We start from the raw sequence: 288,358 nt of genomic DNA on the forward strand, positions 1-288,358 counted from the left end.
GGAAGCAGGCAGATGGTTGTGCTTGCTGTTTTTGGTTTTGTGTTTTTTTTTTAATTTTCTATTCCAGTGAAGGCATCGCCCAGCCTGGAAACCTTTATTTTTGTAAGTTTTCTTTTGTATTTTGTTATTTGTGTTTAAATATCTTTGTTTTTGCCCTTTTATTTTGTGTTTATTTGCAATAAAAGTATTATTTTCTTTTGAACTGCAGTCTGTCTCTGGGCCTCTATTCACTCGCCAGCCTGTCACAATCAGGTTATAGTACCTGTAGTGTAATATAAAAAAAGTTACCAATACGTAGTTAGCCAAATATTCCATCAAAGCAGTTTATAGTCAGACATTTATTAAAGGCTAATGTGTACATGTAAATAGTAAGCATCACTAACTACATTAGGAAGCAGTTTCGTTATTTGTTTATTAAATGTTTTGAAGATTTACAAAACAGGAATTGGGAATTACAATACAGCAGTACCTGATAGACTTGACTCTTGCTAATCTGAACCAGCTGGGACTGATAGGTGTTTAGACTATCAATTTGTTCAGAGTACAGATTGAAATCTTTTGCTCTTTGCTTTTGATTTTCTTACCAATATATTTTTAATCAAAAATCCTCAATACACTTTTGATATGTCCAGTCCAGGTGCACAGCAAGTGGACTCATGAAAAGCAGTGGAATATTTTCCACTGACTTTGTCTCTTTTCCCTACTATTCAGCTCCAGATCTTACTGTACAGTGCATTAGCCTCAGTATCTATTTAAATAAATATTGGGAAATTCATTCTGAAAAGTACAGTTTTCAGTGCTGTGGGTGCATCATGCATTCCACAACAAGTTGGCAATGCTTTTTAAAAGGCACTGGGTTTTTTCTTGCAAGTGTTTTGTATAAAACAATGTTTTTATATTAAGCACTAAACAAGACAAGTTCATAAGAGGGGTAATGATGAACAGTGTACTGGGTAGCTTAAGGATGAGTTCTATGTACTGTGTGTTACAAACAATATTAGAATGCTGTCAGTGCTACCAGGAGGACAGTCAGCCAGTTGATGAAAAGGTGGCAGGACCTGTGGCAGTGAAACAAAGCAAAACTCCCAATGCAGCACAGGCATGCAGCAGGAACAGGAGGAGGGCCGCCATCCACATCACAGGTGACATCAGTAAATAAGGTACCACAGCAGCCATCCTGAAGCCAATGACAGGTCTCTGCAGGTGCGTGGTTTTATACAGCTCTTAATTATTCCCTTCTACAATGGTTTGCACCTTGTTAGAGAAGATGTAAAGTTTTTGGAGGGTCACCAATTGCCCAAGTGTAAGGCAAAATCCTTACATCTCATTATAATGTGTGTGCCCGCTTAGTGTTCCAGATCCCTGCCCAATTCCATGCTCTTTTCTTCATTTCAATACATTTCAATATAATTTAAATGGATTAATGATGGCAAAGTGCTAATTTGATAATTTGCCAGTTGAAAACCACTCTTTGCATACACTGCATTTTTTGTGACCTCTAAAATCCCACTTTATGCCAGCTGTACATGTTTTTGGCAGCAATTTGGGTGTTTTGCAGCCTCAAATCACTTTGCACATATCCTTACATCGGCCCCTTCATGAACATAAACAGATTTTGCGCGCCACTAAGGCTTGCTTCCACTCGTGGGTAAATCAGACACTTTTGTTTATTTGAAGGATGACTATTCCAAATTGTTTAGCAGTCAGTCCAGTCATGCATCCCAATGTGTTTTCAGAAGGCCATGAATATGCTTTATTGAGGCTGGATGAACATCAAAAGGCTGTATACTTGAGAAGGAAAGTGTATGGAAACCAAAAAGGCATGTGGACAGATTGATCTGGGAATGGGAACCAGCTTCTGCGCCTCCTCTTAATGTTTGCTTCACGCTAAGACACTCACTTCAGTTTATATTATTTTGGTTCACTTTTTATATAAAATGTCAGTTTTGGGGGGTGACTTTGTAATATGAGACTGTACGCCTTTCATTGGTTTAATCCCTGTCAAGGTTAAAATATTGATGTTAGTGAAAGTACAGTAAAGCTTATATAATATGTATTATGAATGATGCACACATTATGATAAACATTATGAAAAATAAATATTTTTAATTCTTTGGCTCCTGACATTAATCCTGATCATTCTGAGGAGTTACGCCTTTTTGGGGCGGACAATTTTCCAAACGATGCTAAAAAGCCTCAACAGGTGCTGATGTTGTGGGTATCACCAGATACATGGCAATACCTCCTTCATCAGCACCTGCTGTATAAGTCTTAAGACTATGTTATAAAATGAATTGATTAAAAGGGAATGGGAATTGGAATTGGAATTAGAATTGGGAATTGATTTTAAAATGGAATTGGAATTAAAAAAAGGCACTGAACCCAACCTTGGAATCAACTGCACTAGGTTTCCCATGTATTACGAATGTAAATCAAACAGAAAAAAAAGGAATCAATAGCAACTGCCTGCCACGTGCACTCATGGGACATAGTGGATGGGTGGACAGTACAGCTGCAACAACCTTGTTAAAAATCCCTACAAAAACTGGGTAGAACCAGAACCTCGCTGGAATACAACCTTTAAACTCACTTCTATCCAAAGTAAATAATTTCCTAAACCGTGATGGCACATGAGTTGCATCAGCAAACTCTTATTTATTACAATACAGATAACTTGCAGAATAGGTTGTGGTTTGGGGTGCATACTCACCAATTTATGTGTAACTTTACTCAGCTGCATCTAAATGTATCTTACACACACTTACTCCAGCAATTGTTTGATTTAACTTTAGTTTTGGCAATTATTTTCTTTTTTAGCACCTTTTTTTTTTACATCCCAGCAGATTAATGAGAATTCTTTCAAAAAGTAGGTCATTATACAAACAGATGTTTTTAGTTATTTCAAAAGAGGACAAACAGTTCTTTCAAATAACATATAACTTCTATTTTCCCCAACTGTATCTTATGAGAAAGAAAGTTCAATGACAAGCATTTAATAGTTCAAGTTCTAGTGTTTACATTGGACATTTTCTCTTTCTGGTTACATATTATAATGTTCTAAATACCCTAACATTATTTAAAGAAAAGATGTAATACAATATTATAAACTTCTTTATATCAATTACAGTATATATTAGTATGACATATAAAATGTGCTGCAATATTAATAAGAAAGGGATATAGGGACTCTAGTAATCTGCAAGACACTCATATGGGTAGAGTTAAAAAATGAATGTTTTCCCTAAAGAAAAAGGCATTGTTTGCCATGTGTTTTTGTTAATGATTATAGTGTACTTTACAAAAAACTAACTGAACACTTTGGCCTGGTTAAAATGCAGAACTAACAGAGGTGGTTTGGGTATTACATGTAAGGGATAACACACGACAGGGCGTGGGTTGTGTTGCATTAACATATGACTGTGGTTGGGTGGGGGCACAAAGCGAAGCTGAGTGGTGAGCCTTCCTCATACCAACAAAGACCTATGTTACTGCAACACCACCCTCAAGCCCTGGAGTGTGTTATCCCGCTTATAAAACAGACACAATAATACATAAAAAAACACTTTTTAAATATTTAAGAAAAAAATGCCCACCTTCTTATATATATTCTTATGTATATTCTTCCACTTTAGAGAACAAATGTTCCATCACAGTTAAACTGGAGGTTTTCAACATTTCCAACAAAAAATATAATAATAGAATACTATTTTATCCCAGCCGGGATCAAAATAATTATTTGTAGCCCTGTCCAGCTACTTAACTCAAATGTCTGAAGCTAGTTAAAACGAGAGTACACACAGCTAAGAACGTGCTAGACATGGGGAAAGGTCGAAATTTAGTAGCAGGCTTTGCAATGCGTCAGGCCGCGATGGGGAATAACTAGCCAAAACGGCTATAGTAACATTAAAATGGCTAAAAACTGTAAACTTTATAACACCTCCATTTTTCCAGTTTTTATTGAAATTTAAGCAGTTCAAGTCCAGTGAATAACCTGAAATGGTACAAAGGTAAGCGGTAAACTGCCAGAGTTTAAAAAAAAAAGTTTAGGTTACCAAAAACTGAAAAATAATGTATGTTTCAGAGTTATACAAAAAGGCCTTTTTCAGGGAACAAGTAATGGGTTAACAACTTACAGCTGTTCTGTAGCAATGGAAGTAAATTAAGCCTTGAAAGTTGATGCTAAAAATTCCTAAAGGTGTCCCAACTTTTGTTGATTACTTACAAACCCTCTGTCTGCATAAAAGCAGTGTTGGAACAGACTGTGTTACTACACCCTCTTAAGCATTGTTTGGACAGTATTGTACTGCAGGAAGTAGTATATTGCTATCATAATGGCGAGAAAAAGGCAATTAACAAAGGAAGACAGACAGACCATTATAATTCTTAAAAGCGTCGGTCTTTCATTTAGAGAAATTGCAAAGAAAGCCAAGGTGTCAGTGAGTACAGTTTCCTACACCATCAAAAGGCAATTGGAAACTGGAGGAGACTCTGACAGGAAGAAGTCTGGCAGATCCAAAGCCACAACAGAATCAGAAGACAAGTTTCTGAGAGTCAACAGTTTGCGTGATAGGCGGCTCACAGGACAACAGCTTCAAGCACAGCTTAACACTGGTCGAAGTAAGCAAGTCTCAGTTTCAACTGTGAAGAGAAGACTTCGAGCTGCAGGTTTGACAGGTGGAGTGGCAGTAAGAAAGCCATTGCTAAGATGGAAAAATAAGAAAAAGAGGCTTGCCTGGGCCATGAAGCACCACCAGTGGACTACTGAAGACTGGAAGATGGTCTTATGGACCGATGAATCAAAATTTGAAATCTTCGGTTCATCACGCAGGGTTTTTGAACGCCGTCAAGTAGGCAAAAGGATGGTTCCTCGATGTGTGACACCAACTGTCAAACATGGAGGAGGAATCGTGATGGTCTGGGGCTCTTTTGCTGGATCCAGAGTAGGCGACTTGCACAGAGTGAGTGGCACCCTGAACCAAAACGGCTACCTCAGCATTTTGCAGCGCCATACAATACCCTCTGGTATACGTCTAGTTGGTCAGGGGTTCATCCTACAGCAAGATAATGACCCAAAACATACCTCCAGGCTATGTCAGAACTACCTTAGAAGAAAAGAACAAGACAGTAGGCTTCAAATCATGAAATGGCCAGCACAGTCTCCAGACTTAAACCCCATCAAGCTGGTTTGGGATGAACTAGATAGAAGGGTGAAAGCAAAGCAACCTACAAGTGCAACACATTTGTGGGAACTTCTGCAACAGTGTTGAGAAGAACTTTCCAAACAATATTTGATTTCCATTGTAGAAAGAATGCCACGAGTGTGTTCAACTGTTATATCTGCAAAAGGTGGCTACTTTGATGAGTCAAAAATTTAGAATAAATTTTGTTAAACAAAAAGATTCCATGATTTCTTTTTTATCTCCAATTGTTTATTTGTTCTATGCTTTAATTTCAGAGTACATTGAGACATTAAACTGCGTAAATTTCAATAAAAACTGGAAAAATGGAGGCGTTCTAAAACTTTTGACCGGTAGTGTATATATACTGCTTTTAGCGAAAATGATCGAGAAAAACAAGTAATAACAGACTAGTTAATAAAGAACTACTCAGGCTCTATGTTGCGAGTTTAATAAGTTGTGTATTGATAATTTAGTAGTTGAACTGTAATTAGACAAAAAATAAGTTCCTCCGTGCATTAAACTATATTTATGCACAGTTTAAAACCCCTCAGCAGCCAATCAGCATGCAGCATCCGAACATTCTGTTTTATAAAAGGGAGTATCCCCTTATGGCCTCAAAACAGGTCTCAAAACACTACCCTGCAACACTCTGCTCCCAGTGGTATTTCTGACTGAAATATTGGGGGAAGAGTGTTTCAAGAGGAGCGATTGTTGTTTATCCTATGGTATAGCTGCTGAAAAGAGAGCTGTATTGAAGCCACAGGGGCTTTGTATGTCTGAGTTATAAATAGTCCAAACAAGAAAAATAATCCATTAGTTAAATTAACCGTGATACTTTATTCCCATACCTAGTTTCTCTTTAATCTCCATGGTCCTATGTTACTAATTTTACTGTGCTGCTTTACATCAAATATGGTTCAGGATTGAATGGAAAATAAAATTTTTAAAAATCAGTAGAAAACTCCATGAAAAAAAGAAAGACTGAAGAAGGGTCTTATAGTTCAATATTGTTATTTCTAATGCTAAAAGTTTCTTATTTCTTTTGTTATTTACCCATGCTCTCTGTGAACCAGGGTGAAATGCATGTCACAGATTAAACAATTATCAGGTTGCTTTTTTGTGTTTATCAGGCAAGAGAATGAAATGGCAAACATTATACCGATAGATAATATTGTTCAGTAATGTCATAATCATAACTTCAATGGACACTGAAGTTACGCAAATGACAATATTGAGTCACACTGACTTGAAGAGAATGCCAATACTATGAAAGATTGTTCCATGCTATAACGTTTGGGTGGTATACTGTAATGACTGAACCCAGCACTGGCTCTAGTACACAGGTGGGCCATATAGGGATACCCCTTTCTTGAATGATGACGCTGTAATGTCTTTGGAGTCCCTAGCAGCAGGATAATAGTTTTAAAAATGGAAATAGTTCTATGGGGTGCTCAAGGAGTAAGTAAGGTTACAAACTGCAGGAGGGCTGCATATTTAGAGTAGGTGTCCATAGGTCAATGATGGGAAACTCTGGCCTTCCAGTTCGGGTCTTTGTTTCAGCTGTTCTTAATTGTTTAAATGAACCTATTAAGCCTCCATCCTGGTCTCAAATCAATTAATCATTTTCATACCTATTAATATTGGCATAGAATAGGTAACCCAGGACTAAAACTACCCACCCCTGCCATAGTGAAAGATAAATAAAAGAGGTAATTACCTTCCAGTATATCTGTGAAAAAAAAAAAAAAAGTATGCTTCATTATAAATATTTTGTTATATTATGAGCTTTATATATTTCAGTACAAGTACCAGTAAAACATTAAGTTGCAATTTGTAAAATGACCATTTGTATTTTTTCTTTCACAAATAATATTGTAAATATTTACCACATTTGTAATAAATAAAGAGTTTATAGTTTAATACTCAGATTCATGAATATTCAAAACTGTTACAACATTTACTCTGTGGCGTATGACAGAAAGACAAGCTTGTGTCCAAAATACTGCAGGAAATACACACACACACACACACACACACACACACACACACACACACACACACACACACATATATATATATATATATATATATATATATATATATATATATATATATATATATATATATAATTACTGGTAGGGGAGAATTGACTCCAGTGAAGAAACATTAAAACACTCTGCTGGCCCTTTAAGATAGCACCCTCTCTTGAAGCCCTGTGTTTTCAGTGAATGTTTAGGTCAGTCAGCAGGGCGGCCCCTTAATGATGCTCTTCCTGTCATTTTGTTTACAGTCTTACAGTACACCATAAGCCTGCTATTCACAGGGCCACTGTTTACTTTCCTGTTTCACAAATTAGTGGCTGTGTCATTAACACAAATCTAAGGTTTACTTTATTTTGCACAAAATATTCAAAACCTAACACCTAATTAGGCAAAAAGGAAGCTGAAAAAAATTCAAAAGCAGCAGCTTCTCATTGTTTAAGTTACAAATGAATTACTCTGTATGAATAATGCAGTTTTACTTTTGAAGTTTTAAATTCATGCTCAGTTTAGCAGTATGGCACCCCCCTGACCATACTTCTTGAAAAGCCACTGATTAGGCTGTGGCACTACTGGCATTAAGAGCTTGCACTTGATATAGTTGTGGGCTCCCAGTATTAGCATTACATAAAGTAAAAAACAGTCTGTAAAACCAAGTCTCTCATCTCCAATATCAAACTGGGAATACTGCTGCTTCCATCTGCAGTCTACAACACAATCTGCAACTGGAACATTACTGAACCTCCAATAATTTTCTGACAGTAATGGTTTTTCCATGCCTACTCACAACCCTTACCAAATAATCGGTACTACAATGGCAAGCAATACATTAGTTAGTATGGAGCTGGTAGCTACTGTACTATGAGAAGCCATTGGTAGAACAAATGATACACAATGCAAGTAATTTTGTTAATTACTATGGTACCAATTCACTACCGCTGCGCTGCTGTACCAGGACTTCTGCTAATAGTATTGTTAAGATGAAAGTATAAGTCTACAACATTTTTGAATGGAGTAAAATATGTGAAATGAATGCTTGACTTTAATCCTTATAGCTACCTGCATGTCCTGACTCTTGTGCTGCAGACACACAGAATGCTGTGTTATTAGGGTCACATTCCATGCAAAATGACGTTGCAGTGCAGTAGAACCGAAGAAGGTGGGCATAGAAAAGCTATAGGGAAACGTTGTGGATGCTTGAACTGTGACCAAACCAACTTGTTTATTCCAATTAAGTTCCCTTCTCATGAATTCAGCCGCTGTCAAGCTCCAAGTCAGTTTTCTAAATATTTTTGCTTTTACTGTGTGGTGATCCCATGCATTCTAACAGCCCATTGAAGCAAGGCGTTATTTTCACAACTCACAACTGCATGGGCTCTGCATGCAGTTTTGACTTGTTTTTTTTCCTAGTTCAACATTCTCTTTGACTGGTTTAGGGTACTAATTATATTAAGCACATATTTAGAAGGTCTCAGATGCATGACAATGTCATTTTCCAGTTGGATTCTAGGTAGAAGGTGGCAGCGCGCCTTGACTCATTTGGGAATGTTCATGCATTTACACGAACGAAAAACACAAACGACATACCAAGACAGGAAAAACATCCACCGTTAACCATGGGAGAAGAAATCATATAAAATAAATATGATCTACAAGAGGATTCCCCTTTAAGGATTACTTAGGATAATACAATTATATTCTTAGGTCATTAGAGAAGCTGATTGGCTAAAAAAAAAAAAAAAAAAAAAAAAGAAAAAACTACTTAATCCCGGATAACATGCCTGTGATCTCATCACCTGAAGCTGGAATATCCCCACCCACCACAAGGCGAATAAAAGAGAAAAATAACTTTAATCTCTGCTCGCTGGTAATTCCATCTGTATCGGGTATTATTGCATAATTATAATGGTATCCCAAAGGTATTTATCTTTTGAGGGTAATAGACGGGAACTTTTCTATTAATGTGATTCAACTATATGAAAGACGGCCTTGTTGCCCAAAGTGTTACAAGAAAGAAGGTTTCATATGAAGGAAGTTTTATCTGTTCATGGAATTAATTGCCCTGGCAGAACTGGCAGGCTTTGGTAATCTAAAACTACTGTATTTGGCTGGACTCCCATTTCCATTCACTGCTGTATCTGTTCTGGAAGAGATTGTTTAACAGACCCATTCATTAGAACTGCTAGCATTTCTTCACAGTGGCTGGATAGTGCTGAAAGAAATGGTAGAACCCTACTGGGATCCAGTTAATCATGCCCTCCTGGTATTAAAACTATTATTCCAGATCGGTGCATACATTGTATGAGTAGAAGTGGTGGAACCATCAAAACACATCTATAAAGAAGACAAAAAATGAGGAACACCTGTCATTTGCAGCAGCCACTGTTGTGCACATAGGATGTCCAGAGGATGTCTATAATACATGAAAGATGCCTCCCCAGTTGCAAGTTTGTTTCACTCACAAATGGTAAGACAACAGCAGTAGGCATTTAAACTAGAGTGGATCTGTATTGTATATACTCAGTACCACCAGATAACTATCAACCAAAAAGATAGCCACGTCTTGCATACTATTTTTTTTTTTTTTAATTCACTATACCTTCAAAAGATTAAATGGGCATCTATCATTTCCAACATATTTTTGTTATTTTAATTATCTTATAGATTAATGTCATTGTTTAAGCTTAAATCTATGGGAAATGGTGCTGGTGTCATTATTTTTGCCTGCTCATTTATCGCTGAGACTAATGCCTGTTGTTTAATGCATTTAGTGCATTTTAAATTGTAAGAATTGCAATAGTGATGCCAGCTCTTTAAAACAGTCTCCAATTTATTTGAATGAATTGTGTATTGTTTCACACCTTTAGTCTTCTGTGCTCACTCGTTTATTTGAAAGTTAACAGGTCCTTTCATGATTTATATAACCTGGACAATAATTAACAAGAACAAATGAGTACCCTAATTAATAAGATAATTGCCTGTAATTTCCAAGCAATATTGTTGACAGTGATGAGGTTAAAGAGATACTTATTCTGCATGTCTCTTGATTTGTTTTCTATGAAGATCTTTAATACCAGTACCAAGTAATTCAAAGTTATGAGATTCTCCATTTATTAATACTCATAGCTGCCACAGTTGCAAAAAATAGGAGCAAAAAATACTCCACACAAACTTGCTAAAACCACTTCAGATACTGAGACCTAAAAAAATAAATAAAAAAAAGACACTGGAACTGTCATTAAGGCTTGTAAATACTGGTATAAGCAGAAACATGAGCGACATTGATAGAAAACACATTTGCCGTACCAGATGTGTGTTTTAAAAATACATGTTTGCAATACTAGACATTTCTTTAAAGGACTGCACATTTGAGATCTATGTAGCGACTGGAAATGCGAAATGGGTAAGATTTAAGAAATTATTTTGCTAGCTGCAATTACTTAAAATTTGATACAGTAATTTGCAGTTCACCATGCCCCTTCCTTCAAACCTAATTCCACACGATCACATAAACAATACTCCTGACAATACCTGTATTAGAAAATGCCAGATAAAAACAGATTTTAAATTTATAGGGACTAGAGTTTTACGAGGAAATGAGTAGACTTGGCTAACACATTTACAAAAAAACAATAAACTGTTCTTGCATGGAAGCCCAAACCCAGTAGCTACATTTCATCATGTACAGTAATTTGTGGTTTAAGCCAATCATAACATTTAGGTAACTTTCTATTTTGGCTCTACGTCTTTATTTTCATCCCAAACTGTTATGCTGGATAAAAGCCGTTGATTATACCCTGTCTATGTGTCACATGAACCTGACTCATAAACACATGCTTTATTTGAAGATAATCCTCGATTGTGTAGTTGTTTTACAATAGCTAAATGCATGGACTAACATTTTTTCCACTTCACTTGCTGAAACACTTAAGACCAAGCCAGTAGCAAATAATGGGGAATAACGTCAATGAAGTGACAAAACATGTTGGATTTTTTTTGCCAGCAATCCATCCACATACAGGATTAAAACAAATACAGAAAACCCCACATGCAGTATGTTGCACACACCTCTGCTTAGATGGCAATGCTTCTCATGGTTATTTTGTTTGTACTTGTATTCTATAACATAAAACAGCTTTGTCACCCGATTGCAGGTCAGATTGAGTAGGACAGGAGTTGAGTTTAATAGAGCACAGGTGGCACTGATGGTGCCCATTTGGCAGGTTTTTGTATTTAAGAGTGAATGAATTACGTATGTTTCACAACTAACAGAGTAGATATTACAAGCCCCACTGTAAATGTGTTATCAGTATGCATTTCATCATGGTAACTTAGTATTACAGGTCATTGCGGATTACTGGGGCTCAAATTTGTCAACTGTATTACACACCCGTGCCTATGAAGTATATACTGTACAACTGTCTATTTAGACTAACTCAGCAGGAAATATGACATATATTGAATAGCAGGTCCTAGTTTTGAGTAATTTACGCACAGCCAGCATTATGAAACATAAATGTTTGCTCTGAAGGAGTCTGCACTGCAGTGGGTATGGAACTTCAATAGTGAGCCATAGCACACAAATTGCACAGGGCTGTAATATAACTGCATGGCTACAGCTACATGATCGGCACTATAACGTCATTGTTGAGGGTATATTTACATGGTTTGGGTTAGATTTGCTGCATAAAAAAGGAATGGCCAGTGGTGATTAGATTAGCTGAAACAACCATGAGCATTTTATAAATCCTGGATAACAAATACATGAATAAATAAACACACAAATGTACATTTTCCAGGGGTTGTGAATGACCAGGCCTACACTGCAACAATAAAGCTCAGGTGGTAGTAAGATTAAGAAGAAATGCCATGTTCATTATGGTGGATCAAATTGTACATTGAGGTCTTGAGCAGATTCCATTCCTTGATCTGCAGGCTTCTTGTGTCTAATATTATGCTACAGGGCAGATTCAGACCTGCCTGAATCAAGCTGAGTGATGAGTAACAGAACAGGAATGAGGTGTGTGTTCCACTGAAGTTCAAGAATATCCACCTGCAGTTAATGTTCAACTGCTCAATGCTGTACTAATAATTTTGTAAAATTAAATTGTTAAAATGGGTGTTTTAAATCAGCTACAAACTGTAAATTAAACCTCAGTAAAAAACATAAAATATACCACAAATTAAACAGCTTAGTCTGTTTTTTATCATTTGTAGTAGCCAGGCTGATTAAACATTACCCTCACTGAGAAAGTTTTTGTATTAATAGAAAGGACAGCAGCCTCATCAGTGACCTCATTTTTATTGCTTTGCGGGGGAACACTGAGAATATGCTACAGGATTTTTGTTGCAGATGGCCATATTACAGTATCTTATGCGCGACAGCGTCCTGGTTTGAAGTAGCTAGTAGTCATCAAGTTTGAGTTCAGAAATCAAAAACAAGGAGAGGAAAGTGTGTAGTTTGCCATTTTTAAACTTTCAGTGTCATATGGAAGGTTTAATTGGCAACCATGAAATCCTAACTATTATATTATTATGAGATCAAGGTTTCATTAATAAAATATTGGCTCATGACAAACCCCTTTCGATCACCCCACCCCCAATGAAGCACTACAGGTTTATAAAGAGGTCATGTTGGTTGTAAGCAAAGCCTGTATGAATTGTGGCACACCTGATTTGTTATTTGTATACATAACATGATTAATGTGAGCTGGATGTATTTAAAGCATTGTAATTAGGCAGCAGTTGAAGCACCCTTAGTTTAAGGATGAAGGTTGACAGAAGAGAACTTACGTGAAGCTAATATTGTTCTTGGCAAACTAACACGCACTTAAAAACGGGTCGGTTTAAAATGATATGGGACGCTAACAAATGTGTTTGAAATAGCTTTACTGTTTGCATATACTTTTCAGCTCACGACTCACATGTCTGATATGTTTACTTACCATTAGGTCCATGGCCTGCTGAGGTTTATAAAAAAAAAAAATAGAAATGACTTGAATATACAGCATTTGCTTAATCGTTTGTTTTTTACATTTGCACAAAAAGTTGGAAATGTATCATCTCGACTTGATTATGGTGCCCCTTTACCCCACTGACAGTGTTACAATGTATGCATTTCAGTTTAGGGTTATACTTGATCCATGTGTTAAACATTTGAATGACATTATAAGTATAAAGTTTCATGTCATGTTATAAAAAGTATTAAGGTCTCTTATGAACACTGTATTGCTACAATCTTTTATTAATAATATTGTTAAAACATCCTTTATAATACAGACCAGTAAATAATGCAACATTCATTGTTTATAATGTATACCCTCTTGTATATTTATATATAAAACAATGCATACATACAGTTATATATTCATATTTTACATAGTGCTTTTCATAATGGACCACCATCACCAAGTGCTTTACAGAGGAAGGCTGTGAATCGTGCATTTACGAAGAGTCACTTACACTTTAAGGTTTCATCTGCATGACATAGCACATGGAGATGAAGTGACTTGCTCAGGGTCACACAGTGAGTTAGGCAGGGGCAGGGGTGGGATTTGAACCGGTGACCTTCTGGCTATAAGCCCTGGACTTTAACCACTGGACCACACTGCCTCCTATTCTAGGTATCCCTTCACACCCTTAAAGATGACAATGCCCCTTGATTTCCAACTTCCAACTGATCTTGTTGGGCACCCATTACAAAGCCTTTAAACTCAAACTGACAAATCTTTTCTGCATACAAAACAACAATTGACTTTCATGGGTTCCCAGTTGTCATCTAGTAATAGCAAACACATGCAGGGCGAGTCAGGGTGAGTCATGCATGTCATGTGACTCTTCTGTTAGCAGTGAGTTTCCATTTGTGTCTGGGGGCGCAGCATTGGCTATTTTAGCTCCCTTTGGACTAAAGAGAAAAATTGGCTGTGGACAGTTCACCTCATTGGGCTGTAGCAACCACTACTGGTCAAGCCCTGCTTCCTCTAGTCAAGGCAGAGACGAGCCAGAATGGGTCTCCAGAATTCAGTAAGTTGACCACATTTGTTCGCTTAAGTTTAACGGCTGAAAAAATGCAGTTGGCTTGCCAGAGGGAAAAGAGGTTGCCCCTTGATCCTCAGTGCTCTTGACTGTAAAGTGGACTCTTATCTGCAGTAACTGGGTCATCATCTTCAGGGCAGTACCTATCATCAAAAAGAACAACTCCAGCATGGATCATTTTGACCTGCTCCAGCAGTTAAGGGTTTCCAAATAACCATATCAATGCCAAGTTCCTATTTCATTCCTACTGAGGCTGCCAGCCTCCTAATAATAGCCACATAGCTTGTCAGTACTCATGCAGTGCAAATGTCTATACTTAGCATCTGCCGGAATGCCTATATACAAGTAGCTGCTATTTTCCCACGAGACAGTGGTCAGCTTGTTCCCTTGGCTCCATATCAATAGCAATGATGCCTAGGTCCTTGTACAATATCAGACATGACAGACCCATCAGCTGGTTAATCAGACACCTGTGAGGAGGGGAGTAGAGACCATGGGATGACCCAGGAACACCACATGATAACAATGACTGACAGATTCCACAGGCGCATGTGGGATATACATGACGTCAATATAAACACTGGTCCTGTGTGAACACAAGACAGACAGGCACAGGGCAAAGATCTTATGGTGACTGCAAGTATAGACCTATACACCTTGTACATGTAACAACACTCCTTAAATAGGGGTGACTGAATTAATGTTATTTTCTGATGCCCAATTAATTATAGATAAATAAGTGACCCCCCCCCCCCCCCAGCATTTCATATGGATATGAGAATTTGTATAATATTGGATTTTTTAAAGTGTGGTTTCAAGAAACCGATTATCACTGTATAACAAATACCTGACGTTATGCGTTGGTCTTGACAGCATCATTCAATTGCCCATACAGATGCCATATATAGCCAGATCCCATGGTGTCTATATATCTGACAGAATAATCTATACTGATCAAGCTCATCCATTCTAAATATACAGAGGCACACAATAGCAATGCAATAGTTGTATTGGTGGCAATGTTAGCACAAGAGTAGCTATAGTATAGTAGTATAATCCATTAGCAGAAGAGGATGATTGATCATTGTGGTGTTACCAAATACACACTGGTAATCCATTAACATTCTGCAATACCATATCAATAACAGGCAGTGCTATTGTTCCATATTCACTGTGTTGCTATTGCTGGTAATGATTTCTTTTTACAGTGAGAGCAGTGCAAACAGTTAATGAAGGATTCTCAATGCAGGTTGAATCAACACAAAGGCCAAAAAAATAGGAAAATACATCACAGCTATTAACTAATCTCCAAAATCTCACACAGAATGGATGCATGACCAAAACCACTTCAAACTAAGCTAGGGACTTTGGAAAAATATGTCTTCTGTGCCGTTTTGAAAGAAAATGTTATACCAAGCGTATAACACTGTGTAACAAATTTTTTTTTTTTTTTTTTGTTCCTGGGTAGTAAGTGTTATTTCCTAATTGCTTATTCCTCAAAAGTATAGAACATGGCTATTATTCCCCACAAACTTTGCTTTTGTGACCAGGACAGTGATATTTCACAATATCACTATTTCCAATGGGAAAAAGGGCAAATGTGTGTCTTTTCGTTCACATAAAGTCAGAAAAAAACAACATATGAATCCAAATTAACATGTATTTATACTAAAGTAATACAAAGATGACTACAAAAGATTTAGAAGTGAGTAGTTTTTCGAGATTTACAATTATACTGTATTTACATATGTTGTTTTTTTCTGACTTTATGTGAACGAAAAGACACACATTTGCCCATTTTCCCATTGGAAATAGTGATATTGTGAAATATCACTGTCCTGGTCACAAAAGCAAAGTTTGTGGGGAATAATAAGCAATTAGGAAATAACACTTACTACCCAGGAACAAAAATTGTGTTACATAGTGTAATTTAACTATAAAATTAGATCTGGCACTACACCAGTTTGCTTCCCATGTCATTTTAACAGTGTCAAAGCATGTTACTGATTGCATATCATATCAATGGGGAAGCAGCAGGTTGGTTTATTGAAAGGAAAGAAGGCACTGAAGGGGTGGGGATCGTTTCACCTGCATGGTGAAATGAGCCAGCAAGTGCTGGACTACCTGAAAAGTAAGGCTTGAGATTTTGTTAACCTAGTGGAGCACTAAATATGAAATGGAAATAAGTTTGCTCAAAGCTGTACATTTGAGATGTATATAGTGCAATTATTTCACAATGTACAACCTTTATTCATTATGGAAAAGGGAATACAATTAGAAATATATCCTTCAAATAATAAACTTGTACATTAAATAAACTTTGTGCAACAACAACAATATTAAACAAAAACATGTTTAGAATGTGCCTGAGGTTGGGATTACAAAAAACAGACAACCAACAATGCTTTGTGCGAACTGACAAGCATATGCATTCCTCTGCCCTGTGGGCAATACAACTTTGATGCACGCTAGCACACCTCTGATTAGTTGGGTGCATGTTACTATTACAAGCTGGTAAACTTAATAGTTGCTTGGTAACCATGACGTATCCTGGGTGGTAAAATGGGTCTGGAAGCTATCTTCGCCCAAGTTCTCAGAGGGTGAAAAATAAACATAGAAGTTAAGTGGCTAGTTGCTTTTTCTGTGTACTGAGCACATCAAGTATGCATGTCCCTGGAAGTTATGGTTCTACAGAAGGTCTCTAATTAACAGATTGATTCCCCTCTCTCCCAGAAACGTATTGACCCCTGTACTATTCCTAGCAACCCTGGAACTGCCATATATGATATTACGCATTTTGTGTTTTACAAGCCATCCCAGAGGAAGTCATTGCAAATATATAAAATGCATGGACGTTTGTCAATTTGTTTTATATAAACAATGTCCAAATACCGAGCCAGTGACCACAATCTGGAAATAGAAACAGGCCAACACCAACAGAGCTGGAAACCCATGGAGGGAAGACTGTGTGGCCAGCATGTCATGAACTGAATGGAAGACGAGGAGCATTTTCTTCTCTACTGCTCAAAATATACCAAGATAATAGACCAGTTCTTAGCAAAGATCTCCCACTTTAGGACAGTGAAGGTAGAGGATAAGATATTATAATTATTATAATGTAATTATTCTGGATGAGAACAGCAACACTGCATTCACAGCTGCTGAATTGAGACAGGACCAGTAAAGCATTACAAAAACTCTCCTCCATCATACATGTATTTTTTATACATATTTGTCTCTTGTAATTGATAATAATGTTTCTATTTATTTATTTGTATTATATATTTTGTAATTGCTGTAGTCATGTCAATAAAGCATCTTTGAATTTAATAGAAGAGAGAAAGAGAGAGTTACTAACAGGGGACTGGAATGCCCGAAGCCACAGGCTGAGGTCATTCTCCCCTGGAGGTAGCTATAGTTCAAACCGAGGGGCCTGTAGTTTCCCACTATGAGCCAAGGTCTGCAGTCCATATTTGTTTTATGAAATCAGTCAAGAAGGTAAGGCTTTTGAAGTCTATAGCATAGCTCTGAAAGTTTTTTTGGCATAGAACTGTCCGTCTGACTTTTTCACTGCGGCATAACATTCTCGGAGGAGTCCACTGAGTTTGTGGACTTCATATTTATTTACATTTTAAGAAGTGAGAAAACACTGAAAGAGAAGTTTTTATGATGTTAGTGTTTACATTACCTTTGTTTTGCAGTATATTTTGAAATTAGTTTTCTATTGTCCGCCATTTTGTTTGTGTTGTGTGTAAAGAGGAAGTTTGTAAAAAAAAAAATAAATAAAAAAAAAATAGATTGTGTTAAAAAATGACACAAAAAAAATTGCTTATGGGGAGGTGGCAGTGGATTTTAAAAGAATCCCTGTGTAATATATCTATAATCCATTTTCTCCCTTAGCAATTTGTTTTGTCACTGCCATATATACTGAAGTCTATGTTTTACCTAGTACTGCTACTGTTTCAGTCACATATTAGTGGCAAGCAAGTAGCGTTGATGCATAGAATTATGATTAATTCTGGATAGAACCAAGAATAGGAATGGTTTGGTTAAGTGGTTCATGTAAAGGGCTATAATCCAACATATTATGGGTTAAATACAGCATGTTACTGTATTTATATAATATAAAATAATACTCATATGGTTACATTTTCACAGAACTGAATATCAACAAAACACAGTGTTCTTTCAAAACAAAAGAACAACTATGAAACAAACTGATCTCACTGAAGCTCAACGTGTTCCTGAGAAACAGCTCGAACTGACAATGAAGTTGCAGGACTTCTTTGAAATTCACTAACAAAGAAAAACCTTGACCTATTTTGAAAACTGATCCTTTATGCATAAATGATGGTGCTTAAACATATTATACTTGATTATTGCATTATGTACATTTTTCTTCTTGCACAATTTCTATCAAAAATAAATCTATAAAACCTATGATGTCACAAAAGTATAAATATTTTTGCATGGCCACAGTGAGTGTAAATATCACCATTGTCTATGTAATATAATATTGTGTATATTTATATACTGTATATATATATATATATATATATATATATATATATATATATATATATATATATATATATACACTGACAGAGTAGGGTGAGGATGTGTGCAGAGCAAAGGCTCAGCACATGGTTGCAAGTGTCGTGTTGGAAATTGTGTTTAATGGTTTCTTTGAGTGATTGAGTTGTGATTGGAAAAGTGTAGAACGTGGCTAGGTAGTAAATTAATGATTGATTGTCAATTCCCCCTAGTCACACCCTATAAAAGGAACAAAGGAATGAATGTTTAGTGTGTGCTGTTAGTAAAAAGGGAGTAAGTGTGTAACACTGGGATAGCTGTGCTTGGGTGTTGTACTTGTGCTGTTTCTGTTCAAGCTGTTATTTTGTTCCTGTGTTTTGTTTGTTTTGTTTATTAAAAGTGCACAGAAAGTGCTGAACTACAGTTCCTGTGTCTGGGTTGCTATATCTGCAGCTGGCCAGCCCAGTATTTCAGCTATGTGTTTTTGACACTGTATTTTTTTTGTGTCCCCTGAAAAACGGACAGGGTTTGGAATGGGCCTAAATGAAATAATCAGATATGTGTCACGCTCAAAAAAAGTCAAAACTTTCTAGGGTCAGATACGCGAATTCTGACTCTCTCGCTCTCTCTCATATATATGTATGGGTTCAGTGAGTTACAGCAAATAATTCCATCTAGGGTTTTTGTGACATCATAAATTAAGAGATCGGAGGTTGAGTAATTTATAAACTGTCAAAGAAACCCGAGATATATATATATATATAATATATATATATATATATATATATATATATATATATATATATATATATATATATAAAATAAAATGTATTCTCATAATCTTGATCATTAATGAACATTACTATACGTGGGTGTTATCGAGTGATTGAAAACAAGACATTTTGTGTTTGAATTGGAAGTAAGAAAGGAGTCGCATGGGTCAAAGTTCAAGTATATTTTCCTCTAGAGGAATTATCACTTTTTGACATCACTACTGTGGTATTATGCCTTTTTTTTTCGAATGGCTCAGGATGCAAATATATCCTTCATCCATGTGTGTGTGTGTGTGTGTGTGTGTGTGTGTATATATATATATATATATATACACATATATATGAATGGAAGTTACTAAATGAGACATTAATAACTTCCTTAAATACAATATATGCTGTTGTATTTGCTGTTTTGTAACTAACAGGTGTTTTTCTGCTTTTCTTTGGAGTAAAAGGCTTTGAAAAACTTGGCTCATTGTCCAATTTTAAACAATGGAACATACTAGAACAGTAAAATATATGGCACTACAAATGGTTAAATCCTTGTGCCGCTAAGCTTTGTTACAATTATCAGTTACTCTTTCAATACCTTCAGTTAACCTTGCTCATTGTTGCTTTAAAACACAAATGCTAATGATTCCAAGGTTACTGTGACACTGGGCAATATGCAATCTTCACATGCTGTACTTACTGGAATTGCTTTTTGATAGCGTTTATCCAACTCGCACTGCTGCAAAAATTCCCAGGCTTTTCTTTTAAAAAAAGAATGAAGTTTACTTTTCTACCCTTTTCTATGCTCAAATAGCTTAAGAGAGTTAAATCAAGATTTTACCTCTAATTAACACTAGCAATATTATCACTGTTCCCCTATTCTTGTGTTGAAGATCTGTTGCATTGTATACCTCAATTGAGCATATGCATATATTTCAAAAGACAAACTCTGTAGAAGTAAAAGCTGTAGCCTCTTTGTTGTGAAAATCCCTGCCTTGGCTGTGGCTCAGTTAAACCACACTGACTTTAACAATGGACTACTTACTGTAGCTGCAAGAAGACCAAGCAAGCAATCACAGAAAGGGATTAGATGCCAGGAAGAAACAGTACCATTTTTTATTTATTTTTTAATCTACAACATTGTAGATAAAAAATGTATATATGTATATCTCCAAATGTACCAATACAAAAAACAAGCAAAGAACCATATTCTCTTCAGTACGTACAATAAGTTACCAGTGATAAAGTTCTTCATGTATGAGAGAGTGATGTGCGATGCACTGCTGTTGTACAATCTGACCCCGATCTGTGAGGTGAGGTTAAAGGCTTTGTAACCACACCTGTAGACAAGCCTGGAAAGCCAGTGAGATTATTACTTGTGGTGTGAGTGTGTGTGTTTGTAGGTTTGCACCCAGCCTCGACCCTTTTACATTGGATCTCACAGATTCTGACCCTAGTCAGTGAGATGCAAACAAGCCTGGCGCTTTTGCATAGTGGTTAAAGGTGGATCTACACTGGAAGCGAGCGACGCAAGCAGTGCAGGTGACGCGAGAGATGTGAGCGAATTTTGTATCTATATCAAAAGCAAATATTTTGGCAGAAATTGTCACTTGGCCCTGTGCATCTCCCTCTCACTGTTCTCCCACCTAATGCTACACAAGACAGAGGTGGACCATTCACAACACCACTCATGCAGCACATAGACAACAGAACAAGCAAGCGAAGCAAACACACACCAAAGAGAGAGCGAAGTTGCCACACACCCAGGAGAGAGAAAAATGGCAGGCGAAGTCGTCACACACCCAAGGGATGAGAGGTCCCGCTGACAGGGGGGAAGAGGTAAAACACACATTCACGCTTGCAGTAATATAACAAAATACACCGACAAAACAGTACACAAACAGCTATTTACATAATTGCCCCTTCTCCACCCTCTCCCACAGTCTCAATAGTCCATACTGCATTAAAGCAGGTTGGGCTTATTCTGGAGCTGGGGTTGGGGCAGGGGCCAGGACTGCCCCTGGGTCTGGGCTTGGAAATAGGGCTGAAGCTGATTCTGGATGTGATTTTGGGTAATGACTTTGCTTCTGATTGGTCCATTTCACTCTAGTCACTAGAACACATTTCTATTCCTGTGGAGTCGCTTTCGTTGTCCGCTGGTGGTGTAGACGCACCCATACATTTCAGTCACTTCTAAGTTATTCGCTCGCATCGCTCACTTCCAGAGTAGATCCACCTTTTGATGTCCATGTGCAGTGTCACCACTTTGCTCCTATCTTCTGCCCCATTACAGTTGTTCTTAGAAGAGATTAATGGATTTGAATACCTTGTTACTTGTCCTTTAGATGTTCACCAATTTGCAAAGTGAGTTCCTATTATTCTTTTGAATAAGCCACAGGATGTACTAAAGCAGTTTACTTTAGAATAGTATACAGTGGTGATTTTCTGACAGTTGTGCAGATTGCGTGTCCACAGCCCATAGCATTGTATTACATAGGTACTTAAATTGAGTATTTGTTTATTTTCACGGTGTTCATTGTATCGCTTAGCATACTAAGCAATTGGAAATCATGACGCATCCTCTTCTAAAATTGAAATATAATCCAAACAGAAATCTATATAAACTCTTTCCTTTTTATGTCAACATCTAGCATGAATGAGCCTTTTGGCGTTTACAAAACCAAAGAACTGTTTTGGAGTACAACACCTCCTCGATTAGATGACATAGATATTGCTCATGAATAAAAGAATGGGGATGTTCCCACTCAATGGAAAACAAGTTGATCCAGTCCCTTAATAAATGTGACAATCACAGCATTGATTGCAGTTGTTTTGTACCAACTAGCAGTGACAAATCTGTAGGTGCAGAGTAAATGTTTGAAGTGGCTTATTAGAAGTGCCAGCTTTTAATTACTGTGTAATAAGTGAGTCCAAAAGGCTTGATCGGTAGGCAGAGGTGTACAAAGCAAAATATAGTGCAGCCGTTTTCTTTCCTACTCACTTCTCTCTGGGACCATAACATTCCAAATACAAACGTGCATTCATTCAAACCTGTCATTTAAAAGTTGTAGACACCACATTGTATTTGTACCAATAAAACAAATACAATTTTGTTCCTGTCCTACAACTATATTATGATTCTACTCTTTACAGATACAAATAAAATAAACCTCATAGCTCACAAATCTGATCTCAAATATTCAGTGGTGCACAGTGTTGACACATAATAATTGTAATACTGTCCATGCAGTGTTGATGTTGATTACATTTCTGCAACACTGGAAGCATCAAGGCTCTGTGTCTACAGCTCAGATGATCTGTAGTTCTGAATTTAATCTGCCATCGCTGGATGGTGTTGAAGAGTTGAAACTGTCAAGAAGAGTGACAAAAAATACCATAAGTCATCCAGAAGCTGTAGTGAATTCAAAGGGAGGTCATGCCAACTTTTAGGGAAGATATACTGAATGGATATCAGCCAGTAGTTATAGTTATGATATCTGCATAATTATTATTTTTTTTTTTTTTTTACAATTGCCCAAAATACTACAATAAATCAGACAGTTCTCTCGTTCATTGAAACATCATGAATCCTGTTAATTGGACAATTTTCAATGTGTGAGTGGGTGGCGAGGAACAGCACTCAGAGTTTACAAGTTGGACGTCAATCATATGTTACAAGTTGCCTCATCAGCACAATTCTCCATCATGGACCTACTGTAGGGAGCTCAGCTCTACCTTATTTCTAGCGAATCAGAAAGATCTATTCTGATCTAAGCCTGTAAGTCTTTCTGAAGGGGCACACGCGGTTGAATCACTTGCAGAATTAACCGTTGTCTAAGATGTTAATGATCTATGGTTAACAAAATCTCAGATGTATATTGCTACAGTAAAGCCCCATTAAATGTAATTTTGATTTATCATTCCAACCAAATTTCTTTAACAAGGGTTTGAAAAATGAGAAGGACCTAACAACAACATTCAAAAGTCTGGTGTTTAAATAGTTTTGGTTCTCATCTGTAATTCCTCTAGGGAAGTTGGGCAGCAAAGTCTAAGAACAGCAAAGTCTATTCTTTAAAAGCAACATTTCTGTCACTTTCTTTCAAGTTTCTTCTGTTATTTGTTACACTAGAGGCATTGGGGGGTAAAAACCTTCAGCAAAGCTTGTTTTTTAAAAGCTACATCCTGGGCACATGGTACATTCCCGCCACTTTCTTTCAGGTTTCCTTTATTATTTGTTACACTAAAATGCATGTATTTATTAACAGACCATAAACATGTAAAGGGCTCAGTGTAAAACAAATGTTTCAGTGGTAAACATGCCAGAAAATGACACAGCTTGCAACTTGACACTTCTTGAAAGATAATTTGTGCATTGATATGAATAAGCTTTCCAACCAAAGGATATTATCCACTTTTAATCAGACTCTATCTCTTTGATCCATTGTTATAGAAACTATCTTGCAACCAGGAGATGCACATTTTCATGTATTTGTGCGCTAATGATTGACATGGTGGCCCTTTGCTGGCTGTAAATGACCCTCAAGAGCAGTTACTGTAGATGACTGCAGCAGGTCATTAAGTATCTGTAAAGCACCGACACAGAGGTTATTAACATCATTTTAAATCATATTGTTGCAGTATTATGTAAAAAAAAATGTGCATGTTTCTTTGTTTTAAAATAGGATATGCCCAACGTAATCTTCCGTGTTTAAAAATAGAATTTTGGGTACCAGTAGTTAAAGGTGACGCCAATTTAAGCACACAGCCATAAAGATGCAACAGTAAAGGCTAAAGCAGAAGCTTTCTCACTGCGTTTATTGCTGGTCATACATGGTTGAAAAAACATCTCTATTTAGCTTTCACTTAAACATGTAATAAACATATTCAAAAATCTTTCAAATGTTTTTAGCTATAGCTGCTAAGTTCGCTAATCTCTGTTTTTTCATAGCTACTTTGTAGTATCAAATTTTTTTTTTTTTTTTATTATTATTATTATTATTTATTTACTTATCTGTGTATCAGGAAATAACTAAAGGGATCTGTTGTGCTGTGGTTGAGCAGGTTTAAAATCAGGAGAAGTAAGCACATTATTGGCTTGTTTAACCAATTGTATTGAATATAATCTTCTGTTAGACCTCTCGTTTAATTGTGTAATCCAGCACCTGAGTTTCTAGTTACAGTAGTGGTGGACAAATGCATTTGAAGTCAATAAAAGCGATGAGGCTTTTGGTTTACAGTAGCTGTGTTTACCAGTGAGTTGCATATAGGCATTCCTGCATCCTAATTGGCTGAGCTAGTGTCCAACATTCCATCAGGTTTATAATTAAGTATTAATGACCAAGTGGAGGTCCTTTACAGTTAGTTAATGACCTACAAGGCTAGTTAGCCAGAAGCCTGTAACATTTATAATTCAGGACCACACAAAGAAACACATCACTCGTGGCTCTCATCAGGAATAGTGATAGAGTCATTAACACACATAATCTCCCTTGGCCTGTATGACAGAACAAATGGTAAGTAGTCATAATATGATAAATCTTCATAATGTCTCTTAATCTATATTAGAAACAGAGGAAGTCTACAATGATAATCATGTCAGAACAGCGTGCTTTGTTTGGGGTTTAAGCTAAGTCAACACTATGTGTTTCAATGCCATTACCCATGGGAGGATGGCTTAACAGACAATTATACATTAACACCATAATTTAATGAACAAAACATATAGTGGATATCAATGGGCAGAGTCATTGGAGCGCTTGCATAAAAAGCAGGGGAAAAAGTTAAGTAAACATGAGTTTCATACAACAAACACATTCGAATACATATCTTCCATGTATCTCTATTAATACATAAAGAGTAAGTAAGCATGCAATACCTTGCTAATACCAGTATTAATACTTGGTAAGGCGTGCAGGTGGGTTTGGTCTGGTATTTTAAATAGTGTAAAACTACTTAACTGTGCAGTAAAAGCATTGCAATGCACAGAATTAATAAGCACATTTAATATGGTAGATTTTTAAGTAAAGGTAACATTTGTGTAATGCTGAACAATGTGCATAGTATTATGTAAACGTTCTCATGATTGGAGAGAAAGCCAACACCTTGTGGTAGTTCATTGTGGTTCAAGCCTAAACATGTTCCTTGTTGTATGCAAAACATTGCCTGACTTGTTGACATTCTATAAGGTAAGAGTAGATTTTGAAGCAGGATTACATTCTCTGATAATCTATTCATTCTTTCAGTGAAAGGGTACATAAAAACCACAAGGTCAAAGGTTATCAGCCTTTTATGGTCTTTCTTGTAATGTCTAGGTAGCAGTAGGGTCACGTGACCTGGGCTTATGTGCTTGTGGAGGACAGCAGGAAGTATCTCCCATGGAGAGGTGAGGCAAGATAGCACCATCAAGTTTATATTAGGCTGCAGAATGTTCAATGAATCATGTGACACTTCTTTATGGATAGTAGCCATACCATTCATGGCCTTGTATTTCAAAAGAGTAATAGTAGCTTTAAATGTCATTTTAATTGCTTTTTTCTCCCTTATTCTTTTATGGTTATTGACTTATTATCGTTGTTTTCTCTATCAGCTGTTATCTGGTTGCTTTGAGCTTAGAGAATCCTAAGTGCTTCCTCAGTTCAAACCGTGAACTTTTCTACATTCAAGGATTTCCTGCACAAGCTGAAACAAGCTCAAATATAATCCAGAACACCCTCACAATCATAATGGACTCCAATGACATTTGAAGTTATTTCATCTTTCAGTTTTTTCTCTAGTGCAAAGTTCACAAGACTTTAGTTTAAATGGAATAAAAAAAACTAAAAAAAAAAAACTGTTAGTCTTTCAAAACTATAAATGAACAACCTAGAATGTTATTTTAAAGTTACGGCCTTGTTTAAGTTATTTCTTTCTAAAACATTAACGATTTTCTATGTTTTTTCACGTTGAATTGGACAACAAACTTATTAACATATTAACACATGTTTTTCTTTTTTTCAATTATGTTCAGTTAAAGACTTGCAAGTGGCTTCCAATATCTTTTTGGTTCCATGGGTTACATTTGATAGATAGAAAGCTAGATAGGAGTAGGTGTGGCAGGCAGAGTTGGAATGTTGACTAGTTCTGTCCCTTCAGTCCTGGCCTTTAGGATTCTCCAGCAAGCTCAAAAAAAGTTCAATCCAGGTAAAGGTAGTTTGGAGATGCACGGTAATAAGTTTTCATTGGAGGAACAAAACCTAGAACCACTAAATGATAGCAAGTATCAAACATAGTAATGGAAATGTAAAAACACAACTAAAATGATATTTGATGTTGAAGTATTTGGACAAAGGTTTTTCAGCACATGTTTAACATTTTAGTATACCTTGTCCCATGTTTTTAGAGAGTATATTTTAGAAATGAGACACACACACACACACACACACACACACACACACACACGTTATGCATTAGGGACACCCCACCATCCCAGACTTACACATTACACGTTACACATTTCACACAGATTGTAACTAGTCTGTTATCAAAACTGCTACACAAAAACTGAATATGAACAACAGACAAATGTATTCTTCAAGGTCACTCACCATTGTACGAGAAATGTGTGTGCTATATGGAAAATAATATGAACACCTTTAAAATTAAGTTCATAGATACTGGCCATGAAATGTATTTAAAGATTCTCTCAATCTTCCATCTTGTGGATAGCTGGGATGCTGTATGTTATTTGCATATAATCTCCGTGATTTGTGTTTCTGCAACATTGCCAGGTACGTATTACCAGGCAAATATTACCAGCTGGCTAGCGTTTGTTTTACTATGAATGATATTTTCAGTGTATACAGCTCTGTTTGTGTAAATGCAGCTTTAATGCTTAGCACTATAAGGGTAACATTCGCTGTAGCTATCACAGTAGCAATTGAAGTTGAAGTGCACACTTGCTTATATATTTATAGTCCCTTCTGTAGCCATTCGTATTTTCTTCACACCAAACGTCTTGTTCACTGCAGGTTCACTTCCAGTCACCCAAAGCCAAACCAAATAACAAATACACAAAAGCTTCATGCTATTCTAACGTGTTAACGTGTTTCTTTTGTGTAATTATAAAACATTTGACTAGTTGTGCAACAATTTGAGCAACATTAGTCAGGGGGCAGAAGACGTGACTTAAATATTGGAGATACTGTGTTTACTGTATTCCAAATAACCCTTTGCTTTCAAAGCCTAACTTCCTCACAGGTCTTAAGGCTAGTTATCTACAGAAGGAAATACGTGTGAGCTCAGCCAAGAAACTGCTCAGAAGATAATGAAACCCTATTGTGCTTGTTTTTGTTTGCAGCCACAACCAAGACTGACCGCAAGTAGAAGTAGGGTGTTGAAGGCATGGTAAATCAAAGCATAGCATGGTTTTACAGTACACAGCTTTGCCTGGCAGCTTGTCAAATTTAATATATGCGTTTCAAGCACTGCTGATTTCTAACTCAAAACAGTCGCCCCCCCTCCCACTCTATTCATAGCATAATAACTTTCCTCCTGTTATGTAAGCATCCAGTTTGTCATTAATCTTTGAAGGGGGTGTTGTGTTCTCTACAGAGGCCTGCTTGTTATTGGTTACTGTATCCATGGCCATTTGAGGCCAACAGCAGACCTCCAATCCCCTTCTCAGCATGAATATCAGATTTCCTTGTTTTTCAGTCCAGTTTTTTTCTCTTTTTCTGACCTGGAATTCCTAAAGAGCTGCAAAATATGGTCACATGACTTTGTTTTTCTTTTTAGGGAAAGAGGAAAAGGTCCTTGTGTGGAAGGAGAATGGCAATGAGCCAAGTTCAAGACAGCCTTAAAGTAGATTTACAAGTGCAGAAAGGGGGCCCTCTTCTCTCCATTTCCAAAATTTTATTGTCTTTTCAAGCATGTTGAATTTAGTACTGCACAACATGTCCAGGAATCTGGGTAAACATGTTTGCTAGTACCAGCTGTCCTGGGAAATTCTGGGTAATTTAAACACGTGAGCATATTCGGAGTGTTTGCTACTTAGGTAATGTTTAGCATTTTGGCCCCATACAGTAGTTGCAGCAGAGTTATTCAGGACCACAGAAGATTAATATCAAACAAGGTACCATGTGTAAACCATGTGTACAGTAACTGTACATCCAGAAATTACAGAAGCACACATATAACTAGTTTACATCAACGTCTTCCTTATATTTAATTTCTTACAGGTACCTGGTAATACCCTGTTTCGTGTGTTGTGTAATTTAAGAGAATCGAAAGCTCTGAAGCAAACAATAAGCTCATGATCTAAGGAAAGGCATGGTGTGAAAATCACACTGTTAGAACTGAGTAACCAAATCAGTGCCTGCATAGACGAGTTACTGCTTGTTGTTCAAACGGTTTCTTCTTTAAATACATTTGAGAGCGACTCAAGTATCATGCGAAAACAATTTGGATGACCAGAGCCAACCTGTCTGTAAATTGTAAACCCTGTTTCGTGCACCTCATTGCAAAAATAAGAAACTTTGGTTAATTTTATTTGTGGGACACATACGTCCCTTGTACCTTAAAGGGTTAAAACACAGTGCTTGTATCTTGTCAGTACTGTATTTTCTTTTGTGACAAAGCACCCATTCCTGAATCAGTGAAAACATCTATTTCCCCAAATTCTTACATTAAAAAAGATTAACGTGACAGTAGTATAGGTTTGTATAGGAATTGCTGTTTTAAAAAGGCCCAAACTTTAATCTGTGCATTTCACTCTAATTAGAATACCGATATGTATATTTATATAAATGGCAAACCAAAGCATTTTACACTAAACCATGTTTAAATGAAGCAGAAGTGTATGTGATAACATAAGATAATATCTCACTTTTGCTGCTTCCAATTGAATGGTTTTCTATTGTATAGTTTCTACGGATGCAACTGGCCAATTAGCATTGAAATCTCAGTTAAATTTAGCACCATCATGCTATTTCAATTTTCTCCAACGTGTTTTAAATAAAATATAAATCTGTAAAAATATGCATAAACCTTTAGTACAAATGTGTTTTAAGTTGGATGGGTAATATATTTTAACCTTTCTCCAAATGTATGATTGTGTTAAACAACCGTTTGAACGCGTGTGGTTTGTCAAGAATCTACAAAACACACAAACATAGAGTAGGGGGAGGAAAACGAAAATGTAGTCCTGGAGATAAAATATGAGACAGGATTACATCCACCAGAATACCTCAGGGTTGAAATTAGAGCCAGAAACAGAATCACCTGGCTCTAATATAATGAGATGCACCTGCCTGTGATTAAGCAGGCAGGTATAAAAGCAGGTCTGAAATGTTTGGGAGAGAGGCCTAAAGCTTGTGTGTACATACCTGGAAAGAAATTTGGCTCAGCCATCATATTATTAGTCAAAAACTTTTCAAAATTTAGCTAGCGCTTCTTGGTGGAATTTTGTTTCATGAATAAATACATATACAGGCACTACACTGTTTGGAACCTACCTATTTTGAGTGCTGTTCATCTTTTAAACTACAAGACATAAAGGTCCCAAAACTGGCAAAACAAGTCCCCACTTTACCACAAAGCTATTATACAATTAGGATATATACGTATATACAAGTGTGCACTAGGAGGGTTATGCAACAACCACAAGAAATGCCGTCATGGTGCTATACATAGTGTGTATTATACACAAGATGCTCTTTATATTTTGTAAATTATGGTTGCCTAGGAGTAGCTTTCGGTATAGTTACTCTGTTTTAAAAGGATTAAGGTGTATAAATATATATAGACTACAGTGTTTTTAACTATTTTAAATACAGGCCTATACAGATCACAAGCAGAATATAGATGATAATGTGTTGTATGTTGCCCTTAATCTTTAAATACTCACTCTGAACTATTTCAATGCCAGGACTGTCCTGCACTGGCACAAGCAATAGCATACAATGGGCATCCCAGCAGTATTAAAATGAAAGCAGAGCTTTGTGAAGCTAAATGCTTGGAACTTTCCAAATGCAAAAGGTTGTTAGTTGAAACTGATTCTGGGCAGGAGTACCAGGCTATGAAATGAAAGGCAGACTCTCACTGCTGCTTCAAAGATTGAATTTTTTTTTTTATTGGCTAACCAGGGTTTAATGGTTTTATTAGCTCTGTGAAACAACAGGGGCAAGCTGTGTATCCATTTTAACATTGTTAAAACCATGCCTTCAGAAGAAAAATGCTTCTGAATTTGAATAATATTGGTACTATTTCTTATAGTGTCATACAGCAAGTGTTGAGATATGTAGCGTTGAATAACTTGTTTGTATTTAATGCTGCTGAGTGATTTATTTTTGGTTATCATTTTGGAACCTTTTTGCATTCATTCAAACGACAAAAAGGTTTAATTATAAAACAAATCCAAGCAATAGAACAAAAATGAATATAATTCAAGCATGTCTTACAAATAGATGTATGCAATATTGGATTAAACTCTTATAGACTATCTTTCTGCTCAGGAAATGTGATCAATTAAAAACAGCAAATGACAAACCTTTCAGTGCTGGGCCTGCCTTATGTGCTCACGTGATGACATTAGTCTCTTTGCAGTACCATGATTATTCTGTTCAATGGAAGCAGTGCCTGTAACTTATCAGGACCTCTGTTAAATATTTGTTCCATTATGTTATGTGGTGATTTTACAGCTCCAAATTATAAGGTCTTATTAACCCATTTCAGTTTCTTAACACAGGATGTTAACATAAGGTTTATGTATTGTAGTGATAAAAGGCAAGTAAGAAAAATATTATATCAGCTGTATTGTTACAAAAGTGAGTATAAACATATGTTGACATTTAAAGTGCAAAGATTCCTCAACTGTAGTTACACAAGTGATGTATCAAGATGTGTGTTTTAGAGTTCTTAAAGTTGTGATGGAACTTTAAAGTCCAATTTACCACAATATATGGTCCTGTTCTCATGTACACTTAATACAGGAATTCCTTTTTGAATTATATAACTTCATTTCACATTCTTCAGTTTGACAAAAATAATTCAGGACTGAAAGGAATAAAGCAAAAAGACATTGGTAATGGATGTACTAACATCATTGTAGGACATCGTTGTAGGACAATCCACAAGATAATGGCATATCCTCCAGTAAACTAAATTGTATTTCAATAAGTGTCCCCTTCTATAATACGAATAAAAGTTTCCAAGAAAACTCTGAGGGGTGCGGGCTCTTATAATCTGCCAATGGCAAGACATTCAAACCTGTTTACATCACCCCTTCTCTGTTCATTTGGTTTAGGAGGTGCTTTGAGTATTTGACTGATTATAAGTAAATAATCCTAGTCCTCCAATCCTGGCGACATTAGCGCTTATGTCTCTAAACTTCAGCCAAATCTTCTATCATATCAGAACCATTATCGTTAAGTTAAACAGGCCCAAACTGATACAAATTACTGGGTTCAGAGTCATTTACTCACAGCCTGTCATGGATTGAGGCATTGTCAAATGTATTTTTAATCTTGGTGACAAGGTGCAGTTTTCTTTGAACTTTATAAGAGAAGGATTACCATTATGGCTAGAAGGCGTTCTTCAGGAAGACAACATTTATTAAATGTATAGGTTCACCCCAATGGTGGGAAAGGATTGATCTTATCCACAATGATTTTGCGAATAAAGAGGAAGAATCTATATGAAGAGGTAGCTTTTCAGCCTGAAAAGCATAGTCCCCAAGTATGTGGCATTTTATCCTTAACTAAAATATTCAATAGTTCTGAATCTAGCAATACTAAAAGAAAATCTAAGTTTATTTTAGTATTTCTATGTGGCATTTTAGCTGATGACGTTCTTGCACAAACATTTGTTTTTCAACTTTGAGTACATTTTTTTTTTCTTTTAAAATTTGTTTTCTTAAGTATTTTAAGTGTGCATTGCAGTTAAGCCTTTCATTATATGTGTCTATCAGCATGATGCTGCAGCTACCTGCCTACTTGCAGTTTATAAAAACACTGAAAAAACAGGCTTAGAAATACTATAACTAAAGTTTTCACATTGGAGTTTTCACTGTTGCCTAAAAAGATCTGGCACAAGAGAGAATGCTGGAGGTAAGATCCAAACCAGTCTGACAGGAACTTCAGTCTGACAGGAACTGTACAGTTAAAGTTGTAGTTTGTGGAATGGATATATATTCTGTTGAGTAACTAAAGCACTCCAAGAAACCATACTGTATTATTACTTTATTACACAATTCAAATATATATTGTAATAAGCCGCTATCCCTGCCAGTATAAATGTTGAATGTAGTAATTAATGTTAATAGCACAAAGTATAGTTAAGCAAAGTAGAATCAGAAGGTAAAACTCATAAGAAGCCAAGTCAGGCAAGTTTTGTCTCTGTGTCAATAACATGAACACTTGGTAAAAGAGGTGATGTTATGTAACTGGCAGTGTTGCGTGATACACTGGCGTTATGGATTCTGTCCCATCAATGAGATGGGTAAAAGCATGGTAAATGTACTGAAGTTGCAGTTGACTCTTTTAAGAGAGCCTTGAGTATTACTAAAACATTTATGGTATTTTGAATGCAATAATATTGGATTCAAAAGTTACTGTCGTCCCCCCAATTCATGACCCAAGTTTTTCCGAGACCCTTTTCTCTGACCTTGCAAATCACTGGAAATAACACCAAAAGAGATCAGTGGGCACCAATGTTGTCCAGTGATACTTCTCCGTCTTCACTGGATTCAGACACCACATTGATCAAACACCTGATTTCATTTAAAATGGAAGTGTACTACTACGCTTTGTATATGTTCACTAGATTAACAGTTTAATAAAATATTGAATTCACATTGAAGAAATCCTGAGTTTACGAAAACACTGTAGCCCTTTCCGTCACGTATGAAGCAGCTGAACCTTCTCCTTTAGCTTCCTTTTAATTTCACGCTTTCTCTCTGTCATATTGCTGTAATTTTCACTTTCTTTTTATTTGTTTGCGGATTTCTTGTTTTACTGTTAAGTGACAGTAATACAGTTTATATGCTGAGCTGCATGCAAATTTGTTGTAAGGGGCAGCTGGCCCGGTAGGTTTGAAACTATAATGCATTCCAGAACCCAACCTGGAAACCGCATTGAGAGAGCACAGCTAAATTCCTTCAGGCTTGATCTAGCGCCAGATTAAGTAGCAGCTTTGACGTCAGCAATTGCAGGCCTTATCAGGGTGGTATATATTAGCCCAATAACACAGAACCAGATGCGAGTCTTCTCATTTTTTCTGTACCTACTGTAAGCTGAGCTGAACGTAATGGCATGCAGAAAAGTCATGGGATCACTGAGATTCCTTTTTCTGTAAGTGTAAAAGGCTAGACTTCAATACAGTGGAGCTTGGAAATGCAGATGGAGAAACTACTGCAGAGGATATCTGCTCAATGATGAATGAAGTCGTTAAACACCATTCTCACATTACTTGTAAAACATGACATTTCAAAAGGAAAATAGAAGCTGGACTCATTCCTATATGAAGGACTCAGAGCAGTATTTGAAATACACACACACACACACACACACTATATATTTTTATATGGCTGGTTTGTACAGTTTTCTTTTTTTTATTAAAGGCTTACTCAAATTCACAGTGGTTCCCCAGGACTGTAAAATAATCTGTAAATTAATTAATTATAGCCTCTTGTCAGTTTCTACGAAACTAACAGTTGCACATTGTGACAGAGACATACTGGTAGAGTATCTTGTTTCAGACTAGAGTCTTAACATATGCAATGTTTCAAATATAATTCAGTTTCCACATCAGGCATGAAGAGTGGATATTTTCTTCCACAGATATTTGAAAGAACAGAAAACACCACTGTAAACGTCACTGCAGCTCTTTTAGTAACAAAACTGGTGTGCAGGCACAAAGCAATATGCATTGAACTTTATTGGCAAAGAAAGGGCGATTGAAAACACATTGCAATGGCCTGGAGAATTAGGGGACTGTGGAGCAGGACCCGAGAGCTCCTTTCCAGTACGGTGCCTCAATTCTGGCAGCATGCTTCAGTTGTTTTTACCAAAGGTCTTGAAAGAAATGACTGTATTTGCGTTACACATCTGCTTAATAAGCACATTATAAGTACATTTGGCTGTTGCAGTTTAAGTAAACACTATAAATCACATCAGCTGAACAGTTACATGGCTTGAATAAATAAACTGCCAAAACAACATTGCAAAAATACAGACAATGGATTATGAAAGGATCATAAATCTTCACTTTATCCTAAAAAATAATTGTTTCCTTGGGCAGGCCACAAGCATCTTTGTTAGTTATGATAAAATAACAATAACTTTATTTTTTGATAAATAACCCTTCACCATGACCAGCATAGACATATTGCCTTTATTATAAATCATGAAGAAGCTTCATATGGCTTCCCTTTGTTTTGTTTTTAACCTCCTCTCCCCGGTTTATGATTTTTACAATCATTCAGTGGTTCTCAAATGAGTTAAAAAAAAAAAAAAAAAATAGAAATGAAAAGATGTTAAGATGCTTTGACAATATGTTCAGGGGATAACACAGACTTCATCAGCCTTAGCATATTTGCATTAATGTCAGCACCAACTAGCGCACAGCAGGTGTATTACTTGCAAAACAAAAAGAAAACAACCAAAAGTGTCAGATCACTGGATGCAAATAGTTCTTACTATATTTTGCAAAACTTTATCACTTGTATCTATGTCAGGCAATTATATCTGAAGAGTAGCTCCTGGACTCTTAACACAGACATGTATATGAGTAACTGCTGTCAGAACCACTCTGAATGACTATAAACATCGATGACGTGTGAATCAACTTGCTCTTTAAGGACACCATGCTTGTCTTGAGATTAAACAGATTGAGAAAAAGTGCCAGTTTCAAGTTATATATAAAATGTGTGTGTTTAGTTAACAACTGTAAACTTGAAACTGGCACTTTTCTCAAATCTGTGTGTGTGTGTGTTGTACATCAAAACAGCATGGATCCAAGACACTACTAGCTTTATTAGATACCAGATTAGTTGTGTTGTGTTTAATTAAGAGATAAATAAATGGCTGCTAGCTACAAATGCACTCCAAATATCTATCTGTATTGCCGATTGCCGACACATAGTACCTACATTCCCCCCTCTGGTATCCGATAAATGAACCAGAGCATAAGTATGAAGATCGTATTTGGGAATTGCTTAGAACCTCCTGCCAATGCTTCTCCTTCAATCCACATTAACAAAAATATATGTCTTATTTATTCTGTTCTTTGATCTCTGCATGCTGCTGATTAAGTTTGAACCACACATGTTTTTATTGTGTTGCTTGTACTTGTGGTTGCCTTTTTATTGTTTTCTAGACCCCCCCCCCCCCCCCCCCCCCTTGTAAATACGGCCTCGGTCTTAATGGGCAAATCTCCTGGTTAAACAAACATAAAAAAAAAAAAAAACAATGTAAAAGTATTTGATTGTCAGAATGAAAGGAGCGGTCAATGTTTTCAAGGAGTGACAAACAGCATACTTGATAAAGCTTTTAATGCAAAAAGAACAAATTACATGAAAGCACCTGTTTCAATTTCATGGTCAGGATTCTCTCCCATTGAACACAGCTTGGCATCTCAGCCCATTGCATTGGATGGCAAGGCAAAGCTTGCACTCAAACTGCTAATGTCACTGTTCAAAGACAAACGTCTTGCCATTCAACTAAAGAACAAGCTTTCTTGTCTAGAGATAAATGTGTCTTATACTGATGTCAGCATTATTAAACTCTCAGCTGCTAGGAGGAGATCCATTTCAAACAACCAAGATTTTAGCATAATGAAAATGGGATAATGTTAAGATAAAGATGCCAATAAGATACAGATTTAAAAGCCGCTACTTTAAGAGTAAGCGAACACCCTCTCATTTTCTCTAGTGGCTGCTTTCTAAATACTACATATTTTTTGCTATTTTCTTTTTAAAAACTATAAGATATTTTTATCCATATGCTCTGGGTCAATAACTATCTGGGTTGCTAAGTACCAATTGTTCCATCCACATACAAAAACACAATGCATTCCATCAACTCATTCATTTGTATACACACTCATACATATATTAAGATAACTAAACCAGTTTATAATCCCTGGTACTGTAATGTCCCGTGCTGGGTATTGTTGCTTTTCACTAAGAGTTAGTGTTTTATATGCTGTTGCTGTCTTAAAGTCTGTAATCTAGTAATCTAGGAGATGTCAGCCTGATTGAATACAATATTTGCTTTATTTTAAAAGAGAACAATGAACCTTATTTAGTATGGCAGTATTAAATTTTAGATCAGCCTTTACAGTATATCAAGTGCCTGCCCCCCCCCCCAGCTCTGTTCTGCAGTGCCACATCCAAATTCTTCAGATGATCTGAAGACTATAGAGCTCCTTCTTTAGCAGGATCTCAAGTGTTCCTGCCTACTAGATTTCAGAATGAAAGAAGGCAGTCTGTCTTGTGTATTGTATGGAAAACAGCCATTGTCTTCCCCAACAAGTTGGCAGCATCACTTGGCATCCTTTGTCCTCAAAACCTACAGGACCTGATGTACATTGCTAAGGCACCCACTGGCTACATTATTTAAGCAATACAAGCCTGATTGGAAAGCATTCCTGTTTGACAGTTGTTCGTGTCAATAAAGTAGGCAGACAAGGTCGACTACCAAGGTAATTCCCCAATAACCACGGTTTATTGTGATTGGAACCCAGTAAACAGGACCTTTGTAATTTTAAAAATTATAAATATTTAAAATTACAGATGTATTACCTTGAGTGTTCTGCCTTCCTTTTGTTTTTTTAAAAGCTGTTCTGCACTCACCTGCCTTATGGTGGCGCCCTGCAATGGAACATCCATTTGGTGGATGAAAGTTCAAAACCCCCACCCAACACCTAACAGTAAAGTACAGCATTTAATCTCCAATCTTAACTTCTTCCCAAGATTGCATAGTTAGTTAATAAGTTTAACTTTACTTCAAACCCTTTTTCCTACTCTTAAGGTTGTAGTCCATATGTTTAAGACCATTCCCCATCTTAGCTTCATCTTGAGAACCACGTGGCTTTTCTTTGCATGACACAAACTGGTTTAAGGCATACATAGATAACAGAAAGCAATGTGTTGTATTTAATGAATGTGAGTAAAAAAATGCTACTGGTGACCTAGATGTACCTCAGGGTTTCAGAATTAGACCAGTTACACTTTTCCTTATGCAGTGCCGATATCTTCAAAGGGTGGTCTGTAAATTGTGTTTAATAGCTTTGAAAATCACGCCATACAAAAATTAAATACACCATAATCAGTGCGTCTTTTACACAGGAAAATAAAAGACCTACTGTATGAATGTAAGATTTGCAGGACTTGTTCTGTTCTAGGTACTTTAAAACTTGAACCATAGTCTAATTTCTTCTAATTGGGAAAAAAATACAGAACTGTAATAAACAACAGAAATAAAGAAAGTCCTGTTTGAGGAAAGAAGCAGTTAATGATTACCCATGGATTACAAAAGTTGTCTTGATTAAAAACCGCTGTCCAAAGCTTTTAGACAGTATTATATTGTGTAACTTTACAGCAAGTCAAGTGCAATTGCCCTCAAAGAACCACTCACTGCTTATTGTATTAATGCAATACTGTCAACTGTCCATTAGAGATTTTTAAATGCTGAAATACGTCAATAAATAAAGCTCTCCAGCAGTAAATCATATGAAATTTACATAATCATAACACTGTGCAATGGCAGTACTTAAATTAGTTGTGGGTCATTTTACAGCAGAGAAAATGCAAATCATTGCATTGGGTCAAGTCCTTAGTAGCTGCTGTTAAAAATGTGAAAACTGTCTGCAAGTAAATATCAAGCCTTTCTGCCAAGAGAACAAAAATGAAATTATTGAAATTAGCAAAGAATATGCAATATTGGATTGGAATTGGCAGAAGTGAACTGCCGACCAAGCACTTCTGTCAACATTGCTTGGCAATAGGTTAGGTGGCTCTCTGGGTTACTAAAAGTTTTATATTGAGGTTCACCAAAAGATCATTTGGTTCCCTGTTTTTAATGTCACTAAAAGAAATGTCCCTCGGAAGTTTGTTAGAGTGGACAAGTTTAGGTTTATGAATGAAACCAGGTCCAAGTTTGTCTTGTTCAAATTTGATTTTGTAGCTTGGGCCTTTTTGTAGATGTGACATTTAAATGGAGTGTTTTTTCTAGCTGAACTGACTTTAGCACTGTACCCAGGTATGATATATTTGATGTGAAGGCACTTTAATTGAAGGAAGTTTAATTCCACTTATAAAGTGTTCCAGCATAATTGTTGGCTATGGGTTCATTCATTGAGAAAGGTTTGTGGCACTTCCATGCTCCAGGAGTATCTACTGGGCAGATCTACAACCCTTCTATACTTAAACCAGACAACTCTTTCATCAAGTCAGTAATCATTTCCGATTTGAGCAGAAGAAAAATGGAATTGCACATGATACGCCTGGAATATCTTCCATTTAAGTATGTCCTTATTTTATGCATTCTTAATATAGCTACCCATTTCCCTCTCTAAACTTAAGGCCAAGCTTGTGGCAAGCCGATGGACAATGAATGTCGGGGTTATATCGAAAGTCGTAACACCTAAATTCCCTCATACAGATAACTTGCTATTGGAAACTACTGTAAATGTTCATTTTTCTTCAATGAAATAAAATCACCTGTAAATGCAGTATTAGTTGCCTGACACTATGACAAATACCAGAATTTCAAGTGAATTAAAACACAGTAAACATTAAGCCATTTAGACCCAAATCAGGGGGCCTCATTTCAGAAATCACAAACTGTATGTCAGTAAGGATACATACTTATTGAAAACAAAAATCAAAAGTGATATGCCTGTGGTTCGAGCAAGTTTAAACTCATAATGGTTACAGCCCACCCTCAAGGGCAAATAGGCACTTTTTTTTTTAAATGAACCACACTATTTAGTCAAAGTGAACCGCTGTAAAATGACAAATAAAAACCTAAGGGTACATCTTCCAACTTTAAAAGTGTGATAACCATAGCTTTAAAATAATGTCCTACCTCACAAGTTCCTTATTGTTTGTGGCTGTTTGGTTTCCCCGATACTTTATTTTGACTAAGTTGCTAGCTTCTTCCTATTTTTGAGTTACAGACATTACAACCTTACCTAAATTCACATCAGTAGTTTAAAGCTACAGTGTGGTCCAATTATCTGTAACACAGGAAGGAAGTGGACTTAAAGTACATTACGCTAACAAAATAATTCCAGGAAATATTACTTAATATAATTGCCATCATTTTGTAGGTCTCAAAAACCAAAATTATTATCTTGGCCAACAACACCCATTTTCCACATTGTGAGGGTGATAAACCCAGTTATGATTAATTCAGAAGTTCAGCGACACAAACCATAGCAAGAAGTGAGCCTGCTCTCTAATCACACCTGCTATGCAAATTCTAAAGAGCTTTATGTGTCATGATATTTCAAAGTGCTGTAAATATTGATGACTAAAGCACTGTTAGAAAACATAAGCCCAAACAGCCACAGAGACCTAAACACCTGCCAAACTATAAAATAAGTCTTCAAGTTTATTTTGAAGGACTGAACAGAATTTAAGTCCCTAACACACTTTGAATGGACCGTCAGAGTTTAGCCGCATAGTTTGAAAAGGCATGTGCTCCCTGGGTAGAGTCTGACTCTGCTCCACCAATAAACCTGAGCTTGTTACTGATATACTTACTGATACACTGGCTAATCAAGCTCCTATGAAAACCTAGAATGAGTGAAACTGTTATGCAATTGGAGTTATTTCCATCACTGCAATGAAAAGAGCATTGCAATAATAGATCCAGGCAATGACAAAAGCAGGAACCAGCCTCGTCTTCCTGCATATGAGTGTAACAGCAGCAAAACCACACTTTTATACCAGAACAGCAGCTTTCTTTCACAGCATGCCTCTATGCAAATCTGAAGTATAGCAAAAAACAGCGAACCATACAAACCGCTGCATTAAAAAGGTACAAACAAACCAATTGTAACTACAACAATCAATTTAATAAAATGCTATCTGAGAGGGTGTTGCTACATCTTACACCTGACTAATCTCGAAAGGTAAAACTCTTTTTCTCTTTGTATTTGGCAGCATGAAATCATAATCTGCTTATTTCGCTGCCTGCCTAAGACTTTGGCGTGTACACTAGCATTCTAGTATGTGGGGAGAGTACATGAAAAATAGGCCGAACAGTTGAAAAGGGATGGTGAGCTGTAAAGAGTTTGGAGTCAGAACAAACACTGGATGCCAAGCAGATACTGTTTATATAATCCCAGTCAAGGTTTTCAGCAACAAAAAAATATATATATACATTTAGGAGCATAGACAAAATACAGCTGACTTTATATAAATACTTTATAAAGCTTCATTAAGAAGAACAAGGACAGAGCTGGGAGGATGTTCAGGATAACAAGCAGTTTTTGTGAGCATGGATGCCGGGCTGGGAAGTAGGAGTGGCGGTAGGGGTTTTTGAGAAACCGTTACTTTGTGTGTGAAGTTTATGAATGGTAGCGTATCCTGGCAGTGGTGTGTATCCACATATAACAAATGTAGCTCACCTGTTGCCGCTGTTGCTACATTCTTAGCCCAGCACCGGCTCTGGCTGTAGTGAGAGGAGTAGGGGGAGATCTAGAATAGAATTTGTGTAGCTGATAAATAATATGCCTCGGTTTTAACGTAGCCCTGGAATAAAGGATCCATTTGATATATTATATTTTTGTAAATGCAAAAAGCATATTTTATCTCAATAGAAACACTGAACTCCATCTTTGCTTGCTTTCTGCTTTTCTTGTGGTTCATCATTGCTCTTTCCAAATAAACTAATCTGTGCCATTAAACAAGGGCAAAATTGGCAAACATTACATTTTAGTTGCTCTTTCTTTATAGAGTGACGTAGTTGGATTACTGTGCGGCACAGTGGTGGCTAAGCCTGAATGTACTTGCCCCCTGCTGGTTTGGGCTTACTTACCCTGCCCCATTAATTTATTTACTAGAACTGCTCTTAAGCCTGTACCAAGTCTCCAGAACCAACCAGCTAAAAAGCAGAAAATCCACCCGACAGACATCATTGTCTTTACAAAAACTGGTCACAGTGACCAGAAATAATATGCAGTCCCCACTCCTTTGATCAGAAGGCAGCCTTTTTATTAGTCTGGGAGGATTCTGGTATGAAATATGGTTCTTGAGTGCATGACAAGTTTTAACTGGCTTCTCAATCCTAAAATGGGAAATACTGTATTGTGAAATTCCATACTCACCTGGAGTAGAAGTATAAGCATTTACATTGACCTGTAGTGACCCCAGAGGACTCATGAAACACTCCAGCATGAAAATCCAGAAACTGTGGGTGAGCTACTGGCTAGTTCTTACTGAGCAGCCACATAAACCCATATAGAATCCCCAGAAGGTTTACAGCAGTTGATTTACAAGGTCAAGGGACTTTATAGCTCCTTAACCAGCACCAAGACCCCTGAACCAGTAAGACAGGCTGAGAAACAAGTACTCCAGTGCTGGGATATCCCAGGCACGACAACATTACGTCTTCTTGATAGCCTATATATTATTAGAAAGGGAGAGTTACTAGTTCCTGGTTAAAATGTGCCAATGGAGCTGTAATAAAACAAAATACTCATTTATTATTAAAGCTGCCTCATTGTGCAAAGACCTTCACAATGTAGACTTGTAGGTACCTTGGAAACATGTTATGTACACACACAAAAGTTTATGAAGCACATTTATCTACACAAGCTGGATACACTGTGTAGCAACATAGCAAGATAACAGATGTGTACTATAAACTTTAATTGAACAGCATACTGCATGAATAAAATAGTTGGTTAATCTGACCTCGAACAAGAATGCCATTGGCATCATATGATTTATATTTGTATTCGAGTTAATTCTTTGTATTGCATGCAATTGGTGAAACTTAACCCTTTACTGTTCAGGGTATGTTCCCATACCAATTTAACGTCGATTTTCTCAATGTCAAATATATTGGACACTTGGCAGCAAATGGGTAACATAGTACAATTATACATGCAGTGGCTGATGGGTATAGTCAGTTTAAGTCACAATGGGCAAGACAGCAGATCTAGACAGACTGATAAAGGGTGGATAGTTGTGTGCACAGTGCTTTTTCAGAAAGCAGACCTTGTTCACAGTGAAGTTTATTTACATTCTCATTTCAGGAGTTTTGCCAAAAAAGTTTTGAAAAAAAAAAAAAAAAACAGCACATATGTATTTGAATTTTAAAACAAGATATCTGGTATTACTTTAACTGAAAGGAAACTCTCTTTTATGCCTTTTTCTTGAGCAATCTTTTTATTTTTTTTTTTTTTATTTATTTTTTTTTTACTTACTGCCTGTGTCATTACACCTCAGTAGTGTTTTCTGGGTCAAATCATGTTACTGGCTGAAGGCATGTCAGTCGATAGAGGAAGCAGCTTATTGGTTATTTATATAGCGCTTTTAATACAAAAAGTATTGCAAAGCACTGTACAGTACATAACAGAAAAAAACAAACCACAATACATTTGTATAGCATGCCACACAGTCAGACCATTTAAATAACAATATATACATAATAATAATACAACAGCAGCAAGTTTAAAAGTTACATTAAAACCTATTAAGATAAAGACATTTTACAAAAGTATGTTGTAGTCTTGACTTAAACTGTAACGGTCCCAGCTTCCCTGACAAACAAAGACAGAGCATTCCATAATATAGGGGCTCCACAAGAAAAAGGTATCTCCCATGTTGCTTTTGTTGACCCTAGGAATAATCAGCAGCCCCACATCCTGTCATCTCAGAGTGCGGTTTGGAAGATACAGAGTCACTAACTCCTGCAAATAGGTGCTAATCCATTCAGGGCCTTGTAAGTTAACATCAAATTCTTAAATCAATTCTATACTGCACAGGAAGCCAGTGTAGAGAGGCCAAAACAGCGGTAATATGTTCACTTTTCCAGGTTTTAGTCAGAATTCTAGTGGCGATATTCTGAACAAGCTGCAGGTGGGATAACACACGTTTTCGGACACCAAAAAAAGTGCATTACAATAATCATGCAGGAAAGATGCCAGTGAAGAGGTTGGCACAATTTCACTATACAAGTGAAATGACCGAGCAAATACAAGACAGTCAAAAAGCATGGATTCTAAACAAAGTTTTCTTTAACCAAGTGTAGAACCAGATATCATGTTTTGAAATGATACATGTACAGGTTTTAGAACATGTGTGTGTTCTTTACTGCACATTTGAGACATGTAAAATTAATAGATGAGGCTGGTGGAGGAATTTTATGTAACTACTTTGTTATAACAATTACTTTATAGAATTATTTATTTCTGTAGCAAGATAGCAACATGGCTTAAATCTTTATATGTTCTTATTGTTTTAGAAATTCATTCGCCTGCCTTCAGCAAGTGACAGTACTCTTTAAACAATAGGACCCAATTCCCAACAGATGTGAAGTCTGTTCATTAAGGCTGTGCCATAAAACACAGAATATTACATAAGCAGAAGGAATTTTCCATGAAACTTATCTTGCCATGCGCCAGTCTGTAAATCTGTAGCAGCTCCAGAACACTAAACAATCTGTAGGGGAGGAAGCAATTACCCAGTACTTAACATCAAAACCTCAATGGATCTAACAGTGGCGGATCTAAATACTGCCACGGTTTATAAAAATAGGAAAAAACCTGTCATTCTGAAGTCAAAAATATAGACTATAAATATTGTTACAGTTTTCACAAAGCCCATTTTCTCTAAAGATTTTAACAGCTTCTGGATTAAGACTCACCACCATTTAGATCAACAAAATAGATCTATAGGGTGTATATAATTGATCTAGTTGGATCTTCATAACACTACCACTGAAATTATTCAGAAAGTCCACTTCAATGAGAATTAACAAATCTAGCAATGCCTACAAATAACACCTGCTAAACCTCTATTTAAACCCAAGCCATGAGTTTGCTCTCTGTCTTGCATTTTTGTTTTCCACTTTCTGCCTCTATTCTGCCACTCCACCTCTGCAACGGTCCCCCTCTGGGGGGTAAATGAAGCTCACTTCCCAACCTCAGAAACCCAGTCACCGCTCACTTAGTCCTCCGTAGGGGAAGGTTCACGCCAGGCCCTGGACCCCTGGCCAAATCTAACACTGTCATCTTCCCATTTTCTCACCTCTAGATCCCCCTTGGGAGAAGTATCGGTTGCTTCCCAGTCTTGGAGGCCAATCCGTTCAGTTTCACCTCTATGAGGGCAGCTCTCCGTGAGACAAGGGGAATCTTCTAATTCAATCTCCTAAGTCATAAAGCACATCTTTATTATCAAATTCCTGAGGTTTCTTCCTTTACGCAGCCCTCGATCATGTCCAGTGAATTAACTCATCAGCCTCTAGAGAAGATTGATTGCTGTAGTAAATTAATAATATATTGTTTCCTTTGCATTTGTATTTTATTCAACTATAAAATGTAGTGTATATACCTTTAAGTGATGACCAATCAAATGCAGTACTTTACCTAGAAACAGAAAGTTCTTGATGCGACTTACACTAGATTTTAAAACGAATTTTTGGAAATGTCATGCACATTTCTTTCAGGATATCGCATTTGTATTGGAAGCAAACTGAGTTCCCGTTCAAATGTTGGTAATTTTCAAAACTGGTTGAGCCTGCCAAAAAACTATAGAACACTCTGTACCCTGTCAGTGACAGTTTTCATTTTACCCTGACATTGAAATGGTCCTGGGGGCCTCCTTGGTAGGAGGTTAGGAAATCACTGAAAACCTCATGAAAAACGAGAAAGCCAGCAACAGAGTGCATTGGGCCTCTCTAAGCTCCGAGACCTCAAGCTACGATCCAACTGTAACACACACATCTATATCAAGCCTCAGTATCGTTTTTTTTATTCCAAAGCCATTACAAAACGTCAGCAACAAACCCCAGATGTATTTTATATCAAAATAACAAACTTATGTCACACATGTGGTAAAGCATTGGGTCATGCTGGGTTTCACTGGCTAGACGTAGTTTTGATCAACTTATTACTAGTTACCTTTGCACAGGCTACTAACAGGGACACGGATACAGGTATCTAAGTAAAATGGACTCCAGCTGATAACTTCAGATAATATGTTTCTCAACACCGCAAAAATGCCAGCCTTTAAAATATAAGACGACATTTGGTACTTATATATATATATATATATATATATATATATATATATATATATACACACACACACACACATACACATACATATACACACACACACACAGTACTGTGCAAATGTTTTAGGCAGGTGTGAAAAAATGCTGTAAAGTAAGAATGCTTTCAAAAATAGACATGTTAATAGTTTATATTTATCAATTAACTAAATGCAAAGTGAGTGAACAGAAGAAAAATCTACATCAAGTCCATATTTGGTGTGACCACCCTTTGCCTTCAAAACAGCATCAATTCTTCTTGGTACACTTGCAAAGTCAGGGATTTTGTAGGCATATAGTCAGGTGTATGATTAAACAATTATACCAAACAGGTGCTAATGATCATCAATTCAATATGTAGGTTGAAACACAATCATTAACTGAAACAGAAACAGCTGTGTAGGAGGAATAAAACTGGGTGAGGAACAGCCAAACTCAGCTAACAAGGTGAGGTTGCTGAAGACAGTTTGCTGTCAAAAGTCATACACCGTGGCAAGACTGAGCACAGCAACAATACACAAGATAGTTATACTGCATCAGTAAGGTCTCTCCCAGGCAGAAATTTCAAGGCAGGACAGGGGTTTCCAGATGTGCTGTCCAAGCTCTTTTGAAGAAGCACAAAGAAACGGGCAACGTTGAGGACCGTAGACGCAGTGGTCGGCCAAGGAAACTTACTGCAGCAGATGAAAGACACATCATGCTTACTTCCCTTGGCAATCGGAAGATGTCCAGCAGTGCCATCAGATCAGAATTGGCAGAAAACTGTGGGACTCTGGTACACCCATCTACTTTCCAGAGAAGTCTGGTCAGAAGTGGCCTTCACGGAAGACTTGGACGTGGAAACAAGACCAAGTGACTCAACTGTGCACGAAAACACAGGAACTGGGGTGCAGAAAAATGGCAGCAGGTGCTCTGGACTGATGAGTCAAAATTTGAAATATTTGGCTGTAGCAGAAGGCAGTTTGTTCGCTGAAGGGCTGGAGAGCGGTACACGAATGAGTGTCTGCAGGCAACAGTGAAGCATGGTGGAGGTTCCTTGCAAGTTTGGGGCTGCATTTCTGCATTGGAGGTGGGGATTTGGTCAGAATTAATGGTCTCCTCAATGCTGAGAAGTACAAGCAGATACTTATCCATCATGCAATATCATCAGGGAGGCATCTGATTGGCCCCAAATTTATTCTGCAGCATGACAACAACCCCAAACATACAGCAAAAGTCATTAAGAACTATCTTCAGTGTAAAGAACAAGGAGTCCTGGAAGTGATGGTATGACCCCCACAGAGCCCTGACCTCAACATCATCGAGTCTGTCTGGGATTATATGAAGAGAGAGAAGCAACTGAGGCTGTCTAAATCCACAGAAGAACTGTAGTTAGTTCTCCAAGATGTTTGGGCCAACCTACCTGCTGAGTTCCTTCAAAAACTGTGTGCAAGTGTACCTAGAAGAATTGATGCTGTTTTGAAGGCAAAGGGTGGTCACACCAAATATTGATTTGATGTAGATTTTTCTTCTGTTAATTGATAAATATAATCTATTAGCATGTCTATTTTTGAAAGCATTCTTACTTTACAGCATTTTTTTACACCTGCCTAAAACTTTTGCAAAGTACTGTGTGTGTGTGTGTGTATATATATATATATATATGTTATTTGTTAGTCACAATCACACTGTGTTGATAATTTATTCCACATGGCTTGCTTGACAGTTATGTTAAAGCGTTACAGAATCATCTGCGTCACTTATAACAGTCCCAGTTCTCTTACCATGTGCTGCTGCGGTTTTTTTTTTCCCCCTCAACACAACATTGATTTGTCGTATCCATCATTTCTTGGTTGACAATCAACTGCTTTGGAAGAAAATCTACAATTCACTTCTGAATTGTAGATTTAATTAGAGAATGAATCACAATCAGGTGTTAAATTTTACAGCGCTCATCCCCCTCCCATGGTTAACTTGTCCAACAAAGACAATTGTCTGTATATAAAAGTCTCCTTGGGACTTTGTAATATCAATTATAAAATGTACAACATTGTTTTAGTAATCTGCTTGTTTGGACTGCTATGCTGCAGACCCGTGGTATGTTGTGCCATAAATCAGAAGCAGCAGTACCCACATTATTTGGACAGTCAGATACATTATACAATAAGAACTTTAAATTACCAATCCTAGACCCAAACCACATTTTTTTTTTTTTTTTTTTAAGTTAGTCGTCTCCAATGTTTTTACCCTGGTTTTCTCCCCAGTTATCTGTATCCTCAATTAACCGCTCACAGACCCCCTGTCGACTTATACATTGATAATCATGTGTGCAAGCTTTCATCACCCTTAATGTTTTTATAAATTTTCTTTTATTGTATACGTAATGGTGATGGAACGACACATGCACAGTCTAGCAGGCTGTAAACCAAATTGTTCCCTAAAAACACTATAAACAAACTCAATAGCTGTTCATGCCTTTTGCATAATCCTTTGCAAGCACACATTGGCAAGATTTGCTGTGTTAAGAAAACACTCCTGGTTTTCAACTGATTTAAAGTGCTTAAAGAAAGTGTTATATTTAATTTAAGAAATAATCCTTCCAGACAAGGACCTTATGACTAAAACTATTAAAATAATTGATTGCTTTTGGGGAACTTGGACACAAATAAAAAAAAAAAAAGATTTTTCCAGGCAGCTGACACTGCAGATCATTGAATAAGCACAGTGCTGCAAGTTAATTCTGTATTGAGATTACATTGTAAAACCTCATGATGAACGACCTGGCGTGTGCCTACCCAGACAGGGGACTGTTGCATCAGAACAGTTTTCTGGAATGTTCCGGGGAGTCAGCGAACTTTAGCATGAACTGGAAAAAGGTGCCAGCTGAACCTCAGACAGCCCTGCACCAGTATGTTGGCAATATGGTGTGATGAAACCATCTACTGTACCTACTCCAATCACCCATCGTTTTTTTTTTTTTTTTTTTTTTTTTTTTTTTATCAATCATTAAAACCGTCTGCTAACCAGTTTGGAAGACTTTTAGTGTTCGATTTTTGTATACTTGTTTGTTTTTTCACCAGCTACTGTCCTGTTTTTTCTTGGAGCATCCTCTGCTCAAGCCCAGCTTGACTTCAATGGTCTAGCTTCAATGAGCCAAACCCTCAGGCATAATTGTAAAGTATAAGAAGTAAAGCTGACAAACGTTTCAGCTACTGCTGTACACTGGAGAAGGCACTAGGTGAAACGTTTGCCTATTTGACTTCTTATAATTTTTATAGCTGCCATTAGTCCATTCCGAAGGATAAAATAGCCACTGGAAAAACATCTAATGTTATAAATTGCAACCTAGGTGGTTTCTATTAGAAAGCTAAATTGTTGTCCATTGTCTAACGGGATTATCAACTGGCCTTGGCTATTCAAGATAGATGGAGACACTGACAAGTGGATATGTATGAACGAATAACACATCTATGCCCCACCTTAGAGTTTTACTCTACAGTGCTCCCTCGTTATAAGGCACCCTTTTATACCGCAGAACTGGTTATAAAAAAGTATTGGCTCCCATTTGTCCCAAGCTGCCATTCCACTGCAACTTCCAGCTTGTTATAAGACAGAACCCAAACAGTACCGTCTCTTATCCATGGCGCCCGACAACAGCCTTATAAAAGAGGAAACACTGGATCTAAAAAAATAAATCAACATTTTATCCAGTTGTGAAACTTGGATAGAACATTCTTTAACATACATGGAGACTATCTGAATCTGTCTGTGTCTTCATATACTGTATGTCACAATTTTCATATGTGGCGGGTGATGTATGTCACCAGCATACTTCTGATGTTTTCGTGGTATGTGATATACAACTTAAACCTACAATCCCATACAAACTTATTAAAAAAACACAAAAAAACGCACATACGCAACAACTCTGCATAGAGTACAGGCAGCAGAAATGGAAGGCAATCATTGATTTCCATGTACATAATAGGCTCTTCTGTTTTATTAATATGTACCTTCTCTCATATCAGCTGATAAGTAAGCAGCCATCTGCTTTGGAACCTAGTGTCTGATACTGCTTGTTGTATTGTTCAATATATGGCAGGCAAGTGTTCCCAGGCACCCAGGGTCACCCAAGACCTTGAGTCAAGGCCAAATCCCCTAGAAGGATTCGCATCCAGACGGCAAGTTTCACCGTTTTGCAACGATTGTCTGTTAGAGGATCCCGTGATCAGCCTTTTCTGGCTATTTTTTTTTTTTTTTTTTGTATCTTTTTCCTGTAGGGACAGTTTGTGCCAGCAGAATTCTCTTTTTTTTCTTCTTTTAAATCACTGAAGTGAGTTTATTACACAAAAGGCCTTTTGTAATGACTAGGCTCCTTGAAGGACTATTCCCAGAGTGCAGTCCAGAAACTGCTTATGCTCAAGGTACATGCTACAGTAGTAACACAGTATACTGTAACTTCTTCCATCACAGGGCAATTTACAAGTATGTGTTTATGCTTATACTGTATATAAGTAGTAGATGATTTTAAAAATCATCTGAAATTTCTTTATACTTTACATTTCATAGTTTGTATTGGATGGAAAAGACGTCATATTAGACAGTATATCAATTTTTCTTATTGAAATTCTACAAAATGTGAAAAAGTGTACTTTAGGATACAAGCAGATTTCCAACCCATTCTTTATATTTTAGACAGCATGCAAGGAATTCTATTGATTTAACAAATGAATCAGTCATGTGAGGGGCAGCCCATTTACTTCTGTGCATATTGCAAGTGTTCTGGAACGAGTGGAAAAGGTCAAAGAGAAGACCATCTTAAGTTCTAATCAGTTGACACTTACTTGGTAAAAGATATCCCTCAGACTTGTGCAAGACACGACAAGAAATCTAAAAATCGTCTTCAAGTTTTAATGAAGATACAGTAGACTAAACTTTCCACTATTTTTTTTTTGTTTTTTTTGACTAATGGTAAAAAAAAAAAAAAAAATACTACTTAAACACAGATCACTTTTTAAACACAGATCAGTCCTATGCTAAAGCATTTGACAATAAGCATTATACGGTATCATAATTTGTACACATTTCTATTCTCTTTTAAATGAGAGCTATCTTTGCGTAGATTTACACTCCAAATGTGTACTTAAAGTGAAATAAATATGTCAATAAAAATAAAGGGTAGCTAGTTTTTGCTCAAGAGGTATTTTTTACAGGACAAGTCTGCTTCTCGTTCACACAGAGGTTGTGATACAAGTTTTCATGGGCATTTACACAACTCTTGCATCATGAATGGTAGAGGGATTGGTGAAAAGGGGCTGTAGTGGAAGAGTATTAAGATCATATGTAGTGAGACCCACAAAGTAAGACACATCTTAAGAGCAGGTCAGTGGGAAAAATACATTTATATATGACGCTTGTTAACTTGAGATAATAATGTATTACAATGGGCAATCTAAATTATCGGGAGCCTCACCGGGAGACTTGGCAGGTCTGCACTGGACGAAGTCAGTACCTTCCACATTTATGTCAACCTTCATTCTGTGTCAGTTACCTATAGTATTTAAGCCTTCTAAATTGTAATCCAAGTCACTACAACAAAGTGAGTGTAGAAATGAGGAGAAGGAGTAAATGGAAGCCCATCAAATGCCCAGCTAGAGATAGGAGGGTAGGGCTATGCCTTTACACTGTTTGCAGGAGCTGGCATCAGTTTTAAAGTAACTCTTGCAATTCACACCATTTACCATTTAGTGTATGAAGGCAAGATTGCTCAATGCAGTATGTTTTAAAAAGTATTTAGTTTAACACACAAAAGAAGTGCAATTCAAAATGAACCCTTCTGTATTTCTCAGCAAGCTGGATGGCTGTGATGTCAGTTTACATAACACGAGCATAGCCCATCGAAAATGAAATAAATAGTGCTTTAGCATCGTATCATTTCACTGTAGTAAATGATAGTCTGGTTTAACACCTGTACAGTAAGAAAAACAAACAAACAATTTGAAACATAACCTTTAAGACTGTTTTCCCCTTTGTTCCTTTTGATAATAACATTTGCAATATTGCATACTCATATGCATTTACTATCAAATAGGCACTTAATCTTTATTTCCTGAACCTTTGCTGTATATTTCTGATGTTAGTTTAATATAAACGTTCTCTAACAGCTTCCCTTTCAATAAGCCTGAGCTAGCTTGGCCTCTAATTTACCGCATGGTCCCGGTTTTGCTGAACAGCAGGTACCAGCTGTCAATCAAAGTAACACACACTCTTAAAGGGGCTATAGTCATTTTCTTTGTTCAAAAACACAAAAGTTTATTCACAATGTTAAGCTATTTATTTATTTATTTATTTACATTGAGTTATTTGTACATGGAATAGCATACCATGTGTAGTAGTAGGATCTTAAAAAAAACAAAAAAACAAAAAAATAAAACACAATTACTGTCCTTCTGAAGCAGATCCCTTATTATTAAAAGCAAACAGTAAGCTAAAGGGATGAGCTTAGATGGGATGGATGGCCTCTTGATTCCCAAACTTCATTTTATATTCTAAACCGACCTCTCTTTGCAGTCCATGCCATGCTGTTAAATTTACCTCCCCCTCATTTTTGGCTTTGCCAGGGTTGCTGCCACCAGCTAACAGCTGCACAGAAAGATCAGGTCAAGCCTGTCAAGTAAAACCAAGCAAATAAAAATGCTATAATACACACGGATGTCAATGTTTTTATTCCCTAATAAAATAATTATCCAGAATAGGTGTACCCTAGAAATGTTAGCAATAAATCACTTTAATGCATACATAAAATATTTAAATAGTTCAATATTGCACAAATGGTAAACATTTAGTGTAGCTTGAGTGAAAGCACAGATATGTGTGAAAACAGTGGTTAAACCTGGTTAACCACAATAAGGGGACAATTCTGTTTCTGAATAGGCACATACAGTATTAGTACAAACAAATAAAATACTCGATAAATGTTATCTGCCAAAATTGCAACATATCACAAAATAACTGTTAGTCAACTGGGTCCCAACAGCCAAAATAATAATAATAAAAAAAAAATTGTAATGTAACTGTTGCATGCTTCCATACACCACTGCCAAATGTCAGCTCTGGGATGCTAACGTTCAATTTCCAAAGAGGTTAGAGCAAAGTGTTGTGCACCTCTGTAGGATTAAGACATTTTAATTTGTTTAAAAGAAACAAAAGAAAGCAAGCCAGACTTTATGGCCTTGTTGGCCTTGGCATTTGGGACTTTGTTCCACATCTCCTAAAGTCTGTGTGGAGTAGCCTGCTTTTCACAACAAGAGCAGCATTTCTAGAGCAGGACCAGGAATATGAATTGGAACCAACATGGCAAAATAAACAGACCCTTTGAAAGCTCATGTGCTTAGAAGGTAACATCATACAAGGTTTCATATACCTTAGCTATGCTCTTCAGCTGTATGTCTCAAATGTGCAGATTTGAAAAAAAAAAAAAAAAAAAAAAAAAAAAAAAAAAACATGCTGTAGAAAACATGTATCATTTTAGTAATACGCTATGTTAAAGAAAGTTATTGGTTTGAAACCTTCCTCTCCACTAAGTTTGTTTATATCACAAGCGTGGGTCTATCTGGTGTGGGATACATTTCTGTTATTCCACTTAAGTGCAATAACATTCTTACCGGAACTGGTTTCAAATTTGTATTTGGTTCCATTGCAATCCAGTGGTATAGAGCTCAAGGTTCTATCTAAAAGGATGGCTGCAAAGAGGCCATAAACAAGGTTTGAAATTAATCCACGTCTTTTCAAACTCAAAGATCCACCAGTTAAACGAAACCCTGAATTAACTGGTTCAATATTTTAAAATGTCCACATTACGCCTGTGGTATAAAACAAAATATTGAATGATTGTTTGTAGTATAGTTTTTTTTTTTTTTATTTGTCCAGGAGGGTGTCCTTGCATAAATCAACCACTGCTGTCGTATACCACAGACAATCATTCAGTATCCTTTATTTCTGCTTTATTTCCTACATTATTTCACCTTGGTAGTGTGAAAGGGCCCTCAATGACTGGGCATAATTTCACCCTCCAGGTGTGGTAACCATAGATCTTCACCATTACCTGAAATGAAAAGGGTAGCCAACATAATCTTTAAACTGTTTAACATAACTTTGCATGTCGCAATGAGATGGATGGAAACCACATGTCTAAGTCATGCAAAACACTGAAATCTGAACTTTGCACTTGTAGCAGATGAACACAGCAAAGACAGGAGTTTGGCAATGTACTAAAAAGTTACTTGTATTGAAAAAATTATACAACTTTAAATGGACGGGTGAATCTGGTATTCTGTTTAAATAGCGGGTCACCATTAGAAATTATAATCACTTTGGTTACTGAGAGGAAATGTCATAATGCTATTCCTCTGAAGTCTCAAGCAAATCCCATGAGGCATTGCTGTGTAGAATTCAATAAAAAAATATCTTGATTTATGTTGTGCTAATGGATTTCAGGCTTAAAAGTGCCCTGGAAATGATTTCAATCCAAAGTATCATCTGGACTTCAAACTCTGCTTGGAAATAAATCCATCCTGACAAGGAGGTTTTATGATGGTACCTTTTTCTTATTTGTTTGATTTTGCATGACTTGTGATTAAATCCTTATTGAAATTACTGGCGTGCTCCTTGTTAAAATGCAGAACCTTGAGGAATGCAGATCTGTTCATCACATCTTCTTTAAACCAATCTAACTGCAGTCAGGCACCATGTGATTTTTCCTTTCAAAGTTTATAACCAAGTATGGTATAAAAACAAATCCATATGTCAGATGGGCGCCCTTCTGAATTGCGCTGTTGTTGGGTGGCTAAACGTACACACGAGGTTTCTGGAAATAAAAAAATTGGGCTTATCAAAGAAGCTTTAAGTTGACCAAAACCAAAAGGAGAATTTATATTAAAATACAAAACTGAAAGCATAGTGAAACAGTACAGTACACAATGGTAGGTCTTTTATAAGCTCACTGAATCCCTGAACAGTATATTGCTGTGATAAAGTTTTAAGATTTCCAATACAGTTTGATATTTTTAGACATGTATTCTATATTTATTTATGTACTTATAATCTCTGTAAACCTCCACACTGTATAATCTGCCTCAATTTTCCAGTCCCAACTGCTTCCAGATTAGACAGGTTTTTTTGTAATTTAGTACTGTGTGTTGCAGAAACCAAATATTGCATGGAAGCACACAGCTGCTTAACAATAGGAGGCCAGAGGATTTGCAGGTTAAAATTTTTCATGACTGTACTTCAAAGTCTTCCAGAGCTCCTGTTGCTAGGACAACCACAGGAATTCCACTAAACATTAACAGTGAAGGCATGAGTTTAATTCTTAAAGTTCTGATTGCATGAGTTTAATTCTTAAAGTTCTGATCCCATTTGTCAAGAGTTTCAAATAGTTCTGAAAACGCATATACACACACACACACACAATGTTGAGATGATCAGTACTGTAGAATGCACCGGAGTGCAGCTCATTGGCAGTTTGTCAATCTGTAGCAATCAAATTTGGGAAATGGCAGCCAATTTAATTCTAATGACTATTTCTCAAAGGTAAAACTGATGCTTTTACTAGTCCAATACCTTTGAGGGAAAGCTTAGAAACTGTACTTGCTGTCAGTTGAGTTGTATAGGTATGAGGGTGGCCAAGTGTGATTTAACCCAGAGTTAATCACATTTCCACCAGGACAGGTCCTTTTATTTTGACTTGCATTTCAAAGCATTCAGGCACTTTTTACCTGCCTCTTTAAGAGAAGCAAGACTGGAGGTATCGGAATGCATTGTTATTAAACTGCTAGGAGCTATATGGTAAAGTTAAGAAAGGATAATAAAATGAAGTGATGAATGTAATTTACCATTGCAGAAAATGTTCTAAAAATCCAAAGATTGTTATTTTATTAACCGGCTTTGCTTACCTCATTGTGTAATCTTAATGAAGGGCAGCAAACATACTAGTTTTAAAAATGTTAAATAAATAAGTCTAAATGCTATCTTTCATTCTGCCAAGACCCAAAGTATGAAAGCTTTCTATAAAAAAAAAAAAAAAAAGAACAGTGCTATATTATTTCCATCTGAAAAAATTTAACTGTAAAACTCAAATCTCTTTTCAATATCAAACTGGGACTGCCGCCAGTTCCGTCTACAGCCTATAATCCTATCTGCATCCAAAGGTTATGTCTTTATGTATCATGTTGTGTTTAACTGCTATTTATAAATGCCTTCAGCTCTGTCATAACCCTTAGTTCTGCCTGTTTTGTTCTGCAGTGTGCAGTTTGAAAGGGAGGTCTTATTGTTGTTTCTTTTTTTTTTTTTTTTTTTTAAAGATAATTTGCAAATACAATATCTGAAATAAAACCACTCTACAGCGTTGTGTTCAAGTAGGATTCTGGGAAGGAGAAACAAGTACCTTATATTCATGAGTGCAAGCAGGAACTCATTGGGAGGTGTACATACCTTTACATAACTGAGAACACGAGGGACATACCAAGATAAAAAAGGGGCGTTAACTAAGGGAGCAGAACTTAGATAAGATAAATGCAATTTACACAAAACTTCCCCTTTAAAACACACCTTTGCATAAACAGGTAACATCCCTGAACAGATTGACTAGGACTGAACAGATGCTGATAATGTTTTCTTGTACTTTCATTGTCCCAAGTCAATCAAAGCAATATCATGCTGCAAACAATGGAAACAAGCCATTGATTTCAAAACAGAATCAAGGCAGCTATGAATGGAAACTCTTAGTGTTTTTCTTATGTATTATACTGAGGAATAACTGAAACCCAATAAAGACTGCCATGAATAGAGAGTTATAAAGAGAAATGTATGCTTGTAAATTACTGTTGAAATATTTAATAGAAATACTGGCCTAGCTGATGAATATTCCACCTTTGCAATTATAATAAATAAAAGCACCCTGTACAACATAAAATCACAAATTCACTTCATAAAAATATTTAAAATCAGCCAAAAAAGACAAAAATAAATAATCATTCCCAGTGCAAATCTAACATGTTGGTGCCAAAATACAAACTGGCTCAAGCACATATCAAATCCACAACTGAGTAACAGGAAACATTTGTACTGACCCGACAAAATGGTTAGACATTGTGGCTAATCCTCTCCAGGCCGATATTTTTTTTCTCCTCTGACAAGTTCTCTGATAATTTCTCTTACTATTTAGTTACTGGGAATGAAGCACTATATGTATAAACTATATTTTCCAATACACATTTTTACTTCATGCATAAATACATATTTACATTTCTGTGTTTGTACAAATTATGTTTTTCTTAAATACAGAGTGCAATTAATGTAACCCCGTTTCTCACCCCAATTTATAATGTCCAATTATGTTCCCTCACTGTGGCAACTCCTCACAATAGCACGGGAGAACTGAAGGTCAGTAAGCATCCTCCAAACCCACCTCCAAACCAATGGACTTTTTAAACGCAGGAGCTCGAAAAACAATGCTACAGTCACATGGAAGAAGAAATGCCAGCCCTGCAGGTGTTTAATTAAGCTTACTGGGGGGCTGCTCCCTGTCTCCTTAACCTGCAAGAGCACCAGAAGCAATGCAATGATCCCCAGTAAAGAACAGCAACTGTTCAGCCAGGATGTGAACCTGTTCTCCCCCAGCTGGCTGTTACTTGCCAGGTGAGCAATTGAGGGACCCTGATAAATTAGTGTCCAAATTAGTTTTAAAGATTTGATTGATGGTAAAAAAAAAAAAAAAAAAAAATGTAATGATATTTCAATTTCAAATGAATGCAATATCTATTAGAAAGATATTGCACAACACCAATGCGTCAGAATAAACGAAACTTACCAATTTCAGAATCAATTTCCAAGACAGAAATTCTTAAGCAATTACCATGTTAACAATCTGTGTAAGTGTCATTCAAGCTCATCTCAAATATTCTCCATTGGATTCTCGCAAAGGTCTGGCACAGTGGCTTGGTTCATAATTGTCATTAAAAATAGTGAGAGAGAGAAACTTACATATAGCACTATTGAATGTTCAATAGTTGAAAGCAGCCATGCCCATCAAGGTAGAAGATCATCATTGTTGGGTGGACTTGATCTGCAACAATGCTTAAGTAAACTACAACATTCCTTTAGAGTGATCAAGGAAGCAAGGTTGTATAAAAGGTGAACATGCCCCACACCAGGGCAATGCCAAATCCAACAGGTCAGACAGGTCCTAATAATGTAGGCAGTGTATTTTTGAATATATAAAAGCTGCATCTCCCTGTTTCAGGTCAGCTGACCTGTGCACCCCTGCTCTTGAATAATGTAAGCATATAGCACTGCTATAAGCTTCTCATGTTGATTTAGTGTCACCCTGGCTGCCCATGCTGGCCCTGTACTCTGCTGACAGTGTTATGGCAGGTGTTTCAAATGTTTCGATCCCTGCACACATAATAAAGTACACCCTGTAAGTGCCATTACATGTTGACATGTATACACCAAGTTCAGTGAATGGCATCTCTAATATCAGTTTACTGTGTTTACTGTACTTGCTAAGCGATTCACATTAGCGTTCTCAAAATACAAAGAGTCACTTACCCACTGTTATTTATAAATGACCACCGCATTACCACAGCGATCCTGTGATTTGACTATCGTGTTCAGTCTTTTAAAAATACATCAGCAGTAAATTTGTAACAAGAAGATCTTGAGCTTTGATTTAAATGTAAATGTTAAATTTTCACTGCTTGCATAATCTAGCAGTGAACACAGCTGGACCAAGAGTCAACCAAATGTTTAACATTCATCGTCTTACCTCTCATTAGCATGAGCAATGTTGTCATCGTCCCTTTATCTTGAGACCTTTTCTTTTTGCTTGCTTTCTTTATTATTATTATTGGATTTAATATTTTTCAAATACTATGCTACAGCTTTACAAGGTTTCTACTGCTTTACAACCGACAGGGTGCATCTGAGACCGCGAGGTCAAGGCCAGGCCATGGAGTTGACCTTCAGCGCAGGAGTGAGAGAATTCCGTGTTAACCTTCTAAAGTTACAGCATGTTTTTTCAATTGCAAATGTTTACATTTATATATTTCAAAAAAAAAAAAAAAAAAAACAGTAAGACTTCCCCTTTAACCTGCAGACTACAGATCCCAGAATCCTACTGGATAAAGATGTTGTAGTACAGTTGAGAGTTCAGTGTGAATACTGTGTGTGCTCCAATACTAAAATGTGGCCCCAGTTCACATGTTTGCACAGATTTTAAGAAAGGAGGCAGTGTGGTCCAGTGGTTGAAGTTCAGGGCTTGTAACCAAAAGGTCATTGGTTCAAATCCCACCTCTGCCACTGACTGACTCACTGTGTGACCCTGAGCAAGTCACTTAACCTCCTTGTTCTCCATCCTGCAGATGAGATGTTAAATCAATGTCTTACTGTAAGTGACCCTGCATATAATTAGGACTTCAGATTTCTGGTTTTAACCAAAATAAATGAAGTCGGTGGACAGCAAATAAAAACTATGGAAATGGTTAATCAATTAACATTGACTTTACCCTTTTTCTATTAAAAAATAAAACCTACTACAAAAATAATAATAAATACATTTCCCAGTGCTGCTGGGCAATGTCCTGCCTTCCTGACTTGTATCTCACAGTGATTTGTTCTGGATAAGTTAAACCCATCCCAACTACTGAGTGACAGCATATTCCTACATTTCTATGGGAGACTCCGCTTGCAAGATTTAAAACGAGATTACAATCAGGATAGAGGCTTGTTAGCGGGATTTAAAGCTGTATTACAGTTAAAATATGGAGGATTTAAAACAGAATTGTGGCAAAATGTACAAAAATGTCTACACACAAAAACCCCAGAAGAATGTGCATGTGACCATAGGGATTTTGTGGTGGAAGACAGCAAAGGTAAGAAAGTACAATTTAAGTGTGCAAGTACTATTGAGTAACTACTATACATATTTTGGCAGAAAAAAAAAAAATGCTCAAACATTTTTGTAGTAACCAAAAACACTAATTTTATACAGTATATCAAAAATGAACAGTATATAAAATTCAAAAATAGCTCAAGATAAGCACCTGAAAAATACAAAACAGAAGCCCTGCATATAATGCACTGTTCACAGCCTACCTCTGTAAAGCGCTTTGTGATGGTGGTCCTCTTTGAAAGGTGCTATATCAAAATAAAGATGATAAACAATAGAAAAAGCTTGAATCTGGCTTTCTATGCAGCCTTCTAACCTGCAGGAGAGTGGTCAGATCATAAGGAAATCTATAAGTAAAGGCAGACTTTCCCTTTAAGTGAAAGCACTACAGACCTGCTCAATATATTCTTAAACCGAGAGGCCCCTCCATGTTTTCGGGTTAAACCCCTGGTATAACCATAAAAGACACTGTTATGGTCTGCATTTTAAGAGTCACTCTCCCAAATTGTAATTTATTTTTTAAATCTTCTGATGTTGCATGACTCAGTTGTTCTGTGTCATTAATAATGCCTCATGCTCAAAACAACACACATATGGAGGACATCTTTATAGCCATGCTATAGAAACACTTAGCGTTTAAAAAAACAACAATATGTCCTGGATATATGGAAATGCAGCTTTTATATATTACAGAACACGTCATGTGGGCCTTTTCAAAACAAATAAATCCATCATCTGCTAGGAGTCTGTTGTGTAAAAGTGTGTGCTACGTATGGTAGGTATTTAAACCTCTGTAAATAGGAGTTTCTTGTTTCTAAGACCTGTACTTTTTAGCATGTTCTGACAAGTATAGGAATGCTATAAATAAACACATGATGGCATATTGTTGACATATTGTTGTTTTTGTAATTATTTCCTTGTGTACTTCACACCGCATACTTTATCTTCAGTAGCAGTAAATGCCTTTTAAACATAGTTATTACCACAACTATGACAACTGAAACAGACAGATGGATAGACATATAACAGAGACAAACAAACAACTTAACTGGAAATACCGCATCACCCATAACTATGAACGGCTCAATAGGGTTACTTAAAAAAAGAAAATTCTGTAACAAACTGTCTTTCTTAATATCTTTGTAAACTTCTCATCAAGAAACTTGCTATTTTAGTTTATTTTAGTATTTGGGAACAGTATATCCTGTAGCACCCCTGTTTTTTACAGGAACTTTACTGAGCAGGTATTATTAACAATAACAACCCTTACTAAATGCATGGCAATACAATGTTTTTGTACAGAGACCTACAGCAGATCATTTTTGAACACTTAATCCAGTACAGTACTTCTGTGCAGTTAGATTTTTCAAATGACTACACTACAGTATATATATATACCTTGTTGCTAATTGCCCAAAAAGAAATTAGTCTTACTTTTTCCAACCAGGTGTGAAGTCCCTTCTCCTCTGTCACTTGACCTCCTTTGCATGGATATCAAGCTCTGGTTTGAGAAGGAGAGGCCACTCTGTTACCAATTTTGTGGTTTGAAATTGAAACTATAAATCAACTGTCCATTTGCATCAAACCTAATGAAATAACAATAGTCTATAGTATACATACAGTTTTCCATTTACCAAGGCGGTTAGAACAGATAAGGAGTACAGAGTTAAATCATTTCTCACCTATGTATCATTCCTAGTAATTCTCGTTTTGTTTCAATTTCTTTAAGCTTATTTATTTATTCATTATAAAATTTGAGCTGTAGCAAAAATTAGTTCCTCACAAAGGTTTTAGTATCATCAGTGTGACGGGAAAGGCAAGTGACTCACCTTCTACACCTGTGTGAGCTTTCCTGCTGACAACTGCATTGTGATGAGCTAGTTGAGTTAATTGCTGCTGCTAACAAGATGCAATGAAGCTCACATGTGTTGAAACTAATGATGAAATTAGTTTTGCTCTCTTACCTTTGGTCTCGGGGATGATGAAAAAAGCCCTTATGGGAAACTAACTAGAAGCATAATTGTCTTTAGCAGAACGAATACTGCCATGAACCATGCTGAGCTCAAACTTAAAAAAAAAAAAAAAAAAATACGTGGGAACAAATCAAGCAACCAAATACCATAAACGATATGTAGTTGAGAATTATTATTTTGCACACCCTATTTATTATCTGAACCGACTACAATGAAGTAAGAATGTGTGTAAGCTTCCAACTCACATACTTTGTTGTACATTGGTTTCTATGAAAGCTTGACTCTTAAACTTCCGGTCTACTTGTTGGAGTGATTTGACAATGTGTATAGACCTTTAAAAGGGTGGGGGAACAAAACATGCACAACGGCAGAGGGTAAAAAAAAAAAAGACATCCAAACTCCCATACAATCTTTTAAACAAAACAATTTCCTTGTTTGACAAACCCCATTCAAGTTAGCATGCATTTTCATGCAAGCCATGTGTATATTATGGGGCTATCTCCAAGGCTATGTGGTTGGCCCATAGTCCAGCAATTGAGTACCAGAGATCTATTGGTTTGTAGGGCTGTGGTTGGTATATCAAATATGAGAATGATGCAACTGAGGTACCATTATTCTAAAAGCTCACACTTCTCTTGTGCAATCACTGCCACTTAGTTACCATTGCTTAAAACGTAATGTCTACGTAAAATAATTACAAGAGTTCTCTTTTCAGTTTTATTTGTAAATGTATTTTTATGTTGACCAAAGGAATATATATAATTGTTATGTTATGTACACTTGTTTACAGTTTACACTAAAAATGTATATAATCACAAAGATTTAAGATATGTTATTAGAAGATTCCTTTCATATAGATGCAACTATGTACAGTTTGTATTTATTATTTATTTACATACATTCATAGGATGTGAAAAAATACCTGCTATTACAAGCTTCTGTTTAAATATTAATTTCAAAATTGAATGGAATGAATGCAATGCAATATGGCACACTGTATCCATACATCACAAGTACACACATATATACAGTATGCTACACATATATATTAACATATATGTTCTTCATAGCACATACATAAGATACAGAATTGCAGTGTTTTATTTCAGGGCTGTATAGGAGACTATACACAACACTGGCACAACATTCTACAGTCATGCCTCAGTTTTAATAACCTAGCCTTTCAGTCTTTACTTTCTATCACATGTTACTATACAGTATTGAGGGTGGCTGTGATGACAACTTTAGCACCTTGCTTTCCAGTTAGTATTGGCATCTACAAAATCACAACTTCAAAGCTAAAACCTCATGTTATAAAAGCTGTACAAAGGCTTGTAGGTCTTCTGATAACAACATTTTATGATCTGAGGCAGATTTGTTCATGTGAAGAACTACAGTTCCCTTTACTGTGGTATTGCATATTCATGAAACTGTTAAACATAAGCCACTGTTTTTTTTTTTTGTTTTTTTTTTTTTTTTTTTACAATTGCCATACAATTGACTACATTCTGCAATGACTATTGTAGTATGCTAACTGTGGACAGACATGTCAGCTGCTTACAATACTTCTTGATGCGTAACAGAGATGACTAGTGTACCATCCTTCTGGATTCCAGACTTCCAGAATCAGTACAGATATGGAAGACTCAAGGGACAGGACAATGAGGACCTAGGGTGAAAGCCCAAGCATTGGTGCTACCACCCCAGAAGGGGTCATTGCCAAGGCGACAGGGGAGCAGTGGTTCAATGAAAAGCCGGTAAGGAAAGAATGCTGATAACCTCCTATAGGATAAACTGGCAGGTTTGATTTCAAATTGCTTGAAGGCCACTGCTTTGACTCTAGTATCACAAATAGCTTAAAGTAGACATAGTTCTTTTTTTTTTTTTAAACAACAAAATAATCTGTTCTTCATTAATTTCCAGGAAGCCAGCTTTATCATTTAAAACACACTTTTTCAAAAAATAAAACACTATTTTCTTTTACTTGGGAGGGAAGGACAACAACAGCGTACTCTGAAACGTGTTCAGAAACACTCACGCAAACATAGCATCAAGTATTTTTTGCTTGTTGGACAATAAATGATCACAGTACCACAAAGAAGTGCTTTCTGTTCCTCTCTCTCTTTCTCCTTGGATCCTGTCCATTGTAAAAGACAGAAACACAGACACACAGGTATGCTGGGTCAGTTTGTTGTGCGTACTGTCCGGTTACTTCGTGGAAAGCGATGGACTTTGATGTGTTTGGACAGGTGGTCGCTGCGGGCAAATTTTTTCTCGCAGACTGGGCACTGATAAGGCTTGACTCCAGAGTGTGAGCGTCGGTGTCTGGAGAGCTCGTCCGATCTGGAAAACCTGGAAGAAAGCACAGACAGACCGATTAAAAACTCATGTTTGTACAAATGTCTCTATAATTCAAATGTAATTTGATGCAAGACCGAATTAATATTGAATTCATAAAGCAAACATCTCACTATTTTAACAGGAAGAACAATGAAGTCATGAATGAGACGCTTTTATGATAAAGGTCTGGGTTAAAATGTCAATAGTGTTTAGTCCTGAATTTCAATTTCATTGTTGGGGAAAATAGGGTAGCTCTGTAACAAAGTAATGAGTGGCACAGACAGATTGGTGGACAGACAGCCTCCATATACCCAGGGATTCTGATACTGTCTTTAAAAATATAAGAGTGGCATAGAGGCAGACAAAAAGCATCCATAAATCCCCCAAATTCTGATAACATCAACAACTTGAACTAAAGAATGTCCATAGCCAGTTTGTTCACATTAGTACAAGTGGGTTTCCTGAAACATGTAGAACCATAAAATGCATCATAAAGACACAGTGACGTACGACTGCTTCCACTATATCCCAGTCAACAGGGACTGGCATCTCTAGTACGGGATAAAAGCCCTTTCAATGCAAGTGATTTCTGTACGTACTCCTCCCAAATGCTTGGAAGCTGAGGATTTAAAACGATAAAGCCTTCAATATCATTGCCAGCACCTTGGATTCTAATCCTGTTAGGTACAGAAGCTAAGCAAGACTGACTTAGTTAGTACTAGGATGAGTGACCTCCCAAGCAAAATGTTTGCCTTTTAACAAAACAGTCCATCATTACATTTTGTTTATTGATGTGATATGTTTATTTTCAGCAGAACAAAACTGCTGAAATAAATGTCTTAAACAACAACAACAAAGAAAAAAAAACAGAGAAATGTACATGTGCAATATGGTTGTTTACTCAGCTGGTCAACCCATAGCCTTGCACATAGGTACAACACACTTTAATCTTAAAGCAGGAATTAGTGGAAAAAACTACTGGTATATAATATACTGAAAGGACTTAGGAAAGTGTGTGTCATGTTGCTATGCCTAAATTAGTTCGCCAAGTAATGCAACACTGAACAACTATTCTTTTTCCACTAGGGTCTTCAATATGTGTGTTTCAGTGCGCTGAGCTTTTGTGATGCATACTTTAAAATCTAAATTAAAGGTATGATAACTACAAAATGTGTGATACTCCCTTCAAGCTAATGCTAAATCAGTCTGTGATTAACCCTCTCAGTGCCACGCTTTGTCATGGTATTGTCTTCCCTATGCCAAGAGGTCTAGTTGTAAATATTCTGTTGTAAATAATGGATTGATCTAAACTGACAAGCAAAACCTTTACAAATGTCTTTCATCTATTATAATCTGTATTGTACTTCTCTGTAAACGTTTCTGAACCTGAAGATGCAAAACTAGTCTGACTAGTCAAAACTGCAAGTTAGATTTGCAAGTTCATTGCAAGCTCCATGTATGCCATGTCGAGAAATTCGATCCACAAAACACTGACTAACTTTATGCATACAGTAAATAGCCTCTTTGATTAAATCTAAAGAAAATTCAACTAGAAGAATGTTGTTGTTCTTTTTTCTCTCAACGTGAGGTATAGTTTCTCTATTAGAAACCCTGGCCGTGTCTCTCTTTAGATGAAGCTGCAATGCTGGCATGCCTCTGCTTGGGTCATGGTTACTATTCAGAACGTCGTCTTTGTTAGGTCCATTTCCAAGACTATTTCCTTCTCAGCACAAACTCAGTGCGAAAGCGAAATTGTTCCTTTTCTTTCCACTCCAAGTATATCTGAGGCTGTGACATGCTGTCAAGCTCTGTTGTTCTAAACTTACAGATTCTGTGACTAGATGTTAGAATTGGCTTGGTTACAGATTCACAATATCTGATGAGAAAGTAATTACTACCCTTACAAACAAGTTTAGGATATCATTATAATAACTGTGTATTATCCTGAAGAACTCTAAGCAGCATTAGCACTGCCAGCATTTGTACCGTGGCCTTATCTTTTTGTGATGTGTGCAATCAAGTGAATCTTATTACATATATACTGCGGTAAGGTATTTCGACTTTTGACTTTGCTCTGAAGTTCAAATGGATTGCCACACAAATTGATGTAATTTAAGCTATAGCAGCCAAAATGTCTTTAGGAATTATCTGCCACTTTGGATCAAGTTTCCTTTTGTTTTGCTGGCAACACACTGCTTTGCACTAGATGCTGGTTACTAATATAAAGACGCTTTAGATGATATAGCGTACATCTCCTGAACTCCTAGTCAAAGCACCCCCTACACAAGCTCAGCAGAAGAAAAAGCATATCAAATGGTAACAAAACAAAGTGAACATGTGATAAAGCAGTTAAGCATTGTAAAGACAATTAAATTGAAGTTACTCGCTCTCTAAAGCAGTGTTTCCCAACCCTGTTTCTGGCAGCACACAGTGTCTGCTGGTTTTTGTTCCAACGCAGAGCTCAGCTTCTAAATTGAACCCTTCATTGTACTAATAAGGTGATTAACTGGGCATTTTCCTGTTATTTTCCAGCTCTTCATTTGCTGAGACGGTTCAATTAAGCAATTGAGTGCTGCGAAAACCAGCAGACACTGTGTGCCGCCAGGAACAGGGTTTGGAAACACCACTCTAAACCACAGGCGACCTTAACCCAATCATTTATCAACCTGCAAACCTGATGTGTCAACAGATCACCCTTGTAATGAGACAATGAATTTGGGATGATCTGGTGATAAGCTACACTTTGTGTCGTCAATGTGTAGAAAACGAAAACAATTTCAACAAACACTGTCCATTATGCACCCCGATTCTTAATTTCCTTATTTGTTTTGTGCTTCACCCAAGAGCTGGAGTTTTTTTTAAGATGGCCCTCAGCTCCAGCACTTCCTGGTTGTATCTTGAGCGCTACAACCAATACTAGGGGTGTTAGATTTCACTTAATTGCCTGAATGCTTTAAATATAATAATAAATGTGGTTTCAAAGCGTGTACCAAGAAAATTGTACAAGTCAAGGGGTGTTCTCTAATGTTTTTATAACTTCTAATCATAGTCAAGTAAAATTCAAGCAAATAACAACAAGAAATGGACAACCATATTAATTAACAGACATGATTCACAAAGTGAACACAAACTATCCCTCAATAGCAGTACTATTCAGTTTCCTGTCATTTCACATTACAACTGGAAGGACACTAAAAGATTTGCCAGTACACATTAACCTCACTGCCATTACTGTGTAGGCAAAAGACAGTAATAAGACCTGAAATTGTTGAAGCTAAACCAGCAAGATTACCCAATTAACTGTTCAGCATGTTGGGTTACAAAAAGTTCAGGCCAGAACTGAATTACATTAATCATGCAGGAAGATTAAAGTTTATTTATGAATCGCAGAATGATTAAAGAAGAACAGCCTGTACTGGGTTGGGAGGCTGATGACTCTGTTTCTTTTTGAGAGCTTTCTCAGCCCCCCCCCGCCCCCCCCCCCCCCCCCCCCCCGTATATATTTTTTACATTTTTTTGTTTTTCAGTTGACTTTTGGCAAGTTCAACCCCCTCTGTCCAGTGGCTCAGTGAACCGATTTCTCTGCTGCTTATACACCGGCTCTACTCAGATTGAACAATAATGAAACTATTGATCTTACATCACGTTTTAAGTCCCAATAATTGCGATGTACTCCTTCCAGTTAGTAGTTCTGTCTTTCTCACACACTGCATAAACAATCCGACTGTATCGGTATTGTGTTTATGATTTTGCAACCTTTCAGGACCTTTCTTTTCACTGTTTCCTCATCACTGTTCAGTTCCCGACTTTGAAAGCTTTCACTTACAGTGCAACAGGCACAGCAGCCCTCTCCACCATGCTGCTCTGCAGGTGTAAAACACAGAGAGCTTCAGGTGACATGCTCAAGTTTAATTTTTTTTTTTTTTTTTTTCAATCGTTCTGAGTGATTCTTATTGCTATTACTCAAATATTGTCTCTGTGATAAGGTGCTTTGACTGTGACTTAAGGAGCTGCCATAGACATGTGGAATATTGGCTAGATCTACCCGTGTCTTTATTTTAGCAAGGGCCAGAACCATCTAGTGCAATAACGGTGTACTTAACTATATTAACTTTGACAGGCAAGTAGAACTGGAGCCTTAAAAAGTGTGTCTAAGCTATTGCAAAAAGAACCATTCTGAATGACTGCAAACACTACTAAAAGGTAAAGGGTGCATTAAAAAAAAAAAAATTAAATGTATTACTGTATTACTATACTTTCTATAGGCATTGTGACACATGGTACCTTTCTTGTAATATATATATATATAGATATATATATATATATATATATATCTATATCTATATATATATATATATTATTTTTTTTTTTTTTACCTGACCTGTTTTAACGACACAGGCAGGCCAAAGTAAATAAAATGTATTGGAAATTAAACAACTGCAAAGCAACAGAGAAGCAGTAAAAAATAAATAAATAAATAACAGACACTATAAAATATAAATGAATAATCGGCTTTAAATTAAATACAACAGTAATAAAAATTTCAGGGTCTTTACACCAAAATGCAATTTGCACTGTTTTTTTTTTTGGTTTTGGTAAAACTGTTCATTTGTTCATGTTGAATAGTAGTTCCTGGCTATAACATCAGGTTTTCCCATTATAACAAGAGACACCCCTACACGTGATATACTACTTATTATCTGAGGCAGCCAGAACTTCACGAGAGAATGTCTATTACATGAAATGCATTAACATAGTAAATCACTACCATTACCAAAACTGTAATTGTAATTGAGTGAAGTTAGATTCATTTTGGAGTTTGTCTGACTGTTTGACTTTACACTGTTTGACTGTGATTTACCATGCTACAGTAAACTTCTTAAGAGTTGAAGAATGCCATACCTTCTGACTGAGAGCAGCTAAAGCCATTGCTATGCGCTTGGCTAATCCCATTGAATAAAACTAATGAGCTGTTATCATGTGGTCATTGCAATAATACTGTAGTAATTAGTTATTCTAGTCATGTGGTCCATTGGATATGTCTAATTAAGCTCAGGTGTGACTAATTATTTTCATAGTTAAGCCTGGAATGGCTTAAAACCGCCATGCAATGGTAGTCTTAATTATTACCATGGGGTTGTCTGTGGAAACATGGGCTGCTAAAGAATAACACCTGGTTTGTGAACACTGTGTTGAACTTACTGACCTCCATCCACAGCCTGGCCAGGTGCATGCAAAGGGCTTCTCTCCTGTATGCCTTCGCAGGTGCGCCTTCAGATGGCTGCTCTTGGTGTACATCTTGGTACACCCTAGGAAAGTACATTTGTGCATTTTAATAAGTTCCGCTGCTGGGTTCTTCTGAAACCTCTGGCCCATGAGGATCCCAACCTGGCCCTGACAACCATCTCCTGCTCCCACAGGCTTTGCTGCAATGGGAACCGGGGCGATACGGACAAACTTGGGTGACAAGTTGAGGTTAGCGGACTGCACCAGCTGGGGCACAAGAGCGAAGGTCTGTCCCTGAATGTTGACCAGCAGCTGGGCGATTTTAATGTCTGGCTGCGGAGGCTGTGATGGCACAGTTGGGCTTTTTTCTTGCTTAATTTGGATGGGCTGAATCTGAAGAATGACTGGGACCCCGCTGTCAACAGTCTGTTTTGAGACATCTTCTTTCGTGGTGTCGTCTGACTGGTCGCTTTTGGTTTCACAGACACTCACGCACGGTACAGTTTGGTCTCTCAGCTGCCCTGCAGATGATGTTTGGTTGCCACTTTTTGTACAGATGACCTGGTCGGTAGCCTCTTCCTTGAGTGCCATCTCCATGTTTTCTTCCAGGAACTCTTCAATCTCTTCCAGGGTGGGCTGAAATGGTCCAGATTCGTTCATGTCCACAGAGAAAACTGGAAAATCAAAGCTCTCTTCCTTCACCAATGGATGGGATTCCTTCCTGTCCCACAAAGACCCTTGGACATTCCCCAAGGTGGCCTGGGATAGAAGGTAGTCTAAGATGCTGTCTTGACTTTCAGCACTTGAGTTACTCCCACAGCTGGAGCTGAGTACCTGAGAATCAGGGCTGGAGCATGACCCAAAGCTTGAAGAGTCGCTCAACTCATCCTCAGAGAAGGGGGAGGGCAGCATCTGATAGGTGCCAGCATCAGTCACCATGTCACACAGGTAGGCCACTGGAGAACCAGTGGGGGGAAAAGTCTCCTCTGCAAGCAGAAAGTGATCCACCATTCCCACTTGATAACCCTGGAGTCTTGCTGTTTTGGACTGACAAACACAAGCCAGGCACAATATATGAAGAAGCAGGTGCTGTCCAAGTTTGAATAAGCCCACCTACACAAGAAGCAAAACAGGAGCAATTACAATCCATCAGTATTACATTTTGGCAGCTCACTAACTGACATTCATTGACACAGCAGTTGCACAATGGTAGCTCAATGGATTTTCCTAAGGGGCAATGGTAACTTGGCCAGCTACAATGGTATGAGCCATAAGTAGAATGGTACCAATTTTGCAGATCCAATTATGAGAACCAATGTTCAATATTTGCCCCAGACCTATTGTGGTGCCATCATTGGTCTGTTCTATAGAACACATGTTTATGCATGTATTAAAGTAGTTTTCCAATGACACTTTTCAAGCAGTCCATATGTAAAATTGTGTAATTTATCATGAGTAATCCTAACAATAGGATTCTGTATAATAAGTTAGGTTTTTTGTGCTTTTGTGAAAATGTCAAATACACCTCAGTAAAGCGCAAATTAAACCAGTAAGTGCACAAGCAGTGCATCTTTACAACTAATTGACAAGTTCGGTTCAGTTAGTTGTATAATAAAAAATAATAAATAAAAACTAATGACAATACTCATGACGGATATTTTAGGGGGGGGGGGGGGGGGGGGGGGGGGTGGGGGGGGGGGGGGGGGGGGGGGGGGGGGGGGGGGGGAATGGCATTGAAAACAGGGGAATGGCATTGAAAACAGTGTTATGCCATTAACACCTCAATTTAATAGCACATGCTTGTAAATATCTGAAAACAAAAGCAAGCGATAGTCTTGTTCCGGTTATTTAATCGTACAATTACTCAATCTGCACGTGTCTGTGCGCATGAAGCATGTGACACGGGAGAAAACTTCGGTGCGCCTGGCCTCAGAACGCTTGAATCCACATTCCTTCCAGTAGCTGCTAAATGTTTGATTGTGAAAAGGTACACGTTGCCTGACAGTAAAAATCTTAAAAAACTAAAGTTTGACTACCAAATGTACATATTCTAGCCAATCTATAACATTGGGTTTAAATAAAATATGAATTCAAACCGAATATCGTATCTTTTTAGTATGCAGTCTTACAATTTATGCTTCAATAACTTCTGACAAGGTGTGTGGAGTCGTTGACGTTGTTGAGTGTGTTCAAGACAGATATTATTTAGCGAGTGTGTTCAAATCTACCATTACGGGTCATTGGCACTACTGCTGCTGCTGCTTACAGGACAAACATATTTCCACGACAGGTTCAGAGTAAGGTACAAGGTCGAGGTGGAAATACATCAAACTAAACACAGCCACCCTACAGTCAATCTTGTACCTGCAGAAAAATTTCTCACTGTGCTAAAACTTTATGGACAGGCAGAACATGCAGTTTAATATGTTTTATAATAATAATAATAATAATAATAATAATAATAATAATAATAATAATAATAATATAATTTTTTAATGCTAACTTGTAATTTAGTCTCGCCAACCCACATGTGGCAGCATGCGCTGTAACTAGTAATGTCCTATTATATTACCGAGCACATGCAAAACGATTCGTCATTGAACGCAACGCGTTGTCAGAACCAAAGTTTCTACAAAAGTTGAAAACAGTTTTACGGAGCACGCATGCCCAGCTTGTGGCTGCAAGCTAATGAATTGGTCCGATTGTGTCGGGTTTCACTGCTTCGAGCCCCCTTCTATTGGGCCCCAGCGCAGTATTGACCGATAGTAACCCCAGCAGGCACTGTCAACATTATTAGCATAACACAATGCATGTGGTATGCATAGACAATTTATACCATATAAAGCAAATTTAAGAAGGAAAGCCCGATAAAAAAATAGATGAAACATTTTTTTGTGTAAAATTACATTAAAGTTCAGTTATATATATATCTGAGATCTACATATATATATATATAATAGGGTCGGCTGAATATATATATATATATATATATATAAAAAAACAAAAAATTTTTATTTAAATATAAACTTTCGAATGCTTTTTTCGTACGTAATAAAAGATTGTATAAAAGCAAAAAATAAAAAATATAATAATAAAAAAAAGCGTTACCTAACATTGTAAACATGTTTTTTTGTTTGTTTGTTTGTTTGTTTGTTTGTTTGTTTTTTCTGCAGCATATACTTGACCCCCAGCATGTACGTTTCACATCTTCGGAAAATAATGTCATTTTTCTCTGGGATACTTTGTAAAAACGCACATTGCAATACATTTTTTTTTTTAAACAACTATAATTACTCCTGGAACAACCTGGTACAAACTGAAAAAAAGTATAGCTAACGCGTTTTTGCTATTTATTTATTATTATTATTTTTTATTCGGATACTAACACGAAGAATTTTTTTTTATTATTATTATTTTTATTTTTTCGTAAACATAAGTTGCAAATATGAACAAAACATATTGTGTATATATAATTCTACAAAATAAAATGTCTATATCATTAATCCGCCTTTCAGGGACAGTTTGCAATTAATTTGAGTTTTTAAACAATCCATAAAACGTGAATGGTGCAAATTCAGCACTACTGTAATTACAGTACAGCAACGTAAACATGTTTTCATCCACCACGCAGCATGCAGCCTTAGCCTGTGGAAAAATATTATTCGCGAGATCTCTTTAATCAAAAACACAAAACAAACAAAAATATATATGTTACTTTCGCCCTTACCTGCAGAATTAACAAATCCCTTTAGCCCAAGTACAAAGTAGTTGTTTGTTTTCCCCTTGAAAATGTTTAGTGCTGTGAACTTGCCCTTGACATAGACTGTAGCAATGGCATTGAACACACTGTGCTCCTTGCCTGTATAGTAGTAGTATTACTGTCACATGACAATTGATGTAGATTATAAGAGTAAAATTAAGGGGTAGGTTTGGGGAAGGCTCGTCCCTGTTCCGTGCCCTGATTGGTTGGCTGTTGAAAGGGGGCCGGGCTTCCCATTTATCGTCAATGGAAGCATCTGCAAGCGCTTTTCTCTGCTGGTCTCATACCAACGGGTCTCAAGAATCTGAACTCCATGAGTAAACTTAAATGAAACAACTTTACATAACTACTGGAGACGCTGAGCAATTTTAAAAATACTACTACTATAGAATTTCTTGGAGCAATATTGAACACCTCACTTTAACACTTTAAGGTCCAGCGTGGAGTGAATGCAGATGGCAAACTGAATAAACAAAGAACGCAAAGAAGTGTTTTACGCGTTCTTATTTTATCATGTGACGTGTTGTGGAAGCATGTGATTGTACATCAGATGCACCAGGGGGCAAGCACGAGAAGTACATTAACATAACTATGTAAGGAATATATAAAGTTTTCGCTAAATCAAAAGTGATATGCATAACAGCAACACAGGCAAAACTGAAACGAATTATTTTGCACTGGAAATCCGTCACGTGAAACACAAACTCGCATTTAATAAACTGCATTAATGTACAGTATTTGTTTTCAAATTAAGAAGTCCCTAATTAAAAGTTTCACCATTCCATTTAAATTTTAAAACAATTATACATTAATAAAAACACCAAAGGTATGTACAAGAACATTCCATGAGCTAATGCAATTGGCAGTGCAGTGCAAAGGTTCTCGAATTAGGAGCACTGGGGTCAAGGAGGCAACACATTAGTACAATTCAATGCATAGCGCAATTATATGAACAATTACGCACTGCCAATCCCTCGCAGCACAATAATACCATAGCAGTGCTAGGGTGTTATATCTGTGCCACATAAATTAGGTTTTCATTGCTGTGATCTGCTAACAGTTTTGCTAAGATGATACACTGCCACGGTAACCAAATTTTCTTTGCATACCTTTTTTTTTTTTTCTACAGGGTAAAAAATAGATTGTCGTCCCGTCCCGTCCCCCCAACACACACACTGCTGGCTGTCCCATCTCTAACCTCAGTCCACCATATAGGGCACCCCCTTCCCATTAGCTCATTACTGAAGCCTGTCTTTTCGCCTCTTCAAGGTTGCATGTCTTCAATACGTTCATGTCAAGAAGAAAATCCAACATGTGTACTATACTGCTATATACTATCACACATAACTATCCACCACAGTCCACCAATAAAGGGTTCTGTGAAACTGTTGAATGCCACTTTGCAATCCAGGACCTCATAACTTACCAAAGGAGTATTCAACACATCATTCAGGTTTAGCAGATGTCGCAGTGAGAATTGAATACTGCAGAGTTGGCTTATAGATGCAGCTGACGTATGGTAACCTTAGGCTTATTGTGTTAATTCATTGTTTTAAAGATATGTACAGAATAATTTTCAGCACACAGACTAATAGTTGTTGTTTTATAGGACTCTGAAATGTTAATACTTCCGAAATATATATTTTAAATATACCTTTGCCAGATTTCTTTAACATTGAATTTGTGACAGATATTTTTGTTTTATAGCAGTCACCCTCAGAGTTAATTTTATGCCTGCAGTGTTGTTCCTGCAATGACAACTAATGTAATCTGGAATCCTGGAGTACTGATACAGTAGCTACTTGAATCCCACCTGCACAGACCCACCTACGGTCATATACAGAATGTTTCTATGATGTCCTAATATCTGTACCTCAAATATTTGTCTCACGAAGTCTCTGGCTGACGTTCACAAATCTTAAATTTTATGACAATCAATCCAACACCATAAAGGTTTGCCCTTCTTAAACCTCTGCACAGTTCAGACTCACGACTCAGAAAAGCTGTACATTTAAATGGACATATTCTTATATGGATACTCTACTGAACTCTGCTCATTTGGGAAAACAAACAACTTTCTGAAAATCTAATTTTATTCACAGCACATACAAATGACAATCAAGCTGCAACCTACAGTCTCTTCCACCAGTTCACAATGACTTTGATCTCTGCTGCTGATGGAAATGAATGAGTCTGACGTCCAACTGATTTCAACGTACAACAGGTGCCTTTCCAAACTCAATCGTACACTCTCTGGGCACTCTCTTCAGTGTGGATTTCTGTGTGGAAGCTTTTGCTAAAATACAAATGAATGAAAGCGCCATCTCCCCACACGTCACCCACCCCACCCACAGTGACAGCTGACATATATTGAAAGCCTTTTGAAAATGTACCTCTAAAGGAGAGCTGGAGAGTGCACGAACACCACCAGAAGGTGCACGAGGAGATTAACCTCCGCTCCGAGAAGGAGTTTACAATCACGCGATATATCATGCAAGGGTTAAATCGTGAAATTTGAGGGGCAGAAGGTCTGATCTTTCTCCACCCAGTTAGAACACGATTGTGTAAAGTTCAATCGTATACAACATAAGTCATATTTGCACAGAATAATAAACACATACATAAACACATTCTTTGTATTATGGCTGTTTTTCACTACATTTTTGCATTTTTTAAAATTACATCCTTCTTGGCAACTCCCCCAGGTTCAACTGCACTGATAAATAAGAGGAGTCATTGTGCAAATTAGGCTAACAAAACAGGAAGCATTCAGCCTATATTATTACACTATAATAAAATGTTATTTTTGCAAGCCTCCACTTGGAGTGTTAAAGCTATTTTGGGAAGCAACAGCAAATAGCTGACATAATTTATATTATTATGTAATATATATTTTTGGTGGGTAGAACATTACCTTGTGCTCTAAAAATACTACTGAGTCTCTAAAAACAGCTACAATCTTACCTAGTTGCTCTGGGAAAGTCTGGAAAAGTTTTTTTTTTTTTTTTTTTTTAAGTTCTTGGTGCAGCAGCACAAGGGTTCAAGGACCTTGTCCTATAAAGAATGTATGTCTCCCAACAACATGGTATGGGTTTATGGTGCTTGTTTTCAAGTTCTTAACACCTTCCTGATTGCTTTTGTTTTTCTTTGAAATCACAGTCAATGCACAGAACACCCAAATACTCAATAGTGATAAACTTAATACTAAATGTTAACAAGTCTTTGTCATTGAAGAGGAAACGTTTGCATTTTAATTTATTAAGTTTCTTTTGGTATTTTTAAAAGTGGATAAATAATGAATTTAAAATAACATGATGTTATAAGATGTTCATTCAAAATGTCATTGCAAAATGCCACTTCTATTCCACCTCTTAGAAATGAAACCATGTCACTATTAAAAAAATCAACAGCTGAATGCAATGAAGGGATGCTATGAAAATAATTATTTTATGTAGATCATAAGAATTACAATAAGCACACAAATGCACTAGAAACAATGTATTTTCAATTCCAGTACTTTTCGTTTGTAAGAAGTGCTCTGAAAACATCTTTTCAAAGTGACTGCATTTTTAAAAAGGAAAACTACAGATAAAAATAACAGCTAACATTCCAGTGAGAGGTCTAACTCGACAGAATGTGGTTGGTACAGTACCCAAGGGCAGGTGAATGCAGTCTTTTGTACAGCTCCCTGGAGAATGAATATTCTAACAGCAATGGAAAGGGTTTTTTAGAGATGATGGTATATTGAGCGGCCACTTTGTTAGGACAGGAAGTTAGCGCATGAAAGGACATGCGTTCTAAACAGCCTAAAGCCAACAGTTTGTTATAAAATGTGTGGAAAAATATGTATCAGATAGCTGTTATAATGGGACTAATTGGAGCATATACTGTTTAAGAAATGAAAAACACTCTAATTATCTAATTGAGGTTGGACGTAACTGGTGAGTTATATAGGGAAGATGATGGCTGCAGAGACAATTGAAATACATGAATCCACACACTTGATAATACTGAAAGCAGGTAGTATAAACCAGAACAAGGCACAAGGAGTTTTACTGAATGTAGGGAAGTGCTTAGGGACACACCCTAACACTAATCCTACCACATACAATTTCCTCAAGTTTTGCATTTTTGAAATGTAAATGTGCTTTTCAAGAGCCTGTTTGACTAGGGAAGGTTAAACCAGACATTTAAAGCGGACAGCCTCAAAGGCACACTTGACATTTTCAACATGTCACCTGTGCTGTGGCATTGGTTGAGCTCGGTCCGAGGAGAGAAAGCACCCCCTACTGGGTTACAAACACTACTTTCTTGAGAAATTGACCCTGAATATGTTCTGTAATATGGAAAGCTAAGGTGGAAATTTAAACAAAGGATTGTGTATGTGCATGTAAACCTGACATGCTAATTTTGCATTGACATTAACTAGAGATCCACTGTGAATTAGACTTTGGCTACTGTAAGTGGCATGTCTCATTTTATTTAAATGCATTTTGTCGCTAAACTTTTAACCTGTGTTTTTTTTTTTTTTTTTTTTTTTTTTTTTTTTTAATGCCACTGTAACTTAAACGCAAGCTTAAATGGTGTGGTAAAACAAGCAGATCAAAGTTTTGGCTCATGCCTTCATCGACGTGTTATTCCCAGCCCACTTTTGAAATAAGCAGCGGAGGTCACAGTTGCATTTGCAAAAATAGTTGCCAAGCAGAGTCAACAATCCCAGGGCATAGGAACAGCAATGCAACAGTTTATTACAACAGCTTGCTTACTCAATGTGACAGTTTATTGCTCCAGAGAAAACCTTTTTTATTATATAGAAAAAAACGAAAAATTTTAAGGAGGTTCCTCCCAGAGAATAGATTTTTATTTTATCTAATATATATATATATATATATATATATATATATATATATATATATATATATATATATATATATATATATATATATATATATATATATATATATATGTATGTATATATATATATATATATATATATATATATATATAATATATATATATATATATATATATATATAATTATATAGATATATATATATATATATATAAAACATGTTAATTATACAGATACATCCATTGACTGACAGCTGCAGTATTTTGTATAGTTCCACTACTGAAAGAAACTCCTCATCTAGTGTATTTGCATATAATTGCTAACAGAAGTGGCAAGCATTGAATAACTTCTGCATCAAAGACATACTTGGTCTTCTGTATAACAGCATGTTATTTCCATTTGACGTTGATAAAGCTCACATGTTGGGCACATTATGTCAGTGTGTGATGTTGTACTCTTAGCAAGTCCAAAAGGTTGTTTGCATAACTTTCTGAAATACTAAACGAGTGATGCATTTTATACGCGTATGCTAAATCATTTGGGAGGATATGAGATTTTGGAAGTGCAGAATTGTAAGAAAATGGGAGGGGGGGTGCAATATATTCATACAGTGCATATACTTTGCCTTGTGGACTGCAGTTTGCATGTATGCCATAGTTATATGAAACATATATTACAATTTAAGTACATACAATTATGTTAAACATATAATACAGTAAATGAAATGTCACTATAATGTGGAATCCACGGTGTCACAGAAAGGTTTCAGTGTGCATCGTGTTGCAACAGACTTGAAAGGTGGCACCAGCTGTATAAAAGCTGTTTTACACAAATACGGCTCTTCTCTGACATCATCTGGCAATTATCGGTAATGCAAGAGTGAGGCTTACTCAAAGATCACATTCAACACCGAAGTGTGGCCTCATGCCAGTATTAAACATTTTTTTAAATCTAACCTCATGCCTATATTAATATACCTTTGAACTTTAAATGCGATATACCCAATAGCAAAGAGTTCATTATTTTATGTATTATTACCTTGCTAAAATATGAAAGCCTAGCCCTTTTTAAAGTGCATTTTATTCTCTTTCATAAAGAGAGTTATCTGAGCGCTTAAACAAACCAAAGCCAGCTGTTCTTGGGTGACAGTCCTGAGCAGGACCACTGGTTTACGGGAGGCTGTGTGGTCTAGTGGTTAAAGAAACGGGCCTTGTACCAGGCGGTCCTCGGTTGAAATCTCACTGACTCATTGTGTGACCCTGAGCAAGTCACTTAACCTACTTGTGCTCCGTCTTTCGCTTGAGACGTTGTTGTAAGTGACTCTGTAGCTGATGCACAGTTCACACACCCTAGTCTCGTATATCGTAAAGCGCTTTGTGATGGTGTTCCACTATGAAAGGAGCTATACATATTTAAAAAAAAAAACAAAAAAAAACAATTAAAACAAATTGTTGTAAATAGTTGGTTCTAATTCTACGCTGGTATTTAACAGAAAATAGACCCTTATGCAATTATGGACATGTTGCTGTGATCAGTGGTATTCGATATGCAGAGCTACAACACCAGTGCGGTTAGTAATATTTAGATCTATTAAGTTATGAATCATCAAGCAAACAGTACGTTCCTGAAAACAACAAATAGCCAACGATACCAGTAAATGCAAAAACTAGCCTCTTATCAGGATTATATTGTAATATTGCTTTATACTACTTTCAAAAGAAAAGCTTGTTAAGAATTGAATAAATATATGACGCTCTATATTACCGGTAACTATAATGTTTGATTTGAGGAAAACTGCAATCGTGGAAATCATACGTTTGCAATTACTCAATTATTCTTAATGTTAATTGAAGAGTATGTATTGTTGGATCATTAAAGCAGCACCAATATGGTAAAATCATATTCACCACTTTCTCCGCAAAAATTTATCAATTGAAAAGTGTCATTGTGACGTCATATTACTGCGGCAGCCGAAGCCCCACGTATCCAAGGAAACGTAAACAATGAGAACTTTTTATCCGGGTTCCATTGTGTTGAAAAAAAAATTGGCACTGGAGCAAGTTTGGAAGCTCGTGAAATTTCAGTTCATGTCTGTCCTAAAGAGCATTTGCCAAAGCTGTTATCCGCTTTTCTTTTACCAAGGATTGGGGTTTAATTTGTACATACTGATAATGTGCAAAGTAAGGTAAGTGCATCTTAACTATACGTTAAATAATAAAAACCAAAAATACATTTTAGCCGATATTGGTTTTACTTTACTAAGATGGAGGCGTGCGTGCGTGTGTTACGAACAAGATAAAACGTAGTTTTAATAGCGTCCACTGAACACAATAGAACCTTATTGCTAATACATTGTATTTACAATGTTGGCATTATATATAATATGCTCCCTTTCTATGCATTAGTAATTGAAAATATGCGCAATTGTGACCTTCAGGTTGTGTATTTCGGTTTTGTCTATTCGATTACCTCAGTTTGCAGCACAGCGAAGTCAGTTTTAGATTTATCAAGTGAGATGAAACGTATGACGTCACATCATTCAGCTATATCACTAAGAAAAATACAAAGTCACAGCATTCTGACTCCAAGGATGCAGATATAGACAGTGCACCTTCCTTCCAGTGGAATGAAATCACCATGCCCAGGCATTGCTGTTTGGAATAACTGGTTGAGCTATTATATTGATGGGCTGGAAACCCCTTGGGCTAGGTTATAATGACAGACCTACATCTCCACTGTGCATCTATAAGATTATATTTATAGATTTGGTGGGGATACAGATATAATAAAGTGTAGCACATTTTTAATGCTGAAGTTTACCCACAATCTTATGTTCAATTGTACAGTAAAATATGATTCCTAGTTCCAAGTGCTCAGTTTGCTTACCAGTTTGTTTACATTATTACAGCGTTTAAGCTGCAGACACAAAGGACACATTAAGTGAGCCGCTCAGAGCAGCTCAGTGAAAGAACCCACTTAACGGCATGCTCAGCTCCACTCCCTGAGCTGCTCAGAGCAGATTTCATCTGAATGAGCAGAAAAGTTCTCCCTCTGAGCCTCTCAGTTAACGCACTCGCTGTCACATTTCCATCTGCACCATGAAACCAGACTGTAAAACTAAAATCTCATCTTGTTCCAATATGACACTGTGGCTGCAGCCTTGATTCTTCAGCAGTCTTGTGACAGGGTAGTGTCACAGCCCCAGATGTTACCGGCAGGAAATAGACCCAGAGCCAGAAAGCTGCAGTTCAAGCGCATATGCGCATGTTTAGTAAACACAAAATCAAACAGGAACAAACAAAACAAGGCACGAGGGCCAAAATAAAAGGTTTAAACAAAAGAACAACACACTTGTAAGCTGGATATTAACCTTCACTACCACATTGCAAAACAATACAAACACTTGCCCTCAATCTCCTCCAACACACACATTGGGGAATGGCCACACATGTGGTTGCTGGCAGGGCGATTTAACCCCATCTCTGTCAGTCTTACATTCCCACACACTATTTACACAGCAGGTCTCCTGCCCTGCCAAAAGTCTATAATCCTCTGTTTCTCTTCCCTTTGTGATGTCATCCTCAACACTGGCACTGTCCTCAGTGACTCCAAAAACAATAACCTCAGGGAAGGTTTCGAGTGAGTATCCTGAGAAGCATAATAGTCATTTTTCCCCCAAAAATGGTTGATGTATTTTTCACAAACAACACTGAGGAAGTTACACGCTTGGTCTCTGTCCCAACCACTAAGGATCAGGGTCTGCAAGATGGAAATTTTGCCAAAATGAAATACTTATTATAGAAGTTGTTTCACCTTTATGGAACTACCATAAAGTGGATCAAGTCAGAGTCAAGGACTTTCTATAAGCGAAAGACTGTTGTCTCAAAGTACATTCGATTCAACCTGTAGTTATAGTTATTAAAATTACAAGTGTTTTGATCTTTCCTTTTTCAAGGAAAGTCACTTATGTGTTGCTTCAGCTCTGAATCTGACTTCAACCAAATCTGTCATTCAGTTCAGGGGCAGGATCCTTTAGTTTGTAGATCTAAACTATAGTGATTCCACATGCCATATAATAACCACATGCAGCCATTTACATGGTTTTAATTACTGATAAATACCTGCTGGCTTCTACCCACTTTATGGCCAACTTCTCTAGGCCATATATACTATATAGTAAATCAAACTGTTCTAATGTATTTGCATAACATTAGAACAGAGCATATTTTTTAACTCGCATGCACTTGAGCCATATGGTCACTGGAGCTTACTATATTTCCTAACATATATGCACTGTTATATAGTTTGTGTGTTCTTTCTGATTTATCATTTTCTATAGAGGTTCGAAGCACATCACTGAAATCAAGTCTACTGTCCCCAGTCCACCTCTCAAAGTCTGGCGCCAAGATGAAATCTGTTGTTTCAGGTAACACAATCCCTTCAATTGTTTGTCAGTCATTGATTTCATTGGTATCACTTGGAATTTGGCAACATATGGGACATTTGAAGGGTCTGCAAAGATTTCTATGCATATACTGCGATATTTGTGTGTCTTGTTTGTACTGGGAGTAGGTATTCAAGGCTGTCTGTGTTTTATAGTGCAGGTAGATAATGAAGCCAACAGAAACCCCTTCAAATTTCCTCCAGATCAGGATATCTTCCTCTTGAGGAATAAGGAAAGAGAGCACAAGAAGCTTGTAAGCCTAACTTGAACTATTTTATAATACACAGTTGCTTAACTAACCTCATATTCCTAATCCTTATTTTATGAGCTACAAACATTAACACTACAATGCTTCTAATCCTTTGTTCATGACAAGTTTGTAATCATGGAGCTTTTACCCCTCTAGGAGTACGAGCAGGAGAGGAATCTAAAAATCCACGAGAAAAAAACCTATGCTGGCCATGTGAATGCAAAGTGGGCAAAGATAAGAGAGCTGATGAAGGAGGGGAAAGAGGAGGGTGCGAAGGGCAGAAGTGATGATGAACACGCTTCATGGAAACTGTCTGTGACTAAGGGTTAGTATAGTGTGGTTTTCAAACTGGGAGATGCTATATGATGTAGGCAGCATTTTATTGATTTATTCTGTTTCAGGTTGCCATATAGAAAAAGAAAGCATCAGTGAATTTATATCCTGGAAAAAATGTTTTTACTGCAGGTGAGTATTTTTTTCAGTTTTTTTTATTCTCTTCATGCTCAGGTCTTGACTTTTTTCAGCAGTGGTTTAAGGGACTGAATCGGAACCACGATTTCCATAGCTTACCATCAATATGCTACATGTCTTAGTAACTTTTATTAAATACCTGGGGACCCCTAAAATAATTCTAGATACTTTTGTAAACTACTAAAATGCATAGTATTTTACAGGAGTCTTTGTTAAAACCATGTCCTTAATTATTATACTGAACCACTATCTATCTATAATTAAAAAAAATGAAATAAAAAATACAGATCCTAAATAATTTATTTGTACCTATTAAACCTGAAACAGAACCACACTCCAGGGCAGGAGTTTCCTACCCCCAGTGTATTTCACAAATGTTGATCCCTAGAATATAGGAAAATAGACAACTAAGAGTCTAGTTCAAGTGTAGTAAAAAAAAAATCCTTTTTTTTAGGATTTTGTGCAGGACTGAAACTGAAAAAGACAGTAAGTGGCTAGTCACCTAGTAAACGCACTCGCTTTTACGAGTCGCTCGTAGTGCAGGGTGAGTTATGCAAGTGTTCCATTCCGCTCACATTGAGTTGCCAGTCTTTGCTGGAGGAGCAGGGAGCACTGCATTGTGTTTCAGAGACTCCTACTTCCCTGGGTTGGCCTTTGCTTCCAGGGTTGAGTAGGTAACATCAATTGCTAAGTTCCCCTGGTGGAAATGAGGGATGCCTGTCAATCCAGCTGATTGGTAAGTGGATGCAACAGTAAGACATTCAAATTGGGTTAAAACTGATGTGAAAAAAAAAAAATCAAAACAAAAAAAATGAAATAGGTCACTTTTCAATATTTTCTCAGGGACACACCCCTTGCCAGGTGACTTTGTAACGTTCTGATTTTTTTCATGTATTATTATTATAAACAAACAAACACGTTGTTGCTGTGTGTGCCCCCTGCTTCCCTGGCAGTACTCCCTGTCAGTGAAGCGAGATGAGATGTGCAAGCTGGATGAGATGGCGATCACTGAAGAGCACAAGCTGGAGAAGGCTGAGCAGTATCTGGAGGAAGACGCCACAATGGCGCAATACGCAAACCAGAAGTGTGGTATGGAGGTGGAAAGACAAAGTTGGGGAGGGTGGTGAGGTGTGTGTATGTGCCCAGGCTTCTGCTTTAAAACGTCCCCGTTTACTGCAATTATCATTGTTTTCTGATCCAAACTACCGTTACCAAGTTAGAGTTTTGTAACTACTTACTTTTTACAAGAAAACCGGCTCGGTCATATGGTTTCAGTGATCTTGGCACGGTAACCTTTGACATAATATCCAGAACTAAGCAACAGCAATAAAATGTCTTCAATCTGCAATCCTTGTACATCTATCTTCCAAAGCCAGCCTGTTTACAGGTTACTGCTGATATGCATTAGAGACTGTGGTTTTAAAAGAACCCGTGAGCAGTTCTGGTTTTCCGGATTCTTGTTTTGAAGGTAAATGAAAAAAAAAAAAAAAAAAAAACACAGATTTTGTTTTTTGGGTCTCTGGTCCTCTGTATGAAAGCCATGTCTTATCTCTGCTCCTCCATGCTCTAGTGAGATTTCCAAGTTTGAGGAGATCCTGAAAGAGTACATGACATATAAGGATTTCCTCATGAAGCTCTCGCCCAAAGAATATCGAGAAGAGTACGAGGAGAAGCAAAGGAAGGTCAAGAAAGCTGAAAAATCACAAGTGTCACCAACAAGTAAGTAGCAACTGAACCCGGTGTGCCCACAATTTATATGTCTGATACTGAAAATGCAATAGACCCATAGTACACCAGGAGAACATGCTCCACACCAGAGCAGGCCAAATGCAATCCACTTGACAAGTAGTAAAACTGGCCAGTCAGTATATACTAATATGTGTGCTAAATTACAAACATAGTCTTCATTAAGTGAAGGCCAGAAAAAGGAAATGTAGATTGGGTGTGGACTTACATGTTAAAGACAACTGGAAGACCCTGGACAGGTGATCTCAATTCTCCTGTGTTCTCTTCCAGAAACCGATGGCAGGCCTTCCAGCAGGAGTTTAGAGCCGTCTCAGATGGAAGATATGCAAGAGAGCTCCTCGGGTTGTGAAGAGGTCAGTTTTCAGTGTCTGTCAATACCTTTGCATTACAGAACAGCATGATGTAATGTCTCCACTATCATACAAAGACAGTGTTCTTTACTGCAGACACAAAGCAAATCCTTTAACTGAGATATCAAGCACTGGCAAAGCAGTTTACAATACGGTTCTGTAATATCAGTGCTGCTACAATATAACAATCTGCAAGGCTTTTATACATACAATTTGTTTCCAAATTAACCAAGCTGGAATTATTATTATTGGATGTTTACAATAAACAGTGCTCATGATGCTGATACTGTATCATGTGGTACCAGTGTATTACAGTAATATTGATATTTCAAGTAAACATATGACAATGTTACTACTGTAGTAAAACAGTATTCTACTTATACCATTGCATCTGCAATTGTTGCCCCTTAGAGCAGACCTGTTGCTTTACTATTGAAAATCAAGAGGTAAAGGTACAGTTGTATGTTACCCGTCACCCAGGAGCCAGCTTTGTACTTCACGGATCCCCAGCAGTTACTGGATACCTGATCAAGCTGGAGGAACAAAACCTCTCCCTGATCCAGAACTCCCAGGAGACAGAAGAGACACTGGAGTAGTTCAAGCAGACCATGGCCATCACAAAGCAAAAGATGTGGGTGTTTGTAATTTCCTTTGTCCTGTTGGCACCAGGGATGTAGGCTAAAATACATACTTTAAAATTGCCACTTAATGACTTACCCAGTTAAAGTAATTGTAGCTTGCAAAATAATTCCTTAAGTTTTCCTGTTAGCTACATGTATTTTCATTTTAAAACAGGGCATCTAGCACTACACTGGATAAGAGACAGTTCTCCGTTTGCCTGCGTTGCCTTCCAGGAAGTCATGTTCCTGCTTTATTTCCTTGGTCATTTCACTCAAGCTGTGTCTTCTTGGTTAATGCATGTTACTGGCAGAAAGCATGTCAGTCAATAGAGGAAGCAGCTGATTGGTTATTGAAAAGGAAAGAAGCCCTTGAAGTGGTGGGTCTAAAAACATGGCTTGCAAACAGACATGTTTTAAAACATGTGTTTCTTTCAAAGCTACACATTTGAGATTTAAATAATGACACTATTTTAAGAAACCCCAGGAAAGAAGTACAATAAGGCTCCTGTTCATAGCTAACAAAATAATTTCATAAAGTTGTAGTTAAACAAATTTAAGTCCACTATATTTCTTCTCTTCTGCAGTTGCTGGAATTATCTGCATGGATGTGTTATTATAATTTATAGCAGAGTATTTAGCTGTTTTTAAAGCCCTTTGTTTTCCATTTCTAAAGGGACCATGAGACAGATGCTCTGAAACAGCAGGTGCATGTGCTGCAGTATACCATAAACAGGGAGAAGGAAAGGGCAGCACAGCTGGAGCTCACTGCCAGAGTGTTCTCGTTTGGACAGTTCAAGACAGAAGATCAGGTATTGATTTACACAGCTATTTCATTATCAGCATCCTCCTTTTTCTCCTCCTCAGTATTAACCAAGGTTTTAAAATTCAGTTTCTGACCTGTTTCAATGCGTTGGCAGAAGGGTGTATGTTACTGCAACAGCACAGTCTGATTTAGCTGCACTGGTTGACGGCAATGATGTTTGACTTGCCCTACAGGACGAGTTGATGGACTCTAAGTAAAAAGGTGGAGGTGGTGTACCGGGCCTGCATCGGCTAGAACAATGCCAACCTGAGCACCCTGTTGATGCTCACTGCCATCGAGAACCACCTGGAGGAGCTCTTCGAGAACATCGAGATGGTCCACCGGGAAAAACAGCAGGTGGCTGAGAGGGCCAAGGAGAAGGAGCGCCGCATCAGGCGGGTCTGTCAGGCCCCGTTTCGATTGAGAGCAGATCGCTTTAGGGCCCAGTCCAGAATCAGAATTGCTACGCTCTTGCAATCAGCAGTTCTTCAGAACTTATCAAATGATTTGAGAAAATGCAGTTACAACACTTTAAATCAATGTCTTACTAGGATTTGTATCACTTGTACTCTTATACTGGAGATCATTTTGTTCTTTGCTGTACCACACTAGCTTTAAGAATGTTAAACTGCTTGTGTCAGTATCACTCTGGTCAGATTGTTGGCTTGATCTTCAGCACAGGATGTGATAAGGGCATCAGAAAGAAAGTTACACAGCTACACAGTTACACAGCAAAAAAAAAAAAGTCTTCAGAACAATAATGCCAATATTAGGCACTGTAAGAAAATTTATTGTAAGCCACCAATTACTAATCATTAAACTACATTGAAATATATAAATGCTTCTCTACACTTTAAAACACACAATCCAGTACGTCTTACAATATAAACTACAGCAAAAAAAAAACTGCCACCTGTTGTGCAAATGCAAGCAGCTCAATGATGTTTTGATTGATTTCTCAGGAATAGGGAAGAAAAAATGAAACTGCAGAAGCAGCATCGAGAGACTGCGTAAAGCACTGCAGAGATCCCAGGCCGACATCAAGAAAACAGTAAGCTTGACTGTATACTCTCTGTACACGGATAACAAATGTATTCAAGTATGACCTAGTGCTTTAGGAGGTATTAACCTTCTGATAATCCAAAAAGCTTAAGGCCTGCCTTGGCTTTCAACTTCCAGCCTGAAACTAGCATGGAAAACAAAAATCCACTAATTCTTGGTGCCTTGCAAAAGACCATTTTTCACAGACATTCAATAACAGGAATTGAAGAACACAATGAAATCTAACCAGAAAGACCTGGATAGTACTACAGGGCTGTTTCAGCCAAATCGGACCACGGATAGCCATTAATTTATTCTGCAGTTATAATAGAGCCTTGAAAGAAACTTGCATTGCACAATTAAATTCGATGCAAATTATATAACTTACATTACATGATGGTTCAGTTCAAACTCGGCTTAATTTTTTATTCCATATACATTGCACTGAAAATCCAAGAAATTAAGTAGATACAGAAAGCTAGCTAATAGATAGCTAGACATACTTAGTTACACAAGAAAACAAGGCTGTAACTAACAGAAAGAAAGCATTGCCTTGGAAAAGGATTGAAAGATGTATCTTGGGAATCATACATCCAAATTTGTTAAGACCTGGCAGTTCGTTATGCTATTCTATTTTATATGGTGTGGACACAGTTTTCATGACACTATTTGTATTTATAACCCACTGACCTGTGTTTTTCATCTCTCCCTTTTACTTTGACGGGTAAAAAGCTGGTACACCGTTCACAACCCCATCATCAGAAGGAAGATAAGAACCAGGAAATCACCAACAAGGAGAAAGAGAAACAGATATACTTCTTCACCTAAAAAGGTTTTGACAGTTGAATCACGCAGAAGATAAAGTGCTTTCTTTTTCAATATTTCTTTGTTTCACATGCAGATTTTCAATCATGTCCTAGGAAAAAAAAAAAATGTTACAATCTTATGTAATGTAGAAGACAAAAATAAATCAACAATCACCTCATTGTATGGAAAATTGCAAATAAAGCTGATCAAGATTACTTTCAATAACTGGTAACTTTTGTTTGCAAAACTTTGTTCAGGGCTGTTTTCAACCAGTTACAATTGAGTTTTTGTGGAGGAACGCATCATGCCAATACAAAATAGCCAGATTTATTCATTTTAATCCTACAGTATGGTTTCCTATCCACTTGCAGTGAGCTAACCCTACCCTAGTTTTTCTGGTTCTTCCAGATTGCATACTTTAAATACTAGTGGGCTTTTGTAAAGTATAAAAGACTTTAAAAGCGTTTCAATTAAATTAATTCCAACCTACAGTAATGCTGCGTTTGCACTTGTTTTTGAAGACCTCACTGTATGCTAAAATAAGACAGAAGTTTCCTTTTTTTTTTTTTTAATGTAGATCAAAACTTAATTAAATGTAATTTATTTCAATCCGTAGCCTTATTATTACATTCATTAGATATTCAAATGAGGTACACTTTTGGCACAGCAACAAAAGTAATTATCAAATAATAGAAGATGGTGTCCTTTTTCTTGTTTTGAGTCAAATCAAAGGCATTACATCTTAAAAGTGCTTCAATGAACAGATGTGGGAGCAATGTTCAGACATTTTACCTAGAACTAGAACAAAAAAAGCAAACATATAACCATCCCCCACCAAACAGAATGGTGACATACATTCACTATGTCTAAGAAGCCTTCGTCCACCTTATGCAACAAAACTAAACTAATTACATAAACAGTTGTGGTATTTCAATCTGAAGGCATTTGTAGAACTAAGAATCTAAACCAAAAACAATGAAAGGGGATACTGCATCTCCACTGCATTACAAAACACACAAAAAAAAAAACTTGACACACTTTCAAATAATACCTTTGTTAATCATTTTTTTACAAAACAAATAAATAACACAATTAAATATAAAAATCATTTTGTTCTATATTTCGCATGTCAGATACAAGCAGTGAAGAAAATACACAGTAAACAATTTCATAATAAAAAAAGAGTAAGAGATATAATCTTTAACAGATAAAACAATGGATAAGCCATATCTAATAAGCAACACACCAATCCGGTCAGGTTTACAGTACAAGTACGTTTTAAACTCATTCTACACAAAGCAGAACTGATTGTGTGTTTCTGTTGTAAGCACTAGTGGTTAAAAGCCTCTGTTTTCTGAAGGAAAGCAGCAAAGTGGTATTCTGTTCCATGTTTCAGGTAGCTTCCAACCCTTGCAGGTTTTCTTCAAACCTAGTTTTAGATTACACAATGGATCCTGTTGAATCCTCAGTAAGTGTTACCAACAGGTTTGTTTTCCAAATATAAAAACTGTGTATGAGAAAACGTGCAGTCTTTTAAAAGAGCCAATTCCAAATTCAACATTTCGTTGTCAACGCACGCAAGCATAGTTTACTTTCACACGAGAGAGGCAGGTTATTCTAGATCTTGGAGGTTTATTGTGCTTCCAGTGAACTGGGAGTTATCGGATCCGGCATCATCTTCAGTTGATGTGTGAGGTTCCTGAGTAAAGGAAGAGTATTGGATTCAGGATGAGAAAACCTTAACAGCAGGATTCTGTCGACTGCTTAAAATTCATAACCAAACATCCAGTGTAGATTGTTGTTGTCATACTGGATATAGGCCAGTGGTCTATGCTTCCAATCGAAACCCTGTTGTGACCTGAAGTTGTCAATTACACCCGGACAAACAGGTTTTCCCAGTTTCCAGTTTTCAATATATAAAATACTCCTACCTACCTAACTTTTTAAATGTTAACACAGCAAATCCTTATTTTATGGCTGCAATTAATTATAAAGTTGCTACAAAAGTTTCAATGCTTAAAATCAAATCAAAATAATAAAAAACAATCCTAACACGTTAATTGAAAATGCCACACTGAGCTTCAATCCGTTATGCTTGGACCCCACTTTCACCACGGCAGCGACTGAACTAGAATTTTGAAACCTATGTTTACAGAAACCGCAGTGTGTAATGTGCTGAGGCAGTGTTGTCCTGGTTACCTGAAGGATGTTAACTGGCAAGGAGCTTGAGGACTGGGAGCTGAGCTGGAAAGCCAGGTCTCCATCTCCTGGGGGATCATCCTGGTAGAAATAGAGAAGCACGACCATACAGGATTAATACACCTGTCCTCGACACACACCACTGACAAGCAGCATTAATACACTGCCAGTGTATTGGGGCATGTAAACTGCTTATTCTAGTACTGATTCTCTTTTCTAACTGAAACCAATCAAAAGAAACTACAGTACACAAATAAACAGTAGCCAAAACCACCACACATAGTTTTTACTGTTAAAATGTTATTCCTGACTGAAAAAATACAGGAGAGAGATATTCTAAAATATATTTGCTTCAATGTACAAACCAATGTTAACCTACTAAATTATATTAAGAATGAAGTATATTTTCTCGGTTGTCTCTTTTTCTCCTCACCTGTAACAACTGAATCTGGACATACTGTGCTCCTGTGGCCGGGTCTCTCATAGTCAGCCCGTTGTTTGGTGACACCACCCCTCCATTGAACCTGCTGCTGGGGTTGGACGTGGCTGCTGGGGCGCAGTTTCCTTTGATGATTTTAGTTTTCCTCTGGTTTGAACTGGAACCTCCTATGGAAAGTTTTTAAACAGCTTAAAATCACTCACCTGCTCGTACCCGATATTACCATGAATACAGAGACCTGCTTAATTTATAAAGCTGACTTTTGCCACTAACAACACTGAAAGCAAACACTTTTACAGAACACATGCCTCCAATGTCTAAACATACTACAAGGACTTTTGCCTAACACAGAAAATCACACCAACATCCGCTTACAAATTATCTATTAATAAAGGGTGGGCTGTGGGGGTGTTTTAGGGGAAACAGTTTGTCATCTGTAACTGTCCCTGATATGTCGATCCTCCATGATGAAGCTGTGTATACATTTTCATGTCAATATAACAAGCTGTTCAGAAAAAAAAACAGTCCCGGGGAGTTGTATCAAGGAATGACAAAACCACGGTGTCACCACTGGGGTTTTACAATTAAAATACACCTGCGTGCCAGTACAGATGGGCTCCTCCACTATATCCCATTCTAAAGCACACTATTACACTTTCAAATACTGCTGCAGTGTATAAACAGTCCAAGCTGGCTTGAAGTTAAACAAGCAACAGCAGGAGCGTTACAGAACTCTTACCGCGTTGATTTAACATTGCGTTACTGAAGACTATTACCTGGGCTGCTGGACCCTTTCTGCTTCTTTTTCTTCTTGGCAAGCTGGATGGCTCTGTAGTCCGTCCTGGCGGAGCCTCCACTCTCCTAAGGGAATACAAATCACATTTTACTAAACAGCATAACATGCACTAGAAACTTGTGTGTATTACAGGAGTGTTCCATTATTAGCAACAAAGCTGCTTTCATACTAGTTAACAGCAATAACAAGCTATTATGGCAAGCACAAGCTAGTTTTAACCCTCTAGAGCAGTGCACAAATCTGCTAGTGTTCTTGCCACTTGACCATCACAGATTTACACAACATTTTCACAAAATGTTCTGCATCCTATACATATACTAACAGTGTCAGTTTCTCTCCTCCAATGTCACCAACCCTTGTCAGTTAATAGACTTGAACTCACTTTTTTCATAGTAGGTATTCAAACACTTCCAGAAACACTCTGTAGAACAGTTTTGTGTAACCTTTCTGATTGTCTCAATGCTTCCAAGAAACCCGTACAGATACAAACGTGAACAGGATGGAGGACTTAAAGGGGGTAGATTTTGAATATGGCTATTATGGGAAATATGTTCTAATGTTTCTCTGGCACCTACCAGAAAAGAGCAGCCTGACACAGTGTTGAGCTCCAGTTCTTTCTGTGCGCTGTAGCTGCCTGTCGGGCTGGAAAAGACAAACTGTGTCACAACCTTGCTGCCCTCCTGCTGCCCGATCACGTCCGAGCTGGCCAGCAGGGAGCGTTCCACCTTGGTGGGAGTCAAAAGCTCGGGGACATGGCTAACCCCCAGGCTGCTGGAGGGGGTTAGAGTGGCTGTGTCGATGGTCAGCCCGTGCAGGGGGTCCTGACTGGGGGTCCTCATTGAGAGGGCAGCCAGTGAACCCAGGGCTTCGGGGTTGACAGTCTGCACATCATCCAGGTTCAGAGTCCCTTGCTGCAGAACTGTGCTGTTGGTGCCCAGTGCCAAGGCGCTATCCAGGCCATGGGTGACGTCTGCGCCCGCTGCCAGGATTAGTGGGTCTACGGTCTGGGTTAGGGAGCTGTTGTTAACAGAGATACCTCCCCCAAGGGTGGCCCCCACTGAGGCAGCATCGATGGTCAGGATGCCAGAGTTTACCAGGGACATGTCCATGGCGATGCCCGGGGTGCTGGAGGGCACGCTGGAAAAGAGAGAAGTGATGTCTATGTTGCCGAGGTCTCCCTGGCCCGAGCTTGTCAGTTCGTTGCTGGGGGTTAAGGAGCTGGTTATCTCCAGCTGGCTCAGGAGATCTAGAATAACAATAAGAAGACATAAGTTGTGGTACTCATCAAACAAGGCACAAATAGGGATAGCATAAGCATTGATAATGCAAGCTTACCATTCTGCCTCAAGTCAGTTTTATTAGCATTATTACTGGTCCCCCTTTTATAGTGCCAACATCATTTTGGTTCTGCAATGGTTTGCATATACTGAACTTAAGTTTAAAAAATAAATAAATAAATAAAAATCAGCCACACTATTGCAGCTAGACTGCGATACAACACCGACTTCATCCAGCGTTGCCATGAAATGCCATTATAAAATACAAGCAAAGAACCAAAAATACCTTCAAGAGAAGAAACGCTGGGGTCAAATGATAATACTGCTGGTGTTAAAAGGGCAAGTGAATTAATCTTAAAACCTTAGTAAGCACTCATTTAAGGAGGCAGATCATTCCATCCTAGTCTTGATCTTTCAGTGAAACTGCATCAAGCTGCTACTACGAACTGTGCTAAGATATCCACATATATACATATGAAAGAAGTGATTCAACAACACTGTAATGGAAAATCAAACTGAAATTACCAGGACTGAAGTTGTGATGCTTCACCATGTGAGTCTTCATGCTGCTTTTGGAGGTGAACTGCTTGTTGCAGCTGGAAATGGGGCAGTAACTTTTTAACGTCTCCCCGTCCTGCAGGTGTTTTTTGGAATGGATGTACAGGCTGCTCCTTGCAGAGAATTTAGCGCAGCAACCTGGCAATGGCAGCAGCACAGACCACAATACAATTAATATTGTACATCTGTAAATGACATCGTTTCCCTGCTCCACAAAGCCAGGCTGATAGATTTACACTTACAAGTGAAATTTATTTTAATTTATAAGCAAGTGCAAAGGCACATTTTCTAAGAACAGAACAACTGTAATAGGACTAGCAAGAAGTAACCTCTTTGCAGGAAGGAGCAGTTAAAATTGGCAGTCTGTTACCATTTAAAATATTTTAATTTCTTGGAATGAAAACCAGAAGGACATGTGGGGTCCCCAGGACCAGAGCCAGGAAGCCCTGAATTAGGGGTTGGTTTGGATAAAAAAGGAAGACAGGATCAAAGATACCTTCCACGCTGCATTCAAAGGGCTTTGTTCCCAGATGAGTGATGCTGTGTCCCTTCAGGTGTTCTGCTCTAGTGAATGACTTTCCACAGCCCTCTTCCTTACAGGTGAACCGGCGGTCATCATCATGCTTCCTGCAGGAACAAAAAGGCCGTTCCTACAGTGCCCTGTTGCCCAAATGCAAACACTAAAACCCAGACCAGTCCACTTCTGGACATTAATGGCCACTACCTATTCAGAAAATGTCTGGTTTTCTTAAGCAACATTTTGACTGCATATCACTGTTAAGTTCTGCAACAAGTCTAGAATGCTGATATGTACAGCTGAGTGAAAGACAGAAATAGACTTGCTTGCTTTTCCTAGCACAGAGGGTCTGATGTGATTAAAGCTACAGTTAACATAGGTCCCATGCAATAGCTTTTTCAGCTTTAATTTATTCAGTATTGATTTTAGCTGTACTTACAGACAGACGTATAACCCCAGATTCTGATACACTCAATAACTTGTGGTAAAGAATGTCACAACCGTTCAGGCACTATATCCCGGGTTTAATGAGTGTACAAACTAACCTTTTGTGTCTCAGCAACTTCGACATGCTGGTGAAGGTCCATCCACAGCCTTCAAAGTCACAGACGAAAGGTCTTTCACCTGCAGAGGAATAAAGCAAGGAAATTAGAACTACAAACTGCAGCACGGGGGCTATGAGGAAGAATACACCTGATACTTTGGTTAGGTTTTACAATGACACAGTACATTGTTAAACAGTAAGTACTATGTACTGAAAGTTACAGTTTCATTTATTTCAATGCTATTTCAAAACTCAATGCACTTTTCGCAGCAGGACAAAAGAATGGATGTCTGTGTGGTTTTGGCCACTAAAGATAAAGTCTGAATATTCCCATCTAGTGTACAAAGTAATGTTTAATTTACTGCTATTGTTTTTTCGCCTTGGTAGAGAAAAGAGATGCTTTGGGAAGAAATGTTACAATATTTCAGTGAAATTAGCTTTATGTTCTGGGAATTTTCAAACATTAGGGCAAAATGTCAGTGGGTCTTGTCACAGACAATATGGTCTTGGATATTCTCCATGCCCAGTTCATTATACCATATCCAAATCAAAGTTTCCTGGAGATGTATCTTCTTATTGCAGCATACATCTCCATTAAATGATATATGTGAACCTATTCAGTCAGGCATTACCAGGAAATGTACAATATTCCTGGACATCACTAAATGCATAGAGGTGTAAAGCAACTTACTGTACCTGTGTGGCTCCTCATGTGAATTTTCAGCCGGCAGGCTTTGTCATACCGCTTGTCACAACCCGGATAGGAACAGGAGAACTGGTCAGTTTCCCGGAAGTGGGCACGATTGTGAGAAAACAACGCACTGAAGGTAATGAACGTCTTTTCACAACCTGAAAAACAATGCAAACACACATTACGACATAGCAGATTAGCAGAAAGGTGAAGTGTGGCACAAACATTCTTAAATAAATGTTTTCTGCCCGCCCCCACATACAACTACTGCTTAGAATAAGAAAGTTACCTAAAACTGAAACTCCACTCACATGACTTCCCACAGCGGCCTTCCTTGCTCAAACTCCACAAAACATGCAACCAGTACTGTATTTAAATTTGTTTATGGGTTAATAATCTGGGCTAAAGTCACAAGTAAAATGTGTTTGTGGTCTTCAGAAGCTACCAGTAAAGCAGCTACATAACCTCTAGGCTTGGTCATCATTCCTGTAGCTCCAGATCTTTGTTCTTTTGATTTTTTCCCCCATGCAAGTGTCAGCCATAGTTAGTAGCAGTGTACAATTCAGGCTTTACAAAGAGAGTGGTTCTTGTGAACAAAATTATCTAAATATCCTCAATTTCACAAAAGGCACCACTGGTATGATGCCAGTGTTAAGAAATAAGAAACTGATTTAAAAGCATTAGCTATCACTAGTTTTAATGCAGCCTACTGACATGGCTTGCTGCCTAGCAGTGCATCAAATCAAAAGTGTAATTATGTCAAACAGCCTTGTGGTGATACTGCATGTACATTTACAATTCAAAAACAGATTACATATATTGGGCAATATGTAACTTACTATTTGAAAACTACTACTGTACTAAAACCACGAATAATGCTTATCACTAAGCAGAGCTCATTCACAGTCCTGGTTGTTTACATCCCCTAAAGGAGCTGTAAGATGAACCAAACATGTTAGTAACAATGTTAAAAATATGTATTTAACCAACAATGTTAACCGCACTGTACCAGTTTTTAAAATATACGAAACTTACCTGGAAATTCACACTTAAACGGCCGCTCAGGTTCAAAATGCATTCTCTGGTGAATGGTCAGCTTGGTCCCCGTACGAAAGCGTTCGCTGCAGACGTCGCACACAAATGTATTCTCCTGTTCGTGGGCTTTAACATGGGCTTTCAAATTGTAAACAGTCGTGAACTTTCTCCCGCAGTTCTCCCACTCGCAGGCAAAGGGTCGCACTTTGTCGTGGGACTGCAGGTGCCGCTTGAGTTTGTAAGAGGTCGTGAAGGACCACCCACACCCTTCCACAGTGCACTTAAACGGTCTCTGGTCCTCGGTGTGAGACAGCAAATGTATCTTCAGTTTGTGTTTTGTGTCAAAGGTTTCGTTACAGTCAACCTGGGAGCAATGGTACACAACCATTACTCCCCTCTTGGACATCATTGTTATACCATCGCCGAGCTTCATTTGGCGATCCTCACTGTCTGTGATAATAAAACTACTTGGTTGCCCATCTCTAGACTCGGTGCAAACAATATCCGCCGCGTCTAAACACAGGCCACCATCTTCCGGGTCTTTGTTATATGTACCTAAATCCATACTGGAACTGGGGTCTGTAAAAGACAACTCCTTATTCAGATGTAATCCAGAATAACTCAATCGCAGTCCGGGATAAACATCCTCCGTCTGCCCCGATGACCCACTAGCTGCACTACACTTGCTACTTTTGTTGACACTTTTCTCAGTCGTTGTTTTAGTGGCACCCTCAGAGTTTATCAGGACGATTTCTTGATTATCTTTCACCCCGAGATGTTCCTTTAACGCAGCAACTGCGTCTTCCTTCCGATTGTTATTACCCAGAGGAGCTGCCAGGGTTAACACCCCGTTCTCTATGGTAACTATAACACTCTGGTTGTTTATTGTTATGGTACCTGAAAACGTCTCGCCAGACAAATTGCCACCACTGATATTCTGACTGGTCGAATCAGAGAAGCTTGCATCCAGGCTGTTTTCAGTGCATGCTTGATGGGTATTTATTTGAATGGTTTCAGAGGAAGTGGGGGTTTCGAAACTTAGCCCAAGGGTCCTGTTTAACTTCTGCTGGAGTTCGACCATGTTTTCAATCGGGTTTCTGTTTCGGATCTTGTCCGGGGTATGGTACACATCGCTACTCTCATTAATAAACTCGGTAACATGCATCACATTATTGTTTTCAATCGATTCGCAGTTGGCACTGAAACACGCCTGTTTCGTCAAACCTAAAGTCTCTGCTGTCTCACGATCCACTTGCTCACTCTGGCCTTCCAAGTTGCTGCATGATACACTGACGGTGGAGAAAGCTTTCCTGGCGTTGACTAGAGTTGGCACTTTTTCCTCCGAGTTTAAAAGATGTGGCTCCATTATGGCGTCTTTGGGCTTTTTGATGTTGCCATGGCCAACTACGTTATACTCCCTTGCATCTCCACCGGCTAACAAAGCTTGTGTGCCGCTTTCCTTGCAATGGGATTCCCCCTCCCGAACGATGTTGAAAACCACGTAAAATCCTTCGTTTTCCTTGCTTTTGAGATTCAAAACTGCTCCATTCTCCCTAGCCTGTGGGCTATGCGGGAAGGCGCCATCTTGCAGCTGTAGTTGAAGCTGCTGCTGTTGCTGCTCTGGATGCCTGCGCTCTACAAGGAAGACGGGAAATGCCGAGTGCAATCCGCTTTCGTCGCTTTCAAAATCGCCTTTCGATCCAGTTTCCCGTCCACCTTGATCTTTGGCACCGACAACCGCCACATTATTCACGTTACGGAGCCCAATCGCCGTATAACTCGGCATCGATGTGTTGTTAACACGGCTGTTTTTGTGACCAGGGACACTGTCGCTGCCATTTTCTGCCAGTAGGCGAAATGGAGACGGCCTGGCTCGATTGCTACTGTACTCTTGACTGCATAGATCCGGTTTATTCGCCCGGGCCGCTTCAGTTTCGGTTAATTTAGTTTGGCTGACTTTGTCGGCCACTGAATTGTGCTGAAGCTGCTCTGTCAGACAAGGGGCGCCATGTTGTTGATGTTGTATCTTTTGGGCTGCAAAAAGCCCCTGAATTTCCATCTTGGTATCCCTGTAGCAGGAACACACAAAGACCCGCCCCTTCCAAGAATGCAATAAGAGCCTCCTAGTGGTAACTTCTCTTGTGTTACAGACAAACTACGGCATGGATTTCAAAGTGGAGTGTTGAATTACAGTATTACTGCAAGAGATGTCATCATTAGCTCAAATTAAAGCTAATATCCCAAATGTTTAACATGCTTTGAGGCCAGTTTTACAAAACTTGATAACATATTGAGTCAAAATAATAATAATAATAATAATAATAATAATAATAATAATAATAATTCAACCCATTCTCCCACTATACATATGTTTACCATACTTTATCATGTTTTTCATATGATATACACATTTTTGCTATACGTTTGTCATCCATATCACAGGGTGGGTCAATATCAAGGCAAGGGAAATAGATCAGAGTGCTATAAATCGAGGGAACTACAAAACAACCTATAACAGAAAGTAGTTCCTGAAATTGAGACACAATAAAATGCAACTACAGTAACATACTGGGTGGTTATAAAGTCAGTGTACCATGCTGAACTGGTGCAGGAGAGTGTCTAAGGGCTTCTGTGCCTCTGCAATGTTGTCATGGTGATCGCTTCCTCCAGACAAACAGGGCCCACAGGAGCAGTTTTTAGGTGCCAGGGCCTACAAGGCCCAGCATTTCCTGTGTGAGGTTCCTAGAATCGCCTTGCCCATCATTTGGTACTACACCTACCAAGCTCTCTTTTCAATCTAATTGTTTTGCTAACCTGAGGTAATGAAAATAAGTCTTCATTCATTAAGCAGTTGACTTCTTCTAAACAATCTGGTCCATGCTGGGAAAAGCATTGAAATAATGCCATGGTAAACTTTTATAACGGAAGTTGTGTCCCAGTGATGACCGTAGAGAAATAAAATGTAAAAAAAAAATCCAGTAGTGGCCACACGATGGTGCTAGAAGCCCAGTAAAGAGATGCATTGCCTGAATTACATTGTGTAATACCGGAATTCTGAAAAACACAAAAACTACAAAAGCAGACCTTGTTGGCTGTCCAGTTTGTTTCCAGGTGCACAGTATCCCCCCATCCTTCACATATTATTTCTATTCTGTAACATTGTGAAATAAACAGACACAATTACAACATAAATAAATAAAACCAAAGGAAAAAATAAGTTGTCCTGTTGTCCTTTTTTATTTCAAAATTATGTTTTTGTTCTATTGATAAGATTTTACTGGATTTGGGTATGCTGATTTAGCATTATATTGTATTTATTACAACCAGGGAAGGTTGAGTACATTTGCTGGAAACTCGGGTTTTTTCATAATTGACAATGTTTTACGTCATATACGTTTCTGTAAATATTTGAAAATGAAAACATATGTTACAATATACATAACAAAACATAAGGAGTATCAAAGCAATGTTCAAGAAAATTGAAAATTGTCTCTAAATCTTGTTGAAACATCTGTACTTCCAGTAGCATTTAGCTGAGCTTGTATTTCAGGGGCAGTTAATCACCGGTTTCGCAGACTTGTGACTCGAATGAACTTGTTCGCGGATTCTGAGGTCGTCCTTGACCTGACTGACCTTGTTCGGTCCTCACGAGTGCCAGTTTCTTAAAATCGTTTGATGGTCTTGGCTACAGCAGTTACACTTGCAAAGTTCTTGCATCTTTTTTCTTTGCTTAACTTTGTATATTTTACCATTTTCTGCTCCCTTACATTCAGGAATGACAAACTTGTGCCTATGCTACCTATATTTATAGTAATCATGGACCCTCACCTGTTAACAATAATTGGTGACAAAAGGTTAATTAGGTAACATGCTAGTTATTTCAGAGAACATCTAACAAAGACACTTTTATACTTAGGCCAGTGTTCTAACACCGTGTTATGCACATTTCAGTCTTTTAACTGACTTGGGCTTCAGACTGAAATGCCCTTGCTTTGGGTGAACATTTCATTGAAATTGACAAGATTTACATTTTCTTTTAAAAATTAAATTTTTGAATACAATTCACTTATGATTATCAGCTTATATAAGTACACGTATCATATAATGAAATATTAAGTGTTTATAGGGAAGTTTATACAGTTAAAAGCATAGATAGTCATGAAAAAACTGGTTTCAAGTAGGTGTACTCAAACTTTTGACCGGTACTGTGTGTGTGTGTGTGTGTGTGTGTGTGTGTGTGTGTGTGTGTGTGTGTGTGTGTGTGTGTATATATATATATATATATATATATATATATATATATATATATATACTTGCTCATTTAAAAATAATTCTAGTTAGATAATGCTACAGAATCACTTTGATGTTATCTTACAATACTTTGGACAAGAAAGATAATAGTCACAAAAACACAATTAAAAAAAAAAAAAAAAGAAAATAATAGTAATTCAATCTATGGGAGTGTTCAAAGTATTGCAAAGTCTTTCCCCAGTGGCAAACCAGTGAGTTTGATCTTACCCTGGTTTGAAAAATGAAGGTTCATATTTATAGAACAAAATTATACAGAAGAAAATCTTAAAGTCTTATAAAACACTGCATTGTGCATTTAGAACAAACTGTTGTGCTGTATGTATGTTAACATTTTTTTTTTTTATCATTGACAACAATTAATCAATAAATAGTGCTGAATTTAGAAATACTAAAAATAAATAAAATTAATAACAGATGTTTCTTTTGAGGATATTGAAAAAGAGTTCTAGTTGAAACCCTTGTCTCTGAATTCCTGTTAGTATCTGTTTTAATATGTATTACAGTTCTTGTATGGATGCAACACCCAACAAAGCAAAAGTGTAAATACACAATATCAGTAATAAATGTTTACAGTGTTCAGCTGTGTGCTACTTACTTTTTGTTTGATATTGAAAAGAGCTGTAAAATTGGGTACATTATTTTTCTATTATTTTCAATATTGTATGCAGATAAAACTGTCCTTTAAAAAAATTAAGAGCATACTTTTATGGTCTGTACTAAATGTATTTTTTTCTCAAAAATAAATAAATAAATAAATCACAGTATTTGAGTAAACAACCAGTCATTGCCAAAGGCAAGGGGGGAGTAAAAAAAAAAAAAACTGCAACATGTTTAGATGTAGATTATTAAAGTAAAACCGCTATTACAAAATAAGGAGCAAGGGTGTTTGGAAAATGAATTCAGATATTACAGTTATTACAGAAAACTGTCAATATGATATTCCCATGCAAAAACGCTCCAGAAATATTTCCAATGCCCTTTTACCTTTAAATGAATAACATGTGACAGAAATATACAGAAACACATTACTTCTCAGGAAATACCAGAGATAGAATGCAGTCTCTATGACAACAGTGCAGAATATGTTTACATAAGCACGAGGATACCAGGGGGGTGTTTGGGTGGCCGAGCTGTTATTTTAAAGTACTAACTTACCATTTGGAAAAACATTATTTGGTGGTTAACTTATTGCTCACATGCCCTGATTTAAAAAGTAAAGTTTAAGATTAAAAGAAAGAAAATCAGTGGCATTTCTATCTAGACCACCAGGAACATAATTGAGTTTTTAAGCTGTTTTTCTTTTTTTTTGTTTATTCACGCTGAAACTGATTACTTACCATAAGTCAGGGGTCTCCAATCCTGGTCCTGTTGAGCCGGTGTCCCCATGGTTTTTGTTCTCTAAATTACTTAATTGGAACAATTAAGTGCTTATTAGAAGCTTAATTGGTCCAATTGATTAATTTATAGTACAGTTAGAACACAAACCGTGAGGGATACCGGCCCTCCAGGAACAGGGTTGGAAACCCCTACCTTAAATGTATTTAATTAGCCTATTAAACTGCAGCAATTATGAAAAAATAAGCATTTGCCCAATAGTTATACAACAGCCACAAAAATCATTTACTTTTAACACAAGCTAATTGCATAATAACTTTCTCCAAGTGAAAATAACTAGAGTGCCCACTCCTTCTTGTTCCAGAGCCCTGATTAATAATTGTTATTCATGAGTATCTTTATTCAGGTCAGGCATTTCAAAAGCAATCTTTTTTTAACAGTACGTGTCCTAGTTGTTTGAGAGAGCCCTGTTTTGAAACACAGCCAGAAAGTGTTTTTCATTTTTTGTTTATCAGTAGAAGTTACTCAAATAGCTGTAGCTGTATTTACAGTATAATAGTAAATCTCGAAAAACTACTCACTTCTAAATCTTTTGTAGTCATTTTTGTATTACTTTAGTATAAATACATGTTCATTTGGATTCATATGTTGTTTTTTTCTGACTTTATGTGAACGAAAAGACACACATTTGCCCGTTTTCCCATTGGAAATAGTGATATTTTGAAATATCACTGTCCTGGTCACAAAAGCAAAGTTTGTGGGGAATAATAGCCATTTTCTATACTTTTAAAGCATAAGCAATTAGGAAGTAAGACTTACTACCCAGGAACAAAAAAAAAAAAAATGTTACATGGTGTAATACATGAATGTTACAACACATGCTTCTTTCAAAGCTGTTCAAGTGAGATCTAGATAAAAGGAAAGTGCATGACATGAGGGATCCAACATCTGCTCTATAGTGTTGTTCAAAGTTAAGAAAATTAATTAGAAAAAAACAAAAAACGAAACTAACCAATTATACACAGGGCAGTGATAATGGTACTGGATCATCAGGAAGGAAAGGGAATTTCAAACATTTCTACACTCTTGAACAAGAATAAGATTATTTTCATCTATCTCTCAGAGTGAAAGGCAACAAAGGTTACTCAAGAATTCACTCAAAGCCTCTCTAAACAATCTGCATTCCACCTCAGGGAGTTATGTGGTTCACTGTGTGCACAGTATTCAGTTCAATTAACGACACAAGCTCTGATTTCCCTTGTGACCCTCACAAAGGTATTAAATGATTATGGAAAAGCTTTGCATAGTTACAAGACAGTAGGATAGTCCCAAGGCTAAGTAGGCCAAGACTTGAATGTTGTAAAACTCCCACACCAAAAAACAAAACAAAAAAAAAACCTTCTTCAAAGTACTTCAAAGACTTTATTCAGAATCGAAGTAGCACTAAAAGAAACTCAAGGTATCTAGGTAAAAACAAACAGAAATTATAGATTAGGGTTAAACCGATAGTAATATAGGCAGTTTCTGGACTTTGTGGCTGTTTGATGGGAATCCTGTTTATAAAACAGGTTTCATGTGTGGCAGTATTAGCAATGACCAAGGAAATTAAGTAGCAATTTAACCTAAATAATGTAATACAAGGCTACTAAATGAGAGTGTAGATCAAGCATGCAGAACTTCGTCACCACAACTCTAAAACAAAGATGTACTGGAACTCAGACTCCAGAGTGCCAAAGAGAATTGAGATAATCTAATGTACCTTCCTTGAGCTGGTCTACCCTGATCAAAGCCAAGACATTCAACCCCATAGGGGATTTCTACAGAGCTGTACAGAATCCCCTGAATAAAAAGAGAACACTAAAAGAATCCGATTTGAGAATGCCAACAGAGGCTGAGGTATTGAGAGACTCACTTGGGGTGCCATGGCATTTTTCCATACTTTTTAGACTCAATTTACATTTTCTCTTCATGAATTTTGCAGAGGGATAAAAAATGAGATGGCAGATTATTATACTGAATCAATAGTTTACTCTGCAAATGTTAATAGTACTTTGTGTTAATTTTCTTTTTTTTATTATTTTTTATAAATCATCTTTGTTATTTTACTGGCTTTAATATGACGGTGAATATTAAACAGACCCTTTCTGGCAAATGGAAGTTACAAAAACAAACAAGTCACAATTGAGAGTTTAAGGTGCTTTAATATTGCTTGATATGTGTTACACCAACAAAATCTTTTGATATAGCGTTAGCATTTCTATATATTTACAGTTTCTCTAAATATAAAGGAATCATTGGCAGCAGAAAAGTACACAGAAGCATAATCCGAAGCTACAGAATTTCCTTTTCACTAAAGAACTTAATGAAGAAAGATGAAATTTACAGAGAAAACCAGAACACATGTTTACTGTTGATACAAGACAATGAAGCAAGATAATAATGTACACCCAAGTATTGGCACATGAAAATAAGTGTGGCTTTACAGCAAAAGAGAACTGGGAGCCCTGTATTTACACAATACATCTATTTGTCTTCGGTGTTATAATTCTTTTCAATCTATCCTTTAGTGCCTCCAGGTTTCTGCCCAAAATAATTCCTTGAGATGACCTTAAATGTTAAAAATTCCACCAATGGCCAGCCACTGGTTTTAAGATGGTTGAGCGATTTGTGCTTTTTCTTCAGTTGATCATGTCTGATTGATTCCATCCCCACCCCAGACATTTTCAAAAAACTTTTTCGTGAAACACGATCGTTTATCCCACACTGTACGAAAATGGAGGAAAGCATTAAAGTACATAGAGCTAACAAAACAATTCTAGTAAATTTTACCTAATGAGAATGATTAGCATTTCATAAGTTGCGCATCGATATAAAAAATGCACACATTATTGTGAACATGCATCCGATTTTTCTATGGATTTGTTTCGGAAACTACTAGTGTACTAAATCAGGCTACTAAGAGGTCACATGAAGGAACATAGATACATTATTTGCTAGAGATTGGTTATTGAAAAGTACTCAAACGTTCAGAATCCTCACACTCAAGCTCTCCTTCTCAGAAACCAATTGTCACTCTTCCAATGACACACCTGTTTTCAGATTTGACGTGACCTCTATTAAAGTCAGGCACTGGGACATGGCGGAAATGCAGCATTGAAATATCTGGAAGGGGTGATCAGTAAATTTAGTTTGTTAGTAGCTTACCAAAAAATATTATTAATTAGCATTAAATCAAATATACATTCTCCATGTGAAATGAACAAGATAATGCAAAGCTACCTAAAAGCATGGTCTACTACTAGATATCAGGTTTTAAAATGAAAACACAGGTTTACTAGAACAATGTGCTTCTTTCAAAACTGCACACTTGAGACCAAAATAGTGAATACAAGTGCACAGCAGTCCATTTATGACATTCCTTTGTTAACTAGAATTGCTTTACCTTTCTTTTTTCTAAGATAAATATGCTAATTTCCTCTCCCTAGACTAATCCCCAGTCATGAACACACCAACATCTCTCTCTTATGTTGTCTGTTTATTACACAGCTATTGTATCTTGGTTTAATTGACAGCAAACCTTGTTCTCAGCCATTGTGCTGTTGCTGTAGTTAGTGTGTCCCAGGATACCAGAGCAGCTGGCTAAAGCTGCTGACTGAACATTGAGAAAATGTAATACAATTAGAATTAAATAAATAGACAAATTTAGCTGTCTGTATTTCATATAGGAAGAGATGAGGTCAGTCGCATACTCAAAAATCTTATTCTTTTAGTCTTGACCGCTAATAATGCTATGCATGAGATTCTTCTGGTCAAGTCTAAAAGAAGAAGCTCTACAAGCGTAATGAAGCAAAATATATAAGGTTCCCTATATGTCATTGCTGTTAACCATTGTTTAACTCTGCAGTGACATTATAATATAAAGTGCCTTATGGTCAGCACCTCTTTTTGAAAAAAGCTTTGCTGTGCATGAATGCCTTCAAGATTATATATTTTTAATGGCCTAAAAAGCTTCACTGTAAATCTTGTCCTCAATAAGGATGTCTCTCAGAAATAATAGGCAAGGTAAAAACAGACAGCTCTGGGTTTACCTCGTATCAACTGTCATCAATTATTTTCCCAGTCAGATTGAAGGGACATTGTTTTAGCAGACTTTGTCAAACTGAATTTGTAGGATTCTATCCTCAGCTCTCTACGGTTCATTAATTTATTCATTCATACTGTTAATCTAGTTGTTTTATTGTGGTTACTGCATTGACCCTTATACTATGTTTTATTTTACAATGTGGAATTAAATCTTCAGCTCCGAGGGTAGGATCAAATAAAAAGGAAACATGTTTGCACTACAGCACAAAAGCCTGTATTTTCTAAAACCAAACCCAGCCTGGGGATTAGCAAAACCTGCTATAGTTGAATAACCAACTAAACTAAATCAGTTGAATTGTACACTTGCTTGTGTTGTGTAGGTGTATGTATGTTTTGGTAAGCAATTCTCATAGCAACATTTTATACAGCATATTCATTTTAGATGATTGCTGCATGAAAAAGGATATATTGAATATACAGAATGCAAATCAATGGAGAATGCCCAACCATGTCACAGATAACAGGTTTGTTTACTTAGGTAACAATGATACATTATTTATGTATATATTGGCTAAAAGACGTATCGGTCATACATTTGAGTAATACTGCAGATTCTTCACTGTATCTAGATTTCTTATGCTGAAGGTTAGTTTTTACATAGAACATATCATTTTAAACAATGTTATCTCTGCTTTTGTGGAGAAAAAGCATTCATTCTTGGCATATTTAAACAAGCGACAGCTTTTTGGCATTAAAAGTAAATAAGTTCATTATCGTGGCAACAAGACGGCAAGTGAAGCATTCAGTTTAACAAAACATGTGACACCAAAAACGATTCAGACAGGTAACCAATCTTGCAATATCGATAGCTTCATAATGCATATTAAAGTTGACTTGTCAAAATAAATAATAAATAAATTGCCCAATTCTAATACTATTACACCAGGCACTGGCTGTAGAAATAGCTAGACACATGATTCAATTAGGACTAGTTTTATTAGCACAAAGGGTCTTTAAACAACTGTTGAAAACATTCATCAAAACTGTTACAATATTTTTAATTTCAATATTTCTACTATGCATATTGTATCCAATTATGTATTTCAAGTATATTCTTTAACATTAGACATTATTAACAGTAAGTACTGGTAAAAGGTCTAGTTATTAGTTGTGAAGCATAATATATGGAACTACTGATACTGTATTGAAACTACAGAGGTGCCCAAATGTATTTAGCAGCTCAAAATAAAGCAAAGTATGAGATGTGGATGTCTATATTCTTATATATAAAAAATTCTCAATACTTTTCAATTAGGCTAAGAACTATATTGGAATTTAAGATTTTAAATTATAATGGAAAATATTAAGAACATTACTCTTTTCAGTGCAAGCTTTATTGTGTGTGTGTGCTTTTGTAATTATAATTGCATAATTGTAAATGATAAAATTACGCAAGAAATAAATAACTTTATTAAGCAATAGGTTATCTTCATTTTTAGACATTCATTTTTGGCTTCATGATTTCAAATCTAGATGGAAAAATAGTGCCAATACTTTTGAGCACCATTATAGAAGTGGCTTAAACATTGTCAGATTGTCCTGTTGCCCATAAAACCAGTCAATAGTCACTCCAGCAGTCAATTGTCAAAAAACTGTTTCAAATAAACAAAAGTTAACAATTTAATTGTAAAAAAAAAAAAAAAACATCAAAAAAATGGAAAATGAGGAAACAGTGGCACCTAGAGGAGAACCTAATATATGCAATGTCTTTCACCCTTTAGGCGCTAGTATTGGACCGGCAGTGTGTTTTTTTATAGCTGGTAAGGGATGAAAATCATCAAGGAATGCTATCCTCACTCATTGATTATTTAGCAACATCAACTTAGAACCAACCTGTATTCTCTCTTACAACAAACAAAACTAAATAAAACCATAAATATTATGAAATCCAGCCAAGTATTTGTCTGGCTAATCTAATTAACAATCAGTAAGGGGCCTTTTATTATACTAGTTTGTAGTATTCTGTATTGTTCTGCGACAGTATTCTGTGGCCAATTTACATTTCTAATTATTTTTGTAAGCTCTCTGTCCATAAAAAAACAACATAATTTAACCCATTTATTATGAAAACAATATAGAAAAAACACAAGCTTATTTTTAATGTTATAATCGTCTGGGGCTGCATTTACAGGACATCACATTCTCTGTGAAGAAGACAATATGGGCGTACTACATGAAACCAAGTACATCCTGGAATTCCAAATGTCCAGAAGCAGAATGTATTTTAAAGCGTATGGATTCTTTTTGAGGTTATGCTAATTCTTAGTTTGACTTGCTGTTTAAATTTACTTTGACGTTCAAGTTATTCCCCATAGTAACCATGTTGATTTTGATTCTGTGTTTTAACACTGGGGAAAACATCAAGGTTCTTGGTCTGCAGCCTAGACATATCTCCAGTGGGAAATGAATTGCACAAAATTGAGGTTATATGAAAAAGAAAAGTCACAGCTTCAACACCTGCAGGGTTATTAGGATTAAAAACAGTTACCATACTAGACTGTTGTACTCAATTGCTGAATTGCTCTGAAGAAGCTCCTCGAGAAAATACACTGAAAGGAGTGCTAACCAGGGGTTTAATTCATTTGCTTGTTTTTCAACTCAAATTTGAGAGATTTTTCAAAGTGCAGCAGATGAAGTAGATCAAAACCACTGTTTCTTCCTGGTCTCTAATAGCTTCCTGTGTGATAGGTCACATGGCCTGAATTGAGACCCCTCGCGACAAACTGAGCTATAGCACAGGAAGTGATTTTGTACCAGGAAGAGGCAGCATCGTTTCCTTCTGTAGCTTGACAACAAACCTAAAACATAAGAAAAGTTAAGAATGACAGGCAGCCATCAATTGCTCTTCTGATTGTTAGTAGCTCATTGATCTTAGAACTGGTCTAGTCAGTTCTTAAAGAATATATAAAAACAGAAGAATATAAAGTTGACTTATGCTCTTATGTTCTTGTCTTTGAAATACCTGTATATTCCAAATTCTAGTATAAAATACAAACAAAAGCTGAAGTCTTTTAAGAGAAGAAAAGGGACAGTAGTGATAATATTGATTTTTAAGCCTTGGTTATGGAGCATCTCTGGCTGTCATCTATTACTGCTGCTGTTTTATGGAAGATGTTCTTTAACACAATTATTTAGTTGTTCCAGAAGTCATTTCACTGCCAACCTGTCTTAGGAGAACTCAACCTGGAGAACAAAAATTGCTACCAATTGAAATCCATGTTTTCTATTTAAAATATTCTGCTGGATGTTTTTCATCATTGGTTTTTTAACAACTCTAATGCATTTAAATACCTCTTTGTTAAGAGATGCATGACCACAGGCACCTGAATGCATTGCTGTGTGAGCTAAAACCTGTTTTGAGGGAGTGTGTATCAAGTTAAACTTTGTAAACATCCAACATTAAAAGACGACTATCTGAAATACATTACATTTTACAGTAATACTAGAATAAGAGGGTAAAATAGGCAAATAACTTGTCTGAAGTAAAGTAAGCAGCAGGATCTTCTGCCTCTTGTGGTGATCATCTAATGAATCTGCATCCTACTTCAATGGAGAAACATGTTGATTCATTGCCTCGAAAAGTTGCCTTGAACTTCATGAAGACTTAAAGTTTATTTAACATCCATATGCCAACATCTGGAAGAAAACAAGCAATCCACCTACGCCTATGTATATATAATCTCAATTCTGAAACATTCACAGACTGTATCGATCGATAAACTAACTACTGTGCCTCTCTGCTCAAAAAACTTTTTTTTTTTTTTTACTGTCTTACGAAAAGATCAGGAATACATAAATGTAGATGTGCTGTACAAAACATGCGTTGCATACTCTGATTTTGCTACAAGTATGATGCTTCGTTGAGTGCAGCCTCAGACGACTAGGGAGCCCAAGATGTGAAGGAAGAAACAAAATTGCCTTCTTGCATGCATTCCTTGGTGTGAAGGTATGGTCTTGGATCCAAGTGTAGTTCTGTTCCTAGAACTGGATGGTTAAAAACGATGGTGCTGGAGGCAATTGTAGAGCCAGCCACTCACACCCCAGCTCAGATCCTCATGTGCAGCTGATTGGAGGAAGGCAGGGATGGGCGGGGCTCGATGCCATGAGATTTCATAAACGACAGTAACTGTTCGGGAATCTCTGCTAACACATCCTTTGCAAGCCTGGCCATGCTTAATACTTGGTTTCCAGAGCGGTCAATGTAATCTCGGAATGGCACAAACTAGGAGGGAATTAAAACACACACACTTATTTTAACAGCTTTTTAACACTAATATAATGTAAACCATACATTATATATTTTAGAAGTTTTTATAAAGAAACTAAAAGCTATACATTTTAGAAAAGGGAACACGGGACCATCTAAGACACATTAATAAAAGTGATTTACAGTACTCATTTTAAAATCTTGGTTTGCATGCAGTATTGTTCGTTATTCTAATCTCACATTCTCGGTTATAGATCTGTGGGGACTGTGCTGTAGCATCAGAGACTTTTCAAAGTGAAGACAATCAATTACAAATTAAAAGTTCAACTGTACACTGCAATGCAAGATAATGAAGTCAGGGAAATTAAATGTAAATTTAAGTCAGTACATCTTTAATGGGAATTAAGGCTTTCCAGAGAGCCCATTACCCATTAAAATACATTTCTGGCATTTCTTTTCATCCAGAAAGTGACCAGACAGCTGTACTATAATGCTTAATTTGTATTATTATTGTGTTAGTTGTATTATTTTTTTTAAACTTCTTTACTGTGCAATTTATCGCTGTATCTCTATCTCTAAACTTGAAGAAATGCATTTTTATAGTAAAAATAATGGGGTACATCAGTAACAAGTATTTTATTTATTTATTTATTTTTAACTTTTTGCTCCTGTATATGCATTTTTGGGGGAAAAAAATGGTCGTATTCATAATGAATACTTGTTTCAAACACTCGACACATCCTTAATGAAAATCCCAACTGAAGACAAAACTATCCAGACTGCTTATCATTGTATAATAAGAGCTTTTATACCTGTACAATGTCTCGTTCTGCAAAGCGCCCCCTGGATGAGACCCGAACTTCATCTCCATCCAGTTCCTCCATTGCTACAGAGAAGAACAAGAAAATATGAATGTAGCCGTGGTAACAATACGGGATTTTGGAATCTCTGTGTAGAAATTTGGAGAATCTTCTCAAATATTCTTAACCAGAAATCCAGTGGTTCTGAAATAAAGGGCAATAGTAATTTAAAGGCAGCTGCAGTAATACAAAATGGTATCACAGTGTTATGAACCAACAGACACTGATAATCCATTGCAGTAGCATGGTACCATCGGTCCCAGACAGTGCCACTGTCCACAATGTTAATGCTGTTGTCTGCTAGTGGTTCTGCTTATGATTCATCAGGGTGATACACTGGTATTGATTGTATCCCAACGGTATTTCAATACATGAAAGATTAGATTAAAATATATATATTAAAACATGACCCAAGAGAAAATTCTTTCATCTCACATCTATATATGGTATATAGGTTAAAAAAAAATAGTAAAGAATTATATATGTTGAGAGTTATTTTTGAGCAACAACATTCACAAAAATATCAAGAATAATCCATCCAGCTGTTTTAGAGCAATCTTTACAACAATATTTGGTAAATACAGCAATCAGTAATTCAGTCTCTTTGGCCACAAAGCAGTTTGGAAGATGTACAGGTCAGCAACCAATTTCCCTTAGGATGTTTGTAATGCTTGAGAAATGTGTAGTCATTACAGCTCTGTGATACAGCAGATGCAATTCATTTAGTTATGGTGGTGGGGCATACAAGCACCCCCCTCACTGGGAGAAAAAAAAATAAAAACGACAGGTTACTCACACAAATGATGTACTAAATCTACTAATGCCATTAAAACTGAATATTAAAAAATCTATATATGTATCATGAATTCATGGTGATTGCTCAAAGATTAACAGCAGTGACACATTAGATGAATAGATTATTTTAGGTTGAACAATCTATTTTTAAATCATGAGCTATTAGCTGTCAGATACATGTAATTTTCATTTATATATATAATTAATTATCTGTTGGTTTCCAAGTACAGACTGCTAATTGGGGTTAAAGTTGAACACTGAGCTACCACTTCTTCTCCAGCAATGGAAACACAATGGAAGAGAACCAGGAGGCACTGGAAGGACAGTATTACAATAAATTGCCACTGTGTGTGGGTTCATATCATTGGAATTCTACCAATGCCATATTATTGCAGCTGTGAAAGCATTGGCATTGAAGATAATTTGGATAAAGGTGGTGGTGTGTGTGGGGGGGGTTGGGTGCACAATCCTTATTGCATTGTTCTCAAACAGCACATTGACATGCTGAAGTGACTCAGACATTCTGAAGAGTTCTGCTGAAGCCGTCTCTGCTATTTTACTTACATTTAAAGAAAATAATAGAACACCAGTCTCAAATGTAAAGAAGAAAAACTATGGAATGGGTGGCTAAACCATTACAAGTAGCAGTCTTCACTTTATTTTGGTAATAGTTGCTACAGGATGTGCCCCAAAACGTGGATGTATTTTTCTGAATAGTACAGGCTGGTCCATGCCAGAGCCTAAATCTGCAGTAGCGCAATGTGCCTCCTAATCTGCCATTGGACCATGGGAACTGCCCCCTGTCTGCTGTAACCAGCTGCCGCAACAGTCTGTTGCTTTACCAACTGTCTACAACAGTGTCATGGATTTCAAAGTGCACTAATAAAAAGTAAAACATAAAACACAGGACATTTTATTTTCACAAAATGGAATACAATACACAGGTTTTACAAACAAAATACAAAACAAGTAATAATCACCCAAGTTAAAGTTATTATGGTGAGCAGGACCAGAAGCACAGACACCAGCTGTTCCTGAGTCCTGAAATGATCAGCCGTCTCCCTGCTCCTCCTTTATTCATGTCATCAGGCTAAACTGGCAACCAATTAACCAATTTAGCTTGACCACATTCTCAAAGTTTAAGCTCTCTTCCAATAAACCTTGTCGAGCCCCATTCTCACGTGGCTGGCTTGCCTGTTGGACTGGAACTAGATATACAGGTACACTTAAAAAGGGATTTGAACTAGAATCCCTGCCATAAAACAAACATACAACTTGAAGTTTGTTCATATAAAAAGCACACTCCAAATACATTCAGCTTAATGTGCAAGGCATCTGCCACAAACGCATGACAAAAATTAAATAGCACATAAGTTAATGATGTGAATAGGGTTGACTGTTACAGAACACACATAACATGTGTAGTCATACTGCTTCTGTATTTACAGGGGAATCTAAGCATCTGTTTTAAAAAAATGCCCATGGTTCATTTAAATTAAAATCCCTTGTTATGATTTTGAATACCAAGGGGGTAATTGAGTTTTCTTGCTTTTCCAGTTTTGCATCATCACCCTATATAACTAATTTTGCTTCATAAAGTCGAATGAAACCTGCTGAATAATGTCATGTTAACATATTGAATTAGATACTGTTTACAGTTTTCTATATACTGTACTACATTATATAAAATAAATCATATTGAAAAAATTGACATTTTAGAATCTAACATGAAATACTGTACTACAATTATGGCTTCCGGTAGACACTTGCAGTATCATTTTGTATTTCTCTAATTACATGGTTAAATAAAACTATCTAAATTAAGTTCATATATATAATATATATATATATATATATATATATATATATATATATATATATATATATATATATATATATATATATATATATATATATAAAACAATGAGTGTCTCAATCCTAAAACTTTTGGCTATAGCTGTATGCTTTATTTATTCATATCTCTTACTGCTTTAAATGCTGACATTTTGTAATAGTTTTAAGCTGTTTCATACTAGTTATAATAATATCTTTATCTACAGTCTCTGCACTAAAGGGATTTACCAAGAGTGCTTATACAATGCTCAGAATAGCTGGGTTATATCTCCCATTTTCCCTGAACTATATTTTTATACATGTGTTCTGTCTTAAAACTGCAAATGTATTTCATGCTAACCCCCAGCCTGCTGTTTTCTGCAGCATAGACAGAAGCCCTTTATAGAATAATTTACCTGATGAGGTAACATTTGAAAACACTTAAGCCTGGATACAATTTTCCATTAGGGAGTCACTATAAAGAGTGGATGCATAGATGTACCATACAACAAAATCATAGCGAGACTCGGCAAAAAGCAACATTATCACTGGGGTGTGCTGGGTGTTATGATTTTGCCAAGAGATTAAGGAACCTTTCAAATCTATCACAGTCACATGTTTATAGTCCACTTGAAAGGATGTTCATTAATTTTATAGATTTCAAGCATTACTTTAAAAAAAAAAAAAATAAACACTTAAAAAAATAAACATTATATAAAATGCTGATGAATCTTTAATAATCCTGGTAAAAAAAAAAATGTATAAAAATAAATGGGACAAAATCCCACTCTCACAACACAAACTATTAACGGAGCAATATGTGGATGAATGTGACCAGACATATGTTTCAGTTATACACTTTGCTTAAGCCATGGGCCTATGACTACATTGGCTTAAAGAATGTTTAATCTTTAAATCAGCTACAACTTAAATCAACCCATGGCTGTATATGACTGCTGTTCTACAGTGTGTGCAAGCTCTTCCAAGGAAGGCAGCTGTGTGCAGTTCTCTACATTAGCTGGGTGTAATATTGGTGTACATGGCAGCAACAGCAATCCTGGACAAACCAAATGTGAAAGTCAATCATTTCTGTGTTCATTGCATTGCCAGGAATGGATTCTAGCATCCTTGTTGCAGAGGAATCTAACCAGGGTAAGGACGACGGATTTCAAAGCCTTTGAAACGACACCTTTAAGATCTTCACTCTTCATACATTTCCATTCTAAGTTCCTGACATAGAAGCTGCAGCACTAAAGAGATATTTCACTTAAGCATCGCATTTGAGTGGATTAAGCCAATTAATGAGCTTGCTGGCTCTGAAACCTAGCGTTTTAGCACGTGCACCATCAGAAATTGACACCAAAGGAAAAATACCCTTTAGTCAAGTCTCCCTGGTTGTTTCATCTCATTGCCAGATTGAACATTATAGAGCCCTGCCCTACCTCAAGCTGAAGTGATTGAACAGAGCCCCCTCGCTGCCACATGGATCTGTATCCCGTGAATAAATAGAGCAGATTCTCCCAGGGTTGCTTACAGCAGATGGTCTCTGACTGAGGGCAGGAAGGTAACTCAGAATACTGTCCCTCCTGGGACGAGTTCTGCATTGGAACATCTGTTTTGGGACGGAAGGTACCCTGGGTTTCCTCTGGGAGGCCCCGACTTTGCATACCAGCTTCCTTCTCTGCCCTCCCTCCCTCTCAGCCCCTCAGTAACTACAGTACCAGGCAGAAATGTCAAGACCCAAGGCAGCACCAATTCGGTATCATAGCAACCCTAGCCACCTGAAGCTGCAGCCCCACAATCAGAGTCAGTTGATGCTGGTATTCAGTTCATCCTTCTGTGCACTTGTCACTTACCATCACTGTTGGTTATCCAGTTTGTTTACATTCCCCATGGGGAAGTCCCCTTTCTTGCCCCCTATCGTTTTGCAAACTAAATGGGCATTCTGCTGGGAAGGGCACTGTGAGGGGGTGACACTAGTAGGCACAATGAGAGCTTCCCTTCACATATCTGCAAGTGCCTCTCACCTGAACACTTCTGTCAAGCACCACCAAATTGGACTGTACCGAAGTTTGTGGTGGCTTTGTTTTCTGGATCAATGCAAGCTGAGACACCAAACTCATTGATATACTAGTAAGTATAAAGTGCAAAGAAACAGAAATAAACAACCACTGTGATAAAGATAACCAGTGAGTGCACAGAAACAACAATCCACACAAGCAACAAGAATTTGCATTTTAGTCACAAAGATCATCCTCTCTCCAGCAAGGCATGCAAATGAGCACGTCAAATCTGTCCCATCGCTGGCACAGATAATGATTTGAATTCCTAACATTTCTTAATGACATATTCCGACGCGGTTCCCCTGCTCTGTCAGTTGATGAAAGGAGCAGCACTCTGAGCAAGTGCCCATAAACTGAGATATTTATAAATTTACACATGCCAGCTCTTCATAACAGGTCCCTCCGAGATGCGAGCTCCAGTTATGCAGGGATGATAGTGACTTTAAAAACAACTAACAGAGAATTATTCAAACATTTCCGAACCAATGATTACAACCAAGAACCATGGTGCCAGTCACAAGAAGTTAGTTATTCTTAGTAAAACACTTCTCTGCTTAGTTATATAATTTTACCTTGCTACTAATCTCACCTGTCAAACTCGAATGAAGAACTCTGATTATATCCAATTTCTTTAATTTGGCATTTACAGAAATACTTTGTGCATGTTGTAAACTACTCTATTGCCAACCCACGCTTGAGAACAATTAATATTTCCATTGCCAAAGTGATGTACTAGAAACCTTGTGACACTCTTGTCTCTTCTACTGCTAAAAGTGCAAAACTTAGCAAAAATGTCCATAAATCAGGTCTATTCCACCTATTTTTCAATCGGTGTGGTGGTTCAATGGAGGAGTAGTCTATCTAGTCTCAAAATGTCTTTTTTATCATGTCATCATCAGCGACAGTGGAATCAATTGATATAAAACAGCGGCACATCGAAATACTGTTGTCATTACAGTCATTAAAATATAGACTGGCTTGTGTATCAAATGTCGCAACACAACAGGTGGGTTCAAAAGGCTTTACCCGGAGAGTACACAGTACTAGGAAGTGTACAGAGCAGCTGGTATTTTCTAACAAGACTCTCTCACATTTCTGCCTTGTATCCTGTATCCCCTACAATAAAGATCAACCCCAATCAATATACAGGAACCCTAATAGATCAAATGCAAACATGCATTAGTTCAAACCTGTAATCTAATGGTTTAGACACAAATTAAAGGCATAGTGTAACTAATTAAAATGAATTATTTTCCATCCTAGACTATAAATATTCCAGAGTTCTTATTCTTACAGGAATAAAAAAACTAAATAGACTAATATGAACTGTTGGATGTCTGGATATTACTTTGGACCCTTTTTTAAATTATTTAAACAGTGTGGTATTTAGATTTGCCACCATTTAGATCAGGGGTATCTAATCCTGGTCCTGCAGGGCTGGGGTCCCTCCTTTTTTTGCTCCAACTGTACTCTAAATTAATTAATTGGACCAATTAAGCTTTTAATAAGCATTTAATTGGTCCAATTTAAGGTACAATTGGAACAAAAACCAGGAGGGACACCAACCCTCCAGAACTAGGATTGGAAATCCCTCAGATAGAGGGATATATTAGACCTCAGCATCTAGTTGGTTAAAGGAATGATAATCACTTGGAAACACAATAAAATATGACTGTGAGAATGATGCTATGCTAATAAGAGGAAAGAAAATGAAAGCTTGAAAACAAACAGACTAACAGTAAGCAACATTTCACAAGCTGATGGCCCCGTGCTGACAGATGGTTCCAGCTCACACAAGCACTAGGTTCCAAAATAACAAAGAAAAAGGCTAGGCCCTATGGGAACAGGAGCAGACTTCATCCTTGGCTCTCTCTTAATTGCTGTCTGGTATTATGTTTACTTTATTTCCTGATGACTTGGAAAAAGATTTCAGGGAGACCAACCAAGTTGGCTGTCAAACTGGGAAGAAGCACACTCCTGCAGCTGCCTCTGCCATTCTGAAACTGAAAATATCTCACATATATGCTCTCCAAATCAATGACAAACAGTCCAATAGCAACCTCTCTTTTGTATTGAGTCGCTGTCAGACAAAAAACAGCACTGAGTGAGATAGATTGAACAAACTGGAATTTCACATCAACAATTGAAGGAGAATAAATTGTGTATAGATAAAAAAAAAAAAAGTGCACTTTTGTTTTTGTATTTGGAAACCTAAAGACAATTAATATTTCTATTGGAATACGGTTTTTGATTTTTTACAGTCTGATACACTGCAAATCAACCACCCAAAAATAGCTCATGTAAAACAGAACAGAAATCAGAAACACATGCCAATAAACTAAGTAGACATAGGGACCAATATGGGCAGTCAGATTGACACTGATTCAATGTGACGACTGTGCAAGGGTTTTCAAGTGTTATGGAGAAATACTCAACTGTGCTCAATGATTACTGCATCTAATTCCTTCAGAGAAGTCCAGAGTACAAACTAAGAGCAGTTATGGCAAGGCTGTATCATGAGGAGACCACATTGCATTGCTTAAGTTACAGAAAGGACATTACAGAACTGAAGAGCAACCAGATGAATCCCAGGGTCAAGATGAGTTCTAAAGATAAGCTGAGGGGAATGATTTATTTAGCCTAGAGCTAAGAAGAGATAGGAGAGACTTGATTGAAGGTTTTACAATCACACAAAAAGTTGACAAAGTTAAGACTAGTCACTACGTCAATCACAGCACAGAGACCAGGACTACAGGACACATTACAGACAGACTTAGTACAAAGGGTGGGAGACACTTTAGTGTGGTGAGTGTCTGGAGTTAGCAAGCCTGTTGCTGCTCACTGGGATCCTTCAAGAGCTGAGTAGAAAAGGTTCTGGGATGAATCAGTGACTAGGAATCAGACCAGCACTGATGGGATGAACAGCCTCTTTATTTGAAACAGTCTTGAATACAAAAACAGTGCCAACTGAACAACCAGTGCTCTATCAAAGTCTGTCACTGATACATCTCTGGACTCTGTTGAGCTGTATTGTCTCATCATAAAGGTTTCCAAAAGCTGAAGAGTTATGCCTAACTAACTTGACCGGTTTAACATAAAACTTTATAGAGCTGACTCTTTCTTTGTAACTTGGTTGTCTAGTAGACATCTTTATATTGCTGATCACGTAATTCTACATCAAATAAAAAGGATAAAGGGTTTTTGACAAGTTTCTTTGCAGACAGCTGTTGAATGGTACACTAGCTTTCCACAGCAGTTGATAAATGGAGACCTGCTTAAGCTTTAGGCTAGGTAGAGCTCTTTGTTTCAGGGCAGGTCTGTCTGTGACTGGAACAATTGATTTAATTGTATTTCCATCAGGCAGCTGCACCTTAAAAACCCTTTGATGTATTCATTGATGTATCAAAATGAATACTGTCTGAATGTTTGAGATACTAGCACCTGAGGTTCTTGGCAAAAGAAAAAGCACTGTTACAGGAATTAGGCATATGCAGATATTTCACAGTGGCTGGCAGTAGTAACACTCTGGTACAAAGTCTCTACCATGACTGGGTTTTCTTCAGTTCCACACACAGTTGAAAATTGTGCTATACACCGAGGAATATAATTGACTCAAATGCCATCGAATGACCAGATTAAACTTGACGAAGAAACAGTGTTTTCAGCTGGAAAAACTATTGCCCTCATATATCATGCACAGGAGACCAAAACAAAGAGACAAAAATAAAAATGCACAATTAAGACAAATTGAATATTCAACAAACAGGGGCAGAGACTGAAAACGTAATTGCTCTACACATTTTTTCAGCACTGAAGTGTACCGTGAAACTTTCAGGAAAGATGCAATTATTGATACAACAATTGTCCTCAATAACTCTCATCTACAGTCCATGCACTCTGTCTAAACTATATTGTACCATATTAAATGGTTTCTACCCAATCAAAAGGGAAAAACCTATATCTTCCCATAAACCTGTAAAGGCACTGTCTTATTCAATCAAGTTTACACTTATAGGTGGAGTGAGTCTCCACAGCAACATTCACCAGCATCCAGTAAGATGGCAAAACTCCAAACATGCTAAAGAAGAAGAAAAAAAAATGAATGTAGGGCTTCTGAATGTTAACTACGTGAAGTCTCAGTTCATAACATTCACAGCGCCCTAGACTTTATCACTTAAATATCTCATAGACAACCAGTATTAACCATTGATATAGAAGGGCCACCTATCAATATTAATCATCCTGGTGAATCCCTGTGACTTTTTCTTCTTGCTGTATATAAAAAACCCCTCTGTAAAAGAAAGCATCTTACTGATATCTACTCACCATCAAACTCTGCTGGGCCCACCCCAATGATTATGATGGACATTGGAAGAGAGGCAGCCTGCATAGATTAAAATGGGACACTCAGTCATAAATCAGGCTTTACCAAACAGCAAACAATGAATAACACATCAGTGCTATATTAAATCACACAAAACAGAAGGAAGCAGTACAGCACCCCCACCTTCCCCCTCACAGCACTGACTAACTGATTACTAACTGATAACTAAATGATTTTGAGACACACTTCAACAATTTTTTGCTTCACAAAAATAGCCTGCATTTAAATTTGAGTCTGTATAGTAATGTATGTATTAAAATCGGCAACAAAAGACGTGATGACCTGAGTACACAAACAGCAACGTGACTGACTGCCGAGAAAAGACAACTCTGCTCGAATACACAAGAAGCCATTTTCAAAGAAGCGCCATTAGCTTCCTGAAGAATTCGAAGAGTTGCTTTTGCAATTTCAGCATTTCTAACTAACAGGACCAGCTTGGATAAATTGTAAATGCTGATTAGACACCTGTATTTTTTGACATGCCAAGAAATACCACAGTTCACAAATTGGGAGAAAAACATGTGTGAGTAATCACGACTGGAAATGAGAAGCAGCACATAACTGCAATGCTCTGTGTGATAGCAGACGTCCGCAAACTGCCTCCATATGCATAACTGAGGTTGTATCTTTGTAAATGCATGTTTATTTTATGCTTTGTTTTTTCTTCAAATTCAGAGTGGGAAATTTGGTCTCCGTCATAAAACTAAGGGCGTCTTAAATTCGAAGGAATACGGTAATTAAAAAACAATAGGAAAGTGCAAAGGCATGTTATGGAACAAATAACTAGCAAGAATATATATATATATATATATACATATATATATATATATATATATATATATATATATATATATATATATATATATATATATATATATATATATATATATATATATATACACACACACACACACATAAATACCAGCTTTCAAAGTACAGTGCAGTGCACGTAAGGCTAAACTTTGAAATAATTCAGTATACAGACCCCACAGAATAAAACTATCTACATCTTTGGGATACTGCAGATAAGGAATTGCTAAGAAAAAAAAAAAAAACATGTGTCAGTTTGGGTTTGTTTTGCTTGACACAATACTTTTCAAATTGACCTTTCACAAGTGCATTTGTGTTCACACTGGCTAACACATTCTTAAAAGGTCAAATACCTTATGTAGCTGTTTTTCAGGACTTCATTAAATAGGAGCGGCAAAGAAAACAAACATTAGTACTCTACATAAGAACATAAGCAAGTTTACAAACGAGAGGAAGCCATCCGGCCCATACTCAAGGTTTGGTCAATTAACTACTGTGTCTTATTTTGTAATGAGATTCACTGAAAGAAAAAAAAAAGCCTATTGTGAAAAATAACAACTAAATACTGTGTTGGTCCTTTACCTTGGGCACCATAAAAACCTAATCAGGCATTGTAACTCACTTTTAACATCAATGAAAAATACAGCAATGCTGAAACATATAGGGATATTGACCTTCTCTACTTAAAACGAATGAGCAACGAAACAATGTGAAACCAATTGTATATTGCAATTCACTTCAGCAGTAGGGGAACAGCAAAATAATAAAGTGGACTGTGTTCAAAATGAAATGACACCTTTATAAAAATCTTATCTAATTAATATCCTATTCTGTATATTCTCTCAAAGACAGTCGCTCAGTTTGTGGGACAAGTTCTTGTGATTGCGCTAAATAGCAGATTGTATTAAAAATGTTCTTAAAAATATAAATACTGCACAGATTCAATGTAACACTCATCCAGTAATTAAGCCTATGGTAGATGATCAACCAGCAAGAAGGTAAAATGACCTGCACTTAAACTTTATTCAAATAAATATGTAGTTCTACAACTGGTACCTTATTTAAAAAACTGTACACCTCAAACTAAAACGATAGTCACTACTCTGAACTAATGTACCTGGCAATGAATTATGCTGAATGGAGACAATATTATTGCTGTTATGAACATTCATTGACACTGCTTCCCAGAGCTCACGGGAAACTGCTTGGCTCGATACATACATTAGCTGACTTACATTAACAATGGCTTCCTTCGTCTGCAGCATATCAGAGATGACGCCGTCTGTGATCATCAACAGGACAAAATACTGCGAGCCATCTGTCATGTTAGCGGCTGATCTGCATTGAATCAGAAGTCAGTTGAACATTTTAATGCATAACTTTGAATTCAATCATTTCTTATCTACATACTATTCAAATGCTACTTTCTAATCCATTTTAATTAATTACATACTTTCAAAATTAAGATATGGCTCAGGGTTAAAAAAAAAAAAAAGTGTGTCCACATGTATGTTCATTCATGTTATACAAAGGTAAGGATCATCCTTCCATTCATTTCAATGGGCTATGTGATGGCATGGTCATAGCGTTCTCAGGGCATCACCATAGTTATCTTTAAATCTATTTCTGTTAGTTGTATTTCATTTCAAATTGCTTTATAGCCATTGTATATCTGCAACATGGCCAAATAAGCAATGTAGCACAATGTAGGGTGTGTGCTTTGCCTTGTGACTCACAACGCACCCCTGACCATATCACACAATGACACACACACTGTTGTGCTGTCTCTTAATTGGACAACACTCATAATAAAACTGAACCTTTATGAGGTGGCATACATACTATGCCTCTGTGGTAAACTGTAAATTATGTTTTACTTTAAAAAACTGTAACTTGGAGGTATTATAAGGACAGGCTACACAATTAACTCACTGAACCCAAAACACAGGAAAGCAGAATGAAGAGCATTAGTAGATATACCGTCCAGTACAGCTCAACAGTCTACAGCTATGTAATACAATATGTAAATGTAACATTATTCAGTAAGTTACATTCAATTTTATGAAGAGACTTTTTTTTATTCTATAGGGTAATGCAAAAGCTTTGGCAATAGCTGTAGAATGCAGATGGACTTCATGGAACAGGTGGTATATAAGAGTGCATGTACAGTTCACAGCACCCGGCGAGACAGAAAGAGAGTGGCTCCAGTTAGGAATTAATTCTAACTAACTAACCTTCCCACTGGGCAGGACAATGGCCTGTCCTCTGGAACAGAACAGGGGAGACCAGTCATGGCCATTCCACCATTCAAAACACTGGAGCCCTCAAGGGCCCTGTTCATATAAAGAGTGTTTATTTCTGTGAGAGTAATCGGTCTTTAAATACCCTTACACAAGATGTGCAACTGTATCCCCCTCTTCCCCGCGGTTTACTGCTGCTACCTGCAGTCCAGTCCATGCTTTATCTGTGGCATGTATGTCACTATTTAACCACAGTGTACAAGATCTTTATATCTTGTTACTGCTTGATATGCATACATGCTAACTTGGTCATTAATGCATTGACACTAGTTTAAATTACGTAGGAAACATCCATATTTGTGAGTGACATCTGCAACCCCTGATTAATAAAATCTCAGGTAGTTTAACAAAGGTTTACAAAATGCCATGCTGTCTTCTACAAAATCGATACATCTTTTAATCAAGGCAGCCAGACATGCAATACAAGTACATGTACCACAACATCAGCAACGTTTATTTTTCAGTTTTCTTATGCCTTTTAAAATCAGTGTCATTTATTTTCATGAAACTACAATGCGGAGACTCTCAGGCCAAGTTAGGATTGCATGCTGGCAGAAATCAGTCTCTCAAATCACTTCAATGAAAAAGGAAACATAAAGTACATATAAATTACGGAAAGAATAAATGATTTACAGCTAGATTAGGGGTGGTGATTATATCACTCATTTTCCCTTGGTATCTCGGAATAGATAAATCATGGAAATATTTTAATGAGCAATTAATAACACAAGTATAATAATACCCCCAAATGTTCGCCTTTCTCTTGGTAAGTAGAAAAACTGGCGATAGGGAGCTCACTAAATATCTTAGTATCCCTGAATAGAAAATAGTCTTCTCTTCAAAAATAGGTTTCTGGCTAAGGACTGCCAAGGACAAAACTGCACTGAATATTGTACCACTGGACAGTCACCACTAAAATAGAACAAAAATGCTCCAAGCAGTGATTCAGCATTGTTAGGGTACAGTTCTATTTATAATTTATCATTATTTTTGTCCTTCTCATTAAATTATGTTGCATATTTTTAAAGAGGAGACAATTATCTATTCAGAGATACCAAGATATTTAGCAAGTAAAGGGTCTAAGTGAGAAAAAATCTGCAATATATTTGCTACTCCCAGTTGTTTTGTAAACAATTTGTTGTTTCCATAATTTGTGTCATTACTGTAGATTGTTAGTTTTCTGATGATAACTCATGTAAATTTAATGTAATATAATTGTTTATTCTGGTAGAGGGTTTGCTGCCCTTGACACTCATTGGCTGTGGGGGTTCTCAATCCTTTCCAGAGGGAGAGCATCTTGGTGTTGAGGGACTTCCCATGCAACCAGTATGGGAACACTACAGACTATACTGGTAATGGTGCTACATTTAGAAATTCTAAAAGAGACTAATTCAATAAATTAAAAAACAAAGTTTAGACTAGAAGTCTGTTCTGGCTACATAGCATATCAGTTAATAGGGAAAGCAGCTGGTTGGTTTATAAAGGGGTAAATGACTAGCTGAAATCTAGACTTGCATACACGCACACACACACACACACACACATATATATATATATATATATATATATATATATATATATATATATATATATATATATATATATATATATATATATATATATATATATATATATAGCTATAGAACCAGTTACAAGTTTTTAAAGGAATATAAGAACATAAGAAAGTTTACAAATGAGAGGAGGCCATTCGGCCCATCTTGCTCATTTGGTTGTTAGTAGCTTATTGATCCCAGAATCTCATCAAGCAACTTCTTGAAGGATCCCAGGGTGTCAGCTTAAACAACATTACTGGGGAGTTGGTTCCAGACCCTCACGATTCTCTGTGTAAAAAAGTGCCTATTATTATTTTCTGTTCTGAATGCCCCTTTGTCTAATATCCATGTGTCTAAATAAATCTAAATAAACCATGTCATATCCTTTGCAATTATCCATTATCGATGTTGCATCCTCAAAAAAATCGAGCAGGTTAGTTAGACATGACCACCCTTTCCTAAAACCATGTTGACTGTCTCCCAGGATACTGTTACCATATAGGTAATTTTCCATTTTGGATCTTATTATAGTTTCCATAAGTTTGCATATAATAGAAGTCAGGCTTATTGGTCTGTAGTTACCTGGTTCAGTTTTGTTTCCCTTTTGGTGGATTGGTATTACGTTTGCAATTTTCCAGTCTGTCGGTACAACCCCTGTGTCAAGAGGCTGTTGCACGATCTTGGTTAGCGGTTTGTAAATAACTTTTTTCATTTCTTTTAGTACTATTGGGAGGAGCTCATCTGGCCCAGGGGATTTGTTTATTTTAAGAGCTCCTAGTCCCTTTAACACTTCTGCCTTGGTTATTTAAAACTGGATAGGAACAGGTTGACATGTGGGGCGTGCTGTCTGTATCCTCCTTTGTAAAAACTTGTGAAAAGTAATCATTTAATATATTTGCTATTTTTTTTGTTCTTTGTCTATAATTTTGCCATTTGTATCTCTTAGACCTTTAACCTCCTCTTTGAATGTTCTCTTGCTGTTGTAATATTGGAAAAACATTTTGTAATTGGTTTTAGCCCCCTTAGCAATGTTCATTTGATTTCTCTCTTGGTCTTTCTAACTTCCTTTTTGACTTGTGTTTGCAGTTCCGTGTACTCTTTCTGTGTACTTTGTTCTTGGTCCCTTTTAAACGCTCTGTAAAGTGCCTTTTTCGCTGATTTTTAATTGATCTATTAAACTATTTTTGCAATTTAGTTTTATATTTAGATTTGTCTACTTTAGGGATGCAATTGTTTTGCGCTTCTAATATTACATTTTTGAAGAAACAACCTTTTTCTGTGGTTCTGTGGATGTTTTCTCTATTTTACTCCAATCTACTTCTGTTAGTCTATGTTTCATACTAACAGATTGTCTTAAGTATGATTATATATATATATATATATATATAATATATAATATATATATATAGATATATATATATATATATATATATAATATTAACGATATTGTAATCTTTAAAATCATAATATAATTATTACTATGATCTAAAAAGTTGAACTTAACACAGCAAAAAAAAAAAAAAGTTTGGTTTGACTGAAAATCCCATAACTGAGTGCTTTTGACTCAAATGTATCATTTAAACCAGAATGCCTTTGGCTAAATACTTTCCCACAGCATTTAGATAACCATCTTTATGGAATAGCACATATTCCATATCAGCACTTCCATTACTGCAATTCAAAGCCACAGAGCAGAGGAAGAGCAGGAGCACACGAATCCCATACAGAGGACAATCAGAGTTAGTACAGGAGCACACAAATCCCATACAGAGGACAACCAGGGGAAGTGCAGGAGCACACGAATCCCATACAGAGGACAATCAGGGGAAGACTGGAGCCCTAGCACTGCTGATTACATATCTACCAGCCAAGAGGCTATTAACATGATCTGACTCAGGAGCTCCGTGCTCTGCTTCAGATGAATACGTTTTGTGTTTTGGTGTCACTTCTTGTGCAGTGTGGGCCACATGGACCACAAAATGAACCATAGAGAGTAAGTGCAATTCCCTTGTTATTTTGCCCATTTTGTTCCAGAAACCAAAGATATTTTTCTGGTCAGAAAAATTAGGATCAGATTTTATGTTGTTTTGAATTATGAGGGTTGGTCTGCAATCCTGGTCCTCGGGGTTAATACAATGACTGTACCGTTAAAGCGGAAACAATATTTTTTCACAACTTTGAGATCTTCAAAAGCTGTTTGCTTGCAAGCTTATTTATATATATATATATATATATATATATATATATATATATATATATATAATATATATATATATATATATATATATATATATATATATATATATATATATATATATATATATATTATATATATAACTTTTCTATATATTATAATATTTATAAAGTGTGAAAATATACATATATATATATAAACTCCATTTATGTCTCATGTTTACACGCACTTTCGGTGCAAAAAAATAAAAACAATACATAAATAAACTGTCAGATTACTTTGGCATGGACTAAGGAAGTACGGTAATAACTATTTTTGGAATGATGCTTTGTCATGTCCAAATACTGTGTTATAGTGCTTTGTTTTTAATAGTGCACTTTTTTTTTGGAATCATTTTTACTGATTTTCTTTGCATAGTAGATGTGCAGTACCGTACTTTGGTAGACACTGCTTTTAGCTGAATTTGTTCATTTATAATGCCCTGACATTAATAAAGCAAAGACAATGTAGTATCACGATTCCCTCAGAGATATGATATTTTCACTTATCCAAAGGACCTCTGGAACCAATTAAATCAGGTATAACATGCTCCACTGTAAATGTCTGTTATGTCTTTCTTCCCTCTTTTCTTTTTAATACGCGGTGAATGTCAATTTTTTTTTTTTTTCACATTATGAAACCTTTGAGAAGCATAATATCAGCACACAAGGGAATGAGAGTAGCCTTCTATGTGAGACAGGAGAGGGAAGGAGACTGCAGGGAGCATGTCAGCTGTGTTTTGACAACCCTGTGGAATATAACAATGCTGCAAGTCATAGGAATTTCGTTTCCAATTTCCGAATTACCGTCTCAGCTAATTTAAAACACAGTGTTTCTAGGTGTCTAGCAGAGGCTTGCACCTTTTAACCATCTGAATGTATAGAGCACTATTAAATCCACGTATGGTTGTTGCCTTCACTGTTTTACTTTGGTAAGGGATGTTTTCTTTTCATTTTTATAGTTTTTATTTTTTTTATTTTTTATGCTGTCTGCTACAGTACCTGTGTACTTGTAATCTGTGCTTTCTGTTTGTATCGAGTGTTTGCCACTGTCAGAGCTTACCTGCATCAAGCTTTCCATGATTTTCTGATCACAAAGATATCTGTGTTTGTTGTTTTTTTTGTAGATCATGCGCTGTGCCGTGGAACTATCTGTAACGCCTTATTTCAATTTGAACACCTTCACAAAGACTACTTAGCTCACACTCTTCAAAATGAAATTCAATAGTAGAACATTTGTTTTGAGTGCTGAATGTTTTGTCAGCTTTCAAAATGATTATCACAGATAATGCATTTAGCTAATGCATCTTACCTTGCGGCTTGGTTAATAACAGGGGCGAAGTTTGTGGGCCCGTACAGCTGCACTGTTCGAAGGCTCTGGAAATAGGCTTCTAGCACCCCTTCTATTCCCACACAGTTTGGGTTCTCATAGTCTGCATTCTGAAAATACCAACAGCAAAGGAAAATCTGACACACTTCAAAATATATTAACACTGACTACACACAGTTACAATGTACATTTACTAAGTACGAAAGCTGGTCAGAATGGTACCAAAGTGACATACTAATGATATGAATGTATACAATACACATTGATAATCCATTGTAATAACGATCAAAAAAATGTGTTTTTGTCATTTCTTGTAATGCTTCAATCTGCTAATGGTTCTGATTTATTGAGTGTAATTTGCTGGATTATAATGATTATAACCCCAAGTTATTTAGTGTATTTATTTTCAATCATCTCTTTCAGAGCACTGACAACTGCAACCCCGCCCCCTCTCTGCCACTGTAGCACCTCTCTTAGTAAATGGAAAATCACTGTACAAAAATCCAGTTTTGGAGGACACAGAAGTTAACCCTACTGTAGGTTTAAATAGTTAATAAGTCTAGTAAATAATAATTGCAATGGAGGCTGCTAGCAGACACACACAACAGGGTTTTAAACTGGCAAGCAATGTTAGGAAAATGTAGATAACATAAAATATAACCTTTAAAGTCTTTTATTTATTATTACATTTTCTTTAGTATTACCTGCACAGTATCTTGTTAGGATTGAGTATTTTAAATTAGGGAAATATCCTTTCATCACTGAATATTCAGTGAACTGCAACTTCTTTCTGTGATGTTTTAAACACAGGTTAGACAGAGAAACCCCACTTGAATTCCCAAGCAGTCATAATTGCTTATTTGTTGCATATGATGTCTCATCAGTATGAATTAAACTCATTCATCAACTGCCACAGTCAAAAATCAACACTGACAGTGTGAGTAACATCTCAGTTATGTAAATTAAAAATTCTAACACTGTTACCTCACACACCATAGCTATCAGTTTGTAAAAACAATGAGCTTTTAAAGAAATGTAACTCATTTCCATTATAAACAATCCTAATTACTATCATTAGTGAATCACCCTGGTTCTGTAGTAACACCCCGAGATGAGAGTAAAGAGTGAGCTAGACAGTAGACATAGCCTGCATACATATTTAAATCTCTCATATGACATATAGGCTGATACACATTGGGATTGCATTGGTTTTGCTGTAGCTATGATTATAGTGACTGTGGTTGAGAAAAAAATAAATAAAAATCTTACCTGTAGTGCACTTCCATTGGCTGTGCCGGTCTCAAAATGTGCAGTTTTGAAAGAAACACATGCTATAGGAAACCTAGATTTTCATTATCGGGTTTGACGATTAATACAACCTCTGTTCTCACCCCAGAGAGTGTCCCCACCTCTTACTATTCTTAATAGTATTTATTTATTAGCAGACGCCCTTATCTAGGGTGACTTACAATTATTACAAAATGCTCTTAAACATCTTCTTTGCTGTTATTAACCAACAAGCTGCTTCCCTTATTGACTGACATGCTTTGCAGCCACTAACGTGAAATGACCTAGGAAGTGTAAAAGACTTCCTTAAAGTAAGTTAACCAAACTGAGAACTTGTTATCTTAAAGGAGCGCACTACCAGGTGTTTCAAAATGAAAATGCATGCTTCTTATAATGTGTTTCTTGTTAAAATTGCACATTAAAGACCTGTATAGAGAATGGGACTAAATGATAGGTGATACCCTGCTAAAATTTGCTTTAGTACTACTACAGTATACTATAGTACTAGTACAGTATACTATAGTACTACTACAATATACTATAGCACTAGTACAGTATACCATAGTACTAGTACAATATACTATAGCACTAGTACAGCATACCATAATACTACTACAATATACTATAGCACTAGTACAGTATACCATAGTACTAGTACAATATACTATAGCACTAGTACAGTATACCATAGTATTACTACAATATACTATAGCACTAGTACAGTATACCATAGTACTACTACAATATACTATAGCACTAGTACTACTACAAAATACTATAGTACTACTACAGTATAGTATAGTACTATTACAGTATACTATAGTACTACTATAGTACCTTTTTGGCAGGGTAGGTAATTATTTTGTTAGCTACAGCAACTGAAAGCCTTGTGGAACAGGTGAAAAGGAAACATACATACATAAAAATGTAATCTAATGGCTAAAATATACAGTACAAGATGCTATCAATTTCCATATAGTGTCCCCGTTCTCAACAGTAGTTTCTGTCATTGAATAGTGTCTTTCCACTAAGTTAGCATTTTTTAACATGCACTTTGTATTGCTTGTACCCTTGTTGCCCATACTGGCTACAGGGATATAGTTTGAAAACCACTATGCATGTTCTGTAAGCAATTTTTCCATTAGGTAATGAGGTTACTGACTGGCATTTTAACTTCTTTTGAGAAACCTGAAGTTCTTAAGCATTACATGGTTCATTACCAATCTCCCTACTGACATTTCTGTTTATGCAAAATCATGCTGAAGTGAAGCATTCTGTGGGGGCTCATCATTTATTCAAAGGTCATGAACAGCAGCAGAATCTCCCTAGAGATACTGTGCAGTACTTGAGAAGGGAAAGATTAAAAACAGTGTTCCCTGAACCTGTTAATGTACTGCCACTTAGAAGTCATTTTAAAAGGAATGACCCCTCTGGAGTGTAGACCACCACACATTCTTATTCTACTAATGTTTTAATCAAGATCAGTAAACTAGGAGCCACTCAAAGGAGTTCTGCAGCCAGCTCTTCCACTTATCACAGCTCGAAGCAACTGAGTGCACTTGTGAGAAATGGGCCTCAATTCAGTTCTTGTTGAAACTGATAGTACTGAGTAAAACAACAGGATAATGAAAATAAATAGGGTTGCTGGTGTTGTGTGATTTGCTGGCATCATGGATTCTGACCTCTGCTGGTATGACAAACTTACAAATAGAAATCCGGAACTGGGCAACCATCCTGAAAAAGACCCAAGTACAGAACAGATCGTGTAGCCCAGTGTAAAATTATAGCAATAACAATGACACATACCATACCCCTTGTGATATGGGCCATATTTCTAAAAAGTCTTCTCCGCAAATCCATGTTAATGTTGCAAAATGAGAAACGAACAAATTGAGAATAATTTACAGTGCCTAACTATTTTACCCACAGTTTTCTCCCCAATTTAGATTGTCCAATTGTTCCCCCACCAAAGTAATCTCCACAACAGCTCAGGAGAACTGAAGGTAAGCGAGCGTTCTCTGATCCCACAACCAAACCAATTGCCTCATTACACCCAGGAACTCGAGAGAGAGGCCACTGGAGGACAAAGGCCAGCTCCACAGGTGTCTGCTTGAACGCACCAGGCGCCTGCCCAGTAGTGTCCACTATAGCCCGATAGGGAGAAACAGTCCCTGCCAGTTTTGCTTCACTAACTGGCGGGAGCACCAAAGCCAATACGACACTCCCTCTGGAATCCTGAGTGAAGCCAGGATGTGACCTGACAAATGCTGCCAAATCACGGTTCTCACAAATGTGTGTATGAAACATTATTTAAGAATGATGTTTCTAAAATGTATTTTAAGAGTTATACTAACTGATTCCAGTCTTTACTGATAGGTTGCTGAAAAATAATTAATTGCCATCACAGTATGTTTGTATTTTGTACCCGTCATTACAACTAAAATGACTACAACTCACGTGTTTTAGTTACATGGGAAGCAAAATGTAAACTTTAGTTTTTAATTGCACAGTGCCATCATTGTTTATTTAATAGTCTCAAGATAAACACTGAAAATATGCCACTGAGGAAAAAAATTAATTAAACAAATTGAAGGCTGAAAGGGGAGATTAAAGTGGTGAGTGGGGTTCTATCTAAAGCATTTAGGATTTGGTAAACTTCAGTATAATCCACCCCATTCCTCTTTAACCTGGCCTTGTATATGGAACATTGATTCCTGCATTAAGGAATAAAACAGGAAAAGTTATCATTTTTCATTTAAAGGTTATCCTACCAATGGGAACTCATGGGAGATTTTTCCATCTGGCGGTAGCTTGGCCCCGAATCCATATGCTGGGAAGAGTTTATCGCTGTCGTAGTCCTGAATGATCTCTCCCACTGCTTTCAGAGCCATGGCATAGGCGTTCATCTGGTAGGGGTTCATGTAGTGCAGAGAGGTTGGCTGGGATGGGTTACCTTGTGGAATAAGGTGTAGGGATCAATGAAGGTTAAATGAATATTGTGAGCACACTTGAGAACACTGAGGTTCAACACAGCTGAAAATTAAGCAGTGGGGGGAGGGTGTTTTCCAACTCAACCAACCCAGGACACAGAGGAACAAGGAATTGATAAAGTGGGGTGCATTTCATTTTGTTTAGAAGAGATGTATGTTCTGTGTCTGGAACAACATTGTAACTCACGCCAAGATAGGAAAATAGAGTAGGCAAAGTTCACAGAGTTCTGTTACACTACAGTGGAGGAATCTTTATATAACCTATATAATACATTTGAACATTAATAAATCGTATACCTTTTTTCCCTTCATAACACACACACGGTTCGGCAAGATATTTAAGACAGCCACTTGAGATTGTAAGTGAGAAAAGCTACCTAAATCCTCTCCTGACGACAGACCATCGCTGTACCTGCGCGTTCTCCCAGAACATTAGGTAACCAATCAATACATGATTTCAGTTTGTAACTGGGTGCTATATTTCTTGTGTCTAATGATAAATGTTTAACTTACATGTGTGTAACTTTTTAATATTGGAATCAATAAATGGAAACTTACTAACACTGCAATTGGCATTGTGAGCACTCATTTGCAGACATCAAATTTGTTTCCTTACAAAGGAGTGGATTTAAGCATGTATTGGATTATTTTTAAATGTATTTCCTTTGAAAAGTGATGAACAGTGGCACTGGCAGGCACCAGGAGAGCTCCCCCTCCTAGCCCTGCAAATGCCCCCCAATCCTAATCGGAACAACCCCTGCCCTTCCATTCACTCTTATGCTGGCAACATGTGAGAGACTGACAATGCCCGCTAATGCCCACTGGGGTCTAAGATAAGGTCACAAATGTCCTATATGATGTAAGAAAGACTCACAGACTTGTAAATAACATATCCTAGTCTAGTATAGGGGCTGGTAAGAAAGTTGTCTCTCCTGGTTGCTCTGTTAATGGAACGTGCGCCTAATGAACATGCATTATGTACACTTACCATTGGATGCTGTAAAGTCTATTGCCACAGTGAAGTTCAGTTGAGTCCTACATAAAAAAAAGAAAGCAAACTCATGTGCACAAACCATGTGTTACAATAATACTCAGACAAAGATTTTAATGCAACAATGTAAAGTTGCATTTGTTATGACACACCAAGTGGCAAATACCATATACGGTACTGTGGCATTGAAAATATTAATAGAAGTGCTGGTCCCAGCTGAACTATCTAAAAGAGTGTGCAGGAGTTACATTTAAATAAATAAATACATAAATAAATAAACAGCTGTGGGAACTAGTAGTGATTATTTGGTCATCACATCTCATGCACAGAAGATGATTGTCCTGACAAACTTGAGGAGATTGAAAGTCAGGATTCAAAGTAGTTTCCAAGCTCCAGCAGGATGGAAATACAGCAACAACCTCAGCTCAGCAATTTCATTCCTGGTAATCTATTCCACTCAATCTAACGAAACTGTAATGATGAAATGCGAAATTGATTGACATGTCACTTTATTAAATGACAAAACTGAGTTAAAAATAAATTAACAGCGCATGGTTGTCTCCATGTTAACACAACTAATAGAATCATCAATAAATTAACAGAGATCATAGTGGACCTGAATACAATGGAAATAAGCACAGAAACACACTAGTACTAAGAATCTGGTGGCATTAATATTGCTGTCTCTATATGTCCAGTAGATGTATTAAATAGATCAATTGTTTCTAGTGGTGGGACAAACATGAGGTTTTCATGTTTTTTTATTATTATTTGATGGGATGTTTGCATCCTTTTTTTAAGTTTTATTTTAGTTTTTATAAAATAAACAAAGCCACCTTTGAATTAGTTTGGGATTATAAGCACAGAGGCTATCGATTATGGCTGAACCAGAACCCAAATTTGCGTTATAGCCGCCTGAACTAAGTGGTCTCCAGCTCTTGAAACAGAATTTATTTTTTAAGTGAATGAGAAAAGCACCTTGTCGAAGCAGCTAGGTATTTCAGGTTTCACTGTATTTATTTTTATCCTTTTCACTGCCCATGGCAGAGACAGCATCTCCCACCAATTTACCGATACAAAAAAGAGCTGTAACAATGTAAAATCTGCAAACCAAAAAAAAAAAAAAAGTGTGTTTGGTTTCTCTATGAACTAATTTGTGATTTCTTACAAAATTCATATTAAATGTATATGAATAAAACATATTTGTGTAGGATTAATGACTATGTAATTATCATGAAGAACACACATATTTGAAAGCATGTCTCACAATGTTCCATTTTACATTAAACCATGACCCCTTTCTGTTGGCTTTTGTCTTCCTCCCAGATCCTTTTCAATCCTTCAAAACTAACCTGTAAGCTTCTCATTATTCTGTAATTTGGCCTTCACAAATCTATATTTAGCTTGAAAGTTGATTTAATCATCATTTTCCTGTCTCACAAGTTAGCAGTGGCATTGCCACACTATGGGCAGCTGGTACGTACAGTATTTGGCAGGGTAATGGCTCACCCACAGATAAACCTTTTAACACGTGCTGGGGAAAGTCGAGTTGAGTTCCCTCTTTTGTTAAAGAGTTTCAGTTTACATCTTCAGTGGTTCTTAATGGAATTACTCAAATATTGTGTTGTTATTTTGAAGATAAGACTGTGTTAAGGGTCTTGTCATAAGTTCTCGTTACCTGCCATAGACAAAAGTCAAGCAAGCTAGATCTTTATATTCAGATATCTTATATATATATATATATATATATATATATATATATATATATATATATATATATATATATATATATATATATATATATATATATATCTCATGATAACCACCAACCCAAAATCTCATTATCACCTGATTACATTCTCCTTACCCTCCTCTGATGTAATCCACAAACGTGTATTCAGATTCCACTTTGAATGACAACAGAGTTACCTTAAAAGAAGAAGAAGAAGAAGAAGAAGAAGAAGAAGAAGAAGAAGAAGAAGAAGAAGAAGAAGAAGAAGATTTCAAAGTCAGCTCATATCAGCTTGGCACGAACAACGCATTTATATTGATTTACTGGGATTTAAAAAATATATAGGCCGCTTGAAACCAAGCTGCTATTAAGCTAAGGTAATACGAAGCCACTTTGAGGCTTGCAACTTGGTTTCAGGAGAGTAGGTTTCAGGCCCCTGCCTGGCACACCAGGGGAGACAGGTTTGGATGCAGCAAAGTTGCTTCAAACTAGGTCTCCCAGACTCCTGGAACCAGGTTTCAAGCCACCGTTCCTTAAAAAAAAGGAGCTTTGTGATCCTTCAGCTTTAGTGACAAGTGATTCCGAAGCCCATGTATTAGGCATTTCAATTCTGAACTTGATGGGCTCAGATGTAATAATAACTTGTTACCTTTGCCTCTCAGTTTAATCATTCTGTTGGAACATATACGTACTGTCCCACCATCTGTCACTTTGCATTGATGCTGAATTTCCACAAAAGAATTGACAATGTGACCCGTTTGTTTTTATACTCAAAGATAATATGCATGATATCTGAAATGGCCTGTCATAATGAAAACCACAGTAAACAACAAAAAAAAACTAAAATTGAATGAATGGATATATAAATCGCTAATATGTAAGACAGTATTTTATTACCACTTACTGTGCCAGAATTTATATATTTTTTCTTCTTTCCCTTTTTCTTTGGATTTAAAACCTAAACAAACACAAAACACCCAAAGGCAGGTTTATAATAAGGATGTGTTTACTTCTGTCAACGAGATGCTTTTATATTCTTCATGCATGCAATAATTTCATTTTAATTGGTATAACAAAACAGTTTGGAAAGTCAGCAGAGATAAAGCGGACTTCATCGAGGATAACCTCAGGTCATGAAATTAAAAGAATGATTCCTGTTTGCATTCGTTGTACCTGTCTCACCTATCTCTCTTTCCCTTGCTTAAGAAATACATTATACCCTGTGCTTCAATTCTTCACCCACGTTTCTGAAAGCATTTTGTTTTTACAGAACGTAAGAGTTATATCTCATACTATCTGGATCTAGTTAATTTCAAATCAGAAGTACAGAAACAAAGTAATGTTTCTTATTTTCATCTAAAAAAAATGTCCAGTGGATTGGAATAAAAAGTTATTAAACTAAAACAAAATATCAAATAGCAAAACAAACATGCATCTGTTGTTAAGATAACATTTTCTGTTGTGTTATTATATATTATAGACTGCTCACGATCTTGTACCATTATTATTTTTTTAAGCTAAAAAGAGATTCTCCTGTTGACAGGATCCAGTGCAAATGCAAATCACATAGTTTTTAAAGAAAATGTTCCTTTAAAAGATATGTTAATAGTTACATCATTGCTATAACTAAAGCTTTCTACGCATAGCATTCAATAATAACAGGACAGGGTTTTCTCAAGATAGTAAATTCAGATATAGGTATAAGACTTCCAAAAAAAAAAAAAAAAGCATCCCAAGGTGTTTTTCCTAATTTTGAAACAGCAATAACAGCAAACTGGATCACAGTGCAGCAATCTGTGCACCAGATCCAAGGCTTATTAAATGTATCCCAAAGTTTCTTTAGTTTTTTTTTTGAATTTGGAGATTTTGCTGATGGACGATTCTAAGGAAACATTCCAGCCTGAATGTCAGAGCTAGAAGAGATTCACTAATTAATCAATGTGTGACTAACAAAGACAATACAAAAAATTATAACATTACCTCATAGACATTAAACTGGTTCTGTCCACGAGACAGCTCCCTGTAGCTTGTGGTGAACTCGCCAATAAAGTCATGACTGAGGCAGAGGGAGGAGGAGGAATTAAACGTGGAAATATGAATTTACAGGCTGATAAAAGGAAATTATTAAAGTGCATGTCTTGTGACTGCCGATTGGAAACCACACCGAAACTCAAAACGGATTCAGGGGCAGTAGGTTTAATGAAACCATAAATTAACATCTGATGGCAGTCACATCTTATCTTCCTGTCCTTCAGTTTTATAATTTCTCTATTAGCATAGGCTATATATAAAGTATTGCTTGTTTCCTATTTACATAAATCAACTTTTTTTTCTTTTTTTTTTTTTTTTTTTTTTACCATTCTGATAAAAGGAAACACATGTACAGCAAGGAAAACCAACTTGTACCTTATATATATATATATATATATATAAATATATTATTATATATATATATATATATATATATATATATATATATATATATATATATAGTCAAAAGTTTGAGTACACTTGCTGGAAACTAGGTTTTTTCATAACTGACAATGTTTTATGTCGTATAAGTTTCTGTAAATACTTGAAAATGAAAACACGTTACAATATACAAAACAAAACATAAGGAGTATCAAAGCAATGTTCAAGAAAATAGAAAATTGTCTCTAAATCTTGGATTCCTCAGAATAGCCACTCCTTGCCTTAATAACAGCCTCACAAACACGAGACATTCGGTTAACAAGTTTCAGTAGGAAATCACCCGACATGTCTTCCTAGCTCTTCTGCAGCAATTCCCAGAGATGTAGGGCACTTGTGGTTAGCTTTGCTTTGACTCTTCTGTCCAGTTTGTCCCATACAAGGTCTATGGGATTGAGGTCTGGAGAATGAGCAGGCCAAGTCATTAGATTGAGTTGTCCTTCACTTTCCTTCTTCGCCAGATAGTTCTTGCACAACTTTGAGGTGTGTTTTTGGGTCATTATCTTGCTGAAGAATGAAGGACTGCCCAACTAGCCGTAATCCTGATGGAATGGCATGCCTCTGAAGTATGCTATGATAGCCATGCTGGTTGAGCTTGCCATGGACTTGGTAAAGATCACCAACTCTGTCACCAGCAAAGCAACCTCAGACCATGACACTGCCTCCTCCATATTTGTCAGTGGGAACCACACATGCAGAACTCAAGCACTCAACCTCTCTGCGTCTTACATATACTTGGCGGTTGGACCCAAATATTTCAAATTTTGACTCATCGGTCCATAAGACCGACTTCCACTCCTCAAATGTCCAGTTTCTGTGTTTTTTGGCCCAGGCAAGTCTCTTCCTCTTATTCTGCACTCTTAACAATGGTTTCTTTGCAGCAATTCTTCCAGTTAGGCCAGCTTCACGCAATCTCCTCTGGACAGTTGATGTTGAAACATCTGTACCTCTAGTTGCATTTAGCTGAGCTTGTATTTCAGGGGCAGTTAATCACCAGTTTTGCAGACTTGTGACGCGAAAGAACTTGTTCTCTGATTCTGAGGTCACCCTTGGCCTGCCTAACCTTGTTTGGTCCTCATGAGTGCAAGTTTCTTCAAATCATTTGATGGTCTTGGCCACTGCAGTTACAGACACTTGCAAAGTTCTTGCGATTTGTCTTAAAGATTGACCTTCATTTCTTAAAGTAATTACAGACTTTCTTCTTTGCTTAACTGAGTGTATTTTGCCATTTTCTGCTCCCTTACATTCAGGAATGACAAACTTGTGCCTATGCTACCTATATTTACAGGAATCATGGACCCTCACCTGTTAACAATAATTGGTGACAAAAGGTTAATTAGGTAACACGTTACTTAACTCTGAGAACATCTAACAAAGACACTTTTATACGTAGGCCAGTGTTCTGACACTATGTTATACACATTTCAGACTTTTAACTGACTTCAGACTGAAATCCCCTTGCTTGGGGTGACCACTTCATTGAAATTGACAAGATTTACATATTTGGTTTCAAGCAGGTGTACTCAAACTTTTGACTGGTACTGTATATATATATATATATATATATATATATATATATATATATATATATATATATATATATATATATATATATATATATATATATATATATATATATATATAAGAATATTGATTTTAAAAAAATCACCATTACAGATAGTTCTGAAGGTATCCTGGTGGCTTTTATATATATTTTTTATTGTTAAACCGAATGTTATCAGACTTCCCATAACCACCGAAAACTATTATTACTTTTCAACAACATGCTGACTTCCCATGTGCAATAAAAACTTACATTTCATGATAACATTTGACAACAGAACAGTAACCATTTCAATCTACAGTGTAAGCTACAAGACCATAAAACTGTGCAGCTGAAAAGAAACTAAAGGTTATAGAATATTACAAATGGAGGTATAATAATAATAATAATAATAATAATAATAATAATAATATAATAATAATAATAATAAAGTCTGACTTCATTGAAATGAATGAGGCTGATACACTTCTTGTGCAGTAATGTTGTATTGGAATCTTTTCAAGACGGTTCTATTTCCAGAGGTACTTGGATTTCCCAATCAGTCTATTTCAAGATTGAAATAACAGCATGGCAAATCTCAGACAGTAACTTTGATGCATTTTGTCTGTGAGTTGTATAATGTATGCCTATATACTGTATAATGGGGGAAGAAGAAAAAATCACAAGGTTTGCTGAGAAATGAGAAAAATAGAAAAAACAAAAACCCAGCAAAAAAACATTTTACATGTGTTTGATTTATGATAGCTCTTGAATAGTTTCTGCAACATTAGAAACCATCTTTGCCACTTGTTCTTTTAAGCCATCAAACCCTTTCGACTGGTAACTGTAAAACCTAATGGCGACATTGCTAGATATTATGTTATTTTGTTGCATAGCAGTTATGCAGTTTTACACCACAGTCCCATTTAAGTTTTTAAGGAAAATGAATTGCTGCTCCCTACATTTATTACATTATTACACAATTTTATCGTTTAAATATTTATAGATATGAAATGAATTTGTCACCAGTGCTGAGCATTGCACAGAACTAGCCAATCTCACAGGAGATTGGGAAATGTTAATTACTGAAATGTAATTTAATTTCTACATTACTCTTTCTCCAGCAGTACAGTACATTTGTGTTCATCTTTTTTAATTAGCATCTTATTTTAAACATTTTTTTTTTTTTTAAATTAGCATTCAAAAGGGTTTCCAAAGTTCTAGTTGTATCATACCACAACCCTTGCTATCCTCACTCATGAGTGTGACTTTTCATATATAGGTAAAAATAAATGTGTGAGATCCAAGTCAGAAGTCAAAATCACTTTTTTTTTTCTTTTTTCTGTGCTGTTGATCATACATCCCATACACTGATGGGATTGTTTTCAACAAATAGTAAGTGAAGTTTGAGTTAATTCGCTTTTCAGAAGCATACATCTGATTTATTTTTGTATTGAAATGTTCTGTTAAGTAATGTAATGCCGTTTAAGTAAATATGCACAAAATGTGATTTGATTTTTCATTTCCAGAGCTGTGTTCCCAGAGATGTATTCAACATTAATTAACAAGCTTTGAAAATAATGAGTTTTCAGAAAGCTACTTACTTAAAAGTGTTATCAGTACCACTTTTTATTCTGAAAAACGTTTCCTGAAGTTATAAACCTAGGAATAAATCACCCAGGAAGTTGCAACTTAAATAATATTGAAATAATGTTTCAATATATATATTGAAACAATACTCTAATTCTTGAGACACATGTCAATTCGGGCATATCCACACATGCTACCAACAAAGAGTGCAACAAATATCTCAGGGGATGCTGTTGAAGCTCACATCACACGTTTGATTAACCATGAGTGTTTAAGTCATGAACTGATATAATGCACAGTGACCTCAAACGCACAGCTTAATAAAGTACAGTAGCTGATCAGTTTATTATCTACGTGAAATGCACATATGGGCTTCGACAGCACCCCCTATTATTGATTTTAGGTGCACCATTGTGCTCTACTTGGCTTGATCAGACTAGCTACAGCATGCGTGGCTATAACTCCAGTTAGCGTGTAGATTTCGGTCCTTTCTGTTTTTTTTGTTTATAACATATTTGTAAGTTGCAGCACAACACAGATGATTGTTCAACTATATAGGAAAGAAGCCCTTTGATGTTTCTTTTCTATAAAGTAGTGTGCTATGGGTTACACGATCCATTAGCTTTGCTGTCTCTCTGAAAGGGTATTAGTTGACAGTTCTTAAAAAAGATTTTTTGCAAAAGCTGGGATAGTTAGTAAACATCTCAAACAATAAACTAAACAACAAAAGAGAAGCATTGAGAACACACATAACAGGATATTAATTAGGGAAGACATTTCATATTAAGTGCATATAGTTGATCCCTTTAAATCAGAGTTGATATGTCACTGTCAGAAAACCAATTACTGCACCTGCCATCTCGGTCCCAGTCATAACAGTCTACTTTAACGGTTCTAGAAAAAAACAGAAAGAGAAGAGTCATGACTAATAATCCAATAGCTGTCCTTTTAAATTGCCTGTACCCTTACCAAATGTTCAGTTCAGGGGTCCTATACCAAAGGGTAATGGTAGCATATCGGTACCACGGTTCTAGCAGGGGTTCCCATACTGTCTCTCAAATCTCTCTTCTCTCTCTCTCTCTCTCTCAAAGACATTCTCTCTCTCTCTCTCTCTCTCTCTCTCTCTCTCTCTCTCTCTCTCTCTCTCTCTATATATATATATATATATATATATATATATATACACACACACACACACACACACACACACACAGTGCCTTGCAAAAGTATTCAGACCCCTGACCAATTCTCTCATATTAATGAATTACAAATGGTACATTGAAATTTCGTTCTATTTAAAAACATTTAAACTCAAACTCAACTATTGTAAAGTGACATTGGTTTAATGTTGGGAAATATTTTTAAGAAAAATAAAAAACTGAAATATCTTTATTTAGTGTCACAGGTTTAAAAATGTTTTTAATTAGTCATTTTTCTAAAGTGCTAATAGTGGCCCTCAGTGCCTAATGCAGCTGAACAGCTGGGCCTCAGGGAAAAATAAATGGGAACCCCTGTTCTAGCTTTTCAGGGCAAGTGGGCCTTATCTGTTCCAAATCCATTGTCTTGTAATAAGGTGATATTACAATCTGACATCACTTTTCTGTAAGCTTGCTTATACATTATTATAAAATAATAAAGTTCAGCTGCAATAGAGACGTTTACTAGGGATGGAATAATGATTTCCCGTTGTGTGGAAGTTAGAAACTAACTCTTGCTGTTAAAAATCGATAGACACTGATATCTGTTTTTTCAATCCAAATGTGGCTCATTGTAATTCTGCTACATTATGGCCTTATTAATGGAGGGATTTCCAGGGAATCTGTTTCCTGTCCTCTTCTTATCATAAGCAACATCATTGCCTCCCTATTGCTATTTTAATGTAACTAAATGTAACTCTTTTATATTTTCCCATACAGTGCCTATGTATTCACCCCCATTGGACGTTTACACAGTTTGTTGTGTTACAACCTGAAATCTTGAAGCATTTAAATTGGATTTTTTTTCCCTTTGATTTGCACAACCTACTCAACCCTTTGAAGCAAGATAATTTTTATTGTGAAACAACAGTTAATGAAAAAAAAAAAAAAAACGAAATGTCTTGATTAGTTAAGTATTTGCTTGCATTTAGCTCCATCCATTTTGCCCTCTACCCTGACAAGCTTCCCAGTCCCTGCCAATAAAAACCATCCCCGTAGCACAATAGGGATGGTGTTACTTGGGTGATGTGCTGTGTTGGGTTTGCGCCAGACATAATGCTTTGCATTTAAGCCAACTAGTTCAATTTTTGTTTCATCGGACCACAAAATCTTTTGCCACATCTTTTCAGAGTCTCCCACATGCCTTTTTGCAAATTCCAAGCAGGATTTTACATGGGCTTTTTTCAGAAATGGCTTCTTTCTTGTCACTCTTCCATACAGGCCAGATTTGTGGAGTACCTCAGCTATTGTTTACACATAGGTAGTTTCTCCCATCTCAGCCATATAATGCTGTAGGTCTTTCAGAGTTGTCATTGGCCTCTTGGTGGCCTCTCTGACCAATGCCCTTCTTACCCGGCTGATCAGTTTGGGAGGAAGGCCTGCTCTAAGCAGATTCTGGGGGGTGCCGTATACCTTCCACTTCTTAATGATCAACTTGACTGTGCTCCAAGGGATATTCAATGCCTTTGAAATCTTTTTATACCCCTCCCCTGATCTGTGCCTTTCCACAACTTTATCCCGGAGTTGTTTTGAAAGCTCCTTGGTCTTCATGGTAGTATATTTGTTTTGAATGCACCACCCAGCTGTGGGACATTACAGAGGCAGGTGTATTTAATCTGAAATCATGTGAACCACTTTTATTGCACACAGATGGACTCCATTTAACTTATTGTGTGGATTCTGAAGGCAACTGGTTGCACCTGAGCTTATTTAGGAGTGTCACAGCAAAGGGGGTGAATACTTATCAATGAAGACATTTCAGGTTTTTATTTTTAATTGATGTGTTTTTTCACACCCCCCCCCCCCCCCCCCCCCCCCCACATGTTTTCACACATTGACAGTGTTGAGTAGGTTGTGTAAATCAAAGGGTTTCAGGTGGTAACACAACAGACTGTGAAAACATCCAAGGGGGGGTGAATACTTCCTATAGGCACTGGAAAAGGTAATCTGATAGCACATTCTCTGACCTGTCTAAGTACCCTTACAGGTTACTGAAAAATGTAATCAGCTTACTCCCCAACACTGGCTATGAGCGCATATTTCTGGAAAACCGTAAAAAAATACTCTGAAGAGACTGACAAGCATTGCTTTAGATGGTGCCCCTCTTTTAATGATTTCAATGGCGGTAATATTTTGATCCACCAGCGTTTAGTTCAATTGACTATATCACACTCTCTTCTCTGCAAAATCACGCAAGACTGCAAGAATACATTGACCATATAGCCCTATGTGCAGTAGAAGGAGATGAGGAGCCAATACATTACATTTAGATAAGCAAATCTTACTATAATTTTCAGGAAAATTCTAATATTTTGTTTGTAATGAGTCAATTATAAATCTGGTGTTGATTATATGATTTTGTGCCTGTACACTAAAGGCAAGACACTTTGAACATGCATTAAAACAGAGTTTTGGACCAGAACTTTAGGTACAGCACATAATACCACATGACATGAACATAAAGGTGAATTTCAAAAGCCACATTGATTTATTAATGTAATTTACCACACACATACTACTATTAAATAACATTAACTGTTACATTTTACTTTTATTAGTATTCAATGGGTTTCAAATAGTGACTAAAATACAACAAAGACACAATGGTAATGGGCCCAGTGTTAATGTTGCAATTGATTTTATAGTTGTGGTTATCACTCTTACTGTATAAAGTTTAGTTTAAAACTTTTGAATTGCACATCAGTCTTGAAAAAGCATGTTGGGTGAGATTTCAAAATCCCTAGAGAGCACACTGGGTACAGAGAATTGGCTGCAAATAGATTTACTTAGCATACAGAAGGACCTGATCCTACAATCACACACAACTAAGTTAGGAGCTTTTCTGCCAGGGCTGGCCTGATTCTCATTAAGCTTATATATTACATTTGAAAAATCTTGAAAAGTTTTTAATTGGCTCTCCAGGGGCACATTCGTGTGTGAACAGGAATCTCCTATTTTTCTAGGGACTAAACCTGTCATCAACAGGATTATGCATGAGCCATCTGAAACAATTTACACCATGCAAAACAGGGAGTGCATTCTTTCAAGGTCATGAACGCTGACGCCCACCAAAGCTCTTGTTTGCATTGATCGGAGATCTTCTACATGGCTTTGTTACAAATATAGAAGCAGGCTGAGTGGAAAGAGAGTAGAGAGAATTCAGGAAATAGCTCGATATCCAAGGAGAATCAAGATCTAACAGGATACTTAACAACCACTAGGTATACTGCAGGAAGAAGCAGTGTAATTGATCATTTCCCATGGACTGAAGATAACACATCTTTTTAGGATTGGGAGCTCCACCTCAGAACTGTCTATGTCACAGTGTTCTTAGAACACTCATCTGTAGGTCACAGTGCAACTTCCAAACCTCAGTCTGCCTGGCTATTTCTACCATTCTACCTGAAGGAGGTGGAAGCTGAAGCATTGTAGCAAATTATTGTTAGTTTTCAGTTTATCAATTACTTTTCATCTAAATTTATATTATACTATATTAGTGGCAGTCACAGTCCCAAGGTTCCAGTGTTAAAGTCCCAGGCTTTTGTAACCAGAGAGCAACCTAGGTTTTTAAAGCCCCACCATCTGCCCCTGATTGACTCACTGTGTCCCTTAACCTCCTTGTGCTCCATCTTGCAGATGTGATGTTAAATCAATGTCCTATTGTAAGCGACTCTGCATATTACGTGTCACAGTGTCACATGGCTATATTTCACAATAAGTGTTTTGTGATCGCACTATATATATATAATATCTATATATATAATATATATATATATAATATATATATATAATATAATATTTATAGAATATTATATATCTATATATATCTATATATAATACATATATTTATATATATATATATATATTATATATATAATATATATATATATATACTATACATGTGTGTTTGGAAGGAGGTATAACTATAGTGACAATATATAGCTATGCCCAAAAGTTTTGCATCACCCTATAGAATTAACACATTTTGCTTCATAACATCGAATGAACCCTGGTGAATAATGTTATGTTAACATATTGAATTATACTGCTTTCTAGTTTTCCCTATCTAAATGAAGTTTTTATCTATCTATCTATCTATCTATCTATCTATCTATCTATCTATCTATCTATCTAGGTTTGATCAGGTACTAAAGACATTTTGACTGATCTAGCCTACAATACAATACATGTCTATGGGAGTCAACTAGAACTAGCTCTTGAAAAATACAATCTGTACCATTGCAATAACAATCACTTGCAATGAATGCCAACATACATCATAATAAAATAAAAAATACAATTATCTAGTTAATTGTTATGGCCAGCAGACTATCTTGGCTTACAGCTTAAAGCGTGTGCTCCAAAAGCTAAACTACCTTTGGGGAATACCCAGATTGTACGATGTCAAATTTATGTCAAATCTAGCATGATTGAGAGAAGCTTTTGCTGAAACCAAATTGACATTCCACAGGTTCCCATAGAATTCTATGAAATCTATAAGGTTCAACACATGACTGTCTGTATGAAGAATGTATTTATTATTGCATCATTGTAGTTATTTTTAACCAGATATCTCTGAGACACATTCAAAGTATCATTAGCAATGCTAAACTACCAGCTTCTGATCTTGGCATCATGGATTTCATTGTATAAATTATATATCAAAATGATATCTTTGAAATAAGGCAGCACTGTATTTTAAGGACTGAATTCATCCCTTAGCCAAGTAATTAAAAAAGGTTTCTGGTTCTAGAAAGGCACATTATTCACTGGAATATGCATGTATTTCACATCAAAGTTAAAAATATAAATTCTAACTATATCTGAAATATACAGTATTTTTCTTTATGTGGGCGTCCAGATGGAATAAATCAACAGACAAAGTAAAGAGAACCCAGGTAAGCAGGTGGACAGTGCAGCCACAGGGGTTAGACAAGCACAGAAGCACCAGCCATAACACTCTCAGTGGGTCAGCTAGAACAGCACTGATTTGACTCTGTACACACTGTCAAATGCATTGAAGGCATTTCTTCAAAAAAGTTGCACACCTGCTGGGAAGCCTTATTCTATAGAACAGCCCTTTGTGAAACGTCAGTAACTTTTGCAGTCTTGCAGAAATACCTGCCAACCCAGTGCTTATTATTGGCCCTCTGTCAAAGTATGTCAGTTCTGCTGTGCTGACCATCATGACTGAAAACAACTTACAAAAGGAAGTATCTTCTAGACAGTGTGTGTGTGTGTGTGTGTGTGTGTGTGTGTGTGTGTGTGTGTGTGTGTGTGTGTGTGTGTGTGTGTGTGTGCGCGTGTGTATCTATCTATCTATCTATCTATCTATCTATCTATCTATCTATCTATCTATCTATATATATATATATATATATATATATATATATATATATATATATATATATACACATACATACACACACACACACCACGTTGTCATTTAAAAAGTGAAGCTATCCTTTAAGATGATTTTTTTTTTTAGTAAGCTTAAAAATAAAAGCATTAAGGAATGGCACATGGTTTAGTTTGCAGATCCCTATTACAACTGCCATGCTGTACTTAATGATTGACATTGTTATTATTATACTCATCACAATGGGGGCCAAACATTCCAAAAGTTCTCAGATGACAACTTCAGTGTGAACAAAGATGATTACAGTAATGGAACAACAGGAATGATGGCAATGCCAGCGTATTCTGACCTATCGTAGTCTCCGTTGCACAGCGCCCGCACAGGGATGGTAAACGGCTGCCACGTAGGGTTCAGGGTGTTCTTAACAACCTCCGTTTTATGGCAGATTGTGAATCTGCAACAGGAAATTCAGCTTAGGATCATATTGGTTTGTTGGTATTCTAATAATAATAATATTTGTCCAGTTATGGATGGACAATTATTTTTAGCTAATGATTATCGTCTAAAAAATAACCATGATAATTAATTGTAAAGTTCTTCCTAGTTCACTCTTAGACACACCTGTTTTTTTTAAAAGCTATTTAAAAGGGAGACCAAATTAAAGTAATTATATATTGATTAACTAAATTTCATGGGACTCACTGAACACCATCCCCTTTATGGATGAATCTGAGGCAACTAGGTTCAGGAAGACAGAGGAAAACCATCTGAGTAAAACTGGCGCTAATCCTTTTCAGCTTTATAGGTCAGAAACAATATATTATTATTGATAATTTATAATTTAGACACATTAGGAGTTCCAACCTTAATATTTGCTTTATTACATTTTAAAGAATAAGTAGCACACAAATGCCATTTAATTACATTTTTTAATGTTTGCAATAGTTATGGGTGATCATTATTGCTGGAGCCACAGACAGTCTGGACTAGTTTTGAAATGACATTTGGAAAAGGGTCCAAGACAGATGTGTTTAAACAAAGTGGCCACTCTTGTTAATCTCTGTTGGCAAACACAAGTAAACCATCCTGACTTACGTTCCATCTTCATTGCTGCGATAAAAGACGAGAAATGGGTCAGACTTCCCAAAGAAGTCTTTTTTATCTAGCTTGTTGGCACACATCTGCATGGTGGCGATATCCTGAAAAAAAACAAACAAACAAACAAGAAAAATCAAATATCAAAAGCAAGTCCAAAAATGTTCCTGTGCTACAGTGTGCCAACAATATCTGAGAGCCCTGCTGGGTTAGACATGAGGATTGCATTATTCACCAGCATCGATATTTACAGAAGAGTTGGAGAGGGAAGGACACGATCTTAATATAAATCTGCATATTTTTTGATAAGCCTCATTTCAATCAATCATCAAGCATCCTGTATTGATCCTAAACTCACAGATGTATGCAATACCAGCAGTTGAAACTAGTATCTTAACAATTCTGCCCCTGTATCCTAACTAATGCCCTTTGCTGTAGTATTCAGTAACATTCCTGGTGAGCTGTTGACAGTTCCTTATTGCTGCGCTGTTCAATCTTGAATTTCTGCTTCATAATGCTATTGTTCCACACCTCTCTCTCTTGCTTTCATTGCTGGATAATCCCTTTCTCATTTGACTTTCACTAACATCATGCCATCGTCTCATAATGTGCCAATGATGAGGTCTTGCTGTCATATTCTAAGAGTGTGTCAACTACAAAGAAAATGTGGTTGCAATCTTGTGAGACATCACAGCAAATTGTTAATCGGAGGTTGGCCGAGCTGCAGTGACTCACTTGAGGGTTCGTTTTAAGCAGCATGCATCAGGAAACACTGATGCCAGGAGGAATAACCCTTAAATGAACTGCACAAAACACATTTTAGGAATCAACTTTCATTAAAAAAAATCTATATTTGCATTTATAAGGTATTAAGAGTTGGCGGCGCTATTTCTGAAACCGGCAACACATGTACTCAAATTCTCCAGCTTCTGAAAGTTTCTGATTTCCCATCTGAAATCTGGTTTAAAAATGCCTTATCTTAGATTATATGAATAATTGAATGTTAAGTGGTGGAAAACAAAGATGTTACCAGAACAATGTAAAAGGTGCCATTTTTACTGAGGCATGGTAGGAGACGGCAGTGCTCTTTTTAGATTGGCAGTGATAACGTTAACATACTACATGCTCTGTGATCATGCTCAGGCTCAAGAGAATGACACACAGTTAAGTATTCTGTTGAGTATATTGGGGACTTCCAGTACATCACAGCCCACTGACAGATAAACAATACAAGTACATTATATAGCTAAAGGTGAAAATGTAAATGTGTTTTGCTTTACCTTTCAATTTAATTAAATTTGTCCTTGCCACATATTGCCACGTGTTGGCATATGCTCTGCTTGAATATATCCCAGACTGGTGTAGTATAGTTTCAGGCCTCAATATAGTAGGTCGTCATTGCATTTTGACCTCTGGGAAACTGGCTCATTAAAACAAAAGGCCTACATTGGGATTCCATTATAATACCATTGTATTACCTCAAAGCCAACCGAAAAGAACCATTAGCAGAACACAGCAATGGCAACACAATGGATTTGGATCAAATATTGCACAGTGTTCGTAAAGCGGTAGCAGAGAGTCTGGTATTGCAATGGAACACCAAACGATTCTACCTTCTGAAAACGTTACTATTGCTGTACCTTTCTACCAATGACTGACATCATTGTAGCAATCCTTGAGCTACCACTACTACAGGTTCAACAGAACCTAAAGAACTGAAGATCATGACCATGTGCTTTTCATCATCTACTATAACTTCAGACAATGGTGGTGTGTGATTAAATAGGGCTGTTCGTGGGAATGGCAGGGTATTTCATGGCTGTCCTAACTACTCCACCTCAGCTTCTGTACACCAGGGGATTGTTCTTAAATAACTCATTCCTCTTGAATAAATTCCTTTTGATTCCAACTGAGTCTGACTTTTTCCCTTGCATCCCTCTGTACAGGACTGTTTGACTCAACTGCAGCTAAATGAAAAATAGATATATTCACTGGTATAGCTGAAACACCATTAGAGCTGTGTTTTTTCACTTTTTATATGATCACAGCCAGCTACAACCTGCAATTCACAGCAGGACAAGTTCAGTGTCCAAAATTAATGCATATTTTAATTTGCTGCTCTTTCCAGCAAGTAAATTATCATTCAGTTTGAGCTTACATGAAGTCTTCAATTGTAAAAACTTGGGCATAGCTGAAGACTGGGACTGAGCCTGAATCCAGAGAGTACCATTAATTTCACATACCTCTGGAAAACTAGTTTCTGCCTGTTCTGTTAGAATTCTGAAAGATTACTTGCATACCAAGACTGATGTACATTGCACTGTATGTGTTTGGTATTTCAATAGTTTCAAACGGAAGACAAACTCAATGTAATGAATAAATGATCTAACTATAAAAGGCAGCTTGAAAAGCCACAAAAGAAGGCATAATATATCAAATGGAGACAAATATTCAGCTTAAAGTCTCTCACACAGTATTGTTTCTAAAAGCTACATATTTTGCAGTAAATTAAGTCATGAAAACATTTTCTGTTCTGTAAACTTAACAGGTGTTTTGAGTCAAACAGCATGACCATCAACTATGACCATGAACTGTGGAATTGGAATACTGGGGCCAATCCATCTCAACTTATTTGTCTCTGTGTTCAAACATGTGGCCTCCTTTGATAAAAGGCCGACAGCTGGTTCAGCTCAAGATATTTCTACAGCATGTGTAGTATGTACAGAAGCACTGTTGCAAGGCTGAATGAACTCTGCTTTCAACTAGAGCCATGTGTTTATTTTGGTCAAAAAAAGTTGCATAATGGAAACAGTGGAATGGCAAAAAAACATGACATTAGAAAAGTATTGTCCGCTCCAAGGACTCTAGTCCTTGACCTAAGGTTTCAAACTGTTTCTCAATAGAAATATTTTATTTAAGCGGCTTTAAACTGTGCTCCTTATTTACACACTGTCACTAGCTGCGGGAGTGCACAGTGCATCTACTGTATCCCATGGTGTACATTTACAGCAGTTTTTTTTTAACTTCTTTTAAAGTTTGCAGGGTGTTCTGTAACACTGAAGCAACTTCAAATTAAATAACTCATGACAGTGCTTTGGTTTTCCTAGCGTTGGTACACAGGGCCAAACTAAAAGACATAAATCTTGGAAACCATTTACATAATTAAGTGGCATAGAATCAACATTTGCAGTCCTAACCCAGAAACAAACTGCCATAATATTATAATGATATTATATTGCAATGATCATGGCGCAATCTACATGCCAGGTTGTTGACGATTAGGCAACTGATTGGTCAGCAAGAACTAGTAACCCAATTCTCCCCCAAAAATGCTTTAGTAACCACTGCAAAAAACAGCTAGACTCCCTTGCAGAGCAGTTAGATAGCCTCTTATATTGCATCACCTAATCTAGGCTGTAGGAGTCAGTCACATACCAACTCTTATAGTGCTTTTACCTTCATAACCCCACACGGAATGTCCATTTGTAAATCCATATTCTTCATCATTCTCAGTAGTTGCTACTGGTTTATCAAATGAAACACATGAGATCCAAGAATAAGCTCAACTGTACAGCCAAGCAGAGTTCTATGATGATGGACTCTGTCTAATGATAAAGACAAGTCTGTCTTATTAACATACAAAAACAATATTCATAAAACTGCTGTATCTAATTAGTCATGATGATGATAAAGAATGTCATACAAATGTTTCCTAAGAGCAAGTTGTATGCAATTAAATATGCATTATACAAATATCATGTTATTCATGACAAATTCCCACGATCTCTAACCTCTAATGATGTTAATGAAAATTAGCGTGAGAGTGTATTAATGCAGTTTTATTAACGTCACCACAACATTTTAAATGATTAAAGTTTAATTATGGTAGAGATCATGGGAATTTGCATTGAATAAAATGATATTTTATTCAAGGCAAATTGATAAATTTGTTTAAAAGAGTAAATTTGATAAATTTGTTTAAAAGAGTAAACAGTTACTCAAATCATTTCGTACTGAGCTTCCACGCCACATATGAGCCTGAAACTAGGTCACCTGGAAAGCTGTAAGGAGTCATTTTCCTCACAATGCCATCTGCTGGTTGTTTTACTTGTTGCCGAAAAGGCAGTCGTTAGTGGAAGTGATTAGTGGTTAATTATTGGGTTGTACAGTGAGAAACAGTCAGTCTGATTCAACAAATCCCTCACATTCCAGCAACATTATCACTAGGCCTCTTACCCTTGTTCTTAAGATCTTTTTGTTCTTTGTTTTGTTCTTGATTTTCCTTAAAGGGAAAGTTTCATTGGGGCTTTTTAAGATTTATTATAAATGTACAACATATCGGTTTGCAATCGCAAATAAAAAATACCTGCAATGCGGGCTGGCCTTTGCTCATTCTAGCTACTGTATGTGTGTGTTCTTGCTGTTGTGCTGCAGGTCCCTGTCATGCTAGGTACCAGGGCTCTCAGGTTGAACACAAAATTACGTTGCGGTGCCATGGAAATACAGAGCGCTCCATAAAAATGAAGCAGTCACATTTTTATTTAGTTTCTAAAACTTGAGTGGGCACTTAAACTGTAACCAAATCAATTCTGCCCAATACCCTCCACACAGATATTACATCTTCATTCCAAAACCTCACCAGATGGGCACAACTACAAAAGCAAATAAAAAACAGTGGCTCTCAAAAGTATTCACCCCCCCCTTGGACTTTTTCACATTTTATTGTGTTACAACATGGAATCAAAATGGATTTAATTAGTTTTTGCCACTGATCAACACAAAAAAGTCCATAATATCAAAGTGAAAAATAAAATGTACAAATTGTTCTAAATTAATTACAAATACAAAACAGAAAATAATTGATTGAATAAGTATTCGCCCCCTTGAGTCAATATTTGGTAGAGGCACCTTTGGCAGCAATTAGAGCCATGAGTCTATTTGGTCTCTACAAGCTTTGCACATCTGCACACTGCAATTTTTGCCCATTCTTTTTTGCAAAATTGCTCAAGCTCTGTCATATTAGATGGGGACCTTTGGTGAACAGCAATTTTCAACTCACTTCCACATATTCTCAATTGGATTGAGGTCCAAGCTTTGACTGGGCTACTCCAGGACATTGATCTTTTTGTTGTTAAGCCACTCCAGTGTGGCTTTGGCTGTATGTTTGGGGTCATTGTCCTGCTGGAAGATGAATCTTCTCCCAAGTCCCAGGTCTTCTGCAGACTTCAGCAGGTTTTCCTCCAGGATTTCTCTGTACTTTGCTGCATCCACTTTGCCCTCTATCTTCACGAGCTTTCCAGGGCCTGACGCAGACAAGCATCCCCATAGCATGATGCTGCCACCACCATGCTTCACGGTAGGGATGGTGTTCTCAGGATGATGTGCGGTGTTAGGCTTGCGCCAAACATAGCGCTTAGTACTGAGGCCAAAAATCTCTATTTTGGTCTCATCAGACCATGGAATCTTCTTCCACTTGATCTCAGAGTCTCCCACATAAAGGCCAGTTTTGTGAAGCACTCTGACTATTGTTTCCATATGCACAGTGTCTCCCAGCTCAGCCGTGGAAGACTGTAACTCCTTTGGAGTTGCCATAGGCCTCTTGGTGGCCTACCTGACTAGTGCCCTTCTCGCCCAGATACTCAGTTTTTGAGGATGGCCTGTTCTAGACAGATTCACAGTTGTGCCATATTCTCTCCATTTCTTAATAATGGACTTTACTCTCTCTCAGGTTTCTCTTATTTTCTATATTTAAGACTAAGGTCTGCTTTACGTGCCTATGGGGTTCCTTGGGACTTTGATGTATGTCCTCATCCTTTGATAGACTGACTGGTGACAGACATGTGTTTATGAGGGACAGTCTCAACTATCTATGGACACTTGCTAAACAAGCATGTAATACTCTGCCAGTTATAAAAATTTGGGAGCGTGAAATGGAAAAGCTGGGCTTTTCTCCTGGACAATGCATGGAACAATACGTTTTTAGCTTCCAAGAACCAAGCTCACCAATTAATACACTTTAAACTTATCCATAAAGCATATGCTACTCCATACATTCTTTTTAAAATGAAAAGGTCCCCTAGTCTGCTCTGTGCAGTTTGTCAGACTGGTGCAGTGGGCACATACCTACATATGTTTTAGGAAAGTCCGATTGTGGCTGTGTTCTGGGACAGTGTAGCTCAAACTATTAATGAGTTGACAGAGGTTCAGAGCATAAAAAATCCAGTTGTATTTCTATTGAATGATGACTCTTCCCTAGGACTTTCTGTACACCAGAGCAGGATACTTCTAGCAGGGTTAACTGCAGCCAAGAAATCCATTTTATGGCTTTGGATAGACCCTAATCCTCCTATGATTGCTACCTGGCTTTAGAAGCATTGTTTTTTTGGAATGCTTCACAGCCAGGATTAATAAGGCACGTCTGACAACAATACAGGCATGGAGTGCAACTGCTGCCGATTTGGCTACGCTGATGTTTAAATGACAGGGGCTTCCTTTCATACTAGCTTCTATTTTTGGTGTGTGATTTTGTTTTTAGATAGCAATATTGTAGTAACTTTTGTCTTGGTTATTTTGTTGTTGTTTTGGTGTGCAAGCATTGGCAATGTTGTAAATAGTTTATTTTATTATTTTTTTGTGTTTTGTTTCTGTTATTAAAAAAAAAAAGAAAACAATTGATCACAAAAAAACTTTACTGTGCTCCGGGGGATATTCAATGCCTTGGAAATCTTCTTATATCCTACCCCTGACTGGTGCTTTTGAAGAACCTTATTCCAGATTTGCTTTGAATGTTCCTTCGTTTTCATGATGTAGTTTTTGTTAGGAAATGTACTAACCAACTGTGGAACCGCCCAGAGACAGGTGTATTTAACCTGAAATCATGTGATTTAACCTGAAATCATGTGGATTCCATTCAACTAATTATGTGACTTCTAAAGACAATTGGTTGCACCAGAGCTTATTTAGGTACGTGATAGCAAAGGGGGTGAATACTTATGCAATCAATTATTTTCTGTTTTGTATTTGTAATTAATTTAGAACAATTTGTAGATTTTATTTTTCACTTTTTACATTATGGACTTTTTTGTGTTCATCAGTGGCAAAAACTCCTAATTTACTCCATTTTGATTCCATGTTGTAACACAATAAAATGTGGAAAAGTCCAAGGGGGGGTGAATACTTTTGAGAGCCACTGTAGCTAACGTAGAATGTTAATGCAGTGTTATGAGTTTTCTACTTTTGATTTGAATTCTGCATGTTTGGAGTCTGCCCCTGTGAGTTTGATTGAAGCTGTTATAAGAATCACTGCATAGATTCATTTAAGACTCCTGTTGCAATCTGAGGCATTCTAGGTCTTCCTGTGAGCTTTTATTGTAAGTTATCTGAAAAAGGAGTGTGATCTAATTAATCTCACAACAAAAGCTGGAAAACTGCTACTGTATGTCTCAAAATGCTAATTAATGAGTCTTAAATATACAGCTATGGCCAAAAGTTTGCATTATCCTATAGAATTAACTCATTTTGCTTTGTAAAGTCAAATGAAACCTGATGAATAATGTTTCATTAACATATTGAATTACATATCGCTTTTCAGTTTTCCATATATTTAATGAAAAACAGACAAAAATGAAAAATGTTACACTTCGTAATCTAAAATGAAATACTGTACTACTATTATGGCTTCCAGTAGACCCTTGCAATATCATTTTGTAGTTTCTTTGATTACATGATGTTAAATGAAAATTATGTTCATATAGTTTTTTGTTGTTGTTGTTTTGTTTGTTTTTTTTAATTATGTCTCAATCCTAAAATTCTCGGCGATACAAAACTTTTGGCCATAGCTGTAGACCTCACTGTATCTTATGACAATGCACCCAATTAGCAAAGACAGTCCAGATCTCAGCTGGAGCTGTATTTCCTTGTCATGTCCACTCCCCCCATTGTTTGCATTTCCCACATGTTTCCTGCTTCCCAGTGTCCCTGCTGTTACACACCCCAGGTTAACAATAACTTGTACGCTATATTGATCGCTGCCTGAAATAAAGCACCCTGGTGATCTCAGAAAAACAGCAGTGTTTAAAAATAGAAAGACATACACCATCAATGCATGGCTTAGAAAATATTACAGTTTAGCACAGGGTACAAAAAACAATCAATATGTTAAGTACACAGAACTTACAAAATATTAACAGACACATACATTATAGTAAATGTCTATTTGATTTTTCCAAGCTAAAAACATTGTAGTTATAGATTGCTAGTCTTTCCCACAACCACACACTCAAATGCTCTTCTACGTACAATAAAAATACCATTAAAGAATCAAATATGCCTGCACCTTTCATATCGGTTCAAATATGAGCTCTATGTAGTGGTGATATGTGTTTTTTTTTTTTTTGGTTTTTTTAACCCTATGGCCTAAATGCAAAGATATAGCCTTTTTATGTGTAGGAGAACAACCTATATGGATTTGAAAGCAATGTAGTGCTGGCATATCAGTACTGGTGCTTTAGATTATATATTTTTTTAATTGGTTCCACTTGCAAATAAGTACCTGTTAATGAAGTACTCAATATATCCAAGCCAAGTTGAAAATGCAGCCCATTACCATGAAGAATTAAATCACTTCCTTTTAAACTGATTGACATTACATTTGTAAATATTGTTTTGTTTTTAAATACGTCACCAAATGGCTTGGGTTATTAAAACTATTATGGAAGAATCAGAACAAGAACAGATGGGCTTTGCAAAGAAGCATACTGCAGCCTATCATACATATGTAGCCACATGTATTACATTAAATTATAGATGACTTACTCAATAAAATATGTATTCCCATTAGGAATTTTGGGGATATACTGAAAATGGTAATTGCATTAAGAGCTCTTTCACAGCTGAACATCTGCACGATATGTCTGTGATCATACAGTGTGCAAAATATGCAAAAACAAAGAAACACTGCAAGCTACCAAGGAAAGGGAGCAAATGGAACACAGTTGATGGCTGGCTTGTGAGTAATAATTAATTAAATGTATCATTTACACACTCACGTTTACCATTACTCTTCAAAACGGATTGAACCCTTGACGTAACAGTTGCATTTACTGCTACAGTCATAAATGCACAATACAATTTTTAAAACCCTGTTACAAACTTAATTCCATCTTTATAACAACATGCTTGTATAGCTTCACTTGCTCTGAACTGAATACAAACTTAGAAACCATTGTGAGAATTGCTTGTAAAATGTTTTTTATTTTCAAAATAAACACTGAGCACAGTAACATAGTTGAAGGTGTGGGATGTATTAGTACAACTTGTTTCTTGTCATGTTTTATTGGCAATACATGTTAGGGCCTGTTGATTTTTCAAACTTGGTTTTAAAATGAGTATTATTGTCAGCCTGGGTGGCAGACCATTTCTTCTTACCTAATGAATAATAACAGACTAGGCCCTGTTAACCGACTAGGCCTTTAAGCTACACAACATGTAGGAAGGCTCTGAGTTTGACACCCAGCAGAGGACTGTTTGGGTTAGGAAAGATACCTCAGTTCTGCTAAAAAAAAATACAATGCCTGCAAAGAACAGCCGCAATATGACCTTTCAGACTTGCAGCCCCACCTACTCTGAAGACATCGTACATGTAAACTAAGAGGGGCTAGCAGAGTTGATTGGTCATCCTGTCCCATTATGTGAATGGAATGAGGAATACTGTCGAGTCTCACCACTTAGGATTCCCTAGAGAAGCTCCAAGAACCTCAAAACTGGGTAATTGCAGATTTAGAAAAAACGATAACTCAACATTAGAAGCTCCTTATTTAAATGAATGTAGTAATCAAGCAAATTAACTGTTAAAAACAAATACAAATCAACAATTGCTCTAAGCTCTATTTAAAATCCAAGGAATGCAATCAGCAAGTGCAGGTACCAAGCTGAACTTCATATGGTATTGTGCTATTTATAGATGAGGGCTTACTGAATGACAACATTAGTCAGGCTGCCATCTGCGTAACCAAGGCAACAGCACACACACAGGATAAAAAGACATAGAAAAAACAAAAAAAGCTTACTGGTGACTTTTACAGTTATTATTAAGACACGGTTATCATCAATTGTTGTGGAATAAAATACACTGTGTTAGTTATATATGTGACATTTGTTTAAATCTTCACTTTTATTTCATGGTACAAGAATAGGAAAACGAATCGGAAACACGTGAAACATTATTGTGCTCTCTTCTGCAGTGCTGACTTTTTATTATGACCTCAGAATGCCGGTGCGGCTGTCAAAATATCAACGCCCTGGATGAAAGGAAAATAATCTTCCAATTGGCTTTTAAAACACTCAGGGGTAGATGTACTAACATGGGCCAATCGCAGCACAAGCATAACACAATTTGCATTTGCGTGCGACAATTTGCAAAGTATACGTTTTTTCTTGTGTACTATGAGAAAATATGTTTATGAAGAGAGCCGCAATAGACTATTTTAAATATCTTTTGCGTCCTCTTAGCGAGATCTAATTTTTTCGACTAAATAAAGAAAGGCAGATTCTATAGTGGGGCCCCCACCTTCACTCCCAAATAAAAACATTGTTTCTATCAAAAAGCTTTTAATAATCCTACTCTAGCAACTCGGTAAGCCGGACATGTTTGTCTGACAATGTGGTATCGGCCTTAAAAACATTCAATAAAATTGCACACATATACGTTTATAGTGGTCAATGTGTTTTAAATGTATAAATCATTGCGCTGAAATAACACTAGTGTGTTTTGGGGAGGCTACATCTTATATTATGTATATAAATCTGTACAGTAGGCCTATACAATATACAGTACCATAGTAAAATCAACAGAATACCTAGCACATTCTTTTTACTTTAGCCTGTAGGCTACCGGTAACACAAAATAAATCATGCTGCTGCATTGTACACACATTGGTGTACAACGCGAATAAAAGATTATTGAAAAATTGAAACCAAATCATTTTAGCATTTTTTCTTTTAAAATTATTATTTTTAACTTGGCCTACATAGTAATCTAGCAAATTAACACAAAATAGATCATGGTGCCACATTGACAAGTTATGATATACAGTTGGACAATCAATTCTTGTTAATACGAATTTCAAGGGACCAGCAACAAATTTTGCATGATACCAATAATTTGTATTATCATGAGTAGCCTATAAGCCAAATCTATACTGTCAGTTTTTATTTAAGTTAGTCAGGGGTGCAGTGCTAAATTGTGCACAACTGCAAACCACTTGCACATTAATAGAACAGCTGTGTTTCCTAGTCCTATCCAGATGCTCAGAATGAGATGGATGGCTTAGCGGCACATGTGTGCAGTGTCTTGCTCCCAACACACTGGGGAAAACAAAAATGCCATAGAAATTTGTTGTCAAGGCTTGTAAGTACACCCTGCCTTTTGTAAAAAATAGGCATTTGGGTTTTCACCTCAAAAATGCATTAAGCACAACTGGCAATGTACAAGAAAAAGCGGACTGGGAAATGCCAGCAACAGCTACCACAGTCCCCTGAAAGGACCCAGATGCAAGATAATGCAGGGCAATGCACAATAGTTTGACCACTGCAGGGATAGCATGGCTTCTCTGTGTGACAGGCTTCAGGTCATCTTTTAAATAAGACAGCAGCTTAAGAATTATGTGGCTGCCGAGCCTGAACCTGTACTTTAGTTTGGTCTTCATTTAAATCGAAGAGGGTAATTACGGGTACAAAATACCCTTTCTCTTCTCATCCTGCAAATCACTCATTCTTGCTGAATACAATGTCTCCTTGTTGCAATCACAGCAGCCATGGTTAGGGAATAGTGTTTTTCATACTGCCTTCTAAAGGTTTGTTAATTGCAACGTTTAAAACGTGTGTTTTAAAAGTTCTTAACAAACTGATGTAACTGCAAGTGTTCCAATTGCCCACCGCTTTAGTACTTATTCTAGTCTCGTTATAATATTAGAGAACCCTCACTTGAACTATCTCTATCCTATTTTTGTGAATTTATGCCGGAACGCCCACAATTACATATTAATCTAAGGCTGAACCGCAAAGAAAAATGGCTGTCGCATTCCCTAAAAAGTCATTGCGTTTGTTTAGTACATTTTACCCTAGACTTCCAGCTTGTTTACAACTGGTTCATGACAGCAGCTACACGTATATCTGGCCTTCAGTATGGAAGCTAATTGCAACTGATTGACTCAATTGTTAAAATGAGAGAGGGCAGCTTTTCTTGTTTTGAACAGGCTTTGTCACTATTAACTTACAAACAGACTTAGAAAAATCTCAACTATTACTGTTCATCTGTGATACATTTCAGTTTTATGTAATAATATCAAAAAGTGATGAAGCAATAGTAACATAAAACTAGCAAGAAATTGTATTCCTCTTGAAAAAATTGCCACTACACTTGTTTCAAAACAGGGCTGGAACCTGTGTAGTCTGTGTATTGCTATTCTAATAAATGTAATAGGATGAAGTATATTTTAAATCAAGTTCAGTTACTGCAGCCCACGACTTTCAGTCGCCGGTTTGCGGCTTTCATGACTCCCTCTTTGGGATGCCCGAGGTTAGTTTCACAAGCACTTCTAGCTCTTAATGTAATACCTTTTTATAGAATTAAATAGGATTTAGCAGCATACTGCTACCTACAGCAGTTGTCATTTTGGAAGTGGTCCAGCTCAGGCCACAAATGAAATGAGTTTAGAGTTATATTCGTGTTTCAAGATTTATGCTGTTTTGCATCTTTAAGAGACTTAGTATAACTTAAGGGGGATGGGCGTGATGTTACCGTGCTGAACTACAGAATAAGAAGTTGTTTTAACTGTGAGTTCCTCCAGTGGAATATTCAATACAAAGCTTTCAGTAACACTTGTTAGATTAAGACACTGGTCAGTGTTATTTGTGTTGGACTGTCACAACATTTAGCGTTCTCTGTTTGTGTGTATTTGTTGCACCCCTAAAAAATTATAATACTGACATCTGTTTTATTAAGTAGATTCAAGTCATTTTTAAAAGGTCCTATTTAATCTCCACGCTGCCTGTACACTCTTCCTTTTCAGCACCTTCCTTCCTAACAGCTTGCCACTCTGACTTCAGCCCCCCTACCATTTTGCTTCCTGTTCTTCTTAAAGGGAGAGCACTGACATATGCACTTTAAATGAAGGGACAGTTTCAACATCACGTAATATTGGAAGGTTAAAAAAAAAAAAAACAGCTCAAACTACATCAGCTCTGTGGCTGACTGTAGTCGAATCCATTGGCCTTCACTCTTCCTGAAATAAAATTATGCCTACATTAATCAGAAACAACGCTGCAGGAAACAGTTGAAAGTACAAAGCAGAAGAAGTGTGCTGGTACTAACCCGACAGTTGCTCAGCTCTTCAGCAGAGAAGATAATGATCCCACATTTCTTCCCAGGTATCCCACTAGGGATGAAAAAGAAACAGCAAGATATTAGAGAGACAGAAACACAGCCATTCATCATACCACAGCCAACACCTGCTTTATAGAAAGACCCAGGCATGATGACAGATTGAGGCCCGAGGCCAGTCCTGCAATTCGCACAGGCCATTACAAGCTGCCTGTTACACCCTTGCAGGTTGAGACCACCATTTTCACTCTTTGTCAAGGAAGATGAGAACGTGGGATTAAGTTTAGATTTGCAAACGAGGTTGGAAACATTCATCGCTGCTATTCTTATTTTAAACTGCATTCCAATTTCATAAACAAAGCCATTTTTTCTGTAATAACCGGGTCATTTAAATAGCATTCGAAATCTATTTGAATGATATACAAACTGTCTGAGAGAAAAAAACATTATGTTAACAGTATAAGACTTCTATACGGTCACAATTGTTTAATTTGTCTGAGAACATTTGCCATTGCCTTTGTCCTTACTTAAAAATCTTAAGTGTGAAGAGTAAATTGAATTCCACAGCTTAAAGAGTAAGTAGCGGGGGTCCAAATACAGCACTATACGTCCCCACGTGTTGCTACAACTGTTTGAATAATGCATTTGTAATTTTTTCTTTTTCATTGTTAACATCCTGACAACTTTTTACACTTATAACTTTAAAGTCTGTTTCAAAGCTCTTCTCAAAATGGCCGCTCTAGTGCACGGGGGTTTGAGATCTGTCCTCTAAATCACTGCAGGAAAACAACATCACAACAAGTTCTCTGACTTTTCTGTTCCGTACCACATCATGGATTGTTATTGCTGTGTTACCTGTTTGACAATGTGGGCAATAATCCGAAATCACTGCACTAGAGTGGCCATTTTGAAAATAACTTTGAAACAGACTTTAAAGTTATGTGTGGGGAAAACGTTGTCAGGATGTTAACAATGAAAAGAAAAATTACAGGTACATTATTTAAACAGTTGTAGCAACTCCTGGGGACGAAGAGCAACTGATGGCTCAAGTGATAGACTACAGCCGCAAATTTGTTTTGACAATGGTAAGGATTAGTTTAAGTTGAGCCTGTAGTGATGTATTTCCTGACAGATTTGTTCAGCCCACATTAGGTACAGCAGGAATAATGAGGAATATTGGAAATTGCCTCGGGTAGTGGATAAAAACAGAGATTTTTGATGAAAATGATCTACACACCTTGCAACTTATACAGTAGTTAAAATTATAAAGCTAAATATGCATGCATTTTATTACCAAAAAACTTCACAAAATAGAATACATTTTAAAAACCACAAAATACATTATTTTAGTAATACTCTTTAAATATGAGAACTTCAAATCAAAAGGAGCTTGTCTATGAATGGCTCTGTTTATTAATTCTAGCACCAGGGGTTTAGATATTATTCAGTATAAATATATCAGGATAGACAGACACAACTTATCTTGTTAGAAAACACATTGCTTTTCAGAACAAAAGGCAAAGACTTAACGTTTGTCTAGTTTATTTTTAGTACTAACGAAAAGTGCATGGTATAGAAATGGGTGTACTTTTTTGCCTTATTTTTAACCTGAGATTATCTTGTGACCCTGTGGTTCCACAAGCTGATATAGTGCCTTTTTTTCCCCCCAGTCCTTCAAAGTGGTATAAACTGTATGAAAATAAGATAAAGCATTCATTCTGATAGAAGCCCAGAGATTTGGCAGCATGAATTAGTTTCCCAATTCAGAATCATGAACATTATAGAGATTGTTTTAATAGACACATTCCGGAATTATATAATGGTATAAAAGCTGCAGTGGGCCACATGTTTTAAAAATTCACTAGGATGTGATGATTGAAACAGAAAATAATGTACACAGTGAATCCAAACACTAAGAAGAATACATTATTTAAGATTTCACACCAAGGTGCTCTTTAAGTGCTGAGCTACCAAAAAACAGGGCCATTTTCATGGCCAAAACCATGCACCCCTACTGAGATACAAACAATGGTATGACTAGGAGGGCCAATACCGTGCATCCACACCAAGATACAAACAATGGTATGACTAGGAGGGCCAATACCGTGCACCCCCACAGAGATACAAACAATGGTATGACTAGGAGGGCCAATACCGTGCATCCACACCAAGATACAAACAATGGTATGACTAGGAGGGCCAATACCGTGCACCCCCACAGAGATACAAACAATGGTATGACTAGGAGGGCCAATACCGTGCACCCCCACCAAGCTACAAACAATGGTATAACTAGGGGTGATGTTGTTCCTTCAGCAGGGCTGTGGCTTATACAAAGTCATACAAAACATTTGAAAAAGGGCCATAGAAAACACTGATCAAAACAAAACTACAATACGGGTGACCATGTTTGGCCTTGTTTGCTTTTCCCTATATGAATTGGTGAGAATTGAATAATGGTGTGATTGTTCAACTATTTTCATTTGAAGCCAATTTAATTGACTAACAGTAATGTGTTGCCACGGTGAGAAGCTCATTTTAACAGAATACTGCTAATTGCTATTGGAATTGAAAAGCAGGAATTGACCCCTTAAGTCTGACTACATTCCACACGTGGTATTTACAGAGCTGGGGCTTTTTTAAACCCCATCTCTGCCAATTTTAACAAAACTTTATTTACAAAAACATTAAAAATAAATTTTCAAACATGATTTAATTAATCAAGCCTTAAAAACCCCAAAACAGTCCATAACAAAACATTCCTTAAAATAGTCCCGATAGGCCCCATTCACAAAGCTTTACAGGCTATTTTAAGGAATGTTTTGTTAAGAATTGTTTTTTTGAAGACAATTTTAAATTAAGTTTATTTTTTCAAAGCACTGTTTAACCTAGTAAAATGTTTAGAAACACAATATTCAATATTTCATTATGGTTTTTTTTTTTTTTCATCTTCTGGAAGTATCACTTAACAGCAAAAGAAATGCAATTGATTTGGAAGATAAAAACAGTGCTTAGGATGTAACTAAACTAATAAATGTGATGTACTACTGTTTACTGTACTGCAATATTAAGAAAATGTAAATGTATGGGATCAATAGGTAATGATGTCTAGCGAACACAAAGAAAAAAGATTTGAAGAGTTCTGTATTTTCCATTGTGCTAGTTTTCCATTACCTATCACTGCCACAATACAGACCGTCAAATCAGTAGATAAAATCCTAAAAGCTGCCAGGCTGCATGTCAAATTCAGCTTTTATACATTAGTTTAACGGTATCCAGAATACCATTTACATTGCAAAATAACCAGGGGCAGGTCGTTTACACAAGCCTGTCCATCCTCTCCACTGATGCAGTCTGGCTCTTTTATAAATCACAGAAACAACCTGCATATACAGTTTTTGCAAGTCCAGTTTTCATTAGATAAACCTAAAAAAAATCTCATCTTCATACGGTGTCACCACACGGAATGGTATGCCAGTTAAAAATGAATTCTGAACCACAATTGCAATATCTATGTTGTTTAGACAATTGGGGTCCATCTTCTATTTTTGTTTGACAAAATATAATACCAGGGTGTCCAAAATATTTACTTGTTATTTAAATTTGTTGCATCTATTAATGGGATGGGTGCAACTTTGATTTTTATTATATGCATAAAAGGAGTTCCTTTAAAACACATTTCTTATTCCTTCACCACTTCTCCCCAACACACACTTTCTAAACCGTGGATGCCCAAGACGTAGTAATTTGGAAGGAAGCTATCAATCGAAATGTGGTTTGTGCATGAATTGGTTTCACCTGTCTTGTCTCAGGAGCAATCCTGTCAGCACCTGCACTCTAATTAGAAGTGACAAAGAACACCATGGTAGAAATAGCAGCTAGATCATTTCTGAAACCAACCATGAGTTATCACTCTCCCATAGATCACAGTTTGGACAGGCACAGTTCAGTAATATACTTACCCTGCGTACACGCTGTCTTGGTTGTAAACGCATTGCTACACGCAGTTATTAGACAAATGGAATCCCTGATGGGTATTCTGTAATACCTTAAAGCCGCATCTTCCCAGAACTGTGTAACACATTTCCCATATGGATTGAACGCATGTAAAGATAGCAAAAAGGGCCGTTTTCATGACTTTTGAACAAATCCTTCTCAATGGGGGGGGGGGTTTGACCGAGACAAATAACAGCTCTGTAAATCTCTACAGTCCTCTCTCGGTTTACAAACTCCATAAATAAATAAAATAATGCTAGTATCATTTTAAAGCTTGTTTACATGGCTTTCCCTGTATGGTAATTGACCTAAGTCAATGTCACAAGAGGTGGTTATTTTTCGCACTTGAAAGGGAACAGAGCTTTGATGGCTGATATTACCTACTTGTCCTTTGCAATAGGAGCCAACTTTGTTCCTCTGTAAGTGTGCAAATGTGTCTACTTAATTCATCTTCTCTTATGTATGTGTGACATTGAATTCCATGATCTAGTTAGTATCGTTTAGACAGGTATTTTGGCCTTTGTACACTGTATTGCCCTAGATTGTACAGGTGTGGTTTCTTGAACAACAGATACATATTAAAGAAGACATATCTTGAGGCACCACTATGCAGTCATCTTTATCCAAACTGTACTAGATTGTGTTATCAGAAAATCCAGTCAAAGTGAATAACAGGGAGCATCCTCACTACTATCAGACAGCAACAACCTAGGGGTAATCAAGGACTACTGTGTCAACAGTCTTTAAGCAATGGCACTCATCCCAGAAGATAATAATGATCTATCTGTATGCGGCCAGCATCAAATCAATAGGCACAGTAACACAAACACTGAACGCTGTATCGATCAGGAGAGTGTGCTGGGAGGTACACAGCTGGATACTTGACTTGGAAAAGCCTATCTGTTTACATTGGGATATGTGCTTGGGGAAAATAGTATAGGGTCTGTCCTTGGTCCGTACAGTGTTCAAGTTTATGGGCTCTATTTAAAACAAAACCTAATTTTCTGAAAGGAATAAAAGACACAATTTAGTTGTTGGTAGAAGTAGTTAACCTGTTAATAGAGTGGTTTCTGGCTAATTTTATATAATACAACTGTTATTCCTTTCAGAAAACAACAGCTTTTGCCCAAAATCAATTACAAGTAACACTTGGCAATTAAATTGTTAATACTGTTTTACTGAATTTGAATCTATACATTTTCAGCAATTGATATTTAATGAAAAAAAATGCCTAAAAACACACTAATTAGTCTTTATATGAAATAAAAATTAAAAGGCAATTCTATCTTGCTTTGTTTCACAATAGAAGAATGGTTAAACGAATCAAACTGTTAGCAAAGACATTTCAGCATTCATGAGTACAATTAAAAAGTTCTGCAAACTAGATTAACGCTATCTCCTTATAAAGACCTTGGCTTAATGGCACCAAGACACTTTGAGTTATATTCACTCACATTCAGCTTCCATGCCACAACAATGACTGCCAAGGCAGGCAGCACAGCATGCAATGATAAAGCAGCAGCAAGCTCAGGAGAGAAGACCTCCTTTCTCCATCCAGCAGGAAATCAGCATGATTAGATCACATCCCTGTGGAAGCGATCCTAAGATCCTGTCAGATTAATTACTTAGTGATTTCAAAACCTGTCCTAAAACTCTTTGAAACAGCAAAGCAATTTCACACACTCACCGCACAGTAATACGAGATGTATTATCACAAAATGAAGTAATGTCAAAAATATATACACATTTTGGAAAACTGGAATTTAGTACAACATTCGATGTGATGCCTGTTTTGGTAGGTAACATGAAGAACAAATATCGTTCTGCATTGGTAGTAATTGGATAACATTTGGGGAGCCACTGTAATATTGTGTGGTCAAAATTATTTCTTTACATTTTGTGGTAGAGCGGAAATATGTAGGAAAATAGCCCAAACACAGGAACTGCAGTTCAGAGATTTCTGCACACATAAAAGACACACATAAAAACACCCCCAAAAAAACACAGGAACAACATAACAGTATGAACAATAACTTACACACAGAACTCTTCAAAATAAACAAAGCAGCACCCAAGCCTAGCTATCATTGTACCTTTCTCACTAGTTTCACTCTTTCTCAGCTCCACACTCTCCTATACAATCCACACCAAATATTTATCCTTTGCTCTTTTATTGGATGTTGCCAAGGGTAGATTGACAATTACTCATTCAATTCCACACTTTTCCAATCACACTTCAAGCACTCAATTAAACAATGAAACGCAATTTCCATCACCAGACAACTACGCACACGTGCACCCATGTGCAGAGCCTCTACTCTGCACACACCCTCCCCCTACTTTACCACAATTGATATAAATGTGGAGTTTATTTAAGTAGACAAACATTTTTGTTGTCTGTTTTAGAAGAGGGGATGAGAAATTTACTAAGATATTTAGTGAGTCATTCCTGACACATCTGACCAACATACTATCCTGTAAGTAAGTTTGCAGCAATTTTTACAGCAAGACTTATTGGATACGAAAATAGAACAGTAACCATTTATTATTATAACAGTGCAAATGTAGATGGATTGTAAAATTTATGTGGTTAATATTGAAATGATTGCTGTCTCATGTTAATCATGTGGTTAAGTAAAATAATCCATATAAATGTAAATTAAAAACACACAAGAAACCATTTTAGGTTGACAAAATAATATTGTTAATTACTTTTTCCTTGGGATATTAGTGGGTATTAGGCTGGATTCTTCTAGTTGTTATTATATATATTTTTGCTTCATTGTTTATTTTTGTTATAACTTATTTTAAAGAGGTTTCATTGCTACACCATCATATTAAGGAAACAGTTGGTATATGTCTGTTAAGTGACTCTTATCACAAACCAATTCCCAGCAACATGTATCCTTCCTCCACTTGCACTTCCTCAGTGGAGCTGTGTGGCAGGGCTTAGGCATGCCCTGTAAATACTATGGTTTGCTTTGGGCTTTCTAAATGAAATATGGGGTTGGGTTGGGTTGTAAATAATGATGGGTATAAATTTGTTTAAGTGGCTGGCAGGGCTGGGAGGTTAGACCTACCTGCTTGCCTAATTGAAAGGAATGTGCAGCAGGTGGCCAGGGGGAATTGAACAACTGACAATCAATTAACTCTGCTCACCTGCCTTTAAAAAGAGGCTGAAAAGTCAGTTCCTTTGTTCTTCTTGGGGTGGTGCTGTTTATGTGTTTGGTGCGTTGATGTCACAGCCTGGTGGTGAAGGACTTCATGGTAGGGATTGTTTTAGGGGGATTTTTAATCCTACCACAGTTTATTAGGAAGAAGGTTCCTGGTGCGGGACCTCACTGTGTAGCAGGATTAGTGCACGGCCCAAGCTTGGCCACCTTTTATTCCTTAGCAGTTTTTCAACTGTTTTGTTGTTCATATACTGCTAAGAATATCTCCTCCGGCCCTAGGGCTACCATTGCTGGTACCCTAGTGGCGACCACCAACACTGCAGCTGCTTAAATAAATAAAACCTGGACGCCTGAGCGGTGTTTCAAATACAAACCCTCTGTGTCTCTCGCGTTTCTCAGCGGATACCCACACTGTAACAGTACACCCCCTGTTACAAGCTGTTACCAAGGAAGCCAGTATCACACTAACCATTGAAAGCTTTTTCCCTGTTTACATCTTTTCCACTGTGTTAAAATAATTAATGCTGAAAAAAGTAAATCGGATAAAGCACAAACTGCCTCAGATGTATGTGGTTTTGTTGACTGGTCCTTTTCAAATTGAATATTTGCATGAATCAATACATGTAGCAACTTTAAAATCACACTATGTCATTTTAATAGTAGAAGCCTTATTATCTTAGGTTGTTTTTCATAACACAACATGATGTGGCTTTTTTGCTCAGAGGTGAATGTGAATAATAACTAATTTGTATAAAAGAATTTAAAACTGCGCTGGAGCAAATGATTACTTTCCATTTATAGCAGTCCTATTATTTCTCAAATATATAGTTCATCACATGAGTCTCACTTACATCCTGCTCAAACTGTCTTGGTTTATCATCGGTGCAATCTATTGAACATGATCCATTCCAGTGGAACACCTGCCATTCTTATCCTTTACACACAGGCGTGTGGAATCCCCATGCATGACAAAAGCAAAGAGTATGCCCTGCAGAATCTCAGGGAAACTGTTCCATCACCAGGTGGTCTGACATTTACCATGTCACAGAAAGACTCATGGAATATTTTTTTTTTTCTTTTTTGTAGTTCATCAATTATTCACTAAATACACTGAAGTCAGCTGGTATTTTCATTTATTTATACAGTAAAGGTTGCTTAAAATTCAATTCTTCATGGTTTTTCTTCCTGATCTATAGCCCAGTTGGTCAAAGTATAACCCTCCTTTGCTGCAAGCATGCGATCCTTTTTCGCTCAGAGGGTGGCAAACAAGTTTCAAAGAGGATTGGCATCTTATTACCCCTAAAGCTATCTTTTGGGAGAAGTAAACAAACTGGACTATTAACAAAAGTGCAGCAAATAATAAACCAAGGAGGAATGTAATAAAAAAAAAGAATTCTATTTTAGTAGAAAACTGAACATGATTGTGAGACACTAAGGCCCACATTTATAAAAGGGGAAAAGCCGACCTCAAAAAGGCACGTAATGTGCGTGTTCAGTATGGCCGCAGTCATCCTCAAAATAACAATAATAAGACTAATTAGGTAAAGCAGGCAATTCTGCAATCAGCCAATTTAAATACCCCTCACCGCAATTAGTAGTGGTGAATTACACACCTCTCACAATAAATAGCGGGTTTGGGTCAACCCTGTGTGTGTAAGCTACACATTCCAAAAGAAAATGAATGGCACACAAAGACCTCAGCCTGGTAATAGCCATACTGATGAGGATGCTCAGAAATGAAAACTGAAATTTACCAATATGGAATTGGAGATTTTAGTACAAGCAGTACTTGTAACGCATGAAGGTATGTTTCAAGCACCAGGACAAATGAAAATGACATATGGCATATGTGGTTGAAAAACTCTATTTGCTGTAGCTACAAACTAACTGCATCACCTGTATTGCCTGAACCAGTATTGTTAAATACCAGAATGCCATATTACAAATAATAAATTCTGTAGGCATTCTAAAATAATTGTGGATGATGAGCCCTCATTGTATATGAGACTTTTTCTTTCGTGCGCCTCGGAATATCGTTCCATCTTTTCTTAATCTCCTCCACCATTCTTTTAATAACACCTACACTCTAAGAAGTAAAGGCTCTTGTTAGAACCTTGCTTTGCCACTATGGGGACACCTTTTTAGCTGCTTCTAAGAACCTTTTTTTACATGGATTCTATATTCTCTATTTGCAGACACTCTGTTTTGTCTTGTAAGCTATGAAACATGTATTGAAAATTGGAGTTTGCAAAACAATTAGCTTTTTACAAAACTTTATTAAATGTTTCTTTGTCCTTGAAAATGATGTCTCCTTGCTGAAGACAAGTCTCCCACATCACCTTACTTTATTATAGCCTACTGTCTGACTGCAGCAAATTAGCGCCTGCTTTTCAGAGTTCTTAAAATAATCAAGCAAATACAGGGCCCAAAATTACCGGCAGCTTTCATAAATTAAACAGAATATTTAACAGACCTCATTTTCAAAATGGTCCCCCAATTTTAGCGATTTCATTCAGGAACGGCCCAGAATTTCATATGCATCAAGGGTTAAAGCGCACAGAGACATTGCCCCCGTAAATCAGGTCTTAATTGCGTGTTTATTCCATTGCGTGTGTTTTATAAATCCCATCCAAGAATTCAGAACCCTCAGCGCCCGTTTTACGGTCATAAAACATGCACAATCCTTTTATAAATCTTGTCCTAAATCTTTAAAATTCAACGTTTATCCCTCCATGTAGCCAACCATGTCAACGTGTAACCTTAAAAAATGTTCACCCCCTCGCCCTGAAGACAGCAGCACTGAGTTCCCTGCCTAGGCGCTGGTCCCACATGTGCATTAATGACAGCTACTGCAGCTGTTCAGGCCAATGGAAACTGTTTTGCCTTGGGCAAGCCGAGAGCAAAAACATTTTCAGTTTAAAGCCTCTGCTGCTTGTATGGGAAAGAAAGTTCTGACAGCTGACTGGCATTATCAAGATAATGTATTTAATCAGGAGAAGGCACACTGAGACTCATTGTAAGCTGGTGTAAACAGTTTTTCTAACTTATAAATAGATATAATTATTTAATAATTATATTTTTATTTAGTATGACTACCTGAATACTACTGGTATTTTTTAAATCATTATTTTAATAATTATAAAAATTAATATATACTGAGAGACTTCTCCCCTGACATTTTTTCTTATTTTATCGGTTATTTCAACCTATCTATTAAAAGTAAAATTTTCCAATTATAATTTCCATACCGTGTGTTACTTTAATCAGCACTTTAGTGCATCAGTTCAGTTCATTGGGGTTTTCTAGTCCTGCAGTTAATCTGCTTGAAGTGGACTAAACCATTTCTACCCTGCCAATGACCCAGTTCATTTTACTACATGCAGTTCATATTTAAAAAATTAAATACAGATCAAATTATTAATAAAAATGTTTACAATATTTATTGTTCATATTTACAACTGGTACAACTACCTCTCCTGCTAATACCTGTAATTATAATAAATACATTTTCACAAGATTTATGCAAATGAAGACAACACCCATTTACACAGACACCCAGAGACTAATTTAAATGTCTTTCTGCTGTGTTTCCTTCCAGAAACTCAGACTCTGAAACCTGGGCAGTTCTCCTGACAGAAAGAGGCTATGCAGATCTGAGGCTCTCCTTCCAGGCATGACGCCACTTGTCCTGCATGACAGTGTGCAGGTGAAAGAAGCTACATATTCGCTGTTGCTTATTGACCCATTGTGGCATTTATAGCCCCATTTCTGTGTTTCTAGTCCCTTCCCTATTAAAAGAATGCCTCAGATATTGCTATTTTTTGTCAGCTCGGCTGGAAAAGACAAGCCTGCTGCAGCCTCTGGCTGCCTATTACTGCTTCTACACGTGTGACTGAGTGCATTATACAGGGGGCATTCCACCTAGCCAACTGACTGTGGCAACAAGGCCAGTTACAGCATTGAGCAGGAATGCCCACTGCAAAGTATACTATACACAGAAGGTCATCATTAAGGTAATTATGTAATACATACCTGAACAACATGGTCCAATAAATTCATTTCTTGTAAAGGTATTTCTAAACTTTCATTTTTATTTAGTTAGTGCCAGGTCAATAACGCAATTGATTGCACAGTATGCAGGATAACCTACCAACATGCTTCAAGGTCAGCAGTCTAGCCTTTTTGCACGTGGAAATTGGACTTGTCTATGTGTCACTAGGAATCTTAGTACTGGGTCCTATTTTGTGTTTCAGTAAGTTAATGCTGTCATGTTATGTTCAATTTACATTGAACTATGAGAACAACTAAAAAGAAAAATTGTCCCCGTTATCTGGAATTTCTTCATTGCATTGATACACTGTAATGGACTGTGCAAAGCATATGTACTTATTTTTTAATTTATAGTGTCCAATTACCACCTCTGCATGTTGGGAATCTACTATTCCCTTTAGGTGTTTACTTGAGCTCACCAGGCACCTGGCTGTAGTAGTGAGGTGAGAAAAAACAGTCCATGCTGGTTTGACCTCCCTAACCTGCTGCAGAGTCAAAGCCAAGGTGTTGCTCCCTGTGGAATATTCAGTGGACCTGGATGAATAAGTGCAGAGAGAGAATTATATCTGCTTGGCAGGCCTGTATTTGCAATCAAACTTTCTTCAAAGAAACCCAATCAAATGCATTAGATCAAGTTTCTTTTGCTGATGAAAATATGATTGATTTAGTTTCACATGGGGAGCGGAAGAGACTCAAAATCTTAAGAGATTAATAAATCAGGCCTTGAGACATTTGCATTTTTCAGTTTTCCCCACTTTAAGTTTTTGGTGACTGTAAATTTAGACAGCCTATTGCCAGAGCTTTTCCTTCTCAGGTCTGCAAGTAAGTGCACCTCAGTCCTGACCTGAACACTCCCTGTCATACAACTGTGCCCTGTGTTGTGTAAACTAATTTCACATGTGACATAAATATCTCTAGCTCTTCTTCAGTCTTCTTTCACTTCAATAAGTGTTATCGATGTCTCACACCACATTTAAAGTTACATTTTTTAACTAATCTTTATACTGTATAACATTTACCAGTAAACCATTATTTTGTGTTTGTTTGCATGATGTACAATGCACAACATCAATAGGAAAGTGTATAAAAGCCATTACACAGGATATTTTACAAAACTTCCTGTCAGCTCCAATCTTTCCATACTGTGTCTGAATCAAGCCACTCCCTGTACAGAATTACATCTGACAAGCCATCTCTGCCATTGACACAAATCATAACTGTATCCAATCAAGACTAGCTCATAACTCACGTTTTATGAGAAAGCTAGCTGACAGTTGTCACCTACAACCCGAGATTTGATTTTCTGAATTAATTTACAGTACTTAGCTTGTGGAAACCTGGTGAATCTCCTCTAAGTCTATGTAAAGTCTTGGAAGACTTCCAGAGGATGCTGTGTGAGTTTTTTAAGGAGACTGCAAGCTTGTTAAGAATGACACCTTCTTAATGTGAAAAGGGATTGCTTTTGAAGGGGCTGTCTCTAAATTATAAGTGTGCTTATCGTTTAATTTACATCTTATTGCAATTTCTCACCACCACCTCCACTCCAGTACTTGTTCATTCTCATTTCTGGATGAAGACCAGAAGACACAAGTTAATATAGATTGTAATGTCAAACTCAAGGCGTGCCTGCCTGCTACAAAAGAAGCTTTCGCTTCTGATAAAGTGCTGGAAGGTGAAAATGGCTGTGCTCTATTTCAAACACCCCCCACAGCAAGAACGTCTATCGGGAGCAAGCAAAAGTAAATTAAGAACGAGAGAAATTGGAACAAAACGAGTAGTAAGATACCGTGGCCAGCCTGCGTGCTGGTAAAGATTACAGTGCTTAGCTTGTGGAAACTGGAGAACCCATTCTCTGTAATTTCATGCCATGTAATAAGAGCCCTGAATAACATTTAAATGCTGCCAGATTGAAAGTGAAATGTACAAAAAAAACAAACAAACACTTCTGTCTTTTAATATCAGTTTTGTCAGGGTTTTGGTGAACTCTGCATATTATCATAATTTGTTCTCTGTTTTGACTGCACTAGCTCCTAACTTCAGCTCCTAGACATGTACTACCTGTCTATATATTAGGAGCAGGGCCAGGTGCTGCTTCAGTGGTGTCTGCATGGTTCAGACTGTTATTGGTTTCTCAGCACTTTTCAGACTCTGGAGAATGCTACTTCTGAAGCACATGATCTTCCCCCTGCCTGAATACAAAAATAGCACTCAATTTCTGACTCCCAAAGAGCACTGCAACACACAGGCAGGGATTTCTCTGAACATTACTGACACCTACGTTCCCTCCCTCACACCACACACTACTCTGCCTCGGCTTTCATCTATATTAAAACCCAAAATGACCACACTCATTGCCATGCACGTTTCATTAGAACTCTCCAAAGTCTTGGCTCCCCAGAGAAACTTTATAATCAGGAGAGAGTCGAGTGTACAGAACAGACCCTTTACCCTTGCAAATATATTTGATATGCCCGCTTGTGTTACATTATATAACAAGAGCTAAGCAATCTAGCACTACATAACTACTTTGGTGTTGCTGAGTGAATATTTCTTTCTGTTCAAAATGACATTGCTAAACAGATGCAGGGTTTGGTGCTCCAGATTAAAATGTTTACTCTAGGGTTACACATGCTTTCTTTTCCATAGATTGTACAGAAGACGCTCATGGAGTGCTGTGGCTATTTCACCCATGACAATGGCTGTAAACAACCCCCTCGCCCCCCTGCAGGCTTTAATCAGCACTTTAGTGCATCAGTTCAGTTCATTGGGGTTTTCTAGTCCTGCAGTTAATCTGCTTGAAGTGGACTAAACCATTTCTACCCTGCCAATGACCCAGTTCATTTTACTACATGCAGTTCATATTTAAAAAATTAAATACAGATCAAATTATTAATAAAAATGTTTACAATATTTATTGTTCATATTTACAACTGGTACAACTACCTCTCCTGCTAATACCTGTAATTATAATAAATACATTTTCACAAGATTTATGCAAATGAAGACAACACCCATTTACACAGACACCCAGAGACTAATTTAAATGTCTTTCTGCTGTGTTTCCTTCCAGAAACTCAGACTCTGAAACCTGGGCAGTTCTCCTGACAGAAAGAGGCTATGCAGATCTGAGGCTCTCCTTCCAGGCATGACGCCACTTGTCCTGCATGACAGTGTGCAGGTGAAAGAAGCTACATATTCGCTGTTGCTTATTGACCCATTGTGGCATTTATAGCCCCATTTCTGTGTTTCTAGTCCCTTCCCTATTAAAAGAATGCCTCAGATATTGCTATTTTTTGTCAGCTCGGCTGGAAAAGACAAGCCTGCTGCATCCTCTGGCTGCCTATTACTGCTTCTACACGTGTGACTGAGTGCATTATACAGGGGGCATTCCACCTAGCCAACTGACTGTGGCAACAAGGCCAGTTACAGCATTGAGCAGGAATGCCCACTGCAAAGTATACTACACACAGAAGGTCATCATTAAGGTAATTATGTAATACATACCTGAACAACATGGTCCAATAAATTCATTTCTTGTAAAGGTATTTCTAAACTTTCATTTTTATTTAGTTAGTGCCAGGTCAATAACGCAATTGATTGCACAGTATGCAGGATAACCTACCAACATGCTTCAAGGTCAGCAGTCTAGCCTTTTTGCACGTGGAAATTGGACTTGTCTATGTGTCACTAGGAATCTTAGTACTGGGTCCTATTTTGTGTTTCAGTAAGTTAATGCTGTCATGTTATGTTCAATTTACATTGAACTATGAGAACAACTAAAAAGAAAAATTGTCCCCGTTATCTGGAATTTCTTCATTGCATTGATACACTGTAATGGACTGTGCAAAGCATATGTACTTATTTTTTAATTTATAGTGTCCAATTACCACCTCTGCATGTTGGGAATCTACTATTCCCTTTAGGTGTTTACTTGAGCTCACCAGGCACCTGGCTGTAGTAGTGAGGTGAGAAAAAACAGTCCATGCTGGTTTGACCTCCCTAACCTGCTGCAGAGTCAAAGCCAAGGTGTTGCTCCCTGTGGAATATTCAGTGGACCTGGATGAATAAGTGCAGAGAGAGAATTATATCTGCTTGGCAGGCCTGTATTTGCAATCAAACTTTCTTCAAAGAAACCCAATCAAATGCATTAGATCAAGTTTCTTTTGCTGATGAAAATATGATTGATTTAGTTTCACATGGGGAGCGGAAGAGACTCAAAATCTTAAGAGATTAATAAATCAGGCCTTGAGACATTTGCATTTTTCAGTTTTCCCCACTTTAAGTTTTTGGTGACTGTAAATTTAGACAGCCTATTGCCAGAGCTTTTCCTTCTCAGGTCTGCAAGTAAGTGCACCTCAGTCCTGACCTGAACACTCCCTGTCATACAACTGTGCCCTGTGTTGTGTAAACTAATTTCACATGTGACATAAATATCTCTAGCTCTTCTTCAGTCTTCTTTCACTTCAATAAGTGTTATCGATGTCTCACACCACATTTAAAGTTACATTTTTTAACTAATCTTTATACTGTATAACATTTACCAGTAAACCATTATTTTGTGTTTGTTTGCATGATGTACAATGCACAACATCAATAGGAAAGTGTATAAAAGCCATTACACAGGATATTTTACAAAACTTCCTGTCAGCTCCAATCTTTCCATACTGTGTCTGAATCAAGCCACTCCCTGTACAGAATTACATCTGACAAGCCATCTCTGCCATTGACACAAATCATAACTGTATCCAATCAAGACTAGCTCATAACTCACGTTTTATGAGAAAGCTAGCTGACAGTTGTCACCTACAACCCGAGATTTGATTTTCTGAATTAATTTACAGTACTTAGCTTGTGGAAACCTGGTGAATCTCCTCTAAGTCTATGTAAAGTCTTGGAAGACTTCCAGAGGATGCTGTGTGAGTTTTTTAAGGAGACTGCAAGCTTGTTAAGAATGACACCTTCTTAATGTGAAAAGGGATTGCTTTTGAAGGGGCTGTCTCTAAATTATAAGTGTGCTTATCGTTTAATTTACATCTTATTGCAATTTCTCACCACCACCTCCACTCCAGTACTTGTTCATTCTCATTTCTGGATGAAGACCAGAAGACACAAGTTAATATAGATTGTAATGTCAAACTCAAGGCGTGCCTGCCTGCTACAAAAGAAGCTTTCGCTTCTGATAAAGTGCTGGAAGGTGAAAATGGCTGTGCTCTATTTCAAACACCCCCCACAGCAAGAACGTCTATCGGGAGCAAGCAAAAGTAAATTAAGAACGAGAGAAATTGGAACAAAACGAGTAGTAAGATACCGTGGCCAGCCTGCGTGCTGGTAAAGATTACAGTGCTTAGCTTGTGGAAACTGGAGAACCCATTCTCTGTAATTTCATGCCATGTAATAAGAGCCCTGAATAACATTTAAATGCTGCCAGATTGAAAGTGAAATGTACAAAAAAAACAAACAAACACTTCTGTCTTTTAATATCAGTTTTGTCAGGGTTTTGGTGAACTCTGCATATTATCATAATTTGTTCTCTGTTTTGACTGCACTAGCTCCTAACTTCAGCTCCTAGACATGTACTACCTGTCTATATATTAGGAGCAGGGCCAGGTGCTGCTTCAGTGGTGTCTGCATGGTTCAGACTGTTATTGGTTTCTCAGCACTTTTCAGACTCTGGAGAATGCTACTTCTGAAGCACATGATCTTCCCCCTGCCTGAATACAAAAATAGCACTCAATTTCTGACTCCCAAAGAGCACTGCAACACACAGGCAGGGATTTCTCTGAACATTACTGACACCTACGTTCCCTCCCTCACACCACACACTACTCTGCCTCGGCTTTCATCTATATTAAAACCCAAAATGACCACACTCATTGCCATGCACGTTTCATTAGAACTCTCCAAAGTCTTGGCTCCCCAGAGAAACTTTATAATCAGGAGAGAGTCGAGTGTACAGAACAGACCCTTTACCCTTGCAAATATATTTGATATGCCCGCTTGTGTTACATTATATAACAAGAGCTAAGCAATCTAGCACTACATAACTACTTTGGTGTTGCTGAGTGAATATTTCTTTCTGTTCAAAATGACATTGCTAAACAGATGCAGGGTTTGGTGCTCCAGATTAAAATGTTTACTCTAGGGTTACACATGCTTTCTTTTCCATAGATTGTACAGAAGACGCTCATGGAGTGCTGTGGCTATTTCACCCATGACAATGGCTGTAAACAACCCCCTCGCCCCCTGCAGGCTTGTCGTTACTGACAATCCTCATTCATCACTACAGAATTTCATGAACGTTTATGGTATATCATCTCTGAAGATACAACTCCACTGAGCAGCCCTCTCCTCCCTGTTGATCCACACCTAGTACAGTCTCCGAAGGTTTCTAGCAGGGCACATTGCTTTAGTGAAACTGTCAGAGAGCTGAATGACCGTGTTAAATAATTCCCCTTAAATGGCCACTTTGTGCATGTCCATAGGACCCTCTTCATAAAGCTTTAACTCGTGATTTATATAAAGAATGTTTATTCAAAGTCTGTTTTTATGCAGATTGATATTTATGAAAGCGTTCTAGACTTTTGACAAAGAAACCAACATCAGTCTAGAGTATTTTATTAAGAAATCAGACCACGGCTTAAGCTTTGTTACAGGGCCTGTTGTTTTTTGTTTCTTTTTTAAACTAACGAGCAATAGAAAACTGCAATTCCTACTGCGGCACTGCAGGAACATTTGTGTGGCAGTCAAAAGCTTAAAACTGACTTGTGTAGTTATAAATAAAATCCTTGTTTTTATATAGTGCTTTTCATAGTGGACGACCATCACAAAGCGCTTTATAAGACAAGAGACTAGGGTGAGTGAACATCAGCTGCAGAGTCACTTACAACACTGTCTCTTTTTCACCCAAAAGACTGAGCACAAGGAGGTTCAGTAACTTGTTAAGGGTCACACAGTGAGTCAGTGACTGAGCTGGGATTTGAACCAGGGACCTCCTGGGTATAAGTCTAGTTCATTAACCACTGGACCACACAGCCTCCTTATCTACAGCTATCACAGGTAGAGCAGCACATGTGTAACACTATGATAATCCATCACACAAGGAGAGAAATCTGTTTTAATTTCAGTGACTGCTGGGATATTTGGTCTTACTGCCGCTAGGTTGTCTCATCTGAATATTGGAAGGTTAAGCCAGGGAAGCAGTGCTACCAGCTGGCTTGTGTACCAGTGACCACAGCCAAGATACTGCTATCACTGTGAAGCCACCTGCAGGAGGTGTTGGCTAATTTATGAAACATCAGACATGTCTGGCTCCCATGTGATGTCCACTCGCAGATCAGGCATGAGAAGATACAGGAGGGAATCAACAGTGGTTGTAGCTAATAAAATAATTTCATAAATCCTAACTATCATGCACTTCAGTTATAGGTCTCAGATGTCCCATTCTAAAGGAACAGGTTAAAGCCAACATGTATCTTCATTTTAAAACTTAATATCTGGTACTATATAATAAAAGAGTTCTCAGTTTGCTTGTCTTGTCTTCCAGGAACCCTGTTACTGCTTCACTTCCTTTTTTGCATCACATAGAATTTTAGGACTGATACAAAAAAAAAACATTGTGTGTGTGTGTGTGTGTGTGTGTGTGTGTGTGTGTGTGTGTGTGTGTGTGTGTGTGTGTGTGTGTATATATATATATATATATATATATATATATATATATATATATATATATATATATGTATACATACATACATACATACATATATACAGACGTGCTCAAATTTGTTGGTACTCTTACAGCTCATTAAAATAATGCTTCAGTCCTCTTGAAAAGTGATGAAATTAAAAGCTATTTTATCATGTACACTTGCATGCCTTTGGTATGTCATAGAATAAAGCAAAGAAGCTGTGAAAAGAGATGAATTATTGCTTATTCTACAAAGATATTCTAAAATGGCCTGGACACATTTGTTGATACCCCTTAGAAAAGATAACAAATAATTGGATTATAGTGATATTTCAAACTAATTAGTTTCTTTAATTAGTATCACATATGTCTCCAATCTTGTAATCAGTCATTCAGCCTATTTAAATGGAGAAAAGTAGTCACTGTGCTGTTTGGTTTCATTGTGTGCACCACACTGAACATGGACCACAGAAAGCAAAGGAGAGAGTTGTCTGAGGAGATCCAAAAGAAAATAATAAACAAGCATGGTAAAGGTAAAGGCTACAAGACCACCTCCAAGCAGCTTGATGTTCCTGTGACAACAGTTGCAAATATTATTAAGAAGTTTAAGATCCATGGAACTGTAGGCAACCTCCCTGGGCAGGCCGCAAGAGGAAAATCGACCCCCGATTGCAAGAGGAAAATCGACCCCCGATTGAACAGAAGGATAGTGCAAATGGTAGAAGAAGTACCAAGGATAAGTGCCAAAGAGATACAAGCTCAACCCCAAGGTGAAGGTACGTCAGTTTCTGATCGCACCATCCGTCGCTTTTTGAGCGAAAGTGGGCTCCATGGAAGAAGACCCAGGAGGACTCCACTTTTGAAAGAAAAACATAAAAAAGGCAGACTGGAATTTGCTAAAATGCATATTGACAAGCCACAATCCTTCTGGGAGAATGTCCTTTGGACAGATGAGTCAAAACTGGAGCTTTTTGACAAGTCACATCAGCTCTATGTTCACAGACGAAAAAATGAAGCTTTCAAAGAAAAGAACACCATACCTACAGTGAAACATGGAGGAGGCTCGGTTATGTTTTGGGGCTGTTTTGCTATGCCTGACACATGGTGCCTTGAATCTGTGCAGGGCACAATGAAATCTAAAGACTATCAAGACATTCTGGAGTGAAACGTACTACCCAGTGTCATAAAGCTCTGTCTCAGTCGCAGGTCATGGGTCCTCCAACAGGATAATGACCCAAAACACAGAGCTAAAAGCACCCAGGAATGGATAAGAACAAAACACTGGACTATTCTGAAGTGGCCTTCTATGAGTCCTGATCTGAATCCTATCGAACATCTATGGAAAGAGCTGAAACATGCAATCTGGTGAAGGCACCCATCAAACCTAAAACAGCTGGAGCAGTTTGCTCAGGAAGAGTGGGCCAAACTACCTGTTAACAGGTGCAGAAGTCTCATTGAGAGCAGTGATTGCCTCTAAAGGTTGTGCAACAAAATATTAGGTTAGCGGTCCCATCATTTTTGTCCATGCCATTTTCATTTGTTTTATTATTTATAATATTATGTTGAATAAAAAATCTAAAGCAAAGTCTGATTTCTATTAAATATGGAATAAACAATGGTGGATGCCCATTACTTTAATCAGTTTCAAGTTATTTCAGAGAAAATTGTGCATTCTTTGTTTTTTGTGGAGGGGTACCAACAAATTTGAGCATGTGTGTGTGTGTGTATATGTGTGTGTGTGTGTGTGTGTGTTGTGTATATATATATATATATATATATATATATATATATATATATATATATATATATATATTTGTGTGTGTGGAGGCACGAAGTTAGAGGCACAATTTAGATCTATTATTTAACATCACGTAATCAAAGAAACTACCAAATGATTTTGCAAAAATCTACCAGAGGCCATAATAGTAATACAGTATTTCATGTATGATTTTGAATGTAATTTTTCCATTTTTATCAGTTTTTTTTTGTTAAGCCATACGTTACTGAATATGTTAACGTAACATTATTCAGCATTATTTAACATTTAAACAGGTTTCACTTGACTTTATGAAGCAACATTTGTTAATTCTATTGGGTGATGCAAAATTACTGGCCATAGCTGTATGGTGTAATAATAACAACGATTGACAAAAAAGTATGTTAATGTTGGATTTTCTTCTACCTATCCTGAATAGTGAATAGGGATTTTATTATCTCCTCCATTCCACATCTTTCCAATAGCTTTTCAAAGCGACAGTCGGTAATAATGAAAACCTTTTGTCAATGAAATGACTGCTTCTGAAGGTAATACAAAGCAGATGACAGTGGTGACTTTTGAAGATTCTGCTATGCCATAAATGTAGTTAATAGAAGTTGTGTGTTGCTCCATACAGTATAAACTCCTATGGAATAAACTGACTTAAATTCAAACACATGCACACAGACCTGCACTTTTAGTAACAAGTGTGGTAGTAACATATATATATATATATATATATATATATATATATATATATATATATATGAATAGATAGTATATATATATCCCTCATATAGTGAACATATATATATATACTGTATCGGGGTGTATGACATACATATGTTAAATTACACACACACACACACACACATATATATAATATATATATATATATATAATATATTTAGATATATATATATATAGTAGATATAGATATATATATATATAATATATGATATTCATAAGGAAAATGGCATTATGCATAATCCATTTGGGATAATCCATGCCTATGATCCAAAAGCGAGATTTGTCTATACAGAATGAGCTTGGAGTCCAACTAAGCCCAGCTGTCATTTTAAGAGAGTCTATACTTTCTCTAGCTTTTGCAAATGAGGGATTATATGAACAAAGAAAGCCAGCATTCATTGTGACTCAGCAGGATTTAATGTCTTCCAATCCGGGCTTGAGCACAAGGATTTGCCAGTTTCTGCTAATGCTACAGTCTGATTGTACTGTTTTTATTCATACCAGCGCTGTTTACTATTTGCCTAGCTGTGACTGGCAGTGCAGAGCCTGTCACATCACCACCTGTCAGATGGCATGTCAGCACATTGTCCAAGCAGATAAAGCAATCGCGGGCCGGTGCTGGCTTTCCAACTGCTTCTGAGCGAGTGTCTTCAAATATAGAACCAGTAAGGGGGAAGGTATGATGACTCACTCTCATGCACCCAACATAGCGGATTGGAACAAATAACAAGAATGGAATTTGACATTTATTTATTTATTGAGGTTTTCTATTTAGGGTGAATCGCTTTAGCACTCAAATGGAAGAGAGTAGTAGGATCAGAACCAGAAAAAAAAAAATTTTGACATGCAAGAAATGAAGAACAAACAACGACAATTGACATTGGTTACATTGTCTGCCTGCTAACAAGTTCATAACACTATGACGATCAGCAGCAGGAGGAACAGAGGTTGACAGCAGCCAGACTTTGAGTTTAAACTTTATTTTTATTTTAATACTTCTACATACAACATACTTGCATGCTCCTACTTTTTGCAATGTTTCCACAGGCACTCAGCTCTGGGTTTCAATATGTTAACGTAACATTATTCAACCAGTTTCATTTGACTTGATATGAAACAAAATTAGTCAATTCTATAGGGTGATGCAAAACGTATGGCCACAGTGTTTTTTTTTTTTTACAGAACCCCCCTTCTTATATTTACCTGTGAAAGGCAGTCGTGCTTGTTTATTTTATGTTTTTTTTGTCATATTTAACCTTGCTTTGAGGATGTTTCACAGGGTCATAGAGAGTGGTGCACAGCTAGTGTTCTCTGTGGTCGCTCTCCATGGTGCTGCCAGGACGCTGCTTTGATCTCCCAGGACTTGAGTTGTAAAGATGAGCCTTTGGAGCTGAGAAGCTGTACTTTATTGCCATTCCCAATACAGGGTATTTTATTTCAGACTATAAAACCCATTTTTGTTTTGATTATTGGAAATCTGTTCTGTTAAATCTCACTATAATGCGAGATAAAAATGCCAGATCAGTATTAAAAGTTACAATGATATGAATGAATTAGCAATTATATACAAACTTGATCCATACAGGTGATTTTTGACTTGTGTGAAATGTCTGATTGCAGTTTAAATGAGACATGGAGATAAAAGTGACAAGATGGTGAGTTGTATGCAGCTATGGCCAAAAGTTTTGCATCACCTATAATTTTTGAATTGAGACATAATTTACAAATAAACTATATGAACATAATGTAGATGTTTTATTTAACATCATTTAATCAAAGAAACTACAAAATGATATCTCAAAAGTCTCCCAGAAGCCATAACGGTAGTATTTTAGGTTAGATTTCTCAATTTTTGTTTGTTAAGTATATGGAAAACTACAAAGCAGTATGTAATTCAATATGTTAATGTAACATTATTCAGCAGGATTTATTCAACTTTATGATGCAAAATGAGTTCATTCTATAGGGTGATGCAAATCTTTTGGCCATAGCTGTAGCCTGGTTTCATGGAGCAAATGGAAATGTGGAAATAATAAAAATACATTATACATACTTGTGGAAGTCATGCTTTGGATACACCCCATTGTTCCACTGAACTGGCATCAAAAATGACTGTCTTAGTCCAGTGTGTTTCAGGCATAGCAGAAAGATTTACAACCTGAATTTCTAATATTGATAAAAAAAAAAAAAACAATCTGGTTTCCATTGAGAGTAGAACAACTGCTTTCATTAAAATAAAAACGATTGCTACTTTTTTTTTTTTTTTATAGAGGCATTTTATGTAGGTCAGTTCAGCTCTCCTACCCACTAAATAATGAAATCTCCACTGTGTTTTATCAGAGAGTCAAATGAGCAGCCTGGGCAGATCTCTAAGTGCTAATATTAATCACACAGATCACTTCTGTCTAGCCATATATGTTTAGTGTCCAAAGGCCACCCTGATGAAAGGATCAGAAACACCTTTACACTGAAATATTGATATTTGTTTCTTGTTACTGGAAAAATATATATTTATAACCATTGAAGTCAAGGGGCAGTTTTATGAAGAAGAACAAAGGCTGACATTAAAAACACTGGCCTTTTCTTAATCTATATCTACAGCGTTTGAACTACTAAAATATGTTTAGATATTTCTAATGCTGTTTGAACTTGGACAAAGCTCAAAGATTTACCCGTTATCATCGCTGTTAAGACAAACAAGCATTTGTACTTGATACAATCTAGTCCTGAAGATGTGAAATGCACACACAGTGTAATCCAAAAACAGAGGATGAGATACAACCCCACATAAAAAAAAAAATCTAATTAACAGATTGATCATTGGACAGATTTTGCAGCCAAGCTAAATAAGGTAAAATGTTACCTCTCCTGCTGTGGCACATAAACATGGCAACTTTAAATGGTTGTGATGTATAATGCTGATTTCGAAAATGTGTCTTATACTTTTCTAAGGTTATATGTTATATACGTCATCACCATCAATGAAGCAGGCCACTGAAAAAATCAGATCAGACATTGCAGTTCCTTTCTGTAATTTAAAGTCGCCTGTTTAACAAAATGCCTTGCAACTTCTCACAAGATCAAAACGAGACACCATTTGACCAGAAAAAGACAGTGCCTTTTTAAAGAGCCCACATTTCTTTATGACTTTATTACATAATTAGTAATAAGAAGCTTAGTAAAATTCTTCTCAATGTCTTTAATTTAAAGTTTCTTTAGTATTACTTTCTACAGTTCAGTGTTTTTTTTTAATTTTTTTATTTTTTTTTTACTTTTGGATAATGTCACTCAATACAGACAGTAACCAAAACACCAAATGCAGAAATGGGATATGTATGCAAGCTCTATCTACCACATTGTGCAGTGGGGTAAACTGGATGCATTTCCTTTTATGAGTATTCACTACTAAAGTATAAAAGGGTGAAACATTACTGATAGACAAAAGATGATGCAGAATTACTTCAGATGAATAGAAAGGGGGAAATTGAAAGGATCAATGAGTGTAGAAACAGGGCTGGTGCTAAGATGGGCCATGGTGCATGAGTCTGAAGTAGACCCCCCCCCAAAAAAAATAAATAAATAAAAATAAAATTGAAGTTTTGTTCCAAAAATGAGTACAAATCATGCGTGATTTTGGGGAAATTCAACGTCAGTTTCTTTAGCTGCACAGGTTTATGTTTCATGATTTCAACTTTTAGCTCTTTGGTACAAAAGTCAGACCAAGCAGCTGGATCATAAAAATCACATAAAGGTGACTGACTGGGTACTGGGTTTACAATACATGATTCAGTACCTTGTATTTGCTGTTGTTGTACATTTCCAATCCGATGTCTCTGATTCACGTCTTTGCTCTGGCTCAACTGCGAGGAGGAGATTGGCAGTCCCGCTGCTGCACTATACTTCCACTGCTTTTGTCGGCCCACTTTTAAAATATTTACTGTACACTTTTTTTTTTTTTTTTAGCATTTTCTTCTCTTTTTGGGAAATTTCTAGCTGTCTGTGCTGACTCTGCTGGCGTATTTACAGTGCTGCAGGAAGAAGGCAGCAGCCGTCCAACAACCGCCTGTGAGTCATGGCAGTGACACGGGGAGGTGGGAAAGTGGGTGTGTGGACTTTCCCTCTCTCTGAATGGCTGGGAGGTGGGTCTTGAGGAGATTGTTAGCCCTATAAGATAATGCTCTACTGTTTCCTCAGGGCTGCCTTTTTAGACGCGCTGTGTGTGCGGAAGCGCTGGTCGAGGACCAAGAAACCAGCTGGGAGAAAGACAGCAAAGAACAAGCCAGAGAGTGACAGCGGGGAACCCTTGGGCAGACCCCCGAAGTATTGTTTAGCGCAGGCAGGGAGCCGCTAGAGTAGGTCGGTGAGCCGGGTCGTGCGGGATGCGGCGACCGGGATAACGCTGCCGAATGCAGCACCTTTTATTTGTAGTTTTATTACTGTTTTATTTTTCCTTGTTCTTTTCGCCTTCTGTTTTCATTATTATTTTGAGCACCTGCGAGTGCGCCCGCAGTTAATTCTATTACCAGCTTTGGTATTTCCGTGGTGCTGTCTATCATCGTTGATAGGCAGCCCAAGGACAACAGTGCCCTCTGCGGGTAAAAAGTGAAAGTCCCGAAAATAAAACTGGGCACCTGTGTGGTGTTCCAAGTACAACTGTTCTATCTCCCGTGTCAGTGAATCACCCACCACCCTTCCACACTGTCTTTTCTGCTTTTTCGCTTTGAACAACCCGACTTGTGTTTTGATGGCATATTCGATATACCATACGTTATGTACTTGTTACCACAGCTGTGGAAGTTAGCTTACTTCCAACCAAGCACCTTTTTTTTTTTTTTTTTTTTTTGTTTACCAGTCTATTTTTTTTTTGTCTATTATGGAAAATTGGGGTGTGATATGTTTTTGTTTTTTGGGAAAAAAAAAAAAAAAAGAATTGGTATGGGCGAAGATATTCTCGAATATCTTCGGTATGGGCCCCAGCAGAGCCTGGGTCCGGGTGCAGTCGCATACCTCGCGCCGGCCCTGTGTAGGAATACATACAGTTCAGAAGCTGCCGTGTTTGAAATTGTAAAAGTAGGCAGTTCTGAAAAGTGTAGGGGTGGCTTTTAGTCATCAGCAGGCCTGGGACATGTCAGTTGTCCCTTGTTTAGCTCACTATCCCCCAAAACATTACTTCTGATCTTGATTGGGCCTGATGTAACTGATTTGAGCCATTTGAGCTGTTCTTTGTGCTTTCATTAAAGTGCCCTTACAAGACTGCTGGGTGGCTGACAGCCTTCTCATGCGTTATAATTGTACACATTAAAATAATCTTTTTAAAGAGAACGTACCCCAGTGATCTATTAGCTTGGGAATCCCAATGGGAATACGACTTCCATGAATACATTAGAGCAAGACTTACTGCCTTACAAACACGCAGTTCTGCAGCGGGGCCATCATGTCAGCAGGGTTATCTCTGTGTGCAATAGGATCACACCTCAGCTTTATGCTATTACTGACAACAATCTGTAAGTCACTTGAATTTGTCACCTGCTGTCATGGAAACTGATGAAGGTGAAATAAATAATAATTGCAATGGCAGTGGCATGGGCCCTGCCACACTGTTGAAGTTCACTTATTTTACACCACTGTTTGAAGAAACACAACCATATTGAAAACTAAGATGAAAATGTAATTGCAGCTCTTAATTTTAAATAAGCTTATATAGAAAACAAAATCATTCCATAAATCGTATCCATTCTGCAGTTATATTCCCTTACCTGGTAAAAGAAAGCTCTGCTTGCAAGCCTAATCTTCAGATAGTCTTGCTTTTCCTATGCCATTTCTCCAGGTGACTGAAATTGTCTCCACATCTTCAAGGATTTCTCTCTTGTCAATAACTACCCAGCACCTTCCCACAATGTCTGATTCTTTACAGCCACTGACACTAAAACCAAACACTAGTACACTACTGGCATGGAATACAGGAACAACCTGGAGAGATAAAACCTTGCTGTATAATAACAGCAATGAAGGACCCATGTTGTTTCTTTGGGATTTAGACCTGTTTTTTCCCCTTTCTTCTTGAGCTATAACAGAGCTTGAAGAGGTCGTGTATGAACTCTGTATGTAGTATCAGACCAGAAAAAGTCATTTATCACTTGTAGTGTAGTGGCAATAAGGTTTTACTAAGGGGTAGGGGGGGAGTGCCTTTGGAGAACGGCAACAATCTAGATAGTCAACAGGGTCCTACATAATACAAAATGTTCAACTGCTTTGAAAGTGTGTCAGTTCCATTGCTATGACAGACAGGCCTTTGGAATGTAGAGGTTGTGTAGATTCCATTCAGTGACTAGGGGCTGTGTTAAGGTTTTAAAGCTTTTGTGAAGGCAGGTTTAGTGCAGAATATACTGATTCTGTACTGAGTCTATATTTTGCAGGATATACTGACTTGGAGTCCTATAGAAGTGGGGTGATGTTATTTCATTAAACAGACTTGAGGACATTGCAACATTAACGACAGCCTGTAAGGACCTGTAATATACAAAATACACACACATATTTCTGAGCAGGATTTCTGCATTATCCTTCAAGACCCATACTGGTCCTATAGAATATTCAAAGCTGAAAAGTCACTCGGCTCAGGCAAAGTGAAGTTGCCATGGTAACTAAGCAGTAGTGTGTCAGTATTAGGAAGTTTCGATTGGTTAATGTCACTTTGGAGGAATAAAGTGATGGCCTTCTTGGCTTCTGTTATTTAAAGAAGGACCAGCCTTTTAAAGCTTTTCAGTGAGTGTGAATGGAAATCAAACGTAATTATTACCAAATTAATCACTGCACTAAGCCTGAATTCAATTACATTTTCACAGGGCCCTAATAATTAACCTAGACAGCAAGCGTAATGGACTTATTATATTTTTAAATACGATTAATGGCTTATAAACTACTGTGTCTAGGTTGGTGCTCAAGTGCAAATTACAGTTTGCCCCAAGCACTAATGAATGTCACTGTAACCTAATGGGCTTCAGCACAATAAAAGCTGACATTTTAAGCAAAGGTCGAGAGAAGAACTTGTAGCACTGAAATAAACTTGGCAACTCCAGCATCAGCTAGTGGTTAAAAATTTCCGCTTGCCTTCTCCAGAATATTTGAACTATTCTGTTCAACCCCAAATCACGCCAGTAGACTAGGAAATCGATTTCAGTTCATACTGATCCAAGTCAGTCACCATGGGCTTCGTTCAGTGATACACCTCCCTTCTTAGCTGTTTAACTACAGCATTCCGGCATTAAACTGCACCAAGCATCGTATAGAGATGGTCAAGGCTTTCTGTGTTTACTTACATAGCTGGTTGACAGGCTGTTCAATTTAAGGTTGATGTCTTTAATTGGTGTTTCCAGCACCTCTGCTCTCACAGCTGTCACACAGACACATACTCACACATCCCCTGCAGAGTTTTTTTTCTGCCCAACAAAAACTTTCTATTTCTATTTTCTATTTTAAAAAACCAATGAAAACACCCAATACATATAAGTAATAACTTTTGTGATATCCTATACTAGAAACGTATTTATTTGCAAGTATATGTTTATATAAATATCCCACGTGATCTCTGCATTAGCTGTGTATATATATATATATATATATATATATATATATATATATATATATATATATATATATAATACATCAACACTGGTAACTACCTCAGAGTTTGCTGTTATTCCTTAAGTAAACTAAAAAGGGTAACTCACGACAGATTGTTCTCCAGCCGACCAGCTTTAGAGCCAATGATCTCCCCCAGTGTACAAAATGTCTGTCCAAGAAAATCCTGAAAAAGACACCAAATGCAACATGAGCTTACAATGACTGTACATTCTTCCAATGGTAAGTTTAAAAACATCATGTGCTTGTAATCTTTCATCTCTGTAAGCTATAGACATTTTATTTATAAAGCAGGGGTGCATAACTCTGGTTCCCAAGGGCCATTCCACATTAGAGGTTATCAATTAAATAACGACAATCACTACCTCAATGCAGGTTTAATTGGTCCAATTCAGTGATTAAGGGTAATGGTTGCAACAAATATCTGGGATGTGCACCATTAAACGAAATGGACAACAAAAAGTCCCGGTCAAATCAGGATGCAGCTATAAACAGGATGGAATAGAAGCACTTCCTCAGCCAATCAGAGGCCGCAGTAACATTCCGCCCCAGCAGCCATCCCTCCACAGACCCTAAATTGCTTGCCTCATGTTATAGGCACTGTAGAACATTGAGTAGCATACTGTGCTGTAAGTCATAATTTTGAAAATCAGACAGTTGAATAAATATCAGGTTTCTTTTTTCTTTCATGATTTATTTAGGTTCTTTTTTTTTTTTACAATAGCACTGTTGCGTGTTCAATAGTTACGGATTGTTTTGGAGTTGATGAATGTTTTTGTTTTTTTTAATACACACATTGTCCATCAAGGGGTAGTTACACTTTTGGCATGGTGTTTTATCTGTAACAGAGGTTACTGGGAGAAAATCTTGAAAAAGACCCCAAAATATGGAACAAAAATAATTAATATGCTGCTCAACAAATAACATATGAGCACCCTAACATTGTCGCTGCTACTTATCTACCAATTGTACACTGCAGACAAAAAGGTGAACTGTGCTTGATAAAGAGTATTCCTGACACTGCGTTCTAGTACATCTTTCATGAAGATGAAAGACCAGTACAAAACGTAGTCTACAAGATTACTCTGTGTGACTTTTTAAGAAGTTTGCTAAATTTTATTTTTAGGACTTTTAGAGTTATTTTAGAGAAAAATCAAATGTATATTTTGTTTATTAGCTTTATGGCTAATATGAACACATTAGATATGCAAGGCAATTATGCAATTTTCTGTGTATATACTTTTAAAAATACTTTTTCATGATTTGCTATGTTTTTTGCAATGGTACAAACCCAGTAAACTTTAAAAAGGGTATCCCCATTAATGAAGTGTCCTCCAACCTCACAACTGGCTGCAACACAGGTAATCAGGTGATCAAGGGGAGCTGGTGGTGACAGGAAGGAAGGTGCACAATGGAATGATTCTTTATGAGACCAAATAAAAGCTGGAGGAAGTCGAGTGGGTTGTCAAGGCAACAGTGGGTGGAACTTACTGCTTGGATTCCCCACAGTGCAATTGAGAGAGAAGTTGTGTTAACAGGATTACTGGACTGTTTTTGTTGCTTAAAACTCTTGGTTCTGGCAATAGCCACCACTTCTGCCTTCCTTTCAATATTGCAATCGCCCTTGAATGTACTCAATGACAGATCCTTATTCCTTGGAGAATAATTACTTTGCAGCTTTTTCATTACTAAGGAACGTCTTGGCTTGTTTTGTTAAAATACATTTGCAAAATGTGTTGCCTACATGCTTGCTCTGGAATGCTGATTTCAGACTAGAAGCAATGGTTTTGGTCCATTTGGATTCAAGTTCAACTCTGGTTGGGGCACATGGGTTGGAGTACTGTATATGGAAATAGTCCAGATGAGTGCTGGGCACTATTTCAACTCAAGCTAAGTGGCTCACCATGGGAATGAGGTGTATGGAGGGGAGGCCTGCTTTACAGTGTTGAACCTTCAGAGACTTTACAAAGAGAAGAAATATTTTGGAAATGGAAAACATGTGCAATGTTAAACTCTACAGTGATATAGGAAATAAATATCTAGGACATGGGTTTTTAAACATAGGGGACAACACACGTTTAAGGGGTTCTACCTACGATTCTAATGGGAATTTTATATCATGCTTGTGAAATAGGGCTGTGTTGCGTGTGTGCGTGTGGACCCTGCACATGAGGTTAGAGGATGGGATATTGGCTTGATACACAACACAACAGAGGATGTGAACCGTACATGCGTCTGTTGCATCAGTGCAGTCTGGTGACCAAAATTGTGAATTACACAAAATCCCTACTGCCTTAATAAAACACAGAAAAGTCTCACCTTCTGTTAATCCAGAACAAAGATTTAGCAGGAAGGAAAGAAAAAAAAACAGTATGTTAGTTCTATCTTGGAAAAATACACTTCTTAGTTTTTTTTTGTAAAATATTCAGCTAATGCATAAATGTAGAGTAACCAGTGCTATCACAGTGCTGTGAACAAACACTGGTAACATTGTAGTGCCCTGTTAACATACAAGCAGGGTAATGTTGCTGCAGTGAGGGTGCAATTTTCAGCAAACAAAGTTGAATTTTAAAATGAGACTACAATGATACAATGAACCTAGCATAAAACAATATACTCCATTTCTGAATAAAAGGTAAATATAACTATAAATGAAATAACAATAATATTACTGTAACACTATAAGACTGACATAAAAGAAAATTATTGCCAAATCCATGCCTTCCATTGTTTTTTTATGATTTTTTTACCATCTGTAAACTTACTACTTTGTTTAATGTTTTTCAGCTAATTCCAGCAAATCATGCCCTATCTATGCAACCTAAATAAAGCATTCATGTTGAAATCATGGGTTTCACTCCTTTTCAAAAACGATTGCTCATTAATTATGTAGTGTAAATAGTGCCTGTACATATTGAATGAATGTTTATTAACAGCAGAATATATCAGATGTGGAAATGTTTATTTCACATGAACTCCATCAAACTTCAAACTTAATATAACGTCTTAGTATTGTTCCTGTTTTTCATTTTCACAAGAGGTTTCTTATAAAAGACTTACATGTTTTGAAATGTTTGAACTTCTCGAGTCCACATTGTACCTGCAAAAAAAATAAAATTAATAATAATAATAATAATAATAATAATAATAATAATAATAATAATAATAATAATAAACAAAACAAAATGTGCATGAGAGAAAGACCATACATGATTTATAGGCCTGTAACTCAACATAAATCTTTGTGTTGAGCTCCTTTTTCAAAGGAATTCATTAGAAAAAAAAAATACATTATTCATGCTTTCGTGTATTAGGTTATAAAAAGGTAATTTATAGCTGTGAAAATAAAAACAGATGTCATGTTTGTAATGAATGTGCTATACACCATAAGCAACTTCCTCCTAACAGACTAGTATTATATAATAATTAACAATGGATGCAATTCAGGCTGCCTTTATGATGTATAGGGTTGTTATTGGTTATTTAAAATCTGCTTTGATGAATTAAAAAAAAAAAAAAGGTACACATAAAACCTTTCTAGACTGTAGTTCAAAGCTGTAGCTCCTGTAAACATAAATGCTGTCTCCCTGTTTCAATTTATTTGAGTCAAAATGGACAAGACTAACAGGCCCGACATATAGAAGGCATGTCTCAAAGGTAATGACTATTCTGGAGAACCAATCAATGATAATCATGGAAGAATGGTCAGGTATCCTTACAGAACAATTTAAAAAGTTTGCAGACTTGTTGAGTCAAATAGGTGGCGTCTCTGCTGCGGGGGTGTTGAATGCTTATTGACAATATTATGGCAGGTGTTTCTTTCTTTCTTCTCATGGAGTGATCCAATTGTACATTTCTTGCCTGGCCTATTCTAGATTTCACTACGAGCTTGATTAGCCACAGTGTATAGGTAACAAGCTCAGGTGTTTCTTATTAAACTCATAATATAACCAGGAATCTTTTTTCCGTCTCCGTACTGTAAAGTGGATATTGTCCGTCACAAAAGAAACAGGTGATCTGGTATTCTGGTGAAAAGGGCATTTGTTTCCATTTTTATATTAAAGGAGTAAATTGAAAATTGACCTTTTGAAATGATCGAAGTGGGTTATGACACTGGCTGTTCTAATTTCACATAAACTCCTGATCCAAATTGTGTTATTGATTGCTACTGTCTAAAAGCCAACTTCATCTCACATTTCTGTCTCCAGTTTCTCTATTTGAGAATAGTTTTTACGAGGCAGACTTACAAATCACTTTTTAAAAGGCTAAAAATAACTGGCAAAGAGATTAACCCTTTGTTAGGGGTTTGAGAGGTTTTGCACTGTGCTTTTGCTTTTTCAGTGTAGCACCTTGTTGTGTATTACTAAGATTATTATCAAATGCATGAAAAGACCTAGGTAGTGTTCAAAAAGCCAACAATGACTGTGTTTACATAGAACAGCAATTCTTTGTATAGAACAGTTTGTGATATTTTATTGACTTGACTTAAAACCATGTACAACAGATTCTTTAGAAACATCCTGCCAAATTGTCCTGCTACAGTCATGTTCAGAGTAGGCTGAGTTGTATATTTTATAAAGCTTCTAAACCATGTCCTATTTGGGTCATCATGCTTCACTACACCTGGGCTACCGGATCCTATATCTTTGTATTTTCAACTGGAAAAAAGTTATAAGATTGATGTATGTCTGGAAATTGTCTGGACTACTAGTATTTTATAGCCTGCAGATCTGTGCAGTCAAGCGTTGTTCTAGGCAAACTGCAGAACAAACAAAAGGAGATTAAAAACACATTTTTAAAAAATTCAAAAAAGGTAAACCAGTACTGTAAAGCAGGTTTTATTGGACTATGTACCCTATCTATAAAGTATTAATGGAGAATGACGGAGAACCCATGCGTCTAGTTTCTCTGAAGCAGAATCACTGGCTGCTTCAGTGAACATTATAATAAAAAACAGATTGAAAGAAAGGTGGCAAACAAGTGGATAAACTAACTGAGAAAGAGGGAGACGGTTCTGTGTTTGATAGTGTTGGTAATAATACTGGCATGAGAACAGAACGTGTGACCCGTGGCTCGTACCTCTAAGTTTCCTTAATAATTGAACTATTCTGACCAGCCTGAGATGTAAATAAATCAATGGAGATAACTGGCGATTCCCTTAAAAACTGTCCTTTACAGAGATACAAAAATCGTCAATAAAATACAAGCTTGTTACACTGCATGTCCCCTCAATGCCATTCCAGCATGTCATCATTGCATAGACTAGTATTTTTACACTAGTAGGAAGGTGATTCTTGGGAAAACAACATGAATATCCCAAGTTGGAGAGCAAATCTCCCTGGCAGTGTGACAATACCAACAGGTACCATCAATATGCTATGGAATCTTAAATGAAAAACAGAAACAGTAATAATATAAGGAACAATGTACACCCATGGCTGTAACGCTACCAGGGTGACACAATGCATAAATCGTGAGAACGCTAGCTCGAGTGATTTATCAACGTCACTACAAACAATTTTTGTGTATATTATTTGTTATACTATATAGTGACATAACAGTCAGAAATTGTAGAACTAGCAGTGTTTATTTTAAAGAATCTGGTGTTGAGAAAAATATTGGGAAATTATTTTTTAAAATTTTTTTTATTTTTAACATTATTTATTTATTTATTTATTTATTGTATTGTATATGACTCACCCATCGTCAATTTGATGCAGTTAATAATGATTCTTGGTCTCATTACTTTAAGCAGAGTAAAAAACCTCCCACCAACCTTTTTCTGGTGTCTGATTTTGTGGTTGACTATTTATCCTTTTAATAGAAAGGGTTGTAAAATAATAATAATAATAATAATAATAATAATAATAATAATAATAATAATAATAATAATAATAATAATAATAATAATAGGGTGAGAACTAGTTCTAGTTGTGAGTGTAAGAGGTACAAGAGAGCAGAAGGTTAATAAGGTATCTTAGTATTATAAAAAATCCTTTATGCTGGAGAAATGTATTTCAGACTGAGAAAATCACATTGAGTTAGTTGGAGTTCTGAATGACAACAGAAAATATTGGCAATCTCTAGCTCTGTAGGAAAAAAAAAAGAGCAATAAGCTCTCTAGTGCCATCAAATCAAATAAGCTACTGCATTCCTGCCCCCAATACACTTCTTAAATCTAATGGCAGGTCTACATCATATATACACCACAGATTAGTACCGGTACAGCATTTTCAACTGGCTTCAGAATGAGAAACAAATGGGAATAAAAGACAAAGAGGATAGAGAACCATGCTGCTGTTAATAAATGACATATGCATTCTACATTTAGTTCTGTTCTTCAGACAGTAGCAGTGCTACCCAGGGCACAGAACATATGAAATATTTTAATGTAATAACTGATGAGTATTGTAAAGCAAAATGTCAAGGTCAAGGTCATTAAAACATTTAGCATGCAACGTGCAGATAGCTCTGCAGATATGAAGCCAGTACCTTGAGATATGGCATGAGTCAGATATGAGGTAGTATTGTAGCAGTATCTTTACAAAATGGGTTATTTTTTTTTTATTGATTTACAGAATCAAAGAATACAGTTGTATACCATGTATGAAACCAATATCTCCAAGTGTTTTAAATCACCCTGGAAACCTTGTCAAGCCACATGACCACAATATGGCGGCTACATCAAACCACAAATCAAAGTGAAGGTTCCTGTTAGATTTTTCAGAAGTGAAGTCTGAAATGGTAAATTAGATTTAGTATTAACAGTTGTAAATTCATAGGAAAACGCAAATAATAGCTCATCCTCCTAACCGTGCTAAACATGAGTAGACCAGCATAAAACAAAAGCAGTGGACGTCTGGATCCCAAGAGAGCATATCATTTGTATTCTCCACATTGTGTATGGTTTTTGCAGAAGAGGTATTGTGTTTGGGAGTTTCTGCAAACGTATGCAGAGGAATCTGTATGAACTGAATAATGACCTATAGGTAAAAAAAATAAATAAATAAAAGAAATAAATATATATCTCAAAGCAAATGGGATTGTAGTGAAAAGCATACTGTGGGTATATGAAGTACACAGGATGAAATTACAGTAAGTAAAGCACTTGTTTAAAACACTATGTGGGCTTTATTAATGCTTCTAAGGGCCCTTTATGGAATATATCCATGAACGTAAACTAATGAAAAATGATTTACGGTTTCATAACCTCCACAAACCCGATATAAGAAGTGCTCGATCACAATGAAAACAATAGAGAAAGTGCAATGCTTCTCATGGGAGCTTATGGGGCAGTTTGAAAAGGATAAAAGTGCTGTAAGTAGGCCTGCAATGTTATGTTATTAATGAATTCCTGTGGCTAAGCGTAAGCCTTGCACATGGAAATATGTAGTTTATTGTATGTTTTTGTATTAATTGTTAATATTGATTTAATTGTTTAGCTGCTGTGGCGCTCCGCTGGGGACGATTACCCGTCTGCGTGGAACATCGGCTGAAAGCAATCAGCTGTTCCCGCAGGCGGGTCTCAGCGGAGAGTCAGTATAAAAACACGGCGATCGCTGTGATAGGGGCCGCTGTAAGGCCTGCCGTTTTCACGGCACCTTTTGATTTATAGTTTATTTTATTTTGCACTTTTTGTACAGTTTGTTGTATTAGTCCTATATGTGTTACCATCGCTGGTAACGTCATATGACCACATTTATTTTACTTTCGTTTTCTGTTTGTGTGTGAATAAAACCTGCGCACCTGTGCCGGCGTTTCAACACCACCTCTGTCTCTCTGTATGCTTGAACAGCGGCGACCCACACGAGGAAAACCCTGTCACAATTCCCCATAGACAGCTAAGATGTATTCTGGAACATTCCAGAGATAATTACAGGACCTTAAAGGTATAGTAACGGTATTAATATCAATGTAACACTATAGCAGCCCTACCCTCTGTGTTGCACCTATATTAGAGCTATACTGCAATTGGAGCTGTTTCAATAAAGCAGGGTGGCACAGTTATCATGGGGTGCTGTAATTGGTGTGGCCCAACATGAATCTATAATGTTGTAGTCATCTCACTCAAACCAGGTTGTAAATAGTGGCCATTATACCACAGGTAGATTCCTGCTAACACTGAACACAACTTACTTTAAAATCTTTAGCTCTCTTTAAACAGCGACATAATTTTCAAGCACCTAAGCAATCCCATCTAAAACATAACCCAAAGTTTAAAAAATGCACATAAAACTCCAATCTCATGATTAAGCAAATTGCCTCTTTACACCCAGTAACTTGAGAGCAGATGTCAGCGAGCTACTGGCCTCTGGAGGACAAATGCCAGCCCTGCAGGTGTCCGCTGAAGCTCACCAGGCCAGAAGGGGTCCCTGTGATGCGATGATGAGAAACAGTTTGTATCGGATTTGCCTCCCTAACTCACAGTAGCCCCAGAGCTAATTAAACACTTGCTCTGGAATCCACAGGGAAGACCTGCGACTTCACACAGCCAGGCTGTATGACACCCTGCACACCATTCGACTGTGCTATTGCCAGATGAGCCACTAGGAATTCCCTGTGTACTTAACCCTTTGACTGTCATGCAAATGGAACGTTGATGCTCCTGCTGTACCACATTAAAATGACACGTCAGTAGGTCATACAGTCAGGGGGCACAAACCTGCACTCCCCTGACTGTATGACACACCATGCGGCCATGCTTTTACCAAGTGAGCCACTCGAGGCCACGTTTTATAACAGTATTATTAATATCCTCTGCAGCGGTCATTACCTGCAGAAACATGACATGTCCTCACCTAACTGTTGACACGGTCAATTATCTAGCAGGCAATGACCACTGTGTACAACATTAATGCTTAATCCTTGTACGAAAAGCATGGGTTATGAAGACATTGCTAAGAGATATAAATTGGTAGTGTTTCAGGTTAAAATATGTCCTGCTTGTTATGGGTGCGTTTTGGCCATTGAAAGATAATTCGAATAGAAAAATCACCATTTAAATATAATTTATTTTAAAATATCCATCTTCTCCTATTGTGCCATGGCGATTATGCTCACAATCTATTTAATGAAGTTGCAGATTTGCTTAATTATTTAAACATCTCTGCACTCCAGGACATTTCTTTTATGAGCTGCCAATTTTGTAATTTTGGCAACTTCTATGAAAGTGCCTGGAAATATAAGCAGTTTTATTATTCTAACAGATAATAAGTGCTTATAATGCAACCCACCATTTCCCTCAAACCATCATAGTGAAACTTTGTACGTTTTTATATATAAAGAATATATATATATATATATATATATATATATATATATATATATATATATATATATATATATATATATATATATAAAAGGAACAAAGCCCCTCACATACTGCATGGAAATTTAATTATAATGTGCAACACAAAAACAATCTGAATTTCAAATGGTATCAAAATTATAGTTCAGTGCTCAATATCTTTGGAGAGCAAAAAGAAAATTTACATTTTATAGAGAAATAGGCAATTATTTTATATTCTTTCAGGATTCAAAAATAACAATAAATACAGTATCCTTACGAACAGAAGGTTGTCATGCAACGTGTGTGTGTGTGTGTGTGTGTGTGTGTGTGTGTGTGTGTGAATGTTGTGAATTCAGTCCAAAATATTTGGTGTTATGAAGAAGTACAATAATAATAATGACAAAGACAAAGATGAAGAAGAACAACTACAATGTTCTAAAAGGTGGAACAACTATAATGCATAGAAACAACCTACAATTACATTACACAATATAAAGCGTTCTACTGACAGTGCCTCAATAAAGTTTATATTGTAATACAGTGTTTACACAACTGCCATAACACTGTCAACAAGGTGTTGGGTTACCGTGGCAGCCAGGAATGTACTGATTCAACATGGGGCAGGTGTGCTGGGTGTTTGGTTGATTCTGGGGGGCAAAGTCTATGATTGCTGTGTTTAATTACTTCTGGTGAAGGAAGGCAGGATCTGTTCTCATGATGGCTCAATGAATAATTGTATTAATAAATATTTTGGACACGTTGGCTCAGTGAAAGTTGAACATTGCATTAAACATTGCATGTGTAAGTAACTGTATATATTTTTTGTAGCAAAATTATTATTATTATTATTTTTTTTTTTTTACTTAAATGCCACGTTTTTAGACCCCTGCTTTTCTCCCCAATTTAGAACGCTCAATGATGCTCCCTCACTGCAGCAATCCCCACAACAGCTCAGGAGACCCGCAGGTCAGTGGCTTCCTCTGATCCCATGACCAAGCCAGCGTCTCTTTACATGCAGGAGCTCTGCAGTGGATGTCAGTGAAGTACCGGACCCCTGGAGAACAAAGGCCAGTCCTACAGCTGTCCGCTTTGAGCTTACGGGTATTTGACCAGTAGGGTCTGCTGTAGCGTGGTGAGGAGAAACAGTCGATTCTTCCACCTTAACCCACAGATCAGCAGTTTTGTACAGCCAGGATGCAAACCACACAAACATGTCGGTCCTACGCTATACTATATATATATATAGATATATATATATATAATATATATATAGATATATATATATATATATATCAAAAGCCACTATACCCAATGTTTTCCAAAAGCCAACTTCCCAATGTTTCAGTATAGGCTTTTGATGTCGTAACCACACATGTACTTCTCTTTAAATCTAATGTCTTTGTGATGTCATTCAATATATAGCTAATGATGTAACAATCTATGGTTCCTTTCTATTTAAACCTATTTATCCATTTATTTTCTTTTATTATGAAACTGCTACACTCCATTGACGCATAATGAGCTTTGAATTGTAACATTATGTTCTGTTCCTCTCATGCAGTTTATTTACCTCAGGATTATTTGATAAAGCTGTTAAGATCAAATACAACATAATACACTAGGCAACCGTTTATCTTACTTGACAAGGCTTCCTACAGCAAGGGTCCAAGTAAATGTAGCAAAGATTATTTTAACATCAGATAACAACGCTCAGGAGTGTTCTTACAGATCACATGCAGTAAATAGGTCATGCATTTGTGTGATGCTTAATAGTAAACATATAAATCTTGGTGATGAAAAATATTGGTGAACTATTATTTTTAACAGTGTAACTACTGTAAGTACTTAAGTCAGTAATCAACATGCCTCTTGGCTGAGAAAGAAATCTAATTCCCTGACTGTAATTTGACTGACATCTGGTTGCCTCAGAAGACAATGAATCTTGATGGAATTTGTTTCTTTCAAACCTGAATGTTAGATCTGGAAACGTAATGCAAATACACTGATGGTTTCGCTATAAAACTGGAGTTGTTGCCACAACATCAGATATCAAAAAACAACTCTGGTATTTCCCTGCTAGTGGCATGCTGTTTTTTTTCATGGGTTGTGTTTATTTGCACTGTATCTTTAAGAGACTGTATTAGTTTGGGAGGCTCTTGACATTAAGAGGGCAGGGCATTACTGATCCGCTCGCTGAGCAACACAAAGTTTCCAGTAAAGCCTTTTTAAAAGTGTTATTTGTATTATTTACTCAAAACAGCTAGTATAATAAGTTCAGTCACATTTTAGTTAAATGATTACTAGGTTATACGAAAAATATCTGAATGAGATTAATATTTTTACACTTCATGTCATGTTGTAAGATTTCTGTAATAGATCCATGAATTAAAGTGCTCTTTCATAATGGATATTTATTAGGCATCAGAGTGCAGTGGAGAGACTGAATTCTGCCAGTCTGCAGCCCTAATGGGGGTTGACAAAGTCCTAACTGAATACAGGTTTATGTGGTCTGCTCTTACTGGAGACAAACAGGACTGGGTTCAACTCAGTCCCAGTGTCAGATGAAAACATAACAACAACAGAACCCAACCAGTTGTAAAAATGGCGGCTTGTTATTTTACTTACACATCAAACCGAAGATTCTGCTTCTCTTCAAAGAAGTAGTCGAGAACGAATTTCCGCACAAAATCCGGGTTTAATGTGTTGTCAATTACTTCGGTCCTTCCAAACTGGTGGCAGGTGGGGGGGGGGGGGAGACAGAGAAGAGAAAAGTAATTGCCTGTTGGAGAAGAGGATTTTTCAGAAGCCATCAGCTGTCAATTAAAGCTAGGAGACTTTGCAAGGCTTGGTTTTTATCCACTGAGGATCAACAGCTAATCAAGAATCCCTGGCTGTCGTCAGAGCCACATGCTGACAGCCATGCAAACTGCTAGTGATAGTGTATTGATTCCAGTGAAGCTCAAAACACCTTGCTTCCACTTGTTTTTATCAGGCCTTTTACAAAGCACTGTGCATCCTATCCCCTTATCACAAGCAATCCGACATGTTGTCTAGCCCAACGCTGAATACTTTTCTCCACAAGCAAATCTGCAACTCTTGACTTTCTTTCGACAAATTCTTCTTTGCTGCAGGCATTAAGGATCAGCTTTATCAGTCAATATAAAGAGTAAAAGATGCAGCAAGTTCTAAGGACAGTTAACGGCATTCTTGGAAATTGAAGAACTTCGGAAGCCATTTAAACTGGTTCAAGTCAATTCCAGTTTCCACAGTTTTTTTTAACGATGTGTTTATCAGCTACAGGTATGTCCACATATTAATGCTAATTTGTGGCCAAGTACTTTTTGTAATAGATTGTAATGCAATGATGTAAAGATTTTATTTTGACATGGCATGCAAGCAGCTCTGAATAGCTTAAAGCAATACAGCCTTAAAAGGCCTAACAATGTGATCGTTGACCACGTTGGAATATGCCTAAGCTACAGAACAGGCCAGGAGAGACCAGGAGATAAGCAAATATAATATACACCATTCTGTGATGTCATCAACTATGAGTATTCAATAAGCAGCATCACACAATGCTGATAAGCCTAATACATACACTGATCTAAAAATAATCGTGCCATTTAAAATGTGTGTTTTTAATACTAAGAAGAGCATTATTTGCATTTCTGTTATAATTAAAGAAAATGAAATGCAAGTGAGTGATGCCTTTATTTCGTGCTTAAAGCCAGCAATCTTAGGGCTTCCCAAGGTCAAACTACTACCTTTGGTGAACTTTTTCTAGTCGAAGTTTACAAAGTAAACTTATGATTCTCCTTCTATCGTGTCACCCACAGCTTCTATTTAGAAGCTTTGTAATCATTATATTTCAAGGTAAATTGGGTCCAAGACATTGACAAATCAGCCTGCCTGGCATTATCACCTCCTCCAAAGAAACAGCACTGATCTTTAATTCTGCTTCTCTTTCCAAATGATGATGCGTCTGCTGACCTTCACAGGCTTTCTCTGTGCCTGACTCTCTGCACAGCTCCCATAACCCACCCCCACCCCCTGCTACAGATCACACTCATTTTGCATTTCCAACCCCACCAGCTTCAGGACAGCCAGGCATAAAGCCAGAGGGCATCATGAGCACTTCCTCTCATAGCTTGATTAGTAATTTATATCCTTTATATACCTAGCTGTATGAAAACCACAGGGTATGGGAATTTCAATTTTCAGGTCAGTAATCAGTGTTATTGAAAGAATAAGCACTCATGTGTGAAAATGTTAGACCACTTTTTGGACTTCAATTAGGCATCATAAACAAATTCTAAAACGTCTCGGGCATTTTACCATTTGCACACTACTTATGTGAGAGAAATTTTTGTTGTGATTCATTCTATTTGCAAACCCACCACTCTGCTTGTTGAAGTTATGCAAAGAGAAAGTGTTCATTCAGATAAAGAACGATCAGCAAATGTGAGGGACCCCGAAATGACATAAGCATGAATGACCTGAAAAAATGGCAATTTTATAAATACTGCACACTACCGAAGTCCAACACATTTCAAACAGATATCATTCTAGTAAGGTGTTTTGACAGTAAATATCAAATCCTGCTTATATAACAGTATACAGCATTATGTCAAAAGAATTTCATTTGAATTTTTCATATTCAAATTGTAAGTGAAGGGAAGTGAAGTATTAGCATTGATTATTGTTCTTTTAGCACATTGGAATAGTAGGTCAGTGGGTGTCCTCACTTGAGCTCACCAGACACCTGGTTAGTAAGGTCCACTGTAGCACAATGAGGAGAAACAGTCCCTTCCTCACTCAAGAGAGCTCCAGAGGACTTCAACCAGCTTCTACCAGACGAGCCACTCATGTAGCATAGCTTTATGCATTGATGACATAACAGTTTGAATAAAAGAATATATACAAAATACAGATTGTAAAAATAATTCTAAAAAACCAGCAAAAAACACAAAGGATTGGAGCAGGATTTTGTTTTGTCAAAACACTAAATATGACACTTTAAATCTCGTACCTGTTCTCAATAGGCTTTCTAAAAGCCACTTTGTCTACAACTGTGAAATTACCCTTTGTCTGGGTGAAAAAAAAATGTGGTGGGACAAATCACCAAGTGTATTTTCAGAATCATTAGGGACTCTGAAAGGGCCAAGTGCAATTTTCAGTGACTCTGTTAAGTTCAACTGCAGCAGAAAGACTTTATAAGCGTTCATAACAAGTTCAGGTTCCAGGAGGGTCACATTCATACACCTCTCTCTGAGTGACTGGGGATACTATTCCTCTTACAGCAGGGATGACTGTGAAAACTCATCACTCAAGCTGTAGAGGTGTATGATACTAACAGTAAAGTGGTTGTAGCTAACAAACAATAATAAAAAGAATACTTTCAGAAATCTTACCTGTTGTGCATTTCCGTTCACTATATAGGTCTGAAATGTGCAGTTTCAAAAGATGTATTTTAAACATGATATCTGTCAGGTAAAAAAAAAATACAGTTGGTTGACCTTGCCTTCCAGGAAATCTGTTACAATTGCACTTTCTATGTCATTACACCTCTGCAGTCTCTTTGGGGACAAGCATCATACTGGCTGCAAAGCATGTCAGTCATTAGGGGAAGCAGCTGATTGCCTATTAAGAGGAAAGAAAGCTCTGACGGGATTGGACATTTCACCCTCCAGGTGAAATGATCATGAAAGTGCAAGAATACCTGTGTAAGCAAGGCCTGCAAACAGATATAACCTATTGCAGTACCAGATATCATGTTTTACAAAAAGAAAATACATGTTTACTAAAACTTAGATTTCATTCAAGACTACACATTTGAGACCTGTATAGTGAACAGACGTGACGGTGTGGAAATGTATGGAACTACTGTGTTAGCTACACTTACTTTAAATGCACAGCGCAGTTTGACTGGACTAGTTTCTAAACCGGGGTTTCCCTGGGGGCTGGCATAGAAATATCTGGGCAGAGACCCCTGCCAAATTAAAGGCAGACTTTCTATCAGGTTTGTTTTCATTATGTATAATTTCTTGCCCATTTATTATCGTAGCATGCAAGGTCTTGATCATTTTTGTTTCTTCTTAGACCACTTTTTGCTACCCTTGCTAACTGATCCAGAAAAAAAAACTGGATTTATTAAGGCAGTTGTTTTGGAAAATGACCACTAGGGGTGTGCAGCCATAATTTCAGTCAAACCAGAGCATTTATACATTTTTGGCATTTATAAGTTTTGTTTTTCAAACAAATCCCGTCTCTTCAAAATCTGTTACCACGTGTCATTTTGTTGCCATCATTATTGGTGAAGTCCTCACCTTTCATACTGGAAAACAAACAAGGAGAACTGGATGATTTAGTACTCACCTCCCTCCATTCTTTGCTCCCAATTCCCTGCACGTAGAGCACTACCACTGTAGAAAAAAAAAATATTGGTTATTGTCAGCAAACATACCATAACAAGATTGTTACTAATGCATTAACAAGCCACTTTAAATGAAGACGTGGGAGGTAAGGCAGCTTATTAATCATTTGATACCCTTGAAACGTTCATAGTTGGAAATAGACGATTAAAAAAATGAATTTAAGTATAAAAGCAATTTTTACATTCATAAGCACCACTTAGTTTGAAGTTGATGGCGAATGTGATTTATTACATGTTCTGCAGTATATACTATTGTCTTGATTCCCACGGCAAAACAAATTGAAGAAATGTGTACAATACTACGGAAGGTCCAAAATTCGCCGTGCTACAGTGTACAGTAGTTCTTTTACCATTTAAGGAACTAGGGACCCTCCATTTCGATCCTATATCCAACATTTTAAAAAAGCCACATGAAGTATCTCATAAAAACAAATCCATTGCCATGTGCACATGAGATTCAATGCATTGCAATTAGCAGTAGAAATTAAACATATCAATACAATCATCCAAGGACAGGTGTTAAAGACCTTTCTGTACATTTGTAAAGCATGGATCATTTCCATATTCTCTTTTCCTACCACCTGCTTCCTACCAACAAGTCATACTGTGAATCCATGTTATACTCTATGTCCTAATGACTTATTAAATTCACATGTCTTCCGTCTTTTGAAAAGGTCTCTTACAGAACAAATGGGGTAATTTCCCATGATAACTTGAGTAAGCTCATAGGTGGTCAACATATCCCACTTCCTTTCGTAGCAAACAGGGTGCATTGCTTTCAAATGGTCTCCAGGGACCAACAGAGAGTGTATTTCAAAAGGTTACATGTAATTTGTGTACCTGTTTTCTCTTTGTAAAAACCAAGGACTCAAAAATATATGCAGTAGATGTTTCAGTATATACAGTGTAAGATGAAGTATAAAAGGTTTCTCATTATGTGAAATGCTGAAGTGGTTCGTAGAGTGGGGCTCCTAATGCCATGTCACAAATACCAGGTGATTTAAACCATGATTCAGAACCATTCAGAAGAAAAACATAATGCAGGGGGTGGTTCTGAGTGGGACAAAGCAACTACCTCTTAAATGAACGGAAACCATATACCTGAATAGCTGGCTTTAAGGGGAATGACAAGGTTTCACAGCTTTGACATCAGTTTAATGACAGTAAAATCAGACCTATCTTCTCCCGTCTGCCTGCTTTCCTGTCTCTTTGACACTTAATAAATTACCAGAGTGGAAGATGCTCTCGTTGTCTTGAAACTGTTATTTAGATAATGGGCCTGTGAAAGGGCAGTCAAACCTTAGCCAGGAATAAAATGGAAACATCAAAAATAAGTGTTATAGCACAGGGTTATTAAGAAATAAAATAAACGAAAATTGTCTATAACAGTAAAACGCATGAAGTCTCAAACCGAGCTAGTGCAGGGGATACAAGCAGTTCTCCTCCTCCAGCTCTGGAGTGTGTCTCTACAAAATACATTAACCATGTGTTGAGTCACAGGGCCCTTAATTCTGAGTGTGATGTACTTTAATAATGTTTGAAGAAACTGTTCCTGACTTCTTTACAGTGCTAAATAATTCCATCGAATACATCCGTTGGATTTTTGTAATACTATGTTCTAAAATCTGTATTGTGCTTTTCAATTATATGTTAATGCCTTTCACCCGGATTGTAAAACTTTATTAAAATAACTCAGGGAGGCATAAGCATGCAGTTTTAAATATCTTAAAGACACAATGGCTACAATACATGAAGTTGTGCTTGTATTACCAGACAGCACAGACCCCTGACTGTAACTGCAGTTCTTGAAAACATTCATTAGGCATTAATGCATGGGGTATGACAGCTCTGTATTGTCAGCTAATTACACTCTCCACCAGTTTAAAATATGCACTAACTGTCTAACCCACATAGGATCAATGGCATATTAATTCTTATTAGCATTTTATTATTTTGCTATTTATAATTAGTTTTAATTCTTGCTAACTCTGGCTTCTTGTTGGACGTGCTAAGGTTATTTTAGCAGACGGGAATACTAATTACTGCTAAAATAGACAAGGTTGTTCTTACCTGAAGAAATGCACCCCTCCCCTTCTCTATGCATCTTAGGAAGAGATGCATCAAATGTTCACTTGCCTCCCTAACATTCATTCTAATGATCCCCATTTGCCAAGGACTAGAATTAGTATTGTATCCTACTCATGTGCATTACCTTCTAGTCAATGCATTATTTACTTGAAAAAGTCCTACTTTATCTAAAAGCTAAAGTTGAATATACAACACTTGCTTAATTACCTGTGACCGAAAGTGAGCTGTCTTTAGGCAGAAGTGCTGTACCATGACAAAACAACTCGCAAAAAACAATGCAATAAAAAAAAATGTCTATAGAAATGGATTGAAAACAATATAAATGCCATATTAAGTATTACTCGTGTGAATTCATTAAAACTCAAAGGGGGTTAGTTGCTTTACAGGTAAATGAAAAATGTTTAACATCATCAAAAATATGATACTGCAGCATAGTACAGTAAGGAAATAATTTTATTGTTAACATTAAATTTAAGTTAAATAATATTCCAAATATTTAGATAAGGGTTGGTTATATATATATATATATATATATATATATATATATATATATATATATATATATATATATATATATATATATATATATATATATATATCGCTGTTTTCAGCATTTTAGACTATTGCTTGTTCATGCAAATAAAGACACATCAGTGACATTATTGCTATATTTTACTATGTGCCTTTCATGGCAGAGTCATCACAATATGACAAAAGTCAGTTAAAGCTTTTTAAAATAACCTAGCACAAAATAAAAGAAGGGAAAGCAAAAGCTGAGTTTTTTGACAGCTAATTGTCTCTAGCGAGCTTTCAGCTATATTCAGGTCTGCTATCGAATGCTAACAAGCTGCTCATTGTCGTTGATCTTCTAATTTCAGAAAATTACCTGAGGATCTGACATTTCATCTCCCTGCTCACAATGTTATTACACCCCTTACAAACGTGTACATGGAGGTCATTCTGAAATGTTCTGAACACAGAACTCAGCATTCCCTAGCAATGGATTTGAGCACTGCATTGTAGACTATGTTATGGTGAATGTTTTAGAAGCAGGAGTAGTAATATTCTTTTTTCTCCAATGGTAACAGTAAAACACTACTCGTAGCAGAGGTAGTGTGCTTTCTACATTATCATGCTTCCTGTGTGCTTATGCTGTCTAATTACTGATAATGCTGTTTTATTCATCAACCTCTGTTCTACTGTAGGTAGTTTTTAAACCAGAAGACGTCTCACACCCACTGTAAATTGAATATTTTGTTGAAGAAATAGACAAAGGTAGTTCTGTTAAGTGGGATTAAGTGGGATTCCAGTCGGTGGAGCCAACTTTATGACTTTATGGACTTTAGAAATCAAAGAAAACTAGAAAGTTTGTTGTTTCACAGCAGCCACGAATGTTGATAGTTTTTATGACACCCTTAAAGGGTAAGTAGCAGGGTTTCTGAAAAATATAACATTACAAGTCCCCACGTGTTGCTGCAACTGTTTAAATAACATGTAATTTTTCTTTTCATTGTTAACATCCTGACAATTTTTTACACTTATAACTTTAAAGTCTGTTCAAATGGCTGCTCTAGTGCACTGGGGTTGAGATCTGTCCTCTAAATCACTGCAAAGAATGATTAAAAAAAAAAAAAATCACGTAACAAGTGCTCTGGCTTTCTTGATCTGTATCACATCATGGATCGTTATTGCTGTGTTACCTGTTTGACAATGTCAAATATAATCCTTATACTATCAGTGCACTGGAGCAGCCACTTTGAAAAGAGCTTTAAACAGACTTTAAAGTTATAAGTGTAAAACGTTGTCAGAATGTTAACAATGAAATAAAAATAACAGGCACATTATTTAAACAGTTGTAGCAACACCTGGGCACGTGCAACGTTATATTTTACGGAACCCCGCTACTTACTCTAAGTCACCAAACTAATACACCAATGTATAAAACAAGTCCAACTTCATCTATAATCATTTCTGCTTTTGGTACACTTGTTCATTCTTCCATACTTCTCTAAAACGCTCAGAAGTGTTTTTCTAAAGGGATATATACAGAATTTTAGGTTTACTAAAGTGAGAGCAGCTGTAAGGTGACACCACTATAGACAACTTGAGGGTTCCTGCGGCTTCCCAATTAAAAGAAAAAGAAAAATCCAATTTTAACTACTTTAAAACAGCAGTAGTAACTGCCAATATGTTTTGGTCTGGTAGGCAATTTGTTCCAATATTCTTGGCATTCTTCTGATTGCCTCCAAGCATGCCTCCTTGGATGTGTGTGGTCTATGTAACTGTCACTAGCTGTTCAGTGTCCAAGTTTACAACAAAGAAGCTGAAAAAACCCATAGAATATGAAAAATAAATATCCAGTCAAAAATGTTGAACTCTGCAGTGACCCTCTTTCATGGTGTTGCTGAAATGCACAGTGTCTGAAGCCTTGTGAATAACCCATAACATTCAATTCTTATTTTTAAGCAGGAAAGCCAACTTGTTATTTTTTTTTTTTACATATCTCCAATAACACAGCTGTTTATGACAGCTGTGATGCAATATGGAGATGCCAGTCTGCAGCTTTCAATAACTTCAAATATTACAGTATATTACACAATCATTTTAATAATGCTAGGGGGATTTTATGCATTCTTTATCTCCATTTTTTATAATATATAATTCATATGCATTTTCAAACTAATCTAACATATGCCCACGTCCCAGGATGCGTTTAATCACTATGTAGGCCTGTAGGAAGTTGTGGTTATAGAGCTTTTAACCTCACCCACCAGGGTCAAGAAACGTTAAAGCAGCATCACAGAACACCTTCTGCTACACCCACTTCATGGTTTGACCACTGATCTGAGTGTCTGACAATAATGCTGTTTCAGTGTCTTATGAAACCCGATTCCTAGGAGTTAAAGACAGCTTTTGATTGCAGTTGAAATGTTGCATTAGTTTAGTTTAGAGTCCCTTTGCAAGTGCTGGCTCAACAAATTATTTTTTAAATGTTTTAATTTATTGATGGTGGTAGTTTCTGTTACCTTTATGCTCTAGTTAGTTTTCAAGATTATCAGTTACTTTACTTTTACAACAAATGCAGCTATTCTGTTTTTAAGAAGTGTTACATTAAAAATGTGATAATTCCTCCCTATCAAGTCATTTTGACATGATCTTTGAACACCCTCAGAACAATCAGTACATTGTTTAGAAAAAAAGAAATACCCTTTGATATAACTCTTGTGTAGCCATAGCCAAAGCAGATAGGAAAGGCTGGACTCTAACAGCAATTAGCAATGTTTTTATGTTTTAAAAATGAAAAGGCTATTTGAACTAAAGATATTGCATTACTGTAGCAAACAACAACAAACGTGGCAGTTTTGATGTACTTTTGGTAATAACTTGCATCTGGTGATTATTATAAATCTCATGATTTATAATAATCATAATCTTAATGCAGCCCATGCTGTTATTCTAAATGTATATTTTATATGTTGATTTTAGGCTTCTGGATGCTCCCTTGTTGTCTGAGGAACTGTAATGAACTGAGTTCAGTGATATAAAGTCACATCTTTCTGCTCACAAATGGAGCCTCTTGCTTTCAGTACAGTAGATGCTTATTGCAAGCACACAATAGGGGGTAAATTCAGAATTAACATAACAGCCTACTGTATTTAAAGCTATATTCGCTTACACAGTAGGCTTCAATTGCAGTGCACACTCATTACACTGTGTAATGAATTGGATCTCTCTACCCTCTTTCGAGTATCACTGATTGGTTTTGACAAAGAACAACTAAGCTTTTTCTTTGGGTCTGTTACTATCTTAGTATGCCTACATAATTCACAGTAGAGAAATCTAAAAAAGAGAGCTGTGAAAAGGTAAAGCTTACCGGTCCTGCGTAAATATTTATAGGCTTAAACGTTTGTCTGTTTGGAGCATTGCACATATAAGCTCACTTTTTTAAGACGCACTACTGTCGATTTTTCAAGATTTCTCAAGATGTTTCAAGATTAATAATGGCATTATTGAAAGCAGTCTAAATGATGTGTAATTAGCATCACCCAGGTTGGCGCTGGACCAATAAGAAAATGCTAGCGTTAATGTCTAAACAGCATGCCAGTGTTGAAGAGATATGCTTGCTGATGCATTAGACATGCAATGGCATTCTTTTTTTTGCTGTGTGCTCCCTGCTTTGCCTGAACAATAAAAAAAGCCATTTTCTTTAAGGAAATCAGATGCAGTGTCTTGAAACCCACCGCAGACAGATAGTAGAGTTCATGAACACTGACAGCTGCAAAGCTTCCAATAAAACAGATCGCATACACTTAAGAGAGCATGCAGATCTTTTCCATTAGGTGGTATAAAAATGAGGACAGAACTATTTGCAGTAAACCTGAATATATTCAGGGAATGACCTGAACTCTGTGGTTTCCTTAATGGAAAATGTCCTTAATATCTTAGTAGTAAATGGACAATGTATCAAAACCCTTAGAGAACAATTTAAAAAACATTGGAATATCAATGCCTGTGTATTAACCTCAAGAAACCTTAACAAAACTATTAGCAAACCTGCAGCAAATGCCAACACAGTATGTATTGGATGTTGCACATATTTTACACGGGTACTGACATGGTACTGTAGTGGATTATTATAGCATGCTGGTTCATGCCACTGTGATGCAATTGTGATGTGAAAAAAATGGAAATATCACCATTGCAGACTGTAGTGCCTCTGTGCTACCATTCCCACTTTCAGGAATATTAACAGTAAGATGAGCTTTTAACAGAGTGCTCTGTACTGCAACACATTGTACTAATAAAAATATACGACAGCTGTTAACATGCACATTGCAGTGTTTATGCTATGTTGTGTTGTATATTGTATTTCACATCATAGATCATAATGTTCTCCTTACATGTACCCCGTTAAACAATGAATGATGATATCACACAAGCCTTGCAGATATATTGTTAATAAAAACGATTATAATCAATGTAAAACCTAGAGCTATAGTTTAAGTTCCACAGTAAAACAGGTATACTTGTTGTATCCACGTTTCTGTGTACTAATAGAAGGATTTTAATTCTCATGTACTTCTACTTAACTGGATGAGTTCGGTCTATTAAATAATAAACAACTTTAACATGCCACGCATCAGCATGTCCAATACAGTTAAGCCTAATTACATTACAGTGGACCGTGAATGAGGATCGCAGTTAATGCATCAAACAAGCTTACAGCTCATTCAACTTAAATTCAATCAAGAAATGTACAGCATTGCGTTGGATTAGAGTCTTCTATGACAAGTAATTTCAGCATAAAAAATAGATAAAATTGCTAGAATTAACAATTCAATTACTGGTACTGGAAATTAACATCTGTGATCCGGTCAAAAACGAGCCAGCTTGACCCTATCTATCAATTTTCAGGTCACTCCTGATTTTCTCCGGTCTTACACTTCTTTAAGTGCCTGTCTCTGCAACTGAAAGGGCTACTGGCCTTTTTATAATGAAATTAGATTGCCAAATCCACCAGACAACCAATAGTGAAATGCAGGGCTACTCGCTGTACAGTATCAAAATACAACATTTGGAAGAATCAGATAATCGCCAGACTCATCATATGAGACGCAGCTATTGCTTGTTACTCAATGTATCAGCAACCTTTGGAACTTCTAACTTCTAACTTTAAAATGTGTCAATTTCAGGTTTGATATTTTCAATTTCAGGTTGACATTTCACTAGGGTTTCAAATCAATGTATCCTGTAATCTATATTACTTTTGTATATACTGTCACAGGCCATTACAAAGGCTTCCACTGACAGCTCCACAGAGCAACCTGTCATTGAATGACTTATTCCCAATGACTAATAACTCTAAAGCCTGGGACACACATGAGGTGGTGGTGCGGTATTGCATGATACATCATATCTGGATGAAAACTTCAGAATATCCATCAACATGATTTGTCTGATTAATATCTTATACTACTTCATGACACACACAAGTAACAAGAAGTCAGGTTAATCCCAAATTGCATTCATAACATTTCGGCCTAGTTTTATGTGGTGCCTGTTAGGGGTAATGCAGTTCTATTTAACAGAAAGTTAAGGGGGGGAAAAATGAAGCTTTCAAAAACATTTTTTTTTTAAAAAGCAAAATGAAGGGTTGCCCTACAAAATTAACACCTCTCTCATTGCCGTTTATTTAAAATGTAACTAAGAAATCTCAAACACAGAGTGAGACAATACATGTACAGCTTTGTATTCTTTAAATAAGCTCACTATTCATGAATGACATGGTTGCGTTAAGATGATGGGAAACATACTGCTGGACACTACAATTCCTCCCGTTTCTTTCCTGGTCCGTAAATAGCAATATTTCTTTCAATAAATTAACTGCACATACTGGACTTATGCTGCTAAACAGTATATAATTTAGTTTGAAATTCTTCCTGTTCCATTCTCATCATCTCTCATGGCTTATTGGTAGGGCTGTGATTTATTTTGGAAACTGAATACGTGGAAACTGAATACCCTGAATAGGGTGTTTTATGTGTCCACCAATTTTGCGGTACCACCTCTCACCACCCCCTGCTCCACTCATGTGGCTTAACCCAGAGCATTCTTTCTTGTGTACTTGAAGTCAATGTTATCCACTTTCCTTCTCATACACCTTGCTACTATTGTTTAATATATTCCAACTACTCAAGGCGATGAGAAAGTCAGTTGGACAAAGAGAGTCACCAACCCAAGATTTGAGAGCCTTTGTGATTGTAACCCACATTTAACAAGGGCTGTAGTTACAGTTCCAGCTTAGCAATCAACTTTGCGAAAATGTTTCATATATAAAGGTATTTAGAGCATGTGTCACATACCAGGATCAGACTTGGAGAAGGTGTCCATATCAAGCAGGTTCCTATGGAAACAAGTGCAAGAGGAAAAAAATGAATCAGTCACCACAGGTGGAATACAATACAATACAATACAATACAATACAGTCTACTTTTCTGATATTTGTATTCAGACAACCCATCTGTACTGTGTGGCATAAGCCTTGAGTAGTCAGTTGTATCAGAACAAGTTTGTTATGGTGCATAGAAATATGGTTTTATATTAAGGGATAATGGAATCGATGTGGGGCGTTAGCAGGTAATAATGGAACTCCTGAGGAATTATGTGAGTGTCATTACCACTATTGTACTACAACCTTTTTTAAGGTTATTTGTTTGTAGTCAGGGCTGGAGATAAGTGCTGGAGTGTTTGAACCATTTCAGTGAGCAGTGGTCTTAGAACAGGTGTCATGAGTTAATTCTTTGCTGTTCCATTACTGAGCTACAACAGAACAGCTGAACATCTTAGAAAACAACAGGAGATTCTGTTGTTGTATAATATGAAAGGGTAAGTAGTTTCAAGTATCATTTTACTTATAAGTTCAGTTGAACCAATTTTGAATTTCCTCTAGAATCCTAGTTGCCAGCTCCTTTTGCGTACTTCCTAATTCTAAAGCAACCGTCTGATGCGGTGACCTTTCAAACTGTGCTGGTCTCGTCTTCAGCATACTTATACTATAGGGGCCAGCAGAGTTTAAAGGTCACTGAATTATCGGGTTTCTTTAGGCTCAATAAAGTATACAAGGATTCTCCTGATACAGATGTTGGCAGGTCAATTTTGCAGCAGAGAAAATTGATAAAAAATTTGGAGCAACAGAACTCAAAACCACTCAGAATGATTGACAACGTCATAAAAAAAAGAGTTAAGGTGGAATAATATTTTAATATTTTATGCACGCATGGGCTTCAACAAAGCCCCCTTAATGGCCAGTTATTTAAATAAAATGTATTGCATCATATTGTGTTACCTATGGGTTGTTCTGTGCCAGTACCATATTCCGTACTCTGCGTCAAATAGATAAGCCACATGAGACAGCAAAAACCCCCACTGCTTGTACACCCTTGTGGAAGGTATGTTAACTAAACTGAAATGTTTGCAAGCTGGTTTGACAAACATAATTAATTATGAATGCAAAAACTGTGATTTTTAACAATACTTGACAGCAGAAATATTGTCATTAAAAAAAGTCAAGGAACTTTCAAGTTTTGAGCTAGTGTCACTGCATATTCTTTTGAGAATTCAATCTCTTTTAAGCAGAGTTCTGAAACGGCCAGGGCAGGTTGTGATGATTTCTGAATTCAATTCCATGCCTGCTGTTTGCGTGACTATAGAAAGATGATTACATTAGCAATTCCTCATAGGTGATGCAATTATAAAGACCTTGGTGAAGGATTAGTGGTGATGCAAAGATGCAAAGTGTGTTTCTGAAACTCAGAAACAGCACACTGCTTTGAAAAGGGCCAATGTTATTCAAATAATTTATTTATTTAACATTTTATTTAAAAAGGGCCAATCAGATTACATAGAGAGATTTAAAAGGAAGCTCTCCTTTCTGAAAATGAACAACAGCACTGTATATATCATATCCAGGACAATGCTTAAAGCGCTATAGATTACATGTATTCAATCTTATTGTCTGGCCATACTGACTACCAGGGAATTCTTATTGTCTGGCCATACTGACTACCAGGGAATTCTTATTGTCTGGCCATACTGACTACCAGGGAATTCTTATTGTCTGGCCATACTGACTACCAGGGAAATCTTATTGTCTGACCATACTGATTACCAGTTATCCAAAAAAAAAAAAAAAAAAAAACACATTACCAACGTACAAGTTTAACAAGCTAACTAAATAGTAAGCAGTAGTTTTCTACTCCTTAAACATTTGTCAAGTATAAAACAATATGAATTTTGACAGCAATTACTTCTACATAAGACTACAGGTTTTACACTTTTCAAACTAAAGATTTTAAAATATATACTTTAACAGTAGAATAACCAAGGGGTAATTCTGACACCATTAAAAAAAAAATATTCATGAAACTTGATATTAAATTCTCCCACTCTGGTATATTTTTAACTTATAGTCTTATATGAGACTACACTCAAAGCACTTTATCTATATTTTTAGGAGTAACAAACACACCTACCTAGGAGGACCAAGGGCTCATTTTGACCTCTCATAGTATTCTTGCTTTTGAATGGTATTTGAAAAAGGCATTTGCCTTTTGAATGCAGTTTTTAAATGATTTATTCAGAGTGATGGTGGCATCTAGAAAAAGCGGTTTTACTGCAACATACGTTTTGGAAAAGCTGAAAAATATCAAGACAATGAACATGTACACTCAGTGCTAGAAAGCTGCCTGTGGTTCATGTGAAATCAAAGGAGCTGAATGTTTATTTTTCTACAGTCTTTTTTAAAAAATAATTCATTTTCAGAAGAGACAATGTCAGTGGTCGTAGTAGAAAATCATACAATCAGAAATGATAATGGTGTTTCAATCACAGCTATATCTGGCAGCTATAACATAGATAGGTCCTTCTAGATGTTCTGTTTGTTCTCGTGTTAATTGTGCAGCTCAATGAGTCATGTAAGAGCCATCTGTTAGAGTATCCCAGTTATAGACCACAGGGAAGGGTTAGCAGAGTGGACACAAACAGTATAAGAATTTTAATTAAGGCCTTTTATTGCAATATAGTGGAAAATGTGTAAGTCCATTGTCTACTTGACACAATGGACAATATTTCTGTTTCAACTCAAGAGTAATACCGAAGTAGACATAGTTTATATGGCAAAAATGCCTCTTTGTGGTCCAGTGGCTGGCTGGAAAAATATAAAGTGCGAATTTAATAGAAAATAATCTCTTGATTCTTGCTTACTGATCTTTGTCTGTATGACGTTGTTTAGCATGTCCTGTTTTAATTGACACTTCAACATGGAGCACATCTTCCCATTTCAACTACTGGAAGTCTTGTCTGGCATATCTATATATTCAAATCATCCAGGTCTATGTTAATATGTAAATGACAGATTGACACTGTTGTTGTAAATATTGTACTGCGGTCTTTAAAATAGTAAACAAACTCTAATTTGAACATCCTTCCATTTTATTTTTAATTGTCTCTCCAGGTGCAAGGACAAAGGAATTTCAGTAGCCATAGTAATGTAGGAGTTTGATTAACATGTAAATAAAGTATACTCAACATACTGTAGATGAAGCCCATGGTGACCTAGCTTTTCATAGGGCATGCAATACGTTATATATGCAGGGCTGACAAAGTAACTTGTAGCGACTATGAAGAGCAGGATGCCAAACTCCAGTCCTCAAGGGCCGCAGGCTTTTTTGGTTTTCATTCCAATTAACTCTCAATTAACATCATTGATCTAATTATTTGTTCAATTGGACAAATTTTATATTTTGTAAGGTCTTTCAGAGTTGGTGATTTAAACAAATGCACAACATTTTAAGGCCTGGAGAGAAGTGTTAAATGTGTCCAATTAATCAAATAATTAGACCAATTAAGTAATTGAGAGCTCAGGTGGAACAAAAGCCAGAAGACATGAATTATGGTACTGGCACAGAACAGGCCACAGGGAACATAATGATATATTTAAAAAATATATAGGCCTAAAGGTAGCAAGTGACTGATAGTTTACTAACCCATGTGATAAGAGCCTCAACACGGCCTCCTAGGTGCATTATTGCATGCTCTGTTGCTAGCTTTTTGCCAGTGTCAGCACTCTGCATCAGCTAGCTAAATCACAACGTGTTTGGATACACACAAGACTCTTTATGCCAGACCTGTATATATTGCTAGGGGATATGTGTCATATTGATATACCTTGTGAAATCAATGCACCCTGTCACTGGCAATAATTCTGGGTTCTCAGTTTCATAACACTAATCCTCCACTCCAATCTGTTGTGGGTTTTGTAATTGCGTACACCTACACCTTACAATGCATTGCTAATGTAATCTTTCTTAATTTGCTCAAACAAAAAAAAAAACTTGCAATTGAATTCAGCAATCACACCAACCTCTAGCGGTTATCAATGCCTCATCTATGCAACCTTCCATCTCAAATCAAGCAGCAGGTAGCAGAATAAAAAATAATTACATTTACGACGCCAACGGGCACAGTCGCTTAGCTGGTACAGTGCCAGTACAGCATCTTATAAAGACATAGTATATAATTTGAGTGTTTAAAAAGCTGTAATGACAAGAGAAAGCAGTTAGCAGTGATCTGGGTGATTTTAAAGGGCTTTTTTGTGATTAGTTTGTTGTAAAGTCTGCATAACACTAACAATGGCACAACTGAGTGTCTTTAAATAGACTGATGAATCAACCTTTAAGTATAATCATCAGTCAGCTTAACCTTAATTATATTTTGATAGGGCATCACTGTTTAATGTCAGTATCCTCTGCAATAAGCAATGGAATAGCCTGGTCACTATATTTGCTTTTACACATGTCAATTAACTCCTAATGAATGATGTTACAGGTTACATGTCAAAGATATTTTTTGCATAACACATGAAATCACTCATGTGAGGGACCTGCAAGTCTGATTAACTACAATATGTGATCTTTCTGCATGTTTGATGTTGTGAGGTGCTGTACCAACAAAGAAGTATTTTGTGAAAAGAGGCAATAAATAAATGAATAAATCTATTTAGATAAACTAATTTGGTGAATTTTTATTTTTGTAAATTATGTTAACATCCAATCACAGATGCCACTATTTGCTATGGTTAAGTGCTAACAATGCATCCTGTTAAATGATCTTTTAAAAAGCAAATAGATTAACATAATTCATCAATTGCTAATTAGCACGAGCAAAAGCAAGGTGTATATCAAACAGTTCTGTTGGTCAGACATTACACACACACACACACCAGAGCCATGGAAAGGTAGCTGTGAACAGTGCTTATAATCTCAAACCCAAATTACCGATATGTTAAAATGGGTATTTTTTTAAAGAAAATATATATATATATATATATCTTCAGAGCTAGAAAATGGCACATTATTACTACAGCCTACTCGTTGCCATGGTTTCACATCAAATTTACTGGTTACCAAATCAGGTCATTTTTAGCATAGACTGCAAACCTACCATGCTATCTCTTGTCTAAACCCATAGGTTAGTTTGTCTTCATTTGCATTACTCTGCAACTTATCCATCATTGTCATTTCTATACGTAGCTAGATCAACAGACCCACTCCATAACACAGCAGATGTGGAATGTATGCGAAATAGAAATGCCAGCCATAAAACTGGGACATGCTATATTTAAAAAGGGACGCTTTTCAAGTTTATAAAAGCAAAATAAAACCAGCCTTAATCGCTATTTAAAAAACTTCTAATATATGAATAGAAACTAAATATAACTTGGAAATATTATTTACTGTATGAAGCACCTAGTATTTGTGTAGTGAATGAAATAAAAAATAAATGGCTTTCTCTGGCTTTGGAGATCACATGGTATTCTGTGGCATAATCAGCTCTTGCCTTTTCATATAGCTACATAAATATATAATGTACTCAACATTTAAAGAAATGAGTTTAAAAAAACGTTAATACTCAAAATATTATCGCTACATTTTAAAGCAGTATTGGTCTAGGGATGTATGTACATCCCATTCTCATATAGACTTGTGTGTTATTTGCAGTGAAGAACTTCAGGGATTTTTCCAGAAACACACGCTCATATCACATATTAAATACCCAACTTTTAACAACTAGCTTACAACCACATTAACAAACAGTATTGTTTTTATTATTATTATTAATTGTTAGTGAATATATCGAAAGGCCAGCTAAAACTGTTCAGCAAACATCAGATCCCAACTTCAGAATTAACAAGTCCATGTTGATCATACAGTATCATAGAAATTGGGCTAGATTAAAATGCACTTGGTGTGTAATAAAGTTTAGTACATGACCATTCATCCCTGATTACTGCCTCTAATTCCTTCAGGGAAGTTCGGGTTGCAATGTGGGGAAACTGACATAGCCACTACTTGTGCTGTCCCTTCCAGTGTGGCCAATACAAAAAATATATGACACTAAAAGTAAATGTAAGGTCCTGCTTCACAGTTATAAAAGATTGTCAAACTGTATAATGGATTGGCTAGATTCCTTATTCTGGATTGGCTAGACTCTTATTCCTTAATGGTTACATTCTACTGAACGTAGCCAGTATTGTTAGGTTCAGATACTTTGCTTAAGATTTTTGTTTTTAAGTTTTAAGGGACAGGATGCTCCCATTCTGTCAAATGCAACTGTCTTCTTAAAAGATACCTTTGAGATCTTTGACTCTGAGAAAGGTAAAGCCTCATCCTTATTCAGTTTCTACCGGGAGAGTTGTAGTCTGCCTTCTATCAGATAGTTCCAGTTCAAGTTGGCCAAGGGAGGCTGCTTTTTGTTGGAAATCTAGCAAGTTTTAAAATGGCACATTATTTGTCTAGGTCATCCCCACATGTGGAGAACAAATAGGTCAACAGCCATAAAAATTGGCTTTTTCTTCAGACATGTTCTCCCCATGTGAGTCATTAGTTACGCAACTATTACTTTGCATGAAACAGCCCCAACCTATACAGTGTGTCATTTATGAGGAGAAAATTCCACCCTAGACTTTGCTTACGAAAACACCTCAACTTAAGAAATGACACTATGACTGTAACTCACTGTAACATGGAGATGCAGTTTTAAAATTTTACAGAATAAATGTAACAGATATGACATCACAAATAAATCAGTGACAGGCGCTACAGCTATGGACAAAGGTTTTGCATCATTGTAGGAATTTTTTAGTAGTTTAGATATTAGAACAAATTATTCTTTAAATGCTGTTGTCTACATCAGAGAATCTGAGTGGGTTACTTCAGTTGAGGAATGTAAGCATACCTCTTGTGGAGAAGGGGAGCTATGAGTGAATGCACTGATAAGGGATTTACAAGAATGTTTCTCAAATGCTGTTGCTGGCCAGAGAATACAGTGCCACTTCGACTGACTCTAGAGGAACAGGGTGATAAAAACATACATTCCAAATACATCACTGCAAGGGTGTGCTCGCAGGCATTTATAAAAAAGGAGAGGAGTGCTGTGCCCATTGCTCAGTTTGATCTTGCTACAGTCCGGAGCCTATAACCCCATCCATTTAATGCTATTCTTTTCTGAGCTATACAAATAAACATATATTTCACTTGAGAAATATTTTTTATTTTCCCTACATCATCCTATTGAATTAACTAATTTTGCTTCATAAAGTTGAATGAAACCTGCTGAAAAATGTTAACATATTTAATTATATACCGCTTTGTGGTTTTTCATATACTTATCTAACTTGAAATATTGTACCACTATTACGGTGATAGGTGCTCTGTGACATGTGAAAATACTTGCAGGCTTGTCACACCAAATCACCGTACTGACAGTGTTATGGCAGGTGTTTCTAATATTTATTCCAACCCTTGCACTTATACCTTCCTAAAATGAGTTAGTATCAACAACAAGCTGTTTGCTAAGATCAACTAATCCCCACTATAAGAACTAGAGTGAGTATGACAGTCTGATACAAGCTAGCTGCAAAGCAAGGTGTATAGACAGTGATTGTCTAATCGACACTAAGGCTGGATATTAAAAGACAACAATGGAAGGCTATGCCTAACTTGTAATACAGAGAAAACTTGTTTTTGCAATTTTAAGCAAGTCTGCAGTATACTGAAGTTCTCAATTTTGCTAGGCAAAGGAAGAATTGTAATTATAGAAACTATGAGGCTTTGTTAAATCTTTCTCTTTTTTTCAGAGTGGCTTTTGTGGTTTTTTTTTTTTTTTTTTTTTGCAAACAGTATTTATTTTTTTAATGAACACAGTTTTCAGTGAACTACTTAGTTTTATTGTTCCTGCAATCTCTCAGTGAAATTCTGCTGTGCAATTTAAATAAGCCAGCAACACCTTTAATATTGTAATCCCCAGGTATTTATTATGTAAGTTTAGACCAAAGCGGCAACAGATAATGTACAGTATTGCATATTAAAATGTTAGTTATGCTGTGGCTTTATACATTACATGAATGTTGTCATCTTCACATTTGTTCTTTGGAAGCTCATCCTCTCTATACACCAAGCTGTATTTATGTCTTGGTGGGGAGTTGTTTTGTATGCCTAAGGATTCGTAACATTCTCAAACACCATGTTTGATAAGTCTCTCAGTAAGAACGCTGATTACAAATGACAAGACCTTTCTGAGGGTGAAGAGAGACACATTCTCTCAGTAGCAGCTGATTAATGCATGCCTGCAGCAGGACCAATCATCCACCTGAATGGCTTGTCAAATAGTTTGGATACGGATAGGACACCTGATGATAATTCGGACAGTCAGTACCCTTGTGTGGATATATTGATCCTGTATTTCTGAGAATCGGTTCAGACTGATCTAATATCTGCACGGTTGCTAATCTAATTCCAAAGCTCAGCAGCATCCATACAATGTTAATTGATTTGCCCCAACAATAAAAAACATGCTGTTTTTAATTCATTAAATTACAGAAACTTGCACTAGCCCTGCACCCAGTCCTGGGTTTCTGAACTGCCATCCATTAAGTACACTGTTAAAATAACTCAGTAGCCAGGGGTTTGAGCAACCCCTTTTAAACATATTGTTCCTTCTGTTATAGCTGCATGAACTCCTCTTGCTATGGACGCAGGTGAGACTTTTTCAAGTGTGATTAGTTAATTCAGAGCAGGGGCCTGATTGTTCAAACTCCTGGCACCTGCTGACTTCATTTATATACCTAAACAAGGGGAGCTCTGAAACCCAAGACTAGGTGCAGGACTAACGGAAGTTTCTAACCCTGTGTAATATATAACAGCTGCACCACCCTGTTGCAAATTAGTTTTGTGCATGATGGCCAAAACAACATCTCAAAGATGTAGATTGCAGACTGATACTTGTACAAAGTTGCCAAGTCTTTCCATATCTAAAACTACACTGTTATTAGTGTTTAAATGAGGAACAGCCTCACATATTTTGTTTAGTTTCTACAAAGAACAATTCATATTTACAGATACTGAACAACATTGAGTTTTATACAATGGGTACAGATGATCACTAAACAAACAAGTGTCAATTGAATGCATCAACTAGAGTGACAGCATGGTTGCAAATCATGGGGTACAGTTAACTACGGTGTAACAGACATCAGGATCTGAGACTTTCACTGCACCTCCGAGGTTTCGGTGATTCTGTTATTTTTTCAGTCACCTCTGGCATTAACTGCAAGGAATTATGCTTTACTTTCCCAATGTGGCTTCACGGGCATTTCAATATAGAATAGCATGGTTCCTTACGGTTCTCACTATAACCCTTATTTTGTTTAAGTTCTATAAAAAACAATTCGTATTTGTCGATTTTACATGATGATTGCAAATGTAAAAAGAACCCTTTGCTGTCCGAATAAAATGGTGCTTTATAGAACTGTAGTACAAGCCAGTGTTTTACAATTGCACACTAAACAAACTAAAAGTGTTACAGACTTCCTGCAGGGTTGAAGGTATGACTGGCATTTTGTTGTGCAGCTAAATATGAGACTGACGTCGGACAAAATTTCGGACAAAAAAAAAAAAGTTTAATTTTACCCAGCGGGGAAGGGGGGCAGTCGATTATCACACTTGATAACATCTCCCCGTAGTCCTTCAAATAGCTACTGATTTTCAAGTTATTTCAACAACAGCTGCAATTTACCTCCTACCTTTCGGAATTTAACAAAACCTGGATTTCAATCAGAAACACTTTTTTGAGAGATGGTTAATTGCAATACAAAAGCCGGCACGGTTACCAACCTGCCACCGCCATCAAGATGTGTGATTGAGTGGGTTCCGCAGGAGGCTTAACTCAAGAAGCAAACAGCGTCGGTATTTAAGATGCAACTCGACATTTGTAGTGTTTAATTATAATAAACAACTGTCTTGTACATTCCCATAAGTATCAGTTACAAGCGTGGGGAAGCAGGCAGAGTATTCTGGGAGAGCTACTTATCGTAGAAGACAGTCAACTTAATAGTGTTTAGAAAAAACATTCAGACAAATCTAAAGTGAAGTAGCGAACTGTAAGTTTTTATTTGTTTTATATATATATATATATATATATATATATATATATATATATATATATATATATATAATAATATATATATATGTTTAGTGGTTCTTTGCACATATAGAACCACTATTGACTTGAATGTTTTAGAACGTCTTTGCGTATTTTGCATTCGGTATTTGCATTCATTTAATGCAACCAGTTATAAAACATTTCTATTTTAAAGTCAACAGTTTTGGTTTGCAATTCAAAGCCTATGTCAATAGTTTAACATTTGCATATGATTAATAACTCAACCCAATATTTTTTTTTCTATATACTATAAACAAGTTTTTTTTTTTTTTTTTTTTTTTTTTTTTTAAATCAAACAGAATGAAAAACAGAACGTGTTAAATTGCCCTTACCTGCACGAGACTGTTATTTCAATTTTGGTTGCAGGAACGGTGGATGTTAGAGGATCGAACTCTCCAATTGACGCCATTCTCAGTGTCTCCCAATCTTACTAATATGACTACTCTTTTTTTGTTGTTGTTGTTTTGTTTGTTTTGTACTGTACTGTAGTTTCTTTTTAATAAAGAGTTTCGTAAAAGTCGCTTTCAAACAGATAACATGCATGCACACCGTAGTGTAATTTTAGAAAGGCAATATTGGTCCATGAGAAGAGAAACTGGTTGGCTTTTCGTCGTTTTTTCTTGCTAGTAAATGTGAAGTCTGCAGCGCTTGTGACTGATGGACTGTGTCTCGCGCTCTCTCTTTAATCTGCAGGTGGCGGTACTGGCTGAAAAATGTACTCGGCGGGGATGGATAAAGTGCTCAACGTCGAAACACTTTTTTCAAGTCACTGATATTCTAGTATGTTTTGGTTTGTCTCATGAATTAAATAAGAACGAAAGTGTCAAGGCTTTATTATATAGCCTGACAAATTGATAATACGCCATTATAAAATAGGGTTACTGGGCAAAGTGCGTAGAAGTTTGTATTTTTTGTTTTTATTATTGAAAACCATTCCTTACACTTCAATTTGAAAGCAAGGGGATTAAAATAGAGACAGTATGAGTAGCACAATTAAAATCTGAATCACACTGTTTAGCTGGACATGTAACCCATTGCCAACAAAAACCTATATTTATTTAAATAACCTAAACAAACGCGTTCTGTATTTCGAAACACTTAAATGTTAATTCTCAAGTGTGCGTTCTCGATCTATATTGTAAAAAAAAAAAAGATATATTAAGTAAGCACCAACACTCAAGCGGTGTCTCTAAATATGGCTGTAATGTTCCAGAGTAGCCCTGAATTTACATTTAATAAACGTGAACAATTTAAAGTAGGACTACTTATGACTGGAATAAGTTAAAATTGAAATGTATTCCTAATGCAGATTATCATAAAACCTCAGCCTTTCTTTTTAGACTTGCTTTCCTCGCTTTAAGCTGGCGCCGTAAGAACCGCGACAAGAGGACAGGAGAACAGTGCTTCGGGATAATTATTCATCTTATAGGGATTCAGCCACGCTCATTCTGGGAATGGATAGGCTATATTGTGCAGGTCGGTGTTTCACCCCTTAACCGAGATGTTAAGAGTCGATTTGAAAGGTTTGTGATGCAGAAATAACTTGGTGTTTAACTTTGGTGTTTTTATCCGTTTATGCGCTATCCAAGGTTCTGAAATCCAAACACAAACTGTAAACGGCAAGCCGCAAATTAGCTTTTCAAATTTCTGTCTCGTTGTATTTTATTTATTTATATATGATACAGTCGAAAATAAAGCAGTACAGGATGTGATGTCAAGCTCAAAGCGCCAGAAGATGTTTGATGCTTTTTATTGTTGTTAAAACGACACTATTATAAATAACTGCGCATCAGTCATAAACTTAAGTAATGTTTTGTATTGTATACGTTTGAATACCACATACATTATACTTGGACTGTTCCTTTTGCATCTAGCATACATACAAGCAGAATAGACACAATTTGTATAGAGAGTTCCTATGTCTGCACAGTTTACCAGCACATGGCAACATCGAGTGGCTTGCCATTTAGTTACAACGCCATCGGGTCTCTAGTTCTTGACTCACTAATGCCAAGAACCACATATATGCTTACATCTGTGTATACGCACAGTGGTGTATTATCAATTTATGAACAATGAACAATTACTGAGGTGGGGCGTTTATTATCAATTTACCCTCATTTATACTTGGTCTCTAAACTTATGTGTATCCTTGTTTAGCATATTTTTGCTTACAATTTGTAAACCTCGATAATATGTAACGCTTCTTCTGCTTAGTGGTCTGATTCAATTAATAATTAAACGTTTAGAAAAGAGTGTGTCCTGATATGGTTGTTTTTCAATAATTTGATACCGATTATATTGGACTGTACACTCTTCACAATCTCTAAAATTAGGAAAAACACAGACACGCACTGTTACTGGTAACTTTCTATAAAGGGCAAGGGTCTGTAAGATGAGCATTTTGCCAAAAATGAACTATTTAATATGAAAAGTGTTCCAACTTGATTTACTTTTTATTTTAAGCACCTTTGACTACTTCGGTGTCCAGTATGTTGTTTAACACAATGAAATATGTTAGATAATAAAACACAATTATATTGTTCAAAGATTGAGCTCCAGTTAAGAAATCTGACCTTAGAATTAATACATTTGCACAAGTGGTCTTACAGTGTTTTCAAGCTTATGTTTTCTACAGAGAACATGTTTATGATATCTCTGGTTAACCTCCTGCTCTGTTTGACACATATAGATCTGTAAAAATGTTTAGCTTCTAGCGTTCTACTCATCTTTATAGTGTACATGCAAATGCAATTATTTTACTCATTTCGAACATTGCATATTCGCCATACCCACACACACAATCAATAGCAACAACAGTGCCTTCCGTACAGTTAGATCGTATATGGAAAATAACTGAATTTCTCTGTTCAATAACTGACCATTAAGTACTCCTCTTACAGAATTTGAAGAGCACTTTTCAATGCGATAAAAGTACTATTAAATCATGCAACTGTCTGAAGCTGGAGGAGTGGGAGTTAAATGGCACATGACAATTAAAACAAGGCAGGTTGCTTTCTGTACTAGTAAATGAGCATCAGATATTTTTGTCTGCCACTGTGCAGACTTTACTGGCTGATTCTTAATATAGTGTTTTAAAAGGGGCAGACTGAGGTTATACAATATATCAGCATAAAATAATGTGTCAGGTTATAAGAACAATCTGCTCTGAGAATGAACTGTTCAGAAAAGGCATTTAGTGGGTTTGTTGCTTCATATGCTACACTGATGGTGCCTGTTGTTCACTGCTCTTAGAATAATCCAATGTATTTTTCCATTATTATTGCTTCCCCATTCCATAAAACAATTCCATGACACTGCAGCCTTTTCAACTCTGCTGGCTCCATGTTTTCTATAGCAACATTTAAAATGGACTGTATAAAAGTCAATTGTCTTAGTATAGATGTGCCCCACAAGTGAAGTGTTCCCTGTATACCGCTAGTAACTATTTGCTGCCATTGTAGAATGAATGGGTATGATATTGTCCTGCAGTGTTTATTGCCCAAACTGGTATGTCAAGGTTGGGGTTAAATGGGCAATTTATTTAATCTTTCAAAGTTATGTTACCATTGCATACCTGCTTCAAGTTGCCGGTTTATTAATAATGCATGATGATATGTGCATTGGGGCTTCGAAATGGTATACTGTTTTTCAAAAGCATGTATTTACAAAGATCAATATGTACTACATATTGAACTTGCACGTTATCAGCATGATATACCTTACTCAAATTAATAATAAATTAAAGTAATTGATTACACCGTGTAACAATTTTATTTTTTTTTTTTTGGTTCCTGGGTAGTAAGTGTTATTTCCTAATGGCTTATGCCTCAAAAGTATAGAAAATGGCTATTATTCCCCACAGACTTTGCTTTTGTGACCAGGACAGTGATATTTTGAAATTTACCTATTTTCCAGAACATTCCAGATAGATTCAGTGCTGAGTAAACTTGGAGTAACTTCTAGAACTTTCTAGAACTTTCCAGTAATATAAATAGTAGTATAAATACATGGGCCTTAAACCCACCAGTTCAGTTTAGTTCCAGCTGCCTAAATGGATACATAGCTGCATTTTTCTGAGATGGCATCAAGAGGCTGCAAGCATCTGGCAGACGCATTTTGCTATGTCTGCGGCCAATTTATCAAGACAAGAGCGAAAAAGTACTCCGTGGAAGCATCTGCTAAGATGTGTGAGGCCTACAAGGCATATTTTGGCATGCCTGTTGGGGATCAAGACAAACCCTGGGCACCTCATTTCACCTGCGAGCACTGCACAAAAACTCTGGAAGGTAAGATGGACAATTGTTGCTCGGAATTTTATGTTATAAAATGTGTTAAAATTTTTAAAATTGTAAAAGTTTTTAATTTTAAAATGTTTTACAATTTTCAATGTTATTGAAAAAGTATATCATATGTGAAAAATGTTGCGAGAATCTCTTACACATTAGTCATGGGTGAAATAAATGTATTTTGTAGGATGGTACAGAGAGGAAAAGAGAGCCATGAAGTTTGCTATCCCAAGAATTTGGCGGGAACCCACTGACCACTCAAGCAACTGCTACTTCTGAATGGTGGACCCTTCCATACGTCGAACTGGCAAGAATGCACCTGCTATCACATATCTGGACCTTCCTTCATCCATCGCCCCGGTGCCACACTGCCATGAGCTCCCCGTACCCACTCCTCTGGAGAGAGAGCAGCCGTCTTTAGAAGAGAGCAGCAAGTCAGAGAGCGAGGAAGACGTTGTAGATCCAGATGACAATTTCAGAGGTGGAGCCGAGGAGAGAAACCCATACTACCCCAACCCTCAACGACTTGATTAGAGATCTTGGTCTCACCAAGTCCAATGCCGAGCTTTTGACTTTTAGGCTCAAGCAATGGAACTTGTTGGATGAAAGTCTGCAAGTCACAGATCAGAGGAAGCATCGCCAATCTTTTTCCTACTTCTTCACCTGTCAAGATGGGCTCTGCTTCTGCCACAATGTGACCAGTCTGTTCGAGGCAACGGAATCGCCTGTAACCAGAATGAGTGACACCTCTTCATTGACAGCTCATCCAGGAGCCTCAAAGCCGTGCTGCTCCATAATGGTAACAAGTACCCATCTCTTCCCCTGGCTCACTTGGTGCACCTCAAAGAGGATTACAACAGCATCAAGACCTTGCTGGATGCCTTGAAGTATGATGAGTACGGCTGGGAGGTCATAGGAGAGTTCAAAATGGTAGCATTCCTGATGGGTCTCCAAGGCGGTTTTACCAAGTTTCCCTGCTATCTTTGCCTTTGGGACAGCAGGGACACCAAGGCGCACTACCACAGGCGGGACTGGCCACAGCGGACCGAGTTCTCTGTGGGGAGGAACAACGTCAAGTGGGAGCCACTGGTGGACCCCCGGAAGGTGCTGATGCCACCACTGCACATCAAATTGGGCCTTATGAAACAATTTGTCAGAGATCTAGATAAGGAGTCGGCAGTCTTCAAGTATCTTCAAGACTTCTTCCCTAAGCTGTCTGAGGCAAAGGTCAAAGCCAGTGTCTTCGTCGGACCACAGATAAAGAAGATCCTGGAGAGCAATGTATTTCCCAAGAAGCTCACTAGTAAGGAGAAAGCGGCTTGGAACAGCTTTGTCGCAGTGGTTCGGGGCTTCCTGGGCAATCACAAGGCCGAAAACTATGTGGAGCTGGTTGAGACTCTGGTGAAGAACTACGGCACAATGGGCTGTAGGATGTCCCTCAAAGTCCATATCCTTGATGCTCATCTTGATAAATTCAAGGAGAACATGGGAGCGTACTCGGAGGAGCAAGGTGAGCGCTTCCACCAGGATATACTGGACTTTTAACGCCGCTACCAAGGACAGTATAATGAGAACATGATGGGAGACTACATTTGGGGGCTGATTCGTGAAAGTGATTTACAGTATAATCGTAAATCTCGAAAAACTACTCACTTCTAAATCTTTCGTAGTCATTTTTGTATTACTTTAGTATAAATACATGTTAATTTGGATTCATATGTTGTTTTTTATGTGAACAAAAAGACACAAATTCACCCATTTTCTCATTGGAAATTGGTAAATTTCAAAATATCACTGTCCTGGTCACAAAAGCAAAATTTGTGGGGAATAATAGCCATTTTCTATACTTTTGAGGCATAAGCAATTAGGAAATAACACGTACTACCCAGGAACAATAATTGTGTTACTGAACAAATATGCATATGTACTGTATACTATGTATATGTTTATATAGCATTAGTCAGTAATGGTAGCAGGCTTTCTGTAATAGTACAAGTTCCCTTGGTTTAATATGTACCGCTACATGAAAACCCTCAACCAAGTCCAATGAAACCTGATCAGGACATTTTTGTTGTTATTTTTGTACAAAGTTATTCCCATGGTTTTTGCTGCTTTACATGTGATTTTGAGAGTGCTTTTAAAAAGAAAATGTAAAGCAATGTGTCACAAAGTAGGCAAGTCAATAAATTGTGCCGTACCTCTCTATTATTTTAAAGTAACCAGTGACTACCAATCAGAGAAGCGAACACCTGCTCTACCACTCTGCAGTCTTTGACGTATCGTTCACTTCACCTCCTCCTCATATCCAGCCTCAAACTGCTGCTCAACCTATCATTAAACATTGCTAGAGGGATGTCAATTCAATCTGGTAGTAATATAAGTTTAGTATAATTAGCCTCAGGCTTGGTGGAGAAAAAAATCATTCAGTAATTGCATAAGGAACATCCAGGCATTTGGTTAGGTCCCACTGCATGTAAAGTCTGAATCTGGGGTACCCAAGTGGCTTACTTTGGTGTGCAGAGTGAGTCAGTCAGAGGAGGGCAGGTTCTGAGTGGTCATGGGAACTTGCTGCAATGAGGGAACATCATTTTACATTCCAAATTGGGGAGAGAAAACAGGGCTGAAATACCAGTAATTGGATGATCTGAGCACATCCACTATTGCAACTGCAGACTTACGAGCTCGAAAACAACAACAGCTTCACATGTAAATGTTACAAACAATAAGCAGTGTTCGTAGCTATGATAGATAAACTTCATTTTAACACTTTAGGTAGAAGTCATTGTTAAGAAAACATGCTATCTTGGTTCGACTTACAAATGGTATTATGGCAATAACTAATTATGTGCGATAAAGGGGTTACCTTATAAAAAGGGTGTACTGCATGGCTGGCATGTGGTTCAGAAACAATAGCGTTCAGTTTCTGTCCAATTCTCTATTACAATTGAATAAACTCCCAGTATTTTGCAGGGGAATGCTGTATTGTTAAATTTTATCTCAAATGGATAAAACTGCACAATTAGAGTGCCCTGAAAAAAAGCAGTGGTGATTGAACAAACATCCCCTGGGATCATCTCTAATTGCTCCTTAAATGCTCCAGTGTTGCAGCCCCTAAGACTGTACCTGGCAGACAATTCTATATTGTTTATTCTGAGACCGGAGGTAATAAAGGCAGGGATAACTCTGAAGAATCACATCATTAAGACAAAATGGTGTTGCTCAGCACATAAGGATATGTGAATGTGTCAGTCTGGCACTGAGGCGGCGGTTTGATTTGGAACACATGATGAATATGTAAAATTGAAGCACGCTTGGCAGGGTAGACTCTCAGCTGTATAAATAATTAAGGGCACTACATGAAGATAAATGGGGAAATTGAGGAATAGGGACATATGCACTACCAGAAATTAACAAAGCAGCACGAAACCAAAGTCATGTTTGACAGTCTTTTATTGTGTTACTCCTGAAATAAAATATCCTTTGACCACCCCCACCCCCCTAAAAGATTGTTAATTCTCACCGTTATGTTAAGGGAAAATAGCCAACACGTTCCAAACATAATGCATTTCAAAATTAGAAGAACGGACGTGTTTTCGCAATGTATAATTGAGAAAACAATGGTTGTTATCATTCGTTTTATATACAATGAATTGCCTTGAAATCTCAATGGAGATTGGAGGCAGCAATGTTTGCTCATAGATAGAAATTGCCATGATTCAAAATGTCAGATCTTAAATACTGTGAATTAATTTATGCCAGTGTAAGAATAATTAAAACATAAATAAGGTTATAATATAAAGGTACAATTAGATGATGACCATCATTCAATTGTGTAATGGTGGAGGTTACTGCAATCAGCAACATTAAGTGAGCTGTAAGACATACAATGCTGCCCTCTGGCATTATTCAAGCAGTATTTTTTTTTTTTTCCCATGGAGAAAAGTAGCACTTGGTAGCATATATTTTTCTTTTTTTCCTGGTCTGGAGTAAAAAACATTGCTTCCAAAGCAGTTATGTGATCTCAAGGGATTAGGTGGAGTGTTTGGATACGTTAAAAGCAAAATAAAGCACCAATCACCTCCTCTTGGCAGATACGATTTTAAATACTTATCTATTGTACATACATTGTTATTCAGAAATTTTAATTTGTATCCATACTGGGACTGTATAGTAACAGTTCATTTAACTATTTAAAGGATAATCATTGTTGTCTTTCAGTGCACTACATTGATTATTTGAAACAAAGGTAAACAAAGTTTTAGTACAATAGTAATGATTTTCTGAAGTGTGCTTGTTGGGAATAATTAGGCTTGCTATAATTCCATTTTTATTTTTTTTGACAAATCGACAATTATTATCGAGGTTTATTTTAGAAAGAATTTACCTGGATTTTTTTTTTTTTTTTTTTTTTTTTTGGTGTTTATTTTTCAATTCAAACAGAGAACGGGTGAAATCGACCTTTATGCTTTAAACAGAACAGACTTTTTATGCCACTGAGAAACGTCTCATTTAGCAAAACCCATTTATTCTATTCAACATGAAACAAAACCATGGTTACCAACAGTCTAATTAAAATAACGTTTGGTTACAGTGGAGCTATACCTTGTAAAGATGAAGATCCTACACAAATTTAAAAATGTTTTCAAATAGACCATGGAAAACAGAGCATACATCATTTTATAGCATAAATTTACAAGTAAAATATGCACGGAACAAAACATTACATAGTTAAACAGAACTAACTTGCACTATTATTTGGAGTCTGGAGCGCCCCCCTCTCCTGCTTCAGCACAGCTGGAATCAGTCACTGGAAGGCAAGGCAGACAGACTCGCTTCATCCTGCCGCACAGACTTCAGCCGTCGGTCAGGGAATTGTGCACAACATTCATTAAGTGTTTTCCTCTTGTGCACCATTGTCAAATCAAACTAGTAACTGTCACCGTATAGCTATAGCAAAATCTTACCTACACCTTAACCCGCTAATTTCAAATTAGGCGCTTTGAACGACAGGCGCTGTAGCTGGCAAATGAAAGAGCACAGTCGGTGCAGGTCATGATGACTGACAGTCTTAGTCTTAGAACACAGATGTACTGTTCTCTTATACCGTTTTCACACTATGTGTGAAAGTGAGACTATATGGAAGTGAGAGTAAACTCACCATAAGTAGCTGTTTCCCTTCACAGTTTTGTTCACCTAACTTTAGAATTAAGTAATGCCAAACAAATGACAGCATTCTAGTGCTGCTTCAGTCAATGATGTCAGAACAGGGTGAAAGTGACAGTGACACTATAGTACTAACAGACCACTGAGAAGACCGACAGTGACCCCTAGCCATTCAGTGCTGAACAGACAGTAAGTAAAAAAAAAAAAAAAAAAAAAAAAAAAAAAACAATACAAAACTAGACATGATTTCTAAATGATTATTTTTGGTAAGAAAATAAAACATAAAAAAAAAAAATAGCAAGTGCGAGATTTATCCTATATAAATTTATTTCAGTCAGATTTGGGGGGAATTTGATGTTTAACAAGCTTTACCGATTTAATATTGAAAAGTAGCAAGCCTAGTAATAATCCCTTGTTCAAATAATGCCTCTGAAGCTTCATTATTGGCTTGGGAATTATTAGCTTGTAACATACCACAGCAATGCCATTATCCAGTTATACCAGACCCCCATAAAAAATATTAATGATAAGAAACAATTTTATGTACTTTTATTTTTACCCCAATCTGCAAATCCACCTTCTCCAGTAACCATTCTAATAAAATAAATTACAAAACAGTAACTGTACGGGACAAATGTGCAATTTTCTTGACAGTCAGATACAGAAATATCATTTTTAAACAACAATGTGCATGCAGCTGTAGTATTTGATTAAACAAGACAATGTGTTTACAGTAATAAAAAATCACAGCAAAACAAAACATTTTGAATCTTGAAAAAGAAAATTCATTCTCAATATTTTTTTTTTTTTTTAGGGGCAGAAAACATACATAAGTAGTTTAGGGTGGTGTGTGCACATACTTACAGTTCTAAAGTAACTTCAGCTTAACCATGACGCTCAATTTAGATTATAATTGAAGTTGGCCATGTGTGACAGCCATTATTGCTCATTTGCTGGGTCTACAACTGGGTTACTGATGTAATGCAACTGCACTGTCAATACATCCACCACCTGGCAACCTAGGCAATTTGTCCCAACACACACAAGTCCAGCTGACAGCTCAAAATTAGAGCCTCATTGTAATCAGATGCACAAATGCTCATTAAAAACTGCCACAGTTCACTCCTATGCAAGTTAGTTGCAGGAAACAAGCAGAGCTTCAAAATTGTGTACCCAACTTTATGCCAATTGAGCATTTTTTTGTTGTTTAAAAGGAGTCATTTTAAAGCAATTGTTCCAAATTGCTTGAAAATGTCACCTCCAAAATACCTTGAGCTGTATCACACCTACAGCCAATACAAAAGGTCACGATTACATAAAAAAGTGGGTGAATAAATCAGCCCAGGGTCCTGCTTGGGCTTTTTAGGTTCCTTCTCCCTGTAAGGTATGTGTAATGACAACATCCACACATAAAACTGAAAATTATAGGAAAAAAAAAACAAAAAAACCTTAAGGTCAATGGTGAATCCAGATTCAATACTGCTCATAGGTCTTTGGTGTTATTACACGAATGAACACAACTGCAGCACGATTCAATGAAAAACAAGGGCAGACTGTAGCCACTCCTGAAGAGCTTCAGACAAGAGTAAAAGTGTTAGGCTGCAGCCTCACAATAAAAATGAGGTTGCCAAAATTATTCATAACGTCACTCATATGAAAGGTTAGTAATTGGTTTTCTATTTTTTTTTTCTCTGAACACATCATTAAAAGCCTGTATAAATCATAGAAAACACACAGAAAAGAATGTAAACAAAAGATATTTACAAAATAATGAGAACCCTTTCACAATGCTGCATCCAATTTGTATTAAGCATTAAAGGGTGTTTCATCAGAAAAGCACAGGACTAGTGAAAAACTAGACTAGAAACTATTATTAAATCTTGAGGAAAGAATGTAATGAACACAACGTAGGGCTTAAATTCATTTATTTTTTTGCTGTTTGGATTCACATTTTTCACGTTGTTAACAGTGTGAAATTAGGCAACTGCTATTAACTATTCAGATTTTCCATTGTTTATTTTTCTTATTAACCAGACACCCATGTGGCTTATACAAGTCTTCAAAATGATCGCTAATGTCTGCTGCTGGTGACTAGTCTTAGAACACAGATGTACTGTTCTCTTATACCGTTTTCACACTATGTGTGAAAGTGAGACTATATGGAAGTGAGAGTAAACTCACCATAGGTAGCTGTTTCCCTTCACAGTTTTGTTCACCTAACTTTAGAATTAAGTAATGCCACACCCAGAGGTACAGTACCAGTCAAAAGTTTGAGTACACCTGCTTGAAACTAGGTTTTTCAAGATTATCTATGCTTTTGACTATATAAACTTGTCTACAAAACACTTTATTTCATTATATAACAGACGTACTTATATAAGCTGATAATCATACGTGAATTGTATTCAAAAATGTAATTTTTAAATGAAAATGTATATCTTGTCAATTTCAATGAAATGGTCACCCAAAGCAAGGGGATTTCAGTCTGAAGCCCAAGTCAGTTAAAAGTCTGAAACATGTATAACTCGGTGTTAGAACACTGGCCTACGTATAAAAGTGTCTTTGTTAGATGTTCTCTCAGTTAACTAGCATGTTACCTAATTAACCTTTTGTCACCAATTATTGTTAACCAGGTGAGGGTCCAACAGGTGATATATATATATATATATATATATATATATATATATATATATATATATATATATATATATATATATATAATATAGGTAGCATAGGCACAAGTTTGTCATTCTTGAATATAAGGGAGCGGAAAATGGCAAAATACGCTCAGTTAAGCAAAGAAAAAAGACAGTCTAATTACTTTAAGAAATCAATCAATCTTTAAGACAAATTGCAAGAACTTTGCAAGTGTCTGCAGCTGCTGTGGCCAAGACCATCAAACGACTTGAAGAAACTGGCACTCATGAGGACCAAACAAGGTCAGGCAGGCCAAGGGTGACCTCAGAATCAGAGAACAAGTTCATTCGAGTCACAAGTCTGCGAAACCGGCGATTAACTGCCCCTGAAATAAAAGCTCAACTAAATGCTACTAGAAGTACAGCTGTTTCAACATCAACTGTTCAGAGGAGATTGCGTGAAGCTGGCCTAACTGGAAGAATTGCTGCAAAGAAACCATTGTTAAGTGCAGAATAAGAGGAAGAGACTTGCCTGAGCCAAAAAACACAGAAACTGGACGTTTGAGGAGTGGAAGTCGGTCTTATGGACCGATGAGTCAAAATTTGAAATATTTGGGTCCAACCACCAAGTATATGTAAGACGCAGAGAGGGTGAGTGCTTGAGTTCTGCATGTGTGGTTCCCACTGTCAAGCATGGAGGAGGCAGTGTCATGGTCTGGGGTTGCTTTGATGATGACAGAGTTGGTGATCTTTACAAAGTCCATGACAAGCTCAACCAGCATGGCTATCTGTCACAAAGACGGCCAAGTGGGCGGCGTCACAACCAGGAAGGAATGAAATATACAAAGACGATGATGTGAAATGAAATGATGATGGCGCTGGCTGGCGCCGGTTTATTGTAAAATAAAAGGGTTTAACAAACAAAAGACAGGACACGGCACTTGGCGCCAAAATAAACAGACAAACAAAACGAATAGACACGGACAAAACACAGAGTGGACGAACGCTACACAAACAATTGAGATTTATAGTTACACTTATCTATCTCTTTCTCTCTCTCTCTCCCGTTCTCCACTCCCGAACACCCAACCCCGAGTATGTGACAACGTGCATCTATATATACTATTGTGCTGGGATTCAATTACCAATTAATTATTCACTTGAATCCCAGCACGTGAATTAATAAAGTGCAATTCCCCGTGCTCACATATTACTACATTTTACTTGCAAGTGAAGTGCTGTGCAATCCTCGTGCCTAAATACACATATGCATTTTTAAAACACTCGTGTTACACAGACCCGTTTATATCCCGTGTACCAATGTCTATACACCAACATTTAAACACACCACACGCAACACATAACAGATAATATACACAGGGGTGGGAACTTTGTCACATATACCCCCTCCTGTGCAAAGCACACATGGCCTCAATGGCCACCTCCCCCCTTAAAAGCCCAGAAGTCCCGCCCAAAGTCCTTGGCCAGGACCAGAGGCTTCCAGGGGCCCACAGGTCGTAATGCTGTCAGCAGCAATGCTGACAGCGGGGTAGCATTCTCCTGCCAGGGTAGTCCTAGCAGCGGAAAGGCTGCTTGGGGTGTGGTCTCCTGACCTTCCCCCTTCTTCGGCGCCGGCAGCTCCCCTTGGTGGGGCTTCAACCACAGTTCTTCCTGCAGGGAAGAAACTGCAGAGGGAGCAGTTCTCCAGACCTCCCCCAGATCTCCGGCAGTGAAACTGCTGCTGGGGTTGGCGGTCTCCAGACCTCCTCCCCCTTCTCCGGCAGTGAAACTGCTGCTGGGGTTGGCGGTCTCCAGACCTCCTCCCCCTTCTCCGGCAGTGAAACTGCTGCTGGGGTTGGCGGTCTCCAGACCTCCTCCCCCTTCTTCGTGGCCGGCAGCTCCCCTTCGTGGGGTTCCGGCCACAGTACTTCCGGCTGTGATGCGGAGCGGCGGGCAACCCCAGGCGATGCAGAGCGGCGGGCAACCCCAGGCGATGCAGAGCGGCGGGCAACCCCAGGCGATGCAGAGCGGCGGGCAACCCCAGGCGATGCAGAGGCATCCTTGGGCGAAGCGAGGCTGGCATCCTTGGGCGAAGCGAGGCTGGCAGTCAGGACAAGCTGGGGTGCGGGTGTTGGCCCTCTTTTCGGCCACTGCGGCCGGGAGGTTCTTCCCCGTGCTTCCCTCAGCAGCCTATACAAGGGCTGCTGAGGACCGCCAGCATCTAGTCCTGGTCCCTGGTGAAGGGAGAGGCAGCTCCTGTTCCTCTCCCCCTGATGGAGGTGGAGGCAAAGGAAGCTCCAGCTCCTCTCCTCGTGATGGTGGGGGAAGTTCTACCAGCAGGCATTCACCCTCTGCTGGTGGGGGAAGTTATACCAGCAGGCAGTCACCCTCTGCTGGTGGACGGGGACCCAGCAGGCATTCACCCTCTGCTGGGGGACGGGGACCCAGCAGGCATTCACCCTCTGCTGGTGGACGGGGACCCAGCAGGCACTCACCCTCTGCTGGTGGAGGAAGTTCTACCAGCAGGCATTCACCCTCTGCTGGTGGGGGAAGTTATACCAGCAGGCAGTCACCCTCTGCTGGTGGACGGGGACCCAGCAGGCATTCACCCTCTGCTGGTGGACGGGGACCCAGCAGGCACTCACCCTCTGCTGGTGGAGGAGGCAGAGGCAGCTCCTGCTGCTCTGCGCCTGCCGGTGGAGGAGGCGGAGGCAGAGGCAGCTCCTGCTGCTCTGCGCCTGCCGGTGGAGGTGACAGAGGCAGAAGCAGCTCCTGCTGCTCTGCTCCTGCCCATGGAGGTGGGAGCGGCGTGTAGTCTCCTGGTGGTGGAGGTGGGAGCGGCATGTAGTCTCCCCTTGTTACAGGGGACTGGTGCGGCTCTGGAGACAGCGGTGGGACCTCTGCCTTCCTCTTCTGCGGCAATTCCTCCTCTCCCTCTTGGTAGGGGCAGCAGAAGGGATAGTTGGCAAAGAGATGGTCCTGGTTGCAGAGGAGGCACCCCGGCAAGGACTGGTTACATCGCCGGGGATGTCTGGTCCTTAGGCGGCACTCCTCCTCCCTGTCCCTCACCTCTTTATCCTCTTTCCTGCTTCTCCCCATTTCTTTTTTTTTTTTCTAATCCAAAGACGCCTTTTTTTTTTTTTTTCTTCCACACAAAAAACCTCTCCTGGTCTGACGCTTGGAGGCGCTGTTACATCCCACGCAGGACACCACATGTCACAAAGACGGCCAAGTGGGCGGCGTCACAACCAGGAAGGAATGAAATATACAAAGACGATGATGTGAAATGAAATGATGACGGCGCTGGCTGGCGCCGGTTTATTGTAAAATAAAAGGGTTTAACAACAAAAGACAGGACACGGCACTTTGCGCCAAAATAAACAGACAAACAAAACGAATAGACACGGACAAAACACAGAGTGGACGAACGCTACACAAACAATTGAGATTTATAGTTACACTTATCTATCTCTTTCTCTCTCTCTCTCCCGTTCTCCACTCCCGAACACCCAACCCCGAGTATGTGACAATGTGCATCTATATATACTATTGTGCTGGGATTCAATTACCAATTAATTATTCACTTGAATCCCAGCACGTGAATTAATAAAGTGCAATTCCCCGTGCTCACATATTACTACATTTTACTTGCAAGTGAAGTGCTGTGCAATCCTCGTGCCTAAATACACATATGCATTTTTAAAACACTTGTGTTACACAGACCCGTTTATATCCCGTGTACCAATGTCTATACACCAACATTTAAACACACCACACGCAACACATAACAGATAATATACACAGGGGTGGGCACTTTGTCACACTATCATAGCATACTTCAGAGGCATGCCATTCCATTGGATTACGCTTAGTTGGGCTGTCCTTCATTCTTCAGCAAGATAATGACCCGAAACACACCTCAAAGTTGTGCAAGAACTATCTGGCGAAGAAGGAAAGTGAAGGACAACTCAATCTAATGACTTGGCCTGCTCAGTCTCCAGACCTCAATCCCATAGACCTTGTATGGGACGAACTGGACAGAAGAGTCAAAGCAAAGCTACCCACAAGTGCCCTACATCTCTGTGAATTGCAGCAGAAGAGCTGGGAAGACATGTCGGGTGATTTCCTGCTGAAACTTTTTAACCGAATGCCTCATGTTTGCGAGGCTGTTATTTAGGCAAAGGGTGGCTATTTTGAGGAATCCAAGATTTAGAGACAATTTTCTGTTTTCTTGAACATTGCTTTGATACTCCTTATGTTTTGTATATTGTAACATGTCCTTTTATTTTCAAGTATTTATAGAAACGTATACGACATAAAACATTGTCAATTATGAAAAAAACCTAGTTTCCAGCAAGTTTACTCAAACATTTGACTGGTACTATAGATTCAATAGTAAATTAAGTAATAAAGAAAAACAGATAAGTGAAGGCTACACTATAAAAGTATTGTGAACCAGTACTTGCATTGCACTGCATAGCAAATACTTCCTGTAAAAACTCCAGGGGCGGACTGTGGATTCTGGCAAAGCAAAAGGAATTTAATAAAGTAGCAAAATATATAATAAGTTTTTCCTGCACTGCAAAGTTTGGACTAGTGGTCTATTTTGAAGGTGCAATTGGCTATAAACCTTTAGAGTAAACTAGGGATTGCACTATGACTGGTTACATACATACGTTAAGAGCGCCTGGATTCCAATTGAACTCGTTACTGACAACTAACAAAACTGCACTACTTATCTTGTACTGCAAAACACATCTCTCACAAATTCTACATGTGGTCCTATAAAGTAGATGACAAATCCAAATGGTTTGAGACAAGAAAATGCATTCCTTCTTTACAAAGTGTTAATTTATTTTAACAGTTACTGTACACAGAAGGTGGAAATGAAACTCTTAACCTGAAGCATGTGGCCAGGGCAAATCATCAGGGAACTACCACCTGTGGATGTTTAACATCACACACACACAAACAAACAAAAAACAAGTTTTGTTTTTTTGTTTTTTTTAATAAAAGGAATACTATCAGATCTTATATTGGAATTTTTTTTAGTAAGTTCAATTATTGGATGCATTTCCCCTGTAACTGACAAGTGCAATTAACAACACTGTTTCCCTTATGTGGAGTACAAATTTAATTCATACTGCTTTTATAAAGTAATTATTGTAATAAAGATGACTAAACCAAGAACATTTCTGGCTAATTCCAAATAACTGGAAAAATGATGTATAACTAACTTTAATTTGAATTGTATTTTCCTCCCACTTGCATTTTAAATATCAAACTCTGGCCCACCCCCCAAAAAAATAAATAAATAAATAAATAATGCTCACTAAACTCGAGAAGAAAAACAGAGGAGACCACAGAAGCCACTATGAAACAGGGAGAAGACTGTGCAACAATATTCACTTCTGGAGAATTTACAAAACGCAGTTGAAAGTTGCAATCCCAGGGTAAGCATGACCTAGATTCTGTGGTCTGTAAACTGATGTCTCTTCATTAACCTACATTTAAAATACAAGTCTGTGTACTTTGCCTGTTAACACTCCAAACTGTTACTTTTTTAGGATTTGACTGCATTTTCCTTTGGGTGTGCAAGTCAAGGAAAGCTTTCAAAGCAGAAAGATGTTTTTTTTTCTGTGAAGCAACAGCTCCCTGCACTCGTTTTACAGAATGTTGGATAATATATAAATTATGAAAAGGTAGGGACGGAACATACCAGAGCTTACTAAATCAAATAAACACTTTTTTTCAGCACAAACCAGTCTGTCCAGTCTACACCGAAAGACCACTTGACGAGAAGGAGACAGACTTTTTCTTTTGCAATAAAATTGTTTAGTATGTTTTAGACCTATTTAGCTCTTCATTTCACTCCCATGGGGCTTCATTTGAACCGATATTTGGCATTTGATACAGTGGCTTTGAGATTAAATAATTTCCCAAAGCTGTCAGATAAATTCAGTGCTGCTGTGGAATGCTAACAGCCTTCCCAAGTTACAGGTTTTTTTTTTTTTTTATTCAACAGTTCATTGTTTTTAAATTGAGCAAGCACAATGGACAGTAACCTAACATTCCAATTGCTCACTGAATTTTGAAGTCATCATATAAAACTTGCTAATTACTTAATAGAAGATTTCTTTAACTTTTCCAGTTCTATAACGTAAATGTGCAGTGAGATCCACAAACACAGATGTAATACTTTTATCTCTTCAAAACAACACTGCCTGCAGTAGCACAGGGCCCCTCAAATTAAGGCAAGTGAACTTTAAAATCAACAACATATAAGGCGATCCTTTTATACCTCTACAGTTCGTACTGTGAATTACAATTGAGCAACAAATGATTTACCGATACTACACATTCCCCTCTGCTGTGTACAGACTTCATACCAGTTGTTTGAGAAACAACATAATAACCCCTGCATAATAAAAGCCATGTTTGGCACCATTTTGTGTGTGTGGTCAGTCTTGCCCTTGCTTTTGTTTCCTTGTATCAGAAAATACCATTGTGTGTCAGACTATCATGTTGGTTCCCCTCAGTCCCACTCCACGTGCAAACTGCTCCAGAAGACCAGTGATGGCTCCAGAGGGGCTGGCTGATGATTTCAGCCCCACAGTGGCACTGTAGGCAGAAAGGAATACCTCTCGCACCATCTCCAATCTGGCCTGTCGCTCCGGGACTGGTGGGCACCTGGAGAAAGAGAAAGGGAACGGGATCAATACAATGTGGTTTGCACTTTCCATAACTAGTTATCATCTGAACAACATCGCAATAGGTCATAAGAAAATAAGTTAGTATTTTTAAAACATGCTTACATTTTGTATGCATTAGATTAACTATTTCAGCTCTTATTCAATGACATACTACAAAATAAACAAAAAAAGGGCACAGGTAAAAAGACACACATTAGTTTACTGGTCAGCTCTTTTGAGTGGAGCTATCTTTTATGTATTGCTTGACCATTCTGCAGTTTTGAGTGGAATTTTCTTGACTGTATGCATTGGATAAATTTTATACTTAACATACTGAGCAGACTAGTAACCTTATGAAAAGAGATATATAAGGCTCCCTGTTGCAACACAACCTGTGCCCATTCCACTTTAATCAGCAGTTTCCAATGTGAAATATTTCACCTAAGGAGTCTGGTCAAATAAAGCACAACAATAACATTTTTCATCCATTTGTCACTCAAGATTAATATGTATTAATGCTCTATTGATCCCCCAAAAACAACTTTAAAAAAGTACCACACGATCTCTGCACTGATTAATGCTGGAGTTACTGGGAAACACACATTCAGTTCTTGGTTTAGCACAACATGAGGGTATTGTCGCCAATGCCAATAAAAGGTAATAAATTGACTTTAAAGCAGTGATACTCAATAGCTGGCCTGCGGACCAATTGTGGACTGTGAAGACCACCCTATAGGCCTGCCAGTTCTCCTTTTAAAACTGAATTGCTCAATTAGGTATATTAAAGCAAACTTGATCTTGATATATAGTGGAAGGCTACAGTGTGTTTTTTATTGGATGTTACGCTTGTGTATTGTTCAGCGTTGGAAGCTCAAACTTAAACACCGCCCACTGTGTAAGCGTCGTAAAGTAAACAGTAAAAAAAAAACGTTTGTTTAATCCAAACTGGACGGCTGATTTTCTTTTTTATGCCAACGCATTTAAATGTAGAACCGCTGTCTTATTATGCCAAGCCACTGCAGCAGCTTGTAAAGCTGCCAATGTGAGACATCACTTTGAAACTAAGCACAGTAATTTCAATGCAGCCTATCCTCTGGGCAGTGTAGTAAGACTTGACAAACCTGAAAGTCTGAAATCTTCCTATCAGACTTCAAATACAATTCTCACAACATCGGCACAAGTACAGGAAAAAGCATTTTATGATGGTCAAAACTTCATGGAAGAATTATGGTGTTTATTACCGTTCAAAATCTACACCACAGGAGAGGCAATTTGTGAAACAGTAAAAGTTTTTTGATCAGCATGGATTAAATATGCAGAAAATAAAATGTGCTTGTTACTGACGGAGCTCATGATAGCGATACGCCCTTCATTACAATGTCTGCACTGTACCATTCACCAGACTGTCCTGTCGCAAAGTTGTCTGGTGAATTGAAAAAAAAACAAAACATGGAATTTGTGATGAAACTGGCAAATCAGACGCTCAACTTCCAGCCTACAACATCACCTTTTTATAACACTTACACACAAAGTTTCAGCCTACTACAATGACCTTTTACTGCACAACGAAATTCACTGGTTAAGCAGGGGGCGAGTGCTAGAAAGATTTATATGCACTTCACAATGTAAAAATTGACTATTTCAAACTTGAAGACCAACAAGGCTCAAGAGGTGCTTGATTATATGAATGATTCTGCATTTATGTCACAGGTAGCTTTTCTGTGATATTACTGCTCACCTGAATTCTCTCAGTGCAAGGCTGTGAAAACACTGTCAGGGATCTGTTCAAAAAGGTGTGCGTGTTTCAGAGGAGCTTCTAAATCTTTCAGGCAGATTTAATTTCAGGAAAGATGTTGCATTATCCTTAATTGCGTGTACTTGCTATAGATGAAATCTCGATGCAAATGATATAAGAGATCATTAATAATCTTATTAAGAATTACAAAATTCGATTTGACAACTTCAGAATTCCAAAGAATGTACTTTTATTTGTTCACAATCCATTTTTGGTCTCTGCTGATGGGCCTTGCTCTTCCGAAGCAAAGCAAATGCTTGATTCTATTGTCGAAGCCGTCCTTCAATTAGAAATCAACAGTGGTGTGTTTTTTTTTTTTTTTTAGTAAACGTGTCTATCCTGTACAGAAATAAAACCTGAATAGTAAGTTTCTGAACTATCGTCATAACATAAATGTTAGAAGAAAAACAAACGTGACACGGATCTAAACACTACAGGATTGTCTTCTGCGATATCAACTCCTGTAAAACAATTTAGGTCAAAACATCAACCCTCATTTTATAACTCTGTTCTTAAATGATGATGGATAAATGCAACTTTTGCATTCCTGTGTCCTTTTTGGAATAATCAATTCTGCAGCTTTGGAAAATGTGTTCTGCTTACTAAGGGGGCATGTGGGGGGCAAACCAATCTTTTACAGAATAATAGCACACGTATTCTCAACCACCACTAATGGTGACAGCTAAAAGGTGTCAGGATTCTAATCAGAACAGCAGGGAATAGGTGCTGTTCAGCTCAAGTTAATCTATATATTCATTTGTTATCTAAACAGCTTTTAAATTCAAGGTTTGGGCAACCTACAATCCCTGGAGCATTCGATAAATTGGAGTTTCATCAAGATATGGGTTTACAGACTCAACAGTTAATGGGCAAAACACACAGAGCTTGTCTTGTTCACTATAGCCTGCTTTAGCGTGCTTTTTTTTTTTTATAAAAGAACTGTATGACCAATTATGCTTCCACATGGCATCAACCCCCACAGCTCAGGAGAACTAAAGGTCAGTGGGCGTCCTCCGATTCCACTCTGATATTATGGTGGGTGAAGCACCCATCTAATAAGCAGCAACTGCGATGTTCCACAAGGATTAACTATCCTGGTGAACTAATTACCTGATGGTAATGTCCTTGTCTTCCCTGGGGTAATTGCTTAAGTTTTAGCAAAAAAGGTACTCTGATATCAATTGGCTGTGTTTTCCCAAAAAGAAACAGTTTTTAAGGGTTTGCAAGGGGATTACAGAAGTCACAGTAGTGGTGCAATAATACTTAAAAGAATATGGCATAATTGAATATTATGACCCAAGACCACAGCTAGCTATAGCAATTCAGAAAAATAATTTAGTTATCATAATTTCTCAGTAGCGACAGTAATGGTAATCTGCAGTCCCCCACTCTTGATTTAACTGCCTATTTACATTAAATACTGCCCATGCCCTCTATAAAAATGCAATAAGAAAAAATATATACTTACACTGTCCTACTACTGTTGGGCTGTCATTATAATAGTTATAGCAGGGCAGGAGCCCTGCACATGGAGTGATTTTTGTGTATGTATTGTAAATAAATGTGTGTAATTGTTGTAATTAATTAAGCCTGCCTGCTGTGTGCGATTGCCAGCTGTGGATAATCAGCAGACAGGTGTGTTCCAGCACAGCGTCAGGTATAAAGAGGTCCTGTTTGTTCACCTCGGGGCTGCTACAAAGCCACGGACAATGGGCTGAAGATCGTCCACGCTACCCAGACATGGAGACCTGGCTGCGTAATCCTGAACCCCGCGAGAGTGACCCGGGATCAGAAGCGAAACCGCCAATGGCCCTGCGAGTAGTCGGAGTCGGGGTTTGGATGTAACAGAATTGAGAAGATTAGTTCAGAGATTGTAAATCCCACTAATATATAGTGAGGAGGTGTATAAAGCTGGACCTCCATGTCTTAGGGAGTAGCGTGCACCGATTTTATGGCACCTTTATTTTGTGCTGTGTTTTATTTTGCATTTTTGTACAGCTTGCTGTATGTGTCCTCTGTGAGTTACCATGGCTGGTAACGTCACAAGACCATCTTTACTTTTTGTTTGTTAATAAATCCTGTGCGCTTGAGGGGCATGTCAACTTCAACCCGTTTTGATCTCTTGCCTGTCACGCAGCAGCGAATGCATGCACCCACAAGAAAGACCCTGTTACAAGTATACAGCAATCTGCCCTTTAAAACGAAAACAATAGGAATTGTATTTCAATCCTATTGCACTGAAGCAGGGCATATACAACAAGCTTGGGGTTTCTCAGTATTTTAAACACTAAGCAAAGCAGTCATTCACTCAAATTCATTCAAAACCAAAACAGCATCTGCTCTAGTGCAAAGTTTGCACCACTTGAAAGAAAACAAAGAATTAGCATACTAATACGAAATATAAGCAGACAAGCCATATTTTCCCTCAAAAGGAAAGGGAATAAACAGCTAATGCTTAACGATGGTATCTTCCGAAATGACATCGCATCGGCGCAAGCGTTAGTCAGAGCTTCCGTTTCCCTTCAGCTGAACCTTGACAACTTAGTTTTATATGTTGCATTTTGTTTTATATGTTGCATTTCATTTTATGGTATTTCGTATTGGCGAAAAACACGGGGCTCTAGTTATTTTATAGTCAAAGGAATAGAAAAAACTGAACAAGACTGGAAGTTTAACAAGGACGTTTCATTTTATAGCTTTTGAATTACAACGGGATTGAATAGGAAACAATGTTTCCAACCACAATCAAAGAAAATGTCGCTCTTTATAGTGTGCACATTGACAGCTACTTTACCAACAACCCTGATGAATGCCTTTTCACTATTAACCCCCTTTATGGACTTGGAATGGAATAGCCGCATTTAATTTTTCGTAAATACGGCCAAGCCAAAATGATCAATTAGGATCACTCAGCATTATGCCAGCAGCTTGCCGTGTGAAACTGGGACTTACAGCCTAGTGCTGGCTCCCTCATCCTGAAAGCTGAAGGGTAGGGGAGATTCAGTAGTCAGGCTACCCCGGTCGTTAATGCTGTCACAGCCTGACACAATCTGCCAGCTGCCATAATTGGTTGAGACCGAAGAACCGTAGCGTGCATACTCGCCGACAGATCTGCAGTGCAAAGAGAGAGCAGAGATTGGGTGGGAGGGGGTGGGAGGGGGTCAGAGTGCTAGCCACTGGCTCACAGACAGCATCCTGGGATCTACAGCTGCCAGAGGGGCAGGGCAGGCTAGGGGCTGCAACGTGCACACGCAAATGTAGAACATTGATGGGTCGCCAATATGTTTTTTAAATTGCTTAGGGGACCTACTGTTTTTTTTTGTTTGTTTGTTTTTTTTTTTACTGAAATACAGAAAAAAATTCTGCAGTTGTGGCTTGTTCACAAAGTGATAAGCTGGCTATTACAGCACTCTAAATACACCTTGTACGAATGTAGTCAACATTCACCAAGGCATTCCATAGCTAAACTGTGCGTATGTAAAATTAGTTTTTACCCCAGATTTGATACCTAACTATTGATTTATTAGTAATTGCAAATCTGAAGATTTGCGTTCATATGGTCTTCTGTTTTTTCTTGCTTTATGTTAATCAGCGGGCTAATTTCTGGTCTTGTTAGGTTGTTGTCATTGTAAATGTACCTTTTTATCGCCGTTTAAATAAATAAATAATAAAAATAACCGCACAACAGATTATGTGGGGCGAGATGATGGAAAAAGAAGGTGCTGTTTCACGGTTTTCATGTTGCCAAAAATTCTGTTTGATGTAGTCCAAGACACAGATCTTTCCTAACTTCCAACACTCAACTTCTTTACGTGACAAGCCTACCCATCAACGAGTTCCTGACCTGGCCAGCTCACACACCGATGGACCCCCCTCCCCCCACAGTCTTGTGTGTAAGAGTTATAAAGTCCACCAACCTTCCCCCTGGCACTGGCAATGGGTTGTTCCCTGGCCTCACAAAGTTGTTTTCAGACTGGTTCGAAGAGGAAGAGCTGGAGGACTTGGCCTCTACCACTCCTGGATACAAGGGCTTATCTTCTAACGGGTGGTGTTTACTCCACAACACATTCTGGGGAGATGATGTCCTTCCTTTCCTCCTGGATACAACCAATCAAAACGAGTCTGAGTGTGACATTTTATAAGCGCAGTTCCATGTTAAAAAGCTTAAATTCCATCTAGAAAGCACTTACAAAAGGTAACCGCAGTACATTAGTACAGTAATAAAGTGCTTGTTTTGTAGAGGCAATTCAATTATATATCCTTTTTCTCTAAGAATTTTTTTTTTTTTTTTACATTGATTTAACGGTTATCACAATTTCTCACCAGGCAGCCTGTGCCTGAGGCCCTGCTGATATCAGGTCCACTCCTTCATAGTTAAAGCTGCCCATTGCGGCTGGCGAGTCTTCCTGGATCTGGGAGAAGTCACTGCTCAGGCTGGTGGCGCTGCCCCGATCTTTCCACTCTGAAAACACAACCAGCACATAGCTCAGAGCTGCTTAGGAAAAGAAAACAAACAATTCAATGGGGACAGGCATAGGTGGTGCAGTAGGCTAATTCACGAGGCATTTACAACGGTTCAGGTCACATGGGAAATGTGTGTTGACATTAACACTACTTGTTTTGGCACAATTGGCAGCCACTGCTTCAGGTTTGAGCTGCACTCAGGACTGTGAAGGGAAGCTCTCATGTCACTTACCGCCAACATGCCTGATGTACAGTAGCTAGTGCTAGTTTTTCTCCTTTTTAGTCAAAAAAAGCAAATCTACTAAATTCTATTAGTTCTGTATCTTACCAGGATGCAAATTGTACACCACATATAAACTCTTTCTCTCCCACACAGAATATTTTAATACATGGAAAAGCAAGTAAAAAGGCAAAACAATATTTAAACATTAAACTCAAAACATTTATTGTGGTTTTTATGTAGGTTTGGCCTTGAGGGAGACACATGCAGGAATTTGGTATAGTTATTTCAACCTCCTGTTAAATTATACACAGGGCTTTCATCAGAGGGTTGAGGAGGGATTTCATGGCCAATGAAAGATGTCTTAATGCTCTCATTCCTGTCAAAAAGTACTTTTTAGTGAAAAGTAAAAAAGTTTGAAAGATAATAACACTTGTAGATACGAAGAAACAACCAGATAGTATGTAAATAAATAAATACTTGAACCAGATAACAAATCAGATCATTAGAATACAGCTGTGTACAAAATATGATACTATATCCAAGTATGTGGTCTCCATCGTTCGGAAAGTGAAGTAAAAGTTAATATAGCTTGGAGTGGTTACAATATAAAATCTGTACCTGAGATACAAGGTTTTAGTGTGGTGGTGATAACAAATGACTTGCCTTAAATGGTTAATTGCTACTGTACGATACCTGTGAAAACAAACTTGACAGGACTAGAATTTAGTCTCATCCAGAAACCAAAAAAAGTCATTGGACAGCAAATGCGGCACCCATGTTAGGTCAGAGTTAAAGTTAATGTCAGTGTGTATTTCGCTCAAAGAGTTTCTATGAACACTATTAATACAGAAGTCTGTAAAATTAGGAGGAAAAATTGTGTCTTTGCATATAAAAGCCCAACCTTGCAGGGTTACTTATTGAAAAGCAACACTAGCTTGTGAAATGTGAAACAGTTTATTCCCTTTTTTCCTTGGTCTTTTTCACAAGAATAACCCCAGATCACGCTTGATCATTGTAAGATACAAGACCTCTTAGTAAAGCTACATATGAAGGAACTTGCACTTTAAAAACTTCCATAAAAAAGTAGGGCATGTGCAACTTATTAGCTATTTTACTAGCTGGAACAGGACAGATTTTGTAGCGGTTAAGTTAATATGCATACCTCTATGATGATCCAGTTACCCAGTATGTGAACAACAATAAAACCCTGCCCTTCAGGGATCTATAGCAGTTTGAATAAATTAGAAATCTAGCGGCTCTGACTCTCCAAGATGGTCTTAAACCACCTATAAACCCTCTCAGCTACGGCTTAATTTAATAGTTTTTGTTATTATTATTTTTAATTAAACTAGCAAGGAAATAAACTTACTTAACTGGCAGATATCTTCTACTGTGAAATCAGTATCTTTGAAGTGGGAGTTTTTCCGCCTGAAATACACAAGGAAGAAATGAAGGAATATATAAATCTTACAATCTTTGAAACACATCCCTAAGCTCTCACTTGATCATGAAGGATATAAAAAACTTCCACAAGCTGTGCATCCCCTAAGCTTTACAGTGCAAAAGCTAATGAAGTATGAAGGTCTCAAATTAGAAACTATGTTACATTCCCAAAATTTTACCTTAGTGATGGGAGCTTTTTTTCTTCCTGACAGGGTTGTCTGACTGGTACTGGTCTCACGGATTGTCCAACAAATGTGGGGGTGAGTGGGGGGGGGGAGGCTTTTATAGGCAAAATGGTTTTACCAAGATGTTCAACTCTAAATAAATATTTTTATTTCTAACAAAGTGTCTTGAGATGTTTTGGCATGTATGGTAACATGCTGTAGCAGTATTGGGATTGCATTATTATCATTGGAACAAAGTAAAGAAAAAAAAACTTTCGATAGCCCTTCTTAATGTGATCATGTGCATATCTTGATTTTTATCACATTTAGCAGGAAGTCAATTAAGACGTTTTTGTTTTCTGGTTGATTCAGGTATATCTTTAGTATTTACTCAGAGAATCAAGCCATTTAAAGCAACACAAATAACAATGTATTTTATGCAGTAGGAATGCTGTTTGTTTTACCCAAAGCACTCCCCAGATAAATACCCATGCCAGTACATTGCATACATACTTGAGTAACGTGATTAACATGACATTAAAGCATTGAGACGGACCACCAATTCAAATATCAACATTACATCAATAGTGAAAGCAAAAGCAGAGCTGTGTAACCCACGGTGCCCCACATGGTGAGAAGGAAGGTCTGAAGGTGGCTAGAAGTTTGATGGCCTTGAAAAATAACTATTATATATTTTAAGCATGTCTGAAGAGCTTTTTAACAAAAAATAAAATTAAGTGATACAAGTCATAGATGGTGGAGTAATCATGTTTTACCAATAAACAGCATAATTTGCAACTGAGTATTACTTGCATGTAACCTGAAGTAAAGAAACCTTACCTCTGTTTTTTCACAGCTGAGAATTTCTCTGAGGTGATGTGCTTCAAAAAATTGAAGCAGAAAAAGAAAATCTGTGGACAGGATACTGTCATTAGCATTCACTTATTTAAAAGGCTTAAAAGGTTAATGGTCGCCCTCTGGTGGCAGAATTCAAAGTAAAGGCATTTTGGAAATCTGAAATTATAGGCTAAACTGAAAGGGGGGGGTGGGGGGGAACAGGCACAGGAGATGATTTTAGTATACAAAGTAAAACAGCAGTATTACATTTTAAGAGATGCAACAGCTGTATTACCACCCCATTTGTTGTGTACTGTTTGCATACAGATGTGCAGTCATTTAAAATATTAATATATACTATTTATTGAAAAACAGCAACAAGACACTAGTAAACTGACTATGTAGTTTTTGTGTGTAGAATGTAGTAAAAAGAACCCATAAAAAAATATGTATTTTATTTGTCAGTGTAAACATGGTTATGGGACACTGCAGCTTCAGTTTTGTGTCTCCTTCTGAATGTGTTTAAAATCAAAGAGATAATGAGATATATGTATTTCCTCTCACTTGATATTTGGCCACTCACCTCCTCTCCTTTGCTCAATCTATCTGGGAGCATGTGTCTGGGGAGCAGGCAAAAATACAATTACATGAATGGTGTTAACACGGTTTGAAACATTAATAGTGATTTTTATTCAACAAATAAATGTTGCTACACATATTCCATTGGTTACACCAACTGCTTTACACAGGCACCATCTGTCTCAAAGTTAGTATTCCATCATTAAGGTGACCATAAAAACTGAGTTTTTCCAGGGGCACACAGCACCACATGGCAGACTTGTGTCATACTGACCTAATTACTCCTCTAACAAAACCTTGTAAGCTGTGTGGAACACGGTAAAGATAAAACATGTATGTAAAGAATTTGAATCCCTCTATGGAAAAAATGGTACACTTTTTTTTTTCTTTTTTACTGCACAAGTATTCCATTCCTTATCCACAAACCTTTTAATAAAGCATGCAGGCCATAGCTTCATGGCAAAGTACTTTGCCAGCTCAGTTACGCTTTAAAATTGCCAAGCTCCAAAGAAAGCTGTAAGACACCTACCCGAAAAGGAACCAATCATAGGCAATAGTCAAGTACAGTATTTCTGCTGGCTCCAAAGTAGCATGGATCATACCATCCTGAAAACAAAGGTTTGCATGCTAGGCATCTGATCTGAGATATGCATGTTATGCAGATATCCAAAGCAAACAGGAAATAGTTATTTATCCAAATGATGGCACATTCAGAAACACAATTCTGCTTACTCTTGGCAGCAGATATTTGGTAGTTTAAGCAAAAAGATGCATTTCTAGAAGTCCAATATATAGGGGGCATTTTTGCTGAGAGACCAAGATTTAGGTTACTTCGTGCCATATTTCAAAGATATAGTTGGATTATTGAATGTGCTAATACCGCAGATGAATCAAAGGTAAACTATAACTTTAACGAAACTTAAACATTTCAGCCACATTATTTTTAATTGGCTGTGCACACCTCTTGTATACTAATATTGTATCCCTCTTAACCTTGAAAAGCTGAAAAATTATAATAGAAAGACTAGCATAGAAAGACTAGCTTAGAATTGACTGGCAGAGAAGTACTTACTGCCCAAAGTGAGAGTCTCAGGAGAGAAACAAACAGAGGCGTCCGATCCCAGCCAGATATGCAGTGCACTAGCAAACCACTTTCATCTGCGGGTGATGCAAAACAGTTAGCAGGCAAAAGTGTTAAAAGTTAAAAAATGTTATCATCAAACAAGCAACAAACTTGAGACAAGAAGAGAGTTTCAAGCAGAAAAAAAATTGTTTAAAAGCAGTTTAAAATCTCTTGGCAAGTCTGCCTCGTAAACAGCCAGCATAAGATTGATGCCAAATTACTTTTTCATATACAATGTGATATGCAACAAATTCCATACCTGTTGCACTCCCCCCCCCCCCCCATGTGACTCATTACTATGCATAGAACTAAAAGGAAACAGTTGTCCATGGCACAAAGCATATTTCTTGTTTTTATTTCAGTTTCAGTACTTCAGCAAAAGCAAGACCTGTAACAATTTTAACATCTCCTATAGCATATTTTATTGGTTTATAATTTACAACGATAAGACTCTAACCATCCTGTTTTAAACCCATAATCCACAAAAGGACATGGCAGGGGGTGGGTGGAATAAAAGATAAGGTTTTTTTATTTTGAACGCATGTCATTCTACATCTTGTTCCTAACTTCCCATCCTGTTCTCAAACTGATATCCCATAAAAGACTACCTATATCTACAACAGATCTTTACTTACCATCAATGTTGATAATATGAATTAGCAGCTTTAGATAATTCTGTGTCTGCTTCACCAGGTCCCATGACTGCAGAAAACAAATACGGATATTAATATTGGAGGATATGAAACTGTAATATGTGTATTCCTAAAGAACACTTGCCCTCTTGTAAAAGTAAATCAGTGCACTTGCATATACTTAAGTTCTTCATAATCTCGCCACTAGACATGTTCACCTAGACAGACAGACAGGATTAGTTCAGGTCCACATTTTGATTTTGGACCTTTCTGCACTCTGCTTCACCAGGAACTAGGCGTTACTGTTTTTATTACCTACAGTACCGAAGATTTAGAGGTTTTTGTACACTGATATTATTAAATCTAATAGTAAACTTGTAGCTGCTCCAGTGTTGCTTCTTCCACCAGTTGTCACTTTAGGATGGTGAGAGACACACCTGGTATTCTCTCCAGTTGATATTCAAGTTCTTGCTGAGGGATTCTGGTATTGTTAGGGGGGCATCCACAAAGTCCTGCAATTAATTACAAACGGATCATAAAAAAGTAAAAGAAATATATTTAACCAAAACAATTACCTTTGACTCTACATTAAAAAAAGAACCATAATACAGACAAAGTTCAAATGTTTGTCTAACTATATACATTTTACTATTACTGTATACCTCATGATTGAATGTTTAAGGATATTGGAAAAACTAGTAAAAAAAAAAAAAAACTGGGCACTCTTTGAGCCCATCAATTCCCTTTAATTCAAATATAATGCAGTGTACCAAAAAAATATTAGGAACAAAAAAAATGTAAACTTAAAATATGGAAGAGAATGAATCATCTCAGATGTAATTTGGTGTGTTTTATTGTGAGACACTACACTGAAATACAGTGCTTATTATAACAAGATATAATACAAATTATTACAATGAATAACACACAAATCAGTATTATTTTGTTTTACAAGGAACTGCATTAGAATTCAACAGAGTAATTTCCAATTACATCCCATTCCTTCCATACCTGGTTCCAGTTGAAGACCAGACCTTCTGCAGTGTAATCTCTGTCTTTGTAGTCCTTAAAAAATTCACATCCTAAAAACAATGGAAAAGAAACATAGCTACATTTAGCATAGACCTATATTTCTAACTGGCAGCTTCAGACTACTTGATATTCATAAAAATACCAGCTTTAGACATATATATATATATATATATATATATATATATATATATATATATGATATATATATAGATATAGTATATATATAATATATATAAGCAGTCGGATCCTGCGCCTCACCGTCAGCCTGCCTCATTGTAACTTGCTACTTATAAATTTGCGAGCCAACGTTTTTTCAATAGGGTTTTGAACCTTGGTTATTTGACTTTAACCAAGTTTCAGGTTGTTTCGTAAAAATTTTGTCAATGTAAAGCGGTAACAGCACAAGCAGTACGAGACACCACACAACGTATAGTAATGGGGTTTGAAGTTACCTGGATATGGAATCGAAAGGAGGGTGAAGTCTGCATAGCGCTGAGCCTTGTCCACCTTCTCAGAGGAAGTTACACTGGAAACAATACATACAATTTAAACACTCAAACTCTATCCAACAGCTGATAGAGTAACACAACCATACAAGTTCCTCTTACTTCAGGCCAAACTTCACTTTCTTGTTTTCCACCATCAGGTCACAGATGTACCGAACAGACAGGTATCGGAGCAGTTTGATGTCATGACCTCTGACTTTGTCAAACAGTTGAGAATCCCCGTTTCTAGAAAACACAGCATAAAACATATCTGTAAAGTTGATAACTACTTACACAAGTTACATAAAATGTGTATTTATTTCTTTAGTAACGGAAAAGATATTAGTCTAAGAAAAGGGAAAACAAAAGTACATACAACTCAGCACATTAACATTGGAGGGCTATAGTGGTCAACTTATTTTAACAATTTGAAAATGAAAGCTGAATACTCAAGGGGACTGTTATAATTTAATCCAAAAGGCAATGCTTATTGTCAGAAAAGCACTACCCCATCTTATTACTTCCCCTTCTAAATTGGATTTGTCTCAGTAGCAAGTTTCACATCTCTATTTTATTTATTTATTTATTTTTTAAACTGTTCACTGGCTGTAGAAAGTCTACTGAAGTTGACAAAGATTTCTCTCCTCCAACTTTTAAAAGGGTTATTACTTCATAAGATCAGCCCGCAGGTATCATGACAGCTTCCTCTCACAGCTCTGCAAGTGCACCTAAACTGACCTCAGCACCCCTAGGCTTCTATCAAGCAGTTTTGTTGCCACTGTAGACCCCCAAAAACTCCCTGCAACCTCTTAATCATTTGTTTTTTAATGGTGTTGGTAATAGCAACTGTTATGCAGCTACGATACATTCCATTTAATTTTTGTCAGGGTTTGGGCAACTTGCATTTGTATTCCTCTTGCCTTGATAAAGCATAGAATGGTTTGAGAACCACTGGTTTAGTGGTGTGATCTCAAGCATCACAGTGTTTCCTATCAAGCAATTAATGTTTTCATTCAAACTCAGACAAGGCTGTTATCCTAACACAGCATGCACTTCTGTTCAGCAAGATACTGGTTTAAGTTTGTCCAAATAATCTGCTCTAATGAATCTAAATTGATACACTAAAGCTAAAATCCTTTCCAAGTAAAATCCCCCAAAATACTAACCGCACTGCATTTTCATCCTCATCAGGCACGTCATCCGACACGGCCCCTGTACCCTCCAAGCCCCCTGAGGAATGAGGAGAATTGAACTTTAATGCTCAGCGGAACAAAGAAAAAAAAATGAACTCTGCAGTCAATTAAGTACAGAAACATGTAACATTACAAACACGTAAAAGTATAATATTGCATTATTCTTAAATGCAAATATATAGCCCATGCCTTGAATGAAAGTCAAGTTTTACATCAAAATACATTACTGGAAATGTATTATGTACTGATTTAACTGTCTGCTGGTTTATTTATTGTTTTACTTGAGAAGTCCCATCCACCGGTTAAATGTTTACTGCAGGTGGTTTATAAGTGACAAAATAAATTTAAACATTGCGGATCACATGACCCAAGGTTTCATCAAAGCAGATTGTACAGCATATGTTAAGTGGAGTTCTAACTGGAAAAGGTGTTCTGCCCAAAGAGAAGCCATTAGTGATGTATGCAGTACATCATGGAGGAGAAATTATTTTCCTCTCCTGAAAAAGTTTACAAAATGTATAAAATGTTACTCCTATTTTGATACTCTATTATATCTTGCATCTTTTCGCAGTGCAGAAAGTTGATGGAAACCACTCATACTCCCTTGCAAGCCTACCTGAGAAGATGTAATTGTAACCTGTTCGTCCATACAACTCTCCCCATCCTGCCAATGTGGAAGAACGACAGATGTGCTGCAATAGAGAGAACAGTAGCAGGCAGATTTAAATTGTAGCTTCAGTACACATCACTGCTCAGTGTATTCTACCTTAAATTAGCATTCAAGAGGAACAAACAACTGAATGCTTTAAGAACTGCATTTGGATGCACAAAGGCTGTGACTACACTGCCCAACACAACAGCCTTTTTATCCTGCAGTTATTTGTCTTTTGATCTTTTACCATACACTTCAACCAAGACAAACACACTTTATTTTTATTTTTCTAAAGGGCAATTAAATCATATTTTAAATTTCCTTTCTACTAACTCCTTACCTTACCCCAGCTAGTTTATATGATGCTGCTGAATTGCATTATTATTATTATCATGATTTCCTGTCACAACAGACAATACTCTATTCTGGTGTGGAGAAGTTAATAATTGAAAGGTGGTGCCTTATACAATATAAATATTTTAAAATACATAACTAAACAATGCCATGATGATCTTAATGCTTGACCCTTTCAATTAAGATCCATCCCTGTTAACTGACAGCTTTACACTACATAAGCAGGGGATGACAGAAAAGAAATTCATAACTTTTAGATTTCACACAATTATTATAGGAAAACCTCCAAGGTTTTACTAACTTCAACATAATTCATTACATTATTAACTGGAATGAACATGACATTCTTTCAATACAGTGCATTTGTCACTGAGTAAACTATTTCCAAAAATGAGCTTACTTACCTTGCCGTTATACAGGATAACTGGGCAGACGAACCTCCCTCGACACCTAGCCATTTTACTGCGATTCACTAAGTCCTGGAGTTTAGTAACTTGCACTGTGCTCTCAAACCTGAGAAAAACAAACACAGAGTCACAAACAGTGCATTATCCATAGCAGCGAGTAATACAACAAATTAATTATAAGAATGATAAAAAGTGTGTGCAATGCAACAGCGTGCAATATCTGAAAACTGGAATTGCAAGTATGACAAATAATGGCAAAATTGTCAGTTTTACACGATCCTGGTCCATCTGCAAATGTATCTATGATGACACTACATAAAGTATGTGTTTGTCTGCTGTTACATGTATATTTTGTTTTGTATGTATGCTTATATAAATAAATAGTTTTTAGTTTCATGGTGAAAGGTATTGTTCTAAATACCATGCAGACACAGAACAACTGAAAACGCAAAACCAATTCTTTAAGTGACTGAACATAATTGCAATCAAATGTTAAAGTCAAAACACAGCACCTTAACTTAACAGCATTTTAATAAATATAAATATCAGTTGTCTTAGACAAACTACCTGAAATGCCCAAAGCATATAATTGAAAAAAATAAAGTTAGCAATTTACAGTGGGGTCAAAAAGTCAAAGTCATTTTGAATTGCTCTGCTTTGATCTTCCAACAATAACGCTGCACCTGTAGCTGGTACAGGTCTATTACTGTGTTTATTGATGTATTAGAAACCAGAGTTACTGTACCTTGTACTGCAACTTCCTTGTTATGTTACAATCTTAAAAGACTGGCACCTTGCCAGGCAAATATATTTCGCCACAACTAACTAGACAAACATTTTGACATGCTGTGGCAGAGTAGAAGCCCTGCCGGTGTAAATAAGTGTAAGGTTGGCAGGGATAGGGTTAAATCTGCCCCTGCCAATCACACTTATTTACACAGATAGGGCTTCCACCCTGCCACATATGCCTTTTTTAATGCCTTAATGTGGAAATATTCGCCCACTTGAGTTTTCTTACTTTGTTACGTTTACTAAAGTGGCTTGACAATGTAAACCATTCCTGCAATGGATTCTGATATAGAAGGGTTGGTTTAAATTTGTGGTAAATTACTGAATAAATTAAGAAGCTGCATGCTATAATTGTTCCTTATAATTGAAGAAGAAAAAGAAGAAGAAGAAACTGTAGTTGATCATGTCAACTGTTGCAGAAACTTTACATAAGTGAAAGAGCTACAGAAACACCTCAGCTGACACTATTAAAACTGATACTAGAATACACTATGTAAAGCTATGACTGTAAACATGAGGAAGTGACTAGTTTAATTTATATCTTTAAAAACAGCCTGTTTGTTTTTAACTAGCAGAGTTACAGGTGCTTGTTTTTAGAATCCTCATGTGGACTCTAATGCACCTATTGTGTCCGGTAATGTCATGAAGTTTCATCTATTCCAAAATGTTATCATAGACACCGATAGTCCTTTTGGATGCATTTGGACATAGTTCAATTAACTGCCGATTTTACAATAGATGTACCAATATTTACAATACCTTCCTTATGTGTGTGCACCAATTATACCAGACAACTGCTGAATTCAGAAGTATATGGCGAGAAGAAAGCCTACACCGTAAGCATCAATTAAGAGATCTTAAACCTATCATTCAGAATAACAGTTTCTACTTGGCATGGAATGATCCGATTGCTGTGTTTTGTAATATCGACTGTACAAGAAACACATACGTGATATTCTCAACATGAACTTAAAAGGAAACAAAAGGTTACATAGATCTAATAAAAAATGTTTTGTGTCGTCTAGAGGCTAACATATTTGGCATACCATAGTTATGTATGAAAATATGAGTACCTTGAGTATAAGGCTTTCAGAATGTTGTGGTGGCAGTCATCTTAGTTTACAGGTCAAAGTGAAAGGTACCGTTAAATTTAATAATTAACATAATAACAGTTTTGAGTGCTTTAGAATAATGCAGTATTCTGCTTTGGGTTGGTAAAATGTAAAGAGCTGACTTTGTATTACCTGCCTTTGTCGTGCTCAGAGCTCTCATACTCCAAAAAGACGATCTTCCGAGGGTAATGCCCACACACCTCCCCATTTGCATTGTGAATTATACTGTATTTGTAATCCTTGCCAAACAACTCCAAATACCGATTCTCAATGTGCTCCACCTGGAAAAAGACAAGTTACAAAAAGAGCTATTAACAATACTGAATTTACTAATCTGTCAAGAGGTCTATAACTGGGGAAAGACTACATTTTCCTCAAGTAGTCCCTGGAAGTGAGCATTTCACAAATGCATTTCCTCTTGAACATTATGAATGGTTTTAATAAATCGATTTTTAAGAGTTACATAAGAGTTTCTGTCAAATGTGTTACAGCTTTAAACCAAGTCTATTAAGAGGAATTAAACTTGCTGACTCATTTTCATCTCACTTCTACAAATGCCTCAGATTTGGTATTAAATATTTACTTTTCTATTTACTTAAAATGCATGTAGCTTCTTGTAGGTCAGCATTCTCCCAAAGGACAAAGTACTAATAGTATTGGCAAAAACATAATACTTGCAGGAGCTGGACAAAACATCAACCAATTGCAGTATGTTGCAGTGTCCCTTACTAATTATTATTTTTATGTGCAAATTAAATCTCCATAATGTATTATTTAACAACTGAAATCCCCCAGTCCCTAATTCAAGTCAGTTTAAGTCACTACTGGCAAGATTTAACACGAAAAATAACAAAATTACATTTGACGCTACTTACAGTTGAAAGAATATACTGAAGCATGTTTTGAATAAAATAATGTACAATACTCATGAAGCTGTTCTATACATTTGCTTAGTCTAGAAAAAAGATTTGACCCATCTTGACACTTTCGGGCAACTCAAATAATCTGACATAACTGATATTCTACACAAAACAAGTAAACAGCATCTTGAAAGATGATGATTGAGAAATTTTCAGAGTCAACACAAAATTGATCCTATTCCTATTTGAATGTAAATGGGTCTGGTTAAACCTATAACTATGACCCTCTAACTTTTGAACCACTGCTTCAATGGATTTTTCAATAAAAGCACCCTTGTTAGCAAATTTTATCAAAACTTAATTGTTGTGTTTAAGGTGTCTTGAATTGCCATGGAATGTCCCACCCTCCATAAGAGTCACATTTAATTAGTGTAATTCTGCTTTATGGTGGCTACTGTACATGTGGCATGCGTTTCAGAGAAATGCACTAAAACTGAATTGGTTTTCTGGGTTGGTTTTCACCTAATATAAATTGCTCAGTAAATGAAATGAAAGCTAGGCTTTTCTCAGCAAGACAATTTCCTTAATTCACACTTGATGTTGCATTAGCTTGTAGCAGTATACGCCAGAGAAAATTCAACTGACAGTATGGTGAGGGTTTGAGCAAACTCACACCTGCATTAAATCCTATTAAAGTAAACCCTATTTCTAAGCTTTGATTTATTAGTTTAAATGTGAAGGGTTATATATAGAAAAAAAGAGCCACTTTTAATGTTTTGTGTATGTTTACCACAGCTTTGTCAAGCGAAGTGTATTTGAAATATAATATAATATACTGGTTATCTAACCTGAAATACGTACTTTAAATTTTATTTTATTTTTTCCAGTGTGACATCCTAAGTACAAAATATACTGACACACACAGATGGCTTGGTTATTTTATTGCTGGTGGATCAAAAGTATGCGTCTTAAGAACTTTACACAGGAATAACTCTTCAGTGAAACTGAAGATGACACAGTTGAGCCTTGTAATGTTTAAGAGGTGCTTCAATGAACATGTCCTATTTAGTCAGCTTTTCACCTATGGATAGTTGGGTGTCGTGATAGTGGTCTCGACCAATCCCCCAGTGGACACTGATTTAGATCACATCACAACACCATTACATTATCTCTGCTTTAAAGAAACCCAAAACTGGATATCAGGTTGTGCAAAATACTGTACTAATCATTACCTACTATGCATTAGATAATCTTGCACATTCCAAAACCTGCAAATGTCATCCTAATGTTTGCATAGGCTCCAAGTTTAACTAAATCCCACTTTGTTTAAATCAGCAGTCCTATACAATTACTAGTATAATTATTTAAGCAACTGTCAATGAAGACCACTAAATGTTACTGTATTTGAATTTTGAACTTTGCTTACCTTTGAGTTCGTTTCTTTAGCTCGGTACTGGATTTTTGAGAAGCAGTCGATCAGCTCTGCAATCTCCTCATTCTTTTTCCTTGTTATTGATGAGGATGTCAGTCTGTCCGAGAAAAGGGACGAGGCCATGGTAGCCGCTACCCCCCGAGCAGGCTCTATGCGGACACGTCCTCCTTCAAAAACTGCAGTACCCTGGGTTCGGACAGACCCACCGGGCCATCCCTTCTGCGAAAACTTCTTCCTTACCGCCCGCTTTACGGGGCCGGAGCCGGGAAACCCGCCCGGATTCAGGGCCCCGGAGAATTTGACCCGCAGACCGACCTAGTCAGTCTGGAGGGGGCAGGAACCGTTGAGCTGGTCGGGTTAAATTTTTAGCGAGACGATTTTCCGTTTCTGAGGAAATAACATTAAACGTGGAATGCAACTGTCACGCCCAACGTTTAAGTCCTTATTTGAATTTTTAAAAATAGTCAAAATCCCATCTGGTTTGCTACCAACTATCCGCTGCATTACCATTGAAGCAAAACGTCAAGCTGAAACGAGAGAGCGACTCTGGAAAACTCGAGGCATCCCGGCCTGCTCGTGAATTTTCAGAAGTAGTTCCAGCGAAAACAGTTAGTCAATTGTTATGAAAAGTGAGAGGCTGTAATCGTGTTATTGTTTAGCAATATTTTTGTTTGTTTTAGTTTTTTTTTCCAATAACAGTGATAGCAGAGCTAAGGTTAAATTGTGGGCTACATCGGTGTATCTACATGTAAACAAGAACTTCGTACGCACACGTGACACCTCCGCCCCTATAAACTGTAGCGGGGGGGGACCAAACACACTTCCTGACGAAACAGTGCGCCATCTTGGTAAAGGCACTCTTAATAATTGGTACTTATATAACAATGTTATTTTAAGTTGCTTGTCAAAATTAACCAAAATATCGAGTATAAAAATAATACTATTAGAATATAAAAACGAAATCCTTAGGAGACTAGTGAAGTAGCATCTCACTGCTGTAACCCTGGGTAATGGGTTTTAGGTCAACTTGGATAGCTCTGCACACTTGAGCACAAGTACCAGACAAGAGAAAAGCCCAGGACTGAGTTGCTAGACATGGTCTGGTCTCGAATGAGGCACGCCGGCTGTTACATAAAGCTCTTATAGCAGCTGTATGTAGCTAGTACCATTGCTTCAATCACAACAGACAAGACAGCATATCTGACAGGCTTAGCTATCCCTAACAATTTAAACACCTGGCAGATTGGTGTCGTGCTGGCTGCTCGTGGTATACCTACACCCTGTCGAATAGGGAAAGGGTTTCTCATTTGTTGCCCCATGCATATTGCAGGAATGTGTCAAGCACTGGAACCTGCACTTATAGCTTCAGGCAGCTGTGTGTGTGTGACACATGGCTGCTATAATAGGAGCAGTCTGGCATACGTCAACAAGTTTATATCAGATGCGTGTCAGTTTCTCTGGGAGAAACCATTACTGCTATTACAGCCTGAAGCCCCTGGGACAAGGTGATTAAATGGAGGTGACTTCAGTGTTGATTAGGTCTTATATGAATCATACACTATTTGCAGTTAAAATGTAATGTAATGAAATTGATTATATATGTATGCTTACATTGAGTAGCAGTAGTAGTGTATTTTTATTCTGGTTTTATATTACTATGAACTATACATATTAAGACACTAATTTCTATCAAGATCAAAGCTGGAGCCTAATCCTCAAGTATCTGCTATTTTAGATTGTGGTAAGTGCTGTCAAATGAACATATTTGAATGTTAAACTGGGACTTTAGTGATCCTATTTCAAACACTGGACCAAATTAATCATATTAAATTCAGTATATGTATACAAGTGTATAGTTTTCATTGTAATTGCTTCAGATAGAAACAACTGCCTTAACACTATGAAGAGACTGCACCGATTCAAAAAAAAATCCTCACTTATGACACCAACCCCTTATGGAACCTAGTAATGTGTGAATTATTGGATTTGAAAGCACCTGCCAACCAACCATCTATTATTAGCCCTCAATCAATATCTGACAGATCTGCTCACTTGTCAATTCTGACTAAACTATATATAATGCATGTATTTCAACAGTCCATGTATATAGTGTTTCCTTGCATTTCACAGGTATGTATATTTACAACATGGACTTACCGACTCTACTAACAAAATTCTTTTTTTAACAAGGGCTTCAGGCACTTTACTAAGGTGCAGTGACTCATTTTCAAATGTATATCTTAAACTATAATGCACAGTGCTTATAAAATAGTGCTCAAATACTAAAATGATTATTAAGTTGGGTATGTGATATTTCATGAAACCACCAGATGGCATTAAAACACTTCCAAAATACATTATTATTATTATTATTATTATTATTATTATTATTATTATTATTATTATTAAAAAATACAAACAAATGTACAGTTTGATGGACATGCCTCAATATATCCCCAGACCTGTAGATTCTGATACTCCAAAACATACAGATAGGCACACAGACCGATGCCTCCACAACACCTCAGTTAGCGCTAGTTGTGTACTTCCCCTATACTTCTATAGATCTCTCCAGTAGCTGGCTACGATAAGTGTTCTAGCAAATGGGACACTGATTTAATTTTATCAATTTTAATGAAAACTGACCTAGATTTCTGTTGCCCATCTCTAATAGCTTCCCTCTGACCTTTTGTGTTCTGACGAGAAGCAAGCTGGAAGTCAACAACATAGCTTTTTGAAAACGCATAACTAACCAGCCTGCTTTCAACTGCTCACAGCCACATGACAGTTGAGTGAGTTTTTATTTTTATTTTGTTTTATTTATTTATTTTTATTTCTGAAGCATTTATCACTGCCATGCGAGCGTGAACTAAAGAAAAGAAATGAACAGCCCTTCTCTCGCCTACATAAAATGTATTCATTTGCTGTTTACCCCCAATTAAACCCTTTGCTTACTAAATATAAGAATCCCATCTTCAAATACACTTTAAAGTTATATAAACACATCTGATTCACAAGTGTAGTGGTGTGCTAAATATTAACACATGCAGAATGACTGTAATTGTCCTTTAGGATTTGGTGACTTTAGGTTTAAATAACTTTGCTAGTTCTTTGGCGCCATCTACTGGGCTGTACACTGTGGAACAGTAGATAAGAGAGCAGGGAGATAGAGTTTGCCTGGGTGTATGCAGCTCAAAATTTAAAATTAATTTATCAGAATAACGAAAAATTTTATGACCATGACGTAAATGAACAATATCTACAGAATACTATACAAAAAGAAAGGCCAGTGAATAGTTTAATCGAAATTAGTAAGTGGTATTTATGACCTATGTCATTTGGTAAGCAAAGAGGTGTTAGTATCATGGTAAATGAAAATGACTGATTATCAATATGAGGAATAACGTCTTGTCTTCTCAAGATGCATGTAAAAGATGGGTCATAAAAACAAACAGATGTACAGACAGACCTCAATATGTTCCCACAATCTGATACTGCAGATAACATATGCTAAATAATGCTATTACCAAGTATCATCACAATGTAATAAGCTGTTTTACAGAGACATGACGCACGACCGCCTCCACACCATCTCCTGCAGGGGATAATAAAATATTATTACAGAACATGTGTTTTGTGTTGTTTTTTTCAGATGCAAAAGTGGACTGTCATGGTGAACAGAAACACATACAATGTCGAACAACATGCGTTTCAAAATGCTTGTCAGAAGCGTTCCATGAAAATTATATAGGCAGACCAAATCTGACAACAGTCTGATGTGTGCAAATCATATGTCAGGCCAAGATCAGTACTATCATGTACTGTCATTTCGTATAGTGTTTGTGACTTAGGTTTGTCCACAGCTCTGCAAAAAAAACAAAAACAAACAAATTGAAAATATTACATAAAAAAGTATCCATTATTGTAATCTTTCTGTATCAGCTGTGTTTTATTCCATTTCTAATTCTATTCCGCCTTGATTGTTGTGCAGTGGAAATAGCTGAGCTTCATTCCAGCAATCATAATTAACCCCATCAGTAAAAGAGAGAACCTGCCATCTGTATAAAATCAATTCCTGGGAGCCCTTGCTAATTTGAGTTCAGATTCCATCTTGTCTAAGAGAGAGGGAAGTCCATCACTTGGCTTTTACTGAAAGGGTCACTGCATTACCACCTGAATGCACTGTAACTCTCAAGTATAAAATAACACAGCACACACACACACACACACACACTGCTGCACTTGACACAGCTTCACACATGTTTCAGGTATTTAAGATGAGAACACCAAGCACCCAGTATGACTGCTCATAATGTGCGCAATTAACTGTCTGTTAAAATGACTGAAATCAAAAGCTATGCTATACATCACTCCAAGCAAAAATGGCCATTAGTCTAGTTTTTTTTTCTTAACACATTTTCTGAGGGGAATAAAACTATTTTTAACTGTTTAAAGTTACAAAATGAGATAGTAACTGCAGGAAACAGCAGGATACTTCTGAGTATTTTCTAGCTACCTGTATCTAATCAAAACAATTTAATATGTACAAAAACAGCCAAGTGTCAGAATAGAGGTGATGATATCCCAGATTTCCCATAAAAAAGATCAGTTCTCTATAGTTGCTGCACCCATAATTATAACATGGCAGGAGTCACTCTTGATGCCATTGAAACACTATGGTTTAAATCTCAGTTGTGCCGAGATGGCTGGGGGCCCACATAGAACACTGTAATGGGCTCTTACGCTCTGTTTCAGTGACACATACTGGTCAGGCCCATCCAGGAGTAGATTTCTCAGGCTGTGTGATGCTTCCAGGGTTCTGTAGTTTGGCGACATCATTGCTTAGGTTCAGCCAGTGAAAGGAGGTGAATGGCTGAAAGGAGGTGAACTGAGATTCCCCATTGATCTTCAGTCTGCCTGATCAGCAGGTGGGTTTAATTGGTATGACAAAATCTGAACTGAGTATTTTAAATTTGGTAAAAAAAAAGGGGGGGCAAATATAAACATATACATTTACTATGTACACGTATATCTTAAAATATGTCTTTGGATTGTTTTAAAATTCTTAGCAAATGCTTCACAAATTAATTGATTTAATAGTGTCTTTCTAACGCTTTACTTTTGTGTGCAATACCTCAATAAAGCGTTGATGGGATGTACTGTCAAGTTGCATTTTGATTTTATGCACCTGTTTATTATGGGTGTTGAAACCTCAGGGGAAAGCCCTTGTGCAATTCCTCATCTAGCACTGTACATTTCAGCCAGCGGGCGACAGTGTGGAACTGAACGCTGTGAATACAAATCCTATACTATATACTGTAGGAGTAAGATCTGATTTGATTGCTGTGACTACAGTGATATCAGCTGTTCACGTAAAACAATGTAAGATTTTGTTTTGTATTCATAAAAACACTTTCCAATCTGGTTCTTTGTATGTGACTTCTATTGCATCTTTATTTTCATTCTCGGCTTATGATTTAAAATTAAAATCATTAAGCTATAGAATTGATCTTTAAAACTGACTTAACATTCCGTCAAAATGACAACACAGACAAAAAAAAGGGCCTCTTTGCTGGCTAGGCGAGAGGATAAGCCTTAAGATTTGTTGTGCCAACTTGTCAGCTTGTCATTTTTAAAGCGCTTTGTGAAGGCTAGCTGTAGATGAAGCTAAGTAATAACAGATTACTGCAATGTTACCTATTGGAAACACAACGTGTTGCTTAAAAATGCTGAGAGAAAATATAATTATTTAATACCAGTGGTTCACCTTGTAAAGGGTGATTCATTATCAAGAGAGAGAAGCTTCACATCTTGGCTGTGCGAAGTTGCAGATCTTTGCTGTGGATTCCACAGTGGATTGGCTCTGGTTCTCCTATGGGTTATGGAGGGACTGTTTCTCCTCACCTTGCTGCAGCTCAAAGTGGATTCCTGCAAGGCTGAGGCAAATAGCTCCCTGACATCCATTGCTAAGCTACTGGGGGATGTCTGATTGAATAGCAAGTTATAGGATTTAAAAGAAGAAAATATTCTGTTTGACAACATCTTATACAATGATCAGATCAAAGTAGCTTGTGAGTACAGCTGGGAGTATACAATGAATAAAGACAAGAAAGGCTCTTTCTGAAAATCCTAATTATGTTTGCTGCTCTAGACTTGTATATTCAGGAATTCAATATTTTACCAGTGGCAAAACCCATCAATTCTTATTAAAGTCCTTTTTTTTAAAAAAATAAATACATTTCAGTGTTCAAATTCATAAGAGGCGCAATTCAATTCACTTTTTAGCAGGGGAGAATGACGTTTTAATAAAATATGAATCCATACCATAAACAAAGTATATATTTGTATCATATTTTAATGACTTTATTACTGAATAATAATAATAATAATAATAATAATAATAATAATAATAATAATAATAATAATAATAATAATAAATACAATTCTCTACATTTCCCCATTTTACAAGGAACTGACAAAGTTAACCCTAACCAATGTTTTAAGCACAGTACAGAAAATTAAGAGACAGGCTTAGGATAGAGGGTAAGATATACTTGTTTACACAGAGAGTGGGGAGGGTATGGAATAGGTTGCCAAGCCATGTTCACTGAGACATTACTTGTCTTCCAAGTCTTATTTCCTGTGACTGAGCTATCACAGCTACTTTAATACCAACACCTGCCAGGCAGAACACTGTGTTCATGGATGACGGTGCACCAGCACACAGTCACCCAGTGAAAAGAGGAGGAGCCTCAAGCGTTAACGTGGTCAAGTCAATTGCCTGATATAAATCCAAGCTAACATGTTTGGTACTTGAAGGATGTCAGTCTTTGAATTCCAAAAGAACATACATCGGAGTAGATTGCCACTCTGTGCTTATAAGCCACTTGCTTTCTGTTTTTGCAATGACTTTCTCTTAATACCACATTTACACATTGAACCGTAAGAGAAAATAAATCCATGAAGCGGGTGCGGGGAGGGTTAATCCTGTTTATCAGAGGATTGACAGGAATGCTGATTCACCCACTTGGAAAAAATACCTCAGCGACCTCAACGGCTTCTAATATACCAAGGCTTTGAATTAGATCATAAGGCTGCCATTGTGAATCCCACCCCCCACCCCCGACAAGGCACAAATTCCTTTAAAACTGGATGTCCTGTCCAAAACCGAACAATTGGCATCCCTATTATAATGCACTCACTGCCTCCTTCTGTGTTTGGCTCCTAGCAACATCTATCTTTACAGCAGTTTGGTGAAAATAATTGAATAGCCACATATATTAAATTATGTACCTATCAAAAGCTGAAATTGACCAGCTCATTGTGGTGACATGTTAACAGGCAATGTGTATCCAGTTTTCAGTGTACTAGAAAACCAGACCACAAGTTTACAAACCGGACTGTCCAGTCTAAAACCAAACAATTGGCAAGCCTGCAATACAAGGACAGCTACAATGGCATACTACACTATACATTCAACAAATGTTCTCCAACAACCTAAGGTGAGGGCAGGTACAACAGACAATAGTAGATTGGTAGACAGGTGCAACAGTTTTGAACCAATGCACACTGGTAGTCAGATGGTAAGATAGAATGGAAAGAGAGAAAAATATATCTCAATCATGCAACAAATGAAAAGGGTGAAAGCATATTTCTGTCTGAAAGCAGTTAATAGGGGAAGCAGCTGGTTAGTTAATGACAGGAAAGAAGCCACACTCCAGGTGAATGATCAAGGTAGTGCAACACTAACTGAAAGCATTGCTTGCTAACAGAGATTTTTCTTTCAAAACTGGACATTAAGACTTATATAATGAATAAGATTGAATGGAATTATTTATTTTATTTATTTATGTTTTGAATTTAGTGTGCACAATTATTTTACCCCTGATTTTCTCCCCAATGTGGAATGTCCAATATATTTCTCCCCTCTCTGTAGCAATTCTCCACGACCAAACCAGCTTCCTCTTTGACACCCGTGAACTTGAGTGTGCCCTGCAGGTGTCCACTCTGAGCTCGTTGGGCACCTAGCCGGTAGGGTTCACTGTGGCGCGATGAGGAAAGGCAGTCCCTGATGGTTTTGTCACCCTAACCCATGGGAGCGTCAGAGCCAATGCAACGCTCCTTTCAGAATCCCTAGCGAAGACCGGCAACTCTGCGCAGCCAGGACACAAACCTGCCCTGTACACCACGCGGCTGGGCCTTTACCAGAGGAGAACATGGAATTATTTTTCTTAAGTCATCCTGGTATTTTTGTGTTGGTGGCTTGCTTCTTCAACCAGCTAGAAGTGTTAATGCCAAACTTTATTTAATTGACCAAAGCAGACCTTGTGATTAAAGGATTTTGAATTGAGCCTTTTTTCATACAGCATCACCCTGGAGGTCTAAAGAAGTCTTGCATCTGAACAAGCACACTGACCCAAAGCCTGTGTAATTAATGGAGAGGAGGACAGGCAGCTTTCAGACCTGTGGGGAGCAGACAGGAAAAATCTGTTAGAACAGAACTCCTGAACCCAATTAAATAACATACAGCTAAACTGCAATTACGTCAACAGCCCTCCACTCCAGGAATAAGAGTTTACTAGGCCAACATAGGAACGCCACTCTCTGCAACTGCAGGAAGGGAATATTGAAAAATCTGTGCAAGTATTGCACAGAAACAAGACTGTAACCAGGAGGTCCCCGGTTCAAATCCCAGCAAGTCACTTAACCTCTTTGTGCTCCATCTTTCGGGTGAGACGTTGTTGTAAGTGACTCTATAACTGATGCATAGTTCACACACCCTAGTCTTGTATCTTGTAAAGCGCTTTATGATGGTGGGCCACTATGAAAGGCGCTATATAAAAATTAAGATTATTATTATAATAATAATAATAATAATAATAATAATAATAATAATTATTATTATTATTATTATTATTATTATTATTATTATTATTATTATTATTATTATTATTATTATTATTATTATTGTTGTTGTTGTTGTTGTTGTTGTTGTAACCCAAAACCATTCCTCATGGAAGATTCAGCATAGTGAATGTGAGAGGAACAAAGATGTCTGTTCATACTGATAATGAAGTCTCAAATGTCTTTTAAAGTATGGTTCTTCCCCAGTAAAGGAATTGTTGGCTCTTTAGTTGGGCTAGTCATAAATATGAATACAAACCACAAAATAAAAAAGAGAGACTGCTCTGTAATTTGTTGTAAATTATTCATGAAGTATGTCATTTGTTTTCAACACTCACCATTGTGTTTTGCCTCTTCGTTACTTGTATTATCTTTTGGACGCTTGCCACATACAGTATTGTACAATCCAAGACAGTGCCAAGTGCTGAAGAGTGATTAATAATATGCAATTGTATTCAATTCTGACACAGTAGTATATATTTAAGAACTCACTGCTCTTTAGAAGAGGTCTGCCAGGTATTGCATGATTTATAACTTGTATACAGAATAAAGAGTCTCCCTTTTTACATTGAAACTGCTCTAATTAATTTACTTTAAAAGTAACAATGCCAGCTTTCAGTCACAGGGCAGGTAACTGTTAGACTAGTACTGGTCCTTTAGATATTGTTATTAAGACTTGTGTAATCTTTTAAAAGTGCAGTAAAATGTACTGTTGTGCAAGTTCCATTGTATTGAATACACATGGTTTGATTTTAGCAGTGATGAATGAATTAATCTGCTATACAGCAATTTCAAACAAACGATGACTTTCATTTCATAATGGGGAAGCCAGCACATAGAAGGTTATTACAAAGACTAGTATTTTATAATTCTGCAGTACACTAATCACTTGTTATACAATAATGGTCCACTGTTGTCTAATTTGACTTGGGGCCTTGGTTTTGGAGTGATTTAACTGGTACCTGGTTAGTTCTTGCTTCAGACTGCTTGTTGAGGTGTTGTTTTCCTACAGTGCTGTAGAGCAAATTACTGGTTGGGAGTGTGTGTGAATGGACAGAAGTTTCCTGGGACCCTCTGAGATAATTTCCCCCAAAACAACTGTTTTAAAGGATAATTAGAAGATATTAAAACAAATATTAGTCATTACTAAATGTATACCATGAAATATGACAATGATTACATTATAATAACCCTAACTTCACTATTGTTGCCATTGAGTAATAACTTCTGGGCAGATTTTTAAGTAGTAAAGACCATAAGTTGCATCATCTCTGTGCAAAATGTATTATTGTTAAAGAAATACCAAGCATGCTCTTTGTGTACTTTGTAATAAAATTGTTTGACAATGATGTAGCCCTTGTGTGGGTTTTATAGGTGGGTTTGTACGTTTTCTGTCCATTAACCTAAAAAATGAAATATGTCCCCAAAAACACTGGGATATTTTCATTGTATTATACCACTTAACATAATTAATACTGTTAAGCTTTCTTGCGTATGTACAATTTCAATACGTTACAGGCATAATAATGAATGCCTTTCCTGTAAATTGCCCAAAGGTAGTTTAATAAAGTATTAAATGATAAATCACTGCACAGATATATATATATATATATATATATATATATATATATATATATATATATATATATATATATATATATATATATATATATATATAATCTGTGCAGTTACAAAAAATTATATAGGAAAGATTGAGCTGTCTATCACACCTAATCCCCTCAAAAATCCCTGTGTTAGTGTTTTTCTTTTGTTTTGTTTTAAAGTCAGAGTCTGTGTATTGCAGTGTGGTGTTCTCGTGATGCCTTTACATTTTTTTTTTTTTTTTTTTTTTTTCTTTGCTTGAGATCTTAAGAAATGCGTCTGGCTTGTCTAAAGTCATTATTTTCAAAGGAAAGTCGTGACAGACTCTCTACCCCCACCTCACACGCAGCTTGGCTCCTAGAAGCAGGCATTCCCTTATTGCAGGCGCTAGCTGCAGTAGTTGAGCGCTCTTCTAAAGCCAAACGAGTTTTTACACAAAGGATCAGCGGGATGCTTGATGCTGCTCGCAAGTAAGACCAAATGCAAAATCTGGGAGTACAGATGCTCGAATTGGCGTCTCTGTAAAACCATATTATTAAAACTTATGTAATTATGCATATTACTGTTAATTTGTAATTGTTTGAAAACATATTGCAGTGTAAAGCAAATACATATTAAAATGTGTTTGAAATGTTTTTTTCAAACCATATGTTTCTATTCTTACATAATGAGCATTAGTGAGTTCGTTAAAACAGATTTAATATGAAATCCAAGGTCTGTAAATCGCTTGGTAGTGCCACAAAGCTGTGTCTCGTAAAAAATTAAAGTTGGAACCGTTACGAAATTTTTTTGTTGTTGTTTTGGATCAAATGGTTTAGAACCCTCTGTTAATCAATATATACTAATGTTTATATATAAAACCTACACACAATACAGAGGACCCACAATGAGACCATTAGATGTGTTCATTTCAATTCACTTGTTACTTTTCTATAATAACAATCATTTAATATATAACCCGTTCACTTTCAATATTATTATTATTATTTGTCTTTTTTGTTTTTTTTTTTATTTACCAGACCTCTGAAACCCACAAGTAACTCCGGGGAAGCGATTTGCGACGACTGTGAGCGCGCAGTCAGCATCTCTCAACATCCACACGAGCGCGCAGAGCTGAGATAGAGAAGCAGCAGCAACAATCATGGAGTCCCGTCCGCAAGCAGCAGCAGCTCGAGAGCGTCCACATCTGCATTCACTGTAGAAAGCAAAGTCTCCAGATCAGAGGGGGTTCTGTGATCTGCTACCTACGGATGTTTCTGTTTTTGCCTCGAACCTTGATTGCAACCAGACGATTTAATTTCCCATTACTGGCGAAACCTCATCCGTTATTTGCTTGGCATTCATTCTGATGGGAGGTATAATTTTCTTAATTATATAAATACTCGATGCTGAGAAATCGGTTTTCAAGTTGAGATTTCTTGTGCTTGGAGCTTGCTTTTAGGTTTTTTATTTTGCATTTGTAGTACACGGGATTGTATTATCGATTCATCCCTAGACCTCAGATCTGAACATTTTTGTTCTATGTGTGCGTAAATCAAAACCTGAGGCTTGATTTCCTTAAAATAGTATAGTAGACTGCTGCTTCTACAACTGGTTCAGCGATACAAGAAGAAGATAAAAGAGAAATCAAAATGCTGCCTTCACAGGAAGCCTCCAAGCTTTACCATGACAACTACATGCGAAACTCCAGAGCGATTGGAGTGTTATGGGCAATTTTTACCATATGCTTTGCCATTATAAATGTGGTGGTATTTATCCAGCCTTACTGGATTGGGGACAGTGTCAACACCCCCCACGCCGGATATTTCGGCTTGTTTCACTACTGTGTGGGAAACGGCATGTCGAACCGGGAGCTCACCTGCCGAGGTACCTTCGCAGATTTCAGTTCCATTCCGTCGAGCGCGTTCAAGGCAGCCTCCTTCTTCGTGCTGCTGTCCATGGTGCTGATCCTGGGTTGCATCGCCTGCTTCGCTCTCTTCTTCTTCTGCAACACGGCGACTGTCTACAAGACCTGTGCGTGGATGCAGCTTCTCTGTGGTAAGGCAACCATATCTTAGGAATTCCTCATTCCCCCCCCCCCCCCCCCCCCCCCCCCCCCCCCCATGGTGGCTGTTCTGATGCTCAGCAGTGATGTTAATTAGGGCTAAGCTCTATGATTTATTTATTTGTTTATTTTTATTTATTTATTTATTTATTTTATTTATTTGCTAGGGTAGCCCGGGTCCTATGGTTACCAAGCTGTCGACACGTGTTTATTCTTAATAATTCTCATTTTTGTTTGTTCCATCACAAGGTAGTATATATATAAAGCCATATATATATATATATATATATATATATATATATATATATATATATATATATATGTGTGTGTGTGTGTGTGTGTGTGTGTGTGTGTGTGTGTGTGTGTGTGTGTGTGTGTTCGTGGGGGGAAACCTATGGCGACGTCAATACAAGGATAGTATTTGTGTTTGTTTATTTGATTTACTAAATACTGGTAAAGTTGATTCTTTAGAGCGCAAAGTGCAGATGTGCGGTGATTGTAAGCGTATGCATTTTGTTCTAAAAATAAAAGTATGATAGAAAATTTCATTTAAAAAATGATTTGTAAGGAACCTAGATATTCATCACTGTTGATAAATGAATGCTATCAAGCTGGACAGGTCAGATAGTCTTGGGGGACTTTCTACGTAATTTTATGAATGTGGTTTTAAGTGAGGCAAATGCATCTAGGCAGTATGTAATATCATTAGGCAATTTGACTGAGTTCTGATGTACGTTGCCTCGACCGCTGATCGCAATTCAAAACGTTGCCTTGAGTGCACCTGTCTTTCTGCAACCCCGGTACTGTAGATAATACAAATCGAGTGCACTGAAGTGTGCGGTGGTTTCTTTTCCTTGCTTGTTCTTTAGCAGATCAGCTGCAATATTGACAGAACTGTAGCTAAAACTCAGTAACAGAAGACGCCCAATCATTGAAAAACGATTATGCTAGCGATTAATGTATGTCAGCCGGAACGCTCAAAAACAGATCTTGCCCTTTTATATGCGTGTTTTATATTGAAAAGGCTGAATCCAACTTTTACTTCTAGTGATACTTTTTTTGTGAACGATTGTGCTTATATACAATAAAGTCGTAATCATTTTTTTATCAATAATATTCAGACCTGTTATTTGTAAAGGGTGCAGATCTCTTACGTAATAAGTATTAGTAGCAGTATTCCCCTGCACAGAAGAGGCTTTGGAATCCCCCAGATCATCAAATCGTTCAATGCAAGCACTGCACGCGCTTATGTACAGTATAGGCAGGATTATGCAATATCGTTCTGTCCATGTGTCCGAAGCAGGAACCATAGATTTTTACCAGGACGGGTGTGTGTGTGTGTGTGTGTGTGTGTGTGTGTGTGTGTGTGTGTGTGTGTGTGTGTGTGTGTGTGTGTGTGTGTGTGTGTGTGTGTGGGACGGGGGACGGGGGGACATCCCCACTTTGTCAAACAAGTTTTAAAAGAACAAAATATGCCTTCAACAAAAAAAAAAAAAAAAATTAAAAAGTGCCAAAATATTTAGTTTGTTTTCGACTTTCATCCTGTGTGGAGTTTTGTCTGACTGAAGTTATAAATAGTAAATAAAAATATAGTGAGAGTCAATGAGAAGTCCCCACAAATATAGGAACACAAACGTGTAGGAATTACTGGCTTGCACAAACTGTTTTATTTATTTCTTTGTATTATTTGTACCGGTGAGGGGCGAGGGAAGTTGCAGTAGCAGAGCTACATTAAATAGTAGTTCATTACACTTTGGTGCTCAGAAAAGCTGGAACGTCAAGTGTCCCAAAGTGTCAATTATATTTAGTTCAGTAACTGATGTAACTCAGTTGGAACTAAAACCAGAAGAATCTTGTATACAATAGTATTATTGCCATACCATACCTTGAAATTGAAGATGTCACTTCATGGAGACGAAGAAAAGCATTCCGTTCCCTCTTCTGCGGCTGTAGAAATATTGTACGTATGCTTTAGCTAACTGTGATATCGGATGGTAAACTTTAAAAGTTTTTTTTTTTTTTTTTTAAAGATTTAAAAAAGAAAAAAACGCCACATTTAAAACAATCGAGAATTAAGAATTTTTAACTATGTCATATATGTTATATTAGGCGGGCCTATATAATAAACAAATGATAACTTGAGATTTGTTTTCGTAGTAGTGCCAGTAGCTGAGAGACTACAAACTCCGGGTGAGATTTTGTGCAAACAGCAGATCCCACAAGAAGACAGTCTGAACACGAAGTAGGTCTAATAATAACAATACGGGGTTTTACTTCATTCATGCTTCTCTCATGCACTGGTTTCATTTGAATGGTAGTTCTACTTTAATTTGTACATTCTGTCACGTAAACATTTTAATTAAGATGCGTATTTGTCCCAGTGCTATAAAGAAAACAATTGCGTTGTGTTCGGTTTTGCCAATATCGTAATATTGCTACAGCATCATATAGATCAGCTGCACAAGGACCTTTCTACCACAGAGTAGAATGTGTTTAAAAAACAAAAATGCATGAGACTGGTGGCTTATGAACAGTAACTGCAAAACGTTTTATTATTATTATATTAAATTATATTATATTATAGCTGCCAAATGTTAAATTCATATGTTTTTACGTATCATGTATCAAAATGTACCGAGGTTTGTTTTATTTGCTATTTATAAGCTGTTCGCTGTGTTTTTTGTGTTGTCAGTACAATTGCAGATGTGTAATGTGAAAGGGAAGTGTTCTCGGTACACCTGAAAAGATGGAAGTGAACTCAGTACATTTCCAAGTGTACTCGGCACACATCCAGTGTCGATCCAAGGAGGTTTCCACTGAAAAGCGCCGAGCACACTTGGCAAGTGTACCGTACTTACAAGTGTTCCCAGTGTGAAAAAGGGGTAAAACGCAAGGGACCCCGAATCTTTTCCCGGACAGCTTTTAAAAGACAGAATAAAAGAAGTTACGACACACATTGCTAAAATAACCCAATCACTGAGGACTATCACATAGTCTGGAGAGCAGGCTTTTCCCACAACACGCCCACTGCTGATTCGTCTTAAAAGGAAATATTTTTTAGCAAATATGCAGGGGGGGGGGGGGGGGGGGGGGGGCATACATACACAGAAATAAGGTGCTAAATTATAAATCATAAAAGTAAATGAACAAATAATAAACTAAAGTGCAAAGTAAAATATCTGTAAGTGAACATTCAAATTAAACGTGCTTACAAGTATAAAGATATCCACCCTGTTTCACCGTTAAAGGTGATTGTTTGAGGGGTGGAAATCTGCAGAAAAGTCACAGAGATTTGATTTTAAAAAATGCAGGTTTGTCTGCTTTTTCATCTATGCCTGGATTTCCTGAATTTGTAAATCAGGCGCTAATGAAAGATACAATGGGAACTTCCCCAGGACTTCAACCCATAAACACTTTGTGGTGTGTTTATCCAAATTGTTCGGCATCCTGCTCTCGCTGGGAACCAGTCTTTGGAACCCCAATGAAAGGGGACCGCAGAGAGACTTGCCATTCACATCACATCATGCACTGCAACATCTTTCAAGGGTGGGGGGAAAAGCATGGCTTTCAAATGTCTAGTCAAAAATGTCTATAGGAAATAAAATGTCCTCCTGTGTAATGTGTAACTCTTAGGAGTGTATAAGCTCTCATTCTCACCAACAGATTTCAAAGGTCGAGTCACGGTATGCAAAGTAATGTACAGATTTCTAATTAAACGTGGCATATGTTAATTAGATGAGGTACTAATTAATTAGGGAAGGTACTAATGAGCTATTACTGTAGGTAAGAGACTTGTCCTATTTGTTTGTCAGATGTGAACATTTTAATCTAGTTAGAAACCATTACTTTTTCTAATTGATTGAGATGACATTTTTCAGATTACTTTTTCCCCAATCTTTAACTGTTTTATTAACTTTGTGGATGTAGTCTGTCTTAAAATGGCTAGGTCTGGTTTAAGGAGAAGCTCTTGAGCTCTAGTTGCTAGATTATCTTTCATCTTGTAACACAAGCTAGATCAGAAAAGCGTCTGTATAGTGTGTATTTACAGCCATGCAAAAGGAAACCTGATTCACAGAAGATGATCACTCTATGCCGCTGGCTCTTCAAACACAGTCAAGGTATTCAGGTTCTATGAAATTCTTTTGCAAAGCATAAGACATTGAAGTGTATCCATGTCTTTTGTGAATAGCAACGCTCCCTTGTGGTTTTGCCGTTGTTGCTTTGTTTTTCCGACAGTTGAAAATTATTTTTCACATCCACATCCTGTTTGTTGGATACTCCTTAGAAGAGTCAGGTCTCAGTGAAATGTTATTAGAAAATAGAATGCTTTTGCTAGATTAAGTTCGGAGAAGCTTAAAAGATGCTTTATTAGCATTGATTTGGTTCTTAATACTGTGTAGATTGCAAACGATAAGAAAAGTGTTTTTGTTTTCCAGATTTTTTTTTTTTTTTCCATGACTCAAGTGAAGATATTTTTAATGTTCGCTTCCTGTGTTATATTAAACAGGGTCTTTTGAAAATCACATTTTGATTGGTCTATATGCAGTAAAACAGTTTTGGTGCGTTTCCAATGTCACTCCGACGCTTTCTGGAAACTATCACGTGTTTGACCTACCATTCTGTTTTCACTATTAAGCGATATTATTAAAGGTGTAGATATCAAGCGTTTAGTGAACCTGTGTTTGAGTGATTGATCACACAAGAAAAACATTTAAAATCAAACAGATGAAGCAAAGTTAGACCATACGAGTTGTTTTAATTTAAGCTACAAAAATACATCATCTTTTTAGCATTCTTACTTAATTATGTGTAGATTGCAAACGACGGGAAAAACATGATTTCATGTTTCGCTAATTAACATGTTTTTTTAACCGATTTCTTTATGTTTAAAATAACAACGCCTGGTTTAAAACACGTTAAAGGCAATTACTTGGAAAATCTGAATATCTGCACACTCTTAATAAAGAAACCGAACTGTAAATGAATGGGGAACGAAAATTCTGATCCTGGAAAAAAAGCATTTATTGAGCTGGAGCAGAGGAAGGACAGGGTGAAGTTACAAACGCATCGTTATATGACGAGATGTTCGTCAGCTTCACGATTAACAAGAGCTGTGTTAACATTGTAGACCCGTTGTACTTACTGAAGTGGGAAGTGATTGTTCAGTGGGAGCAGCTGTACAATCCTTTTCCAAGAGCGTGTGAGGGAGACAGACGCAAATGCAGTCGTCAGTGTATCTCCCATTCCTGGAATTAGCGTTCATCTCATTTTGTAGTTTAGTGGGTTTCTCAGTCATGTGAATTAAATGTAGACATACACAGCTGAAAAAAACTTGATTTGTTCTGACAAGTACACAAGGTTATAATGAGGGCAACTTAGATATAATTCCTTAGTGTAAAACAGATTTAAATTAGATTTGTCAAATGACACCATCATGCTTGCATTTATGTAGAATCTTTTTAAATTCACAACTCCAGGCTCTTCACACTCAAAGCAGAGTGGAGTGTTTACACTACCTTCAAGCTAGTATACTGGGGCTGTACTCCTTTGAGAAACACAGAGGCATGAATAAGGCCCACAAGGGCAGTTTTGGAGCCCATGAGATTGTAATGAGGCAGAATGAACATCTGTGACACCCCATCAGATCCCACACTTGGGTTAGCTGAATTGTACCATGTTTTTGCTGCACAATTATATTTTTCTTAAAACCATTCACATAGCCAACCATGATTTCTTGGCAGACCATGCTTGGTACTGCATATGGCACTCCCAAGAACATGGAGTTTAAGAACATCACAATCAGTATGGTTTTACTCAACAATTGTACCATACTATCTCAAAAATATATCTAAAAGGATCTAGCAAACACAACTGTAAAAGATTATCGTGGTCCATGATTTCAATGACAGGCAACTGTGAAAACCACTCCTGAACTCAAGGTGAATGCATCTTAGCACAGCCTTGCAATAGGAACCACTCAGAATGATGGCAAAACATCATACAAGATAAGGGGACAACGTGCAGAAGGCACAAGTGTCGCTGTCCATCAAATCAACAGTACAAAGGTCACTCTTGAAATCAGGACTTAAAGAATGTGTTGCAGTAAGAATATCTCTGTTAAGAAAGGGGAACAGGACTAAAATGCTAGAATATGCACAAGAACACAAAAATTGGACTATGGAACAGTGGTTGAAGGTGCTTTGGGCTGTTGATGGATGAACAACGGCACCTGTGCCTTCTGCCAGTTTGTTGTCAGTTCAACGCTTGTTGTTTTTCTGTTCCGTAAGGATAGAACCTTTCTTGTTAGACAGCTCTTTGAGTCTGGGTTTACAATTACAGATGTTTCTCTGTACTTGTTGATTATGCTTCAGATACCACACCTTGAAAATCAAGTGATGTGAGCTATTTCACTGGTGTTTTTCCTTCTTTATGCAAGTCAAGATTGTTATAATAGTAGAAAACACTAGTGAATGCTTTGAGTAAATTGTTGATGCTCATAATGCATTATAGTAGAAAAATGCAACATGTCTAAAACTTTTTGCATTTGTATTTATTTAATTTTTTTATATTTAAATATTTAATTTTTAATTCTGAGAAAGTACTATCTCAAACCACACAACTGTCCAATTGTAATTTGAGCGCTTATCTGTATTTGAAACACAGCATTTTTCAGCGCTGTACAGATACAAGGGCAACACTGTCTTAAAAATGCTCTGACTTTTTCAATAAAGTGTGAAGCTTATCGAATGTTCCTTCTTTGAGTTTTTAAAAGGTCATGTTGAAAGGCCAGTGTAACACTATATAGTTTTATGGCATTTACAACTTGGTGTGTTTGGAATCACAATTCCCCCCCACCCTTATCCCAATACTATTGCCCCAAAACATCACTGAGAGTGTTTTCCCTCCTCCCGGTCTCTTTCTGTTCTTTACTCTGAAGAGATTGAAAAGATATGACTCTTCAATCACAGTATAGATGGAATTTTTATTAAAAAATAAGCACAATTTCCAAAGTGGGCTTATGTAGGATTAGACACAAATGAAAAACACAAGAATGCGGCAATAGACAAGTTCATTCCTACAAAATATACCATATGGTAGTTCCAGGTTAAACAAATTCTACGGTAAATAATACATTTTTGGCTGTTACTTGTAGGCAAAACTCCCATCTTATAAACCCTAGTGCTGTTGGACTGGCAATCCTTTGGATATAAAAATGAAAGGTTGACAAACTTACATGTAAAGGCAAAACAGACAGGAAAGAGGCTATTTTTTACTGCTGCCCCCTGTTAATACAAGGCTGCAAATCATTTTGAAAATCGACATGCTAAGCTGTTTTGAAAAGAGAGCCTACTGGTGCTAAATTATCAAAACCCGTCCTAATCAAGCCCCCCTTACAACATATCCCACATGACAGAAACCTTCTCGTCTGGAATCTATACTGTAAGATGAATCCCTATTTAAGTAAAAATGTAAGTTTAAATATACTTTTACATTATTATTTTGAAAATTATTTTTATATTAGGAACCCATCCTTTAATCATGTAATGGAACAGCACTCCATTAATGAATCAATTGCTTCCCATAAGGACTGACATGACACATTTCTGAGAGAAAATGACCTAGAAAGCACAAGCATTGTTCAGAACAGGTCCTGTAAATGACCATTCCTCAATGGGAACATCCTCTTATTTCTTCAATGGTGGGAAATCTAAAGCAAAGTATGACTGAGTGTTGTGAATATTCCTCATGATACATGGGGGTTGGGTACAGAATCACTTTTCAACCAAGCACCTTCAATCAAAGTCGTCTTGTTTGCTTCCAGTCCAAAGACTTGCAACAGGGAGATGCAGCTTTTACAGAACACATATCAGAGGTGGAATTAGCCTTATATATTAATAAGTAATATCAGGAACTGGTCATTTACACCAAGTTGTGAGCTACATATGAAGTTTACTATTTCCAAACATTAGAAATGACTTTCTCCTGACTGTATACTCTATAGGGAATAAACAAGCAGTGTTGCTTTGAAATACAAAACACTATAAGCAATAGAAGATTCATAGGGATCCTATAGGAAATTATGGTTCAGAACAGGGTGGAGAAAAGTCCTCCACTCCTACAGAGAAAGCCAGGTTTTGCAAAGATAAGTACCCAACACCACAAACAAATAATACAATTCATTTGAATGCACCTCAGCCAGGCAAGTATTTGATATATCCCCGGTAACAGGGAGCGAAGCAAACCACATCTGCCGGGAAATTATACGTTAAATTATGCAGAAAATGATTTTCAGCCAGCCAAGATAAATCAACTAGGAATTCGGCTTAATTTCCCAGTGCGGACTAAATCATTCCCTTCTGTCTCCTTTGTTTTCCTTGCCTAATCTTGTAAATTGAAATATTGCAGTGTTAGCCCAGTGTTATTTAATGTAATGACCACAAGTGACACAAGATGGTTTTTGTTACACACAGTTATTTCACAATTCAATAATTCAGTTAATTCACAGTCAGACCTGTTGAGATTAAATTATCACCAGCTATATTATACAGTGAAAGGACTCTAATAATTTACTAATTAAGCCCTCAATATTTCTCCAATTATTCATGTGTAAAGACACATAACAAATTAGTACTAGTGTACTGATAACATATAATCAGCTACCAAGAGAGCAACATTTTACACAGTTCTACAGTATCAGATATCTTTTTAAAAAAAAAAAACATGTTTTTTTTTTTCTTTAGACCACTAGGCCACCTGGACTTCCCAAATTTTACTAATGATTTATTCATACTTAATAACCCCCAAAAATGGTCATGGTTCACAGTGCTAGAGTGTTAAAAACAAATTGCATTCCCTGCTTCTTCTCAATCTCAAGGAGTGTGCCGAGTTGTATTAATATCCATCTTTATTTATTATAAAATAACAAGAACAATGACTGCTTACTCGTCCTAAGCTATCAACAGAACTGTATTTTGCATTAAGCGTCTAGATCAGTAATGTATCGGATAGCTAAGTCAGGTTTTTTTTTCTTAATTTTTAATGTCTCTCACAGGGAATATTATTTAAGTAGAGCCTCTGTTTAACTGAATGTGACAGCACCTTGCCATGAACCAGCAGTATACAATGTTCCCGTCTTCTCAACAGACCTTTAAAATCACTGAACAATGCAACAAAGTCATAGATAGCTTCCCTGCTGTGTGATGTAATGAGGAAATGTAGTTTAATTATTTTTGGAAGGAAATCAGAAACAAGGTCTTGAAGAAGTGTAGGTGAAGCCACAGAGTTGGGAGTCACGATTTGCCCGTTTTCATCAGAGGCTTTGTTATTAATTCTGTGCTGGTGTGTGTGTGTAGGTGGTGGATAGATCTGAAAGCTTTGCATAGAGTAACCTAAGGTGTGCAGAGTATGTAAAAAAACATGTTTATAAACCAGTATCTAACAAGTAGCTTTAATTACAATTTAATATGTTAGCCTCCTAACCTTTTTATGATGCTTGCTATATAAGTCATTCTTATTGCAAAATGATTTTTTAGGTTTTTGATATAGCCTGTGCTTAGGTGACCTGAGTTCAGTTCTCGTTTCCAGCCATAGGTATATGTAATACAGGCTAGATCAACCAAAGCATCTGCATAGCAGTTGAATCAAAACTGAGCAATAGATGGTGCTGTTTGTTCTATTAAGACTGTGGACGATTAAGCATGTATTACTGTTACAGGCAACTGAATAGCCGCTTATGCTCTTGGTCAAAGAACCACTCAAGATGATTGCAAATACCACGAAAAGGTAAGGGGGCATACAAAAGTAAACTTAATATCTTGGCAACACGAGATCAGTGGTCCCCTGGTGTAACAGTAGAGGAGCTGAAGTCATTACACCCTGCTGTTCTCTCGATCTCTGTCATTTTATATTAGGAGTAAGAAGGCATTCAGTGCTGGAAGAATACTAATAATAGCTCCTAGCCCCAGTCAATCCAGTGCTTGCTGGGGGATTGGGTATTTTTTTTCCCCCTTTTTAAATTAGTCTCATTTCTGAAATCATTTCTGAGATCTCACACTGAGTTGTGTTTACTGTACATGATAAATTAAACAAAAACAACATGTCAAATCAATCTTTTTTGCAAAGTAGTACATTCTAAATACATGAATGCAATACATAAAATAGTAATTACTGGGTGTGCTGAAAATGGTGGCAGCAAGCTGTGCGTGGCTTTTCTTAATGAATTATCTTCTAGGGCAGCTTCAATGATATTAGCAATAGGAGCCACACTATAACATTTTCATATTATTTTGCCTTCCCTGTCACGTGTTCTGACCCATTTGTATAATAGTGCCTGTGACAGGACAGCTGATGATCAGACAGGTAAGGTGAGGATCACACAAACATATATTAAAGTCCAGCGCTTACTTTTATTGCTGGTTAACTTTTGTTAAACAAGACAGGCTGTGCTCCATCTCTTTGAAAGGTGAGACACAGCTTCCCCTGGTACAGGTACAGACAGACAGACAGACAGACAGACAGTCTCTCTAGCTTCACAGCTCTGTCTTACCTTCAGTAAATGGTATATTTATCAACACTGCCGTTATGGGTTCGGACCCCCTTTAGTGAGATTAGGTTAAAAGCTCTATAACCACAAATGCAGCCAAGCCTCTTTAGCATGATGGTCACTTGCTTGTGGTTTACGTAGTCACCGATTCACACCCTGCTACTGCCCCTGTCGCGCACATATAGTGGCACTTCTGTCCGTGCTGGCACATGTTAAAATACAAGCTGTTCTACAGCCTACCACCCCCACTGGGCTTTCTGCAGCCTTTTATATTTACCCCCCCTAGCAGGTGGATTAAATAGCGAAATTGACTAATTGATGGGCCAGCTGTCAACAAATCAAGGCCCCAGTAGCCCTTCTTTCAGTCATCCAGGAAGCCAGGGACCAATTTTCATGAAGGGATTTTTAACCCCATCCCTGCCAAACCATCACCAGGACACAAAATATATACTAATGGAGGACCCTTTCACCCTGTCGCATTACCTTGTTATTAATATACAGTGTGTTTCAAATTGACATTGCTGGTAATGCATTGGCACGGGATTTATTATACCTTTCTGGAAAAATGATTTTGTACCTAAGAAATTTATATTTACAATAAATTGTCAGCTGTAAATTTGCATGTTCAGAAAAGTTCCTGTCTCGTCAATTTCACATTGATTAGACAACCTTCTGTGTCTCCTTTTTTTAAATTCAGATTCTGCGGAAGTATTTTATAATGT

The 288,358-nt window shown here is 37.1% G+C and overlaps 4 protein-coding genes and 1 pseudogene across 4 annotated transcripts; 1 reads left to right on the forward strand and 4 right to left on the reverse strand.

Annotated features, from left to right (window-relative positions):
* Window positions 1-62,588: 62,588 nt before the first annotated feature.
* LOC121298179 (Krueppel-like factor 15) lies at window positions 62,589-73,151 on the reverse strand. Its single transcript, XM_041225107.1, has 3 exons — window positions 73,009-73,151; window positions 69,262-70,394; window positions 62,589-64,067 (listed from the first exon to the last, which is right to left on the reverse strand). Exons 2-3 carry the CDS (start codon window positions 70,290-70,292, stop codon window positions 63,899-63,901), a joined length of 1,200 nt encoding a protein of 399 aa, XP_041081041.1. The 5' UTR covers window positions 70,293-70,394; window positions 73,009-73,151; the 3' UTR covers window positions 62,589-63,898.
* Window positions 73,152-79,950: 6,799 nt separating this feature from the next.
* LOC121298406 lies at window positions 79,951-88,108 on the forward strand (annotated as a pseudogene).
* A 1,451-nt stretch (window positions 88,109-89,559) lies between these two features.
* LOC121298028 (zinc finger protein ZXDC-like) lies at window positions 89,560-98,566 on the reverse strand. Its single transcript, XM_041224754.1, has 10 exons — window positions 96,481-98,566; window positions 95,451-95,603; window positions 94,756-94,834; window positions 94,190-94,320; window positions 93,661-93,831; window positions 92,434-93,104; window positions 91,839-91,923; window positions 91,057-91,229; window positions 90,624-90,704; window positions 89,560-90,123 (listed from the first exon to the last, which is right to left on the reverse strand). Exons 1-10 carry the CDS (start codon window positions 98,537-98,539, stop codon window positions 90,037-90,039), a joined length of 3,690 nt encoding a protein of 1,229 aa, XP_041080688.1. The 5' UTR covers window positions 98,540-98,566; the 3' UTR covers window positions 89,560-90,036.
* Window positions 98,567-107,602: 9,036 nt separating this feature from the next.
* Window positions 107,603-226,979, reverse strand: LOC121297714 (copine-9-like). The gene is made up of 21 exons (XM_041224163.1): window positions 226,520-226,979; window positions 215,993-216,033; window positions 206,984-207,030; window positions 203,234-203,337; window positions 194,380-194,419; window positions 193,639-193,641; window positions 191,409-191,485; window positions 162,261-162,324; window positions 148,889-148,992; window positions 148,143-148,247; window positions 142,091-142,132; window positions 137,617-137,692; window positions 136,541-136,594; window positions 135,772-135,833; window positions 133,902-133,948; window positions 132,695-132,876; window positions 128,619-128,746; window positions 122,457-122,559; window positions 120,354-120,411; window positions 111,289-111,362; window positions 107,603-110,491 (listed from the first exon to the last, which is right to left on the reverse strand). The coding sequence occupies exons 1-21, from the start codon at window positions 226,594-226,596 to the stop codon at window positions 110,315-110,317; spliced, it is 1,665 nt and encodes a 554-aa protein (XP_041080097.1). The 5' UTR covers window positions 226,597-226,979; the 3' UTR covers window positions 107,603-110,314.
* A 15,615-nt stretch (window positions 226,980-242,594) lies between these two features.
* On the reverse strand, window positions 242,595-265,315 carry LOC121298193 (myotubularin-related protein 14-like). The gene is made up of 18 exons (XM_041225131.1): window positions 264,538-265,315; window positions 262,384-262,532; window positions 260,348-260,456; window positions 259,554-259,629; window positions 258,911-258,974; window positions 257,868-257,990; window positions 257,712-257,785; window positions 257,239-257,309; window positions 256,665-256,739; window positions 256,231-256,297; window positions 255,545-255,630; window positions 255,002-255,078; window positions 254,477-254,513; window positions 253,897-253,967; window positions 252,819-252,877; window positions 251,086-251,224; window positions 250,680-250,859; window positions 242,595-244,965 (listed from the first exon to the last, which is right to left on the reverse strand). The coding sequence occupies exons 1-18, from the start codon at window positions 264,664-264,666 to the stop codon at window positions 244,788-244,790; spliced, it is 1,764 nt and encodes a 587-aa protein (XP_041081065.1). The 5' UTR covers window positions 264,667-265,315; the 3' UTR covers window positions 242,595-244,787.
* Between the last annotated feature and the right edge of the window lie 23,043 nt (window positions 265,316-288,358).

Source organism: Polyodon spathula, chromosome 23 (genome assembly GCF_017654505.1).
Source record: "Polyodon spathula isolate WHYD16114869_AA chromosome 23, ASM1765450v1, whole genome shotgun sequence".
Lineage (NCBI taxonomy): Eukaryota > Metazoa > Chordata > Actinopteri > Acipenseriformes > Polyodontidae > Polyodon > Polyodon spathula.

Bases quoted from the DNA above. Each gene is read 5' to 3' on its own strand.
- LOC121298193 (XM_041225131.1), bottom strand. From the start codon at position 264,666: ATGGCCTCGTCCCTTTTCTCGGACAGACTGACATCCTCATCAATAACA. The intron at 262,533-264,537 runs GTAAGCAAAGTT...GTCTTTTTCCAG, and splicing joins CTAAAGAAACGAACTCAAAG to GTGGAGCACATTGAGAATCG. The intron at 257,991-258,910 runs GTTAGTATTTTG...TGTGTTTTCTAG, and splicing joins GAGGATGAAAATGCAGTGCG to AAACGGGGATTCTCAACTGT.
- LOC121297714 (XM_041224163.1), bottom strand. From the start codon at position 226,596: ATGGCGTCAATTGGAGAGTTCGATCCTCTAACATCCACCGTTCCTGCA. The intron at 136,595-137,616 runs GTAATGTTATAA...GTGTTTGTTTAG, and splicing joins ACCAGTTTAATGTCTATGAG to GTTTTAAATCCAAAGAAAAA. The intron at 111,363-120,353 runs GTGAGTAGATAT...TCTTCTCTGTAG, and splicing joins GGGCCCAGCAGAGTTTGATG to CAATGGAGGAACTGGATGGA.
- LOC121298028 (XM_041224754.1), bottom strand. From the start codon at position 98,539: ATGGAAATTCAGGGGCTTTTTGCAGCCCAAAAGATACAACATCAACAA. The intron at 94,321-94,755 runs GTTAGTTTGTAC...TTGTTCCTGCAG, and splicing joins AAGTTGCTGAGACACAAAAG to GAAGCATGATGATGACCGCC. The intron at 90,705-91,056 runs GTGAGGAGAAAA...TATTTCTACCAG, and splicing joins TCCAGATTCAGTTGTTACAG to GATGATCCCCCAGGAGATGG.
- LOC121298179 (XM_041225107.1), bottom strand. From the start codon at position 70,292: ATGGTGGATCACTTTCTGCTTGCAGAGGAGACTTTTCCCCCCACTGGT. The intron at 64,068-69,261 runs GTCAGTAAGTTC...GCTTTCTTCCAG, and splicing joins TGGCCAGGCTGTGGATGGAG to GTTTTCCAGATCGGACGAGC.